Source organism: Notechis scutatus, chromosome 1 (assembly GCF_049901735.1).
Source record: "Notechis scutatus isolate UNSWTSFEM ecotype Mainland chromosome 1, rNotScu1.2, whole genome shotgun sequence".
NCBI classification, from domain to species: domain Eukaryota; kingdom Metazoa; phylum Chordata; class Lepidosauria; order Squamata; family Elapidae; genus Notechis; species Notechis scutatus.
Genome location: NC_142009.1, coordinates 25,956,542 through 26,170,620, shown reverse-complemented (window position 1 = coordinate 26,170,620; position 214,079 = coordinate 25,956,542). Strand labels below are relative to the sequence as shown.

At 41.9% G+C, this 214,079-nt stretch overlaps 11 protein-coding genes and 1 long non-coding RNA gene across 24 annotated transcripts in view; 5 read left to right on the top strand and 7 right to left on the bottom strand.

The window, feature by feature from the left end:
• Positions 1 to 337: 337 nt before the first annotated feature.
• CGREF1 (cell growth regulator with EF-hand domain 1) lies at positions 338 to 10,285 on the bottom strand. 4 transcript variants are annotated; one of them, XM_087949274.1, is made up of 7 exons: positions 9,835 to 9,863; positions 9,504 to 9,601; positions 9,077 to 9,244; positions 8,834 to 8,905; positions 8,020 to 8,090; positions 3,821 to 3,945; positions 338 to 1,612 (listed from the first exon to the last, which is right to left on the bottom strand). In XM_087949274.1, exons 3-7 carry the CDS (start codon positions 9,151 to 9,153, stop codon positions 1,247 to 1,249), a joined length of 711 nt encoding a protein of 236 aa, XP_087805400.1. In that variant the 5' UTR covers positions 9,154 to 9,244; positions 9,504 to 9,601; positions 9,835 to 9,863; the 3' UTR covers positions 338 to 1,246. The 4 variants fall into 4 exon arrangements, with proteins under 4 accessions (XP_087805400.1, XP_026527370.1, XP_026527367.1 ...); XM_026671585.2 differs by lacking the exons at positions 9,504 to 9,601; positions 9,835 to 9,863 and adding an exon at positions 10,134 to 10,285; XM_026671582.2 differs by lacking the exon at positions 9,504 to 9,601 and having other exon boundaries at positions 9,835 to 9,965.
• A 6,441-nt stretch (positions 10,286 to 16,726) lies between these two features.
• Positions 16,727 to 32,060, top strand: ABHD1 (abhydrolase domain containing 1). Its single transcript, XM_026671589.2, has 10 exons — positions 16,727 to 16,919; positions 24,980 to 25,140; positions 25,264 to 25,443; positions 25,627 to 25,672; positions 26,292 to 26,404; positions 30,075 to 30,248; positions 31,129 to 31,177; positions 31,286 to 31,451; positions 31,527 to 31,796; positions 31,883 to 32,060. The coding sequence occupies exons 1-9, from the start codon at positions 16,848 to 16,850 to the stop codon at positions 31,763 to 31,765; spliced, it is 1,200 nt and encodes a 399-aa protein (XP_026527374.1). The 5' UTR covers positions 16,727 to 16,847; the 3' UTR covers positions 31,766 to 31,796; positions 31,883 to 32,060.
• Positions 32,061 to 36,180: 4,120 nt separating this feature from the next.
• Positions 36,181 to 41,006, bottom strand: PREB (prolactin regulatory element binding). Its single transcript, XM_026671586.2, has 9 exons — positions 40,754 to 41,006; positions 40,068 to 40,275; positions 39,635 to 39,852; positions 39,385 to 39,465; positions 37,971 to 38,095; positions 37,720 to 37,893; positions 37,176 to 37,248; positions 36,753 to 36,903; positions 36,181 to 36,643 (listed from the first exon to the last, which is right to left on the bottom strand). The coding sequence occupies exons 1-9, from the start codon at positions 40,886 to 40,888 to the stop codon at positions 36,549 to 36,551; spliced, it is 1,260 nt and encodes a 419-aa protein (XP_026527371.2). The 5' UTR covers positions 40,889 to 41,006; the 3' UTR covers positions 36,181 to 36,548.
• Positions 41,007 to 47,843: 6,837 nt separating this feature from the next.
• Positions 47,844 to 99,758, bottom strand: SLC5A6 (solute carrier family 5 member 6). Of its 3 annotated transcripts, XM_087949127.1 has the most exons (17): positions 77,133 to 77,262; positions 70,627 to 70,865; positions 69,904 to 70,508; positions 67,700 to 67,765; positions 66,058 to 66,109; positions 64,985 to 65,052; positions 64,671 to 64,825; positions 64,373 to 64,513; positions 64,039 to 64,168; positions 63,531 to 63,619; positions 63,317 to 63,429; positions 63,145 to 63,212; positions 60,687 to 60,773; positions 59,715 to 59,887; positions 57,467 to 57,570; positions 56,123 to 56,244; positions 47,844 to 48,887 (listed from the first exon to the last, which is right to left on the bottom strand). In XM_087949127.1, exons 3-17 carry the CDS (start codon positions 70,231 to 70,233, stop codon positions 48,711 to 48,713), a joined length of 1,875 nt encoding a protein of 624 aa, XP_087805253.1. In that variant the 5' UTR covers positions 70,234 to 70,508; positions 70,627 to 70,865; positions 77,133 to 77,262; the 3' UTR covers positions 47,844 to 48,710. The 3 variants fall into 3 exon arrangements, with proteins under 3 accessions (XP_087805253.1, XP_087805258.1, XP_026527376.2); XM_087949132.1 differs by lacking the exons at positions 70,627 to 70,865; positions 77,133 to 77,262 and adding an exon at positions 99,643 to 99,758; XM_026671591.2 differs by lacking the exon at positions 70,627 to 70,865 and having other exon boundaries at positions 77,133 to 77,265.
• ATRAID (all-trans retinoic acid induced differentiation factor) lies at positions 99,271 to 105,159 on the top strand. Its single transcript, XM_026671596.2, has 7 exons — positions 99,271 to 99,403; positions 99,485 to 99,609; positions 101,191 to 101,262; positions 102,134 to 102,205; positions 102,761 to 102,882; positions 104,259 to 104,359; positions 104,699 to 105,159. Exons 1-7 carry the CDS (start codon positions 99,311 to 99,313, stop codon positions 104,801 to 104,803), a joined length of 690 nt encoding a protein of 229 aa, XP_026527381.2. The 5' UTR covers positions 99,271 to 99,310; the 3' UTR covers positions 104,804 to 105,159.
• Positions 105,160 to 110,741: 5,582 nt separating this feature from the next.
• CAD (carbamoyl-phosphate synthetase 2, aspartate transcarbamylase, and dihydroorotase) lies at positions 110,742 to 146,031 on the top strand. 2 transcript variants are annotated; one of them, XM_026671590.2, is made up of 44 exons: positions 110,742 to 111,038; positions 113,123 to 113,262; positions 113,949 to 114,078; positions 118,352 to 118,494; positions 120,404 to 120,545; positions 120,950 to 121,121; positions 122,042 to 122,227; positions 123,026 to 123,138; positions 123,351 to 123,493; positions 124,622 to 124,753; positions 125,306 to 125,539; positions 125,922 to 126,143; positions 126,629 to 126,817; positions 127,180 to 127,304; positions 127,648 to 127,781; positions 128,369 to 128,481; positions 128,606 to 128,859; positions 129,949 to 130,195; positions 131,263 to 131,361; positions 131,576 to 131,800; positions 132,223 to 132,405; positions 132,647 to 132,865; positions 133,784 to 133,951; positions 134,089 to 134,271; positions 134,690 to 134,794; positions 135,810 to 136,061; positions 136,244 to 136,325; positions 137,647 to 137,813; positions 138,441 to 138,605; positions 138,857 to 138,988; positions 139,220 to 139,421; positions 139,634 to 139,824; positions 140,053 to 140,193; positions 140,347 to 140,433; positions 140,588 to 140,729; positions 140,853 to 140,897; positions 142,082 to 142,236; positions 142,352 to 142,426; positions 142,519 to 142,731; positions 143,687 to 143,812; positions 143,906 to 144,061; positions 144,162 to 144,263; positions 144,877 to 144,971; positions 145,384 to 146,031. In XM_026671590.2, exons 1-44 carry the CDS (start codon positions 110,954 to 110,956, stop codon positions 145,484 to 145,486), a joined length of 6,717 nt encoding a protein of 2,238 aa, XP_026527375.1. In that variant the 5' UTR covers positions 110,742 to 110,953; the 3' UTR covers positions 145,487 to 146,031. The 2 variants fall into 2 exon arrangements, with proteins under 2 accessions (XP_026527375.1, XP_087805236.1); XM_087949110.1 differs by lacking the exon at positions 145,384 to 146,031 and having other exon boundaries at positions 110,822 to 111,038; positions 144,877 to 145,275.
• Positions 143,749 to 146,240, bottom strand: LOC148132712 (uncharacterized). Its single transcript, XR_015746413.1, has 2 exons — positions 145,366 to 146,240; positions 143,749 to 145,141 (listed from the first exon to the last, which is right to left on the bottom strand). It is a non-coding gene; the product is annotated as an uncharacterized LOC148132712 (long non-coding RNA).
• Positions 146,241 to 153,686: 7,446 nt separating this feature from the next.
• Positions 153,687 to 165,657, top strand: MPV17 (mitochondrial inner membrane protein MPV17). Of its 3 annotated transcripts, none has more exons than XM_026671599.2 (8): positions 153,687 to 153,876; positions 154,963 to 155,052; positions 159,188 to 159,303; positions 159,535 to 159,627; positions 160,092 to 160,187; positions 163,392 to 163,424; positions 163,688 to 163,740; positions 163,852 to 165,657. In XM_026671599.2, exons 2-8 carry the CDS (start codon positions 154,980 to 154,982, stop codon positions 163,919 to 163,921), a joined length of 534 nt encoding a protein of 177 aa, XP_026527384.1. In that variant the 5' UTR covers positions 153,687 to 153,876; positions 154,963 to 154,979; the 3' UTR covers positions 163,922 to 165,657. The 3 variants fall into 3 exon arrangements, with proteins under 3 accessions (XP_026527384.1, XP_087805168.1, XP_087805087.1); XM_087948961.1 differs by having other exon boundaries at positions 153,864 to 153,987; XM_087949042.1 differs by lacking the exon at positions 159,535 to 159,627 and having other exon boundaries at positions 153,692 to 153,876.
• Positions 165,658 to 169,041: 3,384 nt separating this feature from the next.
• On the top strand, positions 169,042 to 169,572 carry UCN (urocortin). Its single transcript, XM_026671607.2, has one exon. It carries the CDS (start codon positions 169,091 to 169,093, stop codon positions 169,499 to 169,501), a length of 411 nt encoding a protein of 136 aa, XP_026527392.1. The 5' UTR covers positions 169,042 to 169,090; the 3' UTR covers positions 169,502 to 169,572.
• A 1,959-nt stretch (positions 169,573 to 171,531) lies between these two features.
• On the bottom strand, positions 171,532 to 187,850 carry TRIM54 (tripartite motif containing 54). Its single transcript, XM_087948438.1, has 10 exons — positions 187,374 to 187,850; positions 182,570 to 182,742; positions 178,933 to 179,104; positions 177,553 to 177,648; positions 176,759 to 176,992; positions 176,271 to 176,293; positions 174,149 to 174,273; positions 172,932 to 173,039; positions 172,461 to 172,514; positions 171,532 to 171,761 (listed from the first exon to the last, which is right to left on the bottom strand). Exons 1-10 carry the CDS (start codon positions 187,539 to 187,541, stop codon positions 171,751 to 171,753), a joined length of 1,164 nt encoding a protein of 387 aa, XP_087804564.1. The 5' UTR covers positions 187,542 to 187,850; the 3' UTR covers positions 171,532 to 171,750.
• A 3,545-nt stretch (positions 187,851 to 191,395) lies between these two features.
• Positions 191,396 to 200,576, bottom strand: DNAJC5G (DnaJ heat shock protein family (Hsp40) member C5 gamma). Of its 5 annotated transcripts, XM_087948607.1 has the most exons (7): positions 200,134 to 200,302; positions 199,707 to 200,018; positions 196,561 to 196,679; positions 195,614 to 195,827; positions 195,305 to 195,458; positions 193,455 to 193,538; positions 191,396 to 192,230 (listed from the first exon to the last, which is right to left on the bottom strand). In XM_087948607.1, exons 3-6 carry the CDS (start codon positions 196,671 to 196,673, stop codon positions 193,459 to 193,461), a joined length of 561 nt encoding a protein of 186 aa, XP_087804733.1. In that variant the 5' UTR covers positions 196,674 to 196,679; positions 199,707 to 200,018; positions 200,134 to 200,302; the 3' UTR covers positions 191,396 to 192,230; positions 193,455 to 193,458. The 5 variants fall into 5 exon arrangements, with proteins under 5 accessions (XP_087804733.1, XP_087804856.1, XP_026527389.1 ...); XM_087948730.1 differs by lacking the exon at positions 199,707 to 200,018 and having other exon boundaries at positions 193,434 to 193,538; positions 200,134 to 200,576; XM_026671604.2 differs by lacking the exon at positions 199,707 to 200,018 and having other exon boundaries at positions 200,134 to 200,576.
• A 3,693-nt stretch (positions 200,577 to 204,269) lies between these two features.
• LOC113414615 (uridine-cytidine kinase-like 1) overlaps positions 204,270 to 214,079 on the bottom strand; it is a 12,042-nt gene continuing 2,232 nt past the window's right edge. The window contains exons 5-15 of the mRNA XM_026671594.2: positions 212,697 to 212,768; positions 212,295 to 212,484; positions 211,810 to 211,871; positions 211,327 to 211,343; positions 209,510 to 209,608; positions 209,155 to 209,248; positions 207,414 to 207,476; positions 206,619 to 206,741; positions 206,406 to 206,513; positions 205,647 to 205,803; positions 204,270 to 205,391 (exon numbers count right to left, since the gene is read on the bottom strand). Of these exons, the coding sequence (XP_026527379.1) occupies positions 205,318 to 205,391; positions 205,647 to 205,803; positions 206,406 to 206,513; positions 206,619 to 206,741; positions 207,414 to 207,476; positions 209,155 to 209,248; positions 209,510 to 209,608; positions 211,327 to 211,343; positions 211,810 to 211,871; positions 212,295 to 212,484; positions 212,697 to 212,768 (1,059 nt within the window). The 3' untranslated portion in view covers positions 204,270 to 205,317. The remainder of the gene's footprint in view (positions 205,392 to 205,646; positions 205,804 to 206,405; positions 206,514 to 206,618; positions 206,742 to 207,413; positions 207,477 to 209,154; positions 209,249 to 209,509; positions 209,609 to 211,326; positions 211,344 to 211,809; positions 211,872 to 212,294; positions 212,485 to 212,696; positions 212,769 to 214,079) is intronic.

Below are 214,079 nucleotides of genomic sequence, written 5' to 3'. Positions count from 1 at the left end.
TTTAGTAAAGTAACAGAGAAAAGGAGAAAGGTAATCCATGCCACCCAACAACAGCCAGCACACTCCTCCCCACTACTGAGCCTACTTCTCTTCCTGCTGAAGACATTACAGTACAGAACACAGTATAAACAGCTAGCTGCCCAGTTGATTAATCTGATGTGACAGTCCTTGAATTTTTTCTCTTTGTCAGATACTATGATTATCAGCTCCCCTACCTTGTAAGGGAAGTTCGTCCTTGCCTCTCTGAGCCACTAAGATTCCTGATAATTTATTCCTCTTCCTATATGGTACAGAGGAAGATAATTTATTCCTCTTCCTATATGGTACAGAGACATAATTCAGTTTGAAGACGATTTATTGGCAGATTAGAAAAAGCAGAAGTGTAGGAGAAGCATACGCATCTCTGGCTGTTTCCCTAGGTTTTGGACCAGGTTGTTAGGTGAGCTGTGTTCTCTTTCGTGACTGGAGTTTACCGGTTTAACCTTAGAAAACATGGATTGTGGTTTTGTTTCAGAATCACTTTTATGAAATGGGCAGTCATTTAAATTATGTCATTTAAATACCATGGCAAAAGACATACCTGATGCCTTCTGCAGTGTTGGGTAGGCTTTTCCCCAAAGGACCCTGCTGAGTGAGTGATCAGAACGGACATCTGAAGTGCACAGATACATCCTTGGCGAGACTGGGAAATTATAGTTGTAAGTTCTGTCCTGCCTCTGTGCAGCACCTCTTTACTTGAGGAAGGCAGAGCAAGAGATGCTAAGTAGGCCCTCTAGAATCGGGAGCCTGCTCTGTGAAGAGAGAGACTATTCAGGAAGGCAACCTGCTAAGACAGGCTTTTCAGTTTAGAGAAATCTTTCCTACCTAGGTAGCATAACCTCCTGGAAAGGCTGTAGTACTGGGCGGGGGGGCGTGTTTCCATGTCTGAATGATGCACTCAGGTGCACTGAGGAGAAAGTGGAGCCATGGTGAGGAGAAGTTTTTAGTGACTTCTGTTTCTCAAGTTCTGGGGTATATATCCCTTGAAAGCTGGAAAAGGGCTGTCTTTAGATAACAGGGTACAGCGGAGTTGACTGAACAGGGAATCAATCCTATTCTGTTTTGCTTTGATAAACAGAAGGGGTGGGAACCCAGAAGGAAATGTTGGGAAAGAGGTGATTATCTGCATTCCATTTCTGAAATTGACCTAGAGGCCTTCAGTTCTCACTTCTTGGCTAATCACCTAAGGTTATATACAGGGTGTATTTCAATCTCCTGGAGCAGAGGGCATCTCTTCCCCTTGTTGATCTGGGTCTCCTGCGGTTTCCTGGCTGAGCTCTCCCCCATGCTTCTCCAGGCTCCACAATTGGTCACCCATCATGTCTTGTTCCTGAACTGCTGGTTCAGGTGGGGAGTCTCCATTACTTTGTTGTTCGGAGGGACCTGGGAAACCAATGGCTGCTTCATTTGGCTTAGGAAGTGCCCACAGGACTGGACCATCTTCTTCACTAACAGCAGTAAGGAAGTTTGGTTTCTCTCCTTGCCGTGGAGGAAGAAATAACTCTAAAGGCTCCAGTAGTCCATCCCAGTTGAAGTCCTGAGTCTCCAAGATACTGTCCACCATTGGTACTACCTGAAAGGGAATCAAGAGAAGTCCATTAAGTCTTATTTCTTAATAATTTTTTTTTACTTAACTGCTCTTCAGCTATTAGGAACCAATGGTTTGGCATGTTTCCCTATTCAGCTTTGTTTGAAAGGAAAAAGGTTAATCTGTGTTCCTGAAAAGAAACTGGTTTGAGAAATCTGGCTAGTTCCTGTGTTAATTTGTTCTAGTAATTGATTTAACAAGCAACAGAGGGAATCAAGAAAGCTTTCCAATTATCAATATAAACTGAAGATAAGGAACAATGTAACTGACATCTTCTATAGACAAAAGAAAGATAAAAAACTGAGCTGGATCAGGCCAAGTCTACTTTAGCTTCCTCTTCCTACCATGGCCAACAAGATACTTTTAGAATAGAAACAGGTGTACATTATTTGCAGCTTATTATCTACTGAGAGAGAGCCAGTTTGGTATAGTGGTTAAAGAAGCAGGCTGGAAAGTTGATTTCTGGGTGACCTTGGGCCAATGATTCTCACTCGGCCCTACTTAGGAAGGAAGCAATGGCAAACCACTTCTGAAAAACTAAGAAAACTACTGGGATTTGTCCAAGCAGTGTCTGAGAACGGACACAATTGAACAGAAAAAAATTTAACTGAATACAGGGATTCTGATAAGGCTCAACCAGACAAAGAATGAGAACAACTAGAGACAACTCTTGTTACTTAAAGAGTTGGTAAAAATGTGGGGACTTCCGGTGAGCATCCATGGTAAACTACTCATCCCAGTAGAAGTGAGATGGCATTGCAGCAGAGATCAGTTGCCAAGCAACAAATTCTGGCCAGTGAAGTCTCTGGATAAACGTGAGATTGTAAGATTGCCTACTTGTAATCCAGACCCCTGCTCCTTGTGAGTAGATGGTAGGGACTGACATTTTATGGTGGACTTGTGAGTTGAGGGATTTTAATCAAGGTGACAGCTGTAAAATAGCCTATATGGACACAAAGTCCATTAAGTCTTATTTCTTAATATATATTTTTTACTTAACTGCTCTTCAGCTATTAGGAACCAATGGTTTGGCATGTTTTATACCACCAGGTGACCTTTTTTCAATCCTTCACAAAAGTTTTAAATACAAGCTTAAGATGTTTTTAAAAAATGGGGAATAAACAGCAAAAGGGTGATTAGAACATTGATTCTGGAAAGCTACAAATGGACAGCGTTCAGATAGATTTGATATAAGATTTTAAAATTAATTATAATAAACCTTCCCATGAGAAAATGCTGTTATTTTGAATTCAGAAAAAAACCCCGATAGGATGGCACTTTGAAGGTTGGACACTACAGAGGGACCCAGAAGGAACTAAAGATTATAATTAAAGGAAAAGAACATTTAAATTTGATGAACTAATTTAGAATAGAGCAATACTTTGGCACTAGACACTGAGGGACATTGGTGAATAATGGATCCAAAAGTGTCTATGATTATAGGCTGTCTTTTAAAGGTTTTATTTAAGAGGAAGAAATTTTACCAGACAAGACTGAGACTGAATTGCAAGTGGTTTTGAAGATGAGAGGCTACAAAAATTACATGGAAAAAGATGCTACACTAGAAATGTAGATGACACCAGTTGATACCTTAATGATTTAAAGGAATAAAAGATAACCAAAAGTATGACAAATAACGTTGCTATATTAGGTTTACAAGAGACCTATTAAAGTTTTGTGAGAAGTGACAAAGCAAAAATGATAAGAAATCAAGTTGTATGACATTATTTAAAGGGATTAAATATCATGATAGTTAAAAGTAAAAGGTAAAAGTAAAAAGTAAAAGTTGATTTATTTGATCAAAATAAAAAATAGGTAACCAAATCACTTCTTGAATGTTTGTGGACAAGGAATGAATGCTGAGGTTTTAAGGATTTGTTTATAGGTAAGATATCAATATGGGAAGATACCCTTTATTGTATCTTAAGAGAAGGTGATTGCTATCTTACTGAAATTGTTTACTGATTATGATAAAGGACGAAATCATTTGTTTATACAGTATATACTTTTCTTTTTCTCTTCTATATTCTTATGGTTTTAATATTGTTTCTTCTTTTTTACAATTTATGTTTTTTAGTTTGCATTAGTTTTTATCTTTAATTGTAAAGTTTAATAAAAACTAGGGGGGGGGAAGAAAAAAGAATTGGCAAAGGTGCCAACCTTACTAGAGACTGAGGAATAAAATGTGCCTACCGTGTCAGGTGCAGGCTGTTCTTTTCCCTGTTGGAACACTAATTCACTCAGCAGTCTCATGAATTCCAGACCATCCAAGTGCCCACTTTTGTCATAGTCATGGAGAGCAAAGAGAAGCAAGAGCGCTAGAAAGAATCGGAATGGAGAAGGAATGCATAGTGAACCAAAAAATAGCAGAGGCCAACACTGCTCCTAGTGCAAGCCACATATGGGAACTATTCTCCATCGTATCGGAGTTCAGGATTTGGAACAATGCATTTAAGCTAAAGCACAGCAGATATTAATCTTCACACCAGACTAGAAAACTAGTGCTACTTTTATTAAAGGGTGAAAGTACAGATAGTCCTTGACTTACAACTTTTTGTTTAGGGACCAAAGTTACAAAGACACTGAAAAAAGTGACTTAGAACCAGTTCTTGTACTTACAACTGTCACAGCATCCCCATGAACATGTGGTCAACATTTGAGCACTTAACAACTAGCATGTATTTACGATGGTTGCATATGATCCTGGGATCATATGATTGTCTTTTGAGACCTTCCCAGCCAGTTTCCAACAACAAAGTCATTTGGGAGAAGTGCATTCATTTATTGACTGTATGTTTCACTTAACAATTGCAGGGACTTGCTTAACTGTAGCAAAAAAGGTTGTAAAATCGGGCACAACTCAACAACTGCCTTACTTAGGAATGGAAATACTGGTCCCAATTGTGGTCATAAGTCAAGGACTACCAGTAACACAATCTTGCAAGCTGAAAGTGCTCTTCCAACTCTGCCATTATTTATGAGGGAACTAAAAAGGGTCAATTCTGAGATGTTTTCTCAGATTACATTTCTTTGGACTCAGATTCTTTTATCTGTCAGTTGTCTTGGTTGTGGCTCTTCCCCCTGGTCCTCAAGGATATTCTCAGCCCATTACAGCAGACTCCCAATGAATGTCAGCAAGAGCTTCTTAATACTGCAGTAAGAGCGTTTGACAGTGGGATCCAGTTCAATAGAGATGTGAGGGGATTCTTCTATGTCAAGGGTCTTCAAACTTGGCAAGTTTAAGACTTGTGGACTTCAACTCCCAGAATTCCTGAGCTAACATGACTGGAGGAGGAATTTTGGGAGTTAAAGTCCACAAGTCTTAAAGCTGTCAAGTTTGAAAACCCCTGAACAACAAACAACTCTGGGAGGCTCACGACAAGAAAGCCCAAAACTACAAAAACAATAGACCCCTGTTGTATGTTAAGAATGCTCTCATTTGGATTCCTGCATGGAGCAAGGGATTTTGATTCTAGGACAACAGAGACACTTCCAACTCAATGATTCTATGAATGCTGATGTTTTTTCCTAAACAATATTCCCACCAAACCTCACTTTTCTTGATCACTGGAAGGTGGAATCTACAGTTTCCTCTCCCACAGTGCAATCCCAGATTCTCTTGAGTAATTTGAAGACCATTCTTATTTTGAGAAGTTTAGCAACATGTTTTGATTGCTCCTTCATATTAAGAAAAATCTAGAGGTTTAGAGCTCATTCTGAGCCAAGCTGGTTGCTTTTCACACTTGCTTGCTGAATCAAAGAGTGAATCTTCAATAGCTGCAAACCTGTGAAAATCTCAGAATTTCAGTTCCCGTCCCAGTCATGTACCACCCAGCCAAGGTCAGGTCTCACAGTTTCATGATCATAGCAGGGCCATGAAGTCATGATGCCAGGTACTAATAAAAACCTTGGAGTTACTGTTTGTCATGCCCCTGGTAGAGACTGACTCTGAGGAAGAAGAGGAACAGCCAACAGGGAGTGGGAGTATGGCTCCAGAGGTGGTGGAGGAGGCTGGGGAAGGGCAGAGGCCAGCTGAGCAATCAGAGGAGGATCCAGGCCCATCCCCTATCAATCCTAGGTCACGCAGGGAGGAGAGGATCAGGGAAAAGTGAGGCCTACTCAAGAGGAGATTACCATGATCTTCCTCGTGGCTTGCAGCTGGGAGCTATGTATATAAGTTTATAAATACGCAGTCAGAATTGCTGGAGTCAAAGTTTAGTGTTTACTTTGAAAGAGGTTTAGCTTTGCAAGCGTTCTTCCCATGGACTCTCCTCGGTTATTTTCCTGGAGTTTATGATTAGTTATCTTGGCTTGCTTCGGAACTCTCGTCAATGCAGTTTGTTTTGGTTTTCTTTTTGACTCATTATTTACTTTTGTGACTTTAAACTGTGCCTAATAAAACAGTGAAGTTAAGTTGAAGTCCTTACCAGACTTTAATGTATGTTTTGGGTTTTGTGTTATTTTGAGAGACTACAGGTCATCACACTGTTATTCGTTGGGAGCATCTGTAAGAATCTAGCATTGGGTACCATGGAAACTGGCAGCCCCCATTATATCTCTGCTGTTGTTATTAAGGAACTCCTGAGAGTTTTTTTAAAGTATCAAATGTATTTGCTGCCCATCTCGTTCAATTTGTAAGAGATCTGGGTTTCATCTTCCTTGGTATGTATGCATTTAATATTATGCCTTTAAATCTGTTTGCTTGAGCTAATGAAGCTTAAAATCCCTTTATTTACTGGTGTCCTTATTGTCTCTGGATCCTAAAAACCAATTGCCTGGTACCCAATCACAGCTGTGACACTTGCTGGTCTAGGCTTTCCTGTTAATATCTGCTAGGGCTTAAAAAAAAAAATTAAGTTCACTACAGATTTAGGTTCTTAATACTCCGGCTATGAGATTTAAAAGCATTTTCTGACACTAAGCAAAGTTGGCCTTGCTGGTTTATGAGTGGGAATTTATGCCTGGAAATATTCCATGCCTGTCTGTCTACTGCTTAATTGGCATAACAGGAGCAAAGCAGGCTGTAAACATCACAAGCATCAATTTCCAAATTTAGCATTAACAGAATGAATCCATCCTGAAAGGCAGCATTTATATTCATATCAGCACCAACAACAGAAACAAACCTATAATCCATTACGAGAACATTTCATTTTGTCCATGTCCAGAAACATCTCTGATTGCTAGAGAGGAAACTATGGACTTCTGCATTGGGTTTTCTGAATTCCAGTGATCCAAAGCACTCTCTGCCACAGGAAATCTGTGCCTAGCATAATTTGCTTCATGTCTAATTGCTTCATGTCTAACATTTATTAGCCATTGATACATTTCCAAAAAATAGGTGAGGGTGACTCTTTTAAAGTATTTATTCTGGGAATAGGAATGAGCTCTAAAAACCCCGAACTGTTTCCAGTACTCTGCAAATCTTGTAAAGGAGACCCCAAAAACAAAACTGGTTTGTTTTTCTTCTGTCTTGAGGAGAACAGAGGAAAGGAAAACCATCCAGCACAACCTCAGCCATCTAACTGTATGGGGCAAGCTGAGGATTTGTCAGGCTCCAGTTTTGCTACATAATAATAGACTTTGCATGAGTGGGTTCAGACTGTTTACAAGATTAAAAAGTGAAAGCAAAATAGCCAGTATCAGAGATGGCCACGTTGAATCAGATAACATCTCAAACTATTGCATAAGAAACCACCACCTTTTAATTGTCTGTCAGGGCCCAGGCTTGTTGTGATCAAAAAGGTAGTTTTTAGAGGGAAATAGTGATTGATTATCCTTTGCAGGGGTTAACTTCAAAGAAGGTGGAAAAATAATTACTGACTCAAAAGCTCTGCCTTTGAGCAGAATAATTTGAAGGAGACAAATTGATAAGAGAAGCTGCACCTTCTCTGCAGCCGAGCCATCTAATTTCAAAAGATGTTTTCTTCTCTTTGGTGAAAGATATCCAGGCAGCTTATATAATTTGTTTTGCTTTCTTTCTTTGCTCTGAAAATGTTTCTCTCAATCTGTAAAATTAGCTGTTGTAGACTCAAAACTTATATTGTTTTTGTTATGTGTTATTGTTTTCTCAGATAATCTTCTATATTTGTTTGTTGGAACATCTTTTCCAACTTCAAAAGGGAACTTTTGCATTGCTAGCATTGGAATCCCTATTTTTAAATGTGGGCTTAAAGCTACTGTTTCCTAGAGCAGAGGTCTCTGAACCTTGGCAACTTTAAGACTGGTGGACTTCAACTCCCAGAATTCCTCAGCCAGCTTTGCTGGCTGAGGAATTCTGGGAGTTGAAGTCCACCAGTCTTAAAGTTGCCAAGTTTGAGGACCCCTGTCCTAGAGTGAGAAGCTATCAGTTGCCCTCTCAACATGCATTACGTAGTAAAATTCTTACTTACCCTGTTCCCTTGTCATGGTAGCAGCACCCCCATTCAACTGCCCAATGTTCTCCAGATAGTCTTGGAGCATCCTAGGAAAGACCAAGTCAGCATCTATTATGTTGCCATGATGGAACAAACCACAGCACAGAAACACTGACTGACTTGCAGGACAAGATAACAACCATTGCAACAGAGAATACTTATAGCTCTCAGAATCAGTGTGTGGAAAGATGGGCAGTCAAAGTCATTAGGGCTTCCAATCCTTTTTCTTGGATACCTGCCCAGACTCAATGGTGCAGAGAAGACACTCTTCAAACATTCAGATAAGTTTTTAATCCCTGAGTTCAGCCAACGTACTAAATTCTAAATCTGAAGGAACAAAATGCAGTTGCTGTGTTCATACCCCATGCTATGCTCAAATAAATAAATGACGTGTTCCTACCTGACACCCAAGATAATAGTTGGGGCCCTACAACTTGCTAAACTATAAGTTCCCAAGTTCCCATTTTAGCTTAGGCTAGTTTAAATCCAGCTAGTATATGCCTGATTATGAACATTAACATGTTGGTAGGCCAAGGCCAAGGCAAACCAGATCTAAAAAGTCCCCAAATCCAGCTGAAATACAAATTACTTGAATGTGGAGATGGAATCTTTCCCTGTTATTTTAGAGATCAAATGGAAAGGGGATGTCCTGGGATGGTAAGAAAAAGGGACAGAAAGACAGTCAGCCAACCTTCTTCCAAATTTTGGCCCTCTTGGATCTCAGCCTGTCATATGTAGCAGAAGTGCTGAATTTTGGGAAAGGCACACCTGTTGGATGGCATGTACTTACTTTAGAGAAACTTGGCTTGGGTGCAGAGGATTCAGGATGGGTTGATCCATAGAATCGTGGGGGATCTCAGGTCTAGAAGACATTAAAAAAAAGAGTGGGGCAGGTACAAAGACATTTAGTCACCTCTGCTGAATGGAAAATGGATTGCAGGCCCATTTTCAGATCTGAAGGCTCCTTTAGGGGACAGTTTCCTGTCCATCTCTGTGTTCAGAGAAACCCTCATCCCTTACAACTAGGTGGTACCTGGCACTGCTGTTCTTTGGTGCCGCCCATCTGGTCGGCACAATGAAGAACCAAACTGCTAGAAATAGCCCCTTCATTCTGGTCCTGGTGGGCAGGGGCAAGACGCTTCAGTTCACGTTCTGCAGGACACCGGAGGTAGAACTATCTCTCCGGCATGGAGACCGCTACCTGCAATGGCAGAGATGTCTATGGCACTCCGTGAACACTGAGGTTCCTGTTGCACATTGTGGGCTAGCAAAAACAAAGTTTCCAGCCACAGAAGACAGACTGGAAGACAGACTACAGCCTTCGGGCCGGAGACAATATCATGACCCGTCCATCTGGAAGAAAAGTCGGTCTGGTCCGATTTTCCACCCAAGTGTAGCTACCTGCCTTTAAAAACAGTCAGCCCAACCCGTAATTCACATCCTTAGCACCTTTTACTAACCTGAATCAAGCAGGGAAGCAACATTTCATTCTTCCTTCCCACACATTATTCTACATTCCAGGTGACCTCACCCCTTTCATGCTGCTCCCACACATTACCTGTCAGAAGATGGGGTGCAGCGGTAGCACAGATTCTAGCATGCCCTTTACCACATTCAGCTGCAGCTCGGGGAAAATACATTTCTCAGGGTGTTCTCTCCCCTCATTCATTGCAGATAGAAAACTAACCCACTACCAGAGAGACAGATTGCAGCAGAGCCCGTCAGTTACTCCATTAATTTCTCAACGTTTTGCTTTAAAGTAGATAAGAATGGTTAAAAAGCATGTCTGACCTGCAGGTGGACGTGGCACAGCCTTCCCTATCTTTTCCCACTGCTAGTGCTCCAGCTGCAGGGAACGCAGCCAGCGAGGGGCGGGCGTGGGGTGGGTGGGGGAACCTAATGCCCAACAGCTCCTGCCTCCACTCCTACACTCATGGACTTCGGGCCGGAGAGTCCGGTGATGCCATCCTCCCTCCCCCCTGCCCGTTGCACATCCATTCTGCAGGGCAAGCCCTCACCCTCTGCGGGGCAGGGCGTGGCACAGCAGCAAGGAGCAACGCCGTTGAGCATGGATCTCCTCTTCCAGTTACCCAATTCTCCAGGCAGCGCGGATCCGCGGTGTGGGGTTTGGGCGAGGTGGGGGGCGGACGTAGAGAGAGGCCTTTCTTCTCCTGGCGCAGTCGCTTCGCAGCGCCGGTTGGTGCCCATCGGCCGCAGTCTCGGGGCCACGTGGCGGAAAGGCGGGTGCTGGCTGACACGTTCATTCCCGCCTCTCTCCCCCTTCCGAGTTCTGGACGTCTTCTAGGCTAGGGCAGGTTTGCTTCGTTGTTCCCCGCGCTCTTTGCAAGCCGGTCACTGGGGAGGATCTACGAAGCGCTGGTTCCTAAAGGGCCTTCAGAAAGATCTCGTCGCGATTCCTGGATGGGGGAAGGAGAAAAACTGCGGGGAGCGTCTTCTTTCCAGTTCCACAGATCTCCTGAGATCATCACTCCGGGGTATGCCTGCCCTACAGAAGGAACACTGATAAAATACCCTTTTTGCAGTTCCTCTCCCACGGAAGACTCCATCGTCTGCTTTTGAACGCAAGGAGCCACGGGTGGGTGGATGACATTAAAGGAAGTTTCATTTTTTGAGTAATAGTGCTTTTAAGGGCTGGAGGGCTGGCTCATATTCAGCATCCCTACACATACCATATCCTATGCCATATCCACATAACTTTACGAAATTTATAAATGAACGTAATGAATAAAGAGAGAGATTGAACTACACACTATACAGTATATCTTCCATTTGAGAAGAGCGATCCCCTTTGGGGTGAAATATGGACACTAACCTCACTATCAATACAAAAGCTACGAGTGGCACAAAGAACCTTGGAAAGATACATGCTCAGCATTACAAGACAAGATAGGAAGACCTGCACATGGATTAGAGAAGAAATAAAAGTATACAATATTATCGAGAGAGTAAAAGAATTGAAATGGAAATGGGCTGGTCACATAGCAAGAAGAACTGAAGGCAGGTGGATGAAGGCAGTCATAGAATGGATCCCACTTGATAAAAAGCATCCATGAAAGAGACCTAAAACAAGATGGCTTGACAACATCAGCAAGTTTTGAGGGCCTAACTGGCAAAATAAAGCTCAGAATTGTATTAGTTGGAAACAGCACAGGCAGAAGAGATATTCATCCTGCAGTGGATAGACAGTGGCTAAAATGATGATGATGATGATGATGTATATACACACAACTATATTAGAAACATCAATCAAGCAGAACACAGCAAACTCCAACACCAACAAACACAGACCAAGACTCCCAACCAATCAGGATGAAGAAAAACCATTCTGGCACAGCAGTAGGAAAGTCTGACTCACAGACGAACACAATACAGAAGCCTGATGATGGCAGATGAGATTCTGCCGAAACGTTGCTACAACTTTAAAAGCACAACTATAATGACGTGGGAAAATACCCGAACAAAGCTGAATGCCATACATGTAAGTACCAAAAACTTAATATAATATATATATATATATATATATATATATATATATATATATATATATATATACATACACACATACACACAAATACACACACATATATATATGTAGTGTATAGTTCAATCTCCCCATATATATTAAAGTATACATTACATTCCTTTACAAATATGTGGATATAGATAAATTTGTAAAGGGGTATAATGCAAATCTAACCTATAGTTCAATATCTATCATCTATCTACCTATGTATCATCTATCTAACTATAGCTTAAGTTTGCATTACATTCCTTTACAAACTTTTAAAGTGCTTGAAAGAAAGCATGGGGACGGATCCTGCAACTATGCCATCCAGTGATATAGGAAGAGAGCTTTGTCCCCTATAAAATTATGGCCATCACCCCTATTGCCAATTCCCAGAGGTCCTCTTATTTGCAACAATTGAGTAAGCCAACACCTATCTGGCAGTTCAGATTTAATAAAAGAATATGTGTCTACTTCAAACCATTCCTGGTGATTTCATGGACCATCTACAGGGCTTTCTTGGCAAAACTATAAAGTGGTTTGTCATTGCTTTTTCTCCCTTCCCAATTAGCCTGCAACTCTGAGATTTCTTCCTTCTGTTAAAAGGCTAAATCCAATCCTACTTTTAAGATGACCCTATGTTTATGATGTGCTGCCATCTAGCTATTCTGCGATAGTATTACTTCCTTAATTTTTTTTTGGCCCCCAAAACACAGTTGGCCAGATGTAAATAACAAAATGTTAAAATATTTTAAACTTAAATAATAACTGGAGTTTTAATTTTTACAGCTATGTTCAAATTGTAAAACATATGAAGTGGCATTTTTTAATTCTATTCTTATTTATTTTATTTCATTGAAAAGAAATTCTGTACAATCATTTAAATATAAATGAGTCTATATAAAGTGGGCAATAAAATGATTTGATGATACATAATCAGTAATAAATAAGCATATTTAGGCAGACGGTGAAACATTAACTACCGTGTTTGCCCGAAAATACGATTGACCCCGAAAACAAACCCTAGCTGATTTTCACACCTGTACCTAATACAAGCCCTGCTCCAAAAATAAGGACTAGTTAAGCCCTGCCCACCATTTGACTGTACAAGGTGGGGTGAGGCGCGGGTGTAAAAATCAAGTTAGGGCAAATGGGGGGGGATGGAGGTGCGCCATGCCCCCAGTACCCACTTACCTCATTGCACCGGTGGAGCTGCAGCAAAATGCTGCATGGTTCGTTGCACAGTGGAGCCACTCGCAGAACACCACGAGGCTTGTAGCACCAGTGGAGCTGCTCACTGCAGAACACTGATGCTCGACTCACTGGTGGAACCACTCATTTGGTGAGACTCGTCTCGCCGGTGGAGCTGCTTGCGGCAGAACACTGCGAGACTTGTCTCGCTGCTGAAGCCACTCGTGCATGCAATGGCACAACACACCATGCAGCATCCAGCTGCAAGCAGCTCCACCAGCAAGATGAGCATTTGAGCAGATGGGCACAACAAATCAGGCGGCTCCACGGGCACAACAAATCTTGTGGCATTCTGCTGTGAGTAGCTCCACCAGCGAGACCAGGTAAATGGGTGCGGGGATGTGTGAGGCACCTCCACCTCCAAAATAAGACATCCCCCGAAATAAGCCCCAGTGGTTATTTTGGGGCCCAAAAGAAAATAAGACAGGGTCTTATTTTTGGGGAAACACAGTATCTACATTTAGGAAGCTTCATGACAAAATGATTTGCTGGATAAATTCCAAGATTGGGTTTCATTCCTACAATAAAATAGAGTAGGGTTGTGAAATGCATGAAGAGAATTGCATGTGAAATGCAACTATCCAAGAAAATTGACTATTTTCGGGCTGATTAGTTTCTTAGAAATATCTGTTTAGAAACCCTAGAAAGAAAAGTTTTATGGTAGATGATTAAGGCAGAATTTTTCATTGAACTTGCAGAATTGGCTGACACCTCTCTCAATACAACTATCAAATTTAAATGTTCCACTAACATTTTTTTATTGCTGTATGGTTCTGGAAATTTTTTGACAATCACGTTCACATCAAGGTATATACACAGCTCAAAAAAATAAAGGGAACACTTAAACAACACAACGTAACTCCAAGTCAATCACACTTCTGTGAAATCAAACTGTCCACTTAGGTAGAACACTGATTGACAATCAATTTCACATGCTGTTGTGCAAATGGAATAGACAACAGGTGGAAAGCATAGGTAGTTAGCAAGACATCCCCAGTAAAGGAGTGGTTCTGCAGGTGGTGACCCCAGACCACTTCTCAGTTCCTATGCTTTCTGGCTGATGGTTGGGTCACTTTTGAATGCGGTGCTTTCACTCTAGTGGTAGCATGAGACGGAGTCTACAACCCATACAAGTGGCTCAGGTAGTGCAGCTCATCCAGGATGGCACATCAATGCGAGCTGTGGCAAGGTGGTTTGCTGTGTCTGTCAGCTTAGTGTCCAGAGCATGGAGGCGATACCAGGAGACAGGCCAGTACATCAGGAGACATGGAGGAGGCCGTAGGAGGGCAACAACCCAGCATCAGAACCGCTACCTCTGCTTTTGTGCAAGGAGGGACAGGAGGAGCACTGCCAGAGCCCTGCAAAATGACCTCGAGCGGGCCACAAATGTGCATGTGGCTGCTCAAACGGTCAGAAACAGACTCCATGAGGGTGGTATGAGGGCCTGACGTCCACAGGTGGGGGTTGTGCTTACAGCCCAGCACCGTGCAGGACATTTGGCATTTACCACCAAGATTGGCAAATTCGCCACTGGCGCCCTGTGCTCTTCACAGATGAAAGCAGGTTCACACTGAGCACATGTGACAGACGTGACAGGGTCTGGAGACGCCATGGAGAACGTTCTGCTGCCTGCAACATCCTCCAGCATGACCGGTTTGGCAGTGGGTCAGTAATGGTGTGGGGTGGCATTTCTTTAGGGGGCCGCACAGCCCTCCATGTGCTCGCCAGATGTAGCCTGACTACCATTATTCTCAGACCCCTTGTGAGACCATATGCTGGTGCGGTTGGCCCTGGGTTCCTCCTAATGCAAGACCTCATGTGGCTTGAGTGTGTCAGCAGTTCCTGCAAGATGAAGGCATTGATGCTATGGACTGGCCCGCCCATTCCCCAGACCTGAATCCAATTGAGCACATCTGGGACATCATGTCTCGCTCCGTTGCATCACAGACTGTCCAGGAGTTGGGGGATGCTTTAGCCCAGGTGTGGGAGGAGATACCTCAGGAGACCATCTGCCACTTCATCAGGAGCATGCCCAGGCATTGTAGCGAGGTCATACAGGCACTTGGAGGCCACACACACTGAGTCTCATTTTGACTTGTTTTAAGGACATTACATCAAAGTTGGATCAGCCTATAGTGTTTTTTTCCACTTTAATTTTGAGTGTAACTCCAAATCCAGACCTCCATGGGTTGCTAAATTTAGTTTCCATTGATAATTTTTGTGTGATTTTGTTGTCAGCACATTCAACTATGTAACGAACAGAGTATTTAATAAGAATATTTCATTCATTCAGATCTAGGATGTCTTATTTTTGTGTTCCCTTTATTTTTTTTGAGCAGTGTATTTGCTCAGTGGTGAACTGAATAACCCACATTTATTTGGGTTTATAATTACAATAACTATTTGAAGTTAGAAACAAGAAACCACATTTTGGCTGAACCCAGCCAGTATGTGAGTAACAGTTAAGCAGCAAAATTCTTAATCTGTCTTGGCTAAGGAGATTGAACTAAGTCATTCTCTTAGTGGCTGAATTTGCCCAGCATGCTTTAAGTGCATTTTCATAATATACCACGCTTGATTAATTTAAACCTTAGTTTTTGTACGTGCATAACTATGCAAGTTGTGTGAACCCAACACATTTAGTTTGTGGTTCCAGAAAATGGGTTAATTTAGTAACACCCAAATCAGAAGAAGTTTGGTAAGACCTTTTCCATCTAACAAACTTTATTAAATGGCATAAACTTTCATGAGTTGCTTCTCACTTCAATAGGTACATCATCAGAACATTAAATAAATGGAATAATTTCATTCCTTTATCAGATCACAGAAGCTTCTGCTTTTCAATCAAATATATTGTTTAGAAAAGATGCTACCAAAATTCTGGCTTTTGATCATCACAGACTAATTGGGATCTCCTCTTTCAAAGTATTTTATAACTAAATGTAGTATTTGAACTCAATCAGTGCTTGATTCCCACAGCCACTTAATCTAATTAGTAAATCTGTTTAGGAGGGGGGTTTGCATAAACACTACATTCCCAAGCTTAATTTAGTTTTATGCAACCAAAATTAAGATGTGCAAAACACAATCCCTAGTGCTTCAACTGATTTCAGCATGATGTCCTTAACAGTAAGTATCAGCCTGCCCTTCCTGTTACAGGATAGTTGTGTTGAATGAAACAGGCACAATTACATTGCTTTAATTATAATCAATACATTTAACAACAATGAAAACAAAGGTTTGATCTTCTTCTACTCATATATTAAGTGTCCAAGCTTCACCTGGCAAATATGACAAAGAGTGTTCAGAATCTTCAGAAGTTCTGTTTATTTTCTTGGAAGTGAAATCATACAATAATCTTAAATCCCACATTTTATCTTTCCTCTTCCATTTTCCTTGATGCCTCGATTAGCTTGATGTGGACAGTCTTGTCAGTTTAATGCTTTCTTAACCTAATGTTTTCTTTCTCCTCTGCTCCTTCTCCCTTTATTGCCTTAGAGGGTTTTTTCCCCTTATTCTCCCGATTCATCTCCACCAACTGACCATCTCAGGGAATTTGGTCTGTCTCCTAGACTCATTTTCATACAAAACAAGCCCGGGGCGGACAGGTTCGCGATGGTAATGGATGAAGATTGAATAAAGTAAGTTAGCCCATTACAAGGAAGTGCTTAGGAAAATCGCCGCGGACTTTTCCCTTCCCTCCCCAGAAAAAAGGAGGAGACACACTGAAATGGCATGAAGGGCGACAGAAGTGCAAGGTTCCTTTGCTCAAACCCCTTTGAACCCTAATCCGCCTTCCGGCCTTTTGCGCTTTGTACCGGGTGGGACGAACGGGAAATGCCCACCACAAAAATGGCTGCAGCGGCTGACGGAGCAAAGGCGCCTGCTCGTCACAAAGAGGGCGGAGCCTGACTTTCAAGGGCTGTGTCTGACTTTTGTATTCGCCTTGTTTGCTGTATCGGCGCCTTCCTTTCCTGGGCGGCCGTAGACACTGATTCCGCCGACGAGGGAAGACAAAGTCAAGACCATGCTGGGACTGTCGCTTTTGCTGGGCTGCAGCACCGGTTGGCTCCTGTACTATTGGGCGCACGTCCCCAAGGTCAGCCTTAAAAGTACCGGCACTGCAGCTTCTTTGGGCACGCTTAGGGTTGGGTTAGGGGAGGCGGTGAAACAGAGCCTGTTGGCGAAGCGATGAGCGGAGCGGCTTCTGAGTCTTCTTTTTTCTTCGGGGCGATGGGAAATAAAAACGACTCTTAATTTCCCTGAAATGTATTAGAAGGTTCTCACCAAACTCCGAAAGGGCGCATAGCTCTGACCCCGGTTTCCATCCTTTCCGTTTCCTACTACCTTACTAACTTATGGAGGATTGCCAAAAAGCCACTCAATTGAAGTATACTGCACTTAAGCTGCTGTTTCTGCTCTTGCTACAGAAGTCATTAGGGACAAACTCCTCACTACTTTCTTGCTTTCTCCTGCCTACTTCTGTTTTTTCACCTTCGTTTTAGTTGGCAAGTCTTGGCATGTTCTGGCCAAAATACAACTCCCTTTATGTTGTTTTCTTTTTTTCATCTCCTTTTCATTAAAGAATATACAAGCTGAGTTTTGGTTGATTTTTATCATACTTCTAGCCAAAAGCTCTCCAGATATTTAGTTTGTTTGCAATTACGCCTTTCTCGTGGGTGGAGATGTGCTTGTTTTGGCTATCAAGTATTACTGTGCAGATGTCTTTGCAACTTGGTTAACTCACATTATAGTTTGTTTAAATTTATATTCTGCTTTTACTTTGTACAACTGAAGGCAGCATACATAATATCCCTCCTGTTTTCCCCTCAACAACCATGCTGTGCAGGGCTGACCTAAAAGAGTTTGAAGGCCAAAGCGAAGACTAGAACTCTCACTCTTCCAATTTCTAATACAGCACCCTAATCATTATACCACACTGGTTCTAGCCTGGACAACTGGATTAGTGCTCCATCAAAAGCCAAGACACCCTTAGATAGTCTCCACTAGAAAGGCTAAACTCAATTTCATATACTCAAGCCTGCCATGGAAGAATATTTTTATTTATTTATTCAATTTCTATAGCTGCCCAGGTATACAATTGAAAACATTATTAAGACACTAAAAACATTTTAAAACAATAAAACCGTCCAAAATAAATACATATAGTAATTGAGATACTGGGCCAGTTAGCAATACAGCCAGGAAACAGGACCCTGAACACATTCAAGCACCTTATGCTCTGGAACATAACCAAATTTTTAGAGCCTTATGAAAGGCTAACAGGATTGGGGCTGTTCTAATATCTGAAGGAAGGACCATCCATATCCATCCACGGGCCACCATGGAAAAAGCCTGTCTTCCCACCAGGCACTATTCTTTGGCTGACAGGATCTGCTGCATGCCCATTCTGTTAGATTGGGTTGGATGGGTAGAGACTGTTGGAAAAAGGCAACCCAGTCTTAGGCCATGTAGGACTTTAAAGGTGACAGCCAGCATCTTGAATTGCACTTGGAAACCCACTGTTAAACAATGCAGCTCACACAAAAGTGATGTCAAATGTGGATTTTAGTCCAGTATTTTTTAGCATCCGCACAAGTCCACCACATATGGTAATATGAGCCAGGTGTCTGATGACATTTCCAACATTTTTCGGATTTATTCTTGAACATTCTTGGGGGGGGGGGAATGCCACCTGTAAAACATCTTATACAAATTTTCTTTATATGCTGTTGACATTGTCATTCTATAATTTTGAGACCACAATTTTTGCCATTTCTCTAGATCAATCCCATATCCAAAATTCTTCCCCCAAGCAATCATAGTTTCTTTAACTTGTTCTTCTTCTAGTTTAATTTCTAATAAAAATCCATACAATAATAACCTTTTCATCAGTACCTGTCAAAATCTTATCTAAATCAGTCAGTTTATCATAGAACCTTTCTGTTTTAAAATCTTTATCATACCTTGAATGTATTTGCGCATATGAAAACTAATTCATCTTTATACCTTGTTCCTCTAGTTTTTGTACAGATTTAAGTTCACCCTTTTCATTCAATATTTCACCATTCAATATTTCACCATTCAATATTTCACCATTCAATATTTCACCATTCAATATTTCACCATTCAATATTTCACCATTCAATATTTCACCATGTTGTTCCTTTTTGTACATTATAGGATAAGAAAATGCTTCAATAGTCGATAGCCAGACTGGAATTTTCAAATAACTGTCTTTTAATCTTCTCCCAGTTTAACCACAGAGACTCCCGTATATACTGTCTTCTAAAGTACCCCTGTGTTTTAGTTCCTTTATACCATAGAAAAGCATGCCACCCCAACAACAGATCATGTCCTTCTAATGTCAACAATCTAGTATTTCTTAATGTTATCCATTCCTTAACCCACATCAAATTTGTAGCTTGGTAATACAACTCCCAATTAGGCAAACCAAATCCTCTTATTCTAGCATCTTGCAAAAGTTTTAACTTTATTCTTGCTTTCTTACTTTGCCATATAAATTTCAACACAATTTTATTTAAATCTTCAAAGAAATCTTTTCCAAGCCTAATTGGAATAGTTTGAAACAAATATAAAATTCTGGGTAATATATTCATCTTGATTGTTGATATTCTCCCTATTAATGACAGTTGTAAATTTTCCCATTTCGCCAAATCTAGCGCTATCTGCTGTTTGTTTGATATAATTATTTTCTTTTAGTGTATTGCATCTTGCTGTCAAGTATATCCCCAAGTACTTGATCTTATTCGTGACCTGAATTTTCAATAGGTCTGCCAGTTCTTCCTTTTGTCTTGATAGCATATTCTTTGTCAAGATCTTTGTCTTATCTTTATTTATTTTCAAACCAGCCACCTTTCCATATGTCTCTTTTCTATCAATTTTGATGCTGTTTCTAGTGGGTCTTCTAAAATAAAAACCAGATCATCTGCAAATGCTTGCAACTTAAATTCTTCCTTTTTAATTTTCATCCCTTTTATATTCTTTTCATCTCTAATATTTCTATTTAGCACTTCCAAAGTTAACACAAACAACAGAGGTGACAGTGGGCACCCTTGTCTTATTCCTTTTCTTATATCAATAGAGTCTGTCAGTTCTCCCTCTATCATTACCTTTGCCGTTTGCTTATGATATATAGCTTTTATTGCTTGAATAAATTTTCTAGCAAAGCCCATCTGTTCCAGCAGTAACAACATGAATCGCCAATTCACATTATCAAATGCCTTCTGTGCATCTAGAAATATCAAAGCCATTTGTTTTTCAGGATGTGCCTCATAATATTCCAAAGTGTCCAAGATTACTCTTATATTGTCTTTAATTTGTCTCTTTGGTAGAAATCCATTTTGATCAGGATGAATAAAATTATTTAAGTATTTTTTAAGTCTTTCTGCCAATATTGAAGCAAAAATTTTATAATCTGCATTTAGTAGGAAAATAGGTCTATAGTTCTTGATTTGTAATGGATCGGCCTCCTCTTTTGGAACAAGTGTAATATAAGCTTCTGATATAAGACCATGATTTAGGTATCCTCTTCTTTAACATAACTTCATTCATAACTTCTAGCAATGGAAGATTCAACGATTCTTATAATGTTTTGTAAAATTCTGCCGAAAGTCCATCTGGGCCTGGTGCCTTTCCATTATTTTGCTTCTTGAGTGCTTCAGTTAACTCCATCATCGTTATATTGCTTTCTAACATTGTTTCAATCTCTTTAGGTATCTGGGGTAACTTAGCATTCTGTAGGTACTGTTTGACTCTTTCCTCATCAATATTCTCTTGTGTGTATAGTTTCCCATAATAGTCTCGAATGATTTCCTTCTTCTCTTTACTACCATAGCAAACTTGGCTTTGATCATCTATTAATTGCATTTTTTTCCTTGATTCTTTCTCCTTTCTCAGTTTATATGCTAACCATCTACCTGGTTTATTTGCATCTTCAAAGTAATTCTGTTTAGCACCTCTAATTTTCTGTGCTAATTCTTCTTTTTCTATTAGACCCATTTTATGTTTAGTTATATCCATTTTTAACTTAATGTCCTTTTTCTGTGGCATTTTCTGTAGCTCTTTTTCAAGTCCTTTATACTCATCCTCTAATGCCTTAGAGGCTAATCTTTTCATGGTATTTCTTTTCCTTGTATAGTTTATTATCAAGCCTCTGGCATATGCCTTCATTGTATCCCATACATTCTGGATTGATGTATCTTCTTTTTTGTTTTCTCTAAAGAAAAAAGGCAGTTCTTTCTCCATCCACTGTGTGAAGTCTTTTTCCTTTAAAATAGTATTATTTAGCGTCCATCTAGATCTTCTTTGTCCTTTCCATTTAATTGTCATTGGATTGTGATCTGCCCATGTACTTGTTTCAATATTTATTTCTTGAATATTAGTTAACAATTCTGTTGACATCCATATCATATCTATTCTGGACCATGATAAGTGTCTATTTGAGTAGAAGGTGTATCGTTTAGTTTTAGCATTTCTTTCTCTCCATGTATCTTTTAAGTTTATTTCATCTACCATATTAAAAAAAGATTTAGGGAGAGTCTTTCTGTTTTGCTTTATTGTTTTCTGTGCTGTATAGTCCAGTTTGTTGTCTACAATTCCATTAAAATCTCCCATCATAACTATATTAGCATAGTCCAGTTCAATTATTTTGATATGTAATTTTTTATAAAATTCTTCTTGTTTATCATTCGGGGCATAGATTGCAATCAGGAGTGTTTTCGTATTATTATCCATTATTTCCACCATTAGTATTCCGTCGTCATCAGTATAAATCAATTTTGCTGGAATGGTCTCTTTAATATATAAAACCACTCCTCTTTTCTTACATTGTGTCAAGGAGGTAAATATTTTCCCTAGTTTTGGCTGTATCAACAATTGTTCATATTGCTTTTTAATATGTACTTGTTGTAGGCAGATTATATCAAATTTTAATTTCTCTAATTTATGGAAAGTTTTCCTTCTTTTAACGGCTGAATTAAGTCCATTTATATTAATTGTAATCAATTTTTTCTCTTCCATGGTTATATTTTATAATTAGGTTTGGCAGCTCTCGTGGATCTTGGTTCACGTTGTCCTTTGGCTTCCTCCTTTCCACCTACTGCACCTTCCTCTTTTTCAGTCATCATTTGGCAGTCCTCTTGGAATTCAATTAGTGAAATTTCTTTTTCTGCCTCTTCCTCTTTCCCTCTGAAAGATTCTGTATAAAATGATTCAGCTTTCTCAATTGAATCAATTCTGTATCTCTGTTCTTGCCATGTGAACATTAAACCTTCTGGAATCAGCCATCTATAATTCACCTCTTATTTAAGTAGCAATTTGGTCAAGAATTAGTATTCTCTTCTCATCTCTCTCACTCTCCTGGGTACTTGTTTCAAAACCACAATCTCCTTATCTTTATATTTCAATGTTTTCTCTCTTGCCACTTGCAATATTTGCCTTTTAATGGCTTTCTTTGTAAATCTGATGTGAACTTCTCTTGGTAGGCTATTTCTCATTACGTATCTTGTGAAGACTCAATAAACCTCATCTATTCCATCCATTATCTTCTCTTCAGTTATTTCCAAAGCTTCAGCCAATATTTCTATCATTATCTCAGCTAGGTTTTGTCCCTTTTCTTCCTCTGTATTTTGGAATCTGAGATAAAATTCTGATCTGTCCATCTCCCATCTCAGCATACTACTTTTATCTTGTTCAACCACAGTTAATCTGGTATCAGGTGACAGCCAGCATCTTGAATTGCACCTGGAAACCCACTGTTAAACAATGCAGCTCACACAAAAGTGATGTCAAATGTGCGATATATCTGGCACCATTTACTACCTGCACCTGCACCAGTTGGAGTTTCCAAATGCTCTTCAGGGGCAGCCCTATGTAGAGCATGTTACAGTAGTCTAAATGAGAGGTTACAAGGGTATGGGTTATTGTGAGCAGGGCTTCCTAGTCTAGGTATGGGTGTAATTGACATACCACCCAAAGAGGTGAAAAAAACCTTCCTAGCCACTGCTGCCCTCTGCTTTCTGACTAGGAGCCAAACGTCTAAGAGAACCCCCAGATTGTGCAGCAGGTCTATCTGGGGTAGTGAAACCCCATCCAGAACTAAAGATGGAAGAACCTTGTCTCTGGAGTGTCCAAATATCCACAGCCACTCCATCTTGCTAGGCTTGAGTTATTATCTCACCTTTATTATCTTTATGAACAACTCCAGGTGGCAAACATACATAATATAGTACTCCCTCCTCCTCCTATCCCCCCGCAACCACCCCCTTTGAGGTGAGTTTTGCTGAGAAAGAGTGATTAGCTCACAATCATCCAACCATTCATGCATATGGTGGAACTAGAACTCACGGTCTCCTGGTTTTTGATATCCAGAAGATAGCCATGCAGAGTTCCATGTTTTACATTCAGTTGAACTTTGCATTGCAGGCTGAATTTTAAGAAACAGAAGATGTTTATCGTATAAGGACAGACGAGTTGCCTGCTGAGAAACAGATCCTTGGATCCTATTACAAATTCTGGCCTTTGCATAATCTGGGCTGTGCCTTTGTTGCTTTGGTTCTAGGATTGCAAAATTAGGGCATATCCTTCAGAGGGATCAATATAGCTTCTATTTCTCCCTCCCAGAAACCTGGCAGAACAATGCCTTCAAAAATAATTCTGTAGATGACTATTTTGACTGTAATCTTGATGTGCTAGCCCGTCTGCCTACACATACCTATATTACATAAGAACAAACCTGATGGATCAGGCCAATGCTCATCTTCATCCAGTAATTTGTTTTCTACAGTGACCAACCAGATGCCTCTAAGATACTCACAAGCCAAGGAGACCGATACACCTCTCTCAGTCATCATTCATTTGCAGCTACTGGTTAGGGCAGGCAATCCCCAACCCAGAGATAACACTAAGTCTTTTAGTCCAAGGAATTTTCAGGCTTCCCTCCATGAATTTAATCAATTGCCCTTGAAAACCATCAATTAGTGATCCCAAAGGTGCTTTTTCAGGAGGCAACTGGACTTTCTTGTTTTTTCTTTTGAAGATGTTTCGCTTCTCATCCAAGAAGCTTCTTCAGCTCTGACAGGATAGTGGGGAAGGATTTATATTCCTTGCAGACAGCTGACATTTGCATCCTTTTAGAGGGTCCTTGAAGCACTTCGAGGTTTTTCTGTGTCCTCAGGGTCATCTCCTGGTTCCTGTAGTCTGCAATTTTTTTCTCTGGAAATCCATTCCTACTCCCATATCATTCAAAGAGTGTTCATCCCAAATTGTAGAGCTAACAGTCTGTAGAGATTTCCAGTCATCTAGGTCATGGTTGTCCCAAAGGAGCTTTTTCAGAAGGTAACGGGACTTTCTTGTTTTTTTCTTTTGAAAATGTTTCACTTCTCATCCAAGAAGCTTCTTAAGCTCTGACAAGGAATATAAATCCTTTCATTCCCCACTATCCTGTCAGAGCTGAAGAAGCTTCTTGGATGAGAAATGAAACATCTTCAGAAGAAAAAACAAGAAAGTCCAATTGCCCCCTGAAAAACCACCTTTGGGACAACTATGACCTGGATGATTGAGAATCTCTGCAAACATCCATTAGTGGTCATAACCAAATCCTGTGGTAATGAATTTCACAGGCCCATTATTGGCTGGGTGAAAAATTACTTCCTTTTTTTAATCTGTCCTAAATCTTTTCCCACTCAGCCTCATTAGATGGCTTCTGGTCCTAGCATTCTGAGAGAGGAAGAAAAATATATCCTTATCCATTATTTTTATCTACTTTATTCATCCCCCCTACCCCCCGACAGTGTTTTTCAAAGCTAGAGAGTCCCGGCCATTCTAGTTTTTCTTCATGAGAAGGGCATCTCAGTCTTTTGATAAATATGGTTCCTTTCTACTGTACTTTTTGAAGCTGTTATATTAAAATAACCTTTTATTAGCTTCTTGGGGTATTATGAGAAGCTTTTTTTGGGCGGCGGGGGGGGGGAGATTTTCATCTAATTTGCAAATGCTTTCCTGCCTTGTTGCCTCAGGGTGATTCATCTTCTCCACAAGCAGGTAGAGGAGTTTCTCCACTGAAGGGCAGTGGAGGACATCTTGAGTTTGATTTGTTTTTCAAGTTCATTGTCTGTAATTCCACTCGATCCTTTGCAGCGCCCACTCCTGGTGGCTTGTCAGCCTTTCCGGTCCTTCTTGGAGAAGTATTGTCCCATTGTGAAGGAGACATTCTACCCTACACCATGGTGCTTTGAAGGTCGACTTCAGACCATTGTCCGTGCCTTTATCAAATCCTGCCCATTTGTCTCCTACCACAGGTGGGTCCACTATGAAGGAGGGAGGCCATTGCTACTTCTGGGCATTGTTGGGTTGAGGCAGTAGACATAACAGTGAGTGCCATTCTGTCCACATTTTGCTTAATCTTTTGACATCTCATTCAGTGAATTGCTGCAAACCGCAGATGGAGGGCAGCTGTTCTTGGATTGGGCTGATCCTGATGATGGGACCCAACCTGACCCAGAAAATTGCCCCATTGTCCTGTTTTTGCCAGGCTTGACAGGCAACAGCCAAGAAACATACATTCTACATTTGGTATGCAACACTCAGAGCCACGGCTACAGGTGAGAATCACAAAAAAAAAACAACCCACCCAATGTTTTGAGATTTGGAGAACTGGATTTGTTTCACTTTGGATCAAGTGCGCCATTCATTTGGGAGTTCAGTTCTGTTTGAGGGCTAATGAGAATAGGGTTGTATGAAAATGAAAATTATTTCTTATGGAAATTTACCATTATCCCTTCCAGGGCTGTTGTGTTTAATAATCGAGGATGCAGAGGAGAAGAGCTGCTGGTAAGAACTATTGCAGTGTAGCACAAAATTGTTTGTGTGTACATGTTGGCAGCTGAGATAGTTACAAATCCTTTTAATTACATGGGGAAAGGAGGGTGTCGGGATTCTGGCAGTTACTCCCATTTAAATCATGAGTCTCAAGCCAAACTTCCAAAATTTAAAAAGGATTTATTGAGAGTTAACATGCCGGCACTGCCTGGGTATAGCCGATTCTGAGACACATAACATAATTCATTGTTACCCTTGACCCTGGTTCTCCCCTACCCTCTGGGTGTATCATAATTCATATTCTCCAATGGGACACATCCATAGCCAAGAGTCATCAATCATGCTCTCCAGTTAGAATTTTGTGTGGCAGAAACTTCAGTCACCTAGTTACTATCTTTGAAAACATTTATGGAATGCAGTTTTGGTTTTGCAAGTTGTGCACTGCTCCCACCTCCCTTTCTGTTGGCAACTCTAAAAAGACCAGAGAAATATTTTATGAGTTGACAGAGGGCTTGTCTGCTACAGGTAATCCATACGCACTCATGTGCCTCTCTTTTAGAAGATGCAGCTTTTTGCTGCTGTTCAGGGTTGCTTTTGATCTCCCATCCATGTCCCTCTCTCTTATTTTCAGACGCACCGGTCTTTCTGTGCCTCCAATACTGAGGACTTGGAACTGGTAGTGGACCACATCAAGCGTCGGTTCCCTTGTGCACCACTGATGGCAGTTGGCATTTCTCTTGGCGGGTGAGACTTAGATTGGACAAAGGAAGGGAAAATGAGGAAGCACAATTTTCTGACTCCAAGGAGCATACCAGGAAGATAGAGTCTGGGTATTTCACATTATCAGTTAAAATATTGTGTTAAATATGATATCTCTATTATCATCATCATGTTCTTCTTCCCAAACATACCAGTGTATTTCAATTTACATTCCACCAATGACACATTCTTCAGCGGCATCTGCGGCATCTAAGATACACACACAGACACACAGAGACACACAGACGTCAGGGTGAGCAATCCTCAGATTCTGTGTGACTTGTTTCACCTATTTCATACACTTAAACATCCTTGATTGCATCACCAATATATTTAGTACCACAATTTTCAGTAGCCTGAGTTCCTGCCGTTTGCTAAAATAAGGGGTACCATGTGTCCTTGAAGATGTGTTACACCTACTGGGTGCTTTTTTTTTTTTTTTTGAAAAATACTTTATTAGTTTTACCTTTAAAAGCACAACACAACTACAAGTTATGTACAACAAAAAGACAAACAGGCCTTAGCATAGGCCAAGAGGGAAAGAGAGGAAAGCCTAAGCGAGGAAAAAGGGAAGAGTAAGGGAGGGGAAGGGTAGAGTAGGGAAAACAGTTAAAATAAAACCATATTTTGTGAACAATTATGACAAACTTCTCCAACAATTCAAGAAAGATTTAGATTCCTGGAGTACATTACAACTTTCCTTATTGGGCGGGATTGCTCTGATTAAGATGAATATTCTGCCAAAATTTCTATATCTATTCCAGACGATTCCAATCAAATTAAATAAAAAAAAATTTATGGAATTAAACAAGATAACACTGAAATTTATTGGGCAGGGGAAAAAAGCTAGGATTAATGTAAAAGCCCTACAAGATTTGAAAAGCAGAGGAGGGTTAGGCCTGCCAAACTGGGAAATATATTATAAGACAGCCACCCTACTATGGATAAAGGAATGGGTGAATATAACCAACAAAAGAACACTAATATTAGAAGGCCACGATATGCAAAAAGGATGGCATGCCTTTCTGTGGGAAACTGGGAAACCCAGGCAATCATATTTCCATAGGCATCTTATCAGGGACTCTCTATTAACCAATTGGAAAAAATACGTAAAAACTCTATCTAAAAATACCGATTTGGCTATCTCCAATGGATAGCACCCTAATAATTTAGATATAACTAAAATGATGAAGTACGAAAATTTATTAGATCCACAAGGAAAACTGAAAACACGACAAGAATTACAAGAGCAAGGATTTATAATTGATCAGTGGGTGTACCTTCAAATTCATAGTAGATACAAACAAGATATTAAGGAATTTGGAATCTACAATAAATTACAGACATTAGACAAAATCCTATTAGGACCGAGCAAAAAAAATATATCTAAATTTTACAAACATTTATTAGAAACTGAATTAGAACAAGAAATTGTCAAAGGAAATATGATTGCATGGAGCAGAAACGTGGGACGGAGCATTACCCTAGCAGAATGGGAAAGGATCTGGAACAGGAACATTAAGATCACGAAATCAGCAGCTTATAAAGAAAACGCATATAAAATGTTTTATAGATGGCACTTGCCCCCTTCGAGATTGGTGAAGATGCACCCCAACACGAGCCCCAATTGTTGGAAATGCCAAAGCATAGAAGGTACCTTCTTCCACATGTGGTGGTCATGCAAGGAAACCCAGAAGTACTGACAAAAAATTAGGCGCTGGCTAGAGGAAATAACCAAGGAACAAATTGAGTACAAACCAGAGTCCTTCCTTCTAGGAATTTTCGATAAACAAATACCCAAAAAATCGAAGTATATTGTAATTCATATCTTAACCGCAGCCAGATTGGCATTCGCCCAATGCTGGAAATTACCTTCTATCCCCACTGAACATATGGTTATTCAGAAAATTTTACAATGCGCCGAAATGGACAAACTAACCCAAGCATTAAAAAATAAAGAATCCTCATCCTATTACAACAATTGGAATCCTTTGTATAATTGGCTAAACCAAAGATAGATCACCTCTAGGAAAACTATGGCCGAGGGCCTTCGAAGCAGAGATAAAGAAAAGCACTGCCGACGATATTTTTGAAGAAGAAAGGATCCTACTGGGTGCTTTTAAACTTCCCAAACCAACTCCCTTTCAAAAGAGTCAAAAGCTAATAACCTTAAAATGATTATAGGACAAAAGCTTTGATTCTGCTGTATCTTCAACCTAGCTGAAGGCTCATATAAGGCACCAACCTCTACTAAATATGACTTTCTCTTTCCCCCAACCTTCTGATTGTAGCTTTACTTTTTTCATATGGCACAATGTTGTTTGATTATGCTGTTACCACATAATTTGCATAGTACCTTGATTGTTTGCAAGTTGTGTGCAAATGTATGATTTCAATCACACTGTATTCCATGGATTTCACCAGCCTTTATAAATTGTTGTAAGCCTCGTTTTTTTAGGTGAGAAGCTATATAGAACAAAGGGCATCACAAGGTGTGGACAAGAGAATGACTTCAGCAGCACTATTTATTTCCTGATTTTATCACTCTTTATAAACTACTGTAAGCATTTTTTTAGATAAGAAGGAATGCAGAACAAAGCCCTTTATTTAAAAAAAGCTGTAAAACATAGTTATTTATTGCAATAATGTTCCCAATGAAAATGTAAATCTTATTATTCCTTGTATCAGTACAATCATACCCTAGGTTCCTACTGATTGAACCCAGCAAGCTGTTTTGTTTTGTTTTTTGTTAGCTTTTTCAATGGCCTTTCCTTACCCCATGTAGCCTGGAAGCCAGATTGTAATTATACGACAGATGTGCAACTTTTATGGCTGATAATTTAATGACAATGGAGAAGGAATGATCCATTTGGGGATATATTTTTTTCCTGCATGTGGGGGAGCAAAATCAGTTCTAAACCAGAGGCATTTTATCCCTTAATCTTTCCAAGGATCAGGCTAATGTCATTGTGATTCAGGAGTTTTTGAGGAATAAAGCATATATAAAGAGTTGTGGCACCCATTTCTATCCATTGCCCTCCCGTGACAACAAATAAATAAAAGCAAATGTTTTGTGGGCTACAGAGATGAGGGTATTCATGATTGCATGTAGGTCAAAGACTGCCTATTCGTTATGTAGATACTCTGTGTGGAAAACTAGAAATGAAAGTCTCCATAGAGGCTGTTTTTTTCTTTCCCAGCTGCTCATGGACTGTCTGGTTATTTATCTCAAGAGTCCAAGAGGCTAATGAGAACCAGTGAAACAGCTCCAGAAAACAGCCTCACAGAACAAATCAGTGTCACCCTGTTCTTTCATATTGGAACCAATTACAGAGCGAAGGCAAAACGTTTGAGATAGAACTTTGTCCCCAATTGATAAATCTAGATGAAAGGCAGCCCGGATATCTGTTTGCTCAGTCATGTTGGCAATGGATATGAGTCAGAAACACCAAACACACTTTTTCTAGAACATAGAATTTCTTTAGGGAAGTGTAGCATTTATAATATGACTTCTGAATAGAATGAGAGGTCAAAGCTTCAGATAGGCAATTTCTCAGCTCCCAGCTGTCTTTTGATTTAACCATAGAAGGGATAGGAAGAAACCAACTCCATTTGTGTTCAGCCCAGCCCAAAGCTACTCACTCTCTTTTGACAGAATCCTGGTGCTCAACTATCTGGGGCAAAAGGGACAGGAGGCTGGACTGGTGGCTGCCATGACTTTCTCAGTGACTTGGGACTCATTTGAGACAACCCGTTCCCTTGAGCGGCCTCTCAACCAATTCCTCTTCAACCAGTACCTCACAACCAACCTGTGCAACTTGGTCAAACGGTGAGTGTATGTTATAATGGGAACTTGCCTAGCTCAAGATTGAAAACTTAGATAGGTGAGTCCCAGTTTAGCAGATAATCAGAGTTGGAAGGGACCTTGTAGGTCATCTAGTCCAATCCCCCACCGAAGTGGGAGACCCTACACCATTTCTGACAAATGGGAGTCCAATCTCTTCTTGAAAGTCTCAAGTGATGGTACTCCCACAACTTCCAAGGGCAAGCTGTTCCATTGGTTGATTGTTCTGTCAGAAAGTTTCTCCTTATTTCCAGGTTAAATATCTCCTTGTTCAGTTTCCATCCATTGTTCCTTGTCTCTCCTACAGGAGCTTTAGAAAATAGATTGACCCCTACCTCTCTATGGCAGCGTCTCAAATATTGGAAGACTGCTATCATGTCTCCCCTGGTCCTTCTCTTCACTAGACTAGCCAAGCCCAATTCCTGCAACCGTTCATGTTTTAGTCTCCAGTCCCCTAATCATCCTGGTTGCTCTTCTCTGTATTTTTTCTAGAGTTTCAACATCTTTTTTATAATGTGGTGACCAAAACTGGATGCAGTACTCTAGGTGTGGTCTTACTAAGGTTTTATAGAGTGGTATTAGTACTTCCCTTGATCTTGACTGTATCCCTCTGTTAATGCAACTTAGGATTGCATTAGCTTTTTTTGGCTGCTGCTGCTGCACACTGCTGGCTCATATTTAGCTGGTTGTCCACTAAGACTCCAAGATCCCTCTCACAGTTACTGCTATTGAGCCTGGTTACACCCTGTCTATATGTGTACTTCTGGTTTTTCTTGCCTAAGTTCTGCCAACTCAGACAGCTATCACGACTACCTTTCAGAAAATCCACTTTCTGTGTCTCATCATAACACTCTTTCCCTTCCAGGCATAGAAAGGTCACTGAAGGAAGATTGGATGTGGACCATGTGCTGAAGGTACCATCTCTCCACCCTCCCAACCTTTTCTAGGCCCAAGCTCAGTTCCATGCCTTGGCCCTTATGTGCTCTCTCTCTTCTTTCCCACCCTTGGGTTTGCTCTCCCAGGCTCGCTGCATCCGGGAGTTTGATGAGCGCTATACATCTGTGATCTTTGGTTACAAGTCATGCCAGGAGTATTACCGGGAAGCCAGTCCCTCCCAGAAGGTGCATCAGCTGCAAGTGCCGGTGTTGTGCCTGAATGCTTCAGATGACCCCTTCTCTCCTCAACATGGTGAGTCCTATACTTTTCCTGGGGTAGAGAAAGATCACTAGGGAGCCTGCTCTGATTTGTTCTGTCTTCTTCCAGCTATCCCCACAGAGACAGCACAGCACGTTCCCACCCTCGCCCTCTTAGTGACTGCACGAGGCGGCCATATTGGCTTCCTAGAAGGGCTCCTACCTCGCCATCAGAGTTACATGGACCGTGTCTTTAGTCAGTTTATGGATGCTGTTTTCAAACATCAGGAGGAGCTGGCAGCTGTAACAGTAGCCATGGGAAGCCAACAACTTGGACAGAACTTAAATACAACGTTGATCAGCACATGATCAAGACTCAAGACGTCCACCATACAGAAGGGTGAATATGACCTCCCTTAGAGAGATAAACCCCCTCAGGCAAAACCAGTTGGGCCACCATGCACAACATCCTTTCTGTCCTCCTAGGGTACCTATTTCCTTTCCCAAAGGACTCCTAGCCAGAATCTGCTGCTATGAATGGCAACTACAGATGAAGATGCTGTAATAATGATCAGCAAAATCCAGGATTGTTTTCCTAGCATTTTGGCATATGGCTGTTTGTTCTATATATAAAGAGGACACCAACTGTTCCCTGTTGTTTTAATTCCTCCATCCTGGATTCTCTTGTAAAGGAGAGTTTTGTGTGCTTTTCCGTATGAAAATATTTGGCTAAAAATTCAAGCAAACCCCAGGTAAAATAGTGGGTTGTATACTATACCTGATGCCACATCTTAGAATGTGCTCTGCAAAAAAGGAGATGATTACCAGACACTTCATCCTACAATCCCCTTCCCCATTTTCAGTCTGAATTTCTCCCAACCAGCCTTTGCTGCAGTTGGGAAGGTAATTTGTTAAGATACTTTAATTCAATCTTCTAGAGCTCTTAATGTTTCTGCCTTGGGGAACAATTAATAGTGTGTGGTCTTTTTTCTCCTCTAAAAAATCAGCTACAAATACAGGTGAAACTCAAAAAATTAGAATATCGTGCAAAAGTTCATTTATTTCAGTAATGCAACTTAAAAGATGAAACTAATATATGAGATAGACTCATTACATGCAAAGCAAGATAGTTCAAGCCGTGATTTGTCATAATTGTGATGATTATGGCTTACAGCTCATGAAAACCCCAAATCCACAATCTCAGAAAATTAGAATATTACATGCAATCAATAAAACAAGGAATGTACAAGGACCAATATCGGACCTCTGAAAAGTAGAAGCATGCATATGTACTCAGTACTTGGTTTGGGCCCCTTTTGCAGCAATTACTGCCTCAATGCAGCGTAGCATGGAAGCTATCAGCCTGTAGCACTGCTGAGGTGTTATGGAAGATCAGAATGCTTCAATAGCAGCCTTCAGCTCTTCTGCATTGCTCAGTCCCATGTCTTTTATCTTTCTCTTGGCAATGCCCCATAAGTTCTCTATGGGGTTCAGGTCAGGCGAGTTCACTGGCCAATCAAGCACAGTAATCCCACGGTCATGGAACCAGGTTTTGGTGCTTTTGGCAGTGTGGGCAGGTGCCAAGTCCTGCTGGAAAATGAAGTCAGCATCCCCATAAAGCTCGTCTGCAGAAGGAAGCATGAAGTGCTCCAAAATCTGCTGGTAGACGGCTGTGTTGACCCTGGACTTAATGAAGCACAGTGGACCAACACCAGCAGATGACATGGCTCCCCAAATCAACACAGACTGTGGAAACTTCACACTGGACTTCAAGCATCTTGTGTGCCTTTCCATTCTTCCTCTAGACTCTGGGTCCTTGGTTTCCAAATGAGGTGCAAAAGTTGCTCTTAGCAGAAAAGAGGACTTTGGACCACTGAGCAACAGACCAGTTCTGTGTTTCTTTAGCCCAGGTAAGATGCTTCTGATGTTGTTTGCTGTTCAGGAGCGGCTTGACAAGAGGAATACGACATTTGAAGCCCATGTCCAGGATCCGTTTGTGTGTGGTGGCTCTTGATGCACTGACTCCAGCCTCAATCCACTCCTTGTGAAAGTCCACAACACTTTTGAATGGCCTTTTCCTGATAATCCTCTCCAGTCATCCCCGCTGCTTGTGCACCTTTTTCTTCCACACTTTTCCCTTCCACATAACTTTCTATCAATGTGCTTTGATACAGCACTTTGGGAACATCCAACTTCTTTTGCAATTATCTTTTGAGGCTTTCCCTCCTTATGGAGGGTGTCAATGATGGTTTTCTGCAGAACTGTCAGGTCAGCAGTCTTTCCCATGATTGTGAGTCCTACTGAACCAGACTGAGAGACCATTTAAAGGCTCAGGAACCCTTTGTAGGTGTTATGGCTTAATTAGCTGATTAGAGTGGGACACTTTGAGCCGAGAATATTGAACCTTTTCACAATATTCTAATTTTCTGAGATTGTGGATTTGGGGGTTTTATGAGCTGTAAGCCATAATCATCTCAATTATAACACATCACGGCTTGAACTATCTTGCTTTGCATGTAATGAGTCTATCTCATATATTAGGTTCACCTTTTAAGTTGCATAACTGAAATAAATGAACTTTTGCACGATATCCTAATTTTTCGAGTTTCACCTGTACTTCCATTGCATGAAACCTGGATCAACCTTCCCCAAGAGAAGAGCGACCCTAGCAGAGGGACCATTATTTTGGTTTTGGTAAGAAAAAAGTAAAGTTCTCTTGGTCAAGCTTGAATCCTGCAGCACAATGGGAGTGGTTTGCCACTGCCCTCTTCTGGTGTGATTTTCCAATTTCCTGGTCTAGCCAACAATTGCAATTTCCTGGAGGGGTCTCATCCATGTCCCAATTGAATGTGTCAAGATCAGCCAATGTTTAGTTGCTGCCATCTTCTACAATAACTTTTGGTATCTAGACCAAATCAGTTCATAACCAGTAAAAGTACATATTTTCCCCCCATAAGATGTAAAACTGGGCTATTTCGTTATACAGTTGAAAAGATGACACAAATAGAATGAAGTAATAAAAGCTGGTCATTTAGGAAAAAATAAGAGAAGTTACTGCTTCCCTTACTTTCAGCTAGCATGTTGGAGACTCAGGAAAGGGAAGAACAGAAAAATAGTGCTACTATATCACAATAAATATTATTGCTCAAGTTCTTCCCAATCAGGAAATATGACTGCAAGCAAGAATGGTTATAGCATGGATATATCTACATAGATTCAACTTTTAGGCCAATGAAAGATCTGCCACCTACAACTCTGGAAATCATGTTAGCAGACAAAGCCCTGGTAGATTACTTGACTCTATTAAAAGACAATGTTATATTCTCTCAGTAGCTTCTGAATTTAAAAAAAAGAAAAGGAATTTCAAACCACCATTATCATACAAAGCCAAGCTATCAGGGCAAATATAGACTTAATTGCAGAGAGAATTCACATTATTCTAGATAATATATTGCTGAACTGTGATTTACCAAGCTATGAATGTCTCGTTTCAAACTAAGAGAAAAGCCAAAGAAGCTGTATGGTATAATGTGTAAACTAGGACACTGAGTGGTGGAACTTCTCAAATGGTCTGAAAGACTCTGTGATCTTGCCAGATTTCTCCCAATAGTCCTATTTTCCGCACCATGAAATTTTGATGCAGAAATATATTTGTTGTGGAAGAATGAAGTAACTAAACATCACCAAGGACATGGAAGTCAAAAGGCCATTTTTGAATGCAGTTGTAGTTGTATAACATGCTTATCCCAATGACTGAAATAAGCAACCTTCTGAACCATTATGTAGCCAAGTAAGTTGAGCACAACAAAAAATCCCCTAAAATTGTTTACATGGTATCTTAATGTAGCCATCATCTAATTAGTTAAGTAGTTAAGAAGACAGCCCAAAAGATTGCTATTTAACATAAAAATAGTATATATGAAGGTCATGTAGAAACTTCAAGTTTCTGTTCATTTGATCTTCTGTTACTGGCTCACTCAATTGAGACAATGTTAGGATAGATGGCTCTGCATCAGGGGAGCAAGAGAAGGAAGATTAATTCCTTCTCTTGCTTCCTTGATGCAGAACCACCTATCCTAACATTCTTTTCAGATTGTGACCATTTTCATTTTTTTTTTTTTTGATTGGCAAAAGCCAGCATACTATATCAGCAGTCATGATTTTCACTTTTATGAAAAAGTGATGACCCAATAAACTCTGGGAATTTAAAATAATTGAACAAGTATGATATTGCTGACATATTTCCAAGTCCCAAAATAAGAAATCAACCTAATGAAAGAGGGGAAATAAATGTACACTTCATGGAACAATCTATACTGGAGAATGCTTGAAACCCTGTTAATTGCTGAAAATCCTCAGATTTTTCATGAGAACAGCTATGATTTGCTGACATAAGCAAACTGTAAACAGACTATGCATGTGCATGAACACAAACATCTTTGCTCTATGTATACATTCAGAGTATTTTAGAGAGATTCTTGGAGTCAAGCTGTAGATGTTCTCGAAGCCTTGCTCAAGAGGGAAGGGAATCCCCAAACCCCTAATCTTCTCCACCCCCTCCTCTTACATAGCCATGTCAGAAAAATAAGAAAATAGCTTCATTCCTGTTAGACTTGGTATGGCAGAGCTATTCCAAATGACAGTCTCTTGGTGAGTCTTCATGGAGCAGCTGCAGCCTCCTTTGTTTCTGGCCCCAAAGAACCCCTCTACTGCTATGACCTCCAGCTCTGCTCAAGCCAAAAGGAAATGGAGAAGTAACCAACAAGGCAGGCAGGAAGGAAAGGTTCTGCTCCATCATTGTGTTTAATAATACAAGGTTTAAGCCCTGAGCTTAAACGGGAAATCTTTCTCAGAGCAAATAATGCTGGAATGTTTCTCACAGATCAGTCAAAAATGGAGGCGTAGAGTTCCTTCATCCCCATTCAGCGTGAAGGGCTTAAGACAAGAATTGCTCAAGGCCAAAACCTGATCAATGTGAGGCCCAGCCTCCAACTTGGCCAAGTCCACCAGACCACGCACTTCACTAGGGCAACCATTGCCCTGGCTTCTGGATCCCCTCTCCAGTTTCTGAGGTAAGAAAGGAGAAGATGCATCCTTTACAGGAAGGGCAGAGAAGGTCCAAGCTTTCCAGGAACCTCACCATGAAGAAAGATTAGAGGAACCCTGGGAAGGCCAACTGTAGTAACAGGACCGTGCCCACAATCAGCCCAGCACAGAAGAGCAGCAGCAGCCAGATGGGGAAACTCCCTGGGAAGAGAAAGAGCATTGAATCACCAAGAGTTCGTAGAAGGCCCCATATTGGCAGGGCAGGACTCCCATCCCACATTTAAATCCACCATCCCAGCTTTGAACATACGCCGGCAGGCAATCTGGTGCAGGCGGCAGCGGCTGTCAACAGCCACACTTAGCAGGGCTGCCTCATTGCTCTTCAGCAGTTCAGGAGTCTCAGGCAGGAAGGCCACAGCAGTGACCACTATGCCATGTGCTTCCCGCACGTAGTACAGTCTCTGGAGAAGTAGAAAGAAACACAGAATTGGAGGAAATCTGACAGTGACTCTCAGGAGTCAAGGTAATCCTCTCCTTTCCCTATAGAGCCTGCTGCAAGATCTTGCAACTGTACGCATACCAGCCTTAGACCAACCATGACTTTGAAACACTGTAAGCATCAACATCCTCACCCCAACAATGGCTTGTGCCTTGACCAGGCTTTGTGTGTGCTGGGATTGGCCCAGCTAGCTGAGCATTATGTATACGCAATCTTGGAGAGGTAAACTCATACCTGCAAAGAAAAGGCGACGAAGATGGCAACCGAGCCTGTGACAGTGCCCAAACCCAGGAATGTGCCTGTCTCACTGAAAGCACAGAAAGAGAGCCATGTGCATTCCCCATAACATTCATGTACACTAATATACATAGAGAAATGTGTTTTAGAGGACTAGCATTTCCTCTGAAGGCCAAGCAGGCTCCAGCCTTGAAATACCCAAACTAACTCTTCAAGGTGTTTGCAAAGTCCCTTCTCATTAATCCTACTGGCTAGTAGAGGAAAAATGGGTCTGAGAGGCTACAGTTTGCTATTACGGAGCTTCAGCTCCTATTCGGGCACACATCTAACACCACCATTTTACAACATACAGGCCAAGTGGCCCAAGTGTGCTACAGGTAACATGTTGTGCAAATCCAGTCTATATGGTTAAATATAGTGCAAATGCAGAAAATTTGCAAAAAAGCATTGTTTAGTCATCCTTAGGTTAAGGGTGTTATGCAAAACAGAACCAGAACTCTTTCTTCTGTGAAAGTGGAACACAGGAAAACCAAGTTCTCACCTTACAGAGAGGCATGAGATGACCTCATTGCCACAGGGACGAGTGAGCAGGGGCAAAAAACTATGTCCATCCCATTTGGTGATGTAGCAGGGAAGCGGACGTCGTTCACGCTTGTAGGGGATCTGCACCGTGTACAGTCGCAATGCCTTGGCTTGGTCTTCAACTGTACCAAACCTGTGGAAGAAGGAAGAAACATCCAAATAGAAAATACACATGTATGGTCCAGACCAACTGTCTATGTATTCCCTTACTTGCAAGACTGGTAGCGGTAGGTCTTGTCTGGAATGCCTGGAAGATTTTCATTCCAACGCAGACCCATCACCATCTGATCTCGTTGCCACACACAACACTGGAAGTCCCGTCCCACGGTCACCACCTGGAGAGAAGCAATATGAGCAGCCATGGTCCCCAACCACCATTACTATCTCTTGGCCATAAAAACAATGCCAGCCAGTCTTTACCCAAAGATAAAAGAGTTTCAACTATTCCACTGTGCTTCATCAAGTATCAAGTAACAGTCAAACTGTTCTCTGTTTTATGAATCTTTAATGGGTGCTCTGTGTCCTCACATATTTATTTGTCTCTGAATGTTTTCCTTCCTTCTATCTTTCCTGGGAACTATCAAAGTTAGCAGCAACCAAAAATCTGATATTGTTCTGGTCCCTGTTGGATTTGAAATCCCTTCCCAGTTTTAAATGGTATGCACATTTCATATACAGCAGCAAGGAGTCTGACAATCCGTGCTTTTAAAAAGCTATTTCTTTTGATTTCAGAAACTGTTCTGTGCAATGGAAAGCATGCTCCAATATGGAAATATTGCATTTTCTTGCTTTCTATGCCTTTCCTTACTCCAGAAAGTAGCAGAAAATGCTGTGGACTGTCAGAGGCGGCTACATAATTCAGTGGTGCTCTACTCTTAAGGCTATTCAACTTGCCTAGATAAGAATGATACATAATTCCTTCACACTGTCTTTCACATTACTGTTTTGAGCAAAGGCTATTCATCTATAACACTAAACCATTATTTGTTTGACCATGGTTAATTTAATAATGTGTAATTGCCTAGATTCACATCAGCATGAAAGCTGGCTGGGTGCCTTTGGGAAAACTGGAGAAAGACAAGATTTTTTTCAATTTCATGGTACACATGTTGTGCATTAACAATAAACGTTTGATTGATTTTCTGAGTTTTTTCCTTTGGATGTGGGGAAGGATTGCCATATGCTACTCTCTTGTGGCAATCTTTTTGCTAATTATCTTATTATTCCACTATCACTACTAATCCCTAAATCCCTTAGGATTCAGACATCCTCTCAGACTTGAAGGAAATGGCAAAATGTGGGGAAGGTTCAGGATAGCAAAGAAATAAATTAGTTTTTATTAAATATCTTTAAAAAGAAATGGATTTTTAAAAACTCTTATTTGTGCAAATTATCTATGTCCTCATAATGTCTACCACATTATCTCTCCAGAAACTCTTTCTATCCCTGTCTCCTTGGGCCATTTTCAATTCTATCACTTGCTCTTTCCAAACCCTTCTCTCCTCTTGTTCCCTCAGCCTGATGGAATATAATCTGGGAAGATTGTGCAATGTTGCCTTCTTCATTGGCACCTAAGATCACTTCACTTAATAAGCAGTAGAAACGAATAAATCTGTCTTCTCACCTTGTTATTAGGACCCAATGCTATATCCTCTATCTCACCATTGTGTGCCTGGAATTCAAGAGTTTTCTTCATGCTAGGAAACTGTGGAAGATGGAAGAGAAAAGAGATTTACCATCACCTCCATGTCCACACTTCTTATGTACAAAAGAAGTGCTGTGCAACCCAAGTCTTCCTCTTCTTCTCTTCACCATTGTAGCCTTGCTCCCCAACACACACCAAGCCATTTCTTCATCTCCCCATACAGGTATACCTCCCAGACTCGCAGGAATCCATCCACGCCACCAGTAGCCATAAGGGTATGATCATCACTGAAGCACACAGCCTTCTGTAGAGTATCTGGGCTGGTGTCTGTTTGGACACAGTGCAAAGTTTCCACTGCCACCTCTGTCATCTCCTTGTGTGTATTGCCATTGCTTTTCTCACTAGGGACAGGGGCCTTGCGTCTCCGTAGATCCTTATCACCAGCACCTAAAGGCATAATGGCACATCAGGAAATATACTATAAACCTCTCTGACCAGCGGCTCCCAACTTTCTCTTTTGCAGATCTTGTCCATTTTCAGCATCAGCAAGATTTGTAAGTATTGCTGTTTTCACTTTTACCTTAGTTTTTAGACCGCTATTGTTCTGGGCCTTAATATATTAGGAATTCAATTCTGTAGCTAAATAAATGTTAGGTTCTCACCTGCTTTAGCACTATCGCCACTGCTGCCACCTTTTTTCTGCCCAGATTTAAAGAGCTGGAAACTCAGGATATGGCAAGTAGCATCCTGCCCTGCAGCAATAAAATTTCCTGCCAGCGCCATAGTCATGGTAGCCCGGGTCTCTGTGTCATGAGCATGTAGCAGTGAGGCAGATAACTTGCCATCTCTCCAGTCCAGCTGCAAGAAATGCTTGGGGAACAAAATAGGAAAAGGAAGGATGATGCACAACTACCTCTGCAAAACGGCCTTCTTCCTTATCTACCCAAGGGCAAATCTTGCCAGGGATGACAAGATTTGTCCTTCCTTACCATTGTACCAAAGGATGAGTACAGAAGAGGGCACAACTCTTCTTCAAGCATGGTTTTGTGCTTGCCTGAAAGGACAACCCGTAGTTCCTGCGTAGCCACTTTCCCCCTTGGTGTCCTTTTCACGTTTTTACTTTGGAGTCTATATAATGCTCCCTGTGCTCCCCACACCAAAGCAACTTCGTCCAATGCTGCACAAACCTTGTTCTGACAGTTGCAGCAAACACCACCACCCCTCCCCATTCCCCTAACCGGGTGGTGGGCTACAGCTCTAGGGGCAGGAGGGGATCTTCCGGCCAACACACAGAAGGCGAATCCGAGGGCAGGAGGAGGGGTGTGCCCTACTCCGGTAGTTTCCATACCAAGCCATTCGTGATCCCCGTTTTGGCGGCGCCGCCTCCCCCCGCGATCAGCGCCAGTCCAGCTTCACGGTGTATGCGGAGGGCATAGAGCGGGAACGGAGCCCGGTAGAGCTCGGGCGGCCGGCGAGGAGGCATGACTGGATCAGCGAAGCCGGGGTCAAAGGTCAACTCATGCCAATTCCGCACTAAGCTGCTGTTTCCTCGACTCCCCTCCTCTCTAGCGTAGCTCTCGGTACCACAGCGCTTTGATCTCGACTAGGCATGCGCAGATCCGACCTCCTTGACGTGGCGCAGGCGTAGAATTCTCAGCACACGTCGGCACAAGAAGGACCAGCCGGCGAGAAAAGCTTCGGTCGCATAAGAGTCAAAAGAAATATCCACGTCGCCGCCGCCGCCGCCGCTTGGCGTCTATAGTTAGGGCGGAAGCCGGGCAAATCACGCGGTGTTTAAGAGACGGAAGTATGTTAGTGAGCTGTGCTCCATTTTCTTCCTAAGAAGAGGCTTCAGGCGTCTTAAAGCAATGGGGCGATTGATGGAATTACCGCCGTGCTAATTTCTGCGAGTGCGGATCATGCATTTTGTAAAATGCATCTACGGTACTAGGTTCCCGTGGGTGGAATTAGAAGCATGTTTTCGGCTGTATGGCCCTGGGTTTATATAATGAATTTTGGAGCATATTCTGCAGCATTTCCATGTAATCTTTCCTTAGTCTTCTTTCTGATGTTATGATAGTTTTAGAGTCAGACGATACTTCTTTGAGATTTCTTGTTTCTGGACCTTGGGATGATGTAGCTATTGTAATTTTTTTTAAAGATGCACTTAAATCACAACCCAAGAGCTGGAAGGAGCCAAGGAGATACCATCCTAAGAGCCCAAGAACACTCCCCCCAGAGCTCCAAAGCCCCACGTGAGTCAGTTTCCATGGTTGAGAATGGACTCAAACCTGAATTCCCGCCCCCGTCCTACTCCAATAACATGAGTTATGAAATGAGACTTATGTTTTTATGCGAGGCTGAAAGGTGAGAAAAGAAAGCTAAAGGAAAATTAATCAGAGCCATGCCAATAAATTGATTTTGGATTTATCATTGTGGGATGGTAGCAAATATACTCATTCCCAAATTTAACTGAGAAGAAATTACCCATTTTTGATCTTTTTTGTTAAAAAGATTAAAGTATCCCTGTCATGTCCAACTCTGGGGTGTGGTGCTCAACTCCGTTTTTTGGCTGAGGGAGCTAGCATTGTTTGCTATAGTCACATGGCCAGCATGGCTATACATTATACAGAACACTGTTATTTGTGTCGTCTTTATTATTTTTTACAAATAAGGCAGCAAACCTCTACCTCCTAATTTCTTCACAATCTTGGGAGGTGGCTTGGTGTGAGACAGTGTGCCTGACCCAAAATCACCCAGCTGGCTTTCATGGCTAAGATGGATCTTGAACTCAGGGTCTCCTTGTTTTGTAGTCTGTGCCTTAACCACTAAACCAAACTGGGAAACCAAATAAATTGGCTTTGGCCCGCAGCCATCTATCTCTTTCTGATACAAAAGCAGCTCCCTTCCCAAAGCACATGATGGTACTGAATTGTTGGGATCCGGTTTCTGCTCTACAATTAGTTTTATCTTTTGCAGAAATGACCCATGGAGGTCCAGTCTTTTTTGAAGATCTTAAAAACTACTTGGCCTCAGCAATTCCCTTGGTCAACTTCAGCTGGATGGCCTCAATCAGTATCAGCCATGAAAACTGATACTCAGGAAGCAGAAATCCTTGCTTCCCAGGGCAGACAAAATTACGTAAATAGTTTAAAAGGAATAACCAAGCATCTAATGACGTGTGTGTATATGGCTAGCTTCCTGCTTTCTGCAGTAGATACATCTCCATTTATTACTTTTTCATTTCTGTAATGAAGTAACTGATTCAGCCATATAAAGTCTTTGAAGTTTCTTCTATTACTGAATATGAGGGGTTAAGAGATACTAGACAGTTTATACCTATCACATATTTGGTAAGTCTGGCCATGTTGCTTGGACATTAACTCACATGCCTCTGTAAAGCACTTTGCTGTCATCATCCAAATGGCACATAGGAATGATCTGAGTGAATAAAATCTACTGGAGAGTCAAGATGTAAGCAATCTGATTGTTTTGTTTATCCAGCTATTCATCAATCATAAGAATGTGATGGGGAAATGAATAGCAACCAAATTTATTTTGATGGAATCAGAGGCACAGAATTCCTTTAGATATACCAGTGCTTTGATTTGCTGTAAGAAAACATCTGTAGTTGTTCACACCCAACAATTGAATGTTTTCATAATGTACATTCAGCATTATCAATGGGTTATATATACCTAATGGTTATATCCCATTATTATTTCACACAGCAATTTCAATTCTCTAAAGAGGCATAGCCAGCCACACCAACAGGCTGAAGAACAGTTTCTACCTGTGGGCTGACAGACTTCTGAACAGAAAATAACTTCATGTCAACATAGTATGGTAGACTTGTAGGGTGCGCACTTTGTGCAACAAGGTCACATAGTGTAATAAGATTGGGTCTGGGTTAGGGACTTCTGCCCTTACTGTGAGTTGTGTTGTGGGGAAGGGTCACGAAGGGAAGCTCAGCCAGTCTCATTGTACACATGTTGTACTCTGACAATAAAGGTAATAATAATAACAAAACCCAAATTAAAACATTTCATTAAAATAAGCTATGCTGGTTGCCTTATTTGATGGTTTCTGGGCTTTTTTTCCCTGTATGTGAAAATAGATTTTTCTTGTTTCTCCAGAATATAAGAGCAAGATCAGACACTAATTAAATTATTTCTTTATTGGTTCTTAATCCATTTCAAGATTCAATTAAAATTGATTTTTTAAAATTATGTATCCCAAATGAACAGTATTTTTCACATATTCCTAATATTCATCATCCTGTGATAATTACTGGAGCTACTGTATGCAAATTCGTATTACTAGGTGGCCACTAGAAATGGAAGCTTTTCAATGTCTTCAAAGGTTGAATCCATGTGTCTGTTTTTAGTTCCAGGCAAATAATTTCCCCAGTTTTATGCAATATTCAGCAACCTTAGATTTGTTTAGGATGTTATTTGTCTGTTTTTATTTTACTAAAAATATTTTGCCTTTTAAATTTTAAAAGACTTTATAATGCAAACTACAATTATAAAATGTGTTATTTTAATATTTATTTCTTTGATTTGGGAACTTGTAAAATAGCTCAAGAAATTCAATTCCTACATTATAAAAATACAATCCATTTAATCTAAATCATGCTAATAGATCTACATAAAATTCTCCCCTGCAAATGATAAAAGATAAAAAATATCAATATATTTCTCAAATATAGTTTATTAATGAGTTTTTCAAACCTTTTCAGGCTGTGAAATGAAACCTGCTTGTTAAAAAAAAAGCATGATTAAACATGCTGGGGCTTCTGAAGGTCAGCTAACATCTCTGTTCTTTTTTCTGTACCTTAATGCAATGGTTGCCAACCAGTGGGCCGGGGACCAATGGTGGTCCGCAAGAAAATTTTGGTGGTCCGCAGAGAAATATCACCCCCAAAGTACCTCCCAAAGCATTAATCCAGGCTGCTTGGGAACACAAGGCTTGTGTTGCTTGCATTGCGAACAACACGAGGTAGTGAGGGGAAGGGAAAAGGATGAAGGGGGGGTACTTGCCCCACTTCCCTGGCCTGGCCTGGCTACCAAGCTGCTTCTTTCTTCTGCTTTTGGCTGCATGCAAGGAAAGCAGCAAAAGTCTTTCTTTCTTCCCCCCAAACTCCATCAGAAATGAGTCTTTGGGACCCTGCAAGGCATCCTGCTCCAAGAGGCTGTGCAGGCAAAGACTCATTTCTGGTGGAGTTTGAGGAAGAGAAAGACTTCTGCTGCTTTCCTTGCATGAAACCAAAAGTCTCTCTCTCTCTCCCCCTGAGAATGGAGCTGGAGACGGTATCCTGTGATCCCAAATAAAGAATGATTGATTGGTAGGAAAACCGGGTGGGGAATTTTCCTGCAGCCTTTTTTCCTGAAGCCACCATCAGTCAAAATTCATATTAGTGGTCTGAAGGATTTTAAATTATGAGTTTGGTGGTCCCTGAGGTCCAAAAGGTTGGCGACTCCTGCCTTAGTGACTAAGAAGGAAAGAAATATCTGCAAGGGACAAAGACTGAGACCCTCATAGAGAGATGCATTTTCCCCCAGTCTCACAGAACCCTTTATAGAAGTGATGGCTAACCTTTTCTGGGAGAAGTGCACAGGCCCCCCCACGCGCCCCCCCCTGCATGTGTTCCTGTGCATGAGCCCCCTCCACACCACACAGACCCCGTGCATGCGCAGCAGAGGCCCAATGACCAGCTGCCCAGTGGGAGGCGTGTGCGCATGTGCGGTGGAGCTGAACTAGGCCAATGGCTCGCGTGCCCACAAACGGCGCTGCTGCCACCAGTGGCACGCATGCCATAGGTTTGCCATCACGGCTTTATAGAGTCCTTAAAAATGACAATCAATATATGAAAAGTCATGCCTTCTTCCCAGTACTATGTCATTACACTGTTTAATCAGATGTATGAGACACAAGCAGAACATGGACACTGCATTGCACCGTTTGTGTCCCAGCTGCCTCCAACAGTATAGGTAACATACAGGTAGTTCTCGACTTACCATAATTTGTTTAGTGACTGTTCAAAGTGAGAACAGCACTGAAAAAAATTGTGTATGACTGTTTTTTACACTTGCAACCCCTGCAGCATCCCCATGGTCACGTGTTCAAAATTCGGACACTGGGCAACTGGCATGTATTTATGACAGTTGCAGTGTCCCAAGTCACCTTTTGCCAGCTTCTGACAAGCAAAGGTTAATGGGGAAGCCAGATTCACTTAATCATTTTACTAACTGCAGTGATTTACTTAACAACTGTGGCAAAGAAGGTGTAAAATGGGGCAAAACTCATTTAACAATCATCTCGCCTAGCAATGGAAATGGGCTCATTTGTGGTCGTAAGTCGAGGACTACCTGTATTTTCTCCATGACTTTGCCTAATCTTATTTTGAAGGCCACAACTTAATAATATCCACCATTTAGCATAGTTAATTTCTCCCCTTGTCTAATGTTAACGGAAAAAAGAATCCTGACTTGTCCCTACAATTCTCAGTGATTTTGGCCTCAAAATCTGAGGGATGCTGGCTCTCCTCATATCTTTCAATAATCATCACCTTAGAAAGCTAGTATTTGTAGATTTTTTTCATCTAAGTGAATTGTTCAGGATTCTTGAGAATTCTGGCTGTCATGTCTTCCTTGGTTTTCTGAGAGAAAACCACCAGCCCTCTCACCTTTCCATTATTCAGAGTTGGAGAAAAAAGAATGAAGAACCGATAATCAGGGAGCATCTTTGGGAAAGGAGCTGAAGCCAAACCTGTATTCGTAAATCCATTTTGGGCTGCTGTAGAGCCTATGGCAGCACTAACAGGCTAACCTCACTGAGGTGCAGATAAAACCTTTTGTAGGGAGGGGAACGCCATCCCTGCTGTATTTCAATGTTCCATCCTTGTATTCTAAGGTTATTTTAAAGGATTAAATTACCTTTTATTTTCTCATAGGTTTGTCAAGTCATTCTTACTCATGGCACTGTGGAATGGGTGAAGAAGAAATGATTCTACAGGGGCAGGCTAGAGGCCTGAAGCTTTGCTGGATAAATTAAATTGTTGCAATTGTTGTTGAAGCCTAGGATAGAAGAAGTCAGAAAGCATTGCTTTAGGCCACTAAATCCAATGTTCTGCTCCATGCAAGAATCTGAATTAAAATGCTGAATATAGCTGGAGTTGGACAGCTAATAAATAGGATTCTCTTTTGTGACATGTTTCTTTACTTCTCAGTTTAATCTATAGTCCTGATATTTCCCGATTGTATTCCACTGAAGTATTAAACAGGTCTGACTCTACATAGCTTTCCAAAATCAGCCAGCATCTACGGAAACTCAAACACAAACAAACTTCTGAAGAGCGTTTGATAATGAAGAAGCATTAGCAGCTTCATGTCCTCTAGTCTAGGTATTGATACAGAAGTCTGGAACATCCTATTGGAAGTGCTTTAAAGCACACAATCACTCATGTACAGGATCCAGTTGTGACCCTCATGTTATCTACAGCAATAGAAAAGTCAACAAAAAGACCAGCTATTGACTTAATTTCATTGGAACAGATAACATTTATCCAAGCAACTTCACTGCTTCTCACCCTAAAGCAGTTCCACCATGGCCAGCTCAATCTTCTCCAAATAATTCAAAGACTAGGTTTCTACATTGTTCTAAGTTAAATTAAGCCATGGGAACTTAGCCAGAGGTGGTATTCAGCAGGTTCTGACCTATTCTGGAGAACCGGTAGCGGAAATTTTGAGTAGTTCGGAGAACCAGCAAATACCACCTCTGACTGGAGATTTTACAGTATCCTTCCCCTGCCACGCCCACTAAACCATGCCTATGGAACCAGTAGTAAAAAAAATTGAATCCCACCACTGAACTTAGCCATTGTCTTAACATGCTGTGTATGAACTAGGCCATCATTTGAGCCATAATATGGGTTTGTTATATATAAAAACAGCAATTGGATTTTGTTTGGATTTAGTGTATAAAGTGGTTCTGAGGTACATTCATAGCAATGCAAAAAGTGGGCAGAAGGACAGCTCTTCAACTAACTGTGGTAGCAACAGTGAATGAAGTCTCAGTGGAAGGCATGGCGTTTGGAAGATGCAGCATTCCTGATGTCCTTCCTCCTTGAAACGGATCCATCCAGAATTCTCACTTTTCTTAGAAAGCCTTTTCTTAGAAATTCTGCTTAGGAAGCTTTTCACCATTGCAATGGATGCCACTAATTCAGTGCAGAGCTTCACAAAGATATCTCTTACCAGGAGAGAAAACATGTGTGATGCTCAGAGAATGGAAATGAGGGCAATAGTAGAACCCCACTTGCAGCCCTTCTTCATGGTATTTATTAAGCACAGTGACTCCTCCCCCTGAGATGGAAAAAGGGAGATGGAGAAAGCTGGGAGCAAGTGAGATGACAAAGTGGGCCTGCAAATTGCAAATATGAATCAACAAACATAAACAATAACCGTTTTTACTAACCGCAAAAATAATTGCTATCAGAAAGACAACTATTACCAGTAGGAAAATAGACATTTCCACAGACATAAAATACAGAGTACAGAAACAGAACAAAATGGCTTCTCAGGAAAAGCCTTAAAGACAAGAGCGGTCACATTTTTTGTGACAAGAAACACCAGGAACATATGAATGTCTATGCTCCCAAAATACCCCCAGAAGTGCTAGACTTAGGAATGGATCCATGTAGGCTTTCCTCTGTCCCTGCTCATTGGACTTGTGGAGAGCCTGTGTTGGCTAGATCCAGCCCGGCCTTTGGTAGCTTGATGCGGCAAGACATTTCAACGGAAAGAGGGATCCCAACAGCAGCTTGATCCTATTATAAGGTCAAATGGCTTTTTTTTTTTTTTTTTTGTGAGCCCCACTTTACACCTGACAAAAGGTATAAATATAGATGGAAAAAAGAGATCCAAACTTTAAGGATAATAGTAAGGACAATAAACCGTGGAAATCCCATCCATGGCTCATTGGACCTGAAATGTCCAGTGGGGGAAGAAGAAGTACCTAGCCATCTTTCAGAGAAATTGGCACATGCATATGAGATGGAAAGAGCAGAAGAAAACGCTTGGAAAAAACATTCCACAAACAGGAGAGGACATTATCCAAAAGGGATAGACTGACTGGCCTGGCAACCATCCAAGGTTGTATAAGAGGACCCAGGATTCAGTAGATGATATGCCAAGATGACAAGGAGTTGGAATGTTTTTAGTACCAGGAATTCTGGGATTCCTCACCTGGATCAGAACAGATCCCTGCTGTGCCTCCCCACAAGTCTCTTTGTTCCATATAGTTCACAGGGTAGTCTCCTGCAAGACGTAAGTATGAGTTCCATCTACCCGGGAGAATCCTTCAGATCCTTCATCTTCTTCTGTATTGACTGCGGAAGGCAGGCCTTTTGGCAATCCATTTGCCACACCATTGTTGATTTTCTCCACTCCCAAAGAGGTTGGTTCTGAGCAGCTAGTATCCTTTAAAAAAATAAGAAAGCAAAGGTCAACTACCCTCAGGGCTTCTGGAACACTGCTTTTTAACACACTAGTACCATAACTTTCCCACTGCACCATCACACCCCTCTCTCCAACCCATACAAAACTATTTTAAAGCAGTAATGGTTAAATTGATTGTTCTAGTCAAAGAGGAGAATATACGTTTTTTATTTGGATATCACTTCTGGACTTTGTGCTTGTGATGAAAAAAAATGAAACTATGACTTTGATTTTGCCAATTAGATTTATCGTTATAGAAATGGCCATTTATACACTAATGTGTAAAAGGTTGAGGTGAGAATGTTATCTTGTACAGTGCTAAAAAGAATTAGAAGTCAATGTCTTTTTCTTTCTTCCCTTGTGTTAGGTATAACATTGATACCAAATATGGTTTGGGTGAATAAATATATAAAACTTAGATATCATGGTTTAAGTGCTTATCCCTTTAAGCACAATGCAGCAGGCAATTAGCCGATTAAGGGTGCGGTTAGAAGTTACAATATAAGGAAGCATTAGAAGCTGGAAAGCTTACTGGCTGTAGCTGTAACTGTGTGCTGCTGCGACTAACTGTGATTACTGACTGTGAGTGCCTGTGACTGAACTGTTATTGTTTGCTACTGTTTGCTGATTTACTGCGTAAGTCTACTGAATATCCAGCGTTTGTTTCTCTGGAGAGTGAAACCGGAGGAGGAGAAGATATCTTTATCGGCTGATAAAGATATTGCAAGGACTCTTAACTTGGACTATACTAGTGAGTCTTACTGGATGGAAATACTGTGAATGACTTAATGGACTGAATGACAATGCTTAAAATCTAACTGGATTAAAAACTATTTAAACTACAAACAGTGTTTGTGTTCAGTGTGTGTATACTCTGGGGCCCTTCCGCTCTCCTTTGGCTTCCTGGCTTGACTACTGCTGCAATACTCTGCTAGGGGATAATCCTCAAACCCTAACATTGGTTATGGGCCCAGCAGCATAATCTAACTAACCAGGATATAGCAGAGAGAGTTGGTGTGAGTTGCACATTACTGTAAAAACAAACTGTTTTAATTAGTTTAAAATAGTCAAAATATCTGAAGAGCAATGGCACAAGTAAATTTGTCACAACTGTCCATGATATCCAGGCTGGATGGAACAAACTATGTTTCATGGTCAATGAAATGTAGTTTACTTCTACGTAGAGAAGGTTTGTGGGACATTATAGCAAACCCACCAGATGTGAGTAGCTGGGATCCTGCTAATGATGATGATAACGAAAAGTTACAAGACTTTAAACTGAAGAATGAGCAGGCTTTATGCATCATAGGACTGACTCTCTGTGATCAGCAGCTTGTCCATATTCGTGGAGAAGAAAATGCTGCAAACTGCTGGGAGAACCTCAGGAAGATTTATGTTCGGGACAGTGTAGGAGCACATATAAATCTTACACGGAAGCTTTTTCGAACGCATCTTCAGAGGAATGGAGATATGTTAGTTCATTTAAACTGTATGAAGAGCATTTTTCAAGAATTGCAAGAAAAAGAGCTTATATTTAATGAACTGCAACAAGTCTATATAATATTATCTTCATTAGATCAAAGCTATGATGACTATGTGGCTTCGTTAGAGGTATTGCCAAAAGAAAGCCTCTCATTAACCGATATAACAGGCAGGCTACTAGAAGAAGCCAGAAGAAGGCGTGAGCGTGACGAGCTGAGAGAAGATAAGAAAGAAGAGAAATTATCTTCAAAGTTTGAAAGAAACCAGCAAAGCAAAGTAAAGCACCCGGAAGAAGAGAATTTATCTTCAACGGCATACACAATTAAAAAGTGTTTTAATTGTGGAGGCAGAGGACATTTGGCAAGGTTCTGCAAAAAGAGAAAAAGCCAGAATGTAAAAAAAGACAAAGAAAGCATTTGAACTAGCCACGTTTGGCAACTCTGATGTGAAGAATAATTTATGGGTGGTTGACAGTGGCGCATCCCACTGCATCACAAGAGATAAGACAAAATTTATAAAAATGTCTACAAGTTCTCAACATATATCTCTCGCCAATGGCTGGAACCTGAAAGCGAAAGGTCAAGGTTTTGCACGTTGTCCGTACATAAACCAGGATATAAAAATGTTGTATGTACCGCAACTAAAGTTTAATTTGCTTTCAGTAAGGGTATTAGATAAATTAGGTTATGTAATTACTTTTAAAGATAATAATTGCATAATTGAAAAAAGATAACAAAAAAGGTAACTGCAGCTTTAAATGGAACATTATATGTATTAGATAATAGTAAGAAAGGGGAGGCTCAAACTGTATTTAATAATATAAAGCCTCATGATGAATGTATCCATTTATTGCATAGGCGTTTGGGGCATGTAAATTTTAAAATGCTAAAACGTACAGTTGAGTTATCTGAAGGAATAAGGTTAAAACCTTGTGATAAATATTTGCGTTGTAATGTTTGCTGTGAAGATAAGAGCAAAGTATTGCCTGCAAATAGGTTAAATGGTTTCAAAACAAAAGAACCTTTAGAAGTAGTATTTGCAGACATAATAGGTCCAAAGAAACCCAGTATGGGGGTGCTAGATATATACTGAGCATTATGGACCATTATTCTAGATATGGGTTTTGCTATTTAATGAAAAGCAAAACTGAAACATATCAACATTTTTACAATTGGCTTAGGTTTGCTGAAAGAAAGTCTAAACGACAACTGATAACCCTGGTGACAGATAATGGTACGGAATTTATTAATAACAAATTCCAGAACAGACTTAAGGTAGCTGGAATAGAGCATAAGAAGTCTGCTCCATACAGGCCAGAACATAACGCTTTTATTGAAAGAAGAGGCCAAACACTACAGGCAATGGTTAGAACAATGTTAAATGATTCTGGGTTACCTGATTCTTTGTGGGGGAGGCTACAATGTGTGCTAATAACATATTGAACAACGTTGTTAATACAACAACAGGTGAAATTCCATTCACCAGGTGGCATGGCAGGAAACCTGATCTAAGTTACCTGCACACATTTGGTGCACCAGCATGGGTGCATATTCCTGCACAACTCAGAAAAAAAGGGCAACATAGAGCTAAAAGATTTTTCTTCGTTGGTTATCAGGCAAACCATAGGGCATATAGATTTTGGGAGAAAGGCACATCTAAAGTGTTATGTAGTGCTAGTGCCCAATTTCTAGAACATGAAGGATGGGAGAAATTAGAACAGGATGCCAATAAAGATGTAATTATTGAATCCTATAGAAATCCCATTAGTTATCCCTGTAACTTTAAAAATAAAGTAAAGAGACAAATACAGGATGAAATAGTGCCCATAAAGGAAGAAACAGATTCAATAGCTGAACAGGATGAGGAAGATGAACAGGTAGTAGTTCAACAAAGTCCTCCTGTAAGCCCTGTAATTCCCAGAAGAACTACACGTATATCTAGACCGCCTGATAGGTACCAGGCTAACACAGTGTGCCAGATTAATCAAGTTCCTAATTCTGTTGAAGAAATTAAAAAGTATCCTAATAAGGAAAAAGAAAAATGGTATGCAGCAATGAATAAGGAACTGAATTCATTAAGTGATATGAAGGTGTATGAGAATGCCAAATTACCTGTAGGAAAGAAATCCATTGGCTGCAAATGGATATTTAAGGTAAAAATAGATAAAGATGGTAATTTAATCCATAAGGCAAGGTTAGTAGCCCAAGGTTTTAGGCAGAATGCTAATGACTACGATGAGGTGTTTGCACCTAGTCTTAAGGCAGCAACCTTGAGGGCAGCTTTAGTGTGGGCAGCTAGTAAAAACTATATAGTTAACCATTTAGATGTGGAAACTGCTTACTTGCACGCCCCATTAAAACATATTATTTATATGAAAAACCTGTTGGTATTAAAAGTGAAAATAAGAATAATAATGATTGTTGGTTGTTAAAGAAAAGCCTCTATGGTCTAAAACAATCAGGCTATGAATGGAACCAGTATATTGTAAAGGAACTAGACAATATAGGATTTAAAGCTGGTTTAGCCGATCCATGTTTGTTTAAGAGAGAGACAAATGGGAAAGTATCATTATTATTACTATTCACAGATGACATTGCATTGATAACTGAAACTAATGATGAAGCAAATAAAATAATAACATCATTAGGAAAGAGAATAAAGATCAAGCAATTAGGGGAGATAAAGAAGTATCTCGGTTTGAATATAAAGAAAACACGGAAAGGTTTTAAGATATCTCAGGAAGATAAGATAAGCAAATTGCTAAAAGATTACAAGATGGAGCTTTGTAAGCCAGCTAAGACTCCAATGAGTCAGGAGTTTAGCAACACTGATGAACAAAGCCCTGAGTTTGATAAGGTGATTTATCAATCTTTAATTGGTAGTTTGAGTTATATTAGTAATTGGTCTAGACCAGATATATCGTACTGCGTGAATCAGTTGGCTAGATTCAATTCTGCACCGTGTGAAAGACACTGGATAGCAGCTAAGAGGATATTAAGATATCTTAAAAAGACAATGAATTATTCATTGTATTTAGAACCAAAGGGTGATTTAATTCTAAGTGCATATGCAGATGCTAGCTTTGCATCAGAAAGAGACACTAGAAAGTCGACTTCAGGAACAGCCATAATGCTGGGTAATACATTAATAGGCTGGAAGTCAATAAGACAACAGCATATAAGTTTGTCTACTATGGAGGCAGAATTCTCCTGTTTATCATTGTTATGTACAGAATTAATAATGTATAAACAAATGTTAATTGATATAGGTATAACTGTGGATTATCCTATAATTATACATGAAGATAATCAGGCAGCAATTCAAATGGCCACAAATATTGGAGTAAAAACAAGGAGCAAGCATACAGATCTAAGATACCTAAACGTGAGACAATCTGTAAGAAGTAAGATGATTCAGCTAGAGTACTGTATGTCGGAGGACAATTTAGCTGATAATTTTACTAAAGCCCAAGGTGCCAGTAAGCACCAGGAGAGTTGTGAAAAATATGGGATAAGATTGTAAAGGAATTATATATTTATTTCACCCAAAAGGGGAGTATGTTAGGTATAACATTGATACCAAATATGGTTTGGGTGAATAAATATATAAAACTTAGATATCATGGTTTAAGTGCTTATCCCTTTAAGCACAATGCAGCAGGCAATTAGCCGATTAAGGGTGCGGTTAGAAGTTACAATATAAGGAAGCATTAGAAGCTGGAAAGCTTACTGGCTGTAGCTGTAACTGTGTGCTGCTGCGACTAACTGTGATTACTGACTGTGAGTGCCTGTGACTGAACTGTTATTGTTTGCTACTGTTTGCTGATTTACTGCGTAAGTCTACTGAATATCCAGCGTTTGTTTCTCTGGAGAGTGAAACCGGAGGAGGAGAAGATATCTTTATCGGCTGATAAAGATATTGCAAGGACTCTTAACTTGGACTATACTAGTGAGTCTTACTGGATGGAAATACTGTGAATGACTTAATGGACTGAATGACAATGCTTAAAATCTAACTGGATTAAAAACTATTTAAACTACAAACAGTGTTTGTGTTCAGTGTGTGTATACTCTGGGGCCCTTCCGCTCTCCTTTGGCTTCCTGGCTTGACTACTGCTGCAATACTCTGCTAGGGGATAATCCTCAAACCCTAACACCTTGTACCTCATATTTTCTTTCCCTCTTTCTTTTTCCTTCCCTTAATTTCCTATTTTTATTTTTCTTTGTATTTTACACATTGATAAAAAATAAAAGTTATAAAATTAAAAACGAAAAGGGTTTGTTAGAAAGGAGGCGGCTCTGAGGAGATAGGAATTGATGGAGGATTCAAGAGAATCCTGGGATGGTCAGTACAGAAAGATTGCAGGAACAGGAGGGCACTACAGTATGCAGGAGAAGAGGCAGACTATGCTGCATGGAGCACAGAAGATATAACGAAGGGAAAACATGAAGGAACAGGAGATGTTGTCCAAGCTACCAAGGAAGATTCACCTTTGGACAGTACCCTCTTTTTTTGGAAAAGCTCCCAGGAAATTATTTCTGCTTGTCCTCATACAGCAATTTAAGAGGGAACAAAATCAGACAATAGATACTCTTCAACTTACAACCATTTGTTTAGTGATCGTTTGAACTTACAATGGAACTGAAAAAGTAACTTATGACCGTTTTTCACACTTATGACCGTTACTTGGCAACTGGTTCATAGTGATGACAATTGCAGCGTCCCATGGTCATGCGATCTCCTTTTGCGATCTTCTGACAAGCAAAGTTAATGGGAAAGCCAGATTCACTTAATAACCGTGTTAGTAATTTAACAGCTGTGATGATTCGCTTAACAACTGTGGCAAGAAAGGTCATAAAATGGGGGCAGAACTCACTTAACAACCATCTTTGCTTAGTAACAGGAATTTTGGGGTCAATTGTCAAAAGTCAAGGAGTATTTGTAGTTTTAAAAGACATTGCACTGCACAATATAGAAGGAAGAACAAAGATGGAGGCTTGGCAGTATCAAAGAGAAGTCTAAAAATGTGAAACTAACAAAGTTCAAGCGTGAAAAAGCTTGAGAATCTCTCCAGGACACCAAATAATTTCTTTTCAGTAAAGTTAATTATCCCCCAACAGCTTCATTTAGAATAGCATTACTGGGAGACACACTCTAAAGCAAAGCTGGCTGAGGAATTCTGGGAGTTGAAGTCCACAAGTCTTAAAGTTGCCAAGGTTGGACACCCCTGCTCTAAAGCTTTCCTGCAATGAGTGCTTTATTTAACTTTCAGTCTACTAACAGGAAGAAAAATGTGGAAAAAAAATGCCGCACTGTATACAGGACTCCAAAGGAGATGACATTCCAGGCACATCACTTCTATAGCCCACATTCTGATAAATTGATGCTTTGTAATTTATTTCCTAGTAGGGAAACCCAACTGACAGCCATTTTGTGAGAGCATCCACAGCATGTTTTCAATTTCCAAATGTATCCATCAATATACCAAATGCCTGGGTCTCTTAGCCTAATTTCAGTCAAGTCTCTGCTCAATGCAACAACTGAAATTACAGAATCCTTATTAGTGGCCATCCAGCCTCTGCTTAAATACTTTCTCAGTAAAGGAAAACTCTTTCTTGCTTTGACTGCCAAATCGTGCACAAATGATAGGATGTTTCTCCTTATGTGAAACTAAGATTTGCTCCTCCATAATGGCCACTCTCCCTTGTCTTCTGATTAACAAACACAAATCTCACCTCTGCAGGGTCACGCACTCCACAACGGAGCATTTCATGGTACTTTGCAGGCAAACAGCAAAGTAATCGCGGCAGCACTAGAAAAATCGTTTTGGGATTTACATCCTTCCCACGTGTTGGGCCTGCGAGAGAAAGACGATGACATTAGCAAGGGAAGGGAAGGGAAGCAGAAACCTTGTAGGGCAGTTCCTCTGCCTGCTGAGTCCAGGAGTAGCATTAGTAAGGCTATCAGGAATGGAAAGCAACTCTTTGCAGAATTTAGATTTACAACTCCTACCAAGGAAAACAAAGAATCCTAACCAGGGGTGGGCTGCTGGGGGTTTGCAGGGGTTCGGGAGAGCCCCTAGCTAAGACTCGGAGAAGCCCCCAAATCCCACTCCTGGCTGGCCCCACCAACCCCTCCCTTCCCCTCCCCGGAGTCTCCATGCAGCATGTTTTGGATGCAGACAAGTGCAGGGAGGTTCAGGGAGGGCGAAAAATGGGCCTCCCGGAAGTTCGGGAAGGCCGGAAATGGGCCCGTTTCCAGCTTCCAGAGAGCCTCTGGAGCCCAGGAAGGCCATTTTCATCCACCCAGAGGCTCGGGGAAAGCCTCCAGAGCCGGGGAGGGCAAAAACGCACCCCACCCCACTGTGGTGCAGGAGGCTGACTAGGCCACACTCATCATAGTCACGCCCATCCAGCAATTGGCCAGAGAACCCAGTTTGCTAAAATTTCTGAAGCCCACCCCTGATCCTAACATTCCTGGGTAAGGACTAAATAGAATGCTATCTCGAGGCAATCAAACATTGTAAGGCAAGATTTAGACAACCTAGTTTCCCTTGATGTTTTGGATTTCTATTCCCATCACGTTCAGTGGCATGACCAATGATAAGAATTTGTGGGAGTTGTAGAACAGCTAGGTAGAAGACACGAGCTTTCCTATAACAAGGTGTATTGACTGGAAAACCAAACACTTCTTCCTTGCTTTTTAAGCTATCTCTTAGCACTGCAAACATTTCACTCCGATCTTTACCAATATCAAAACTTGATTTTATTCATTTTATTTATTCCTGACATTTGCATCCTTTCTTTTTATAAGCAGTTGTGGCAGTTTACACTGGAAGTAAAAGGAGATACTTCCTCACTCTTTTCAAGTTCTCCACTCTGCAGATGTAATGATAGTGTGTAAAACAATGGCAAGCTATGTTTGAATATCCAAGATCAATTTCTCAGCAAGACCTAACCTTGATGGCCTTGCCATGCAAAATGCATGTATTATACATAGAGCTATTCCATATATACTTGGGGCTTGTTTATGTTCTGGATGGTAGTTCTAGATCCTATGTATTTAAATATGTTACGTACCAGTGAGAAGACTGACTAGTAGTCCTACCACAATAACTGTGGTAGAGTTGTGTGCGCTGTACCACATGTATGATAAATTGTAAAACTTCCGCAACCCTGTCAGCCTAGAAAGAATTCAAAGAGATACATGTCAAGAGCTATTCCATTCAAACATCTCCTCAGGCTAAATAGTAGAACAAAGCCAGAATCCCAAAGAGGAAGTTCCACAAGCTTCTTTTAGGTTATACAGCAATCACTGCATTCCCTCAGTTCCATTGCAGCCCCTGGTTTTCTGTCCCTCAAGAATTAATGTCCAAAACAAAAGATTTGAGCAGTAATTAGCTCAAAAAAGGCAGGTTGATTTCAAAATGCAGTAGGGGACCAGAAACAACATGCTCAATGAAAGTCACACAGATTTAACAAAAAAGATGAGAAAGAAGCCCAAAAAGAATGGATCTATCAGTAGTTGTTAGCTAAAGTGATAGATGCAGTCTCCAAGTTGAGAAATGTTTTGAAACCAGTTATTGCAGAGCAAATACATGAGAAAACAGTGATTCATCTTATCCTTGAACTTTTCTCAGTTGGCTATTGTGAAAAGCAAGATATTGGATTAGAATCAGTGATCCCCAACCTTTTTACGCGCGACGCCCGGTACCGCATCAGCTGGGCGCCATGCGCCGGTCACCGGCATCAGCTGGGCGCGCGCATCTTTTTGATGAAAAAGTGCTTCCAGTGACCTCACTTTTCATCCAAAAGATGGCGGCGTTAGCGCTCGGTGAGCTTTTCCGGGTAGAAATGGCTTTCTACCGGAAAAGCTCACCGAGCATGCGCCGCCATCTTTTTGATGAAACGTGCCCGGTGAGCTTTCTGCCGGAAAGCTCACTGGAAGCACTTTTTCATCAAAAGATGGCGGCGCTAGCAAGCCAGCGGCCCGGTAGGACTTGTTCCGCGTGGTTGGGGACCCCTGGATTAGATGACTCTTTAATCTGGTCCAACTGCAACTTTTAATAACATGTTCCAATTCTTACAATGACCATATAAAATTGCCATTGCTAACACTTATATGTTACAAGAAAAGCAGTCAAAAACATCCTTTCCTCCATAAAGTTTGATTAATGCAATTGTCTTTCAGATCTCATTTGATCCTGGCCTCTCGAGCCTGAGGTTAAGTGGATAGTAATTATGATAAAAGTGGTAAAAGAAATTTTTGTAATTCAGGATACCTTCACTTATAGAAGTCCTCCCTAAGGAACTTTTCATTGTTCTGTTCTGCTATTCTGTTAAGTGCAATTCCATATTGATACTTTATTATCTTAGTTCTATGCTCCCTATAAAGCTTTATAAATAAATAAATAGCTAACGGGGGGGTTGAAACCAGGAACTATGTTGCTCACAAGACACTCTTCTCTAAGTTATTTATATCAGTGTTTAATTATTGCTCATAAATGGACAGCTTAACAGTTATAAAATAAAATAACAATAAAAATTAATATAAAGATCCACTGAGAAAAGAAAAGATAAAAAATGGACTTGAGAGGAAGAAATATAGGAAGAAAAAGAGGTGATAGCAAGAACTAGATAGAATTAGCTAGAGAGAATGGATTAAAAAACACCCAATATTTGAAAGCACCTCCAAGGATTGAAATATTGCTTGGAGAAGTTAAAAAAAAAAAGATATTTTTTGTAAAGTGCAAATACGTTTAGGGTTAGGGCTAGTCTGAACCTACCAACAATTCAAGCATTGTGGAAATATGTTTTTAGGGGAGGAATAAGAGCATTGTTGAAAGCCCAAGAGGAGCATGTCTTGCAATGGATACTGCATAGGCACAGGACAGCTAAACTTCTTGCTGAGGCAATATTTCGGTTAAACAAACATTAGATAATGTTCTGAACTGTGAATAAGTCAACAATTGAAGTACTTGCTAGAAAAGAAGCAGGGCAAGGTGAGAACTTTCTCTTGGATAAGCTTCAAAAGGCAAGGAGGTCAGGCTGTGACCTTTATGAAACTTAAGAAATTGAGTAATGTTTTGGAGAGGAATCTCCTCCCTTACACGTCCTAAACATTTGCTTCTCAGGCAAGGTTCCTTCTATTACCACTATCTTAACAAAGCAATATAGAATTTTGCAATGAACCACCTAAGATTTTTGGAGTCAGGCAAACCTGACTTGACAGGAATTCTGAGGATGAAAGTTGGATTTTGCAGCATGTTCCCAACCTGTTACTTCAGCCCAGAAGATATTGGACCACAGAACATCATTCTTGTTTTACCTTTCTGGAGCTGTTGTTGAGGTCAACAATGTTGTCATAACCACAGTAGTCAGATTCCCATCAGTTGCTAACACAGTGGGATCAGGAGACACAGATTGGTAGTTGATAACCATGCTCCCAATGCCCACCCAAAATGCCATGGCCAGCCCAGCAATTAATCCAACTACAGCACCCTGTGGAGAAACAAGGAGTAAAGTGTGAGGGGCTTTCCCACATGCAAAGAAAGGCTTATTCCCCAAAAGGTCTGAACATAAACTGGCTGGTTCACCCAATATGGCAGATTGAATCTACTGCAATCCCTACTTAAGTCCTACGAAACAGACAATCAAAATAATCAAAAATTGCTCTGGTTAAATAGGGGGCAGCCATTTCACCAGTTTCTTTGAGGAAGCTGGCCAAGTTCTGGTTTGTTTTTTACAGTTAAACAAACTAAAAATAAACACCAAATCAGATAGCAGAATACATTTGCCTTCTGTCCTCTTTTCTCCCTGCAGGAGCTGAAAACAAAAAAATAATGATAGAATGTTTCCAGACAAGCTCTATTTTATAGAGCTGCTCTAGGCTCTTGCCTCTGTGACCAGCAGCTGGAACAGAAGGTGAACATTCTCTGTAAAGACAACACAGATCATTGAGACAGGGCAGTTTCATCCAAGCCAACTCCAGCTAGGTGAATACTGATCTTCTCTTGCCCCATTGCTGACTCAGTTTTTTTTTCTTTGCATCGCACGCTAACTTCATCCTTGAGTAATAGCAAACAAGTTCTCTGAGTATACTAGTTGCATGGAATACACACCAAAGTCATCACTTCTGTAAGCTTGCTTCTTTGGCAATACTATTAGAAACCTGTCTTGCCACCATCCTCCATCAGATGTATTGCCAGGTGAAGGGTGCATGTATGTGCGTGTGTATGCTGAATCTGACATTGGGCTCAGGTATGAGGATCTGCTCAGCCGCTGGGGTAGCAACACTTACCACAGAGTTGGCACAAGGAAAGAACATGCCCAGGCAGAATAGTCCCAGCAATGGTCCTCCCACCATGCCAAAGATGCTGATGGCAGCCTTAGAAGAGAGAAAAAAGGAGGGGTCTGATTTGGGGGTTTTCCCATGAAAATCTGCCTTCTGCTGAATCAGATAATTGGTCTACCTAGTGCTGCCTGCAGATACTCCTTCCTGAATCTGGGACTTGCATGAAAAACAGATTACTGAGTGACCACTTTCCTTTATTGTTTACCCTCAGTAAACATGATAAGGTAACAGAAACACAAAAATGCTGTATCTTTGTTAAAATAAGCAAATCCAATCTGGCCTACAGGCTCCTGTTCTAATGGCTGAGCCAGAAAAAAATGTTCAATGCACAATATTTTGTTAGGGCATCAGGAAGGATAAATTCCCTCATTACCTCCTAAAAATTCTGGCAACTAATATCACCGGAGAGCTGTATTTGATTAAGATGCATTTGGTGCATTTGATGTCATCTATGATCCATACAGCAACCTTCCCCAAGTTAGGTGCCCTCCAAATATATAGAACTTCAATTTTCAGAACTCTCAAGCATGGACCTGCTGGTTGAGGGTTATAGCTAACAAATGTTGGGAAATTTATACAGTGGCAGCCACATAGACAGAGAAGGCAGAATTATAATTCTCCAGGTAAAATATCAATTTGGCACAAATGTAGTGAATTTGTGGTGACTGCCCTGAAAAAAGTATGTAATTTGTAAAATATGTAAAACAATGTAATTTGCTATATTTGCATTACATCTTTGGGATAGAGTCCTCCATACCTTTAATTGCCACAGATTTTGCAAGCACTTGCTATGTGGCAATAGGCTCATGCTGCTGTAGTTCTTTCCCAAAGTTGCAAGAAAATAGATTATAAAGATGTGGTTGGGCAATTCAGGGAATAGCAACAGAGAAGGAAGAAAAAGATGAAGAGCATTAAGTAGCTGGCCAGTTGTTCAGCCCCTAGGTCCTGCATGTCAACTCAGAAAGAGCCAAGCGGGGTGGAAGGCAAAGAAGAACAAGACTAAAAGTAAAAGAGAATGAAAAAATAAAATAAAAAGCAAGTAACAAAGGAAGGCAAAAGAAAAGAAGAAATATGAGAGGGAGGGGCAAGGATTATGTTCTGAGAAGAAAAAGGAGGCCAGGAAGATTGACTTGTTACTTTGACAAGATATTTCCTATCAGCACCCAAGAGGAAAATCAGCTAAGAATATATTATTTAAAAAAGCGGATGATAAGGGCTAAAATGTTTCTCTCCTTTGTGGGACAATAAAATCCTCTTGATGAAGAAGCCAGAGTTTATTTTGATTCTGCACTGCAGATGATATCACCAACAACAGAAGGCCAACAGAGAAAAAAACGCATACTCTTTGACCGATGCCTAAAACTGAGAGAGATTCTTTCCAAACATGGTTCCCACGGTTCTCTTTAGCAAGATTTCTTAAGAGGAGGAGGAGGAGATTGGGATTACAATAATCCTATTATTTGGATAACCAATTTATCCATGTGTACAATTAAGGTGAAGATGTTTTAATTTTATTTCTACACCTTATGATCCAATGAAGAGACAGGTCTTTTCAATTATAATGGGAGTTAACAAAGATAGATTATGGGGATAGAGTGCAAGTTGCTGTAGAAGGAACACATCCTTTAAAAATTACAAGAGCAAGCTGGCTCTCCAAAGGGGCATTTGTCTACTGTTGAGTTAGTTAATTTTATCATTTGTTAACACACATTCCAACCTGTTCTGATGATTTAATTTGCTTTATATTGTTAGGTTGGAACTTTAACATTCTAAAAATGTTTAAGCGTTATAATTTCTTAGAGCTACCACAAAGAAAAATGCTGTCAATTTTACAATTTTCATATCTATGAAAACATTATGCCTTTCATGTTGTTTTATATCTTTTGGTCATGTCACAGACTGCAATGAAGTATATACATACTGGTAATGGAGAATTTTGCAGATGGCTGATTATGTAACCTTTATCAGTCTGTGCACAATAATTACAAAAGGCTTCCTTCACTCACAAAACAGAAAACTACAGAAAATCTCATATCCCAGGGAAAGAACATTTCTGTAACAACTTCAAAGCAATTCACTGCTTTGAAGTTATTGAGATGACCTTGGAGAAGGCATCCAGAAGCGTTAGAACAAGAAGAGCAGAAGAAGCAGGGGTTAAGGGGTGGGGGAGAGAAAGTATTTTAAAAAAAGACTGGGTCCCTCCTGACTTCCTGGATTTTAACAAGGAGAGAGGAGAAAACACAGGCAGACTTGCACGAACCTGTTCCTATAGACTAATCTCAGTAAAGCATAGTTCTAGTCTTCCTGATTAGGTCTACCTTGTAAAGCTGACAATTCATAATGCCACATATCTTTTGGGGAGACACTTCTCCACATGCTTTCCTGTCTAATGATCACTCCTTACCTGTAACACTGGACCCATCATGGAGGAGATATAAGCCATGCCCAGGCAGAGAACACCATAGCCCAGAGCTGGGAAGAGAAAATGTCAAGACAATAGAGCCAAACTGAATGTTGGCAGGTAGAGGATGCCCTACGACTGCATTAGACTACAAACTTTGACAGGCATCACTCACCTAACAATTTGGAGTAGAGTGTGGCACGTCTCTCAGGAATGTTGTTCACATATGGGCGGATCAGGTCTTCCATGGTCACTGTTGCCAGTGAATTGAAGGCTGAAGAGATGGTGCTGTTGAGATGAGAGGATTGAGGAAGGTAGGAGGACTATGTAAACCAAGACCCCTTACATCAAGCCCAGACCCTAGGTCCAAAAAGGAAAGGAGGGTTTACCTTAGGGAGCCACTGAAGAGGCAAGCTACAAAGAGACCAGGCAAGCCAGGTACTTCTTGAAGCACATCCATCACAAAGTAAAGGACCATCTGCAAAAAGGAGGATGTGGGGTGAGGAAAAAGATGAAAGGACAGAGGATCAGATTGGTGCAAAGGACTGCCACAGGCATTGTGTGATGCAAAGCAAGCAAACAAGCAAAATCTTTCCAGGAGCGCACACAAGGGAAAGGACATCGCAAAGTACCTGAAGATATCACTGTTACCCAACATCAGATTTCAGGGTGAACACATTCACTTTTCATCATGCATGGATTTCTGCCAGTCTGTGTGAAACCAGACATTTTCTCTTACCCATTAGACTGAAGGTCTGCATGCAGACGTGCGGATATGCAAATGGAAGGCAGACACCCCTTCAGCAAGTGCAGAAAAGAAGGTGTGAGTAAGAGAATAGTGTAAGCCTTGTCCCACATGCTAGCTCCAAATTGTGCACATGTAAGAATTTGGTCAACCTGATCGGGTGAAGCGTTGAGCTGCTCCTGTGTCAATTGGTGGTCTTGGTAGTAGGCAAACATGACTAAACCAGTGAGGCAGCTGAGGCAGAGCACAATTTGCTGGCAGGGGAACACTGCATAGCAGGACCTAAAGGAAATAAGAAAAGAAGGGACAGTGTTAATTTAACTAGTTACACTTTTCAACCATCTGCTTTCTCTTAGTTAAATCTCCCCCCCGCCCCCTCAAGTCCTGGTTCCATACTCAACCAAGCAAAGCATCTACAGAGCTTCTTCAGATATCCATCACTGTAATTCCCCAATCCTCCCAGTAGCCCACAAGTGTCACACTTACAGCACAGCTTGGCGCTCTGAACGGGAGCTTAGATACCGTTGGACTTGAGCCTGGTTTACTCCATAGAGAGCCAACATCATGAATACACCCCCAAAAGCCAGAGTCCAAAAGGTGTGTCGTTCATAAGGGTCGGGATTCAGACTATTGGAGACAAAAGTCAAGGGTCATGGGAACATCAGGCGTGTGTATGCACATGAACTAAATTGCTTGCAGCTAGGGGAGCACAAATATGAGTGCTAAGAGGGAGATCTTCAGTTACAACTCTGTAGACAGGAAAGAAAACTCGTCCCTCACTTACTCAATGCCTGATATCTTGCCATTCTCAGCAGCCAGCTTCCAAACACGATCTATGCCGCCAACCTTAATAGTACCCACTACAATCACAGCCACCTGCCCTGCAAACATGACAAATGTCTGGAACACGTCGGTCCAGATCACAGCTTTAAGTCCACCCTACAAAGAGAAAGAATCTGCTGTCAATAAGGGAAGCAAGATGAGAATCTTGAATCCTCACCACACAGAAGTTTGGATCTCTATCAAAGACAAGTAGCAAGGAGTTGTTGGAGTTGGGGGAAAGCTATCTCACCCCTTTTTCTTCAAGAAATTACTCACCAGGGCAGTATAGAGGGTACAGACTATGCCTATGGTCAGCACTGAAGCCCAGATGTCAAAATCGGTCACTGCAACCAAGAAAGAACTGTCAGGGAAAGGCCTAATTGCTGAAAGCCTCTTCCCCAACAAGCTAGAAATGTTCCTCATCTGTTCACATTGAGGCCAAACCAGGGTTTTGGGTCAACCAGTGTTAGCTTTCTTTGAGCAGATCTTTTACACCCCCGCCCCGCCCCCCAGCTCAGAAGAACTTCCTACCAGTGGTGGTATGCTACCAGTTCGGCCCGGTTCAGCTGAACCGGTAGTAAAACAAAAAAAAGCCTCCGAGGATCAGCTGAGAGGAGGAAAAAAAGCCTCAAGGATCAGCTGAGAGGAGGAAAAAAAGCCTCAGAGGATCAGCTGAGAGGAGGAAAAAAAGCCTCAGAGGATCAGCTGAGAGGAGGAAAAAAAGCCTCAGAGGATCAGCTGAGAGGAGGAAAAAAAGCCTCAGAGGATCAGCTGAGAGGAGGGAAAAAAGCCTCCAAGGATCAGCTGAGAGGAGGGGAAAAAAGCCTCCAAGGATCAGCTGAGAGGAGGGAAAAAAGCCTCCAAGGATCAGCTGAGAGGAGGGGAAAAAAGCCTCCAAGGATCAGCTGAGAGGAGGGAAAAAGCCTCCAAGGATCAGCTGAGAGGAGGGAAAAAAGCCTCCGAGGATCAGCTGAGAGGAGGGGAAAAAGCCTCAAGGATCAGCTGAGAGGAGGGGAAAAAGCCTCCAAGGATCAGCTGAGAGGAGGGGAAAAAGCCTCAGAGGATCAGCTGAGAGGAGGGAAAAAAGCCTGACATCAGCTGAGAGGAGAAAGAAGAGAAAAGGGCACCCGCCCCTGTGCCTTCCACTTCTTTATTCTCTCAGCTGATTGGCGCTTCAGGCTTCAGCTGGTGCGTGGAAAGCGGCGTGCGCGCCTTAGGTGGGCGTGTGATCACCAAATCGGTAGTGGAACAGGTAGGATCCCACTGCTGCTTCCCACCCTAAATTCCCATTGTGAAAATGGATCATTATGTTCCTCACTGGACCCTCAAGAATATGGCACTTTACTCACCTGCATTGAGAGCCAAGGCTGGGGCATAGAGGACCACTCCCATGTATATCACCTAGGAAGACAAAATCAGTTCCAATGTTGGTGGACCATAGCTGGCTCTGTGACCCTCAGGTCAGAGGAAAGTAGAAGACAAGACAAAAAAAGGGGACCCATATCTATTGCCTTCTCCTTCCAATACCTACATACATTCTTTATTCAAATAATATTCAAGGTGTTATCTTCCCCCGAGATTTAGAGATAGGAGAGGGAAAAACAGACCTCAGGGACCATTTAAAATATATTGTCTAATGCACTTTAATGCGACTTTTCCATCAAATGCCTTCACAAAAGCCATGCAATTATTTGTCTGAAAAACTGACTTTCTAGAATTTTAGTGAGAGATTTCAAGAGTCGTTCAATTATGCAATGTAAGACTTATTATATAATGTTTACCTACTCTCTACCTCAAATCGTCAGAAAACAATGGTAATTTCTTAACAATTATACTTTGAATGATCTTCAAATGCCATAAAAGAGAGATTTAAAAACCCATAGGCTGCACTGCAGTTACAAGTCAGCAATAGCAATACCACTTACTTATATACCACTTCACAATGTTTTACAGCACTCTCTGAGCGGTTTACAGAGTCAGCCTATTGCCTCCAACAATCTGAGTCCTCATTTTACCAACCTCAAGATGCAAAGATGGAAGGCCGAGTCAACCTTGAGCCAGTCAGGATCGAACTCCTGGCCTGTGGGCAGAGTTAACCTGCAATACTGCATTCTAATCATTGCACCACAGCTCCTTTTATTTGCTACTCACCTGTTTATTTGTAAAAATTATGAAATCGGGTTACAAATAAAATAAACAAAGAGACCTTCGCAGCAAGGCAGATTTGGATCCACATATTCCCTATACTGTGGAGCAGGAAGAGGATGAGGTCTTAGGACTCCAGAAAGTGTTCAATGAAGCCAAAAATGTCACGAGCAGAGGTGGGATTCTACAGGTTTGGACCGGTTCGAGTGAACCGGATGTTAAAATTGCATCTGGTTCACTGAACCAGTATTTGAAACCACCGGCTGGCCCCACCCACCCCACCCTGCCCCTCCTAGGCGTCTCCACGTGGCCCATTTTCAATGCAGGTAAGTGCAAGGTCCGCGTAGAGGTCTGGGAGGGGGGAAAACGGGCCCTCCAGAAGTCTGGAAATGGGCCTGTTTCTGGCTTCCAGGGGGTCTCCAGAGCCCGGGGGAGGCTGTTTTCACCCTCCCAGAGGCCCGAGGGAAGCTTCCGGACCCTTGGGAAGGTGAAAAACGGTCCTCCCAGAAGTTCTGGTAGGCCACGCCCATCATGGCCACGCCTACCCAGCAACTGGGCAGCAAGCCAGTTGGGATTTTTGAATCCCATCCCTGGTCACAAAGAAATAAAGTTTGATATCTGGACTCAAAAGATGCACAGGAGTGTGATTTGAATAGGATAGGAAACCTATCCTTGGCTAGAGATGCAAATGAATTTACAAAGTGAAGAGAGAAATAAGAAATGAGGAGATGAGAGAAAAAGAGCCAAAACACAGGATTAGGCAGGAAATCTAGCACCTAGATCAAAAAAAGAGGAAAAGATTGTTCTCATTACCAGAACAACAATATAGATAATTTCTGTACTTACCATCTGGAAGATGAAGGTGGCTGTTCCACATAGTCTCACCACCTTGTTGAAACGCAGCTCCAGATACTAGGAGGGCAAACAGAACAGGGAAAATGATGGGGTTGTGGAAAGACAGGTAGATACAACCCTAATAAACTTTTCTTGCTCAAGACTTTGGCTCCATGGAAAATAAAGACCAAAACATAGGTGCTCATCAGTGGTCAAATGCCTAAATTTCTTGGGGGGCGGGCATATAATTATATCTCCTGACATTCCTCCCAGCCCATGCTAAAATTTTGCTGTTTGGTGCAGCTGCTATTGCCCCACATTTGTTTTCCAACCCAAATTACAGTTTAGTTCTTCTGATATTCCCTACCTAGAGGGAGATGGGATAGAATAATAGAATGAGCTACAGGAGTATATATATTTGGATTGGGTTTGTGAGGAGTAAGTTTGTCCTTAGACATTCAGCCCATGGCATCCTTCCCCAGGCTTTCAGTCTAAAAACAATGATTTCAACCAGGATTTCAGTTATTTTAAACATTTTCTGTTATGGTCTCCAAAGCAAGTGGAAAAGTGCAGAAGCTATGCAACTTAAAAGCTATGTGCAAAGGAATTCATTTCCTGTTTAGGGAAAATTAAATTAGTAGTATTCAACTTAGAACAGATTGCAAGAAAGAGACTAGAACTGAAAGCTTTTTTACACTGCCGCTTTTACACTACCTATAATTTTCAATTTTTCCCTTTTGTAAGGTACTCTGTCCAGAGTCACAAACTGAGAGAGGCAGCTTAATAAATAATTTAATTAGGTACATTTTTTGACTACCGGTATCTGTCATCAAGCCAGGGTTGATTGTTATTAACCATATACAGCTTCAAATAATTTAATGGCTTAGTAAAAACATTACCTACAAGCCTGTTCACATCAAGAGGTCAAATAGCAAATTTTACAAACATGGAGTCCAAAGATTAGTTCTTAAATAATAAACTCAATCCAAAACCTGTCCATATTTGTTTTCTTTTTCCTTTTGAGCTGCTTTGACCACAAGAATGAAGAAAACTCCGTTGCAAATATCAGGTTAGGGGAACATGCAGTGTTTGGCCCGACATCTGCTATTCCCTAGGAAAACTGGAGGAGCTGCTGCTGTTTTTGTTGGTTTAAGAACTAGTTGTGCTTCTGTAATATTAGGCCCAGTAACATCCGAGGTAGCAATCTTCAAACTTGTAGGGTCTCCTTTTTTTTTTTTAAGAAGAATACTGAGCTCCCCCAGCCAAAAGACACAGCTGGATACAAAATAATGGCTCAGGTAACAGAGCCTCGCACTAATGAATTTCAGGAGTCATGTATAAGGATGAGCAGCATTCACAAGCACAAATCTGATTGTCTAACTCTAATACAAAAGTCCAAAAACCATTATAACCATTTTAAAAGCAACCAACTTATATTCTTATTCTCACTGATAATAGGGCAAATATATTATAGGTATAGTTCTAGGAAGAAGTAAATTGTCATAATTTTTAAGAACCAAGATCCATTTTATAGTTTGGCAGCTTTCACATGTAATTTGGTCATAAAACATAATAAATTTATGGTCCTTGTCATTGCTATATTAAATAAATCTTGCCATAAATGCTTCAGAGCATACAAAGTCTGAATATAGAACATTATCAACCAAAAAATTAAAAGTGAAGAAAATGCCACCCTACAATGGACAACGTCACCATCTTGCAGGCTGTCCACATCCATGGGATCCCCAGGTCTGATGGCACTACCAGGTCCTTCGGGGAATTTCTAAATGCCATCCCAGCAAAAAGGATGGGAGTTAGAGCAAAGATGAGCAACTATGAGCAGTACAAAGTACCTATCAACAGAATTGCACCCCATATTTCATATTATGTCCAAACCTCCACAGCTATACCCTTACTCTGTATTGATGAATTTATAACAGTAGATGTTGCCAACTAAGCCACAAGCATTGGCTATCATTTAAACACTTTCTCTCTAGGAGAAATCACAGAGTAAGCTATCGATAACTCTAATCCATTATGCGGGTATTTTTATGCATTTAACTTGTATGTTATCTTTTCAAACGTTTTTCTCCCTGAGGCAGCAATACAATACTCTGAAAATATTTGTTTCTGTAAAGCTATAAAATACAATATATTAAACATGCTGGTGCCAATTCTCATATTCTCTGTCCATAGAATCTATGTACAACACTTACCTCGTATGTACTGGTAAGTCGCAGGCGATAGAAGATTGGGATGAAGATATGAGCTGGGATAAGAAGCCCCAGAAAATAGGAGCAACCAAGGAACCAGTATTCAGTCCCAAAGCGATAGATTTCAGAGGGGACACCAAGAATGGCCACAGCTGACTGGAAAGTGGCAAGTAATGAAAAAGCCAGAGGTAAGAAGGTCATGCTACGATTGGCCAACAGAAATTCTTGGACAGTGCGCTGCTTCCCACCAGTCAGTGCATAGAAGAGTCCTATCCCTACAGAGAAGACTAGCAGCAGCACAAAAATAGCATAGTCTACCACAGTAAACTTCATTGTTGGTGTGATACAATTTGCTGACACCTTTGAAAAAGTAGTGGCTGGTGGAAACCGTTGGAGAGTCCAGCTGTTGAAGAGTCCAGCTTGTTAATAACTCTTGTTCATAATGTAGAAGCACCCATCATGGGTAGGGCTAAGCTGAATTCTACCAGAGCACCAGGCTCTGTTTTGTCCACTGCTGGAAATGCAGACAGCAGTCCATCACCAAAATGCCAAGCAAGTACTTCACACCCAGGATCCTGTTGAGGCTGGCATGATCAAGAATAGCCAATCTGGAGGAAAGAAAAGAAAATGCAAGTTTGCAAGTGAATAGAATGCCAGAGCATACAATGTCCAAGGAGACATTCATTTCAAATTCCAACGAAAGCTCAGCTTACGCATTGTTCTGACCTTCATTCAGTCACCTCAGAATCTCAAGGTTCAGGACTGAGCAAGGAAAGTTTTCTTGACCCAGCAAGGATTGGCAGGCTTCCAAACAGGGTAAATGCTGGCAACCAGCTGTAACCCGTTCAAGCCAAAAACATTTCTGGCCTTTTGCACAAAGGTCCATCCATCTCCCAACAGCAGAGGCAGGGTGGAGTTGACAACTTGCACAGCAGGAGTGAAGGCGTCAGAGCAAAGTACTCAGTCTGGGCAGGCCAAAAACAGCAGTCAGGAGAATCAGCAGGAGAAACATTCAACATTTTTTTCCTAATAAAATATGCTAGTACACACACCAAGGCAGCCAACTATGACACTAGCAACCCAGATGCTGAAAGAAAGATCCAGTTGAGTAATTAATAGATAACTGGTATATTTGGTGTACCATTTAGTTGCATGTGTGAGGTAATTATCTTGAGGTTATAACCCTATCAAATCAAGGCTTCTTGCCTACAATGTTTTTCTTTCTTTCTCTCTTTCTTTTTCTTCCTTTCTTTCTCCCTCTCTCTCAACACACAGGCACAATTCTCAAGCCTCATTCATTCACACAAGCAGAGAAAACAGAGTCTCCCCCTGAACTATAGCACTTTGAAATGCATATTTGAGTTTCGATTACAAAATATTCTTTCCTACAATGAACCCCCTTCTCTATTAGAAAAAGGAGGTACTGACATGAAGGATAAACTAGGATTTCTACTGACAGATTAATTTTCTGTGTGTAGAGCTTGGCTGTGGTCATCTAGAAATGGAGAAAGTTATATTATACATCCTTTATTCAGAAGATCGATTAATTATAAACAATTAAAACAGGTTCATACTGTAGGCAAAGTTAACATAGGATTAAAAATATTTCTAGTTTAGAGGCAGATGAATAAATCTCTCCTGTGTCTTTAATATACAAAGTTTGGCATAAGAACCATGAATGTTGTTCCTTTCTTTTCTAGTTTACACAGCTTATCTTTTTTTGCATTTCCTTTTCTCCTTTGTCCAAATATATGGCTTGTAGTCACCTGCTGTGATTATGTTGAACTGAGTTTTTAACATTGGTTTTTAAATGGCTGTATGCTTGCTGTTTTTATTTTAATATTTTTGTTTTGGTTGCTTTTAATTGTTGCAAATTATCCAGAATCACATATGTGAGAAGAACAAATCAAATAAATAAAAAATTGTCAATTCCCTCTCTCTTCTGGAATCCCTCCATACTCTTACTTTTTTTTTAATACTTTCCTTGTAGGCAAAAAAAAGAAAGAAACCAATTAAGTTTTACTAGCATTAATAGATTGTGTATAAGCCTGTGTCAATCAATATAATTATTAAATTATGGTAGCCTCCATCTTCAATCTGTATAGCCATGACACACAATTACCACTTCATCTGATAAGTTCCAGAGACAGAGGTCAAAGGATTTTTATATGCATACTGTATGACAAAAGAAGCTGGGCTCTTTTTATAACTACAAGAAAATATACCCTACAAAACATGTAATTGCCCTGTTTAAAAAGCCTTCCGACAATTTGTGTCTAGCTTTTATCACTGAGGGACATCAGACTGACCTCAGAGGTGTCAGAAAACATTTCATCATCTATCATTCCAGTTTCAAAACAGATAAGCAGAGTGCTGTAATTTGGAGCCTACAAAATACTTTCCTTGGAAAAGAAAAGATATGGTAATTAATGCTCTGAAATTACTCTGATGGAGAAAGATGAAAAAAGCCTTCAGATGGCTCAGTGTTTACACAGGCAGGAAAAATGAACATTCTCTTCCACAATGTTTCTATGAATCCCACCACAAAAATCTTTTTCTGAATTATTCTGAGAATCCAGATAGCAGAAGGTTTTCTAAAACCATTCTCTGGCCTATTGAATTTAGCTAACTTTCACCTGATAGTTCATTAATCTTTTAAATATGGAAGAGATTTCAGTCTCATGAAATAAAAGGAACATCCAGAATTTTTTTTAAAAGCCTTCAGCAGAATCAGGACAGAAAAACTGTGATGGATTGCAGCCTGGATTCCCAGGAGGGAGGGGGTGCATTCCAGAGGGCAAAAGGCAGCGTTGGCAGAAAGAGGGTTAAAACAATTCCTCTCTAGCTCTTTTCAGAGTATATCTGTAGTTATTCAGAGTTGCTTTAGTCTGGCAAAATTCTGTCTATAGGTGAAGAACAATAAAGGAAACTATTTGAAAGTAACTCTTGTCATTTATGTTTCTGGGGGCCTACGACAAAAAAACAGGCAACTTTCTCTTAGCCATTAGCAATCCCTCAGCATCAGTGAAGAAATATGCAGTCAAGTGGAACCCAAACAAAAACTCTTGAGATGGTGAGGAATGACATTATTGAGACAGAAGCATGGCCTGTTCCAGGTTTAGACAACAGCTGCTGAAGGAAACTAGCTTGAAACAAGAGACAGTGAAAAATGACCTCGAGACAGAAAAAGTGTAAAGCAAAGATAGAAAGCCTTATAGGGCTTAACCTATAACCCAAATTTCCTCTTCAGATAATGTGAGAAAGACCAGGAGAAACAAGAGCTCAGTGTGAACGGAATACAGGTAGTCCTCAACTTACGATCACAAGGGAGCCCAAAATGTATGTTAAGTGAGCTTTGCACCATTTTACGATCTTTCTTGCCACAGTTGTTAAGTGAATAACTGCAGTTGTTAAGTTAGTAACACAGTTGTTAAGTAAATCTGACTTCCCTATTCAGTTGTTTGCCAGAAAGTGATCACATGACCCCTGGGCACTGCAATGTCATAAATATGAACCAGCTGCCAAACATCCAAATTTTGATCATGTGGAATGCTGCAACAGTCATAAGTGTGAAAATCCATCATAACTCACTTTTTTCAGTGCTATTGTAACTTTGAACAGTCACTAAACCAACTGTTGTAAGTTGAGGACTACCTGTAATTGCCATCCTTTGAAATCACAGCCTCTGCCCGTGTCTTAGCAATTTTGAGCCCCAAATGGTACAGCAGTCCAATCATGGCAGAGACAGACTACAGATTTCTTTTTTATAACTACAGTACATTGTGAAGATCTTCACAGGTTCCTTGTATGGGAGAGAATCTGTGGCTTCCATGGTCTGACTGCAATACATTTAAGGACACCAGACAGAATTTGCCAGCCCAGTGATTGTTCTTTCCAATCTATCTGTAGAAAACAAGCTTGCCAAGCGTGGATGTTAAGAGTCATAGTGAATTGACTGCAGAGCTAGTAGATACCATCCTATCCTTTGTGGAAAACCACAAACAGTGGCTCCTCTGCCTGACCCTGGAGGCTCCCCGTAGCAATGACAAAACAAAGGAAAACATAACCATATTGTTCCAATATAGTTAATATTTATGTAGCCTGTTTTCTGGCATTTTAGAATATGAACCAAGTGTTAACAGCAAACCAAATCTTTTGTTATTTTGGCGTTTTGGTACATTCTCATCTAGGCATGATTAATAATTGTTAAGTAAATTGAGGTAGGCCTGACCCAACAGGCACACAATCTATGACAAAACATGGAGAAAAGAAAATAGAAGCATAATATACTAGTAACAGAGAAAAGTGAAAGTAAATGGAAACGGCTTAGTAGCTTGAAAAATCTTAGGTCCAAATCGCCTCAGTGATCTAGCAGTTCAAGTTTAGCCAAAAATAGGCTCCCTTGGAAATTAATGAAGAGTCAGAAAGACTGCAGAGAAATAGATTTATTATATAAAGGGCTTTACTTTGTGCAATCATCAAGAGCACTGAAATGAGCAAGACCTTTAAAGAACACAAAAAGAAAATTAGTTTACACAACTGATTTCTCTTCTCTTTATATGAAAGTATCAGCAAGCTTTGATGCTGTAAACAAAATTGGGGAGGGAAAATATTATGAAGGAAAGTATTCTAAACAGAGAAAAACATGTCTGGAAAATAAGCAGGATTAATAGCTAATTCTGGCTAGGGATATTGAAGGCATAGTTAGTGGAATTAAGGCAATTGCAAAATAGGCAGTGGCTTGTTAAGGCTTGCCAACCAAAGATTGCAAGTTTGAGGATCAAGGAGAAAGCACCAAGGAAGGATCCTACAAAGAATACAGAGTCATAGGGTGGAAGGGACATCAGAGATCTTCTAGTCCAACCCCCTGCTCAAGGCATGAGACTTAATACCATCCTAGTCAAATGGTTGTCCAGAATTTTTGAAAACCTCCAGTGATGGAGCATGGTGGCACAGTGGCTAGATATACCGCTTCAACTGGTATTGTAGGCTAATTCTGCTGAATGCTGGCTGCCAGCAGTTCTGCAGTTTAATTCTCACTAGCTCGTTAACTCAGCCTTCCATCTTTCCTCAGGTCAGTAAAATAAGGACCCAGATTGTTGGGGGCAATATGCTGACTCTGTAAATAGCTTAGAGAGGGCTGTAAAACACTGTGAAGCTGTATATAAGTGTAAGTGTTATTGGTATCACAACTCTGGGAGGCAAGCTATTCCATTAATTGTTCTCACTGTCATAAAATTTGTCCTTACTTCTACGCTGGATCTCTCTTTAACAAGTTTCTATCCATTACTTCTTGTCCTGCTCTCTGGTACTATGGAGAATAAGTCAATCCCCTTTTCTTTGTGGCAGCCCCTCAAATGCAAATTCAATAAGTTCAATACTCTAAATAAGTTGCTTCAAGAAATCCCTAGATCATTTTGCTCTCTACTAAATTCATATTCTGATGGAGAACTGGTTTTCTTCCAAAGGCAGTATGTGGCCAGATATATAGCCAATTTGTTTATCTGCAGTTAAGGAAGAATTTCAAGGCAGATGCTCCAGACTGCCCCTCTCAGTAGACTGACCTTCATCCAAAAAACCCCAACTTTTAATCTCACAGCCATAAACGCTATTTTAGGTTGATAATGCCAAACCTCTGCCTAGTCACATCGCTATAATCAATCTTAATGTAGCAATAGCCACATCCTTTTTTAATGTGACATAATGTCTCCAATATTATATTAAATTAAGTTCATAGGTTACTTTCACCCGTCCTAAGGATAACATAGGCTAAAAAACAGAATTTCAACTGGATACAAGCTGCAAGTTCTTAGTCAAGGGCACTCTGCACAAAACTTTCCATCTACATTGAACATGTCAACAAATTAGGGCATTTGAGATATGTTGGCTTCCTCTTGAGAAACCTCTACCATTTGCTTACTTAGATAGGAGTATCCTGTCTCAGAGATTCACTCTCACAATTGCCTTCTGACCAGGAAGCATCATCCTGAAAACTCTAAATCATATATAAAGCGGAGAATAACTCATTGGGGAGGATATCAAAGCTCCCTTTTGTTTGTCAAAATTAGGCTACAAGTGTCTGGCTGAGCTTTATCTCAAGATTTGCAAGATTCTAGGCATTCCATGTCAGATGCAATAATTCCAGGCTAATTGCTGAAAGCACTAACAATGAAACTAAAGGTTAAATATTTTGGACAAACAATCTGAAGTTTGGAATCAGGGGAGAAGATCATTTCAGAAAAATATCAGAAATAATTGTCAGAGATAAGTAGCTAGATCTTATCATTGATGACGCATGAGCTTAAATAATTCAAAGAAGCAATTACTAACAGGCAATTCTAACAAACTGAAGTTGATCCAGTCACAAAAGAACTGATTGAACGCAAACCTCATAGAGCTTCTCCTCTTTAGAGTTTGAAAAAACTTGCTGGCCAGTGAAACCTGAATCTCAATCAACTTCTCCCCTACAAGTTCACTGACCTCTAAAATTAAATTACTTTAGAGATATTGTGAGAAATGTATGTCAAGACTTGGAAGAAAAAATCTTGAATGAGGTTCAGAGCACTTTGGACAAAAACCTAATAACTTCAAGAGCAGGCTGTGACCTTAGCAAATCTGGCAAACTCCTTCCGTGCTCATCTCAAAATAAATTACACCTGTTAGCACAATTACAGAAACAAATGTTACAGATATAGCAGAGACAATTGGAGCTAATCAGAATATGTCTAACAGCAAGTGTATTTATATGTCTTAGGAAAAGTCTGACATACCAACAGTCTCACCCCATGCGCAATCAGCCAGAAAAGGCAGGTAATCCATAGTATGGGAATTATGTTCTGTAGCCTCAGAGGATCCTATGCAATTGCATAGATTATCACTTAGGGTCCACACAGTATCTTCAGTAGAGCGATATGCTACCCAACAGAATAACAGAGTTGGAAGGGACCTTGATGGTCATCAACTTTGCCCTGAGGCTCCTTGTAGCTGGAAAACAATGCCTCCTATCTGGATGGAATTCCCAACCTAACCATCTCAAGGCTCTACCTGTGCCAGGAAGCAGAAGGTAAGGGAGGGGCTTATCTAGATTCCCTGCTCGTGAGAAACTATCAAAGAAAAACATGCCTAAACACGTGTAGCATCTTTGCCTATAATCAGGGAAGTGGCGGGGAAAGCTTTTTGCTCTAACACTAGAAAAGCAGCTTTTGCCCGGGGAGGCGGTCCCCCCTACTTACCACGAGGCGAGCGATGGATGAGAGTTAACCGCAGCTAATCTCTCCGCCGCTCGGTGATGTACGCACGTGCAGCTCTGCTGCCGCCGACACTTCGGGTCTCACCGCTGGGCTGACATTCCCAAGGACAAGCACCGCCCACTTCGCGCATCCGGATGACATCAAGCCGCCCATGCCACCTGCCGCCATGTTAATACCTGGCACTGGCTGCGTTTCTACTGCAGGCATGCTAAGCTACAGATTAACTTGATAGGGTTCAGCTCGGCACGTTACGAAAATCCAACCAGCGCTGTTGCTTTATAGTTGAATGACCCGTGTACAGTCAGAGAATGTATTACCGTAATTCCTAAATTGCTAACCATGGATAAGCGTATCGTGAAACGCAGCTAAACAAACACAGCTTGCTTAAATGTTTGCTAAATGAGCTCATTTTTCACATAAGCAAAATACGCTGAAAAGCCAACGAATCAAATGAGAGGAGTTTGCGAAACATGCTATTAAGCCATAACCAAGTTTAACAGTAACCATTTAAGAAACCCGATTCAGCACATAACGATGTCTTTCAGTCCAATAGGTTCTCAGGGTGAGGCAGGGGCTTTCTCAGCCAACTACAGTGAAATACCTCAGCTGACATATTTATACCCCATCTTTCAAGTTACTTTTGTAACTTGAAAGCTACAAAGTCAGATTAATAACCATTTACAGCAGTGACAAATCAGATATTGCTCAATAAGGTATCTAGATTTGCTAATTCACATTACTGAACCATGTCAGATTTCCAAAAACAGCTGGAAACTAAGTACAATTCATTATCTAGACCAGTGTTTCTCAAACTTAACCATTTTAAGATGTGTGGACTTCCTTTAGCTAGTCTATGGAGCCACTAGGAACATTAAGGTCCTTCCCACCCATAGAAATTGATTTTCAATTTCTGTAAGGAAATTCTGCAAGGAATTCTGCTTTTCAATTCTGCAAGGAAAAGGGCTGCACTTGGGAAGACAATTTTTTAATAACTTTCATTCCCGAAAATGAATTCCCTGCCTCTTATTCTGGGCATGATGATGGCTTTGTGTCTTCATACAGAGTATCCAAGCTCATGGCACCTAATAGAGGTCCTTGTGAAACTCAAATGTTTGACTTTCAGTTTCTTCCTGCATATATACACAAAACAATGGGTAACTTGCTAATATAAGCTAAATAGACTGTATTTAGCTGATATTATAACTAATTGTTGAATGTTAAATAGACTGGTTTGGCTTGTGGAAACTGGTTTTTTTTCCCTACTCATTTAAAAAAGCAAGAGATTTAGCAATTGCTCACCCAAAATATAATCTGTTTTATTCCAAGTAGCACAAAAAAAAAAAAAAAAACCTTCCCCAGAATTGTCCATACTGATATTTCAACAATACATTATTGACCCTAAAACCAAAATGGTTTGTAGGAGTTCATTAGCATTGTAGAACTTTTCACTATTAATAAGGAATCACATTCTTATTAAGGCCTTTTACATAGTTAGAAAATTGGAAATAAAATGGACTTGGGCTGCACTTTTAGAGACTGAGTCTGTAAGCAGTCACAACCAGGGAAATATGAGGAAGGTTGTTGTCTTAATTCCAAGCAGGAACAGAAGACAACAGCAAGTGGAGTTAACAGAAAATTCAAAAGCTGATTGAAAGCTAGTTTCATCTAAGAGGGCTTGATGTTGTTCTCTCATCCCCAACTGTGATGGTTCTGAATCAATTTTTGGACTATCTTTTTAAAGGGCAACGTAAAATTCAGATGGTGACATGCAGTTAGCTTTTGAAAAAATGGTTGGGCTATTAGTTATAACAGCTGTTTCTATTAAACTGGAAATTTGCTGAATTTAAATAATGGGTATTGCCAGAACTAATCAAATGTTATCTAGGGCGTGTCAACATTTTCAACTTTCCATTTCCAAACATTAGAGTTGCTCAAAAGTTGTGACCTGACTTGGGGACTGTAAAGATTTTTTTGGTTACTTTCATACTTTATGCAACCCCAAACCCACTTATTTATCGCAAAGTGCCAACACAGCAATTTAACCTGAATACTGAGGTTTTACTACCTAAAATAATGATAAGGCAGAATTCAGCTAATTGTTCTAAGAAAAACATGATAAATGCACTTTTATGCCCCTTCACTTTTTTCTGCTTTTGAATTATTATGTTTAGTAACAATAATAAAAATCATTATCCTTTCCCTCCCTCTTTTTCTCTTTCCCGCCCTCTTTCTCTTTTCCTCCCTCCCTCTTTCCTTCTCTTTCTCTTTCCCTCTCTCCCTGTCTCTCTTTCCCTCCCTTTTTCTTTCCCTCCCCCCCTCTCATTCCCCTTTCACGCTCTCTTTCTCTCCCTCTCTCTCTCTCTCTTCCCCTCCTTCCCCTTTCTCTCTCTTTTCCTCCCTCCCTCCCTCCATCTGCCTCTCTCTTTCCCTCCCTCTCTCTTTTCCTACCTCCCCCCCTCTCTCCCCCAGGGCAGGGAAAGGAACCTCTGAACTGGTGCTGGGTAATGGTAATCTGATGTCCAGAGCCCAAGGAGCCCAGGAGCAGTGTGCCGAGGACCAGCTAGTCGGTGGAGAGCTGAAGACCAGCTGGGCAGCAGGGCATCAGGGCATCACAACTCCAGCAGCTCTGCAGGAAAAGCAACTTGTTACGTTTGGAGAATAATGGAGACCAGACATCTGACCAGTGACTTCAACTCTTTAATAACAGTAAATAGAATAGAACAGAGCAAGGCTATGGGCAGCAGTAGCCCCTTTTATAGGGTTGGCTGCTACCCTATTAACCAATACTAAGTGCATCAAGTTCAAACTAATAACCAATAAGAAGTGTCCTAAGCTTGGCCAATCAGGGGCTTGTTATGACCCAATCCTTGTTCGTTGTTTAAGGGCCAATCAAATGTGCAGGCTTCCAAAACCTGCTTTGCATTTAGGCTTAGTAATTTTTATTCATTCACAACACCCCTCCCCCTTGGGTTCCGTTTGAGGGGAGCTGTAACAAAATCTTCAAGGTAGATAGGCCGTTTGGTCTGTCTGGATGATTTCCGTGGCTCCACCAGGTTTGTTCTCAAGTCCGGTTCCGGTGGAGCGTTTGGATGATCTTTATTAAGTTCCGTTTCGCTGCACGGTGATTCCGTGCTGCTTCCGTTGTTGTTGTCTCCGCCAATCAGTGTTTCTTCGGGGTTTCGCAGTTCGGTTTCCCCCGTGTTCAAGTCCCATGGAAAAGTCAACTCCCTCCCCGCTTCAATCCCCGGTACTTCGCTGGGCCGTAGGTTTTCCGTTGGCCTGCTATCCATCATATCGAAGTCAATTTCCTCGATATTTCCTCCCCCCTCAGTTGGTGAACCCGGGGAGCCATGGGCGCTGGGTAGTAATCTTGAACGGAGTTGGTCTATGTGGCGTTTCCACACCCTCCCATCGTCTGTTAGCAGGCGGTAAGATTTAGGCCCAGTGAGGTGGGTAACGGTTGCGGGTATCCATAAAGGGTCGCCGGAGAAGTTTTTGGCAAAGATTAAATCGCCTACCTTAAATTCCCGGCATTTGCTGCTGGAGCCGAAAGGCTTTTCGGTGCGTATGTGGGGTGGAGCCGGTCGAGGTGCGATCGTAGTTTCCGCCCCATAAGAAGTTCGGCCGGCGTTTTGTTGGTAACGCTGTGGGGCGTGATGTGCTGCAACAATAAAATCCGATTGATTTTCTCATTGATGTTTCCGAATTCCATTTTGTGGAGGGTCTTTTTTACAAACTGTACCATGCGCTCTGCACGCCCGTTCGCCGCAGGGTGCGCGGGCGAGGTCAGCGCATGGCGGATGCCCCGGTCAGCAAGATATTGTTCAAATGGTAATGCTGTGAACTGTGGGCCGTTATCCGAGACGAGGACGTCCGGAAAACCATGTGTGGCAAATAACCTGTTTAATTTGTTGATAACTGAGTCCATTGTAGTTGTGCTCATTCGATGGATCTTGAGCCAATTTGAATAGGCATAGACTGTAATAAGGAAAGTGTGCCCTTTTGTAGGCCCCGCAAAGTCAATATGGATACGGGACCATGGTCCTCTCGGAGTTTCCCATTCGGTTGGGCTTGCTTTAGGTGGGGCGTTGCTGACGTCTTGGCAACGTTGACAAGTAGCGACCCAGGCCTCGATTCTTTTGTCGATTCCCGGCCACCAGGCGTAGCTCCGTGCAAGTGCTTTCATCCCCACGATGCCCGGATGTCCGTCGTGCAATACCGCTAAAACAGTTCGTTGCAGTTTGCTCGGGATTACGACTTTATCGCCCCACAAGATGCAGCCCTTTTGAGAAAACAGTTCGGTTTGGCATGCTTTAAAAGGCGCCCATTCAGGTGATAGCTGTTCAGTTTGTAAAAAAAAAAAAATTCCTGGCCAACCACGCTCAACCCAGCGTAGGAGGTGTTGCAGGACCGGATCTCGTTTTGTCTCGAGGGCATTGTCTCTCGCTGTCAACGGCGGCGCGTGTAGAGTCTCAATTTGCAACGTTGTGATGGTTGGGGCTGGATCTTCAACCGATTCTGGAAGCGGTGTTCTGCTCAATGCATCAGCGTGGAGAATTGATTTCCCCGGGCGGTGTTGCAAGGTGTAGTTGTACGCCGCCAAGAATTCAGACCAGCGGGTCATTCTGGGGGACAATATATACGGGGTTGGTTTATTACCCGCAATAATCCCCAGTAGTGGTTTATGATCAGTAATTATTGTAAACGCACGCCCATACACATATTCATGAAACCTTTTAACTGCCGCCACAATAGCTAAAGCTTCTTTATCCAGCTGACTATAATTTCTTTCAGCTTTAGCTAAAGTTCGTGAAAAAAATGCGACGGGAGCTTCTGCTCCGTTCGGTAATACGTGGGCCAGGATTGCTCCAACCCCAAAAGGTGAGGCGTCACAAGTAATAGTTAATGGCAGAGTCTCGTTGTACTGCATAAGTACAGAATCAGAAGTTAGCAATTTCTTTACTTGTTGGAAAGCGTTTTGTTCACGTTGTCCCCAAACCCACGTTGCTTTTTTGTCTAAGAGTCTATGTAATGGTTCAGCTACGGTTGCTTTATTGGGTAAAAAGACGTTATAAAAATTGATAAGTCCAAGGAACGCCTGTAGATCTGCCTTGTTCCTTGGAGTGGGGGCCTTCTTAATTGCCTTTAATTTGCCCTCAGTGGGATGGATTCCTTGACTGTCCAGGAGGTATCCCAAAAACTCCACCCTTTCGGTACATAACTGGCATTTATTTTTTTTTAACTTTGAGGCCTGCGTTTTGGAACCTTTGTAAAACTATGCGGAGTCGTTTTTCTAGGATGTCTCTGTTCGGGCGGCGATGAGCACATCGTCGAAATACGGTACGACCCCTCTTATTCCTTGTAACAGCCTTTCCATTAAGCTCTGAAAAATTCCTGGAGCGACGCTCACCCCGAACTGGAGCCGGTTGCATTTAAATGCGCCCCTATGCGTGACGATAGTTTGCGCCTCCGCGGTGGCCGGATCTACAGGCAATTGTTGATATGCCTGTGCTAGGTCTAGTTTAGCGAAAACTTTCCCGCCACCCAGGGAATGGAGCAGGTGTTGCACTACCGGCACTGGATACGCACTTTGCTGAAGTGCATGGTTTAGGGTGGCCCGGTAGTCTCCGCAAATTCTCAGTGACCCATCAGGCTTGATAGGCGTCACTATTGGGGTTTCCCATCGGGCGTGGTCGGTGGGTTCCAGCACGCCCTGTTCTATCAGCTTATCGAGTTGTTCATCAATTTTAGGTTTCAGGGCGAACGGCACCCGACGCGGCTTAAGGCGGATGGGTGCTACCTCGGGGTTCAAGTTAAATGAGATCGGGGTCCCCTTGTACTTGCCTAGTCCGTTCGCGAAAACGTCTTGGAATTCTTGCACGAGGGCTTCCTCCCAATCGTTGCTCTCGGCATGGTGGACTCCGGCTACAGTGATTCCAAGCGGTCTGAACCATTGAAGGCCTAAAAGACTAGGCCGGTCACGGTCCACGACAGTCAGTGGCAGTGCGACGGTGCAGTCCTTGAAAGAGACCTGGAATCGGCGGGACCCGACAACGGGAATTCGGTTACCCTGGTAATCTTTGAGGATAACCCTTTGAGGGTTTAGGTCTTGGCGGCGAATCGTCGGAATGAGCTGTTGAAGCGTCTTCCAGGACACCATCGAGAGGGATGATCCTGAGTCCACCTCCATTACACAAGATTTGTTTTCGATAGCGACCTCTACTCGGATTTTCCCGGCATCAAGGGATGTAGCATGGCCTATGGTAATTGTTTGGTGGGTCTCTTCCCGCCTGGTTTCCTCACGCCTGGTGGAAGTGGTGGACAGTTTGTTTCTGTAGGAGTGGCTTCCCCATTGGTGATTCAGTTTGTTTCGGGGTGTGCCGAAGAATTCTGAAGACTGGCATTCGGCCTGTCGGGGTTTGGAGTTTTGTTTGCTTCTGCAAACCTTTGCGATGTGACCTCTTTTCCCGCAAACGTGGCAGAGTGCGTCGAGGAATTTGCAGCTGGATCGGGGGTGATTCGCCCCACATCCTGCACAAGGTCGAGATGAGGGTTGTGTGAACTGGTCTCGTTCCGTTCGGAGTCGGTTGACCTCTTCCTCATCGCTTTCTGATGGGGATTCTAGGTCTTCGTGGTGAGTCGATACCGGGTGTCTCTCTGAGCGAGGCGAGGTATCTTTGGCGAGTTGACGTAGCGGTGCGTTGGTGCGGCGCATTCGGGCTGCTGACTTTTTGGTCGCCTCCGCTGCAGTGGCTTCTTTGAGGGCATCGGTGAGGCTGATGTCCCCCTTAGCCATAATTTTGCTCTGGATCGTGCCGTCTTCTAGGCCCAGAACCAGGCGGTCTCGGAGGGCTTCTTCTAAATCAGAGAATCCGCAGAGGCCTCCAAGGTTGCGGAGGTCTGCGATGTAGTTGGCAAGGCTTTCACCTTTCCGTTGGTCCCTCTGGTAATATTCATGTCTTCTGACTAAGGTTGGCACGGTGGGCGCGTAGTGGGCCCGTAGTAAAGGCTCGAGGACGTCCCAGTCCATCTCTTTTACTTCGGCTGGCTTAGCAAGTGATTTTGCCATTTTAAACACAGTAGGCCCGCAGTGAGTTAGAAATATAGCTCTTTTTTTGCCGGTTGTTGCATCTTTCAAATTGTTGGTCTCCAGAAACATCTGGAACCTATCCATGTACGACTCCCAGTCTTCGGTTTCTGGGTTGAATGGAGCGGGTGGTACGGCACCGCTGGTCATGTTGCCGTTGATGGTGCGTGTTCGACCACGTGCTCTGTTGGTTGCTCTGTAACTCAGTCAGCTCTTCGGTCTCCGGATCCCACCTTCGTCGCCAGTGTTACGTTTGCAGAATAATGGAGACCAGACATCTGACCAGTGACTTCAACTCTTTAATAACAGTAAATAGAATAGAACAGAGCAAGGCTATGGGCAGCAGTAGCCCCTTTTATAGGGTTGGCTGCTACCCTATTAACCAATACTAAGTGCATCAAGTTCAAACTAATAACCAATAAGAAGTGTCCTAAGCTTGGCCAATTGGGGGCTTGTTATGACCCAATCCTTGTTCGTTGTTTAAGGGCCAATCAAATGTGCAGGCTTCCAAAACCTGCTTTGCATTTAGGCTTAGTAATTTTTATTCATTCACAACACAACTGACATCTGGGATGCGAGAGTGAGACGTTGACGCTGCAGGGTCGCATTGTGGCTCCATGTTGTAATGGGCTCCAGGAGGAGGGGACCCTGTCTCCCCCATTGTGAAGCATGCTAAATTTCACTGTGCTGCACAAGGCACTGTGAGAGCAGAGGGCAGGCCACGGAGGCAGCAATAGCAAATGTACTGCGATGAAGGCAGAATACCTTTTCGCACAAAGGCAAGTGTAGGGGCACTTCACTCCTGCACTAAGGAGAGAAACGTGACAGATGGAGCTGGGCTGGGGTGATGGCACATGCGTCTACAGAGAGGGCTCTGAGTGCCACCTCTGTCACATGTGCCATAGGTTCGCCACCACATTGAGCCATAATAGGATTAAGTTTATTTAACTTTTTTATCATTTCAGATTTTTTCATTTATACATTTTCTCTAAAATAATAAAATATATTAATTGAAAAATAAAGCACTTTAGACAAGTGGCTATCTTTAACATATTTCCATATATTTAACATATTTCCATCTCAGAATTGCTTGTGAAATGTCAAACTGCTTTTGTGTTTTTCAGATCCAGTGGTGGCTGATTGAACCACTTTTTCCTCCATGTTTTGATCCTGAAGGTGAATGTAAAAATCATCTACTTGAACTACAGTACAAACTTTGCTGAATCTTTTAAAATGGAGATTTTTCATTCATTTTCAGTGTCAACTTCTAGATTTTTTTAATGGCTTGATTTCTACAGGATCAAATTTACTGCTGAATTTCAATCTAGTTTGCAAGCAGAAGTGGTGACAATTTCTTAGATCTCAAATGTCACAAGAGCAAGTGGATTGCTTAACACAGTAAACAAAAGCATGAGACACTTAACATTGTTATTCATAAATCTGCTGTGATCACTGAGATGAAATGGTAAATTGATATCAGATGCACTTTAGTCTGGACTTAGTGTTCTCTTTTTCAAGGAATGATCCTGGAGAATTTGGAAAGTATGGTATATTGGTGCAATTATGTGTCTAACAGTTTATTATACAGGCATTCAAGGTCAAGGTGATAAAATGCAGTGGCTTTTAAGAGAGGGAGACATCCTTGGGAAATGATTATCAGTCCACTGATTTTTCTCTGAAAACCACAAATAGCCTTGTTAAATCTTGTATATTAAAATGTAATTTTGACTTCAGTGAATAAGAATCGTTTGTTCTAATCAAGTTCAATTTAACTATGATGTATGGAATAAATCTACAGCTAAGTTGACATAAAATGCTAAGCTATAAACTGTGATTTACAAGTCACAAAGGCTGGGTTTATATAATTTACTGAATCTAAACCGAACAAAATCTATTACGATTTAACAAATTGTATGAGTGAGTGCTGGGGCTAATTAGTATTTTATACTTCATGTTTTATTCACATATTTTCCAAGGAGATAGTTACAATTTTCTTGTAAATACCCTGTTTCTCCAACAATACGGCCTCCCCCAATAGGAAGTCCCACCATGTTTTATAGGCATGAAATGAAATTAAGCTCCTCCCCCCAAATTAAGGCCTATATTAAAACATGCGAAATGGGGGAATGGTGGGGGGACTTGCCGTTAGGAAGTACTTTTGTTGCACACCGGATATGGTGCTGCCTGCGTTGACCCCGATACGAAGTGCCCCACCAACGCTGAGGTCAACATCCAAGCCGTCGCCGCCCGCCTGCCCGAAGATGCAAGGGGGGTAATTAAGTCACCCCCTGAAAAGACAGCCTAGCCATTTTTTCGGGGCTCAAAAAAAAATAAGACCCGGCCTTATTATATGAGAAACACGGTAATATATGGTTTGCTTCATGCATTTAATGTCATGTCTCAAATATGACATACAAGTTTGCTAAACAATTTTTGTATAACACTCAACTCTACATGCACAAGCCTGAAGTCTCTATTCAGAAGGTTTTAAAGAGGGATTACATGAATGTCCTTCAGACTCATAAATAGCAACTAGCTATGTGGAGGAGGGGGAATCCTAAAATCCATAGCTATGTAATATTAAAACCAACTCATTTTTTCCCAAAAAGATATGAAAGTTCTTCAAAGCAAGTCATTAGAAAATGTTACAATTAATAGGTGTGTGAAGAATATTCAAGAAAACAAATCCCCAAGGAGAGGCAGATGATAGTGACTTCCTATAGTGCTGTTGAAAGGCTGGAAAATGCCTTTCTTCTGAGGGTTCGGTTTTCCTGCTGGGAGAACTCCAGTGCAAGGATTCAGACAACTACTTGGAAGCCGGTTCTTTTTATTTTTCAGGAAGGCGAGAGATAGCAAGAAGTCTGCGTTCCTGGAGCTAGCTCCCTTTGTATGATAAGCCCCCTTTTTTTATACCTTTTTTCTCATTTTGTGTGTGTGTGCTTGTGTTTGTATTTCTTAATGTTTTAAATCCTGTCAGGGGTTGTCTTCATTTCCGCCGGAGGGTAAACTCCGTGGGGTGCAGAAGGCAAACTTTGCAGGGTGGTTTGATTGGATTATCAGTTTCGTCCTAATGTTTTCTTATATTTGTTTTGTGGCAATCTCCTGTCTGTCTCCTTTGCAATATATTTTGTGTCTTTTGTCTGTTTGTTTAGCTGATTTGGCATGTCTTGTGTTTGTAAGGGTTTTCTTTTCTTGTTTCCTTAGTTTTCTTAATTATTTGGGCTTTTGTCTAAGGGGCTTCTTTAATACCTTTTATTTGATTCCTTTTCCTATGCAAGTTTGTTTTATGGCTGGCCTGATGTTCCCTTTGGGCTTTTCCTGCTTGGGTGTCACCACTGTCCTCATGAAGTTCCCTTTCCACAATTCTTCATTATTATTATTTTTTATTTTTTTTTAGAGGGTGGTCTCTGATTGAATGTCTGGGTATACTTGGTATTCGTGATCAATCTGGATCATTATCATGGCTGCCTGTCTCCCTTTAATTTTCTCTTCTGAGAGGGAATACAGGCTTTTAGGCAGCTAAGGCAGGGTGGTATGCATCTACAGAGGCAACACATGAGGGCTCCAAAGACACAAATGGTGACTGTGGTTGTTATAAGGATTTTGAGCCAATGGAAATCTGGCATCCATGAGAAGAGCCATGAAAAGTCCAGGAATGATTGCTCCTGACCAATATTCTGAGATAGCTCTTTCAGGTGGTGGATGTCCCTCCCTACGAGTTCTGAGGTTTCGTTCAGATTGAAGCAACACATCCCTTTGAATGTTTCGCAGCCATAGTTATGCTTCAAGAGAAGGAAGTCTATTGCTGCCCTATTCTCCAAGGTGGCTTCTCTGACCTCCCTCAGTTCTCTGTTAAGGGCATCCAGGGCATGGGAGGTCAAATTCAAGCTTTTTGCCAGGGTACATGCTAGTCTATTCAAATTTTTAGAATTTCACACTGCCAATCCAGGTACCCCTACCAGGGATATTGCCAATGAGATGTATTCTGTTTTTGTGGGAAGGGAGACTTTGGAATCACAGTCTGAATCTAGGGTTTGGAAGGCTCTCCTGTGTCATCTCTGTAAGGATGGCATAAGCATGGTTAACCTTCCCAAGGTGCAGGGGCCATTTGTGGCATTTGCAGGATGGTATGAGTAGGCTTTTAAGCCACAAAGGAAAAACCATCCTGGTGGGAGCTTCAGGTAACTATATGAAAATGATATGGTCTCTGTATAGTTGCATTTTAGTTCTGTGTTGCTAAGACTGGTGCATTCTGTGACCCTAGGTGAGCTGCACCCAGTGACATTATGATTTCCCTCCTGCTAAGCAAAAGTTAGTGGTGTTGAGTATTTCTCTTGCTAAATATTCCCATATGTTTCCTTTCTCTGGGATAAGCTTTGGTTCCAGGACGCAGTTGTTTGTGTTACAAATGTTACAATTGTTACAGATAATAATACATAGTATATATTGCATTTCATGTTCCCCATTGCTAGATTCCTTTTCTTCCCTTCCTCCCCCCCTCCTTTTTTTTTTTTTAAATAGCAATGTAAAAAAAAATGTAAAAGGTCAAGTATCAAAAAATTATGAGTAAGGTATGGTTAAAGTCCTTTTTGTTAAAAAAATACGATGAAAAAAAGGTTTAAAAAAAGAAAAAATGGAGAAGGTGAGAGAAAAATAAAAAAATAGTTTATAACTCAGCACCTAGGAGTCCAGTTTTGTGTAATGCAATGTTTGCACTTGGTTCCTCACAGTGGTGTGGTTCAATGGTGTTGAAGAATGCGGCAAGTGTCCATTGATCTGTGTCCCGATCTTTCTTGAGTTTGATGGGTGGGATTGATTGTGGTGGAGTTTGGCTATGGTCTATGACTGCTGGCTTTGCATGTGTCCAATGTAGCCAAGAGTCTCGTTCTGCAACCTTTATGGTGGTGTGTGTAGTCAATAAAACTTGGTAGGGTTCTTTCAATCTGGGTTGTAGGGGGGAGGTTCTGGTGAAGAGCTTGATCCACACCCAATCTCCTGGCTCATATGGATGCAGGGCTTCTTCCAGGGGTAAGGTCTGTGTCAGCGCACTCTGGGTCCAGAGGGTCTGTAGTCTCTTTTGCAGGGCTGTAAGATAAGAAGAGAGAACCCTATCCCCCTATCTAAGCAAAGGGAATGAGGATCTAGGCTTTGTAGGGTATGGGGGTGACCCAAAAGGATCTCAAAGGGGGAAATACCTATATCTTGTCTTGGTCTGGTTCTGATATAAAAGAGGGCAATTGGGAGCACTTGTGGCCAGGAGAGGTGTGTCTCCTGACAGAGTTTGCCCAGTAGGGTCTTCACCTCTTTGTTTGCTCTCTCCATGGCTCCTTTAAGTAGTCCCACTTCTGATGCATCCCAGCCCCATAAGGAGGGTGGCAGGCTTTTTAAAATCTTCATGAAGCCCTGTGTTGCTGGTTATCAGCATGATTGTCTTGTGTGTGCCTTTTCCTGGGATTTCCAATTGCAGCCCCTGTTTGCCACATGTTATGGTATCTCCCATTTTACATAGGAGATCCCTTCCTAGTAGAGACAGTGGGGACTGGGGGCAAATAGTAAATGCATGGTCTACTGTGAAAGGTCCTAGTTCTACTGGTACGTTGTGGGTAAATTTTACAGGGATTATTTCTCCCCCCACTCCCATTGTGCTATCCCGAGCCCCTTCAGCCACTGAAGCTTTATATGGTGGTTCAGTAATTAATGAGGAGGTGGCTCCAGTATCAACTAAGCAATTGTATTTCTTTCCTCCTATAAGAATGGTGACAATGGGTTCCCCTTCTGGGCCATTTTCTAGGGGGATAGCTGTTAGATCTGAGGTCGATCGGGTCGAGTGAGACGCGAGACCATTCTGTGATTTCAGCTCTTTATTTGCAATAAGAACAGTCTGAAGAATACAGCCGCGGCAGCCCTTCATAGGGCTGGCTTGCGGCTCGGCGGCCAATGGCAGCGCTTGAATCTCCTGCGATCGGCACAGCCAATCGCGGTAGCTTCTTAGCGCTCCAATCACGGCCGGGTGTCGACCAATCAGGTCGTTGTCCGTCGGGACCAATCGGTTTCGAGGGTTTGGAGTATGCTAATACAGCACACCCTCCCTCTTGGTTTCGTCTGTCGGTGCGTCGTGACGTAGTCGCGCAGGTAGGCGGGTCTCCGTACCTGTCTAGTTGACTTGCGCAGATCAGTTCTTGTTTGGTTGTCGACCGGTTCGGAGGCCTTCTCTGTTGCTCTGGTTCCCAGGGATGGAACCGCCTGGAAGGTCGGGCTGGGCCTTTCTTGGTAGCTCCCTCCAGGTCTACCTGGGCTGGTTGAGCTGCCGTCTTGGCTGTTTCTGCGGGAGCTTTCCGGGCTGGTTGTGCTGGCCCGGCTACTCATTCCTGGTGACGTTCCTGGGGTTGCTTGTTCGGTGGGACCCTCGTTTGCTGGTGAGTAGGACTGGTTTATTTGTGGGTTTTTTGTTCCGGGTGGGGTTTGTTCGGCTTGCGCTAGGGGGTTCCCTTTTTCATTGACGCTTCGTTTCCCCCCTTCTAGTTTCTTGGTCGGGTGTATGGTTGTTAGCTATTCTGGACCTTAGCTGGTTAATGTGCCATTTCCAGTGTTTCCCATCGGTTGTTTCTAGCCGGTATGATATGGGCCCGGTTATTTGGGTGATTGTTGCTGGTATCCATAGTGGTTCCCCCGACAGGTTTTTTGCGTATACGGCATCCCCTATGTTAAATTGTCTGTGTTTGCTGGAGGATCCCGGGGTTTGTCGGGGTGTATGTGGGGTGCATTCTATCTAGCGTTGATTGTAGTTTCCTGCCCATCATTAGTTCTGCCGGGCTTTTGTTTGTGGTGGCACTCGGCGTGATGTGTTGGATGAAAAGCAGTTTATTAATTTTGTCCTGTATATTGGTTGTTTCTATTTTCTGAATGGCCTTTTTTAGTGTATTGTACCATGCGTTCCGCTCGTCCGTTCGCCGCCGGGTTTGCCGGCGCGGTTAGTGCATGGCGTATGCCCAGGCCTGCCAGAAATTGTTCAAACGCTAGTGCGGTGAACTGGGGCCCGTTGTCCGACACTATTACGTCCGGCAGGCCATGTGTGGCAAAGAGTTTGCCCAGTTTTCTTATTACCACCTCTGTCGTGGTTGATTTCATGGTGCTTACCTCCAACCAGTTGGAGTAAGCATCCACTGTGATGAGATACATATGCCCTTTGGTTGGCCCGCAAAGTCTATGTGAATCCGAGACCACGGTCCTCTTGGTGTTTCCCATTCATGTATTGGGGCGGCGGGAGGACTGGGTCTGGACTCTTGGCATTGATTGCATTTGGCTACCCAGGTTTCAATCTGTTTGTCCATGCCTGGCCACCATACATAGCTTCTGGCCAGGCTTTTCATCTTGACCATCCCTGGGTGCCCCTCATGCAGCATTCCCAATACCCTTTCTTGTAATGCCTCTGGGATTACCACTCTGTCCCCCAAAGTATACAGCCCCTTTCGGTAAAAGTTCGGTTTGTCTGTTTCTGAAGGGTCTGAATAATTCGTCCTTGTCCCCTTCCGGCCATCCTTTCCCAGCCCAGCTTAGGACTCGCGCCAGCCGCTTGTCTTTATTTGTTTCTCTGGCAATGTCTGGCGCGGTCACTAGTGGGTTGGGCATTGTCTCTATTTGGAATACCTCCGTCGTGGGAGCCGGGTCGTCTTCGAGGTCGGGCAAGGGTGAACGGCTCAGGGCGTCTGCGTGGGTGATGTCCTTCCCGGTCGGTGAATCAGCTGGTAGTTGTATGCTGACAGGAACTCAGACCACCTTGTCATTCTTGGTGATAGAATGTTCGGTGTGGCCTTATTTCCTGCCAGGATCCCTAGCAACGGCTTGTGGTCCGTAATGATTGTAAAAGTCCTACCGTAAAGGTATTCGTGGAATTTCTTGACGCCGGCGACGACTGCTAGGGCCTCCTTGTCGAGCTGGCTGTAGTTCCGCTCCGGTTTTGAAAGTGTCCTTGATGAGAAGGCGATGGGTGCTTCCCTCCGTCTGGTAGCTGGTGGCTGAGGATGGCGCCGATTCCAAAAGGCGATGCGTCGCGTTACTGTTAATGGTAGGGTCTCGCTGTACTGGATTAGTACCGCGTCAGATGTTAGCAGTTTCTTTGTGTTGTTGAAAGCGCTCTCCTCCCGTGCTCCCCAGGTCCAGGTGGCTGTCTTATCTAACAACCTATGCAACGGTTCCGCCACGGTCGCCTTTTGGGGTAGGAAGACATTGTAAAGTTTAACAGTCCCAAGAAAGCCTGCAGTTCCGTTTTGCTTTTGGGTCGTGGCGCTTCCCTTATGGCTCTCAGTTTCTTTTCTGTGGGGTGGATGCCATGTTTGTCTAGGAGGTACCCTAGGAACTCGACCCTTTCAGCCCTTAGCTGGCACTTCCCTTTTTGACTTTGAGTCCCGAGTCTCTGAATTTCTTCAGTACCTCCCTCAACCGGGTTTCTAGTTGCTTTTCATTTTTCGCGCCACCAAGACGTCATCAAAGTAGGGCACCACCCCTCTATGCCCTGGAGGAGTCTTTCCATGAGGCTTTGGAAGACCCCGGTGCCACGCTGACTCCGAACTGGGCCGGTTGCAACGAAAAGCCCCGGTGCGTTACGATGGTCTGGGCTTGGCGGTTGCGGCGTCGACCGGCAGTTGCTGAAATGCTTGTGCCAGGTCGAGTTTTGCGAAGACCGGCCTCCCCAGTGAGTGCAGAAGGTGTTGCACAACTGGGACGGGTATGCGCTTTGTTGGAGCGCGTGGTTGAGGGTGGCCTTATAGTCCCCACAAATTCTCACGGACCCATCTGGCTTGATGGGGGTGACTATTGGGGTCTCCCACCTGGCATGGTCGATTGGTTCCAGTACCCCTTGTGCGATGAGCTTATCTAGCTGCTCATCGATTTTGGGCTTGAGGGCAAATGGCACCCGTCTGGGCTTAAGGCGGATCGGTGCGATGGTCGGGTCAATATTGAAAGATATAGGGGACCCCGGTACTTGCCTAGGCTGTCATCGAAAACTTCCCGGAAGTCCTCCACGGCGCCGCTTCCCAGTCCGACTCTGCGGTGTGGTGGATTCGGTTACTTCAATGCCTAGCGGCGCGAACCACTGTAGTCCCAATAGGCTCGGCCGATCCCGGTCGACGATGGTCAGGGGTAGTACTTCGGTGTGGTTCTTGAATGTGACTTTAAATGGCCTCTGCCAACTACAGGGATGCGGTTTCCTGGTAGTCTTTGAGGGTTAGTGCTTGATCTTCTAATTCCTTTCGGCGGATTGAGGGGACCAGGCGCTTAATGGTGTGCCATGAGACCATGGAGAGGGAGGACCCAGAGTCCACCTCCATGTCGCATGGCTGGTCTTCTATTCCCACCGTGACGTATACCTTCCTGACGTATCTTGTTGAGGAATGGCCGACAATGACGGTCTGGTGCGTTTCCTCCCTTTGCCTTGCTTCATTGAGCCGCCTGTTCCGACCTTCTTGGCTCCAACGGCTCTCCGACTGTCGGTCTCTGTGGCTGTTGGGGTGTTCTCTTGTCTGTGCGGGCTGCCATCTCGACGCTGTGGGCTGTAGCGTCTTCTATTTCTGCACACTTTGGCGATGTGCCCTCGTTTATCGCACTGCCGGCAAACGGCATCTAAGAACCGGCAGTCCGATCGGGGTGATCGCCTCCGCAGCCGGCGCACTGGAACCTCGACTTGCGACCTTGGTTTTCCCATCGCCCTCGGGCCGCTTGCAACCGGTGGATCTCCTCCTCCTCGTCCTCGGTTCCCGAGAAGGAGTCTATGTCACCGTGATGTGTGGTTGCGTCCCGGGGTCGCTCTCAGGTCGCTTCTCGGTGTTTGGTGCCGTCTCGCTGGTCGCTGCTCGGGCGTGATGCTCGATTGTCGCATCCGAGCCGCCGATTTCTTGGCTGCTTCTGCTGCGGCTATGTCGGTGAGGGCGTCGGCGAGGAGATGTCGCCCTTTGCCATGATGCGGCTCTGGAGGATAGGGTGTCGGAGCCCCAGGACGACGCGGTCTCGCAGGGCCTCATCCAGGTCGGCGAACTCGCATAGGCCGCCCAAATCTCATAGGGCCGCTATGAAGTCGCCAAGCCCTTCGCCATCGCACTGGTCCCACCTGTAGAATTCGTGCCGACGGATGAGGATGGGCACGATGGGGGCGTAGTGGCTTCTCAGTAGGGGTTCGAGTTCGCTCCATTCCATGGTTTTAACGTCCTCGGGCTTGGCCAAGGCTTTGGCTATCTTAAATACGGTCGGTCCGCAGTGTGCGAGGAAGACGGCCCGCTTCTTGTGACCGTTGGCATCTTTAAGATTGCTACACTCGAGGAACATCTGGAACCTATCGGTATAGGATTCCCAGTCCTCGGTAGCGGGATTGAAGGGCGCGGGTGGCGAGTTGACGCCCGGCCATGCTGCTTGCCGCTGTATGCCGCTCCGCCACGTGCTGGGTGGTCTCTTTGTCTCACGATCCCACCTTCGTCGCCAGTGTTTGATCTGAGGTCGATCGGGTCGAGTGAGGCGAGACCATTCTGTGATTTCAGCTCTTTATTTGCAATAAGAACAGTCTGAAGAATACAAGCCGCGGCAGCCTTCATATAGGGCTGGCTTGCGGCTCGACGGCCAATGGCAGCGCTTGAATCTCCCGCGATCGGCACAACCAATCGCGGTAGCTTCTAGCGCTCCAATCACGGCGGGTGTCGACCAATCAGGTCGTTGTCCGTCGGGACCAATCGGTTTCGAGGGTTTGGAGTATGCTAATACAGCACAATAGCCAGCCCATTAAAGGTAGCCATGAATTCAGTGCTTTCATTTTCATGTTCTAGTCAGGAAAGGGGTAAATCATGTTCTCTTCTTTGCTCCCATTGATGTCTATTGTTATTATTTATTGGAGGAAAGGGAGCGCTGGGTGGTGCCTGGTGACTGAAACTTTGTTGCTCAGTGTAATGGACTGGATTATTGGCTGGCCTCATGTTCCTAGGTGGTGGGTGATACCGGTTGCAGGAGGGGGGTGTTGCCTACATTGCCTGCTGAAAAGACCTTCCTGTCTGTACCTATAACAATGCTGATATTTGCCTTGCGACCATCCTGCTTTATCACAATGCCAGCATTTCTTTGAATTATAGGGGTTTTACCTGGCGTTTGTCTGGCATCATGTTTCATTACAGCAAACATTTTTAAGTCTTCCTGTCTTTCTATTCGTCTCTTTCTATCTTTCTCTTCCTCTTTCAGCTTGTCTCTTTGATCATAGACAAAGTTAGCAATCCTGCGCAATTCTGCTATGTCTAAGGTTGGCCAGTTAGAGACAAAGCGGTGGAAATGTTCTTTAATATCTAAGGTGGACTGATCCATGAAGGCTGAAGCTAAAATCCTTTGGTCCTTCAGGCAGCTAAGGTCTAGGTGGGCATATGTAATAGCTGCTTCTGTCAGGCGGACCCAAAAGGCATCAGGGTTTTCCTTTTCCCTTTGTGTTGGTTTTTTTTTTTTAAAAAAATTCAGACTAGTTTAAAGGTTTTTTTTCTTATTTCCTCTAGAGCTTCTAGTAAATTATCTTTTGCTCTAGTGTTCATCCCATTGATTGGTATCATTATAATCCCGGTCAGGGTGATGTATTGGCCATGCGATGTGGGCTGGGGCTGCCTGACCAGGGATAGTTGGTAGTTTGGCTATTTGATCTATTTTGTTTTGTTTTGTTTCCAGTTTTAATAGTTCGTCTTTCCTTAGAAAGACTTGTAACAGCTGAGTCATGTCACCCCAGGATGGATTATGGCTGTCTATGATAGATTTCAGGGTTTTAATAACTGTTTGAGGATCAGCCCTGAAAGCTGGGGTATCCTTTTTTCAGATGACTAGGTCAGAGGCAGAGAAGGGGGTGTGGGTAAAAACATATTCTAGTTGTCCCCTATTTCTGCCTGGCACTGGCTTGCTTAAAAAGGGAGCCATAATCCGTGCCTCAGTATTCCCTTCCCTGAAATGGGTTTCAGGCTTTTCCTTATTATTATTATTATTTTCTCGGTCAGGTCTTTGGTCCTAACAATTTCAGCCCAGCAGTACCAATAGGGTATTTGGCTGGGCTTAATGCATGTTCTAAGTGCTTTCAGGGTTTTATAATCTAAAGCAGTGATCCCCAACCTTTTTTATGCTGTGGCCCGGTACCGGCATCAGCTGGGCGCCGCCCCGGTACCGGCATCAGCTGGGCGCCGCCATCTTTTTGATGACAAAGTGCTTCCGGTGACCTCACGGAAGCACTTTTTATCAAAAAGATGGCAGCCAACGCTTCGGTGAGCTTTCGGGTAGAAATGGCTTTCTACCGGAAAAGCTCACCGAAGCGCTGGCGCCGCCATCTTTTGATGAAAAAGTGCTTCCGGTGAGCTTTCTACCGGAAAAGCTCACCGAAGCACTTTGTCATCAAAAAGATGGTGGCGCCAGCTGATGCCGCACCGGGTCATGCGCGCTCAGCTGATGCCGGTACTTGCATCAGCTGGCGCCGCCATCTTTTTGATGACAAAGTGCTTCCGGTGACCTCACGGAAGCACTTTTTATCAAAAAGATGGCAGCGCAGCGCTCGTGAGCTTTTCGGGTAGAAATGGCTTTCTACCGGAAAAGCTCACCGAAGCGTGCCGCTATCTTTTGATGAAAAGTGCTTCCGGTGAGCTTTCTACCCGGAAAAGCTCACCGGAAGCACTTTTTCATCAAAAAGATGGCGGCGCCAGCAACCAGCGGCCGGTAGGACTTGTTCCGCGGACCGGTGCCGGTCCGCGGACCGGTGGTTGGGGACCCCTGATCTAAAGTACCGCTATCAGGCCAAATTTGTCTACCCGTGTCATCTCGCAATAAAGCCCATTTTTTTTTGCAAATTCTTTTTGCATCTTTTTTTATTCATTCCAGGCAGGACAGGCACTAGCCTTTCGTCCCAAGCCTCAAGTAATTTATCTAAGGGGGTCTCTTCCATTGCCCTCGAGCTACAACTTCCCATATTCCCTACCTGATGTGGGGATTACTTTGGTTTAGCCGGGCTACCGCCGTCAGTTTTCAGACAAAAAAGGTCTGGAAAGGACTCGGTTTCCCTACACACGGAGTACGGGCCCCTTTCTCGTAGGGAAACTCCGCCGTCAGTTTTAAGACCCCCTAAAAACGGGGATCTTGGGGGACCGTCTGCCCCCTAGCAGCCCGGTACGGGCCCCTCCTCACACTCCGCCATCAGTTTTCAGATCTCCCTAAAGGTGGGGATCTGGAAGGACCTGCTCTGCTTTGTAAGGCAAACTATTTCCAATTTTGTTTGCCAGCAACCGTCACGGGCCCCTTCTAAATGCACAGGGCTTTGCTTGCAAGATGCACCAGGACTATTTATTCTGCTTTCTATTTATTTCCCAACACCAGTTCCTTTCTCAGCCCACTCGGTTTTTCTTACGTCCTTCAGAAGGACTCACACTCTGTGATCACCCCTTGCGTTCCCAAATCCAGCCGGTCACGGCTTGTTGGAGCTAGCAGCTGGCTGGGGTGCGGCTGGTAATCACAGAGGAGGTGAGATCCCACTGTTTCTGCAGAGAAAACCCACAATCACACACCTGGTACACTCACACTTCCACTCCCCTCCCTAGTAAGATTATAAATTTGAAGCAGTACTCACCTGCTTTCAAGCAGCTGTTGAGCAGAAAAGCCCAAGGACTCCCTTTACTACCCTTATGCCTTCCGGGCTGGGTCCGTGGATGTTTTCCCTGGACAAAGAAGGTCCATGCCGGCTGGGTTTGGATCCGCGGGCCCGGTCCGGTGGCAGGGTTGGCTGGAAAACCTTCATGGTCGCCAATTGTTGAAAGGCTGGAAAATGCCTTTCTTCTGAGGGTTCGGTTTTCCTGCTGGGAGAACTCCAGTGCAAGGATTCAGACAACTACTTATTATTTTTCAGGAAGGCGAGAGACAGCAAGAAGTCTGCGTTCCTGGAGCTAGCTCCCTTTGTATGATAAGCCCCCCCTTTTTATACCTTTTTTCTCATTTTGTGTGTGTGTGCTTGTGTTTGTATTTCTTAATGTTTTAAATCCTGTCAGGGGTTGTCTTCATTTCCCGGAGGGTAAACTCCGTGGGGTGCAGAAGGCAAACTTTGCAGGGTGGTTTGATTGGATTATCAGTTTCGTCCTAATGTTTTCTTATATTTGTTTTGTGGCAATCTCCTGTCTGTCTCCTTTGCAATATATTTTGTGTCTTTTGTCTGTTTGTTTAGCTGATTTGGCATGTCTTGTGTTTGTAAGGGTTTTCTTTTCTTGTTTCCTTAGTTTTCTTAATTATTTGGGCTTTTGTCTAAGGGGCTTCTTTAATACCTTTTATTTGATTCCTTTTCCTATGCAAGTTTGTTTTATGGCTGGCCTGATGTTCCCTTTGGGCTTTTCCTGCTTGGGTGTCACCACTGTCCTCATGAAGTTCCCTTTCCACAGTGCTAATTGCTCAGTTCTAATTTTCTGAGATTGTGGATTTGGGGTTTTCATGAGCTGTAAGCCATGATCATCTCAATTATGACAAATCATGGCTTGAACTATCTTGCTTTGCATGTAATGAGTCTATCTCATATATTAGGTTCACCTTTTTAAGTTGCATTACTGAAATAAATGAACTTTTGCACGATATTCTAATTTTTCGAGTTTCACCTGTAGAAGAAAATAAAAGTACAGTACTTTCTTTGGCCGCTGCTGGTAAAATAGGTTGGAAAGAATCCCTGAAACCCTGTTCTGCATGTTTTCCCCATGTGTTTTTACATACAGAATTTATTTTGTGCGTTCAAGTTGTTTTCGACTCCTAGCAAACACACAGATTTTCCCCATGGGTATATAAAAATACAAATAAAAATGTAAATATAAATAAAATAGTCAATGAAAATTTTTCTAGAACTCAGAAGTTTATACGTTCCAATAAAATAATCTAATAACCTAAGACGAATAATCCAGCTATGGATTTTTGATTTTTTTTTTTTCAAATTCATAAATAGCCTCGTTATTATGCCTCTCTTTTATTCTCTCATAGGAGAAAATAACAAGCTTTCCGTACTTGTTTTTATTCAGATTCACGTGGCTGCAAGTTTGCGATCATGTGACGCATCATGGCTGCGCCCAGTTGGCTCTGGGTTCCCCAGCTGTTCCTGTATTTGGTAGTCCAGTCGTCCGTCGGGTTCCTGGTAGAAACTTTAGAGCAGGTAAAGAGGGAGGTGGCTTGTCCGGGAGGGGGGAGATAAATGAGGGGTCTTTCATAGTTTCCGTCTACCTTCTCCTTGCAGGTCTGCGGCTGTTGTGCTGGGCCCATGCGAAATGAGTCCGCAGCAGCCGTTTTCTGCGGTTCTCGGGTGGGTGCGGTACGACGGGGCCGCTGCTGCTTAGAGAGGGACAAGAAGATTGTTTTGGGGTGAGTCGATTCGAGCTGACATCAATTTCTAACCTTTATCCGGGCTCCTCCCCGCCTGGGGTTATCCAGGTTACACCCCGGAATTGCAATGCGCGGACGGCTCAGGCTTTTTTTCCACATTCGCTTATGGGGAAAAATATTCAGCGCCTGACGCAAGCTGACAGCCTAACAAAATATGCTCGGTAATACAGTACTTGAGGCCAAGTACATTATCTTTTGCTTAACCGTGGTGACAGGCAATCCAACAAGGCAATCCAAGTGCAGTCCCTGGCATCTGATAATTATATCTTGTTTTGGATTCCAAGATGCATTGTCCAGAAATGTTTTTTAAATATTCCAATGCCCTCAAGAGATCATGATCTGATTAAGTAGGCTTAATTTTTAAAAAAGTATATTATGAGAACATATAAAATGAACTTTCCAAATATATTGTTGCTGTTTTAAAAATCTTTCTTTTTCTTTCCTTCCTTCATTTCTCAGTGGTGAGAACAGTAACATAGCTAGATATTATTTAAATGGGAGAAAATATGACAGCATTGCAAAAATTCCCTCAGGAAGTAAGGGATGTGAAATAGAAGGCAGGTCCTCCCTTTCTATGGAAAATGCTGCCTTAAATGTATTTGCCTTTTACAGTTCTGGCATTACATTTGTATGTGCATCTAGTTTTCATATAACTTTTAAATGATTATAGTGGAGTGAGGTTGATGGGATTTTAATTGTTTTATGCTAAGGTTTACTGAGAGTTGAGTCTTGTGAATGTATGTTATTATACTTCTGTAAAATAAAGTAAATATACTTTGGTTACTGAGAGTTTTAAATATATAGTTATTGAACTTATATGCTAATTTTATTTTTCTGAATTGCTGGGCAGTTCATTATGCATGATTTCTAGGATAGTAATCTTAAAAATATTAATTAGAACAAAATATGTGTACTGTTATAACTTGAATGATAATTTCCATTCTCTTCGTATTGGCTATGCTGACAAGGTAATGGGAGTTGAAGTTAAATGTTAAGTAGTGTACCTTTTATTTATCACTTCATTTTCCCAAGTTGATTTATTCAATACATTAATGTATGAATAAATTTTACGGTACAGTATCATCCTGGAATATTTTTTCTCCAACATTATTTGTTGGATAAAACATAGGATCGGAATTTTGATGAAGGATAAAACTAGGGGGATAGCTGCCATGAGACACAAAGAACATTGTGATATTTCTCTTATATCCTGCTCAACAGCCAACCTTTCCAATCAATTTGATATCTCTCCCAATATCTGGATTTGTGCAGCATGTTAGGATTGTTGGATTCAGCATTTTATTTTTCTTTCTTTGTTCCATTGTAATAAATGTACCAAAAGAATAAAAAACGTGGGAACTCAGTCAACAAGTGTAATTGACTACTGCATCTGTTCAAAAAATGTTACACCAAAAGAAGAATAACATTCCATAACTGAGGTTTGTGATAAGTCTTGCCTAGCTATTGTGAAATGTTTTCTATTACTTCCAATATAAAAATAACATTACCCAGTCCTTTACAGTAGAAGTAAGAGAGCTGCTTATCTCTCTTCATCTATAGGTTGGATTATGGAAACTGCTCATTACATCAGCTGTACTCTAGCTTCCAGGAAGTGAATACAGCTTTCGTCATGTAAGTTGAATTTGTTGGACCTGTCAGTTTAAACCTCTAATTAGAAATGATCCTTGGCTCAATTTGTTGAGAAAGGTATAGTTGATTAAAGGTCAAGTGTATTGCAGTAAAAGAAAGCCAGAACTGAAGATCACATGGCTCCTTCTATGGTTCAGGCAAGATGTTTTCCTAACAGTCGTTTCAAGCACAGGTTGGGTGACCTTGAAGCAGCATCTTGTGGAGATACTGCACTTAGTTTAGTTTTCCAAAGCATTCCCTCCTTCATCTCCTCTCCCCTCAGTTCATGGCAGTCTGTCATGGTGGTGAAGCACAAGCAAGCATAAAGTGGCAGCTGATAGGATTATCGGTACTATCATGTTCATAATTCCCCATACAATACACAAAACTGAAAGGGTGGGGTTTTTTTTGATAGTACAGCTCTTTGAGGTTCTTTATTCACCCTGAACACTGAGGCTAGGGGAGACAAAAGACAGCTTGTGGGTTCTGGTGTCCCTTTCTGAAATACCAGCAATAATTGCAAGTAATTTGTGCTCAGATGCTTGGTAATGGTTTATAGGTGAGTCTTTGATACATACAGGCATTACATTTGTCGTGTAAACAGCCATGAAATGTGTGTTCTTTTTGTATGAGCAGCTGTTGGGGAGTGTTTGAATTCTATATTCGGGCATTTGAATTGCACATGTACTATCTGTCTTCAAGCTGGAAAGCAGGAAAGCCTCAAGATTGAGATAGTTGTTTTTAAATGTGAATTGTCCCACTGTAGCAGACATGACATCAGAGTGATGTACTACACTAAACATTATTCACAGCATAGAAGAAGCACAGCATTGGCTCTGAATGTATTCTCTTCATTATCTTGTTCTTAATGTAGTGATCTGACTGACAATCCATTGGAAAGTCTCCCTGAAGACCGCTTCCGAGGATTCACTCAGCTGCAGACCCTGTGAGTATTGTAAATGATGACAGATGAAAATGAGCAGAGGCTGCTGACTTGAGTTCATTTATCAAATTTATATCCACTTCACAAGAAGTGATTCTAACTAGTTTATAGCAAAAAGGTATAAAAACATGTCAAACCAAAACACATAAAAACACACACATGCAACGTGAGATTTGATCAGCAACAGAGCCACCTCAAGATCCCACTGGTACTCTTGAGGGACTTCCAGAAAATAAGGAGGAACAAAACCGACTCCTTAGGGGGAGAATGTTCCATAAAGTGTCAGCATCCCAACAGAGGAGGCCTACCTCCAGGAGCCCATCAAGAGAGGTTTACCAGGAAATTTGAACTGCTGCATAACCTTGGCAGTTATGCATTACTGCCACGTTCTCATTAAAAGGATTCCATAGAAATCCAAAGCTTTTCTTGGCTATGTCTGTTTTCACAACATTATGCATTTGGAATGTGGTTTTGAGGGTTTTTTTGGCGGGTGGGGGAAAGAAACCCTATTGAATCTGCCTCTCACTTGTTTCTGATATAATTTATGTTGATCCCCAGTGCTTTGCCCCAGAAGCTGGATTGTCCTGGAGGCAGCGAAGTATGGAAAAATATCACCATCCAAGGGAACAATCGTATCTGTCAAGACCAGAGGAGCCCGTGCAATGGCTCATTGGGACTTGGTAGGGATATAGTAGGCAAGACCTTGTGTGCTTGGACTGTAGAAACCTAAGAAGAGGTGGAGAAAGGTGGGGATTGGTGATGAGGACCCTAAGATTAAGTTCTTTACCTCCAAACTCCAACAAAATTATTTTCAATCTTATGAAAAAAACAGTAAAGAAGAATGGCTGCCTGTTGGACCTCTGGGGCCAAGGTGTTCCACAGGATTGAGGGCCCTCAGAGAATAGGGCTAGACTTATTGAAACTCTATCAGGAATGGGGCCATTAATATCCACTTCCTGGAAGAGCATGAGAGACAGGCACAATTGTATTGGAGGTGGTGGTACTAAATCTTCAAAACCAGAAGATTGATTTGGAAGCCTCTTAGCAGCCAGTACTGTAATTGAAGAATGGGAGTTTATTCTATAGTAATGGTTCTTATCTGCTAAAAGCCTACAAAGTGCATTTTGACCCATTGCAGTTTGGGTCATGTTCAAAGGCAGCTTCATAGACTACTACATTGCAGTAGCCTAACCATCGATTAGTAAAGGTGTGAATCAGATGTGAGTCACTCTTATCGCTCTGTTTTGCTGCAGTCTGCAAACATGGAATAAAGTCTAGAATTCCCCTGCAGTGAAACAGCTACAGGAAGGCGAACAGAAATAAACAAGGAGCTCTCAAATTTAATGTTTCCACTTGACTATCTTTTGTATGCTGATGTCAATGAAATAGATAAATACTATATGATATTAATTTGAGTTCTGAATTTGGCTGTTGAGGTTTTGATTTTTTTTCACCTTATTCTGTTTCTTCATTGATAATGTAACTCTTAATAATTATTACTATCAAAGCAGCACAATTGCTTCGGGCATTTCTGTTAAGGGCAGTGGAGGACTATCCAGAAGGAAGTTCTTTTGCATGGTAATCAATGTTCTTGCTTCGTTAGCTATTATTTCTGAAATTTATATATATATTTTTCAGAATAAACTGCAATTGGGCAAGGAGGTGGGTTTTCTATACATTTCTCCAGGAATCTACTTCTGATTTTAGCATTAGCATTTTATGGGCTAATCCTAGTCCTGAGTAGATTGAACAAAATATTTGCTATGTGTGGAGCACACCTTGTACAAAAATATATCATCAATGGTAGTAGGAGGCAAAAGACCTGAAGGTCCCCACATCCTGAATCTCAGGAAGATAAGAATAGGTGGGTTTGGCAGGATTAAGGTGGGCAGAATAAGGTCAGCTCTGCTAATGGAAGGCACAGTACTAATGGTGAGGAAGAGACTGAAAGAAAACTAAAGACAAGGAGCTATTAGTTATGCTGTTTATGGAATGAGACTTGAAAAGTGAGAGGAGGACATCCTCACCCTTGCCCCTCCACCTTCTTTCTTTATAGTTTGGGTATGCCCAGAGGGATCGCTTTGTACTTCTGACGGACCCGGTTTGTCCCAGTGCCTCTGTGTAGATCCATACCATGGCTATAAATGCTTGCGCCAGGTAAGTTGGTCTTTGATGATGATGGGATTTACGTTCCGTATGCTTTTCCCTTGGTACAAGGAGATGGAGCTCTTGGGCATGATGGGATGGAAAGTTCAAAATAAGAGCTGTTAAATGAAATAGATTATTCCAACTGGGAATAATCATTACATTATGGGTTAGGACTGCTTTCTTTTCGCTGAGGTTGTTGGAAACTAACATCCAACAGCATTGAAGGACTTCGTTTTGATAAAAGCTGTGCTAGAGTCCCTTTGATTCAAGCCTTTGAGGCTGATTAAAAAGAAGCTTTGGGAGCTAATCAAATTAGAAAAAGACTTCAAATTTCCCTTTACCTTTCAGGGCAATTTTCCATACCTGCTGTTCTTTGGAACTTTGGGAACCATCACTGTCATTCTCTCCACCTTCCTTTGGATCACCCAGCGGCACAAAGCCAAAACCGTTTAATGGCCTTTCCATTTTCCAGGCCCACCAACACTACACAAAGGAGGTGCTAGTTTACAAGTCTTGTCTGCTGTCTGTTGTACCTTTGGTTTTGCAAATGGAAATTCCCAATTTTTCTGGGGGAAATAATTTTTGGATTAGTGCCTGTTAGCATGTTTATACTCTATTACATGTTTGGGCACATGAGAGAACACTGTAGCAGTTATTGTACAGAAATATATTATTTTCAACTAGGTTGGTTTCTTTGTCAATGCATACAAATTGGGGCTATCAATAAAATATAAAAAATTAATGTCTTATTGGATGTTAAATATTCTTTGGAGTGCATATTCAATTTTTAATAAAGTAAATATAATTAATCAGGGTTGTGTCTGGATATGATGAAAACTAGTGGTTATCCAACTCCTGATTCCTTAGGGCTTAATCCAGATTCCTTTCTTCTACTATTAGAAGCAGGGAACCTGAGAAAAAGTGCTAGTTAAAAGCAGTGTATGGGTGCTCTTTTTCAGGGGAAGTTTTTCTGGGTCTGGAATGTTTTAAAAGAGAGCTGATGAGACACACCCAACCCCATCCTTGCTACTGTTACTTCAGGACACCTCTTGGATTCCATCATTAATGGACCCAGTTGTTCTCCTGCCTTAAAATTCAAGGGTTTATTAATAAATAATTGAAGCATATTTCTTTCTCTAACTTTTACTCTTTTCTGGGACCTGATTACTCCAAAACACCTACTCTGCTTCCCCCTCCCCCCCAATCCTGTTACAGAAAGCTTGCAAGTTTACCCTCTTTCTTTCTTCAAATGTCTTCTACAAATCATGAAGCAGTTGGAAAAACTCTCTGCATTCCAGGCCAAAGTTGAACTAGTAATGTGATTCTGTGTTTGAACAATACTCTTCCTTGAACTCTTTGCTTCTTTTTCCTTCATTCTTAAAATACTTATGTTTATTTAGCCCACTGTCCTCTGTTCATGCAAGATTCCCTAAGCTCTTAAATCACATCAATGCTGTACACTAAGTATTTGAAAAGTACCCAATGTGATTATTTTAATTAAACAATTGTTTTCATTAAACAATTAGCTTAGTTTAGTAACTATGATTGTTTAAATTAAACCATTAGCCTATCAATTTAATAACTGGTTTAAACTGATTTTTTTAAAAATCATCTAACTTCCTTGGGATGTGTGTTTTTGGGACACATTGTTCCAAGGATTTGATTCACATCTGCTTCCCATTTGCAAAAATAAATCCAAGCTTGATTGGAGATTGCTAAATTAGGCGGAAATGTATATAATCAAGGGAGCAGCGCTGTAAAGAAGAAGCTGCTTCAGTTAATCAATAAACCAGAGAAGATTTCATAGCATGTCTGCTCTTGATTGTTTTACATTCCATGTGCTCAGTTCTGAGGCTTAGGAATGTGCTCAGATAAACAAGGAATTTGGTTTCACTGAATATGTACAAAGAAGGTCAGCAATCTGTACTGAGAGACAAATGGCAGATGTATAAGGTAGTCAATTTTGAAAAGTCAACAAGAAATATAATAAAATAACCATGCCAAATTATGACAAACCCTGAAGATGGAAGAATTTAATGGTATCTTGGATAGAATCAATTACAATTATGAAAATGAATATACTTCAGTACCAACAACCGTGGTGGAATGAAGAACCAGCAAGTAGATCCTCCTTGTGAGAAGACTTCAAAACAAATTCTCCTGCTGGTTTAGAGCTCTGGGAGACCATCTTGCTCAAACCATGGACGATGCATTTAAAGTGCACAAGGTTCATGTGCTTCGTTTTACTAATCACTTTCAGAAATTGGTTAATTGCTTTACAGCTATTATGAACATATTTGGATGTACTTTGAAATCAAACTTTTGGTAAAAGATACAATTTCACAAAATTCCAAGAAACATTACAATTTGATGAGATATAAGCTCACAGCATCAAGAATAAATTTTGTTCTAAATTTACTAGAAGGAAGATATAATCCTGACAATATTTAACTGGAAATTTAAACTTGGAGAATATACATTAATGACAAAATTAGCAGCATAATAGAATTTAAGTTTAAACAAGAATGGCTTCCATATATCACCCAGCATGGTAAATATAATTACAGTCTGGATTTTAAATATTTACAAATGCTGTACAGTAACTGATAGGGAAAGTACAAAAAACGGAAAAGCTAGAAATTAATTGTTTTCCCCCCTCTTTTCCCTTTATTAACATTCTCATTGTTAAGACAGTCAATTTGGTATAGTGGTAAAAACACCAGTCTACACATCTGGGGATTGTGAAATGATGGGTCTAATCTAGGCAATGGATAAGTAATGTAGGTATTTATTAGATCTTCAGTTCACTGTATTGGTATTACTGCTTGGTCATTATTGCTCTATAACTAGTATGGAATTATGCAAATAAAAGCAAAAATTGGGGAAAAATTGAAATATTTTCTACCATATACTACAGCTTCCTGACACTGTGGCATAATCATAGGTGGCTAGTTAGAGATTCTTCTTCCATGCTTTGAAAGATAACAAATCTTGCAAAAGATGAAATCTTTTCTTTTCCCCCAAAAAAATTTCAAAAGCAATAGTACATGAATCCTATTTTCAAAAGTACTAAAGTTCTTACTAGGCCACAAGATGGTGCTGGAGTGCAATTTGTGTCGAGAGACAATGCATTTAAGTTATGAATTTATATTTGCAAAGAAATAAACGTCAAATGGCTTCTAATGCACCCACAACAAAATAAACACCTAACAAAGATTATTAGGTTAAAAACATTTATTTATATACAAATAATTTGAATCTTGAAACAAAATATTTTCTGTCGATCTCCCCTAGATTTGGGGAGTAAATTCAATCATACACTGCTCAAAAAAATAAAGGGAACACTTAAACAATACAATGTAACTCCAAGTCAATCACACTTCTGTGAAATCAAACTGTCCACTTAGGTAGCAACACTGATTGACAATCAATTTTACATGATGTTGTGCAAATGGAATAGGCAACAGGTGGAAAGCATAGGCAGTTAGCAAGACATCCCCAATAAAGGAGTGGTTCTGCAGGTGGTAACCACAGACCACTTCTCAGTTCCTATGCTTTCTGGCTAATGGTTTGGTCACTTTTGAATGCTGGCGGTGCTTTCACTCTAGTGGTAGCATGAGACGGAGTCTACATCCCACACAAGTGGCTCAGGTAGTGCAGCTCATCCAGGATGGCACATCAATGTGAGCTGTGGCAAGAAGGTTTGCTGTGTCTGTCAGCGTAGTGTCCAGAGCATGGAGGCGCTACCAGGAGACAGGCCACTACATCAGGAGACATGGAGGAGGCCGTAGGAGGGCAACAACCCAGCATCAGGACTGCTACCTCTGCCTTTGTGCAAGGAGGGACAGGAGGAGCACTGCCAGAGCCCTGCAAAATGACCTCCAGCAGGCCACAAATGTGCATGTGGCTGCTCAAACTGTCAGAAACAGACTCCATGAGGGTGGTATGAGGGCCCAACGTCCACAGGTGGGGGTTGTGCTTACAGCCCAACACTGTGCAGGACGTTTGGCATTTGCCAGAGAACACCAAGATTGGCAAATTCGCCACTGGCGCCCTATGCTCTTCACAGATGAAAGCAGGTTCACACTGAGCACATGTGACAGACGTGACGGGGTCTGGAGATGCCATGGAGAAGGTTCTGCTGCCTGCAACATCCTCCAGCATGACCGGTTTGGCAGTGGGTCAGTAATGGGGTGGGGTGGCATTTCTTTAGGGGGCCGCACAGCCCTCCATGTGCTCGCCAGAGGTAGCCTGACTATCATTAGGTACCGAGATGAGATCCTCAGACCCCTTGTGAGACCATACGCTGGTGCGGTTGGCCCTGGGTTCCTCCTAATGCAAGACAATGCTAGACCTCATGTGGCTGGATTGTGTCAGCAGTTCCTGCAAGACAAAGGCATTGATGCTATGGACTGGCCCGCCGTTCCCCAGACCTGAATCCAATTGAGCACATCTGGGACATCATGTCTCGCTCAATCCACCAACGCCATGTTGCACCACAGACTGTCCAGGAGTTAGGGGATGCTTTAGTCCAGGTGTTGGAGGAGATCCCTCAGGAGACCATCCGCCACCTCATCAGGAGCATGCCCAGGCGTTGTAGGGAGGTCATACAGGCACGTGGAGGCCACACACGCTACTGAGCCTCATTTTGACTTGTTTTAAGGACATTACATCAAAGTTGGATCAGCCTATAGTGTTTTTTTCCACTTTAATTTTGAGTGTAACTCCACATCCAGATCTCCACGGGTTGCTAAATTTGATTTCCATTGATAATTTTTGTGTGATTTTGTCAGCACATTCAACTATGTAATGAACGAAGTATTTAATAAGAATATTTCATTCATTCAGATCTAGGATGTCTTATTTTTGTGTTCCCTTTATTTTTTTTAACAGTGTATATCAGAATTATTTTAGGTTTGTAGTATTTCTCCCAGATTAGGCATAGCAACTCTAGTCTGCATCTCCAGAATTCTGCCCTTTGTCTTTTATAAAACAAAGCTTTTTCCTATCCAGAAGAATGGATTACACAGGGAACCTCTTTAATAAGGCCAAATTTCAATCTTACCTCTTTGAATGTGTTTCAATTCAGATGCTGGTTGGCTGGGAACATGGCCAGGCTCAGAGTCTACCTCTGAACAGAAGGCAACTGATCCAATCTGTATTACATCATGAGGTAAACTCTAACCCTTATGTACTTGAGGAAACTGGGCCATCTCTAATCTTGTGGCTTATTTAAACAGCAGTGTTACACGTACTAATGCAATTTCATTTTCAACTTGAGTATAAAACACTGAAATCTGCATTGATTTCTCCCCTGGATATCAAAACTAGGAGCCTGGATTTCTAGTCCCACTTTAGGCATGAAAAACCAACTGGGTGACTTCGGGCCAATCACTCTCTCAGCCCAACTCATCTCACAGGGTTGTTGTTGAAGGGGAAATAGGAGGAGGAAGGAATATTAATGTGTTCCTATTAATAATGTATTCATTTGTAAAAATAATAAAGGTATTAAATAAAATCTAGAAGAAAAACAATTTCTGATCCCAAATTTGAACGTATCTGTTTAGCATTGGCAGCTTTGAAAGCCTGCTATTTTAAAAGGTCATATATTGCCATATTATATACTGTAGTCCCATCCTAGGAGCATTCTTATAAAAGAGGGCAGACTGGCTGGTCCAATCACAAAGGATAGAATTAAATCTGGTCTACAGAACAGACCCTAGCAGCACCAATTGGGAAAACAGATTGAAGTGCCACTTTTGAGATTCTCTTCTTTGATGCCAAAAGACTTCCTGTGTGGGGTCCTTGGTGGTTTCTGAGCTTGGCTGTTTTCCTGCAAACATTGCACCATGTGGGTGGGTGGGTATTGTTTGTTATTCTTTTATATTGGGCTTTTATTCTTTGTAAGCAACCCAGGGTCACTGAGAGTGAATGGCGGCCATATAAATCTTCTACATACATAAAATAAAATTACCAAACCAGGTAACACCAGTGTTCGCATGAGGGCTTACCTTAAAATGTCTTGCAAGAAAACAATCAAGCTCAGAGAGCATCAAGGACCCCACAGTTCAACCCAGAGCTACAAATGTTCTCTTCTATCAGTAGCTTTTGTCCTCCCACAACTACTATTTGAGTGTGCCAAATGCAACTGCCCGTTGGCAAAAATCTGCCCACGGAATGCATTTTTTTTTTTTTTTTTTGGCAAGCGCCTTCCTTCTACAGCACGCGCCAATCGGGCCTGGGCGAGGCGCAGGTAGTACGGTAAAGGGAATCGGCGGCAGGGGAATCCCACCAAGGCGGAGCCTGAAAAAAAAAACGTGCCCGGCTCGCTTCGTGCTGCACCGCCCCTTGACAGGTCATTTCCTCCCTTCTTCACCCGCTCGGCTCCGCCTCCTGTTAACGCGCTTTTCATCGCTTCGGCCACATCACCTCCCCCCCTCGTGCGTCCGGCGCTGGCCGCATCCTCAGCTTCCCCGCCCCCCTCTTGCTCTTGTCTCCCGGTGTCTCTCTGTCGCTTTCTTCTCCCCCCTCCCCGCCTCCTCACCGCCGGGAATTCCGAGCCGTCCCATCCCGCAATCGTCCTCCACGTGCTACAAGCCAGCTATGGGCAGCCTAGTGCTGGAGGATGGGACGGTGTTGCGTGGGCGTCCCTTTGGACTCGTGGGGACTCCAGTTGCGGGCGAAGTCGGTGAGTTTCTATCCAGAACCAAAGCAGAGGGAGAAGGAAAGCTCTTTTGCTTGACCGGTCGCGTTTATGCCTTTCCGGCAAAAAGAAGGATGGCCGTGCTCTCCCCTCGGTCTTGAACGTCGGGAGGGTCGAGATATGGTCCTGCAGCTCTCTGTCATTATTGCCATTTGCTCAGCAGGCGCCTCTGACCGTTGTTGGATCTCCACATGTGCCTAAGGCTACTTGTAGAAAAGTACCTTTGAACATGCCAAGACTAGGTAGCACAGCTGTCTATGATAGACCCGATTAGACCACTTCTATTCTTGCCTGGTCAGGCCTCTAGACTTTCTCCCGCTTGTGGTATTGCTGATCTTGGAACTAGACCAGGCCCATTCCCAGTTCAGATAAATTAGAAGTAAGAAGTATCATCCTGTCTGGGTTCATCATTCTGCTTGCCTACATCAGTAGTTCCCAAGGTGTTTTTTGGAACATGATCAGCTGAAAGGTTTCAAAAGAGCAAATAAGGAATTATCACTCCTTATTCTATGCCCTGCAATGGTGATGGCCCTCCAGAAAAAAATAATCTTTTTTTTTTTTAGAAAAGAAAAGTGCTAATTCAGGAAGACCAGGGCTCTTGCTGGCTTTAAATCATGCCAATTATGCTTTGGGAATAGTGCCATGTGATGGATAAGGGAAATGTGCTGTTGTGTCAGATTTTAGAAGACATTGAATCAGCTATTTGGCTGTTTTGAGGACAGGCTGCTGGACAGAACAGATCAATGTTCTCATCCAATTCTGTTGCTGAGTATAGCCACATCTGGTTTTCTGATTGCTAAAAAGTATAAAGTATCTTGCTGAGGCAAGTGAATCAAAGTGGATCTTCCCCTCATACCCTTTCTATTGTAGAAGGCAAGCCCAGAATCTGAGAACATGTCGCTATCAAGAAGATAACCCAAGATTTCATAGGACTCAGCAATAATAACAACAGAATAACAGTTCACATTTGTATAGTAGTTTTGAATGGTCAGAGCACATCACATGTTTTATTTAGTTGTAATCCTTAAAGCAGTCTTGCGTGGATGAATTTAGAAACTGGAAGCCCTTGAATGTTGATCTACGATCATGATCTAATCAATGTTCATATTGGCTAAAAGTTCAGCACTATTTGGAGGGACACAGATTGCTGACTTCTGTTGTAAGAATAGTCAGTATTGGTACTCAAGAATAAGATTTCATTAAGCCTTTAGTTTAATCCAACTGCAGCCCTTCCCATGTACCCACTATTTTATTAATAAAAAGCTATAGCATGGAGAACATTTTCTCCTGGTAAGAAGATAACTGTACTGGTAGTAGAAAGCTCATATCAGGAATAGGATGAGGAAAAGTCAGAAGTGGATAGAAAAGAGAGTGCCAATAGGCAAGAGGTGCTTTGAGAAGGCTGTGTGTCCTACAAGTTCTTACAATCAGGAGAATTCAGCTTATTCAGTGAAAAAAACATTCTTGTGCGAAACAGAAGCAGCAGCATTCTTAATGCTTCTGTAATAGTATGTTCCTCAATCTTTGAAAAGTCTATGGCATTAGAAACCTGGTGTTGGATTGCTCCATGTGACAAACATCGTGACTGGAGATCAAGCAATGTGTGCTCAAGACTGGTTTTCTGTGAGAATGGGACAGTTGCTGATAATTGTTTGTCTTGGCTCTGCCTTTTTATGTTAGGAATATTGTGCAGCTGTAGAAGTAAATATACAAGTATGGTCTAGGATTCCACACAGGATAAACTGCAAACAGATAAAAGGTGACAAGCTCAGTATATGATCCTGCATTTGTTTTGATGTTGCCCAGAGAAAGTTGGAGGGGCCAACAGTCCACTCCATCTAGTCTTCTAGAAAGGCTACTGACGTCATATCTGATTGATTTCCCTTAAGTGCTCCTTTTGACAGAAGCAGCTGAGTGCTAAAGGATTGAAGTAACAACTACGAATGGGCTGGAGAAAGATTACTCAGTGTTTAGGCCTGGTTTGCAGGAAAGAGGTTCATTTGCCAAAATCAATATGGGTTTTTGCCAGGGTCACTAATCCAATTTGTATCATTTCTTGGAATCTATAGTGTTCCAGACTGGCATGGTGGGTTATCCCGAAGCACTGACAGATCCCTCCTATAAATCCCAGATCTTGGTACTGACTTACCCACTGATTGGGAATTATGGTGTTCCTCCAGATGAGTTGGATGAGTACGGTCTCAGCCGGGTAAGTATAGCGTTGGCAGAAAGAAACCCATTCTTACATGTGGCAATAAACATTTCAGATGGCTTAACACTGAGATTTGATTTCTGGATGCCTGGAGACCAAGTGCCAGAAATTATCCTGGCCTAGTTGAAGAGTTTGAGGAATTTCTGGCATAGCCAGCCAGGTGTTCACATACTTCATCTGCTCTGTCAGTGCAATGCTATAAAATTAACAGGCAGCATATCTAAAGTTGGGTTACCTGCATCTTAGATGTAGAATATGATTTGATTCATATATGATAAGATTAGATTGTTTTCCAGAATAATCCAGTGTCCTGAATTAGACTGAAAATTCATACCAAATGACCAAAACACATTGGATACCTTTTAATTGATTGGATGAAATGAACCGGATTAGAAGTTCATGCACTTCTAATCTGCTTGCTGAATTAGATCAGTTTTTAGCCTTCCTTAACTATATCCCTGAAGTTCTGAGAACAGGAGAGCAACATATGTTTTTTTCTTTCTGGGAATGGCAGCTGAAAATCAGCTGCAGAATTTCTTCTAATGAGATTGTTGACACAAATGATGGCTGTAAATATATATAATGTACATATTTCAAATGTTTTGGGGAATAGAAGGGGATTAGGAAATTATTGTGATGATGAGATATGTGTCTTTATTAACTCTTTGCTTCCCCTCCTCCAGTGGTTTGAATCTAATGGCATTCATGTAGCTGCACTGATTGTGGATGAATGCTCTCGAAATCCCAGCCACTGGAGTGCTACACGCTCACTGGATCATTGGCTGAAAGAAAATGGGATTCCTGGATTGGAAGGTAAGCGCTTCCTATCAGAAAGTCTTGTGCTCTAAAGCAGGGGTCTCCAACCTTGGCAACTTTAAGCCTGGAGGACTTCAACTCCCAGAATTCCCCAGCCAGCTTTGCTGGCTGGGGAATTCTGGGAGTTGAAGTCCTTCAGGCTTAAAGTTGCCAAGGTTGGAGACCCTGCTCTAAAGGATCTGGTGAAGTGCAAGTTGCAAGTTGAATTGCAATATCTCTCTTATGTGCTCCTTGAAAGCTATAGTGGGATGCCGTGAGGCTCAGTCCTTTCTCCCTTCCCATTTAATATTTACATGAGGCTATTGGGTGGGGTGATCTGACAGTTTGGGATAAGGTATCATCAGTATGATATCCAGATTTACAATTTTTTTCCAAGTCACCTGAATGGATGCCATGGATATCCTATTCCAGTGCCTGGAGGCTGTGAGGTCTGGATGGGGCACCACAGGCTTTGGCTCAACCAAGCAAGACTGTTGTGTCTTTGGAGATTTAGACCTTTCAGTTTCAGGGATTTTCCAGCTTTGGTACTGAATGGGGTAGCATTGTCTGAGAAAAACCTGGTTTGGGGGGACGGGGTGGTGGTATCTTCTTGGACTCATGACTCCTGCTGAAAGATCTGGTGGCAGCTGTGGCTATGAGGACCTTTGCACATGTTTGAGCGGTATATTGGACCAGGAGTCCCTGCTTATTGTCTGTCACTCATGGTCTTGTGACTTCCCATCTGGATTCCTGCAGCACATTTGAACTAAGATTGCCCTTCAACAGCATTTGGAAGCTTCAACTGGTGCTAAATGCATCAGCATGAGTAGTAAATGGTGTTATTTACTCGGCATAAGTAACAACACTACTCCATGAACTGCATTCATTGCCAGTGTGCTTTTGATGCAATTCAGGGTGCTAGTGGTCACCTTTAAAGGCCTTCATAACTTGGGGCTGGATCACCCTGGTTTTTTTTCCAGTTGTTTCTATCCTCCCAATTTGATATGGCAGGATGGCCATGCTCTCTGGGTCCTTTCAGCCATGGAATGCTGGCCGACAGTCATACAAATTGAGTGAGGAGTGAGTGTGTGAGTGGATGGATAAATGAATGAGTGAGTTAATGAATGAATGAATGAATCTTCTTTATGCGATAACAATCTCTGATTACATTCCCATAATATTTTCACTCGGATACTGGATCCTTCCCTTTTTTTTAGGTTCACACATTGCGTTGAACCATGAACTAAACAAATTGGGTTCCCACAATGAATTTTCAAGGAAGTTAAAAAAGATAACATTATTCAGTAAATCCGGGAATCTAAAATTCTGTTTTGTAAATAATTGCAAACTTAAGAGTCCAAGAGTGGGCAGGCTGATTCTTTTAGCCATTTGCCCCTTGGCTGGAGGGCTGCTGGTATTTGGCAGCGTCGTGGCTTTTAGAGTTGGATGCATTGAGAAATCTTCTTCCTTCTAGTTCAGTGAATTAGAGAGACTTCTGTCTGAATTGTTTCCAGATGTTATCTGGATGTTCTGGACTTAAAATTGCTTCAGTCCCTTTTGCTTAGGCAACAGCTTCTCCACATATCCATTAAGGTAATCTTCTATTCTCTCTACACAGACAGAAATTTATCTCTGCAACAACAATCTGGGGAAGTAAGTTACTCTGAGAGATTGTAGAAGTGTTGTCACTCTATATAGGTGGCCTTGCCTTTCGCCACAATTGGGCCCGAAATTTCTGTTGTAAAGTGAGACATTTATTAATTGAATTTTGCCCCATTTTACAACCTTTCTTGGCATAGTTGTTAAGTGAATGACTTCAGTTGTTAAGTTATGACTTGGTTATTAAGTGAATCAGGCTTCCCTGTTGACATTACTTGTCAGAAGGTCACAAAAGGTGATCACATGACCCCAGAACACTGCAACCATCATAAATATGAGTCACTTGCCAAGAATCTGAATTTTGATCATGTAAACATGAGGATGCTGCAATGGATGTAAATGTGAAAAATGGTCATGTGACTTTTTACAATGCCATTGTAAGTTTGTATGGTCACTAAATGAGCTGTTGTAAGTTGAGGACTACCTGTACTAACAAAAATCAGAAGCAGTACAGTACGTTAGCACCTTTTTGGATTACCAACTTCTATTAAAAGACGTAAGGTTTTCTGACATTTCCCATCAGATGCATGGAGTGACTTGATTGATGTAGAATTTAAATCCAGAGGAGAAGACAAGTTCGCTCTGCAGATGCAGGTTACATGTAAGATAGATTACCTGCATCCATGAAGCCACTCTGCAATGAAGGGAGATGCACCTCATGAAAGCTTATGGCTTTTAATAACCTGTTATTTGGAAAGGATGCTACCAGTTTTCTTCTGTTTTTTTGCTGGGAATAAGTGACCCAAAGTTACTGAACTCCATGATTGAGTGAAGACTTAAACTGGATCACCTTGCTTGACATCTAACAGATGAGATGGAACACATGGCCACATAATTGCATTTCATCAGAAATATAGGGAAGCAAAATTGTGATAGAATCAATATTATTGTAACTGTCAAACATACATTGCTCAAAAAAACAAAGGGAACACTTAAACAACACAATGTAACTCCAAGTCAATCACACTTCTGTGAAATCAATCTGTCCACTTAGGTAGCAACACTGATTCACAATAAATTTCACATGCTGTTGTGCAAATGGAATAGACAACAGGTGGAAAGCATAGGCAGTTAGCAAGACATCCCAATAAAGGAGTGGTTCTGCAGGTGGTGACCACAGACCACTTCTCAGTTCCTATGCTTTCTGGCTGATGGCTTGGTCACTTTTGAATGCTGGCGGTGCTTTCACTCTAGTGGTAACATGAGACGGAGTCTACAACCCACACAAGTGGCTCAGGTAGTGCAGCTCATCCAGGATGGCACATCAATGCGAGCTGTGGCAAGAAGGTTTGCTGTGTCTGTCAGCATAGTGTCCAGAGCATGGAGGTGCTACCAGGAGACAGGCCAGTACATCAGGAGACGTGGAGGAGGCCGAAGGAGGGCAACAACCCAGCATCAGGACCGCTACCTCCGCTTTTGTGCAAGGAGGGACAGGAGGAGCACTGCCAGAGCCCTGCAAAATGACCTCCAGCGGGCCACAAATGTGCATGTGGGTGCTCAAATGGCCAGAAACAGACTCCATGAGGGTGGTATGAGGGCCCGACGTCCACAGGTGGGGGTTGTGCTTACAGCCCAACACCGTGCAGGACGTTTGGCATTTGCCAGAGAACACCAAGATTGGCAAATTCGCCACTGGCGCCCTGTGCTCTTCACAGATGAAAGCAGGTTCATACTGAGCACATGTGACAGACGTGACAGGGTCTGGAGACGCCGTGGAGAACGTTCTGCTGCCTGCAACATCCTCCAGCATGACCGTTTGGGCAGTGGGTCAGTAATGGTGTGGGGTTGCATTTCTTTAGGGGGCCACACAGCCCTCCATGTGTTCGTCAGAGGTAGCCTGACTGCCATTAGGTACCAAGATGAGATCCTCAAATCCCTTGTGAGTCCATATGCTGGTGCGGTTGGCCCTGGGTTCTTCCTAATGCGCGACAATGCCAGACCTCATGTGGCTGGAGTGTGTCAGCAGTTCCTTCAAGACGAAGGCATTGATGCTATGGACTGGCCGGCCCATTCCTCAGACCTGATCCAATTGAGCACATCTGGGACATCATGTCTCGCTCCATCCACCAACGCCACATTGCACCACAGACTCTCCAGGAGTTGGGGGATGCTTTAGTCCAGGTGTAGGAGGAGATCCCTCAGGAGACCATCCGCCACCTCATCAGGAGCATGCCCAGGCGTTGAAGGGAGGTCATACAGGCACGTGGAGGTCACACACACTACTGAGCCTCATTTTGACTTGTTTTAAGGACATCAAAGTTGGATCAGCCTGTAGTGTTTTTTTCCACTTTAATTTTGAGTGTAATTCCAAATCCAGACCTCCACGGGTTGCTAAATTTGATTTCCATTGATAATTTTTGTGTGATTTTGTTGTCAGCACATTCAACTATGTAATGAACAAAGTATTTAATAAGAATATTTCATTCATTCAGATCTAGGATGTCTTATTTTTGTGTTCCCTTTATTTTTTTGAGCAGTGTATAAATATAGTTAGCTTGTTCCAAAGTTCCCAAGCTTTTCTGAATATAGATAGAAATGGAGATTGTCTTGTCTGTGAATTCTGTCAGTGATCACAGAACCACCTAGTCTACTGAGATAGTCCATCCTTTCTAATAGCTCATTTCTCCTGCAGGAATTGATACACGAGCGCTAACCAAGCGGATCCGGGAAAAAGGGAGTATGCTGGGAAAACTGATACCGGAGGGCATCCATAGTTCACACCAGCCATTTGACGATCCAAACACACGGAATTTGGTGAAGGAAGTCTCGCTGAAAGTAGGTTGGAAGAATAGGGTTGGAAGGGAAGAGACAACTTGAGCTAACAAATTGGAGGTGGCAAGTAGCGGTGGCGGCGGCGGATATACTGTATAACATTCAGAATAGGAGAGGGATTTCTTTTAACTATTGCATTAACACATGGTTTGGAAAAAATACAATTCCATTTAACATCTTATTTGTAATCGGGGTGGGATTCTACCGGTTCTATCCGGTTCTATAGAACCCCTTGTTAACTTTCTAAGCAGTTCGGAGAACCTAATCTCCTTTTCTTTTTTTCCACCCTTATTACATTCTTGGCAGACAGCCTAGACTTACTGTCTCCCGAGCTTTGGAGCTTGGCTTTCTTAAAGGGGAAGGGTTGTTTTAAGATTTTTACATTGCTGTTGGGAGGAAATACTTCCCTGGACAATCAGCACTTTGAAGAAATAATTGAATAATGAAGCAAAGCTTTTAGTGACAGGGAACCAAGATGAGTGACATTCAGCAAGGCTTCTTGGCTAGCTAGAAAAATTGACATTCAAATGTGAGTTTACATACTCTTTCTGAGTTTTGGTCTAAAACTTGTTTTTGGTGAAGGTTAATTCTGTGCTTGGTGACGTTTAATCCTATGTTTATTGATGGGATAATTTTCCCTATTCAGCTTCAACAAGCAACAGCTACTGTTGTGATTTAATTATTTGTATTGTGTTTGAATTTTTTCCTGCCTCGTGGTTTCTTTTTCTATCTGGGGAGGGGGTCTTCCTCACTGCTTTAGTACTATCTGGCACTGTCCTTTTGGGGTATACTTCCAAGAGGCAGGATGCAAGCTTGGCACTGAATTTTTATTGCCTTTCTGGGGGGCATGTGACCTTTCCTTAAATCTGGATGATTTCCTTAGGATATCTTGTGAGGTGTGTGAGACCAGCTTTAAGTGGTGCAAATGGATCTAAGGATTGCTTTTCCTGGGTGTGCTTTTTCTGGAGCGCTTAAATAACCTCTCTGCTAAAGGGTTTCACTTTATGAGCAAGAGTTGGCTGCTTGATAGTTATCACTGCATTTTAACTATTTCCATTCCTCAATGTGCTCTGGCACCCTGCCTGATTTGTAACTCTGGCTTGCAGGTATTTTTAATCTAATGATTGGTATTTAGGACAGCTTTTTGCAAGCAAAGAAGCTTTTTGTATTTTTGTACAGGTAATCCTTGACTTACAGCAGTTCATTTAGTGACCATTCAAAGTTACAATGGCACTGAAAAAAGTGACATGACCATTTTTCACCCTTATGACTGTTTCAGCATCCCCACTGTCATGAGAGGCCAGGCAAGGAGAAGCACCCCTTGACATGAGTGACCCAGTTACATGACCACCAAGCTACACCCACCAACTAAGCCATGCTCACAGAACCAGTTGTTTAAAAAAATGAATCCCACCCCTGTTTGTAATGAATTATTTTGAGAAGCGGTTCTCTGATTCGGTGCTCCCTCCTTCTGCCTAAAAATATGCACTCCATAGCTTCTAAGTGGATCACTTCTTTTATAGAACCCTTTTCAACCAAAAAGTTATTATTCCATAAGGTTTCTATAGACACACAACTTATACAGCATAAGGGTGGGTGGCTTATAACAGTAATAAAAGCAAAGCATAAAGACCCACCAGTGTTGTTATAGTTGCAGGATTCCACCTCTGCTCTGTATCAAGACATGAGCAGGAATTTAAATTAGATACGCAAATTGTTTGGGCAAAAGTCATGCATGGCAAGTAGCTTAAGGAGGAAGAGGATTATCCCAAGAGTGTACAATCTTCCAAACCATCACTCATTTTTTGCTTTGCCTGTATCATTAACAGTAGAGGTATAGGATTAAATATGATTTATTGGCCGCTGTGCTGTAAACTTCAGCATACCTACTTTCTCCTTTATGACTCAATAGGAACCCCGCTTGTTCAACCCTGGTGGGTCTGTGAGAATCACAGCAATTGACTGTGGCCTGAAATACAACCAGATCCGGTGCCTGTGTGCTCGTGGGGCAGCTGTTACTGTGGTGCCCTGGGATCATCGTCTGGATTGTACAGGTAAGCATAATTGAGTGGTGAGTATGGAGTTCACAGGTGCAGATAGGTGACTTGTTTCAGCTTGGGAGCAAAGAATGTTCATACTTGTAGAGCCCAAATGGCCAGTTCAAGGGAATAAGTAATAATAGTTAAGGTCATAAAGAGAGCCAGTTTGGTCTGGTGCTGATCTAGAAACCAGGAGACTCTGAGTTCTAGTTTTACCTTATAGATGAAAGCCAATTGGCTGACTTTGGGTCAATCGCGCTCAGCCCAGCCCACCACACAGAGTCGTTATGGAAAAAGAGGAGGAAGAAGGTGGGTTATATAGGTCCACCACCTTGAATTACTTATAAAGTAATAAAGGCAGAATAAAAATGAAATAAATACATGGATAATGCCATCTGATACCTCATTTCTTCTCCCAGAATTTGATGGGTTGTTTGTTAGCAATGGTCCTGGAGATCCACAATTCTGCCAAGAAACTATTTCCAGTCTTCAGCGTGTACTGGAATTGCCAACTCCAAAGCCCATCTTTGGCATCTGCTTGGGTCATCAACTGCTAGCTTTGGCCATTGGAGCTAAGACTTACAAGATGAAGTAAGTGTTTGTGTGGATATTTGAAATAGCAATAGCACTAAGACATACACTGCTCCATAGTGCTTTAGAGCACTCTCTGAGCTGTTTATAGTATCATGCCTCCACAATCTGGGTCCTCATTTTACTGACCTCGGAAGGAGGGAAGGCTGAGTCAACCTTGAGCCCGTTGGGATCAAATTGCAGGCTGTGGGCAGAGTTAGCCAGCAACACTGCATTCTAACCACTGCGCCATCACAGCTCTTAAATAACCAATAGATACCTCTTCAGTGATGTTGAGCAGTCTAATTCTTCAGTACTATGGTAAATCTCGAGTAGTCCTAAACTTATGACTGGTCATTTAAGCATGTCTGGTTGTTGTAAAATATCACGCCAGCACACTTATTGTCCCGGTCACATGACCACGCATATGGAGGACCAGACCTCAAATGTATTGAAAACATTGGCATTTGCTAGTGTTTGTTTTCTTCTCCAGCAGCATTAAATGCTAGTGAATGCCAGCATCCTGAAAGACGGAGAATGCTGCCATTTCCTGGCATTTTCCCCTCCAGAGGGCAGAAACCTGGGCACTCAGAAAGGGTCCTCCAGAAATTCCTTGGCAGAGGAATGGATCTCAAATCTTGTGAAAATGCTAGCAAACATCATTATTCTCACAATTGTTCTGCCTATCCTACCATGCCCAGGAGGCCCCCAGCATCCCTCCACTTAATTATTGGCATGGATGCTTAATGACTGCAACTGGGAGAGCCGGGATGGCAGTCATTGAGTGAAGAAGTCATGTGGTTCTCACTTAACAATCGCTTCGCTCAACAACTGAGATTCTGGGCCCAGTTGTGGTTGTATATGGAGGACTACTAGTAGTTTGAAACAGAGGAACATTCTTTTTCCCCTCATAAGTTATTCCCCTTCAAATTCCTCCTTAGATACGGAAACCGTGGACACAACCAGCCTTGCCTGCATGAGGGATCCCAGCGCTGCTTTATCACATCACAGAACCACGGCTTCGCCGTCGATCCGGCTAGCTTGCCATCCGGCTGGACTCCCCTCTTTACCAATGCAAATGATCACTCTAACGAGGGACTTGTGCACGAGTCAAAGCCATTTTTCAGGTAAGGGCGAGCAAGAGAAAAGGAGGTTAAACAGGTGAGTTGGGGCGCCCTTCTTTATTCTGATTTGACGGAGCCGTATAGAAGAGCCTTTCTGGATCAGCTCAAGGGCCCATTTCATCCAGGCTTCTGTATTGTATGGTGACCAAGCTGGTGCATTCAGGAAGCTTCAAGTATTATGAGGAATGTGATACTCCTTTCCACTATTGCATCCCAAAATTTGGTATTTAAGGTATGCCATTATGATTTGTGTGTGCATGTTGTCAAGTTCTCCTAGCAACTACATATCAGTTTTCAAGGCAATGTTTTCAAAAGTGAGTGAGGGTAACTGGCCCAAAGGCAACCCAGCTGGCTTATGTGCCTAAGGCAGGACTAGAACTCCAATTTCCCTATCCGTGTTTTAGCACCTTAATCACTAGATCAAAGGCAGGAAGTAGCTATCAGACCTAGTTGCCATTAGTAGCCCAGTCTTTCATCAATTTCTCCAATCTAAAACCTTCTCCCCATCAGATGGCAAAAAATTCCAGGTTCTTTTATTAGCCAAAAATCTTCCTTCATTTACTTTGGGAATTCTCACCTTGGGTTCAAAATGTGCATACTTTTGCATGCTTTGCATCATCTCTCCCCTTATCTGCCTTTGTTCTAAATAAACAACCCCAACTGCTGCAGGTTTTCCTTAGAGGAGAGCTGCTCTAAGAATTCCGATAGAATACCAGAGAGAGGTATTGCATTGCATTGTCTTAAGAGGCTTGGATTGCACCCATAACATTTCCCTCATTTTCTCCCCCTGTCTGATTCCAGTGTGCAATTCCACCCAGAGCACAATGCGGGGCCGATGGATCTTGAATGTCTTTTTGATGTCTTCCTGGAGACAGTGCAGGACACTGTTGCTGGAGGGCAGAGCCCTAAAACAGGTGGGAGCACTGTGACTGAGTTGACTTCTGCCAGCCTGGAGATAGGCCTGGCTTTAACCTCCATGCTGCCCCGTGTAGTCAGCAGGTTGTGCCCCTTCTATAGGGTGCTTGCTTGTCTCCTGGCAGGGTTGAAGCTTTGGTGGGTCCACACATGGGCTGAAATTACTGTAGTGATCATCCAAGCATCTCTTTCTTTTCTCTCACATCTCTAGTGTGTAAACGGCTGCAGGACTGCCTGCACGATTCAAAAGTCCTGCCTGCCAGCAACCTGCCCCGCCCTCACAAGGTGCTCATCCTGGGCTCTGGGGGCCTTTCTATAGGGCAGGCAGGTGAGTTTGACTACTCTGGCTCCCAGGTGAGTGAGTGAGGAAATGGAAGTGAAAGGGCAGTGGGGAAATTTGCAAAGTGGGATGGGGGTTGGGTGGAATACACACAAGGAAAAAGAATGGAGGGCTTTTGTCGATGGCAAAGTCACCAGTGAGCTTCAAGTATTTTTAGTACGGAGGTATCATTTCTTTTGTACTGATACAGGGCAGCAGCTGATCTCCGTTCACCTTGGGCTGAGTCATAGAGAAGCAAGGATTATTATTATGGTTGGTTGCACAGTCAGTTAGATGACTGGATCTGACATTTTTATCCATCTTTTGAGTCCTTCCCAAGGATCTGGGATAGGCAGAAGTTGTTTTGATGGTGTTAAAGGTATCGTAGCAGGATGTAAGCTGTTCCACATAAATCTATCTTTTGTAATTGACTGATGGTGATTTTGTCAATGCTGATGGTTTTCAGGATATTTAGGGATTGCACCCAAGGCATCCATTACTATTAGTACTGTCTTTGCTTTCTTTTATCATTATTATGGTTGGTCGCACTGGCAGTGAAGTTTTACACAGGATTTAGCTTTTTTATCCACCTATTGAGTCAGTGTTATTTCAATGTATATGTTTCATAACTCCCAGTAACTTTAAATGGTTTACAGATTATTAAAAACATTTTTAAAAAGTAACAATACAAGAAGCACAAATTTGGTGGCGTATGTTGTCTGTTCGTACCATGACAATGAAAAAAAAAGATAAATACGGAGAAGGCAATGGTTCAGGATTAATTGTGGCTTATTTCCGCAAATTATTTTCCCAAAGGAGAACTATGTCTTCATTCTAAAACTGTATTCACACATTTATCTTGATTACTGAATTCACCACAGTTAATTTTCTGGTTTTGCATAATATATTTAGCCATAAAGAAACTGTAAAGTAACCAAATGGACCGAGTTTGCCCAACACACTGGGCCCAAATTCATATTAGCCAAATTTTCTATGGTGTGCAAATTCAACTGCTAACTCTTTAATAGACCCGGTTAATACATTTTTTTGTTTTGATAGTGTTGCCTTGTGAGTGGCTTTACTACATTGTCAGGCATATTTTGACATGACTGGTGTTGTGTTTCAAGGATGACAATTTATTCAGTCATAATCTCACTTCCCAGGCCATCAAAGCTCTGAAAGAAGAGAACATCCAGACGGTGCTCATCAACGCAAATATTGCCACCGTTCAGACCTCCAAAGGTTTGGCTGACAAGGTCTACTTCTTGCCCATTACTCCTAACTATGTTACCCAGGTGAATTTACTATTTGCTCATCTGCTACTCAATATTCCTATTCCATTTGGAAACTCTGAATGTTCTAACGTACAGGCAGTCCTCAACTTACAACTGTTCGTTGAGTAATCATTCGAAGTTACAGCGTCACTGAAAAAAAGTGACTTATGACTGATTTTCACATCGTTGCAGCATCCCTATGATCACATGATCAAAATCTGACAATGGCATGTATTTAGACAGCTGCACTGTCCTGGAGTCATGTTCTCACCATTTCTAACCTTCCCAGCTGGCTTCCGGCAAGCAAAGTAAGTGGGGAAAGCCAGATTTTTCTTAATGACCACATGAGCAAACTGTGGCAAAAGCATCATAAAACGGGGGCAAAATTTACTTAGCCGCCTTGTTTAGCAATGGAAATTTTGAGCTCAATTGTGGTTGTAAGTCGAGGACTCTCTGAACAGTTAAGGGGATTGGGGACCCTCTCTGCTTTCCTTACCGAATTCAAGGGTGGGATATGACTGGAACTGAATGAGGGGGGCAGTCTCAGTCTTCCACTTTCTTCTCTATGGTCAGGTGATAAAGAACGAGCGCCCAGATGGGATCTTGCTGACCTTTGGAGGACAGACAGCACTCAACTGTGGTGTGGAGCTGACTAAGGCTGGAGTGCTGGAGCGCTACAATGTGCGTGTGCTGGGCACTCCCATGGCCTCTATTGAGATGACAGAGGACCGCAAAGTCTTTGTGGAGAAGATGGAGGAGATAGGGGAACATGTGGCACCTAGCGAGGCTGCCTGCTCCATTGAACAGGTATGTCATTCTGCTTATAGCCATACCTCTCTTTGGGGGTGCCCAAGACAATAGAGGTAGAGTTCTCCATCAGGTTCCAGTGGACCCAGCTCTTGAGTAAAGTATCCTCTTAAACAGGGTGCTTCTTTTCCAACGATAGAAGAATCCATGCAAGAATAAATGGGAAGAGGACTGGATTTGTGGGATAGAATCAGTGGCTCATTCTTCAGTGAAACATAGTTAGCAACTTTCTCTGACTGACAGAGAAAAAGAAATCGGGCTTTCTGGTGTGAAACTCATATAGGCCGCTTGGATCTGCCAGAATTGCTAGCCAAAGGCATGAGAGGTCTTCTGATAACCACCGCCAGGGATAATGGATTTCCTAAATGCTTTCTCCCAACAGGCCCAGGTTGCTGCAGAACGGCTTGGTTACCCAGTACTTGTGCGCTCGGCCTATGCGTTGGGTGGGCTGGGCTCTGGGTTTGCCAATGGACGGGAAGAGCTGATGGCACTGGTGAGCCAGGCCTTTGCCCACACCTCGCAGGTGCTGGTGGACAAGTCACTCAAGGGGTGGAAGGAGATTGAGTATGAGGTGGTGCGTGATGCCTATGACAACTGTGTCACGGTAAGCCAATTGGGTTAAAGGGACAGAGGGAGGTTCATCACCAGAAGGGCATGTTTAAGCTTGTTTTGGGTGCCAGAAAGAGGATGGGCAAACTTTCTTACATTAAAATTAAGCAGCCAAATCTTTGATTGCGGATCACTATTTGCTGCTGAGCGTCCAAGGTAGATAGACAGGTCCCAACCTCTGACTTTGCCAACAAGCACATTGCAAATCACATCTATGCAAGGAATTGATTTGGAGCAGAGAGGAAAAAAACTTCTAACTGGAATAGTTAAAAAGAAATGTAAACTGCCTCAGTGAAAGGCAAAATGATACGACAAAAAACCAGGATCATGACAAAGGGTCCTTTAACCATAGTTAGTGAGGCACGAGACCTAACTTGGGATCTAAGAACTTGAAGGTTTGGATTTGCAGGTTGTATTGCAGCAGCGATGCTGGCTGCCCTTCTCATCTAGATGATCCTCTCGGTTCCCAATCCTGAACAGGTATGCAATATGGAGAATCTGGATCCCTTGGGCATACACACTGGTGAATCTGTAGTGGTGGCCCCCAGCCAGACACTCAACGACAGGGAATACAATCTCCTGCGCACTACAGCCATCAAAGTGGTTCGTCACCTGGGGATCGTTGGAGAATGTAATGTTCAGTATGCCCTGAATCCTGAGTCAGAGCAGGTGAGATGCTCTTGAGTTGAGATTACAAATATATGGGAACCTATGCCCAATCGCCCTTGTTGAGAAGGGTGTGCCGACACTGTGAGCTTACTTGCAGTTGCTTAACAGCAGCTTTCTGCTGAATCAGGTCAGGTCCACCTGATTCAGTATTGTCAACCCAGGACAGGATTGGCTTTGCCAGAGTTTCAAGGCAGTCTTTCCGAGCTCAGCTCAACCTGGGACCTTCTGCATATTAACCACATGCTCTGTCCTGAGTCATCATTCATTCCCAGGAAATGTGGAAACTTTCTCATTCTGCTTGCTATCCTGAAGGATGGTGGAAATATTGGCTGGGCTGCATCTGTCTCTTTCCTGTCCCACAGTACTACATCATAGAGGTGAACGCTCGGCTCTCGCGAAGTTCAGCTCTGGCAAGCAAGGCTACTGGCTACCCCTTGGCCTATGTTGCTGCTAAGCTGGCTTTGGGCATCCCGCTGCCTATCCTCAGGTAATGCCCGAATGCTCTGGGGTGCAGGGTGCACTGCTTTGCTAGAACTTTCTGGGGAGGGGTCTGCTTGTTCATTGCCCTCACTGGGTCAATGGATTATTCGCTTAAATGTTGTTTTGGCTTTTAATGGAGCCAATCCCCTATGTACTTTTAATTTTGCTTAAAATATGTGACTGATAAATGGTATCTTAGCAACTGCTGCCATCTTGGATTCTTGCCATCTCATACAGTCTTTCTAAAGGAATGGCAACTATGCCTGTTTTTGTAGCCTTTTGATCACAGGTTCAATAAGAGATACATGGCTCTCCATCTTAGCCTTCTCTTTCCCTTCACTTCAACCCAGGAACTCGGTCACTAATTCCACTACAGCCTGCTTTGAACCCAGCCTCGATTATTGTGTGGTTAAGATTCCACGCTGGGACCTCAGCAAGTTTCTGCGTGTGAGCACTAAGATTGGCAGTTCCATGAAGAGTGTGGGTGAGTGCTAAAAGGAAGAATGAGGGGGAGGAGTGCATACTGGAGTCAGGCTCCAACCTTGCAATCAAATTTAATTTTTATTTGTGCTTTGTGTGTGGCCCAGGCAGCTGACTAGGTATTGGGATACCATGATTTGGGTGTTTCATCAGCTGACAATCTTCTATTTTTCTATTTCCTCTTTTCTTATCCTTCACTTATGTAATAATATATATTATCAGATTGGCTCTATTCTTTTAAACATGTGCTAATATCACGTCCATATCCAAAGGAGGCAAAACTTGACTGTGGCACACTTCTGGCACTTTCCCTTTTTTGACACACACAAACGTTTAGGATGGCTTTGACGCTATAATGCAGACACAGTTGTGGATGTCCCCAAAAACAAGACAAGCCAATGCTTGAATGACCCTGACATTCCCTGAGTTATGGTCTGTTCATTCCTCATGCTTCAAACTTGTTCGTTTCCTTGATATATGCTAATTGTATCTGCCTTTGAAAGAAGCCCTGTTTATTTATTTAGTACAAAAATCTAAACTTAGGTCATTTTCCCCTGGATAAATTTACTGCTGTTCTTCTCATTCTTTCAGGTGAGGTCATGGCCATTGGAAGGAGTTTTGAGGAGGCATTTCAAAAGGCACTTCGCATGGTGGATGAAAATTGTGTGGGCTTTGATCCCACAATAAAACCAGTCTCTGACATGGTAGGCGTTCCTGGTGAGGTGATGAAACATGCTGAATTTCCAGTAGCTGCTGTCCCCAGTCCCATTGGACTAATGCTCAGGGCTGTGCTGTCCACAATTTTCTGTTCCCTCCCCATCACTGCAGGAGCTGGAGACGCCCACCGACAAGCGGATCTTTGTGTTAGCGGCTGCACTGCGGGCCGGCTATTCCATTGAGCGTCTCTATGAGCTCACCAAGATTGATCGCTGGTTCCTGCACAAGATGAAAAACATAGCTGATCATGCACTGTGCCTGGAATCCTATCGCCAGGCAGAGCCAGGCTCCATGCCACCTCATGTCCTGAAGCTGGCCAAGCAGTTGGGCTTCTCAGATAAGCAGGTGGCTCAGGCTGTGCTCAGGTACAAGATCAAAGCATCAGTGTGTTTATTTGTCTAAACTGGCTTGGCTCCTTGACTGTTGTTGTTTTATATTATGTTATTGTATGAGTAAATAAAAAGTAACCCAAAGTGTTCAGGCCTAGGTGGTCCCAACCATTAGTCAAAAACTGGAAGCAAAGTAATACCATCTGTTTACTAAGAACAGGCGGTAGGGATGGAGACTCTTAAGCGGGATGAGATGCTGACTGTGCCAAAGTGGACAACACAGTCCTTGTCCCTTGGTAGCTTGTTTTCTGACAACATGCTGAGTCCAGGTTAAAATAAGGTGGTTCGTTTTGATTCAGCATATTGTGAGGACCCAGCCATTGTTTTAGCTTGATTCACATAAATATGCAATTCACATAAGCTATCATGTTAAATGAATGTAGCAGTTGTGTGTAAAAACTGAAGTTCAGTCCCTGTTTGAAAACAAAATCTCACTGAAGTCCTGGAAAACACTTGTCAATTGGAGCCAGTACCCTGACTCAATATAAGACAGCTATTTTATTATGTTATTTTATGTTATTTTAAGCATTTATCTAGTCACCCATCTTTCCACCAACTCTGGATGGCTCCCAATCAGAGACCAAAAAACACATAAAATCATGTTAAAACTGTAAAACTAATCCAATTACAGGTAGCCCTCAACTTACAACAGTTCATTTAATGACCATTTAAAGCTACAATATCACTGAAAAAGTGCCTTATGACCATTTTTCACACTTATGACCATTGCAGCATCCCCATAGTCACGTGATCAAAATTCAAGTGCTTGGCAATTGACTCATATTTATGATGGTTGCAATGTCCCAGGGTCACGTGGTCCCCCTTTGCGACCATCTGACCAGCAAAGTCAATGGGGAAACCGGTTTCATTTAACAACCATGTTACTAATTCAACAACTGCAGTGATTCACTTAACAGCTCTGGCAAAAAAGGTGGTACAATGGGGCAAACTCCCTTGACAAATGTCTCATTTAGCAACATAAATCTTGGGCTCAATTGTGGTCGTAAGACGAGGACGATCGGTAAAACGCTAAAACATTAAAAACAAAAGCTTGTTTTGTTGCAGCACGGAACTGGCAGTGAGGAAGATGCGCCATGACCTGAAGATTTTACCAGTGGTGAAACAGATTGATACGGTGGCTGCAGAATGGCCAGCCCAGACCAACTACCTGTATCTCAGCTACAATGGCACCGAGCATGATCTGGTTTTCCTTGAACCACACGTCATGGTCATCGGTTCTGGTGTCTACCGTATTGGCAGCAGTGTGGAATTTGACTGGTGTGCTGTTGGGTGCATCCAGGAGCTGCGCAAGGTGAGTGCTTGGGTGCTGCTTCTTCAAAGGCGTTTCCTAGCCATGTCACGAGTTTTCCTTGTTAGCCTTTTATCACAGAGAGCTTTCAGTTCCTCCTTATGCCTTTTCCCTCCGCTATTCAGTGTGTGGAGTGTGAAGGATGTGTGTTTGTGTTTATTTTCATGGTCATGAAGTGCATTGAAGATGGTGTTTGATTTCTTTTTTTTTTTTAAGTTTTTTATTTTTACAACAAAAACAACAAAACCATCTTTCAATTTTACAGTGTGTCAGTTGGGTACATGTATCTTGTGCGCATAGTAATATTATTATACATTTCTTATTTGATTACATTCATAAACCATTCTAATCAACATTCTATATTATATTGTTCCATTATTATATTATTATTAACATAATTTCAGTTCTATATTATCTTTCAAAAACAAATTGCATCCTTGCAAAGTTATATTCATGCTCTTACTCATTCAGAAGTAATCGATTATAGTATATTATTGCTATTACCACATATTTCAGTTTCTTACTCTTCTATCTAATCATTCATAAAATAAATCCCAAATCTTATAATACTCTTTTTCTTTCTGTTCTCTAATTGCCGTTGTTAGTCTACTCATTTCTACACATTCCATTATTTTCTTAATTGTTTCCTCCTCTGTTGGAATTTTCTCACTTTTCCAATTTTGTGCAAATACAAAAGATGGTGTTTGAGGTGCAATGACAATAAAGTAAACTAAATAAATAAAATAAATAAAAAAATTAAAAATTATTCACAACCATTGCATTGCTCTTCTCTAAATGGAATTCTGGGAGTTGAAGTCCACAAGATGTCTGACAGTGGTACAAGAAGGCCATGTAGTTTGGTACTGGAGTGTTTCGTGCAATCAACATCTAAATGACTGCATGAAGTATCAGCTCCAGATAACTCTTCTGAAGTAGTGGCAGGTCGCCGAATATACCTGCAGATTTGTGGGTTGCTAATCATCTGTTCAGTCCCAAAGCCATGATGAGGCAAATGTCGCTATAGGTGTGAATTAAGGAGATATAAGCTCCGTGTGCTTTTCTCCCAACAGATGGGCTACAAAACCATTATGGTGAACTACAACCCTGAGACAGTCAGCACAGACTACGACATGTGTGACAGGCTCTATTTTGACGAAATGTCCTTTGAGGTGGGTCCTATATGGTTGGGCTGGGTGCTGCATTAAGATTTGGTTTTTAAAAGGGGGTGGGCCCAACTCCTTGCATGGGAATGATAATCAAAAGTATGTTTTCAGAGAAAGATAAAGATATGTTGAGAGCGGGTAGAACTCTCAACTCTAGGAAGTATCATAAGGCATCCTCTTTTTCCTATCACTCTTCCCCATTCTCAATTTTGCTCTTCAGGTGGTGATGGATATCTATGAGCTGGAGAACCCTGAGGGTGTAATTCTGTCCATGGGGGGCCAGCTTCCCAATAATATTGCCATGGCCTTACACCGGCAGCAGTGCCGGATCCTGGGCACTTCCCCTGAAGCCATCGACTCCGCTGAGAACCGCTTCAAGTTCTCCCGTCTTCTGGATACCATCAATATCAGCCAGCCCCTCTGGAAGGAGCTCTCAGACATGGAGGTGAATAGAAGGTGCTACAACTAAAGAGAGCGAGTGGGTGGGAATAAGGGCGAATCCCCAAAGTGAGGACCATCATCGTTCCATTTAAACCATGTAAAGTCAGGGAGCTATAGAGCTGGTTTTGTCATGGCACGTATATGAGGAAGTATAGCAAATTTCCAGCGTCATCCCTCTTTGGAAGGTTTCCCCCTAATTTGCTAATGTAATGCCTGCAGACTAGGGCGAGAGGGAAAATTAAAGTCCATTTATTATTGGCACTAACCTATTACATGCTTCAGGGAGGGGAAGATGTGGATGAGTTGATGCTGGGAATTTCTGGTACATCCTGGGAAACTGGCAAAGGAAACTATGGCTAAAGGTGGGACTGAAGGGCTTTTGCTCCAGATTTAGCTTTGTAACCCTTTGCTATCTCTCCTCTGCAGTCAGCCAAGCAGTTCTGCTGCAAGGTGGGATACCCTTGCGTGGTGCGTCCTTCCTACGTGCTTAGTGGTGCGGCCATGAATGTGGCTTACACAGATAATGACCTGGAGAGGTTCCTTAGCAACGCTGTTGCTGTTTCCAAGGAGCAGCCTGTTGTCATCTCCAAGTTCATTCAAGAGGCCAAGGTGGGCAGAGCTGATGGGTGGGTTTTGTATGCCAAACAGTCCCTTTGGAGAATGTGACCGGCTCAAACTGTTCAAAATAAGCACAGGATTGCTGCAGAAGGACAATTCAGAAGGCTTATTATTTGTGTGCTCAGGGAAATCACAAAAGGGAACGCCCTGCTTTCTTTGGCATTCAGGAAGACAGGCACGAGGGAGGCATTATTGACAGGGTGTTGAGGCTGTTGTACTTGCCTCCCAACAGGAGATAGATGTCGATGCTGTGGCCTGTGATGGGCAAGTGGTGGCCATTGCCATTTCTGAGCATGTGGAGAATGCTGGTGTACATTCAGGGGATGCCACACTAGTGACACCCCCACAGGACATTACACCTAAGACACTGGAGCGGATCAAGGCGATTGTGCACGCCATCGGACAGGAACTGCAGGTCACAGGACCCTTCAACCTCCAACTCATTGCCAAGGTAATATAGGAAAGAGAAGCAAGAAGTCAGTGAGTCTAGCAGTCATGGATAGGGTCAGATTTCTCAGCTCTGGTGTGCACAAATGCTGTCTGTGTGTTTGACTTTCTGTTCTGCCGGCCTCTCCAGTAGATGAGGAGGAGGCATGGGAGTCAGGATCAGCACCAAAGCACCTGAGAGCTCCGAGGGGGAAGAGGGAATGGAGCTGTCAGAGAGAGAAAGAGAGAGGTGGATCCTGGGCTCTCTGTCAGCCCTCACATGGAGAGTCAATAGCCCCCAGGTCTGGAGGTGGCTGAGGAGGAGGAGGAAGAACAGCTGGGTCCAGTGCCTGACGCGTGGATGCGCAGAAGGCAGAGGAGAGGAGAGCGGTGGAAATCTGTGGGCCGATCCTTGGGACGGAAGAGCCACTCCTGCTAGCGAAGCTACAACCTAGATCTGGCAATAAAAGGCAGGGGGCGGAGATGAATAGATGTGGCAGACAACTATTCATCTCTCAGCCAGACGGACTTGTTAGCCTGCGGTGAGAGAGAAACTTTTGCCGGGCCTGCTGGTGCTCCTAATAAAGGAATCTTTGAGTTAACTTAAGAGGGTTTGTTATGTTTGGGGAGCTGGGTCAGAATCCTTTATTAATTGAACAATAACAGATCGATCTTACTTAATTGAGAAGTACTGTGTCAGGGAACACAGATCACTGTGCATCCCCAATTTTCGGCAACTCCACCATGAAGTCCATTGCGATCTCCTCCCATGGCCTTGTCAGCTCTTAGGTTTTACAAGTTGACATACTGTATATCTTGTAATGTTAATGTAAAAAATGTGATGTCGATCAGGGACTCTGATTGGCTTGATTTGGAGCCAACACCCTCTATCATGCCTGGTGCTCCATGAGCCGTCCTGCCAATCTGCTTCTCTTTTCTGCAGCATGACCAGCTGAAAGTGATTGAATGCAATGTGCGAGTATCTCGATCCTTTCCATTTGTCTCCAAGGCGCTGGGTGTTGACCTGGTAGCTTTGGCCACGCAAGTGATCATGGGAGAAGAGGTGGAGTCTGTTGGACTCATGACAGGCACGGGCATTGTTGGTGTCAAGGTAAGCAGCTTAATAGAGGGAATTTACGTTCGATAGTCAAGATTTGAACCCTGATATACCTTTTCCCTGCTTCTTAGAACCATCACAACTTGGGATGACTTGACCATCTAATTTTGCTCTCCTGTTTTCTTACTCAGGTGCCCCAGTTTTCATTCTCACGACTGGCAGGTGCCGATGTGGTGCTGGGGGTAGAGATGACCAGCACGGGTGAGGTGGCCTGCTTTGGGGAGAATCGTTGTGAGGCCTACCTGAAAGCCATGCTGAGCACCGGCTTCAAGATTCCCAAGAAGAACATCCTGCTGACTATTGGGAGTTACAAGGTCAGTTGGGTGGAAAGGCTGACGACTTTGCCAGGAGGGAAAGCAGAATAGTCCTGTGGGTGTCACCATCTCAAAGCCTTTCTTCAGATTAAATATTCCTAATTTTAAATGTCCCAATACCTGTGCTTTTGTTGTAGCAGAACAACTGGTAATGTTTCTTACAAAGTTTTCGTCGTTCAAGCCTTCTATATTACTTTGAGGTTTGCTTTAAGGGTTCATATATGGAATGAAAAATAACCCAAATATTCTTGTAATACATGATGGTAATTTCAGGGACAGGATTAAGAGAGCGGAGATTGCAGAAATGCAAGAAAGCCAATAGGAAGGATTGGGGAAGATGGCTTATAGTAAGAGGGGTTATACTTGTGATGTTTCTGGACAGGTGTGCCTTAGCCTCTTTACTTCCCATCTCTTTTAGAACAAGAGTGAGTTGCTGTCCACAGTGCGTACCCTGGAAGGCTTGGGTTATAATCTCTATGCCAGTCTGGGCACTGCTGATTTTTATACAGAGCATGGCATTAAGGTAGGTACACGGATGGTCATGAGATAACATGGTATCTCTTCCACGAAGGCAGGTTAATTAGGTTAATAATTAGATTACAATTATTGATTAATCTTTGAAATCAGGCTTGGTCTGAAATTGTGTGACCTAGAAATGTGATAAATAAATACATTCCCAGAATGTTGGTTGGGAATTCTAGAAATATGTTTATTTCTTTATAATATTTGTAGACTGCCCCAGTTGTAAGACTCTGGGCAGACTACAATAAGGCAAACAGATAAAACAAACAAGCAAACAGGAATACCAAAATGGAACAAAACGTGCATATAAGGTGGAATGCCTACATCAAAGCAGTTCGTTTGAGACCAAACACACAGTGGAAGGGAAAGCAAGGAGAGAGGTTGTTACATGTACCTCACAGGGAAGCATATCCCATCCCATGGTATATAGGCTGCTTCAGAGAAGGCCTGTTGCCTCATGTAGGTTCCGTGTATTTCCCAAGGAGAAATTTTCAGTAGACCTTTTGTGATGTTCAGACTGGATGGGCAGAATTGACTTTGACACGGTGATACTGATGTAACCCAGTGCTACCTACTGTCAGCCCCACTAGATAGACCAGACCAGGAAATCAACTCCACAAAAAGGCTAAAACTACTTTTATTGAGATTGGCTAAAATAAAATAACAGAATCTTACAAGTCTATGCTGAATCTCCTCCTCCTTATAGTTTAATGAATTGGGAAATGGTTGAGTTGCTGCCAAATGTTATGTGAACGTTCTGGCCTTAAAAAATGCTTTAGTCCCCTTTGCCTGGGCAACAGTTTTTGCACGTTCTTCAAAAGCCTAATTCCCTTTTGTACTTCAGAGCCATCATTATATAACTTACGGAATGTGTGACTCACAAAAGGTTCTGATGACTCCATCTCTATTTTGCAATTGTTTGGGCTAATCTACCAAGACCATGACTGGCATTTGTGCATTATCTTGAGTGTTTTGTATCCTGATGGCTAAAGGGCTTGCTGCTTCTTTTGTGGCAGGTGAGGGCTGTGGATTGGCATTTTGAAGAAGCAGATGGCAATGAAATGTCATGCAAGGAGAACCACCAGCGCAGCATTTTGGATTATCTGGCTGAAAATCACTTTGATTTAGTGATCAATCTGTCGATGCGCAACTCTGGCGGGAGGAGGCTCTCTTCGTTTGTCACTAAGGGCTACCGAACACGACGGCTGGCAGTTGACTACTCAGTGCCTCTCATTATAGACATCAAGTGCACCAAGCTTTTTGTTGAGGTTTGTGAAGGGTGGCAACAACCAAATGAATTGGACAGGGATTGGGCAGTGATGAAGAGAAACATGGGATCAGCTTCAGAAGAATGCTCAGATCTCCAATGTACATTGTGTGTATGTTAGATGAGGGATGTCCTTTGCTGTTCTGAGAGATTGAGTCCTTCTCTGTTTCTGTTCTCCATTAGGCTCTTGGGCAAATTGGAGGACCCCCTCCGTTGAAGATGCATGTGGACTGTATGACCTCACAGAAACTCATCCGCTTGCCAGGTAGATCAAAGTTGTAGCACTTGCATAGGGGGAAGATTTATCCAGAGAAAAGAATGCACTTAGCTGGTCCAAATTGACCTTTGCCTTTTCAGAAAGGCTCACTTATTGAATTTGGAGCCCTGCAAGGTAGGATTTGTTCCTTTGCCAGCCCCTGAGAACATGGAGTGGAGAGCAAGGCTATTACGAAAAAGGTTCCTGAGCCCAAGGAGAGGGGATATATATGATAAAATAGCTATGAACTATTTAATATGGTTTCAGACTAATTGCAATAAATATTATTGTGCTGATATGAGAGCCTAAGAGATTCTATCAACTTCAAGGTTAATAACCTAGTTAAACCATGTAAAGTTGGGGATCTGTGATTTATAGCTATAGTACAGAGCTTGATAGACAGGAAAGCTAAACTTGGTACAATCTATTTAAGATCACAATTGAATCTGGAATTTTGATGATAAGTCATAAATGAAATCACCATGTGACTAGACTCATTTTTACAGCAGTTTTTACCCTGGTTGTAAAGTAAGTCACTACAGCCACCAATAAAGGAGAATATTTGTAGCCCAGGGTTGAAATGAAGGATCCTTGGTGCTCTCTGATCTTGCTTGTTTATCCCAGCACCTTAACCACTAGACCAAACTGGCTCTCTCTCAATCCTTGAGAGCTGCAGAGTATTCCTTGTTTGGTTCTTAGGGCACCATAATCAATTTTAGCTTCAGACTGGATACGCCTACACTGTGGACATGAAATACACTGTGGACATGAGATACAGAAGCTTCACACTTCACATGAACTTCAGCATTCACGCTATGTGTGTAGAGATATACAAGCAGCAGCCCTATACATGCATTTTCAGAGTGTGAGCCTTAATGAAAGTGACACTTCTGGATCATGTTCTGCAGTAAATACCTGGGTTTGTACAATAGACCAAATTTGGCTAAAATAAGATTGACTGATGGAACCCAGCATATTGCATGTCCAGCTGTAACATGGTTTATTATTATTTACCTATTGTGCTCTAAAGCACACTCAAATTGTGTAAAGGACTTTATCCTCAGGCTTGCCATCTTCTGTTAAAAGGGGTCTGAAATAGGCCTGCCTTTCATCCGCAAGGTTTCCTATGAGCATAACATCGCTCCAGTTTATGACCCTGTAATCCCCTTAATTCAGAGTCGGGGCGACTGGATGGAGCTGAGAATTTACTGGCCAGATGCCCTTCCTGATGCCACATGGAGTTTGCAGCTATGAGCAAAATATCACTGTGTGATCAAAAACAAGGATAGTCCTTTTCCCCCACTGATTTCCCCTCTTTCTCTTCCTTCAGGTCTAATAGATATCCATGTGCACTTGAGAGAACCAGGAGCCACCCATAAAGAAGACTTCAAATCTGGTACAGCTGCTGCTCTAGCTGGTGGCATCACGATGGTTTGTGCCATGCCAAACACCTCCCCTGCTATCACTGATGCTAATTCTTTTGCCCTAATGCAGAAGGTAAGGACTGCCCAAATTACGAGTAATGGGGGCAAGGGAAGGATCAGGTTTTTTGATAGTGGTGTCCAGACTAGCAAAAGATTTCTTATGAAAGATGTCTGGCCCTTTATTACTTGTCTTTTGTATTAGGAAAGATTGTTCGGTGTGCACATCGCTGCTACTTCTGATATTCTTTTTGTTAAATTAGTGGAATATTAAAAATTCAGTGTGTAATCAAATGTAAAGACAATACCAGTCAAGAAAATAATTTCATTGCTATATGTGGAATTAATTATTAAAATCATGTTGCCTACAACATCAAGAAGACAATTGTCTTTAACGTGATATAGGAGACTCAACCTGTAATCATATTAAAACTAGCAAAACTTCAGCATGGAAATGTTTAATGCATTTCTCAGCAAGCATTTCAAATTATAGTCTGATCGTTGCTTGTTGTTGCTTTGTTGTTGTTATGCATTTTGTTATGTATGTGTTTATTGAATGCTGTTCTGGTCAAGATGAAACTACTTTGCCTTTGGCAATTCTCAGTTTGGCATATGATAAGAGCAGCAAATCCAAATATTAAAAAGGAGAGTAAACTTGTCACACCTTTTGAGGCTGACTTTTTCTTTTTCCATCCTTGCCTAGCTGGCTGAGGCTGGAGCCCGCTGTGATTTTGCACTGTATGTTGGAGCTTCAACTGACAATGCTGGCTCTCTGGGGCCAGTGGCTGGAGCTGCTGCTGGTCTAAAGATGTACCTGAATGACACTTTCTCTGACCTCAAGATGGACAATGTTTCTCTCTGGATGGAGGTGGGTTTTATTTTGTTCAGTCTCTGGTGCTTTGTTTCTTTAGCAAGAAAGGGAAAATCGTGTTGATATGGAAGATTTTATTCTCTTCCCTTACTGGAGCCCTGAAATAGAATTTCTACTATCCTATCTGCCAATATTTCAATAATTTAACGGGTAGGCTATCAGAAGGCATTCAAACAATCTCTAGCCTATGTTAGTGCATATTTATCCACTGTATTTAATCTTTCTTTGATCTTTCCAAACCACTCCAGCACTTTGAAAAGTGGCCCAAGCACCTTCCAATTGTAGCACACGCTGAGAAACAGACAGTGGCAGCCATTTTGATGGTGGCACAGCTATACCAGCGTCCTGTCCACATCTGCCATGTGGCCCGCAAGGAAGAGGCAAGTAATTTGTGCAAAAAAGCTTAAAGGATAAGGATGTATGTTCAGGGAAGGTCCATGAACATAAAACCAGGAAGTCCCTTTAAGAATTTTCTTCTTCCTATCAAATAAAGCATAATCTCTGATGTGACTTAGAGAGCAAATGACTTGCAAGACTTCCTTTATCTTTATTAAAATCCTTAATATGAATCTGGATGAAAATTCTGTGGGTAACATTTCATCTCTTCACAGATCCTGATCATCAAAGCAGCAAAGCAGAAGGGCATTGAGGTGACCTGTGAGGTGGCTCCCCACCACCTCTTTCTCTGCCAGGAAGATCTGAGGCGTATTGGGGAAGGCCGGGGTCAGGTGCGCCCCATGTTGGGCACTCGCGAAGACATGGAGGCCCTTTGGGACAACCTGGACACCATTGACTGCTTTGCTACAGACCATGGTAAATGTAGCTTTGGTTTATATTTCTGGAAAGCTTCAGCATCAGGACATGTCTAAAAATGGTTTCAACAAGTGATAGATTTCTGAGAGTTCAGAAGAATGTGTGGGAGTAGAAGCAGGGAAGAAAGGTTTGCCTGTTACACTCAATACCAGTTGGCACAGCTGCAGTATGAAAGCTTTTCCTTTGCCATATCTTTCCTTTTCTTCTTCCAGCTCCACACACATTGGAGGAGAAGCTTGGAAAGGAACCTCCCCCGGGCTTCCCAGGTCTGGAGACTATGCTGCCCCTGTTGCTTACAGCAGTTTCTGAAGGGCGCCTCACTGTGGAAGACATTGTCAAGCGCCTGTATGAGAATCCTCGGCGCATATTTGGATTGCCCGTGCAGGAAGACACATACATTGAGGTGGGGCTGTTGTTGCAAGAGAAGGGTCTTGAGGGGAGAATCTAAGAGCCCTGTCAAAACTGGCATCCTTACCTTAACTCTGTTTTGTCAAAAAACAAAACAAAACACCCCACTATTGCTAGAAAGCTTTCTTTGGCCACAAAGCCAACGACTGCCTACTCAGTGGCATGGGCGTCTCATCATCAGTAAAAGCAGCTGTTCTTTCTAAGTTGTTGTATCTTCTGGCAGGTGGATCTGGAGCAGGAGTGGCTGGTGCCAACCCATACAGCTTTCAGCAAATCCCAGTGGACTCCTTTTGAAGGGATGCGAGTGAAGGGGACTGTACGTCGTGTTATTCTCCGTGGAGAAGTGGCTTATATTGACGGACAGGTAAATACAAAGCAGTTGAGGAAGGGGTGTAGAAAAAAAAAAATTCCTTTATCTGATTAAAGGAATCCTCTGTGGCCCTTTTGGCTACCTCCTTTTTATGAAGTTTTGATGCCAGAGGGGTTAGGACTGATGTGAGTGTTTTGTGTTGCATAGGTTCTCGTATCCCCAGGTTATGGGCAGGATGTGCGAAAGTGGCCATGCTCAGTACCTCTCCCAGCACCGGCCAAAGAAATCCTGAAGGTAGGTGCTGAAAATCAACTAAGAAGGGACAAAAGAGGAGGAGGATTGGGAATAGATGGATAAATGGATAAAGGTGGGAAATTTGGGAGATGCTGTTAGTAAAAAGGGAAAGTGTTCCCTGGATTTCTGTTGCTCAGTTCCTCTCACCTTGCAGACACCTGAGCGTCCTCATACCACTGTGCAAACAGAGATCTTCCGTGGCCGTGCATCGAGTCCTCGGAGAGCTGCTCCAGTGGGAGATGCACGATTCTACTTGGCCCCCCGCATCCATCGTGCTTCAGATCCTGGGCTGCCAGGTGATGGATGAAAGGGTACCTGGAATGGATTCCTTTCTGGGGCAGGTGTTTAGGGAAGGAGGGCTGTAGCCATAGCAAGGTGTCTCTATTAGTCCGTAATTCTTTTCCTCTTCCTTTCACTAGCTGATGATCTCAGAGAAAGAGCTATCAAAAAAGCACCTGAGCCAGGTGAGTCCAAGTCCTTCTTTCCCCCAAACTCAGACTGCTGCTATACCCTCTCTGTGTGGGGTTTTTTTATCAGTTTTTTTTAAATTCTAAGTAGCCTTGTGTGGAAAGAGCTTCTTGTTTAAATTCAGATATGGCCATGTAGATTTCAGTCCCTTACAGCATTTCTCCATGGGCAAATTTGTTGAAGGAAAAATGAGGAGGTAGGAAATTGGTTGCTGTAGACAACACACGAAAGGGATTCGCTTTGGAGACAACACAACCAGAAAGGGATTCCGCTTTGGATTTTATATCAGATGGGGCTCTGTGAGGCAGGGAGACCAAGATATTAAGGGCCAAAGACATTAATATTTTTTTAATGTTGATTATAACATAGTAAGGTATGTTTTATCCCTGCAACATTGTATATCAACTAATGAGAGACAAACTAGTTCAAAACTTAGTTCAAATCTTCTATAGACTTAGAACAATATTTTTAATCCTGGCCTGGTTAAAACAACCTTATTCCTCTACTTATAAAGCCACTCCATTAAATGTATACCATTGTCTACTATTTCATTTGACAAGGATAGTTTAGCCACCATGATCAAATCTCAAAATTGACATTTTAATTTTTAAATAATATTTCAGGCTTGAATATTCCTTATACTTTGCTTGTTGCATCAGTTAATTGAACCTAATGTGAACATAGGCGAAACACCATTTGGTTCTGCTTTTTTAAAAGTTCGGGTTCTAAAGAGTTATTCTGCTGGTGTTTGTTCTATTGCCAAAAAATTTCCTCCAAACTTTTCCTCTCCTTTTTTTGGCTGGAGACCTGTACCCATGTAGAGTTTGGGCAAACAGTCGCTTCTACCCTGGTTACTCTAACAAATGATAATAGCTTAGAATGAAGGCTTTCAAGATTACAGAAGGAAATAATTAGAGCAGGGGTGTCAAACTTGCGGCATCATGTGATGTATTGGGACTTTCCCCCCCTTCGCTAAACCAGGTGTGGGCGTGGCCAGTGTGTGACACATCCGGCCTGGCCTGCAGGCCAAGAGTTTGACAGCCCTGAATTAGAGGAACAACCCCAAAAGTAGAACAGGATAAGAAAGAGGCAAAAGAGAGACAGAGACAGATCCCTCATATCTTCTCTTGAGTATTCTGTTTGAAGTGATGATCTTCTTCTTTTTTTTAAATCCCTTCAGACTTGTCCATCGTCCAGGATGGTCCATTATACCTTGCTGGCCCAATACCCAGACAGGCATCTCTTCAGAGTTTGCCACATCCTCAAACCTCACCATTACTCCATCCTCTTGTGGGGCAACATATACTGTCAGTCAAACAATTCACAAAGGGCCAGGTATTTGCATATTCGGTTTTTCTTTTCTCCTACATTTTGGTGTCTGTGCTCATGGAATTCCTGTACTCAAATTCCTAAGCTGCTTCTCCACAACGTGCTCCTGTTTTTTGTACAGATGTCTCACTTGTTTAACGTCGCGCACAATCTGCGCATGTTGGTGCAAAAAGAGCGCAGTCTTGACATTCTCAAGGTGAGGGGAAAAAATTGAATTGGGACAATGGGGATGTGATTTGGGAAGGGCAGGAAAAACAGCAATACTAAACCAGAGCAACTTTTGCACAGGGGAAGGTGATGGCCTCCATGTTTTACGAGGCAAGCACACGTACCAGCAGTTCCTTTTCTGCAGCCATGTACCGTCTGGGTGGCTCTGTGCTCCCCTTTTCTGAGGCCACCTCATCCTGCCAAAAGGGAGAATCTCTGGCAGACTCAGTCCAGACCATGACCTGCTATGCTGACGTTGTTGTTCTGAGGCACCCCCAGCCAGGTGCAGTGGAGGTAAAAATGGGCAAGGGATTAAGGAAGAGGTTGCATGATGGAGTGAATTAGAATAACAGAGTTGGAAGGGACCTTGGAGGTCTTCTAGTCCAACCCCTACACCACTTCAGACAAATGGTTATCCAATTTCTTCTTAAAAACTTCCATTAGTGATGGTGGGTTATCTTCATGGTATGGTACAAGTTCAAAGAAACCAACAATCCTGTCTCCCCTTCCCTTTCTCACCTGGGGTTGGTTTGTTTTTTGTCTTTATGATAGAAGCCATTCATTTTCTTAGCTTTTAAATGTATGCCTCGGAAATCCTTGACCAATTGTATTGATTGTAAATTCAAGCATCTGGTTCTCAAGATGCCTGCAAAAAACACCTTCTGTAAAAGCAATTGGTTTTTTACTTCTCTGGACTGCTTGATCTCACCTTCTGGCTTCATCTGATCTGTGAGCACAATGCAGAGAAATAGATCCCTATCTATTTCTCTGTTTCTCTGCATTGTGCTAAATATAAATATAGTTTTTCCTCTGATACAATTCATATAGTCATAAGGGAAACATGGTTCTGCCAACTGCATCAATTATTTGGTCTCAATGGACTATGGTCTCACCCCAATCATTCAAATTATGATATTGGCAAAGGAAGGAGAAGCTTGACTTGCTGAATGAAGCTGGGTGTGGGTAGGAATTTAGATAGCATGACCAAAATATGGAGACCTGAGGTTAGGTCTAAAAGTACTAGTATCTAGTACGCAACAAACACCATCTGTGACTTTAGGGGGATGATTCCAGGCAGTTTGAGTTTAGTTTCCCAGAAGAAAATATTTGGGAATCATTGCAGCAGATTTGCTGGTTTCTGATTAAGAATAATTCACATGGAAGCCACAAAGGGTTTATGAAATGACTGAATAAAGAAATGAGTCAGATACTCACTTTAATGGCTTCTTCCCCTCCCATTTTATACCAGCTGGCTGCCAAACGTTGCCGCAAACCTGTGATCAATGCAGGTGATGGAGTTGGAGAACACCCCACTCAAGGTCTGCTGGACATCTTCACCATCCGTGAAGAGTTGGGTACTGTCAATGGCATGACGGTAAGGAAAGTTGTGGGCTTATTTCCAATACTTTTGTCTGCATGCTTACTTTCCATGGATCAGGAAACCTCATGACCTTCTTCCCTCTTCCAGATCACCATGGTGGGAGACCTGAAGCATGGGCGCACAGTCCACTCCCTGGCCCGCCTTCTGACCTTGTACCGTGTCAGCTTGCGTTATGTCACTCCACCCAACCTGCGCATGCCCTCTGATATCTTCGACTTCGTAGCCTCCAAGGGAATCAAGCAGGTGAAGATGGGGGGAGGGGGGAGTTTACCATCATGGGTTTTGGGTTCCATTGCTTGCATCTTGATGTTGACTGCTTCCTTCTTATGCTCCTCTTTCCCAGGAGGAGTTTGAGAACATTGAAGAGGCTCTACCAGACACGGATGTTCTTTACATGACTCGCATCCAGAAGGAGCGCTTTGCTTCAGTCCAGGAATATGAGATGGTAGGTGAAAGCACCCAAATGAACTGTCCTCCAAATCATTACACCAAATGGCTAGATTCACACATTGCCCTATGTCCTGGTTTATTTCAATATTCATTTATTGAACAAGCTATAATTAAATGGCTCCCAGAATTGTATCTTGTCCCAACTAACAGTGCAAGATGCTGTGTTTCCCCTCATTATCAGAATATATTCTAGTAGAAGAGAAAGAAAGAAAGAAGATTCTTTGAGAAAGATACCCTGCTTTCTAGCTAAGGACACATATGTTGGATTCACATAACATACTGGGCTACTTTGGTTCAGTTCACTGTGTTTCAGACATTATTTTTTTAATTTATTTGAGAAACATACAAAATCGCCTAGTTTGTGTATCAGTTTGGCAAATCCTCAGCTTGGTCTCTTCACTTTAGTGGGTTGAATCCATGTTTTCCGAGGGCTCAAAATGTGGAATCTCTAGCTAAACTCGTTTTCTGGATCCTGACTACTTGGAGCACACAAGGGCTGAGTATTTTGAAACCACCTAAAAATTGGCATTGAAGAAATGGGCAGTTTCCCTCAGCATGGGATAGAACTGCTAACAACCAAGAACCTCATTCAAGTCTTTTCTCTCTAGTGTTTTGGGCAGTTTATCTTGACACCGCATATCATGACCCGAGCCAAGAAGAAGATGGTGGTGATGCATCCAATGCCCCGTGTCAATGAAATCAGGTGCGAAAGAGCTAATCCTACCTCAGTTCATTTATGTTCTCCTGGAATAAAAAATATGCTACACTTGGGTAAGACTTTCTTCCAGGGGTTTTCCACCCAGCCTGCATACACAAAAGGTTCAATCCTTGATGCTAGAGGATTGGTAAGCAGCAACTCATATTTATCTCCATCTGAAAGGTAGAACAAAATGTTACTTCTGGTCAAGTTAAAATACCTGGGTTGTTAAGATTGTTATGGACATCAAAACTTTTAGTTCAGAAAGTCCTATCAAAAACAAGCAATTCTGTTTGATCAAACTGCTATTCTTATTGAATAAAGCAGCGGTCTCTTTTATGAGACTATGCATGGGAGGAGAGGGAAAGCTTCTTTAAATGTGGTGAGTGATAATCCTTACCTTGGCATCTCTTTCTAGTGTGGAGGTGGACTCGGATCCCCGTGCAGCCTACTTCCGGCAGGCAGAGAATGGCATGTATATCCGCATGGCACTCTTGGCCACCGTGCTTGGTCGGTACTGATCCTTGTCTGTTGCAGCCCAGACTGGACATGAAGAGGGATTACATTTTGGTCCCTATCTCATCTCTTATGCAAGTTGATACTATTTGACTGGGTTTATGCTCACTTCGTGCTACCAAAGACCAAATAATACTCTTGGTGGGGCAGGCTTTCTGCCAAGGACATCAGGAGTCACAGAGCAAAAATCAGGAGCTCAGGAAAGGTAGCTTACTTCTTTCTTTCTCTTCAGTTCTTGTCCTCCACGGTCCTGTTTCTGGAATTTGTGCTAGGGAGATGCTTTATCTGATACAATTCCTCATTCTCTAAGTCTACTTTTGTTCGGTCCGAGTTCTCTCAAATTGCAGCTCCTCTCATTTGGATCCTATCCATTAGGCGAAAGGAGGGGGGAGGGCTATTTGTCAGTGGCTATGCAGAATACCACTCCAATTTTTTTCCCCCAAGGCTGAGAAGCAGTCTTGGCTATCATGTGAGCATTCTTCTCATCTGTGAACCAAACTGATGCCTTTGGGATTTTTTTTTAAAGAAAAAATAAAAGTATTGAATACAACCTGTGCTGATTGCTTGTATTTTGGGGAGTTAATTAAAAAGAAATTGAATACATGTTCTGCTTCAAATCAATGAAAGGGGAAGGGTAACTCTTTCATACTGGAGAGATTCTTGCAAAGAAAGGCAGGCAGGTAGGTAAGCAGGTAAGCATTGCTGGATGGACAGCAGCACATTGGATCCCTGAAGGGCAAACAGGATATAGCCTTACCTTAAGTAGAAAAAGAGAAGAATCATAATTGATGAGTCACTGATGCAAGAAACAGAAAAAAAATGTTTCACTAATTGATTCATTAGATACAGTCATATGCTCTTTTCCAAATAGTTACTCAAGGTAGCATACAAGCACTCACTCCTCTCTCTTCTCCCCACAATAACTATTGTACCATAGGAGGTGGATGGGCTGGTTTAAGGGACAATAATTGGCCGACAGTTACCCATTGAGTTCCTATGCTAAGGAAACACAGCATGCTGAAAAAACTCACTGGTTCATAAGGTGTGCTACTTTAACCAAAAAAAAGGTATCAAGGGTGTGAAAGTTTTCAAGATTTATCCATCCTCCTAACGTGAATACATGATACTGCATGAAAACAGCTAAAACTATATCAGCATAGATTTAACCATCTCGGAAGGAAGTTCAAAACTTTGGGAACTCGGTTGGTATCCATCCTTCATAGGAAAAGGAAAAAAGAATACTGCAAGTCAATGACTCATGATGTTAATGGAGAGATTTAATTTTGGGGTCCCTGGTCTGTGTTAATTAGATGAAAGACTGCTGGGAATGAGAACCATACAGCTAATTTGGCTAGGAGAGATATTTCCAAGAATTTACTTAACCAATTTACTTAACCAATTACCTAGCCAATTTAAATCACAACAAATAAATCTGAATACTTCTATAAGATTATGATAAAGATTCTTTTGAAAAATTAAAAAGGTGCATCAAAATTAATTTTTTTCAATAACAAGATTGTTTAATTTAGGAAAAAATGCTAATTTCAGATGATCTTTCTGAGCAACATTATTTCATTGTTTCTAAACTGAATTGTAGCTATATTCTCCACGTATTCCACTGTTCTTCTGTGTGGAATATGGAATATTTTCCACGTATTCAATTTTCTTCTGAAACTCCTGATTCGTTTTATGAACATGACTTATCTAAGTCATGTTCATAAAAAACTCAGGCGTTTCAGAAGACTTAGTGATGGCAACAGTGCAGTAGTAATTATGTAATTCTTCTACAAGCAACCTTTAAGGAAGTGGACTTCAACTCCCAGAATTCCCCAGCCATCTTATAGTTACCAAGATGGAGAAAGACTGCTTCAAATTTCCCATTATTTATCAAGGATTTTATTTGTTTTTATTTATTTGGGTAATTCTACCCAGGTTTCACACTAGAAATGCAGCAGCTGACTTTAATTGTTATGCAGACATAATGGTGGACTTACAAGAATTCATTTAGTGACCGTTCAAAGCAATGGTGGGATTCAAAAAATGTTACTATCGGTTCTGTGGGCATAGCTTGGTGGGAGTGGCTTAGTGGCCATGGCAGGGGAAAAATACTGCAAAATCCCATTCCCTCCCCACCCCACTAACCTACTTTCCAGCTCCGTTCTCCTGTGCAGGGCAACAAAAGAAGACCCAGCCGATCAGCTGGGACTCGGGAGGCAGAGAATAGATGGGGGCGGGGCCAGTCAGAGGTGGGATTTGCTAGTTCTCCAAACTACTCAAAATTTCTGCTACCGATTCTCCAGAACTGGTCAGAACCTGCTGAGTATCACCTCTGGTTCAAAGTTACAACGGCACTGAAAAAAATGACCTATGGCCGTTTTTCACACTTACAGTCTTTCTAGCATCCCCACGATCATGTGATTAAACTTCAAATGCTTGACAACTGACTAATACTTATGTCCATTGCTGTGTCCCAGGGTCATATGATCCCCTTTTGCAACGTTTTGACGTTTTGACAATGGAGATGCCAGAGTCATTTAACAACCATGTAACTAACTTATCAACTGTGTGTCAGCGTTCCAGCAAACCTCCATTCCAACCAACAATTCCGAGACAGACATCTCTCAAAGGTTCCTTTTATTTGGATAGTAACTGGTACATCTGTAGAATCCCGAATCTGAAAGTTCCGGGCTTCCGTGCAAAAGTAAAAACTACAAATCCATCCCCCATACGCATCACCACATCACATGGCCCAATCACCATCCGTCCCAAAGTAAGATTTCCATTTCACTATGCACAATACTACGTGACCTTGAAACAGCAAAATAATTTTATTTTGTCTAACAAGATTTACTCAAATGAATTCCCCCCTCCCACTTTCCCAGCCTCAACTGTGGCAGCGTGGGAGCATCAAATCTAATATGGCTTCCAAAGCTGACACTGTGGTAATTAGCTTAACAACTGTGGCAAGAAAGGTTGTAAAATGGGGCAAAACTCACTTAATGAATGTCTTACTTAACAACAAAAATGTTGGGCTCAATTGTGGTCATAAATCGAGGACTGCCTGTATTGGATTGAGCATCCTGGAGTCTTGCTGAGAAGAAGTGAGGTGCGATGTGGTCATTTCAAAGAACTAGCAAGAGGTATACTGGAACCACAAATCACAGATTTTTTAAAATGTTTCAATAGCCCTAATTTCTGACTAGAGAATGTTTAACTCCTTAGAAAAAGATGCATTCAGGGCAAAAATGCAAACTGTCTATAAATGGGAAATGGAGAAAACTTAATGAGCGGAGGTACATTTGGGAAGCAGAGACAACTGATTATGTCATTGTATTCAGTTTACTCTTCCGGTCATAAATTCTAAGCCTTTTCTGTCTTTATCGAAGGCCAGTCTATTTGAATGATCTCTTCCAGCTTAGAACGTTCTTACATTGAGCTCGCCATTAAAACAAAACAAGGAGATTGCCTGCACTACCAGACCATGCAATCACAAATAATGCATTTTTGGAGAGGGAGATACAAAAATCTCTGATGTTTACTGCCTGGGGTGTTTAAAGCATCTTTTGTATTTTTTCTAACTTCATGACAGATCGTCTTGAAACAGCTGCGGTAAAGTCCCAAAGGTGCTTTCTTTTTAGGAAGCAACTATACTTGTTTTTTGTTTTAAAGACTTTTCTCTTCTCATCCAGGATGCCAATGTCCAGCTGTCTTCAAGGAATATTAAATCCTTCCAACCCCCTCTGACTTCTTCAGTCAGAGCTGAAGGAGCTTCTTGGATGAGAAGCGAAACAACTTCAAAACAAAAAACCAGAAAGTCCAGTTGCCTCCTGAAAAAAAAGCACCTTTGGGACAACCAATGAACAACCAATGAACCACAAGACTCCTGCACATGCCTTAAATGCTACAAAACTCTAAAGGATAATGAAAACTCCATCAAATGTTCTCTATGTAACAAATACGCTCATCATGACTGCTTGGGATTACCCGAGCAAATGATTCAATACCTAGAATCATCCAATGAGTTTCCATATCTCTGCAAATCATGCAGACCTAACCTGGATCTGTTTGAAAGAGTTGATACCATAGAAACACGAATAACATCCCTTCACAACATAGTAGCATCCCTGGACGCCTTAAAAGAAAGATTATCCAACCTTGAAAAAAAAGATACAACGCAAAAACCTGAACATCCAATAGCTACAAACCACACCTCTACCCAACAGCCACAACCCAATCCACAACCCAATCCACAAAAAAACATAAGCCAGACAAATAATGATATCCCAATCCTCATCAGAGAAACTGTTGAGCGTGAACGGAAATGTCCAAACGCCATCTTATTTGGTCTAGAGGACATCAATGATAATGATCATCATCAGTGATTATCAAGCATCAACCATCTCCCCTGATGAAATACTTGACATTTCCCGCATTGGCCGAGAGCTCAAAAACAGAGATGGCTCTGTGGCCCCACGCTTCTGCAGGGTCATTTGCAAAAATGAATCAAGCAAACGTAAATTCATTTACACTATAAATTCACTTGCCAAAACCAACACCAACCATAAGAACCTCCGTTGTCGCCCTGACCTAACCATACAGCAACGTGCCCGCTCCCATGTACTCCGCACTGAACTCAAAAACGTCTAGACAATGGAGAGGACCTGTACATTGACTACCATGCTGACTGTATCAAAAGTAAGTCACACAACCCGCAACTCAGCTTTAACCTTCAACCACAACCCTACCACCATCACCCAAGACTAGGCACGCATGCCCCAACTACCTCAATTCCAACTATTGCTGGCCTTAAATGCAAGCTACTCAATGCAAGAAGCCTTGCGAATAAAATACCTGAATTTCTCCTCTTACTAAATATGGCTAAATTCGACATCATATTTGTCTGTGAAACATGGCTCAACGCATCTCTCCTTGACTCCATTACCACAGTAAGAGACTATCATGTTTACCGATCAGATCGTGAAATTCATAGAGGAGGTGGTGTTGCTATCTTCTATAAAAGTCCTTACATCTAAAAAACATCCAAGTTACCCAGGAGCTTGCTCTTCCTGTGACCATCATCGGTGAACTATCCTTAAATATCACATTTCGATTCTTACTATGTTACAGAGCACCTGATTATGACATCGAACATGTAAACAAGCTAAATACACTACTAACATGGGCAGCATCCTGCCCACACGCTTTATCTTTCTTGGTGACTTCAATCTACCTCATATTGACTGGACCCTAAATGAATGTACAACTGAACCCATACATGCAACCTTCTACAATGCTGTTACAGATCTGGGACTGGAACAACTAGTAACCAACAACACTAGACTAAACAACTGCCTCGATCTCATCTTCTGCAATAGTTTGAATTTAATTTATGGAATACAAACTAAAGAACCCTTTTCCAGCAGTGACCACAATATGATTGACTTTTGTCTCAACATACGCCCACACAAAAATCATCACAATGACATAATCCCCAATTATAACTTCAAAAAGGCAACTATGATCTTATAGACAATGATCTCTCATCCCTTGATTGGCAATCTCTTTTCACTGCATGCAATACTGTTGAAGACCATTACAACATATTTTTACTTGAAGTCAAAAGAGTCATCAAACTATATGTACCAACAACAACTCCCAAAACAAAAAAGATTACCCATAACAATAAGGAAACCAATCCAAAAAGAGATCACTCTGGCGGAAAAACAAATCACGTTGCCAATTTCAAAAGCCGATAAAAATTTATGCCACCAGATAAAGACTGAATGCACCAATTATCACATTAAACAAGAGGAAAACCTTCTATGCACCAATTCCACCGCGCTTTTTACAATTTTGTAAACAACAAACTAAAAGACTCAAGGTCCATCCCACCCTGATAGGACCTAATGGTAAAGACTGCAACACGACACCATTAAAGCCAACATCTTTAAGACATTCTTCGGCTCAGTATTTGTAAACAACAATGGATCATGCCCAGTATTTCTTAGCGAACCACAGACAACTACAATGATCTAATACATATTGATTTTACAGAAGACAATGTTGAAAAAAGCACTACACAATCTAAAACCATCTCTATCTATTGGACCGGATGGAATATGTGCCTACTTCTTAAAAAAGCTATCCACTGCCATAGCCAAACCTCTAAGCATAATTTTTGAAAAATCTTTCAGGACCAGTTCCTTGCCTAACCTATGTGTTGTAATGACAGGCAGTCGAGTTGTTTGATCATGAACAACTGAATCATGATGATCTTTATTGGAGTCTAGTCTTGCATTTATACACATTTTTAATTATCCTCCATCATTGGTTAACTTTTGTTACTGCTTAACTTTCGTTACTGTTTACCACAGTAATCCATACAATTAATTATCTCTAGTTAAAGTCTAACATATGTTTACTTCCTCTCTCTAATCCTCCTTTAGATTAGTGACTTTGTTTACCTGAGTTATATTTGCTTGGAAACATTCATCTGAGGTTTGCCATCCGAGATTGGAACATTCCTGCAATTACAACTCTACACCTATGGTCACAAGCCACAGTCATCCCCATCTTCAAAAGGAGACCCCAGCCTTGTTGAAAATTACAGACCAATCTCCTTATGCTGCGTCACCTGTAAAGTCATGGAATCAATTATTAACCAATCCATTATCCTCCACTTAGAGACAAACAACCTACTCTCCAATAAACAATTTGGTTTCAGGAAAAAAAAAATATTGTAATCTGCAACTCTTACACTGCAAAAACATATGGACTACACAACTCGATCAGGGCAAAGCAATAACAATCTACATAGACTTCTGTAAAGCCTTTGATTCAGTGGTACACGACAAACTACTCCTAAAAATAAAATCTTATGGTATCTCTGGACAACTGCATAACTGGATAGAAGCATTCCTGTCAAACAGACAACAAATGGTCAAAATTGGGAGTGTCCTATCAAATTCTGTACTTGTCAATAGTGGTGTCCTCCAAGGCAGTGTTCTAGGACCAACTCTCTTCATATTCTACATAAATGAACTCTGTGATCATATTAAAAGCAACTGCGTTCTTTTTGCTGATGATGTAAAGCTGTTCAATACCACAGACAATACTGCTACCCTTCAAAAAGACCTTGACTATGTATCAGAATGGTCAAACAAATGGCAACTTAAAATCTCAACAAATAAATGCTCTGTCTTACATATTGGCAAAAAAAATCAGAAAATGAAATACAAGCTGAATAGTCAAGATCTTGTTGATGATCCAAGCTCTGTAAAGGACCTTGGAATACTCATCTCTAATGATCTAACTACATAGCCAAAAAGGCATTAAGAGTTATTAACCTAATCCTACGTAGCTTTTTCTCTGGTAATATCACACTACTAACTAGAGCATACAAAACATTTGCTAGACCAATACTTGAATACAGCTCATTGGTCTGGAACCCACATTACGTATCTGATATTAGCACAGTTGAGAAAGTCCAGAAATATTTCACAAGAAGAGTTCTCCACTCCTCTACTCGTTGTAGAATACCTTATGCCACCAGACTTGAAATTCTAGACCTAGAAAACCTTGAATTATGCTGTCTTCGGTCTGATCTAAGTATGGTATATAAAATCATACATTGCAATGTCCTACCTGTCAATTAATACTTCAGCTTGAACCATAACAACACAAGAGCACACAATAGATACAAACTCAAGGTTAACCGCACCAAACTTGATTGCAGGAAATACGACTTCAGCAATAGAATGGTCAATGTCTGGAATACTCTACCTGACTCTGTGGTTTCTTCCCCAAACCCCCAAAACTTTAAACTTAGACTGTCTACTATTGACCTCAACCCCCTTTCCTAAGAGGTCTGTAGGGGGCGTGCATAAGCGCACCAACGTGCCTACCGTCCCTGTCCTATTGTTTCTTTTATTTTTCTTATATGTACCCATTTCATGTATTCATAACTATGTGTATACTTATACCTATTATCTTGTAAGCGATTGACAAATCAAAATAAATAAATAAATAAATAATTAATAATAATAATAATAATAATAATAATAATAATAATAATAATAATAATAATAATAATAATAATAATAATAATAATAATAATAATAATAATAATAATAATAATAATAATAAAACTATGACCTGGATGAGATAGAGAAGCTCTTCAGTTGCGGTGAAGCCCCCAAACGAATCCTCTCTTTAATTCGTAGTTCTACTCGGGTTGGGAGGCGCGTATTTCCTTCCCTCCGCCCCTCTGTTTCTTTCTACCAATAGGCGCTTCAGGAACGTTGTGCGTCATCTCTTGCTGCCTTGAGGTCGGTGGAGCCACGTGCCTGCCCATACTGGGAATATTCAAAGCCCGGAAGGCGGCTGCTTTTGCAAGGTGTGGATTTTTTTTTCTTTTTTGCCTAGCCGTCGAGTGGGTTTGTAGTCTGCCTTGTGATGGGTTAACTTTCTCAGAGGCGTAATGAAATTGGAAGGGAAATTAGAAGAGGCGAGTGTGCACAGAAAAAGGCATCCTGGTTGGCATGTTCCGGTTAAATGTATTAAAATAAGAACGGCGTGAGATGCTTTTTTTAAAAGCCTGTTTGTGGGGGTCCTTGGTGCTTTCGGAGTTTGTTTTCTGGCCGATGTTTCACTACCCAACTACCCACCTAGTACCAACATACGATCCACACGCTTTCTGAGAACTAGTAACTAGGTACCTAGTTGGATAGTGAAACATCGGCAAGAAAACAACCAAGCTCCGAGAGCAACAGTACTACTCTAAGCTACAAATAGTCTCTTCTATTGGTAAAGCCTGTTTGACGGCCTGCAAAGGCAGAGCTGAGTTACGAGGCAAGCCCGATGGAGCATCAGTGACAGGGTTGGTCATATGTTACATATCATAATTGTCTTTTCCTATGGTAATTTATTTTCTAATAAATATATTATTATTCCCAGGAAGATACACATGCCATCAACGCGCTTCCTGAAAAAGAATAACACTTTATGTATGCAGGCATGATAATTGTGCTGTTTAGACACATTTAATGTATGGAAAGTGCAGACAGTCGGAATATTTGAACTAGTGTAACTTAGATAAATGCAAATCACACAGCAAGGCGTTATAGGCGTAAGAGAAGTATTTCGTAGAATCCTGGAGTTGGACAGAGCCATTTGAGTCATAACAAATGTCATACTCAGGGAAGAATCCAGAAAGAAGCTGTTTGGTGTCTGCTTGGGTCCTGTGTCACTGGTTGTGTTCATTAGTTCCAATGTCATTTTTAACAGCTCCAACAATGTACCTCTATGAAGTATATATGGCCTTCTGGAAAAAAAGAGGCAACTTTTTACAGGCCATTACTGTATTTTGATCATCTAATATTTCTTCACTGCAGTACTGTACAGAATGGTACTGCTTCTAAACATAATGCGCTTTTGGGCATGATTTGTGCTTCAATGTATTTTTTACTTCTCTGTATCACAGAAACTGTGATAGGTGACATGGCAACCTTTTGGAGAACCTACCAGAGACTGATGGTCCAGCACCCCTGGAAGGTGCAAATCTTCACAGCTGGTAAGAGGAGCTAAGGCACATTAGCCCTGGAAAAGGAATAGAGTGGTTCCTTCTCTGGCTGCTTGCTGGCTTCCTTTTTCCCCAGTGGTTGTTTACTACCACTGGTTGGTCACAGCCACTTCCTTTTGTGGTGGTTCTCACAGCAACAATCTAACATACATAAATGTTCCTCCAATGTATCAACTGAAAAGTTTGTATACGTCTGTCTTCTAGAGAGTGGCAGCAGCATAAACAACCTTTTTGTTAGTTTCTACATTTATATTCAGTTTTGGAATGTCTTTCTTACTAAATAAAATAAGTTACATAAAACACATAATGTCTGTGGAGGTTTTCAGTCATCCAGGTCATGGTTGCCCCATGTCTCATCCAAGAAGCAAAATGTCTTCAGGGACAAAACAGTCCGGTTTTGAAAATAAGCACCTTTGGCATAATACACATAAGTGATTTAACAATTGCTAAAAAGAAAAGCATGCAATCACAATACAAAAAACAGCAACTGGTATATATTTAACCATTATGTCAATAAACTGGGATCACAAACATAATATCATAACAGGCAAATAAAATCCTTAAAATTGTAAGCCAATAAAATAAACAATTTTCACAATTCATCTAAACACATCTACTGCAAAATATAGAAAAGGCTCACAAATTATGAAGAGCCAGGAAAAAGACACTGCTATTGCAGAAACCTAGATGGTTTTTCTCAGCCTTTTCTAAGGATGGAATCTCACTTCATGCTTATCCAGAGTTTAAAGATTGGCAGGGTCTGAAACTTGGAAATTAGGATCTTGAAATTGAGGAGGGTTTTCTAATTATTACATTGATTTCCTGCCACTCCTCTGAGGAGTCATTTTGTTACTACTACAGCCATTTGCTAAAGAAAAATTATAATTATTTTTAAGATTATCTTACAAACTTGAAACTAAATGAACCCAAGAGGAATTAATTGTGGCTTCTGAAAGACTGGTGTTAAGATTTTGCTGATTGTTTCTAAGAATGTACTTAATCTGGTCTTTTAAATCCTAGCAGTTTTTTTGTAAATAGCATGAAAGGCTTGGTTAGTTTTAGCACTCTCTTTCACATGCTGTGCTTTATAGGCTGATCATTCTTTATTAGTTTATGGTTGCATGTATTGTATGAACACAGAAAATGAAAATTGCTGGATCATTAGGGTTTGTCTATTGAAAGAATTTCTGATGCCTTTTGGGAGGCCACATTTCTATAGTACATTGCATAAATGGCTTTGACCTATGTCAAGGATGCTGTTCTTCATTTCAAAATCCTTGCAAAATCCCTCACTACTCCTAACAGAACACTGGAACTGAGAGAAATATCTCTAATATGGATGATTTTTCAGAGACTTTCATAATTCAGCATCTAAAGACCAAGCTCAAGGTTCATATTCTGGAGAGTGAAGACCACTAGTTTGAAAGAGGAGTTATAGAGGCCATCTATATTAAAATTGAACAGCCCTCCCTCAACAGAGGGGGAATGATACAATACCACCCATCTCCTGTTTACAACACAGTCCTTTCAGCAGTCCCAAGAAAGTTCCATATCTGTTTGCACTCTGATTCAGGTAACCCTGAACCTCCAAGTGGCCTCAACAACTCTCAGAATGCTCATAACTGGATGACTTCAAAAAATATAAATCAATTTCCATTCCCCCACCAGTTACTTAGAATGAAGAAACTTCTTAAATGAGAAGTGAAATGTTTTCAGAGAAAAAAAGAAAGACAGTCCAGTTGCCCTTTGAAGGAAAGCACTTTTGGGATAGATACAGAGTTCCTTACAAAGCAGGGTCAGTCCTCAATACTCATTTATTGTACTTGTTGAGTCCTCAGTGGCTACGTGCATGCAAACCTGGTTAATGAATTAATCCATTTTGTACAATTCACTACTAAACTATAAACTAACCAGTGAACTGATTTCACACAGTATGCTAAGCAAAAACAAGTAACCAGGGTTAATATTAACTTAAAAAATTAGCATTTTATAAAGCTATGTGCTTGGTCTTTTCCTGATCTGATTAGCTTTGAATTTGCATGTTTAATTTACTACATATTTTCATTAAATTTGAACATACACAGTCATTGGTGGATTTGCTTTTACTAAACAAGTCCTGGAACCATTGTGCTGATGCTTATGTACTTGTTCCTGCATCTTTCCCCTCCCTGATTTTTCTTGCTGACAACTCCGTCCCAGGGCCATCCATCAGGTATAATGGAATCTGCCTGTTTGTTGTAGGGGTGACTAGCAAGCAGAGTTGGCAGCCCCCCAGAGTTCCATGTAGGTGAAGTCATCGCCGAGAGAGTCGTCAATCTCTGTGATGTAGCTGGCATTGAGAGAGACTCATCCCATTACACTCAGCAGGCTTGCCAACTGCATCATTCAGGTGCCACCCCCACCTTGTATAGAGGAATGAATGAATGGATCAGGGAAAGTGCATTTGCTTCCAGTAGCTGTGTATTTATCAATGAATGAGTTAGAAGCTGAGCCAGCGCTGTGATGTTTCTGATACTTTAGCACAAAGAAACTGGCTCCCATCCTTTTGGGAAGAATATCTCAACCAAGGAAATTTGCACATCTGAACAAGAGAATCTTAAATATCAAGAGTTAGTCCTTCATGTGGTCAATATTTGAAAGGCTAATCGTTAGTTTCCTAGCAACAATCAAATTCCACAGCATCTGCCTTGTCTTCATTTTTTTTTTCACCCAATAGTTTAGGGCTTCTTCCTCAACTTAGCTCCACTTTCTCATATGTTTCTACTGTGTAGGAAGAAACTTGCCCTGACTGTCTCTAATGGTTTCATAGTATTCAGTCATACTTATGCATGGTGTTACTTCCTTGTGTGTTATAAATTGCATATGGTGTTACATCCTCTGGACAAGGCTTTCTGAGTATTATCCCAGCACCTAACAATTTTTCTCTGGGTTTGTTTTTCTGCAATGTGATGGCTCACTTTTAATGGAGCTGATCAGTAACTGAAATAGATACATTCATCGGGAAAGCCAAGAAATCACTTTGTATTTTTGGCAGATTCCTGAGAGTCTGGAAACTCATGGAGGAAACTGAGACAGGTTCTGTACAAGTGGTACTTACTCTAACTGGATCTCCTCTTTTGCCCTTGACTCTTAGCACTTGCTGAACCTTTTCAGTCAGTTCCAAGGGAAGGAGAGACTGACAGCTCTTCCAAGCATTGTGGCTTATTTCTCTGCCAGCTGGCTAGGTCTCACCCAAGGAGGGAGGCTTGACGTCAAGAGTTGTTGGCAGAGACTTTTGGAAGTCAGTGGACCAACTGCTCTGCCCCCTTCCCCAGACTAGACTTCAGTAAAAAAAAAATAAGACGTGATTTGGACTCATTGTTGTCTCAATTTCTGCAATGAGTAGCTTCCCATATTTAGTCCTGGGTGTTATCAAGAGCCTTTTAATGTCTCTTAGGTAAATCAAAAGGAGAGTTGCTTTAATCAGATACTCTTGCACATTTTTTGTGATAGGATCTCGAAACTCCCCCTGCCTACCAATCTACAACTGTACAAACTGACTGTCAAAGAATTGCTTGAGCTATTCAATCCCATTTTCTTATTTAGGCACAAGAATTCAGCTGTGTGTAGAAGACTGCAGAATCTGGGACTTAGAAAAATGGAGAATAAAATATAGTTAGGAACTCACAAGAGAACTATTAGGAATCTTCTGTTAGGATTCAGGTTAGAAAGTTGAAAGATACTGGCAAATTATGGTTTCCCCAAATAAGAAGCAGCTAGTTGAATTAGAGTACATGAAATGAGAAGACAGCAAAAAGAATACAAACAAAGGAAAAGTCAGAGCCAATTTAGTGCAATGATCCACTTTAGTGTAGTGAAGGCTCCAGGGCCAGTTGAGTGACTCTGGTCTAGTCACTTCTCAGCCCTAGGAAGGAGGCAATGATAAACTATGTCCAAAATCTTGTCAAGAAAAACTGCAGGAACTTGGCCAGGCAGTTGCCAGGAATCAACACTGATTCAAAAGCATACACAAATGCACACAAACAAGCAGACATAAAAAATGAAATAAGATATTACTTTAAGCTTTAAGGGTCTCTGGCATTCAGAATATTGATTGGATCAATATTGAATTAATGCTGTGTTATAGGGACCCTCATGGGTGCTGGAGATGTGATTTCCCAGCAGATGATTGAAAGAAGAGGGCTGTCTGGGCACAGTGGCTGGCGGACCCTAAAAATGATGAGCATTGGTTTTTGCTTTGTGGTAAGTGGAAATTATGAGTACTGAGAGGGAGGGGCAGTCATCTTAGAGCTCAGTTGGAAACATCAGCTCCAGCTGTTTTGATATACGTGCTATGACCAGACCTATTCCTTGAGCCAATAAAGTGGATTCTTCTGAGACATAGGGAAAACAGAAATCGGATACTTAAGCTCAGGGTGGGAGCAGAAGCTGCTTCAATATCATTTCTGACGGCTATCCATCAAACCTTTGCAGGGCCCAGTCATTGGAAGATGGTACCAGGTCCTGGATCGTCTGGTGCTAGGCAAAACCAGAATGGCTGCACTCCAGAAGATGCTTCTGGATCAGGTTAGGAAAGCCCTCATGAACTCAAGTGGTGGGAGGGGCGCATACAAGCATTCCCTCCAAAAAATGGCTGCCTAAGTGCTTGTAATTCTTTTTCTGTAGTTTTTGAGAATTGAAAGAGCAAACCATGACCAAATTACAATTTCTACATTTTTGCAACTTAGCTTTTGCAGAATTTCCCTTCTTGCTTGATGCGTGCACACATAGCTCCATCCCCTACATTAGCATGTTGTTTACTAAATGCTGCGCATCAAGTATTTAAGCTGCAGGCTCTCAACCATCATCATCATTCTGGTTCTGGTTTTGTTGTATTAGGTGGGGAAGACCAAGATCTACTGGAACCCCATGGTATCTATATCTTCCACACCGAGAGATCTTTTTTCTACTCCTTTTCTGTTTCATACGCCTAAGAATACTTCACTTATTTTCCTGAATGTCTCTTGCATTCCTAACTATATTTTACACAGGTTGGATTTGCACCCTGCTTCCTGGCCTGTTTTCTGACTGTGGCGGGAACACTCAACGGCCTATCCTTGAAAGAGAACTGGAGCAAGCTCAAAAAGGTAAGTTCCAAATTTAGCATCAAGATAGATGTGTGGTTACGGAGATTTCAGAGAAGCAAAAGAAGCATTACTTACTGGGTTTAAAACCTCTACCGTTTCTTCAGCCAATTTGCTTTAAAGAAACAGTGTAAAAACATGAATAGTTTATCCATCACACCGTTCCACTACAAAATAGGCAGCATTATACAAAGTGCAGGAAAAGAGCAAGAATTATTGTGCAAAAGAAACTGAAGGCTGGAGGTAAGAGGAAAGAAAAGAAAATATACTGTAATCTAATCTTATACAAGCATTCCTTATACATTTATCTATATCTGTAAATACATTCCAGCCAAGGTGTTATCACACACCTTAATCTTTTGCCAAATGTATTTAGTGAATAGCTTTACTTATTTATTCATACATATATATTTATTTATCAAAGTTATTTGCCGCCCATCTCACAGTTCAAGGCATACATAATACTTTGGCACAACCAGACTCCAGGCCAACTCTGGCAGAGTCACAAAATAAAACACAACAAATGCTAAGACAATAAAATAAATAGCAATACAATATGGTAAAGAAATAAACAAAATGCCATATCCAGGCAACATATAAACTGTATTTTTATGCATGGTTTACTCACATATACTTATGTATTTAGCAACAACCATCTATGTTTTTGTGCAAAACCTATAATTCAAGCCTATTTAGTTTCTCTAAATCAGTTAACCTACAGTAGGCATCTTTCTCACATTCATACATTTTTCAGTGACTCCGTGAAGAGCAAAAATCTGGTTTTCATAGTGTCCTTTTTGCAGAGCTATTTTTGCAATTCCACAATGTTGTCTCATTGTCACTTTTGATTAGGCTTCCCAAGAACTTGTAACAAACTAATCCTCCCTGTAATTCTGTATTCACTCTGGCTGAGTGAATTGATTGGCCATCCGTGCAAATGATTCGTTGAAAGTAGCACAAAGTCAAAGTAAAGAAAGCTGCTGCTCTTAAATTTGCTACAAGAGCAGGTAAATATTCTTGATCTGGAATATAGAAGAAATTCTCTAGGACAGTGTTTTTTTCCAAACATTGCAACTTCAAGATGTGTGGATTTCAACTTACAGAATTTCTCAGCTAGAAGTTGTCAATTTTTTTTAAAACCTCCTCTAGGCCAATCTCCTTTCCAAAGACAGTACCACCTAACGTTTTGCAGAGTAGACACAAACAAATTTTGTGCAAGAAGCAAGAAGAGGAAGCCCTATCTGGGCTACCAGATAGGCTTTTTTGCTCTCTCACTCTCTCATAATATAGTACTTTATCATCTTGTGTCATTGAATGGAGGAGATTTCAAATGGACAAAAGGAACTATTAATGAACATAGAGCATGATTAAATTGTTGAATTCAATTCATAGAAGAGCAAGCAATTTAATTTTCCTCTACAGCCATCAAATTGCTTTCTCTTTTATGAATTTCCAAATCATTACTAGTCAATAGTGACATATTCATATCTTCATGATCTTTATCCTCTCATTCTTAAAAATTGTTTCATTAGTATGTAGAAGCAGAAAGTTAGACAAATATTTTTGTTTTTATCAATGATACGTTGAAAATGTTCTTAAATTTCTGGAGAATTTAAGAAAATACTGTTGCCAGTAATCACTATGTACTAACCACCACACAAAAAAAGATCACTTATGTACAATATTCTTTTTATCTGATGGATAGAAATTTTAAAAAGGCAGAGATGCACAGCTTCCATAGCAGCTTTAATCCCCACAAGGCTGCCTCAGATACAAGATTCTGTCTTTTGAACTATGCCAACTTCTGTCATACTCTTGAATGGCTTTTTAAATGTCTACTTTTGTTCTTTGGTTAGTGGTCCGTCATATTCTGCAATGTGAGATGCCTGCCTGCCCCTCTCAGGGTGGCTGAGTCACCTAGTGCCGGTTTGGTTAAGGGGCCACGCATCTCCAGCATGTTATGACGATGCCTTAGCAAGATGCTTTCTGTTTGCTCTTCCTTGTTCAGCAAAGAATTCTCGTGTCTTATGTTTGCATGTACAATAACACTGTGTTTGCTAAGCAGTGATTAGTCATGAAGAATACATTGCCAAGAAGTTTGATGGAACCCATTCTTAGAGGGAAAGGAAAGAGCTGATTGAGAAAGACCACCTACAGCTTAAAAATATTGAATCAAGGCAGGATCTAAAAAGAGTCATTACCCCCAATACATCTCTTACTTTTAGTTTCCTGAATCACTCCCAATCACACAGGAAATTATCTGAGATGTTTTGGATGATGGTGGAAAAGGGATAGGTAGAAACTCTAGCCATTGAGGTTTGTGGACATGTGGGAAGGGTTTTGTTATTGTTATTGTGAACACATATGCATAGTGATTATTTCTTCAAGACATTTATAGACCATTTCATTCTGTAAAATAAAAATTGTTTTATACATAATCTGAGAATGAAAAAGTCCAGAAAAAAAACACAATGTAATTTAAGCGTCTATTCAGATTCTCAGACATCCAGGTCATGGTTGTCCCAAAGGTACTTTTTTTTTCAAGAGTCAACTGGACTTTCTGGTTTTTTCTTTGAAGGCGTTTTGCTTCTCATTCAAGAAGCTTCCATTCCCCACCATCCAGTCAGAGCTGAAGAAGCTTTTTTGGATGAGAAGCGAAACATCTTCAAAGAAAAACCAGAAAGTCCAGTTGCCTCATGGAAAAAAAGCAACTTTGGGACAATGTAATTTAAGGCACCAAACATCCCACAAAGGGCCATTACCTATTCTGGCCCAAAGCCTGCGGTAGAATACATTTTAAAGGCTTCTCTGAGTACAGTTAGGATGGAAACATGTGAATCTCAGGATAAATGCTTTTTTCCAGAGAGCATGCACCATGAAAAGAGAAGGCACATTCTGAATCCCATAAAATGACACAGTTTTATTGATGGGACCCAAAGCATACCATGTCTATATGTTGTACGAGCAACAACAACAAAAACCCAGCTTAACACAGTGTGAATGTAATGCAGTGTTTGAACTCAGGCAGTGAGAAACTAGACTGTTCGGAGAGGCAGATTTAGACTTAACTTTAGGAAGAACTATCCTAGAACTTTAGAAAACTCCTCCCTGGGATTTTTCTTCTCTTTCAGGACAGTTAGTATAAATCCCTCAAAGTTGGACATGTACAGCAACTCTACCTACCTTTCGCTCCTCTGTTTCTTGCAGGACTACCCTGATGCCCTGATCACCAACTATTATGTGAGTGGCCTTGCTGGCACTTGACAGCTTTCCTCTGGATAGTTTTGCAGAGAGATTGTCTAGGCGAATTGATGGAAGAAGAAGAGACTTTCTCCATATTTTCCAGAGACCCTGTAGAATTTCTTGGCCATTCAGCTGAACCAGTCCTGTTATGGTTGCTTCAAACATCAGATTCTCCTTTCCTATTGGTGGGTGGGATGAAGCGGATGTGGTGGCTGCTCTTCATCAAAAAAATTTCTAATGGTGATGTCTCTGTCTTTCAGATTTGGCCAGCAGTGCAGGTTGCCAACTTCTACTTCATCCCCTTGAACTACAGGTATAAACTGCCTTTCTTGCCTAAATTCCTTTACTTCTGACACTGCCTATGCGCAAATCCATAATTGGCAATGTTGTTGTCTTTGACTTTTTCTTCTTTTTCCATCTCCAGACTTCCCGTGGTCCAGTGTGTTGCCATTATTTGGAACAGTTATCTTTCATGGAAAGCCAATAAACTATAACCTGGCATGGGAAGAAGACATGAGAACTATGCTTAATCCTATTAGAACACCTGCAGATCCTCTTTACTCTCTGTTCTTCATGCAATGCAGAACACATGAACAACCTAGGATGCATACCATATACCAACTACAAAGATGCCTAATCAACCAGCATATGCAACTGGTTCGTGTCCCAAGTGTCCCTGAAAAGGAGAATTGGGCAATTCTGCTCTTCATACTCTGCTATTAGCAGTTAAAAAATCAGGCCAGCTATCGCAGCTGCCTGACAGAACTGAAGATATACTGTGTTATGGAACACAGGAAATTCTGCAATTTCTAGGTACCGGTACTTGACTGTAGAGTGTTTGGTAGGGCCTAGTAGGAAAACTTTTAATTTTTCTGGACTATGTTTACTATTCTTTAGGAATGTAAGAAGCTTTTTTATGCCTGCAAGCAAGGATGCACTTGGCTCTAATGGATACTCTTAGCATAAGTAAGCTTTATTGTTCACTTTTCAGGTAGTTCTCATTTAATGACTGCCTTATACAGTAACCATTAGCAGTTATAATCATGATGAAAAAGTAACTTTGCGACCAATCCTTGCATTTATGAATTTCGCAGGTCTATAAAGCAAAGGAAAGCCGAAGTAAGGTTATAACTACAATTGCAGTTTTACTACCAACTGCTTTGCTTAATGATCAAGTTGCCAGTCCAAGTGTGGGACCAAATGAGAACTAATGTGTCATGTAACCCAATCTTCAATTAGTTTATGGGTTAATGCATTATTTTAACTCAGGAGAATTCAGAACCAGACCAAGCACTCTGTGTAACCGAGCCATGGAATGAGACATTTGTTCCATTTTGCTCTCATTTACTACAAATAATTATGTAGCGGCTTTTTAGTGTTTTAAGGCTACTTTTCTGCCCTTGCTTTGGCATATCAAAAACTAGATCTGAGGCCACCTGAATGCAAAGCATGGGATCTATTGCTGAACTCACCTTTGAAATATTGGGATGCTGGGGGTGGGGGTCAAACTGATACACTTAATTCTTCTTAATTTTTGGAAAGAATTTGGAAAATAGATCAAGGAGAGATCTACTAATGGCAGTTTGCCATGATAACTAGAGGGTATCGCTATATATTGAACCGGTCTCTCAGGAAGCTTCCATTGTTGATTTATTTATTTGTAGTACGGACCCCAGGTCCATGTTTCGCAACTAAACATACAAGGCTTAAGTAGAAATAAATGTGAATACTTAAGCAGACTGGCCCTAGACAATAGGATAGATGTTATAACACCACAAGAGAGTCATTTGGCTGACAAGGAACAGATTAAAGCTCGAGGGAAGATCCAGGGTCCACAATTGTAGCCAAGATAGTGTCCATTGTTGATGAGTTTCATATAAGAATTATTGACTTTTAGGTTCTGGTTAATTCTAAAGAATCAAAATGATTACTATGAAAATAGGATGCTTAGTCCAATCCAACTGGAATCAGTTCTTACAAAGTAGGCAATCATGTAGAATACATATATGGTGTGGTTAAGGTTTTGGACTAGGATCAAGGAGACCCAATTCTAGTCTGCCATCAGCCATGGAAGCTCACTAAGTGATGTTCAGTTACTTTCATTCAAGCCAATCTACTGATCAGGGTTGTGGTTATGGGGAAAAATAAGGGAATATTATGTATGCAACCATGAGCTTCTGTACAAAAAATTATAAATCAAATGAATAAACATAAATGCTTTCACTTTGAACTTCAGTAAAGTCAGATTTAGTAATCCCTGAATATTGCTGTTTCTAAAGAAGCAAAGAATGCTTGCAAGCTCCAGAACACCAAGTTATCAAGACAAATTGGTACATTTGCACTGGTAGCATAATGACAAATGCACCCCTAATTATCCAGTGCAACAGATTCAAAACTGGTCCAGAATGAGTTAATTTAATGTACTGTTGGTGTGGAAGCTACTATCCTGCTGACAACAGACTTTTAAAAAGAATGAAGACAGGTGCATGGAGGAAACCATATGGTGAATGGGCCATTCACTTTTCATTCTGATAGATCAGTATTTCTCAACCGCAGCAATTTCAAGATGGACAGACATGAAGGCTGGGGGATTCTGGGAGTTGAAGCCCACAGATTTTGAAGTTGCTGCGATTGAGAAATACTGATGGTTGTCCTCAACTTACGAACCACAATTGAGCCCAAAAGTTATGTTGTAAAGTGAGAAGTGTGTTAAGCTTTGTCTCATTTTTATGACTTTTCTTGCCACATTTATTAAGTAAATCACTGCAGTTGTTAAATTAATAACATGATTGTTAAGTGAATTTGATATCACCATTGACTTCACTTGTCAGAAGATCGCAAAAGGGGATCACATGACTCCTGGACACTGCAACTGTCATAAATGTGAGTCACTTGTCAAGCACCCAAATGTAAATCATGTGACCATGGGGATGCTATAACAATTGTGTGAAAAACTGTCTAAGTCACTTTTGACAGTGATGATGTAACTTTGAGCGGTCACTAAATGGACTACCTATATTTGGGGGGTAATAAAGGAAAGCCATGTCTGTGCTGCTGGCGAAACACTGCCTCTTTGCAAACTACTAATGGTGCTTGAACTGGCCAAAATTCTAGAGGGCCTGCATTTAAAACGAAATTGCCCAACCCAGCACTGAGGAGATTTTGAAGCTCTCCCAGGCAGCCCCTCTGCTTTGCCTGGCCGCAGCAAGAGAGGAATAGGCCGTCGCCATGTTCTTGAATTTTAATGAATGGTTCCCCTCTGCTTCCATAACAACTCCGGGATGAAACAACCGGGCTCTTCTGCTTTAGCGTCCAGAAGAAAGTAGCGCTTCTCGGTTTTTGTTTGATTTGGGGGTGGGTAGGTGGGTGCCAGGCTGCGCCGCCTTGCCAGAGCCGCTTTACCCTCCGAGGCTTTACCCTCAGAGTTCCGTCTCTCCTCACAGAGCCGAAGTTTTTAAGTCACTAGCGCGCCCTTTCTCATGCCCGCTATTTACGCAGGGCCAGGGCACCGGACGCTGGCTGAAAAGGGCTCGCTCGCTCGCGCTCCCGCTGTCGAGCTTCTCCGCAGGGCCGCCCCGCCAGCCAATCATCGCCGCTTCCTCGCTTCGCGGTGGCGGACCTGGCCGGTGTTTGCCCAGCGGATGGCATTCCCTAGCGGATGTTTGTCTTCCTATTGGGGCCAAGTAGCACGAGGAGATGAATGAGAAGCGGGGTGGGGAAAGTAGAGAGTAGCTCGGATCGTCCTTTCGTGCCTCTGTACCAAATCAAGCCGTCCGTGTGCGCCAGCCAATGGAAGAGAGCCCCAAATAATAAGTGGGGGTTGTGTGTGGGGGGGAATGTACAGGACCCGACAGTTTCTATAACAGGACGGAGGCTACTCTTACAAGGAGATCACATCAGAGAATTGGGTAGCTTATCAGATTTAACACACACACAAAACAGCCTAACCAAATATAATTGTTGTGCATGTATAACCAACTTCCAAGCAAAAAATTATATTGTTGCTCAATTGTATTAAGACATAATGGCTAGTTGATGTGTCTGCTCCTGGGTCAGCTCCTGGGTCAGGTGTCTCTGCTCCTGATCATTCAGACCTTAGTACCTTCTGGTTGAGTTACTGTAATGCACTTTAAATGGGGCTGCCCTAGAAGAGTATCCAGAAACTAATTCAGAATGCAGTGGGTCAGATGTGTACACCACAATATGCCCATTTAACATTATTATTTTGTGCAATATCTCTTAATAAGCTGCAAGATACAATTCAAGGTCATGGTTCTACATCTTCCATAGTAGTTATTTTCTTTGAAATAATCTCCCCTCCCCATCCTTGTTACCTTCTGTAAGATATTAAAAACTGTTTTTTCTCTATAAATTTTGGATGAGATGTTAGATGTGTCTGTTTTGAAGAAACATGAAGTGGTTTGACAGCTGGATTGTATGTCTGTTTTTTTTATTAGCTACCCAGAGTCACATTGGCAAGTGGATAGTCATATGTATTTATTAAATGATGCATTTATTAAATAATTAAAATTCCAGGCATAGTTTGGTGTCTTTTTTGTGTTTGTTCTCTTGTCCTCTTCCTTCCTTACTGCCACTCAAGAGATTTCAACTGGCTGGCCAAGTCTGCCCAGTTCTTCAGATCTGCTTACCAGTCACAACATCTTCTTCTCTTGTATGGGCTGTGGTTGGTCTATTCTATTAAGATGCTGGAGAGATTACCAGTTAAAGCTGACATGTTCACCTCCATTCCTACCTATTACTTCCTGATCCTTTCCTATGGGATTTTCTCAGACTAATCAGAATTACTTGTATGTCAGCTTCAGTTTTGAAGTTCATCACAGCTTCTGCTGATATTAATTTGTTTTAAGTGATAGAGGCAGCATCTTCTAACCCAACCAACCCAAGGTTGAGATTCATGCATGTTTGAATGTAGAGGCTTTCAGGGGGCTCAGCTGGTCTCCCTGGCATTAGTGCCTTGAGAGTCGTTCCGGCATTCTTAGGACCAGCGTCTTAGGACCTGGGAAGCAGGTGAGAAAAACTAGAACTGCAAAGAGTGGATTTACTCTGAGACGACTTGCAGGAGTGCTGAAATAATCCGGAGGAGGGAGGGTGGGGAGCAGGCACCCAGTAACAAAGCACAAGGACACCTTCTCCCACCCAGACTCAGGTACCAAGAGGGTCTATGGGGGACACCGCCCGCACCATCAGCAACCAGTCCATGTTCCTCACTGACGTCAATGGATCTCCCAGCTTGCTATATATAAAGAACCCGCCAGCGACTCCGAGCACCCTTTTCCCGGCTCCGCAAGGACACATCGCGGTAAGTTGCTTCCCTTCTACCTGAAGCTGAGGCGGGAGTGGGAGGGCGGGAGGGAAGAGAAAAAGATGCGGAGGCTAAGACTATCCTCCAGTCCAGCCTTCGGGTGCCGCGACTGCCAGCTCAGTGTCACCCCCTACTGGCACTGGATCGCCAAGAGAGGACCGGAGATGCCCTCGGGATGTTGTCCTCCGTCCGGGTTGCTTAGGAGAGCATCTCTCAAGTAGACCTTAGCCGGGTTGCCCAGATTCTCCTCAACTTTAGGGGTGAAGGTCGCTGACAGTACCAGGGTCTCGCTCTTTCCAAGACCTCCCTGTCTCCTTTCCCAGGCCCGGACCGCCTCAGCATGAGGCGGGCGCAGCTGCCCAGCCTCCTGGCCTCGCTGCTCCTTCTGGTCTTGCAAGTGTCCCTCGGAGCCAGACCAGCGGTCGACCTCGAGGGCAGCGCAGAAAGCGACCTGAGCCTGCGGTTGCGGTTCCCCGAGGAAAACCGCGCCGGATCCCTCCAGCCACTGCAACCCGTTCCCGAGCCAGACGTGGCGAGCCTGTTGCTGCGATCTCTACACCGGCTCTCTCCGGAGGGAGAGCTGCGTCGACGCCTCGCCGAACTGAGCGACCGGCTCAAACGCCACGAGCCGCCGCTCTCGATCGACCTCACCTTCCACCTCCTCCGCCACATGATGGAGATCTCCCGGGCGCAGAGCCAGCAAGCCCAGGCAGAGTTGAACCGTCAACTCTTGGACTCGGTAGGCAAGTGAAGCCGTCAGCGTGGGCGCGCAAGAGAACCTCGCCTTTGTGAGCCAATCCAGCAACTCAATCGCCCCGCACTTCCTTCGGCATCGCTTGCCTCAACTCCGGCGCCTTCGCAGAAGACATTTATTTTCTGAAATAAAACTTCTTGGGCGTCAAACGGTTTCCGAGTGCGGGCTGTTGATTTAGGGTGGGGAAGGGGTGAGGTTGCGTCCTGGGCTGCACTAGTGGCCCTACTTGAGCTGTGAGGTGTCAGGGTTTGCCGTCTTGATATAAACTCTTGGATTCACTAGAGGGTCCCAAAGGTGCTTTTCCAAAAAGCAACTGGACCTCCTCGGTTCATTTCCTTGAAAACGTTTTGCTTCTCATCCAAGAAGCTTCTTCTGTTCACTAGAAGGGTTTACATGGCATTACTTCACACTGATTTACCGAATTAACATACTTTCTGTGGTCACACATTACATAACTGATGTTAAGGAGTCGTCTGGGTTCGAATATGGCAAACCCAGCGGTCAATCAAACCAAAATTAAATGAGCCATACTATGTGTGTATTCTGAAGTTTAATCAATCTCCTGGTACTGTAAGTCAACTCTACCAAAAGTTAATCAACTTTGGAGAAATAAAGGAATGCTGATGGGGCAAAGTAAAATGTTAGTCTTGGTAACAAAATTTCCGCAGATCTACAAATCTTCAGATGTGTCTCTATTTCAATCTGCTTTACAGGAATGCAGACAGAACTTGGGTCTTGAGGTTAAAAGGAAGCCTGAATCGGATCATTGATTCTCCAGGTCAACCTTGGTCCTATCCATAGCAAAGCTAAACTCAAGTAAAATCCAAATGCTTTCAGAACTGGGCTACTTTTCCATCTAAGAGAACATTGTATTGCACCCCAGAATATAGGCTAGAATCGAGCATTTTCATGCCAGCTAGACTGGGAGAGGGAAGCACCATGTATACTAGCTATATGGGGTGTCTAAATTCCCCATTGACCCTCCCTCTCCACAAATTCCCTTCTCAAATTCCCTTGACTCCTTTGTAGCACCATGGACAGCGGCTCTGCCTGGACCCGCTAAAAAGCGTAAGCGCCTTCCAAACCATTCTTTTCATTGGTGCTGTTGAGCTGGTTGCTGATACTAACAACGAGCAACCTTTTGCCCTTTCCCTAGTTGGAGGGTGCTCTGATCAGTTGAAAACAGCAGGTCAGGAAGGCAGATTAGACTTCCTTCCTAGTTGTTTAAATGTAAATAATGTAAATGGCCACTCATCTCACTCAAGTTATATCTACAGAAGATGGGAGTTCCACTTTTGATATTCTCCTGTGCTCCAAGGTTGGTCCTTCCCACCAATTCCTTCTGTCTAAAGCCAGGTAGAAGACATTTCAGGCAGAGCAGGACTTCTCTAGCAAAATGAGGTCTTTTTCCCTTTGGCAGATTGCCAGCTCCTTCTTCCTATGTTTGTTTGTTTTTTATGCTCTATCACTGTTTCCTTAGTTCCAGCCCAGTTAGACAAGGAATTTTGTTCCTCTTCTGGTGTCCTAATTCTTTGTTTCTAGTTCTGTCCTCCCACCTCCAATACATGCAGCCTAGAGTCAGTGCTCAAAACGTAGAGATGCTACTTTTCCTCACTCAGTGTAGATTTGCAACTGGTCAAAGTAATATTTAGATTCATCCAAGTTCAAAGGATGGAATAAGTTATCCCTTCCTTAACCCAGGATGGGAGGGTTAAGAGTGAAGTGTTTCTAAACCAAGCTAAAGCCACGCCTATGGCTGACTCTCTTTTTCCCAACACAAGAAAACATTTTAGCCAGCCCTTGATGAGTTGGGGAAAAGCTGGTGTTGGTAGTTTAAACCCCCCACCCACCCACTTCTGGTAGGGGGTAAAGAACTAACACAGGTAGCCTCTGTGAAGGATAAATGCAGAAATTTATGAATGAGCACCCTATGGAAAATTTCACCAACCATGCCTATGAATCTCATATTTTTCCTCCAAAGAAAGGGATCCAACAGAATCTCTCTCACCCAACGAACCTTGCCAGAATTGCTGTTAGCAAAAATAACTCACAACTTTATTATCTCCATATATTAAAAAGCCAAATGGTATAGGGAGAAAAAGAGCATAGAAGGAAGCAAGAAAAAGATGCACAGAGAAAGAAAATTTAGTGGGAAGCAAGAAAAACGTCTGCTGGAGTGGGGGAAGAAGCATGGGATGGGGCTGACCGGAACATTCTCCAACTGCTTCTGTCTTCAAAGTGACTTTTCAGTGTTGTCCTGGTGGAAGAAATAAGATACACATCTAGTGGGAAATAAAACGTGCCAGATTGCTCCCCAGATGATCCAGGTCTTGTGAATATCCCAGTCAAAGCAGGAAAGCTCACTAACGGGCACACTATCCTTTCCTGGTGACAAATTCTCTTCTTTTAATTCCATTATACCCTTGGAAAGCTAAGAGTTGGGGGAGGGAACAAGAGAATGAACATTGGGAGAAATTTTGCCAGGGAAACCCCAAAGCCTCAGAAGCAGGAAAGAAGATCCAAAATAGCCAAAGATCAACAGTTGTAAGTTACCAGAATTCTGCCCACTTTTTCTGGGTTAGGAAGCAGAATTATTTCCCTGCTGCTCTGGAAACAGTAGAACCTGCTCTATTCCTTTCCTTCAATTCTGGCTGATGGGTGTTATTTCTTTTCATTGTGTTTCTACCTCACCCTTTTTTATGTCATTGAAAAAGATCGTGATAAAAGAAGCTAGGCTATTGTCTTCTCTATAGCAGTGCCAGGTAAAGTACACAAAAGAATCAACCACACGGCAGAAAATTCCATTCAGATCATCCCTAGAAACTTTCTATGTAAGCATCCCATCAAGAGAACATCTGGTTGTTGGGACTCATTCCTGAAGATTCCTTTTCATATTCCTCCTGGCCCTCTCATTCTCTGCCAATTAAAGAAATTGTCCAGGAGAAGGAGGACTCACCCCGAGATGGTATATTAGGTGGCTTTGGTCTGAATCGAGACAGGTTCTCTCCATCTAGGGAGAGAAAGAGATACATGACACTATCATTCTACATTTCTCAGCTAAGGCTGAGGTTAGCTCAACAGGAAAGGACAGAAGTACTCAGAACTGTGATTATAAAATCACAGGCAAAAAAAGGCCTCACTTCCATCCCTCAGGCATTATTTTAATCTATTAGCTCAACTGTGCTTAAGTGAGCTAAATATATTAAAATAATTTCTGAGGATGTTTTCTTCTGCAGGTTCTTAATATTGAGTAGTTTATAATGAGGACATTTCTAAGAAAACTGTGGCTCAAACAGAACAGGTGGGAAGAAAAAAAATCATTTGGACTTTCTAATCAAGGCCTTGCAGTGGCAAAATCTCAATGCATCCCCAGGCAGAGCTACTCATTACAACTCTACCCATCTCTCATTTCAGCTTTTCAACTCACCTTCTGCTCCTTCAGGCCCCTCTGATCCTTCTGGATGGTCTTCCTCTCCAGCTTCAACACTTCCTTCTGGGATAATTCCTTCAGACTCAGTTTCTTCTCCAGAAATATCTGAGGGGGAAGCAGGCATATGTGAAAATGACAACTTTGTGTTATTCGTCTATCTTGAATCTCTAAACACACATTTTCCAACATGCTTTCTGAATGCTTCCATTATGTAGATAGACCTTTCAAAAATATGCTTCAGTTCCTCACACATAATGCATAATTACTGTATAGGTTTTGTATAATTTTCTTCCTAAGTCATACGTGTTCTAAGTACATTTTTCAGAAGACAAAGCAAAAGGGAAACCAAATCCTTTAATCTTTCTGAGTAAAGAAAGAACTTTAGTCTTAATGTAAATTTGTTATCCAAATTAATATCCTATCTAGCTCAATATCCTTTCACAACATGCAGGAATTCACTTTTAAAAGAGATTGTGATGCAAATTTTTTAAAAAAGTTTAAAGTAAAATAACTTTTTTATATTTTTTCCCAAATACACCAGCATTAAGGCTTTAAACTGCATGTATCACCTGGTTACTGATCCATTTTCTGGATTTGCATAATATGCTAGTTTTAGATCCTGTGCAAATATAGACATTAGACTTTTAGCTGACTTAGGTATGTTGTCTGAACAAGTCCCAGAATTCTTTATTGAGTTGATGTTGCTGTTGATTTTTGCACTCATGAGCCAAATATCTATTTCCTTCAAACCCCAAACTATATAAATGTTGTGGGTCCGCAGAATTACCTGATTACACATAAGTCTTGCTTTCAAATGCCTACCGAACGGTCCAGACAATGTCTTGTCATTTTATGCTATTTCTGCTTTAGAAGGCTGAAGGGTTTTGTTGAATCAAGTTCAAAATGGTATGGGTCATTCTCTTTGAGATAATCTAAATAATTCCATCTATCCCCATCCACCAATAATACAAGGGTTCCTTTTCCTCCACTCTTCAAATACCTTTCATTGCAATGCCCCCTTCCTTAGATACAGGCTTTTCCACCATACAGAGTTAGAGTTAGGGTTTCAATTCCTCAGTGTCAAATTCCTTCTTAGACAGGGAATGTGTAAGTTAATGAAAAACTTAAAGAGAATGGCACCCAAATGGAGGAACAGCAGTGGATGTATCCTCTCCCCTCACTCCAGCAAAATGTTTCTGTCCAGCCGCTCTCACCTGTCTGAAATTCAATAGTTCTCAGCATTTCAGCAACGTGATCTACATTGATAGAGAAATGGTCCATGTTTTCATAGCCAGATTCAGGCCGGCTATCCATGGATGCCTTGGACATGTCTGTGATCCTGCAGAAAATAAGAGGCATGGTGAAATCTAGCTGATGCATGTTTCTTTTCACCAAAATAAATAAATAAATAAATAAAGATGAGAACTGGCAGTGGGCAGAAGATTCCTTTCTCTCCAAAATGAGACAACGGTATGAATGTTTGTCTCCTCCCTTCTTTGTCCATTCTGCTTCCAGCAAATAATGAACTAAAGACGTCTGCTGAAATGGTTTCCAAAACTGTCCCCACCAAACTCCTGAAAAAGTATGCATCCCAGCTGTGCGTAGCATTTTGGGGGAATTGGGGAAAAGGCCAGGTATCGTGGCTTACTGCTGCCAATTGTGACTTCCATATATGTTTTCCGCTATTGTTTTCATTGCTCTGTCCTATAGAGCAGTGGTTGCCAACCGGTGCCAACTGGTGGGCCGCGAGAAAATTTTGGTGGGCTGCAGAGAAATGTCACCTCCAAAGGACCCCCACTCAAAGCAATTAATCCAGGCTGCGCCAGAATACAAGGCTGCACCGCCCACATGGCCCGCGGGAACCCTCCCTACCCACTTACTCCTTACCTGGTAAACTTGTCTGCTAAGTTGCTATTTTTCCTTTTTTTTCCCCCCCCCCAACCATCAGCTCTTCTGCTGTGCCGGGAGATTTAGATTAGCTAGAAAGCAGGAAATCATTGGATTTCTTGCTTTCTAGCTAATCTTTAGATCTTCAGCTCAGACCCGAACCTTCCTTAGGCCTGAAGCTTCTATTATTCAGTGCACACTCAGGTAGCCGATGGCAGAATTATAGATCTGTGAGCGAATCTGTGATTCTGTGAGCAACTCAATCTGCCTGCCTGCTTTGCCTAATTTTGGGTAAAAGTTGCTCTTTTTTTGTAAAAAAAATCAGTATTTACATAAATATTTATAATATTTACATACAAGCTATGCCCAGCCAATCACATGACCACCAAGCCACACCCACAAATTAGGCCATGCCCACAGAACCGATTGTTAAATTTGAATCCCACCCCTGCCTCTGTGTGTGTGAGAGAGAAAGAGAGAGAGGGGGGGAGGGAGGGAGGGAGGTTAGTTCATCTCTCTCTCTCTCTCTCTCTCTCTCTCTCTCTCTCCCCCCCAACTTCAGCAAGCCATCGTCAGTCAATATGCATATTAGTGGTCCCCGGGAGTTAAAAATTATGAGTTTGGTGGTCCCTGAGGTCCAAAAGGTTGGCGACCGCTGCTATAGAGAGATTGTGTGGTTTGATCTAAATACTAACTTACTGAAAGCAAACAGAAGCTGATTCTTCAGTCTTGGGCTTAATATTTAGTTGACAAAATCTATGTTGGGAAAGACTCCTGTGACTGGCTTCCACAATTCTAAGCATGGATATGATTCAGAATAACGTTAACATATCAACCTGAAAAATCTACAGCACTGGCTGTAATCCTGAATCCAGAAAGAATCCCACTGCTGTAGTTGTTCAAGAAGGAAAGAAAGATTACAGTGAGCCTAAAATAACAAATCACAAATTTGTGCATTTTGGAGAGACAGACACCAGCCTAACTGGATCAAAGAACAGAGTATGCATAAATTAGAAGTGAATCTCTGATTAACTTTGCTGTTGATTAACCTGTTAACTATTTTTTCTTCATGTACATAATGTATGACACATCAGATTGGGTTGTAAATAGCTGCAGAAGTTTATAAATCATGGACCTGTTTCGCAAGAGGGAAAACTATTTTTGTTGCAATATATTTGTCAGTGTACAACTAGGAGGGGATAATATGTAGTTTTGTTTTCTTGTCCATTTAATTCCCTTTAAAAAAAAAGTTGTCTAGTTTTGTTTTGTCTTTGTTAACCTTTTTTTCTTTTGTATTTTCTATTTTAATCTTCTGAATAAAATAAAAAATAAACAAAAAAGTGGATCTCTGATATCTCGAATGCTGCTGCTCTTGAGTGCCAATTGGGCCACTGAAGGCTGATACTAAGGCTCAGGGCCTGGACCTTTGCTCCTGTTGCTTCTACTCACTTTTTGATCAGCTCCTTTGACTGCTGCAGGAAAGAAAGAGAGAATCTTCAGCATCAACAAAGCAGAAAACAACTTAGCACTTAGATTTATATGCCGTTTTACAGTGCTTTAGAGCCCTCTTTAAGCAGTTTTACAGAGCCAGCCTATTGCCCCCAACAAGCTGGGTCCTCATTTTACCCACCTCGGGAGGATGGAAGGCTGAGTCAACCTTGAGCCTGGTGATATTCGATCTGCCAAATTGCAGGCAGCCGCAGTCAACAGAAGTAGCCTGCAGTACTGCATTCAAACTGCTGAGCCACCGCAGCTCTATATCCCCAAGTTTTAAACCACTTAATCTTCCAAATTGCAAATGGGGTCCTGCTTCTCCCCTCCCCTTACCTGTCCATCCTTAAGAAAGCGGACAGTATATCCTGCTTCTTGCTGATTGATTTAAACTGGCTCCAGGATGACCCTGTTCCCCCACCCTGTCCTGTCACACCTGTATGCACCTGCAGATAGAGGGCCATCTGGGGTTCCTCCATGGATTGGATGGCTGACTCAACCAGCTTAGAGGAGACCTCAAGGTGGTCTCCATATTGCCGGATGAGCCCCCGCACCCTTTGGACTTTTTCCTCTTGCTCTCGTCCGATTTCTTGCAACAGCTCTTTCTTGCGTTCCTCCAGGATGCTGTACAAAGAGTCAAAGCGCAGACAAAGATGCTGCTTCTGTCGCCGAGCATTATCCTGCCAGGGACAGAATACATGAACTACTATTTTAAAAGTACTATTTCCACCACAGGTTAAAGTCAACTAAATGGCATAATGAGATCAATAAGTACTATAAGGGTATATTTCCCTGCTTTTCTTCTTATTTGCTCCCAGAAGGCTCCAACTTTTCTCCAACTTTCATACAGGAGAAAGAAGGAAGCTTACATGTGGCCCTCAGTTTACGAGCACAGTTGAGTCCAACGTTTTCATTGCTAAGCTAGGTAGTTGTTAAGTAAGTTGCATTCCATTTTTCAACATTTGTTTGCCAAGTTGTTAAGCAAATTGCTGCAGTTGTTAAGTGAATAAATAATACCAGTTGCCAAGCACCTGAATTTTGATCATGTAGCCATGGGGATGCTGCCACAGTAGTAAATGTGATAACCAGTCATAAGTCACTTTTTCAGTGCCACTGTAACTTTGAACAGCCATTAAGTGAATAGTTGTAAGCCAAGGATTACCTGTATTGGCATATCCTGCAGAAATAAACATCACTTGAGAGCATCCCCCAAAAACAAATTGAATGATTTTATGCTCACCTCAATAGTTTTACAGATCTCTTCCATCTGGGTGATGATGGCTTGGATACGGTCATTCCCTGCCACTAACATGGCAATGCCATCACTCAGCTCCCCCTGAAGAAATAGGAAGGTGAAACTTAATGGCTGGGCTCACACCACTTGAGTCAGGGGTCCCCAAACTTGGCAACTTTAAGACTTGTGGACTTCAACTCATAGCTGGCTGGAGAATTCTGGGAATTGAAGTCCACAAGTCTTAAAGTTGCCAAGTTTGGAGACCTCTGACTTAAATAAATGCAGTAATTAAAACAGGTATTCATAAAGCGTGTCGTACATGCCTTAGCAAATATACAAAGTTACTGTAATAGACATATTGTAATGCTTAGTTCACATTACACACTACTAAGGCAATACTCCAAACCACAAACTACTCAAATTCATTTGAGACTTGAAATGTCTCACTCAAAGATATACATAGAGGCTAGACTCTGAGGCTAAGCCTTGATGAGCCATATGTTGCATGAACTTATCTTATGGCTCATCGGGACTTAGCCTCAGAATCCATTTCCTCCAAAGTCTAGCCTCTATGTCGGTCTTCAAGAAGAGAGGAAGGCTACAGTGCAGTGCCTGTGAACATGTTTCCGCTTCTATTGCATGACTGTGCAGCCAACATGAGTAACCGGTCAGATGGAGTAATTCTAGGGAATCTTTTCCCGCTTGAGATCATAAGGCGACTGAAAGCCCCACCCTGGATGGGCTCTTGTCCAAGAAAACAAGGAAATAGTAGGGAAGGGAAGCAGCAGAGAAGAGGAAAAGCCCCAATCAACACTACCTGAGTGCTCATGATCCAGGAATTTTCCTCCACACCCATAAACACACCTGATACATGAATAACTTATTTGTGGTGCTGGCAATTCCCCTGTGTGCCAGCTGACTTAGAAACTAACATTCTAAGCCGTAATATCAGGCCAGGATCACAATGCTGTTAATTGCTAACTTGGGCACCAGCATCTAACATGTGTTAACATGTTTCTCCCTCACTGCACAACTCAAGTGTTTGCTCTAAGTGTCCATAGGTGACTGTATGACTGTAACCTTGTTGCTTCTATCTTTACAATTTATACTGACTGTTTCCTAGTGTGAGTTTATTGATTATTTGTACCTTTTGATTTTCATTAAGTGTTGCACCTTATGTTTCTTGACGAATGTATCTTTTCTTTTTATGTACACTGAGAGCATATGCACCAAGACAAATTCCTGTGTGTTGAATCACACTTGGCCAATAAAGAATTCATTCATTGATTCATTCACTCATTCAAAACAGAAATTATGAGTAGAAAGAAGACAGGATCTTCTCCTTTTCACTTCCCCTCTTTCTCTCCCCACCACCACTCCTTGTACCTTTTGGCGCTTATAAATGTTGGTCAGAGGAGCCACTTCACAGTCTTTGTGGGCTCCAAAGACTTTGCACATAGAGCAGGTTGGAACCTCACAGGTCAAGCAGTATATGTTGATCTTTTCCTCTTCATGTTCTTCACACATCAGCTGCTGCTCTGCCTTGGCATGGAGAGGCCTGGCCACAGCATAAACAGAGATTGAGAGAGATGTTGAATCCCCAGAAAATGATCGACCCTGGCTCAAAAACCTTTCTATTTTACTTAAGGTCATTATGTCAAATAAGAATAGATATGCTCCCTTTTTGAAATATAGTGCAGCATGCCAAGAGGCCCAATTTTTATTTCCAAAGGAAAATACTTTAGTTCTGGGTGTTCCAAATAGAAGTTTAGCAGCAAGAAAGCCTTATGATTTGAGCTGGAGATGGATTTCAGTTCGGTTCCATCAAAGACATGCAGTGACCAAGAGACAACCAAGCCTTTGATTCTACCATCAACGCTTAGCTACCATGATTCTTCCTTTGGTTAGTAGTAGCAATGCAACGTTAGTGTAATCAGCATATTTAATAGTTTTATGTGGTTCACATTATTGATGAGATTAAGTGTTTTCTTGGTACTGTGTTTAGATGAGGTTAGGCATTTTAAGAATTACATTCTTTTTAAGTGCATAAAGAAGAGCAAATCCCAAAGCAATTTTGAAAATTACAATGTCGGGGGAACAGAGTCTTTTTGTAGGAGCACCCACAAATTTGTGCTCTCTTCTGCTCCCTGCCCAGGATTTTATGTAAGCCTTGTGGTAGGCAATGAGTTCCATTGAGGACATAGGAAACTAGATATACGGTATACGAAGGTTCAGAGATGATATTACAGATCAGCAGCCAGCAAAATCTCTCTGGAGACAAAGAGATTGCCGCATCAACCAACAGTAGTCTGGACAGCTGTTCCTCATGAGTAAATAGCAGCAACTAAGGTTTCTTCAGTTAGCTCACAAGTCGAGTGGCTGGGAATTGAGGGATTTCCACCAAGCTCACAGCCACAATATAGTCTATATTATGGACACAAAATTCTGCCAAGGCTCATTTCTTAAACACTTATGGAAATTGCTTTTTTACTGCTATTCAACTATTAAGAACCTTCCGATCGACAGGTCTTATAACAGGCACTGAGGGAGGTCACTTTAATCCTCAGCAAAATAAGTTTTAAAGATAAGCATAAGAACATACAAATTGTGGGGGAAGGGAGGGATAATCAGAAGAATAGCAATTCGAATGTTATACAGTGAATGGACTAAAGGTCCAGATAGATTTGAAATAAGATTTTGAAACTAGTTATAAGACCATCCTTCCCTGTCCTAGAAATATGTACCCATTTCATGTTGTATACACTTATACTTATTATCTTAAAAATTGGCAAATCAAATAAATAAATAATAAATAAATAAGAATCGAGAAAACACTGTTGTTTTAAATTCTTAAAAGAAATACGGATGAATTTGAGGGACACTAGAGAGAAAACCAAAGGCAATTTGGTTTAAATGTTACAATTAAAAGAGAGGAACACTTTAGTTTGACTTACTAACACAAAATGGAGCAAAATACAAAATAACATTAAACATATCAAAGGATATTTTTAAAAAATGGATGCAGAAGTTAATTTTAGAAGTTTCTGCCACTATAGATAGACTGTGTTCAGATATTAAGGAAGAGAAACAAATTGTACTGGACTAGATTGAGATGAATATCAAAGTGGATTTTAAAATATCAAGCTTCAAGAAAGATATGGAAAATATTACATTTAAAAATGAATTAATTCAGTTTTTCAATAATTAAAAGGGATATACAAATGGCAAATAAAAAACAAGGATAAATTTCTTATATCGGAAAAACAGACCTGAAGGATTTTATGAGAAGCAACAAAGAAAAAAGAGAACAAGCCACAGGACATTGTCTGATATGGGATTATGGATTAAGATTGTTAAAAGTAAAAGGAATGGAATATAGGGTTTATTTGATCAAAGTTAAAATAGATTTGTTATTTTCTGTAATCTTTGATGGACTTCTGCTGACTAGGGCTGACTGACAAGGTTTAAAGATCTGTTTATACATAAAATTGATTTATCTGATCAAGGTTAAAAGGAATAAAATGTTATTTCTAATAACCCTTAATGGACTTTTGCTAACCAAGACTGAATTATGAGGTGAAATGATTTGTTATAGGTAGGTAAGAGATGAAGTATGGAATGGAGATTGTTGTGTTTTGAGAGAAGGTGATATATTATTAAAATTGTTTATACTGATTTTGACAAGAGGAGAAGGCACTTATTTATTCTTTGCTATATTCTTTTTTCCTGCATTTTCTATTTTTTTATTCTTTTAATTTCCAGTAGTCAGTTTTTATCTATAGAATTGTAATGCTTAATGATTTTTTTTTTAAAAAAGAAAGCCTTGTAATAGGTCCTTAAAGAGCTGACAGAAGCGTACCTTCATTTTTTCAAAAATATCACATATTATGCTGTATTATTATGACTGGTTTCTCCCTTTTTGGAATAGCGTATGAAAGAGAAAATATGTTTGCAAAAGTGAGAGGCATATTTTGCTTGTGAGAGAAGCCTAATTTTTAAACAGGTCTTGCCACCAGAGATTATGCATACAGTAATCCAGTAATACTGAAATATTATGCAAATAAAGAACTGAGAACTGATATCAGTATTAGCATAACTTTCTGAAAAACAAGTTCAAGCTTTAGAGCAGGGGTGTCCAACCTTGGCAACTTTAAGACTTGTGGACTTCAACTCCCAGAAAGTTGAAGCTGGCTGAGGAATTCTGGGAGTTGAAGTCCACAAGTCTTAAAGTTGCCAAGGTTGGACACCCCTGCTTTAGAGAGATGGCTTTAGCTAACCTTCGCAACTTTGAACTCTGCTATAGAAAGAGCCAACAGTGTGTTAGATGTACTGGTTGATACACATTTGGTATTAAGTAATAGCGGGATTCAAAAAATTTTACTACTCTTTTTACACTGTAGGCATGGCTTAGTGGGCGTGGCGTGGCTTGGTGAGCATGACAGGGGAAGGATACTGTAAAATCTCTATTCCCTCCCCACTCCTGGGGGGGAGGTTACTGCAAAATCCCCTCCCCTCCCCACCCCATTAACCTGCTTTCCAGCTCCGTTCTCCTGTGCAGGGCAACAAAAGAAGACCCAGCCAATCAGCTGGGACTCGGGAGGCAGAGAATAGATGAGGGCAGGGCCAGTCAGAGGTGGTATTTGCCGGTTCTCCAAACTACTCAAAATTTCCGCTACTGGTTCTGCAGAACTAGTCAGAACCTGCTGAATACCACCTCTGGTATTAAGTAGAAAAATGCATATGAAAGCAAGAAAAGCATTTAGGAAGGAAGATGATGAGGAAGTAGGAAGGATAAGACCTGAGAGGTCCAGTCAAGGATTCAATCTCTGACAGGCCTTGAAGGAGGAAAGAGAGTTGAAGTAATCAGAAAGAAAATTCTGGTTCTGCTTCTTCATTTGGAACACAAAGGTTTTGGAGCCACAGAAATATATGAGCGCACACACACACACACACACGTCTTAGGTGCAGAATGACTACCACGAAGTGTTAAAACAGAAATTATGGGATTCTACATTTAACTTACCGAGAGGATTCTTGCTTGTAGATATCAATTATGTTTTCCACCAAAAGATTGCGTTGCAGGCCATAAACTCCATGCCGGTCCAGCACCACTTCATGCCGACAGGATGGGCACCGGAATCGGCCTCCTGAGGACACTGATGTAGATCCACGGGATTGCCACAGGGGGTTGGAGGCCTGGCAAGGAGGCGATGGGAAAGTTTTTGCTGAGGTTCAACACTACTTACTTACCCATTTGGTAGGAATGTGGCCCTTCTAGGAAACAATAATAGAAACCCAGGAGGGCATTCTGAACACCAATGACATTCCTCTGTCCCAGGACAGGTCATGGAAATAGGTCCTCTACCAGCCACTATTACAAGACTTGGCGACTTCAGAGAACACGGCAATAGGCAGCCACTGGGCAAAGGGTTATTCACAGCCATCCCATGTCCAACTTGCCAGAGTAACTCACCATATGCATAGCACCGTAACTCATTCTCCAACTCACATGTGAGTTCTAGGTTATATTCAGACAGCTGAATGGTGGTCTAATGACTTAAGAAGTGCAAAAGTTAAATGGGACAACCACACTCCTCCAATAGGGGTCTTAAAATTTTGGATAAGACTTGAAGAGAGAGCTCCTCTAAATAGTAAAAAATGTCTACATTAGATAATATCCCATCTCCTCCCAGTGGGCACGTTGCTCCCTTCTTTGGTCTCCATCTTGGTCACTTTAATTTCAGCTGAATTTTAAATTTAAGATAACTATTTAATGTTTCAGTTTTTTTATATGGCATTTTTATTCATTGATTGTAAGCTGCCTAAAATCATCTTTGGTGAGATGGGCAGCATATAAGTTAAATAAATAAACAAATAGACAAATAAATAAATAGGAACATCCTGGAAATATTTTAATGTTATTTTTATTTTTGTTTTTTATACTTTAGCTTTTGAAGAAATTTAATAAGATGTATTTTTTTAAAAAAAGAAAACCCTAGTCTGAAAATCAGAACTGCTGTTGTTTACACTGAAAACTTTCGGATACCACACAGGGCCTTCAGAGGTCAGTTGGTTTCTATAGACTCTCCTGTTCCAATATTAGAGCAAAGAGCATTGAAGTGAGACTTGAGCCAGGAAACAAATTTCTTCGGAACAAAAGCATTGATTTGTCAACATGAGAATCCGTAAGAATTTTTTAAGGTAAAATGCATAGGACTCCATCTAATTCAAAGGAACAAATTAATACATTTTCTTTCTGAGGGAAAGATATTAGGAGGGTGATATATAGGGCTTTTTCCTGGGCAATACGCAGTTCAATCTTTTTTTTATAAATCATGTGTTGAGGGCCTATTTAAGTGCAGGGAAATTTTGTGTGGATTTTCCTTACTTGTGAATCCTGTATCAGGGACTGCCCTTGTGGGGGAAGCAGGTAGTCAATTCACTGTATTTTAACACAATGTAGTTTAAAGGGGATTAAATTCGATGAATGTAAGAATGTCCCATATATTCAATTTTCCCTTGTTACATTAAAAAAGGAACATTCAGAGAGATTAGAATACAGAAGTCAACTCTGAAAGAATTGGGCATATTAATATAAGAAAACAAATAAAACAAAAAAGCTAGCACTGTTTCCTGCAACACAATGAATTTGGCTTATATGTGGAGTGAACCCAACAAAAGTTAAAAATCTTACACAATATATTTATTTTGTGACCTCTAGGTGGCACTGGTCGTGCACAGATTATTCTTTCTCTGCAAAGAACCTTACTCTCATTCTAATTAACATCACTTCTTTCCTTCTTAGTTTTGTAAAAGTGCAAAACATGCACTTTTGTTACTTTTGTTAGTCATTTTGTTTAATGAACTTAAAGACTATATCTTGGTGTATATATCTTGACTATATCTTGGCCTTTACAGATGGCCTAGACTGCTTAGTTTTCTCAGAAAAGGGTTTAATTCTTTAGGCTTAAAGGGATCCCACAACTCAGATGGTGTTGATGGGCATGTACACAACAGGTTTTAAAGAATCAAGAATTAGATTTTATAGAATTTGTCCAGAGAGATACAAAATCCTAGCAATGATAGTAAGGATGGCTTTTCCTTACTAGAATCTAGCCATAAACAATGCCAGCTAACCTCTTTTTCTGTTGTGTCCCCATAAGGTGGTTTTTATCTTTCACGCCGCCCATACTCAAGGCAGATTTAAATTGTTGTTTGCTACTTAAAGTAGAGTGTTCCCTTTTAAGTAAGGAAGAAAAGCCCTGGCTGTTTTAATGTGGGTACAATTGACTTGCAACCACAACTGGGACCGTGATTGTTAAGTGAGTACACCCAATATTATAACCTTGTTTGCCATAGTTAGTAAACAAATCACTGCAGTTGTTAAGTGAATTGCATGGCCATTAAACAAATCCGGCTTCCCCCATTGACTTTGCTTGTTGGAAGTCAACTGGGAAGGTGAAAAAAAGGCAATCACATGACCCTGTGATGCTGCAACCATTGTAAATAAAGTGTCCAAAGTTTGATCACGTGACCATAGATATTGCGATGGCATAAGTGCAAGGATTGGCCGTATGTTTTTTCAGTGATTTGTAACTCTGAACAGTTTCTAAACAAATGTTTGTAAGCCGAGGGTTATCTGTGTTGCACAAAACGTCCTAAATCTGATTCAGATGCCTTTAGTTCTATACATAGCAGCTGAATCTGTTCAGATGGCTCTCAGTCTCTCCCAGTGAGCTGTATTAATAAAAAACGGTACTATTGTGATAGCAAATGTCAAGCGCTAAGCTACTAAGCCACCACTCCATCAATACAGTATTACTTCCTAAAGGCAGAGCCAGCAGGAACCATCCTCCTCTAACAATAGTAATTTTTTGCAGGAAAGCAATGGGTAAGCTGGTGCCATTTGCCAGGCTTGGCTCAAATCAAAGAATCACCACCCAAGCATATTTCTTCTTGATGAAAATGATCGCTTCCAGGAGTTTTACAACTAAATACATACCGGACTCAGGACTGACATCAATTGTCAATGTCAAGGCTCAGTTTAAAACAAAATAAAGGCTCTTTGAGCTAATGAAAAGTGTTTTTCAGCATAAAGTAACTATAGTGTCTTCCCTGCTCCCATATTTAAAACTGTTATCTTGGAAATCACTAAGTCTTGGATCGTTTTCCATTAGGAAGCCATCTGATTTAGATCAGTCCAATTATGGCATCCCTGACAAAGGCTTGTCTCCATCTCCAAGAGAGATTTGTTGCTATGAAATAACTCTTACAAGATACGTTTCTCCTCAGGTTGAGATAAAAAATCTATGACATCATAACAACCATCCCATTACTTCAAAACGTCTGCTCCATTATCTGTGTGGTAAATGATGACATACTATATTTGCAGACATTATAAATCTCCCCATAGCCTTTTTTCTCTCCAAGCGACTTAGCTCTTTCCATAATTTTTGTGGGACATAGTTTCCAGATCTGTTAAACCACATTTTCTTCTCATCTGGAAGGGCAACAGTTGGTCATGGTCTTATTTTCTATTCTGCTCCCCCTGGTAAAAGGGCTGCATTTGCACAATATAGGCTAGTTTTAAGGGATAGTTTTGTGTGAGTTAGCAGGATACACAAATCCACCTGAATGCAGTATTGTATGAATCCAGAAAAGGGATTTATTTTTATCCGGTCTTTATTATTTTTAAAAATAACTCATGATGGCAAACATATCCAACACTTTCCTTCTTCTATTTTCCCCACAGAAACTCTGGGAGGTGGTTGGGTTGAGAAAGAATGAATAGTCCAAAGTCACCTAACTGGGTTTCATGGCAAAGGCATGACCTGAACTCAAGATGTCCTGCTTTTGAGCCTGATGCTAAACTAGACACTAGACCAAACTGTTTCTAAGTTCAGCATAGTTGTATAAATGTAGTCAACATGTAACTAAATGAGACTGAAGATACTTCCTTTGTTTAAAACTTTCGTTTCCACACGTGTTACACTTCTTTCGATCCTAGCCAAACTGTGTAACAAAACAAGTAATAACTGCAGCAGCCTCCTATTTAGACAACTCACAAAAATCATCATACACAAATCCTACTTAAACCAGTAGAATATTTCCCCCCTATATATGTTCAATTCCATCATCCAGCTCTCAAGTATCATTTTTGTCTTCTTTTTCATATTAGCTAAGTGGGTACAGACTAAATGGAAATATCTGGATGTTACTGGCTCCAGAAGATTGCAATGTATAGAAAATGTTCTGTAGGAAGAGACATTTAATTGCATCAATTTTATTCCACTCACTGATGATACATACAAAGGCCCTCTCCTCCTTCAGGCCTGCTTATAATGGCCTCTCCAGGCTGATACAAGATGTTGTCATCCTGCCCTGAATCTTACAACCAGTCTTGTACTCCTCCCATTTTGGAGCGCCTGATCAACACAATACACATTGTTCTTCCTACCCCTGCCTTCCAAACCGTTCCTTAAACAAGCACACTGGCCTTGATACACCAGTCCTTTCCCACAAAACATGTAACCAGCATTGCAATTATTCCTACTTCCAAATTCTCTATTGCTCCTTCATCCCCCTCTCTCATTGGGCTTCTTAAGTTTTGGGAGGCAAATATTTCCCTTTATTTATGTGACTCAAGAAGTGTGATGAATATTAACGGCTATCTATAAGCAGAGAATACACCATAACATTTATTACATAATTATCATATACTCCTTCACTCAGAAATGGCTGACTTTAGAAAGACATCACCCAGACCGACCTGAATCCCTTTCATGTTATGCTTATCCAGAGCACTGATTCCTGGGCTTCTTGCTCACCTGAAAGATGTCGTTGGCACACTTACGACAGAGGTTGTGTTGGCAGGGCAGGATGACCACTGGCTTGGTGAACATCTCCAAACAGATGGGGCAGATAAGCTGCTTCTCCAGGTTATCCATGCTCTGTGAAGTCCCCAGCATCGGCTTGAAGCCCACGGCAAAGTTCATCCCCGCAACACTGATTCTTGCCCACAGCACACTCCAATGGGCTGGATGGATGACCCCCTCCGCTTTCCCTAAGTCTCAATGCCTGCCTTGTCAATCTCTGCTCTCTCTGCCTTATTCTGCCTGCCTGTTCCAGCTCCCCCGCCTTGGCAGTACTGGCCTCTCTCCTTCCTGGCTTTTACACCTTGGCCTCTTCCTGTTTTATTTCCACTTCAGGAATTTCCCTCCGTCCACCAAGCTTGCTTCTCTTTTTCTACTTTGCCTGTCCAGATCTTGACTTCTTTCTGATATCATTCCCTGTCCTGAGCCTACAAGGCTATTCTTAGTAGGTCACATGACCCCAATGGAATCCCAGCTGCCATTTTTGTCTCCGTAAAGGGTGCGGGGGCAAAGCAACAGCTGTCAACGGGGATCAGGTGACATTTAGTCACTACTCCACAACAAGCGATGACACCTTCAAAAGATGGCTGGCAGACTGGGGGGAAGCAGGCAGTGGCATTCTCCTATGCTATATCCAAAACAGTCAGATTCAAGTATTGTTGGGGAAAAGAATCAAATCTTTTCACATATTGGATAAAAATAAAGACCTTCTACTAAAGTATAACTGAATGTGATGTAACTGACTGGAACCAGATAACAATTCGAATTGCAAGCATCTACTAAGGAATAAAATAAACTCTCTTATTTGCATTTCTTCAGTCAGTTTCCATGAAATATTAAAAACTGAGTTTGCAATTATGAAGTCAAGGAATGCTGTGAATATGTAAGTGGCTGCTCAGTTCCTTTTTTTTGCAAGTGCAATTAAGCTGTTGGCTTTTGCTTTGATTGTACTTGACACATTAAACAGCCTACTTTTCTCAACATTCAAAATGAATCATCAAAATATTAAGGGGAAACATATAAAATTACAATAGACTTAACCTTCATAAATACTTTGCAAAATAAACAAGTCTTACAACTTCGACATTCAAAGCAATTTATAGCCATTAGCCAAAGATACTTAAAAAGCCACTGCTCTGAATCAGACCAGCTAGTCTTAACAACATAAATATCTAAACCAGCCTTGCACATTCTGGAGGCTTCCAAACAGGATTTCCGGCAGTTGAAATTCAGATCTGGATGATTTCCAACTGGGATTGGGGAAAAAAGGCTGCTTAAAAATAATTGGGAACTTTAGGATAAAGAAACAGAAATCAATATTGTGCGCTCTTAGTCATTAAAATGGATACTGTGTAGTTTGGGAGGATTCTCTGCTAATTACACAACAGTTTTAAGCCTCTTTATCTGAATAAACATTTTACTGGGGAGACCAATTGGAAAATTATGTAGAAATTCAGGCTATATATTACTAATTATATTTCCCAAAGTTTTTATCACTAACTGGCTTAAATGTAAGCTGAATTCAGTTGTATAGCCTGATGGATGGATGGAATAAACATTTGAGTAATTATGTTTAGTATAGGACAATTTTATTTTTGTATAGGTTCTTTCTTCTTTCCGCATATAATTTTTTTAAAAAACAAAACATTAATACCTATACAAACATTTGTTAATTGCTTCAGGTTGATACACAGATCATTTCCATCCATTCTTGCCTCTTCAGATTGATCATACTTCTACAGGATTTTTCCAGCCCTGCTACTTATTATCCTTTTAAATGAAATGCCAAAAGATGAATTTGGTAGCTTCTGCAGGAAAAGCACTCACCCACTGACTGAATCCATCCCACTGAAATGCTATATGGGATTAGAATGCTTGGAAAGGCTTCTAAGAAAAGATTTGGGTGGACTTAGTGCAGTAGCTAAAAGGCTTTCGGCTTACAACAGAAACAGAAGATTTTATTACTGATGCCCAGGACGGCACAAAAAATCACCAATAATCACTAGTAAACACTGCAGGATATTGGTGCAATGAACAGCCTGGGGTATGCTTGGGATATGCAAGAAAAAGCTAGAAATTTTTGCATTAAAATACATACACCGATTAAGATAATCTTAAAACATTAATGTGCAATTGAAACCAGCATTTTTTTTTCTTTTGGGACTGATGGACAAAGGGTTGGAAAAGAAATGGAACTTTGTATATGCAGTAAGATTATTGTATGCATAAAGATGGAAGGATTCGGCATTATTCCCAATGGAGGAATGGTTGTAAAAATGACATAACTAAGTTAACTTCTTTGGTTAGGGAAATAAAATATCTACATTTATTGCTAACTGGAAATCCCTTACAGACTTTTTGCATGAAATAGAAAAAATGGACATGATTTATAGTTTCGATGATTAAACAGACTAGATAAAGAAAGAAGAGAGGTATGTTGTAACCATAGAGGTAAAGTTATAGCAATAGCACGTTTATACTGCTTCACAGTGCTTTACAGCCCTCTCTAAGAGTTTGGTTTATATTTTTTCTATGTGTTTCTTTCTTGCACCTCTCTTTGATTTCTTTTTCTTTCTTTATATTAGTTTCTGTTAGCTTTTTATATTCTTTTAAAGATCTTTAATAAAACAATATATAAAAGGAAACATGTTTTGGAGTAACTTGGACCTAGACCTGATTCTCCAAGCAAAAATGTGTATCTGATTATGTCTTCCTGATCCGTTGATTATTCTCTCAACTGTAGAGAATAGTCACTTAACACCTAGTTATTTTTCTGCTAAAACAGGGAGGAGATATAGTCAAATTAGTACCAAAGTAATCATTCTTAAGCCATATAATACTATTAAGACTGAAGAGACTATGCAGTTTTTAGCCAAGGCTGGGTCAAGCATGTTAAGTTCTAGAATAGGGCACATTTGTAATTAAATTATAAAAACATACAATTTCAAAAGTTCAAGTTCCTATTGATACAGATACCCATTTGTTATACTCCTCTTGACAATAATTCAGCCTCTGTGCTTCTATTCTATTGTCAAAAAGTTCATATGGTTAAGATACATTCTTTGGAGCAGGATTTCTCAAGTTTGCTATTTTAAAAAGTGTGGAATTTTGGGGGTTGAAGTTGCTAAGGCTAAGGTGAGAAACACTGCTCTGAGGCAATGAAACAAATTAGCTTCATCTCCTATGTGACAGTCCTTTAAAAAGATCTTGAAGTATTTAAAAAATAAAAGATGGCTGTAGCAAAACAGGTCAGACATGGAAAGATGGAAGTCAAACCTCTCCTCAGAAGCCTGAATCTTTACATACTGGTACTGGCTTACATATGGTGGTTCCTGCTGCCATTATTTATCTGTCGTGGGCACCTTATTCCACCCCGATGTTTGCGAAAGAGAAAGGCCCCTGTGCTGTCTAATGACAAAAGGTAAAAAAAACACCAAAAAGCAAATTTCTATAGTATCACTTGCTGATCTTATAGTTTATGGCCATTCCCACCAGTTATATACATTTTGATCTATATCTATGTATTCTTGTAGATTTGATTTAATGCTCTTGATAATTTAAATATCAATATTTAAATATGGATTTAAATATTGATTCTATTTTCCAAGGTACCCCTCAATATTTATTTCTCTCTAGGGCCTAATGATTTATAAAAATGTTGACTAGGATAGATCTAAGACAGAATTCTGACATAACTTCACACATTCCCATCCAAGTCAATGTGCAAATATTCATTGTTGATACGGTTGAGAGGCCAGCTATTGATCCTTAAATAGCATAATCCAGTCCATAAATATATTAAAAATAGTAATTTATTACTTGCCTTGTTCTACTAAAAATTTCAGCATATGGGGATATCTAGGATGTCCTTGAAAGGCCAAGCAGAGATTGCATGAAAAGTACGCAAGACCTACCCCAATATTCCCAGGAATGTATGAATGAATACATCCCAAGGAAACATGAACAAAAAACAGCTCTTTCCTTCAGAAATATTTAATTGTGCTGATAAAAACCTAACAATTTTTTTTTTTAAATCACAGTGTGAAAAATGCCCTTGCCCAGTACTGCCCCACAGAAAAGGATTCGGGGCAGCTTAAGAGGCAGGATGCTACACAGCAAACTAAAGCTCTCTGGAGCAGCAATTCATCGTGGGAGATGAAGGGCAACACCAACTTACCAGGCAGGCACTCCAAATCCCACCATACTTCACACTACACCCTGAAATGCAGCTTGGCACCAATGCATAGGTCAGAGAGGGCAATCCCAGTTGCCAGGGGACAGCCGGGGCAGGGCAGTTTGACTCCCTGGTACTGGGAGGCAGAGAGCCCAATATCTCCTCCTCCATCACGTGTTGGTCTTTGGCAAGGGGACAATATGGCTGGCTTAAAAACACAAAATACCAAGATTGCAAGGAGAAAGAATGACTTGGGGATAAAGACTGCTGGCTGGCAACATGCATCCGTTTTCTTTTCCTTCACTGTTGTGGGAATACAGGCTAAAACAAAGAACCGTTCTGCTGCTGGAGAAGGGGGAAGATGTTCCTTGGGCCCAAAGAGGCAGAGCTAAAGTGTCTCTCTTTCCTTCAAACCAGCCCCTTGCAAGGTCTGAGTATGCCTGCGGCCATGTTCCCTGAGAAGATTTATGACTCTGAAGCAGGCATTCAGGCACCCTCACCAAAGTCACTGCACAGCATCACAAACTGGAGAGGGAGCTCTTTGTCCAGAGTCCAAATGATTGGTAATTCAGGCCTGGGCAGGATGTCTCTGGAATGGTTGCTGGAATAGGAACTGTGCTGTGACTGGAAACCAAACTCTGGAGGAGGGAAGAGAAATTGAGGTTAGAAAAGGAGGAGAAAGATAGAAAGCTTTAAAGTGAGTTTGCCTACTAGAATGGACAGATGTTTGTACTGGGCTTAAGAAACGTCTGCTGTTGGTCTGTGCACAGCATTCATGATCTGGAGGAAAAGATGCCTCTTCTTCTGAGTAATCTTTTCCAGTGCTAGCCAGTCACCAAAACAGAAGAGACAGAGAGAGAGCCAAAGCAACTACGGGCACATAAGACAGTTGTTCAGGGTGGCCTTAGCATTAGAGAATTATCTTGAGTAGCATTTCTGTCTAAGCGGATATCAATACTGCTACTAATGTGGAATGATTGCATCGGCTGCAGGTATTCTTAGCCATGGCTCCCTGGCCTTCCACTTCCACATGCAGTCAGCTGCATCAATCATCCAGATAAATCTCAGGCATGTAAATATTACTTTGTGAACTGGGCAACAACTAGCCAACTTAATCTTGAGTCATTACAATAGTCAATTTCTGAGTGCGTATCCTCAGGTTGTAGTACAGGTAGTCCTTGACTTACAACAATTTAGCGACCATTCAAAGTTACAATGGCACTGAAAAAAGTGACTTATGATCACTTTCCACACTTAAACTATTGCAGCCTCTCCATGGTCACGTGATCAAAATTCAGATTCTTGGCACCTGACTCACATTCATGATACCTGCAGTACTCTGGGGTCATGTGATCACCTTTTGCAATCTTCTGACAAGCAAAGTCAATGCAGAAGCCAGATTTATATAACAACTGTGTTACTAATTTAACAACTGTGGCAAGAAAGATCGTAAAATGGGGCAAATCTCACTTAACAAATGCCTCATTCAGCCACATAAATGTTGGGCTCAATTGTGACCCTAAGTTGAGGACTACCTGTATTTGTACAGAAAACAGAAGAATTCCATTCCACAGCAGATTTTAATCCATCAGCTCTTCCACAGACCAGTGATATTCTGGAAAAACCTTGTCCTTGATGCAAAAACATCCTAATCTAGCCACAAGGTGGGTATTACATTTCAGAAAAGAAAGGGGGCTCCACTGAAGGGGCTGCTACACAGTAGCAGATGATTGTGAGGAAAAGGGCCACAGTAGCACAAAGCTTCTTTTAGACCCTTCTGAATCTAGACACCAGCTGCCAAAAGTCTCCTGTAGCTTCCCCATGACTTTCCCACCACACACCAGTGATCGTGCCTTGCTTACAAGGTCATGGCTTGCGGGACTGATTCTCATCTGTAGTGTGCAATGTTGCATTTGCTGTTGGCTGCATTCGGATAGCATCGCCACCTAGGGAAGAGACACAGTACATCACAACCATTAGCAGCAGTTTCATGAGTTTGAAGCAGGAGGAAAGTACAACTCTCATCATTCCATTAACAGTCATTATTTGTCTATCTATGCCCTAGAACTGAGATTGGCTACAAGGGGAGGGGAGAGGGTCTGAACTTAATAGGATGGGAGGGCTTTCAGGTTGATTATCATTTATGGTATGGAACATTCACATTACACTTTGATTCAAAAAAATCACAAGATAAAAATATGAAATATAAAATCTAAAGATATAAGCATTTGTCTAGATTACAAATATAATTTTTGCTTCATTTGTTGGCAGCTAGAAAATCAGCAAAGTCTCCATTATAAGCTTTATTTTGGCACTCTATGTTGGATAGACTGTTTTTGGTATAGGAATCACAATTTAGTGATGGTATTTTGCCCTACTTATAGAGGGCATTAGCACATCTACCATAGCCAGTGAGAATTTGGTTCAGTGTTGTCCATATTGCACCATTTCAAATTGATTAAAGCAGTGGATACAATCAAATCACACATAAGAAACCATGGGATTTTATTATAGTTTTTGTGAGGATCCTCAGGCTTTTCTGTTTTTTAAAAAAACCAGTATTAGGCTTATGTCTTTAAGGTTAGTGTGTGCAACTTCCATTGGCTCAAGGACTATGCTGGAACTTTGCATAGCATCGTAAGTACAGTATTACCAACTGCAGGTAAAGCCATAGCCCTAAATTCTTTGCATTTCTTAAAGGGTGAAATGCTGTGCATTTCTGCTTTTTAGCTCCCTTAAATTCTTCAAATTCCAAAAATCATTGAATCACACAGTTGAGGATTTGAAAGAGACCACACGGATCTAATCCAAGGGCGTCAAACTTAAGTCACGTTGTCATCACGTGGCGTATCGTGGCTTTTCCCCCCCTTTGCTAAAACGGGGCCAGCACACAACACATCCGGCCCGCGAGTTTGACACCCCTGATTTAGTCCAACCCTGTTCTATGTGTAGGAAAACCAATTACCTAAACTATCCTTGAGAGATGACTATCCAGCCTCTTCTTTAAAATCTTCAGGGATGGCAAACCCACAATATCAAGTAGCCAGACTGTTGTACTGTTGTACAGATTTTACACACACACACACACACGTCCAGGAAGCCCCCCATATTTCTTTAAGTAAAAAAGAATATTTATCAACACATTCTGAGGAGATGTAAAAAGCATAAGCAAACCACATGAGGCTTTACATTGCATTCGTTACACCTGTCTTAATGCAGATACTTTGTGTGTTTCCTGTTCAAATCACTGAAAAATAGTGCTGACCAAGTTTGGGTCAGAATTGTATGCCATTTTCAGTCATACGAAGCATAGTCTGTGTGGAATATTTCCCATTTTTCCTATAATATCAGAAAACTAGCAGAAAAACCAGCAGAAAAATGATTATTGATTTCTTCCTGCATATAAGTTAAATAATTTCTGCTTAATAGGCCCACCCAGCCAATTACTTGATCTCCTGGAGATCAGAAACTACTAGCAAGAAGTCAGTCCTTGCAAGAGATCTCTGGAAGACAGGAAATGAGGGAACAAAAGGTCAGAGTTCATATGAACATGCTCTGTGTATGTGAAGAGACATATAGGCTGCATCTGACATAGCCCAGAAAGAGATGCCTATGCCAAAAACTCCACTCACATTTCCCTTGGCTCTGGGGGTCAGCAAGTACCTGAAACTGAACTCCACCCTCATCCCAGTGTTTGCCCTAACCATCTCACCATTGTCTTCTGCACGGATCTGGGCCTCCAGGTCTTCAGGATTGACATACTTGTAGGACTCGTCTTCTTCAGGTGGGCGGCATTTCCCACAGCAGAAGCAGCAGCAGCAGCAGCAGCAGCAACATGTAAAGAGGCCACAGCACGCTACTATTGTCTGGAGAAGGGGTGCAAATGACAAAATTAGTCTCCTCTTAAGAGGAGTCAATAACAGACACTCATTATCAGAGCAATAGCTGGCAAAAAGAAAAAAAAACAGCTGGAGAAAGGGGGGGAAAAAACCTGTTGGTTCCTCTTCTATGAGCCACCTACCTTGAACCAGCACTTGGACATGAGGAAATAATACTTCACACTTTCTTCCCCAAACTGCTCGGACACATAGAGTCCCATAGAGCCATATTCATCATAGAGATTCCGCTTGTTCTCATCACTGAGAATTACATTGGCATTATTGATCTCCTTGAACTTCTCTGCTGCTTCTGGATTATCAGGATTCTTATCTGGGTGGTATTTCAAAGCCAGTTTCCTGGGGAGAAAGATGTGGGAATACATATTTAAGCCACATCAGCAAACTTCCTCCACAGTGTTAATAGATTATGAGCCATCAAAGATTAGGGAAGTCAACAGCCCTTTCTACAGTAAAAGCTATTGACTGGGTTCATAGTCTCTCCTTCTTTTCTCCTAGTAAGACCTACTTACTCCAACTAACCCCTAGTAAGTAGGTCAGAAAGAGGTTTTAGAGTCAAATGGCTTATTAAAAAAGTGTGGTGGGCAACATCAGAGTCCTCAAATACCATCAGACAGGGCGACTCAGTTTTAGCAACTTGATTGTCCATCTGGACCACTGCTATGTCCTCAACATGGGGCTGCTCTTGAAGAGCATTTGGAAGCTTCAAGTGGTACAGAATGCACAGCGCAAGTTATTCGGTGCATTCAAGAATCTATTTTCTGTGAGCTGCATTGGTTGCCTGTGTGGTTTTTGATGCAATTTTTTGGAATTAGATTATTTGAGGGACCATCTCTCCCCAATGGTTTCTAGTTAACCAATCCTGCTATGCAGGTATATTTAAGGTCCTTTTGGTTTCTTGGTGAAGAAGGCAAAGCGCTCTGTATCTGTTTGTGAAAATCTGTTCATTGTTTTATATGCAGTTTTTGGTTGCCTCCAATTATCAAAAGGACCAAAGCAAGGGGACTCCTGTGAAGTCAAACATCTTGGACATAAGGAAGGCTAACTTGAAACCCAATCATAGGTACCCAACCTGTATGCTTTCTTGATGTCTTCTGGGGAAGCACCCTTTTCCAAGCCCAGGATGTGATATAAGCTCTCTCCAGCCCGTGACATCTTCCTCTGTGGCCGGCCTCCTTCCGCCATCTTGTTCTAAATTAAGGAGCAACATAAAGGGCTGAGATATAGCACAAAAAGGATGTCATCGTAGAAGAGAATAAATGCCTATAGATCAGAATGTCTGTTGCTACACAGGGGTGCAGATAACCCCTGCTCTACAATCCACTGTGAAGGAAGCAAGACTCTGGGTAATATTCAGGGAATGCATCTTGTGCTGTGGAAAACTCTTGTTCATGTCTTTTGCTTGAGGATTATATCTTAGTCTGCTAAAAGGAGGAGAAAAGAAACCTTATGCAATAGAACCTAATTCTGTGGCCCTTAGTAAACTACCCTGGTCTGAGGAGAAAAATGGAGGAGTTGCCAAGTAAACAGATACCTTATTCATCAGAAAGTGAAGAAAAATATGAAGCAACAAGTATGCCAGGTTTTGCCCTGCTGCTTGTACAAAGCAATGCAGGCCAACGGGAAGGAAGATATGTTTTGTCCACCCTCTTTGGGAAATAAAGACTTTGCCTTAAGCCACTGAACCTGTGCATTTTGAATCTTATTTAATTCAGCTGTAAGAAGAGAAATCTTCAGCTCATTGCCTAATCCTCAAATAAGTCTTCAGCTCTTCTTGGTGCTTTGAGGCTGCTTATTCATGGAACCAGGTGACCAAACTGGGCAAGGTTTAGCCTTGGTCTTTCTGCCTCAGTTGAACTGGCTCAATAGAGAAAATAATGACATGGCCATCTGGGTCAACAGAAGCAGCTGGTCTGATTTATGGCACTAGTTATTATTTGGGGCCAAAATGGATATTGTTTATTAACCCTGCAGGGCAGTGGCTCAGCTTTTCTCCAAGTACCTTGTTGCAGCTTCACCTATTTTAAATCAGGATTTTCCTCTAAGCCCAGCCTCCCTTGTAGTACACAGCAAGGCCCTCCTGTTGTACTACTAGGCTAACAAAGTTAAGACAGCCTGAGCAGGCTCTGCAAGATTGAATAGCTTAGTCAGATTAATCCCCCAAAGGCTGAGTCATTTCATTTGAAATGCCAATGGAATGAGACTGTCCTGCACCAGGTCAGTGAGTTTTCTGTAATAGCCAGCACTGAATTCTGCCAGTAGTTCCTGGCCAAGAGAACAGTAAACAATGAGAGTTTGCTGAACAGAAGTTAAGGAAATAAGATTCTGTTATTTAACTTCCTAAGCAAGAGCTGCAGCATACAGTATGTGTCTAGCAACTTTCAAGACATTTTGCTGGTTGCCTTGTTTAATCAGTATTTGTAAAGCAGCTTGTTTCCTTTAATTTATGGGCCACAAAAATATTTATTCACAGGCATAAATCTATTTAATTAACTGAACAGAAAGGCCCTGGAGAAAAGGTATCCTTTTTTCTTCAAACCAAAGTTTGAGCCAACTTTATAAAATGTTGGTGCTCGGTTTCAAAAGCTTATGGGGAGATAAAATCAAGATCTGCAGGGTACAAGCTTTCCAATTGACTTCATTTTCCAGAGCAGTTCCAGTTTCAAAACTCAGAGAAGGAAAAAGTACACCTTTAGCTCCATCCTGTGTGTTTTCAACCTCAACAGCTTACTTTATCTTAACAACCCTACAAGAAAAGACACAGCATAACTCAGACTGCTCCCTGCCACCACAACTAGCAACGTGACAAGGCATTCCCTGTTTGGAGGCTTTAGTGTGTCCCGAACAGATACAATTAATCCTATCACTTGAGGGGTCTTAGATTACATTATCAAGATAATGTAAGACGACATTATCATCATCATCCTACTGCATGAGATCTCCACATAGGGCTATGGAGCTTGCTTCCTTCCTCCTCTTCTTCCTCCCCTTTTATTCCAGAGCAGTCAATATACAGTAAACTTTACTGCCATTTACTAAAAATCCCATAGTTTTATTTATAAAATTATACATGACAGAAGATCACATTGGTGAGAACTTGTACAAATCCCCAAAGACTTATGTAAAAAGCTGCACTCAGTATTTAAAATGTTATTTCTCTAAAGCTGCTTAAATAAATAGAGGTGTTCTCAATAACAATTCAAAAGTCTTACTTTTGCATTCCGCATGCCAAAAACATTTCCTGCCTTCTGATAAACAATTCACATTTACTCCTCAAGAAGGCCCTGTCTATTCAGAAAATAAAATAATCTAGTTTCCGTATCTAGACTGACTTGCAAACTTAAGTTTCTAGCACTTAAAACAAATTTGCTAGGTTGCACAGTCCTAAACAATAGCAAGTTCCCACTAATATCACATCTCTCTGCATATCACACCTTCCAAAACCATCACATTCTCAATATTCATAATTTTTTTAACCCAAAACTGACAAACAGCAACCTCTCCAAAATATATTTTCTTCCATTATTCCCTGTATAAAACTACAAATAGAAATAAGCAAATCAATTATCTAAATAGTGCCCAATTTACCTAATACAATATAGATGCTGAAAGAGATTATGTTTGATAGCTGAATTTCTTAAAGGCACAAATTAATGCAAAATAAAACATCCATCATTCTGTTATTAGCCGTCCTTGGTTTGGTAAGAAAAGGGGATGCACCAAAGAAGATAAATCTTTATTTCCTTTCTTGCTGGCACTACCCAAAGGAATCAGACATTCCATGATTAACCTGCTTGTTCAGGATATCCCAAATTGATTAGTTATTATGCAGCCTTTATAATTAAACTGCAATTAGCTTCTAAATTGTAATCAGAGACTGGAAAGGTTTATCCATTACACTGATAAAAATATGCAAAGTTACCGACTCCATAGAATGCTCCCAATATTTTGGTAGCAAAATAGGCAAATGGCTTGACTCAGAAGAGGCTGAAAATAGATGAGCTATAAAACTGTTGTTCTTAAGGTAAATTATACAGCAATGGAAAGTCTTGGTGCCTGTTCCTCCTGGACAACCTGCTTCCCGGCTGTCAAGAACTATTTAAATTATGCTCCAAGGCATAATTTATGGTACAGTTTTTCAAACTTATGTTCCATGGCATTTCCACTGGAGAATAAAGTTGTTGTTGTTGTTGTTGTTTTTTTTTTTTTAAAGTTTACCGAACCACATTTTCTGTCACAGGAACTTTGCTTCTTGATCAGGACTTCTGGGTTCTTGCGGTTTTTTTTTTCCAAAACAAGTGCCGCAGTCTTTAAAAAGAGCTGGAAAACCCCTCATTTACCAGATTCGATTCTTCCGCTTACCGGGGTTATCTTAAAACGTCGTTGTTTGCAGTTTCAATAACTTTTCGCAACCGGTTCCTGTTTTTAATGCTCTGGCAGGTCGCCTTCCTCCTTGCATGGCATTTCATTTCATTTTCATGTCATTTCATTTCCACAACATCTGACCCGTTAAATCCGTTCTTTTTAGCGCTAAATTATTGCGACAGAAATCAAGGAAATAAATAAAGCAGTACAATCCTTTCCCCACTCTCGCTTTCGTCAGCCATAGGGCGCGAAAACCATAATCCCCCATCCTACTACAAACCTGGGTTTCGCCCTGGATCCGCCTCCTCTCTCCTCAGTCGCGTCCTTAAAAGTCTACGGTTACCTTTTACCTACAGTCCAGAAGCCGCTACCGTCACTCCTTCGTACGGCGCTCGCTTAATCTCTTGGGCCTAACACTTCCAGAAAATCCTATTATTTCCGCCCGTCAACCCCACGGACTTGTTATATCAAGAGTTTGCAACTCCCTAAACTGCACGGCGCGCGTCGGACAAGGAAAAAATAATGATTATAAAACAGCTCCTCCCTCCCGGAGATTCAGAGAAGGCCCAGAGCGCAAAGCCGCGGGACGCTCAAGCCACGTCGCCCTCCGCCACTCGCTGCTTAACGCCCCCCCCCCCCCGGGGCCCTCGAGCCCACCTACCGCTGGCTCGTTTGTTCCGCTCACGGAAAGCGACCGGCCGACCGGCCTCCAGGATGCTCACTGCGCAGACGCGGAAGTGTTTGGATTAAAGAAGTGCCAATCGTGAGTTTGCGCGGCGGGAGGAATTCCGCTGGAGCTGAAGTCGGGGACGTCCGGTAAGAGGCTCGCCCGATCTGCGGTCTTTTTGAGATCTTTCCTGCTTCCTGAAATGCACACACACACACACAGAGAGAGAAAGAGATGAGACTGCTTTTGGTAGCTTGGCACTTTGTTATGAGGCATCATAGGTGCTTTGATTTTGGCTGGCCGCGGTGTATGAATTCAACCAATCGTGGTTTATTCAATCGTGATTAAAACCCTGGTTTAGCATAATGTGTGAACAATCAAAACTAACAGCCTTCGTCTCAAAGGTGCTTTTTCAAGAGGCAACTGGATTTTCGTTTAAGACGTTTGGCTTCTCATTCTTCTCATCTGGAAGAAGCTGAAGAAACTTACCTTTGGGACAACCATGACCTGGATAACTGGATGTGCCCATAGACATTTAACAGCCTTCAGATTTGATAAATTGCAATCCAAACGGAGTGTACTTTCGATTTACTCCAGAGAGCAGCTTCCCTAGATTGTAACTTTGTAGGCCTGTAATACTGCAGAATGCAGGTAATCTTCAATTTATATCAGTTCATTTAGTGACCATTCAAAGTTACAGCAGCACAGGAAAAAAAAGACTTATAATCATTTTTCACACTTACAACTGTTGCAGCATCCCCTTGGCCATGTGATCAAAATTCAGACATTTGGCAACTGGTTCATATTTATGATGGTTGCTGTGTCCCAGGGTCTTCTGATCACCTTTTGCAACCTTCTGACTAGCAAAGTCAACTGGGAAGCCAGGTTTACTTAAAAACTGTGTTAGTAACTTAACTGCAGTGATTCAATTACCAACTGTGGCAAAAAAAGGTCATAAATGGGGCAAAAATCACTTTAACAATTTTTTCACTTAGTAACAGAAATGTTGGGCTCCATTGTGGTCACTGATCAAGGACTACCTGCACCAACATTTTTACTGTATGTTAAAGATCTCCTATAAGCAAAATAGATCAGTCATAACCCAAAGGAAACAATTATTTGCAACAAACTATAACTAAGTAGGTATACTTAGTATCAAAGCATGAGGTTAAACTATCTTCACTATGTTGTGGATTCAGTCTGTTGAAGGAGCACAACATTGAGAACTACTGTATGTTTTTTTGCAAGGATCCTTGGGAAGCAGTTTTACAAGAGGGGAGATTTTGAACAATGGAATTTTTTTAGTTTTATAGATGGTGGGGAAGCCCTCGAGATCTGCTCGGCTGGCCGGTTTGGAAAACTAAGTAGGATCCTTATCCTGTCCCTGAGGTTAGGTCTTCTATTGGATGAAGTGGGCCTTTCAGGAGGGGAAGACAGCTGGTGAAGTCCATTGAGAAGGAGATGGAATGCTGAGGTCATTAGCAGCTAAGATGGCAAGTTGGGATTTTTCTACCTTGGAATTCCCTTGTAAGGGTTACTGTCAGTCTGTGCTCCATTCAAAATCCAAGAAAGAAATACTTAGACTCCATAGATTAGAGGAAAGAAATCTTTTACTGAAAATTGAAGTGGTAGCTTCAGGTAAAATTCTGAATCTAAGAAATTAGGCACGCAGATTACATATACAAAGGGATGGAATTGTTCCCACCCCACAAAGTTCAAAAGATTCTTCCAATTAAAAGTTCTGGATATGGTCATGTGGGCATCTTCAGGTGGTGATGAGGCCTCTGTCCGTTGACCTTGACATATTTTGATAAAGATTTGCAGTTGCGCAGAGAAAAGAAGGCGAAGCAAGGAATAGAAACTTAAGAGCAGGAATTTATACTCCCCCCCCCCACTCCTCATTTATACAACAGAAGAATATAACACCTCCAGCTCTCTTCCCAGACATAACCCCTCCCCCCGTTACTTATGGCAGCCAAAAGATGCAAAGCAGTAGAAAAGATCTTGAAGGCTGACAGTTACTCCTGGCTGTACTGTGAGTTGGTTCTATTCTTTGGTTAGATGGGGGTGCTTTTATCTGGGGCAGGGTTGATCAATTTGAGTCTAATGGAATTGGGCAAAGAGAGGAATCGGCTTTGACTTCTGTCATATCCATTTTATTAGTTAACACTGACTCCACAATGGCAGAAGACGAATAACTTGTTCTACTCACGTTATGGATCTTTTTTTATATATATATATATATATATATATATATATATATATATATATATATATATATATATATATATATATATATATATATATATATATATATATATATATTTATATATATTTATATATATTTATATATATTTATATATATTTATATATATTTATATATATTTATATTTATATTTTATATTTATATTTTATATATATACACCTGGAAATTATCCCATAAAATTTGGACAGTTCCATCATAAGACTTGTCAGTCACTAGAATGTGATTATGAGGACATCAGATGCAACTGCCCCAAAGTGGCCTAACTGCAGGTCCTGAAAGGTTCCGTGCGTTACTGAGCAGATCCATACTGTAGCAGCAGATGTGATGCATTGAACATTACTGGCAAAAACTGGAATTTGATGAAACACACATATAGGTATAGGCCTATGCCATAGAGATTAGAGCAATGGAATGCCAGTACTTCTCCATTTATTGTGCTGGTAAAATGCCATCTGATCCCATTAAGATCCCCCATACCTTACTGGAAAAGAATGGGTGACCAATCTCTTCAAGATGCTTTGACATTTCCGCATGCTAAAACCACTTGTTTTACATTGGCAGGAACAAGTGGCATAACTGGGACATCTTGTAGGGTTACTTTGGCTTCTTTAGATCTTATGGACAAGATCCTTAGTAGGAGCAGCTCTGCTACCGTGGGATGGGCCTGTGCTGCTCTTGGCTTTTCAGGCAGCCAAGATGCGTGTGCTGAATTTGAGAGGTGGTAAGTACCTCAGTTTGAAAGCAAACAGATTCAAATAGACAAATAAGTACCACTTCAATGGGAAAGTAGCAACTTTCTGTGTACCTTGGCGTATAATCATGCCAGCCACATGATCACAGAAGCATCTTTGGACGATGCTGGCTCCCTTGGCTAGGAAATGGAGATGAGCACCGCCCTCGAGTCGGACACAACTGGACAAGAGAAACCCTTTACCTTTTTTACTTTAAATATCTCAGAGGAGAGAATTTACTTGTCTTGAGAACAACAGTGATGAATCCCTCACCCTCCCTTTTGAAGACATTCCCTTTTGCTTTGAAAGTCTCTTTTTGAGGTCATAAAGATTGCATCTGTAAATAATCCGGAAGTGGACTGTTTGGTCCTTTCCCGATTTGGATATGGAATTGAAAATATTTGTTGCTCCAATGAATTACCCATCTGTATTTGAATAGAGGGTGTTGCCTTCCTGGCACTTCATACGACTTCTGAACCAAGAAGGTAGGGATTGGAGACATGGTTTTGCAATGGTTTTGTTCCTACTGAACAACAGATCCTGCCAATGGCAATCTAGTAACCAAGTGCTTGTGTTCTTCTATCCTCAGTTTACCAAATCTTGAATATTGGCAGCAATGTTTGATGCCATAGAGCTGAGCTCAACTCCTGGTCACTGGATAACAGTACACCACCACCCAGACTCTATAATTTTTTTGTCTTCACCTGAAAGACATCCAGCTAAGATCCCAATTACAAAGAGATAAAGCCAAGTAGCAGTGTAAATCTTTTATTATGGCATTAAAAAAAAAAAAACCAAGTCAGCTGAGTACAGTACTGAAAAACAGATCAGGATAAGGGACTGCAGGTTGCGGGCCCAATGTTAGGCCAATAGCCACTTTTTGGTTTGGAAGGCAAATGTAGCTCTGGCTTTCACTAATAATACGGTAGTATTGGCTTTGGGTGTAGAGCACTTGCCTCTAGCATGAGGTCCCTTATAGCAACACTATGGTCCCAAATGCTTGTGCAGTCATAAATTAGGGAGGACAAGTGCAATTTACACACAAACTGTCAAGATCACAGGATCCTGTATAAGTCAGCATCAATTTATTTTAGGAACCCCAGGTCAACGTGCAGAAGCCGGCTTGCATTGCACATCAGCCAGTGAGGAAACACATATAAAAGGACACAGTAGCTCACCAGATCAGTGAAAAATCCAATGGATTTGCAGGGATACACTTTCTTACAGCATCCTTGATAGGAGGACAAGATGCTGCTGAAGCTACACATTGAAGCTGAATGAAAGCAACCAGGTGACCCAAAGGGATCCTTTCATGTAGCCTTCTGAAGTCAAATCCAAGAGGAAGGTCCCTGAAGGAAGAATGGAGCCGGACACCTTTCTAGCCTCCCAGAACAGCGCCTCATCTCGCTCCCGCCGCTTGCACCCATGATGCTGCTGCCCACAATGAAATCATGTTTCATACGAATTCTTACATTCTTTATACTATTTTATAATAAAAGTATTGCATTTGAAAAAAGAGAACAGATGGGAAGCAGTAGTACAGTGAAGTAAATGCCCCAATAAATACCAATAAATACGAAGGAGACTGTGAATGGGAAGGTAGCAGCAGCAGCAATGTTTCCATCCCAGTTGGTGTATTATATAGCAGGAAGTGCTATCAAAATTACACCACTGCTGAGCAGTCTAGTAGAGCTTGTCGTTAGGAAAAGAAAGGACCAGGGCAATAGCATTATGCCTGTAGTCAAGCCAAGAAGAGACACCCCATACTCAAGAAATAAAGCCTTGTCCAGCAGAATCAGGTCAGCAATCCATGTCGTCATTCTCATACCAGGGGATGATGCCATCTGTGCCAAAATAACGATCTCCAAAGTTCCCTAATAAAACATGAATTACATGCTTGTAATAGATGCAGCTCAGGAACTTCTTTCTGGCCCATGGAAATACCCACCACACTGCATCAAACAGTAAGTGTTAATCTTGCAGTGTCCTCACCTAAGACAAAAATTATTGTTAAAGCAGCCGAACAGAATCACTTATTGGAACATGAATGCTATAGCTAGACAATGCCTGATCTGGCTCACCAAACCAGCCAGAGCAAAACAAAGTGTCAGAAAACCACAACTGCTTACCAATGCCAGGGATGATATGGAATTCCTCATTGACTCTCTTGTCCACAGCTGTGGTGATGATATGCACACGGGGAAAAGCATAAGCAACGGAATGGACTCCCATCTCTGCCATCAGCAGAGACAGTAAGAAGATCCTATCCTCTTGTACATCGTGATCCTGTGGGATACAGCACTTGTGAGCAGTCCTTGTATGACTTCCATCCAGACCAGTGGTGGTATTCAACCGGTTCTGCCCGGTTCTGGAGAACCGGTAGCGGCGATGAGCAGTGGAGACCGAACTGGTTCTCTTCACTGCTCTGTGGTTGGCCCACCCGCCCGCCCGGGCTCCCATACTCACTTTTATGGCCAGAATTCAAAGCGCAGCTGCTTTGCGTGGCGCAGAATACCGCCGCGCGGCAGCTGCTGCAGTGACCACCATCATGCAGGCTTGCAGGAGGCAAGTTAGAACGCCTCTGCGCCTGCACAAAATGCGTTTGGCGCGTGCGTGCACGCAAAGTGTGTGCATGCGCGCAAAGCACCACGGCCACCGAACCGGTGGCAACTTTATTTGAATACCACCACTGATCCAGACTGCAGGTCAAATTATTCTGAGTTCTCCAAACCATTTTCAATGACAGCTTTAACCATCAATGCCTGTCATGTACGTAACCCCAATCCACATTAGCTGCATTCATCAGTCTGTCTTGGCTTACAACATCAAGAACATAAGAATTCCAACCAACCAACCACTCATCTCAGGTAACTTGGGCCTCAACATACCAGCAGCACCCGAATAGCCATCATGGCAGCAGCTCCTGTAGACACAGTGCTATCCATCAGGATGACGTAGTCTTCGCTAATCTCTTTGGGCAGCCTGAGATAATGCAGCTGGCAAGAGGAGAAAAGAATTCAGGAGAATAATCTTATCCATAACTCAGCTCCATCTCAAAACTATCTTAACTCCCTCCCCAAACCCCCTTCCATCTTTTTCACCTCAGGTTCCCCTGTGTCATGGTTGGTTTGGATGAGAATCTTTCCCAGGCGAATATCTTTGCAGACAGCTGTAAGAGCCTGCTCCATGGTCTCACCTGCTCTCAGGATGGAGATTCCAGTGATCTATAAAAGGGGAAAACAGCTTTCTTCCAGGATCCTTGTCAATATGCAACCACTTAAATCTAGTGCTGCAAAACATGGCTATGTATTTGTAACACAGTGACAGAAGCTTTTATTCCATGAAGAAAATCCCAGCTGCATCTCCAGCAGTTACTAATCAAAGTAGACTTTTCTAAGCAAGACTCACCGAAAGGCCTAATCTATAGAAAACAGACTGATCTTCACTAGCTTAATGAAAAGAAGGACTGGGGTGACATGTTAGAGGTCTTCCAATATTTAAGGGGCTGCCATGAAGAAGAGGGGGTCAACCTATTCTCCAAAGCACTTGAAGGCAGAACAAGAAGCAATTCCTTTAAACTAATCAAGGAGAGAACCAACCTAGAACTAAGGAGAAATTTCCTGAGAAAACAATGAGTGGAATAACTTGCCTCCAGAAGTTGTAGGTACTCCAACCCTGGAAGTTTTAAATAAGAGATTGGACAACCATTTGTCTGAAGTGATATAGGGTTTCCTCCTTGAGCAGGGGGTTGGATTAGATGACCTTCAAGGTCCCTTCCAACTCTGTTATTCCATTATTATTATATTTGTCAATTCACCACCTTTTCCCTATTCTGTCCTACAAAGATACTATCCTACAGGCCCCTTTGAGGCAATTTTTTAAAAAAAATCACTTACTCGTTGCCTGTGAAATCTCTTTCCATCATAAATTGTCCCCTGTGGTGTCTCTACAGTAACTGGCTGAAAAAAAAAATCAAGACAATTGTGGTTGGAACAGAAGGAGCTGACAAGGCCAAATCGGCAACCATGCAAGGCTAACTTCCTGAGGCATGCTTGAACCAAGAACACAAGAACCAGCCCATATGCAGGTAGGAGTTAGATCAGGGGTGGGCAAACTACGGCCCATGGGCCACATCCGGCCCGTTGGTCTGTCCAATGCGGCCCGCCCCTGAAAAAAATCGCTGCCCCTGAAAAAAAATCACTGGGCGTGGCGTATTGCCCTGTGCCGCGTGGCCCCCAAAGCTGCAAAACAGTGCGGAGCGATCTAGGGGTAGGAAAGAAAAGAAATTTGCAAAGGCCTCGGCTGGGAGTTCGAAATCACCTTCGAGTGCGACTCTCCGAAGGTGAGTCCCCGCCGATCCCCTTTTTTCCAGGGCTTCCAGGCTTAAACTTTGCAAAGGCAAAGCTTGCAGGCTGGAACGCCTTCCCGCCGAGGAGCGGAAGGGTTCCACCCGGCGGGCGGGCGGGCTGCTTGGAGCCACCTAAAGCTAGGCCGCTGCTGGTGGAGCCTTGCCCTGCCTTGGTGCCCCGCTTCCGGCTCGGCAGTCCTGCTCGGGTGGCACTTTAAAAGCCTGCTCCCAGCACCCGAGCAACTTCCCAGCAACTTTCCGCTTCGTTTTAACTCACGGGCGCCGCGCTGGCCCCGAGCCGCGCAGCGGAGGGGAAGCCCGGCGGGCGGGCGGGCTGCTTGGAGGAGGCGACCTGGCGGCGCTCCGGGCTTCCCCTCCGCCGTGCGGCTCGGGGTGAGGCGCGGCGCCCGCGAGTTAAAACAAAGCCGAAAGTTGCTGGGAAGTTGCTCGGTTTTCCGGGCTTCCAGGGCTTTGCAAAGGCAAAGTTTGCAGGCTGGAGCATCTTCCCACCGAGGAGCGAGAAGGGTTCCGCCCAGCGGGCTGCCGTGCGGCTCGGGCGGCGCCCGTGAGTTAAAACGAAGCTGAAAGTTGCTGGGAAGTTGCTCGGATTTCCGGGGCTTCCAGGCTTAAACTTTGCTCGGGCGGCACTTTAAAAGCCTGCTCCCAGCACCCGAGCAACTTCCCAGCAACTTTCGGCTTCCTTTAACTCGCGGGCGCCGCGCCTGGCCCCGAGCTGCGCGGGCGGAAGGGAAGCCGGGCGGGCTGCTTGGAGGAGGAGACCCGGCGGTGCTCCGGCAGCAGCAACAGGCAGTTTCATCCGGCTCCACTCAGGTGTCCGGTTGGGGCTGTCAGGAGTTGCTACGCTGGCGCAGCTCTGGCGGCTCCAGTCCGCGTGCCTTGGGAAGTAAAAGGCAAAACCAGGAGCCGCTGAGCCTGAGCCTCCGGTGCCGCTGCTCCCGTTGCAAAGCACCGCCGCGGCTCTTCCTTTTTGCCTTCCCTTCCCGAGGCAACGCGGGACTGAGCCGCACGGAGCCGCGCCGGCGGTAGCAACTCCTGACTCAGGGGGCCTCCGAGGAGAGGGGAAGGAGGAGAAGAGGGGGAAGGGGTGGGGGGCATTCCCAAAAATCTTGTGCTGACCCGCCCATCTGTCAAATTTTAAAAGTCAATGCGGCCCCGAGCCAAAAAGTTTGCCCACCCCTGAGTTAGATGGTCTGTGGCATCTCTGTTGCCACTTGTAAGATAAGTGGAGTGTTTGTGTGTGATCTTAAATGAGTGGGAGAAGCACACACCTTGAGGGGTAGAAAGGAAAGGGCATATTCAATCAACAGCCGCATGAGACGCTTGGAATAGAAGATGAATTCATCCCTGCTGGTATCCTTGTTCCTGCAAAGCAAACAGAAGTAAAAGAAACATTATTCCATGCTAGGATTCCATCCCAGAAAATGTCTTTTATCTAAAGCAAGCCTGTCACCATTGACAGCTCTGAATTTGCCTATGAAACCCAAGCCCTTCATCTTTTCCTTAAGCAGCTCTGATGCTCCTCTGTAGCTGCTAAAACACAAACTGTTGGACTTTTCCCTCTCCAAAGGCCTCTATCCTGTCTCAGAGGCAAGCATACCCCCACTGACACACATTGCCTAGTACCTGATAATAGTGTGCATCCCCCGAACCTGCGGTGTGCTCTCCAAGACACTTAAGGTTGTTGGCAATGGTTGTCCCTGATGAGCAGAGGCCAAGGCTGCTCTGTGCAAAAAAAAAAAAAAAAAAAGAACGATGAGTCACGTGGAAGAAAAGAACCAATGTCTCTGCTGGCCCTACAATAACAGCTCTGCATGCAAAACATCATTCCTGCTCATAAGGTCCCTCCCCCCAACATTTGTGCACAAAGAAAAAAATTGGATCCAAAATAAATTCTGAAAATTCAGGTTCCCCTCCCTGCTTCTAATAAGACAAATAGTGTAACCTAGGACATGAAACCGCTTATGAGCAATTATAAATTGCTCTAACTTCTCCCAGCAACTACAGCATACTAAAGTCTCCAGTGCCCACTCATGAAAGTCAGGCACAGCTAAGTTATCTTTCTACTACTGGATTAAAAAACAGGAGCACAGTAAATAACACAAAGAGCCCCCTAGTCTTGCTCCATTCCCACCGTCCCCTCAAAATTGAACACAGTACACAAGGAGAGGAAGGTGCAGCAGGAAATAGCCAAAGGAGACCAAGTGTCCTCACATATGCCAGCGTAGCTTCCTCTGGTGCAGGTGCCCAGGCCCAGCAGGACAGAAGAGAGACAGATAGACAGAGTGCATTAGGGGGGGGCAACAAGGCAGCAGCTTCCTGCCTGAGACACGGGGCAGAGGAACAGCAGAACGCTCCCACAGTACCAAAACCGGGAGAGCAGCTGGGATCCCAGTAGCTCACTGCAAGTCGTCTTAAATGACTGAATGAACTTCCTCTTCTCCATCCCAACCTCGCTGAAAGGTATACCGTTTTGGTATGCAAATTTACACTTGTGGAAATGTGGCTGGAATTCAGAATGTATTGAAACTCCCTTAAATACAGCCCCATATATTATATAATAATAATATATTGTATGTATGTATGTATGTACTGTATACTATTTTTCAGTTTTTGTGCTGAAAATCCCTGCTTATACTCGAGTCAGATTCCCTAAAAAAAATGGTGTGGAGTCGCTCCGGGCAGCGACTCCACAGCCAGCCGGGAAGGGAAGGCAAAAGCGCTGCCTTCCTTCCGAGCGCGGACTGGGCGCGCCGGTGGTAGTGACTCCTGACTCAGGGGCCTCCGAGGAGGGGAAGAGAGTGACTCCTGCCTCCGCTGTCATCATCATCTTCTTCTTTGGGTTAGTGAATCAATTAAACCTTTCATGATAGTGAGATCGTTCCAAATTAGTTATTTTATTTTTGAAATTTACCAGTAGCTGCTGCATTTCCCACCTCGGCTAATACAGTCAATAAGTTTTCCCAGTTTTTTGTAAAATTAGGTGCCTCGCTTATATGTCGACTTATACTGAATATAGTATGTATGTATGTATGTATGTGTGTGTGTGTTGGCAATAAATATTTCCTTGACATGGAGGAGAAAGTGAGGCTATCAAGCAGCACCCTTCCTGAGAGCTCTACTTAGAAGTCTGATCCTAAAGAAAGACGGCAAAGATGAACTCTCAATAAAAAGAGTACAAATCTAACATAGTCTAGTGAGGTTCCAAAGAGGTCAGAGGTTTGCACGTGCCCATTAAGGAATCTTCAGCCTAAGCAACTGCCTGTATTGATCTCCTTGCATATTCCCACCAGATAATGCCAGCAATTCTTCCCAACACCCAGCTGCTCTCCCACTGGCTGGCTTGATGGGTGTCAGAGAACAATACTAAGATGAAGAAGGTGGGGGAGAGAAGAAAAGAGGAGGAAGGAACTAGCTCTATTTCTTTAAGGGTGCCACCATACCTGACTGTGATTTCACGCTGGGCGGTAGGAGGAGGAGCCCACACCGGGAGGCAGTATTACAAGGCAGGGAGTAGTGGGAAGTGAAACAAAACAGAACAGCCGGTCACTGCACACAGCAACATTTGCCCCAAGGCCAAGCTTAAAATAATAAAATGGTGGCGCCATTCTTCCCCATCTCCCTATTGCTTACTAATTTGGGACAAAAACCATGTGGAGGTAGGGCCATTGGGAGTGGAAGAATTCTAGGGAAACCCATGAGCCTCAATCTTTACTTTGTGGCTTATATAGGGGAGCAACGGCCAGGAATTGGATGCCTTTCCAGGATATGGGGAAAGGATAAGTTCTTGGCAGGGAGTGAATAGTCTTTTGGGTTATAATAACAAAAAGCAGATACTGGGCAACAAAGAGGAATAACCATGTGGGAATGGGGCTTTCTGCAGCAGTGGTGTTTTCTCCCTCCCCAAGACTCCTCCTCCTCCTCACCTTTTCCAATTGGCTATGAACATGCTGAACAATCAAGTCCAGAGCCACAAAGTTCTCTCCACCTGGAAGAAAATAAAGGAAGTTTGAAAAGCCAAAAGTTCTGAACGAGGGATGTCTGCACCTCAGGTAATATTTCACCATTACCATTCATAGCTCAATGGCAGGTCTCATCTTTTTTTTTATTTTCCTATATCCCATAACTCAATCAGTCTGGATTTTTTTTTAATGCTCCTTAAAGGTCTTGAAGGTGCAAATGGTTCCCTTGTCATAGATATTAAACTTTGTTTTTAATCTTTACTTAGTTTTAAAACCTTTCATGAGAACCATTTTGGGTGCTAAGGTGCTGGGCTAGAAACCAGGAGACTAAATTGTAGTCTTTTGTGTTTATGCTCAAAATTCCTGGGTATCTTTCAGTGAGCATTGGCACATAACACAGCCCAATGTTGCACCTTGAACAAATCAACAGCCTTTCCTCTTCCTCTCACCTCGAGGCACCACAATGTCTGCCGCCTGCATTGTAGGCTCAATGTACTGCTCAAAGGCTGGCTTCACAAACTTGCTGTACTGCTTGATGACACCTGCCACATCCCGCCCACGTTCCATGATGTCCCGCTTCAACCGCCGTACAAGCCGGATATCGGAGTCTGTGTCCACGAAAACTTTCATGTCCAGGAGCTGCAGAAGTCACAAGGACGGGGGGAAAAGCCTTATCTTAAGAGACCAAAGCCTTATCTTAGAAATTATTCAAATGCTTGCACATTTACACTCATTTACAAGTTACTTCCCACAAAGTAGATGCATTTATCACACAAATTTAATAGGGAGCCCATCTACCCAAGTTGCTCCATGTCCTACCAATGTGTTGTTATCTTTGCCCTATTCAGTACCTGTAGAAGCTCTTTATTGGCAAATGACAGGATACCTTCAAATATAATTACATTGGCCCCATAGATTATTTTCTGCAAAGAAAGGAGAAATATGTCAATTAAAGTTAAGGAGAGAAATCAGAACGCAGAAGAAACTCTGATCCAAGACGCTCTTCCTGGGTACAGGGAAACTTCTTACTTACAAGGAACCAAGTTCAATTCCAATATGATGCCCTCCCCTTCACACTAAGTTGTTTCTTGTACAATAAGACTTTACAATCTAACAAAGCTTTCAAATGTAATAGTTGCCAATGGAGTAGGGACACAGCCCTCAAATCACCCATGGAGGCAGAAAAGCCTCTAGCAGCACTATTTTCATCCTGTGACTATCAGTTTTCAGGAAAGGGTGATAAGTAATTTCTCCTAAACAAAAATGGAATGGTCCACTGTATTCCAGAAATATTATTTATTGAATTTATTTGCTACCTTTCTTGTATTGAATGAAATATATTCATCTTTAGTCTATTAACTTCCTCCACCTAAAAAATAGAGTTACAGACTCCCTACAGTAGCAAGCAGGTGAAATATGAGCAGAACTATAATTCTATTTTCTGTCTTCAGTCCCCAAAATGAAACAGATCAGGCATTCAATGAATACTATATTATCATAGCAAAAACAGCATAGCCTACTTCAGATGGACTCTCCCTGACATTAGAAAATCAACTAATGACATCATAAAAATATTGGTAAGCTCTTTTTCAGATCATATTAAATTCTATTTTGAGTTTACTTAGAAAGTGCTTTAGAAAAACTTCCATTTTAAAAAGCAAGATGGAATTCATTATATGAACTAGGACAGAAAATACAAAGTGAGACATTCTGTGAAAACCAGTGGTGGGCTGCAACTGATTTTGTGAATGTGTGCTTCATGCGTGCAGCGTTAAAAAAGCACCAATTTGAACCTTTACAGCTTACCATCTAGGGCAGCCCCAGTAAGAAAAAAGCTGAGGTGCGGAAATCCACTGTGCAGCGCGAATCAGTTGAGTTGAAAAACACAGAAATACAGGACAGGCTAAGGCGGGGTGGGGCCAGCTGAAAGTCAAAACTACCGCTAAAACCGGTCTGAACCAGCAACAGCCCACCACTGGTGAAGACCATTTATACAGTTAGTCAAATGCAGTTTTCCTTCCAAAGATCGGGCAGCATTTGAACCTCATCAGGCTCCAAAAGAAGAAAAGCCTGCCAATTCAAGCAAGCATAGTAGCTAAGATAAAGAACATCTTTTTAAATTAAACACTTTTTAATTTTCACTGGTTGAAAGAAGTTGTAATTAAATAAATGAATAGTCCTTTTTATAAAAACAGGGCTAGAATCAGGTTGTATTATTTTTTCCTGACTGTGAG

Bases quoted from the DNA above. Each gene is read 5' to 3' on its own strand.
- CGREF1 (XM_026671585.2), bottom strand. From the start codon at position 9,153: ATGAAGGGGCTATTTCTAGCAGTTTGGTTCTTCATTGTGCCGACCAGA. The intron at 3,946-8,019 runs GTAAGTAAGAAT...GATTCTTTCTAG, and splicing joins TACCATGACAAGGGAACAGG to CGCTCTTGCTTCTCTTTGCT. The intron at 1,613-3,820 runs GTAGGCACATTT...ATTCCCTTTCAG, and splicing joins AACAGCCTGCACCTGACACG to GTAGTACCAATGGTGGACAG.
- ABHD1 (XM_026671589.2), top strand. From the start codon at position 16,848: ATGCTGGGACTGTCGCTTTTGCTGGGCTGCAGCACCGGTTGGCTCCTG. The intron at 25,673-26,291 runs GTAAGAACTATT...TCTTATTTTCAG, and splicing joins GCAGAGGAGAAGAGCTGCTG to ACGCACCGGTCTTTCTGTGC. The intron at 31,178-31,285 runs GTACCATCTCTC...TTGCTCTCCCAG, and splicing joins ATGTGGACCATGTGCTGAAG to GCTCGCTGCATCCGGGAGTT.
- PREB (XM_026671586.2), bottom strand. From the start codon at position 40,888: ATGCCTCCTCGCCGGCCGCCCGAGCTCTACCGGGCTCCGTTCCCGCTC. The intron at 39,466-39,634 runs GTATACCTGTAT...CATCTTCCACAG, and splicing joins GATTCCTGCGAGTCTGGGAG to TTTCCTAGCATGAAGAAAAC. The intron at 36,904-37,175 runs GTATGAGTTTAC...CTACTTCTCCAG, and splicing joins TCGTCGCCTTTTCTTTGCAG to AGACTGTACTACGTGCGGGA.
- SLC5A6 (XM_087949132.1), bottom strand. From the start codon at position 70,233: ATGAAGTTTACTGTGGTAGACTATGCTATTTTTGTGCTGCTGCTAGTC. The intron at 66,110-67,699 runs GTAAGTACAGAA...TTGTCTTCCTAG, and splicing joins CCACCTTCATCTTCCAGATG to GTGATATACATGGGAGTGGT. The intron at 63,620-64,038 runs GTTGACCAAATT...TCCTTTTTGCAG, and splicing joins TCAACGCTTCACCCGATCAG to ATGGTCCTTTACTTTGTGAT.
- ATRAID (XM_026671596.2), top strand. From the start codon at position 99,311: ATGGCTGCGCCCAGTTGGCTCTGGGTTCCCCAGCTGTTCCTGTATTTG. The intron at 99,404-99,484 runs GTAAAGAGGGAG...TTCTCCTTGCAG, and splicing joins TGGTAGAAACTTTAGAGCAG to GTCTGCGGCTGTTGTGCTGG. The intron at 101,263-102,133 runs GTAAGTTGAATT...TTCTTAATGTAG, and splicing joins GTGAATACAGCTTTCGTCAT to TGATCTGACTGACAATCCAT.
- CAD (XM_087949110.1), top strand. From the start codon at position 110,954: ATGGGCAGCCTAGTGCTGGAGGATGGGACGGTGTTGCGTGGGCGTCCC. The intron at 131,801-132,222 runs GTGAATAGAAGG...TCTCCTCTGCAG, and splicing joins AGGAGCTCTCAGACATGGAG to TCAGCCAAGCAGTTCTGCTG. The intron at 143,813-143,905 runs GTAAGGAAAGTT...TCCCTCTTCCAG, and splicing joins GTACTGTCAATGGCATGACG to ATCACCATGGTGGGAGACCT.
- MPV17 (XM_026671599.2), top strand. From the start codon at position 154,980: ATGGCAACCTTTTGGAGAACCTACCAGAGACTGATGGTCCAGCACCCC. The intron at 159,304-159,534 runs GTAAGTGGAAAT...AAACCTTTGCAG, and splicing joins GCATTGGTTTTTGCTTTGTG to GGCCCAGTCATTGGAAGATG. The intron at 163,741-163,851 runs GTATAAACTGCC...TTCCATCTCCAG, and splicing joins TTCATCCCCTTGAACTACAG to ACTTCCCGTGGTCCAGTGTG.
- UCN (XM_026671607.2), top strand. From the start codon at position 169,091: ATGAGGCGGGCGCAGCTGCCCAGCCTCCTGGCCTCGCTGCTCCTTCTG.
- TRIM54 (XM_087948438.1), bottom strand. From the start codon at position 187,541: ATGAACTTTGCCGTGGGCTTCAAGCCGATGCTGGGGACTTCACAGAGC. The intron at 179,105-182,569 runs GTAAGTTAAATG...TGCTGTGGCCAG, and splicing joins TACAAGCAAGAATCCTCTCG to GCCTCTCCATGCCAAGGCAG. The intron at 172,515-172,931 runs GTGAGTTGAAAA...TTCTCTCCCTAG, and splicing joins GGGGCCTGAAGGAGCAGAAG to ATGGAGAGAACCTGTCTCGA.
- DNAJC5G (XM_087948730.1), bottom strand. From the start codon at position 196,673: ATGGCGGAAGGAGGCCGGCCACAGAGGAAGATGTCACGGGCTGGAGAG. The intron at 195,459-195,613 runs GTAGGTGGCTCA...CCCCTTCTCCAG, and splicing joins TGTCCAAGTGCTGGTTCAAG to ACAATAGTAGCGTGCTGTGG. The intron at 193,539-195,304 runs GTGAGATGGTTA...TCTCTTCCCTAG, and splicing joins GATCCGTGCAGAAGACAATG to GTGGCGATGCTATCCGAATG.